Source organism: Macrosteles quadrilineatus, unplaced genomic scaffold (genome assembly GCF_028750875.1).
Source record: "Macrosteles quadrilineatus isolate MER2022 unplaced genomic scaffold, UCM_ALF_1.0 Scaffold_1__1_contigs__length_201487025, whole genome shotgun sequence".
Classification (NCBI taxonomy): domain Eukaryota; kingdom Metazoa; phylum Arthropoda; class Insecta; order Hemiptera; family Cicadellidae; genus Macrosteles; species Macrosteles quadrilineatus.
In genome coordinates this window covers 166,624,036-166,856,104 of record NW_026542594.1, presented here as the reverse complement: position 1 = coordinate 166,856,104, position 232,069 = coordinate 166,624,036, and the positions used below count along the sequence as shown (strand labels likewise).

Below are 232,069 nucleotides of genomic sequence, written 5' to 3'. Positions count from 1 at the left end.
CTATTAACTGTATTTTGACCATCAATGTTTCTAAATGCAATGGAAAAATATAACAAATAGATTATTCACTAAATGCCAAATCCGCTAAAAATGGTGTTTTCACTGAATACAAAGGAAGGGTGGGGTCTATTTGTTTAGTTTAGGGTTATCAAACAAATTTGGATAAATTTGGAATAACAATGATTTGTATTTATATTAATTGTAAGAAGTTAGCCTAATTTATGTCAAACTAAAGTCAATAAATCATTTGTTCAACCAGTTTCCCATAGAGGGAACACTTTAAGCTATACCCTAAGCGAGAAATATGCAGTCACATATACATATATGCAGTCACATGTACATACAGTAGACTCCCTCTTATCCGGACTCCTTGGGACCGAGGCCAGTCTGGATAACAGTTTTTCTGGTTAAACCGACGTCCCCAAAATCTCGTTAAAACGGACCGTTTAAATGCATACTCTATTTCTATACAGTATTTGACTTAAAATTAGGAGAGCATTGTATTTAGAAATGTAATCACTGGTCTCAAATCTTTCCCATAAGAACAACCGTTTCAGTACCGCCCACTTCCTGCTGATGTAGTCCGGTTAAACTGATGTGCTGATAAAAATTATCCTTATAAAGAGATGTCATTTCCGCCAAGTGTAGTCCTGTTAAACCGATGTCCGGTTAAAAGGTGCCCGGATAAGAGGGAGTCTACTGTATAGGGTGCCAAAGGAAAAGGGGGCCTGAGGGCTCTCCATCTTTCAGTATTAAGGATGGAGACTAGAGACACTCCCACTACTTGATTTTTATTGTTTCCAAAATAACCACAATAATAATAACAAATGGACTGTATCCAGCAGAAGTTTGAACGTTTCGGACGTTCTTAAGCATTTTTATTCATCCTAATTATTTCTAGTCCTTACTAATATCAGTTTCTTATTTAGGGTAGGGCCTACTTGCAGCTCTAGACCAAATTAACCTGAGTAGCCCCGCGATCACAGCGAAATTGTGAACAACTCTCGAAGTCAAGTGGACATCATCATCACCACCCATGAAATCATGAAAATCTCTCTTAAACATGGGGACATCATCATCATCACTATCCGCGATCAACATGAAATCATGAACATGATCATCGTGACTATGATCAAGAAACATAATCATTGACACATGTGATTGCTGTGAAATCGCAAAAGTCTCCTGCAATCACAGGGACATCATCATCATCATCATTCCTACCTATCTGCAATTGCTGCAAACTTGTGAATGTCTCCCACAATCGCAGAGCATCTAGATCGTTGCCCGAAATCTTAGTAAATTATATAATTCTATAAAATTAAAGTACCCATTTGTTGTAAAAAATTTTCTTTGTACAAAAGCTACGGCATCAGCTGTTTTTACTAAAAACTGGTACCCTTCATTAAAACGTATAGTTGTTTTTAGGGGGGGGGGGGGTTGGGGCAGAGTGTTGTTTGTATACAATAAAAGAAATGGCTAACACCAGCCTTGTCCCCATAAATAATCACGGTAATACATCAAATGAATTCAATGAATTTGGTGGCAGCAAATATCAGGACTGGACTAGCGTTACGTTGCAGCATCACCCGTTCACTACTTTCCGACACTAATTAAAATATACTAAGCAAAATATTTTCAAATCAGCTGGTGTTATTATAGATTTGGCTTCTACGAAGTCATGCGGTAATAGGCTCCACTTTCAACTGCAGACTCTCGTGGATTTACTGTAGGACTTCATTCCTTTAAAAATGCCCTCATTATGCCCATTACTACCCGTCAGCAATAGACTCTGACATGGTGATGGCATTTAGATATAATCTATGGCGGTTTATTTGTAAAAAATAACCGGTTTTGACTTAATTTTTAGATAAAAGCATTGAAGAGCATAATGTTATTATAAAAATTTATAGAAGAATTTATGTTATTGTGGTTGAATGCTTAGGTATCTATAGAGATTGGGACTGTTTTGGAATGTATATATTATATAGGCCTATGTATATTAGTGTATTTCTTTTTAACTCTTTGCATGTATTTGTATCTATATAACTGTACAACTAGGCTATTTATTTAATTCTAACGTCTGTGATTATAGCCTATCTTTTTTATATGCAAAGACAAATGTGACTGTGATTATGTATCGCTATTGAGTAGCCTATATAAGTAATGTGTCTCAGATGAGGTTTATTTAGTGGCGTAACTAGTCAGACTGCGCTCCAATGCAAATTATTCCCCGTGCGCCCCTATTTGTACTCATTCTCCCCCGCTAAAACACCTCCAACAAAACTAACAACGCCATTTCGGATACTATTTCACTATACACGACATTGTACAATGTAGGGCCTATAAGCTCTATCCAATTAGAGAAGGATATTATTCAAAGAAATATAATTTATCATGTAGGCCTACGGTTGTTTTTTAACAGTTGGTATTTACCAACTATCAGAGCTTTGTGCTTATCAGAAGTTATGTGGTAAAAAGGCCATGAGTGAAAGAACTTTAGTTAAAACAGTTAGGCTAGGAGTAAGTAAAATAGTAAGTTAGGCCTAAATAAGGCCCTAACATTTTCAAAATTTGATTTTTGAAACCATTAAGTAAAGAAATTCCGGTAGCCTAACAAAAAAGAAAACTTAGGCTACTGTAAAAAAGTTATAAACAATAAAAATTAGGCATTTAAAGCTACTTACAATATGGCTCCACTTCCACATTATGGCATAACTTACAGGGTGAGGCAGTCAAACGGCACGATTCTGACAGTTTATGGGAGATGGGGGGTTAGACGAACACGGGGGGATGACAATAAGTTAAGCGTCTAGACAATAAGTGGAAAATTTAGTAGTCTTGTAAGTTACCATTGGACGAGTGCACATCCGTTTGCTGTAAAGGCATATAAAACAAAATGTGTAAAGTTTGATTACTGTTCAGCATACTTTCCGTTGTGAGTTAAGTCTATCGTCAAGGCCTCCATGCCATCAAGGGAAGTTATCCTCCTTTGATTGAATCACTTTGAGGTCACAAATAAATTACCAGGACTTAGCGCTACAAAACGATTGCAGAATTTTTGCAAATGCTTCAAAACAATAGGTAGATTTCATCTCAGATACCAAACAATATAAGTTATCGAATAATCGATATATCGATCGATATTACTCAAATTCAGTTGTTTGTGCCGACAGATATGGAAGTGTACCCGGTAGGCCTAGGGGGTACACTTCCATATCTGTTGGCAAAAACAACCGAATGAAAATATCGATCTATATAAGTTATCGATTATTCTATATAACATATCGTTTGGTTAGTTAGGTAAGGTTAACCTAACCTAACTAATCAAACGATATATCAAATTAAACAATTGAATAATCATTAATCAATATTACTTAGGCCTATTCGGTTGTTTGTGCCAACAGATATGGAAGTGTACCTGGCCTAGGCCTATTCAAACAAATTAGGCTATTAATATTATAAGGTAAAAAATTAATTGCCAGTGATGATGTAGGCCTACTTTAAGAGTTGCTTGTGTTAAAACCAACATCCCTTGTTTCTAGATAGCCTAAATTGGTGATTTTAAAAAAATCGTGCCATTTCACTGCCTCACCAGGTATTACAATTTTAAAATATGCACAAGCCTATTAATAAGTTATGCTTAGGCCTCTTTCAATTGAATTGGATCTTAGGTATTTAAGTTATCTTTAACTTAGGCCTACTTACTTCTTTCTGGCAGGTTTTTACTTTTTGTGTATTTTTCCAAAGTAACTTACTGTAACTTTTATATTTTCTACAGTAACCTGTATTGTTCTGGTAACTATATTAAATATTATTTGGCTTCTTAATTGGGCTAAAACATATAACGATATAACTTCTCGATAATAATTTACCAAGATAACTTGTTACACCGTGTTCGTAACTAGAAAAGTATTGTTGAGCAAAGTAGGCCTATCAGAGGAGAAACTCAGATTCCGATTGGTTACTGCTGTAATTTTTAAACCTGTTATCTCATTGGTTGAATAGCTTCAATTTACAGTACAGTGATACAAACATTAAAAAACTATTATTGTGTTGGTTACAATTTGTGATATAATAAAATAGCATAGCATAATATTATAGCATAGATAAAACATACTAGTATTGTAATTGAAAAAACTTAAACTTTTTTTTTAAACTAGCTGTGTTACCATTGACTATTAATGCTGTTACCCACGACTTTTTTACCCCGTTTAAGTTCATGGGTACTTTGGGCTTTATGGATTAGAAGCTAATAGAATGTGTTTTGACTGACTTAAAATTAATAAGTATCAATTAACTATATTAACTACATCCAGTTAACTACAGTCCAAGATAAATATCGCTAAGATCATATAATATGCAAAAATTGTTTACTCGAATAACTTAGATTTCATTGGTCACGAAAACTTGTTCTCATATAAAATGTCTGAAAAATTAAATTATAAAATAAATTAAACATACCGATCATATTTACTTAGGTTTAATTTGTTTTATTTTGAAACTTTTTGTATTCGCTTGACATTTTGTTATTTTAGTTCAGTTCAGAGAAGAGTTTTATTTTAGTTGTGAGCATACAGTACAGTAGCACGGCCGCCTTTAAATTATAAAATAAATTAAACCATTAAACATACCAATCATATTTACTTAGGTTTAATTTTTTTTTTGAAACTTTTTGTATTCCCTTGACATTTTGTTATTTTGGTTCAGTTCAGAGAAGAGTTTTATTTTAGTTTTGAGCATACAGTACAGTAGCACGGCCGCCCCGGCCGTGACAGTAGCATAGACTAACCAGGGGGAGTATGTTTTATCATAGACTAACCAACACAAGTAGACTTCTCATCCCATTGTAAATTTTGAAGCACGTTTTTCGTGTCTAGTTCATGTACGTGACACATGGGCGTTAGTGTCGACGAAACTTTGTTTATATTATGTTAGGGTTAATTTCTTGATTTGTGCTTTACTGTTTGGTTATATAACTAGGGGACAAGTTATTGTTTATGATTATATCGTATTATTTGGTTAAACGAGGTTTTAAATGGCTGTAATAACGGGAAACAAATTGTAAACAAAACACGACCTCTTACATAAACCGTACAGAACTAACAATAAAATTGTCTTCAGCTGTTCCATAAGGATGAGAAATCTACTAAGGGAGTATGTTTTGTTTTATCTATGGTTTTATCTATGACAGTAGTATGTGGTAGTATACAGTATTCATGCTTTAATTTCACTAAATTGATGTATAGCAAAATATAAACTTTTCTTTTAGCCTTTTGACGTCGTTTTTAGCTTTTAGTCTGTCTGTAAGATCTCACGAGTCGCGAAAAATGCTTGTGTGTTGTGTTTTGTGCCGACTGTTGTAAACTTAAACCTCTTGACTTCTGTCAAATTCTGTCAAATCAAATGTCAAATGTTATTAAAATTACTTGTGTTGACTGTTTACTTCTGAGAATGAGAAACGATGTTAACTTTGACTCTTGTGAAGTTTTTAGGACCAGAGTTGTAAGTGTCAACTTTCAAGTGTTAGTGCATAATGTTTTAGGCATATTTACGTTTCATTTGAAGTTTTAAATTAAATCTTAAAATATCTATCTATTATTGAATGGACTATCGTTAATAAAAAATTCAAGGTAATGTACACACTGTGTCAACCCAAAGCAAAAATCTAGGCTTAAACCTCAGAAGACCTATTATTTACCAAAGTCAAAGAATTCTTCAAGCTACAAGATGCTTAATGGATCTTAATTGCCACAGGTAACTTAGTTTGAGGACAAAGGTAGGCCTATAGTATGAATATCAGAGATGTGAAATAAATAATATGCATAATCAACATTGAACTGTTTGGTTGCCCTTTACTTTAGGTCCTACACTCATTCGAATGAAAATATCGATTATTCGATTGTTTCATCCGATATATCGTTTGGTTAGTTAGGTTAGGTTAACCTTATACCTAACTAACCAAACGATATATTGAATGAAACAATCGATTTATCGATCGATATTTTCATTCGAATGAGTGTAGGACCTAAAGTAAAGTGCAGCCGACCTTTTTCACTGTCATAGGCTTGACTCTCCAAAAAGTATAGAGACTGTTAGAATTATAGAACCAAATCCTTCCAAGTACCGGTACCTATTGTAATTGTCTACATGATGCATCCTTCAAAAACACAGCTTTTGGAGCTGTTAATGAAAATTATGGCAGTCCAGACATTAATGCAGTTTTTGAAAGGCCTGGCATAGCCCTGATAATTACAATTTTACGTCACTGGAATGGGTTTAGGTCACATGACAGGCACAGTTATGCAGAGATTCTGCGATATATTATCAGCTTAAATATCAATTACTTAGTTAACTTATATTGGTTTTAATCCATTGTTTCTACAATACAATTTTACTGTAAACATCGAGTTGAGTTGATGATCTGTTTCAGGGTTTAAGCCTATACTTAGGTGTTATAGGCCTATCAATGTTCAACCAAAAACAAAATTTTTATTATACAAGTTAAGGTTAAGCACTTAAGTTTACGCCCTAGGCCTACATTTACGGAATGGGCATACAGGAGGGACGATGGCTAAAGGTGTGGTGACGTCATATCTATAGTGGCTAATGTCTTCTCTTGAGGCAACACAATTACCGTAACGAGACGATGTGATTCCAGCACATTTTTATCTTATATCTTTTTTATTATCAGCAAGTTTGGTTGGTTAGGTTAGGTTATGACAGTTTAATTTTATAATTAAAAAGATAATTTTATAACTAAGTTAAAAGTTATAAAATTAACTTAATTTAAATTTTTCAACTTAGCGGTTCTAGCGGCAAACGCTGACAGTATGTTAGCCATCGTCCTTCCCGTGTGTCCCACCGCTACATTTACTATTATACATTAACTACCAGCTGATTATACATAAAATGAATCTGTTCCAAACTAAGCCTTAAAATTCGGCGGGTTCGATCCCCGCCAAGTCACCAATGGATTTTATCTAAGTGATAATGCCGCAACCCATAGGTCTAGCCTGAAGTAATGTGAAAAACAATCCCAGGCTCGTGCCTAGCGTCCTAGGAAAAAAGAAATATGTAAACAAAATAAATTTATCGAATACTAAACTTTGATATCGATTGTAACAAAATTAATAAATATTATGATGGAGTCGGATATCAAAGTTTTGCCAAAATATCTTGGAAAGGGGAACTTCAAAGGTTTCCAGTATGTTATAGAAAGTAGGTCTTATGCTTATAATGTATAAATTTCCAAACTTGATTAAGTTATATTCAGATGCAACTTAGGACTAGCCTACATTGTCTTACAAACTTAATTTAAAACTGTAAAACTTAATGCTTAAAACCATCAATTTAATTACAGATAATTAGTTCAAAGAGTTTCAAGAATAGAACTAAAGAATCCCCATGGGCATAAGAAAGAGTCTATCAGAAAAGGCCATAAGCTATAGTAGAGTGAGAAAGAAGATCATTCCCATTCTTCGCTGGAGCATTTAAAAAATAAAGTTTTTCGACATTGGTGTCTCTTTCTATTTTTATGCAACTTATTTAAAGGCCTATTGTTTTAAAACAGGGGCACTTTTTCTCAACCACTTAAAGTTTATAAGGATGAAAATGTCAATGCTTCCAAAACAACTACAATAGACATAGTTTTATCATTGACTATTGGATAATGAAGTAGACTTTCCCATCTATATCGACCAGCTGTAGCCAATTTTTTATTAAAAAATTATGTAGTTGTGTGAGCCAGTCACAGAATGCTCTAGTGTCTAAAATTCTATTTTATACCTTGTTTTTTGTTGCTGAGCAGGTTGATGGGTCATAACAGTTGCCATAACTAATCATAAGTCATTCTCCAAGTTTGACTTAAAAAGAGATAGTTTATTTAGCAGAATTTAGTAAATTAGATCAGCACATCTGTAGGAGCCTCACTTCAACTACGACGATTTTGATTAAAAAGCTGGCTACAAATTTAACATGGGGACGGAATGTCTAAAAGGTTTTATGCTCAATATAACCATAGACAAATATAATAAATATAGACCGTCAGCTGTGCTGCGGTTAGCATAAGTTCTGGCGTCCACCGCTAGGTTCGCCGTGTAGTTACGGAACACAATGATGCAGCGTCTGCTGGTCGCATACGGCTCCTGCGCTCCTCGCCTGCAGCTGGTTGCGCCATAACTACATGGCAGTCCTAGCAGTGGGCACCGGAACCTTCCTTTGACAGTCTATATTTATTTTATTTGTTTATCATATAACCAATCTTGGGCCTAACGAAAATATTGGAAGCCTTAACAAATTGTAGACTGGTAGGCTTATTTTTTTTTTTATTGGACCTTAATTATTTTAGGTAAATTTCTCATAAGGTACATTTTATCTATAATCAATCATTCAAGATGGGGATGCCACTATGTGTGTATTTTAACTCAAATATAAGTGAAGGATGAGTGGTGCGATCTTGTAGTCTTTTTAGTGACTAAGGCCAACATATTCCTTAGACACAGCTGTTAATTAATAGCCCATACAGCTAATGGAAACTAAGGGACCTACAGTTTATATGGAATCTAGTATTATGTAAGGATTATGTGTTCATGTGCCAAAAAGGAAGTGTAGTCTATGTTACTGTAGGCTACCTGTACCTCAAGTATGGTGTTTTCTATATAAATAACACTGTAATAGCAAAGCTTAACTTTCCTTGAGCACAGTAAGTTTAGGCCTAAAAATTAAATTAAATTAATTTTGTCATGCTCTTTAAACAATGTTAGACTATCCAATGCAAAAAAACAAAGAACATGATATTAATTATTACACAATGTTGTAGGTTAAAATAAAAAGCTGCTATGCTTTGGGGTCGACCTATATACACACAGGTGCCTGTGCTAGGCCTAGGTACTAGCTTTTATCAGTTTTAATTTATACAACACAACCTGAACAAGATGATAATTGTTTGAACCTCTTTATTATTTTAGAAACCAAATTTTTCACTGCGGTTGAGAGTACATCGGTGAGGAAAGCCATAGTCAATGCAATCATAGACAGAAGATGGTTTAAGGTGGTCAAAGGGTCAAGGTTTGCGGTAAATGAGCGCAGTAAGTCAGGCATCTGAATTTTGGACTTCTTAATCTGACGGTAAACTCAAAAACTGTTGAATATTATATTTTCAAATTCAATTTCTATAGAGAATCTAAACAACATAAAAACAGTTTGAGGCCAAAACTCGTCTGTGTAGCTGAGAGACAGATATTCCGCCATCGTATGAGTATCTCTTGTTTTGCTGATGATATGTCATTACAAATTTTTGTTAGATGTTATTGCCCTATGAATTATGTGGATTTTTTAATATGTATGGACAAAAAGAATGAAATATATACCGTCAGCCATGTTGCAGTCAGCAATGGTTCTGGCGTCCACCACGGGGAGCGCCATGTATTTAAGTAGCGCGTACTCCATAAATAACAATTCAGAAATTAACTTATCCAAATCTCCGAAAGGTGACGCCAGAACCTATGCTCTTCGCAGAACGGCTGACGGTCTATATTCAATTCCTTTTATCTATGATTTTACATACTGTTTGTAGTGAATCAGCTGATTATTCAAACATGAGTTCACCATTACAAATGTTATTGACTTCATGCTAAGCAGTGCATGTATTTATTTTGCTTTGGAAAAGGTATTAAAAAATTAAGAATTCATTATGCAACTTGATTTTTTCTTTATTGTTGAAATTGCTGGTAGGTACTGGGGACTATGAAGCATGTTTCAAATTATTTCTTTTACATCCATAAAACAACTTTCTCCATATTTGTAGAAAAAAAGTAAGTACCCTTAAACTGGGTCATTTAACTTCCTTATTCTGTATAAAAATAACACATAGGGATTTCAATTTTTTTTTTTTTTTTTTTGCTCTAACCGTTAATCACACAACATGCTTCAAAATAAGTTTTTTTAAGTTTTACAAAATGGCACAGAAATTATTACAAAACTATGTTTAGATGGTTAAAAATATAAAAACGTTTTCAACAAAAAAGAAATACCATATAACCTCGATCCCATAGGCCGATGGTTTGCAAACTTGTTCAAATGAATGCTTGAACCAAATTTCATCATAAACAGATCATTTTCACTACCTACGGAATCATCATTTATTCTGCATTTAAATAACACATTAAGTTTATCAAGTAGGTACCGTACTTAGGTTTGCTGCTACAGGAAGGGTATTGAAGTGTGATTTTTGGTCAAATTATAATAGTTTACTATAAAATTAATAAATTTGTCAAGTTTGATCAAAATTTAACCATAAACAAGCAAACTAAAACAATTTACTGATTCTCCATATAAATAACATGGGAATATAAAAATTAAAATTTTTCAAAATATCTCCGTAATTGAAAATCGCAGAAAAATACTACTACATACTAAATTATTTGTTTTTTTATGCTCTTCAAATTGGTTTGAAGAGAAGTTGAGAAATGTTATGTTTTGAGAGTCAAAAATGAGAAAAACCTATTTTTAACCCATAAAACCCCCCGTAAACCCCCGTTCCCATAGTCCGATCATGCTGGTTCGCGAACTCGTTCGAATAAACGAAGGTTTACACGTTTGTACCAAATTTCATCAAAATCGGATCATTTTTGCTCGAGTTATCGCGCTAACGGACACATATATAAATATATATATATATATATAAATATATATATATATATATATATATGAATTTGAACGATTAGTGTTTTTGGCCTCTGGGGACATCAAAATGAAAAAGTAAATCGGTCCCGCGTCCAGGTCTTACCATGAGACCTACGGTAATAGCTACTTCCCTATAGGGAAATTCGCTAACATGTTATAGGCTAGCCACTTTGTATAAACACGTTTAAATACAAAACAAACCATTAGAGTAATACATTTATCCACTATTGTTAATGAACAAAGTTTCTTTGTTAATAACATTGCTTAGCATTTATTCATGTTTAATGCTTATTATAACTTTTTTTCTTTTATGGTTTCATCATTGTAGATTTTTTAACTTATTGTAAGGTAATTCATAACCTAAACAATGCCTGGACCAATCAAGTTTTCCACTTATGAACGCTCCACTGCTTTAATCAAAGCAAGGTTTGAGAAAATTCTCACTGCAGTAGAAGCTGTATCTAATCTACCCCCTCCTCTCAGCCAGGTCAACTTAAGAACCTTAAGCAGTTATGCAAAAGAAATAACTAAAAAACGTGCTGACTTTGAAGGTAACCTTCAAAGAGTTCTTGAAGGTTTGGCCCCTGAAGAAGCTCCAACCTCACGACTGTCTACTGATCAAGATGATATCAACGATGTTTATATCAAAATTCAAAGCATTATTGAATCCTTGAATCCAATTGACGAACCACGCACCCCTTCTGCACATAGCGAGCCAGGTTCAATTTTTACTCATGCGTCAGTAAATATTAGACTCCCGAAGCTGGAACTAAAACACTTTGATGGCAATCCATTACAATGGGTTAGTTTTATTAACCTCTTTGACTCTAGTGTACACAAAAATGTAGCCAAATTTCAGTACCTTTTAAGCGTTGTGTCGGGTGAACCCCTCAGCTTAATTAAATCCCTTAACATCACCACTGCGAACTACTTAGTTGCATATCAACTACTTCGTGATCGCTATCACAACACAAGGCGGCTCACCACACTGCATTTAAACCAGATAATGGACCTGCCTAACATTACCTCTGGTTCTCTCCCTCAACTTAGGGGATTCATCAACTTGTTCTATGAACATAGTGAGGCCCTTAAAGCCCTCGATTGTGATGTCTCATCTAACTCTAACCCTTTACTGTCAGCATTGATATTGCGTAAAATAGACTCGGACCTTCGCAAAAAACTTGAAGCTTATAGGTCTACTCAAGACCATGAAGCACACACTCTGCCGGAAGTGACGGAAATTATAAAATTCCTCAATATCGAATGTGATCAAGTGGAAGACGCTGGTTTGCACCTAACTCACTCTTCTCCAAAGACTAATTGTGGTCAACCCTCTAAATTCAAAGGCACAAAGTCGGGCAAATTCTCCTCTGACCGTCCCAGCAAGACTGTGGCTATGCTTACCACTCACAAGACGCAATCGTCTACCTCTTGTTTTGACTGTGGTAAACCAGACCACAAAATTTATGTTTGCCCTTCCTTTAAGGGTAAAACCCCTCAACTACGATATCAAATCGTAAAAAAAGAGAACAGATGCATCTCTTGTCTCGGCTACCATGATAGCAAGTTATGCAAATCTCAGGCTACTTGCTACATTTGTCATAAGAGACACCATAGCCTGTTGCACTCACACTTTCAACAACCCTCAGCTGACGTTAAACCTCATAAGGTACCTAAAGACAATCTCTCTCCCGCTAAAGTAGCTACAGCAATGACTTCTCAATCTCAGTACAGTTGCGAATCCACTGTGCTCCTAGGTACTTTGTTAGTACAATTGATCTCTCCTCAAGGTACTACTCACGTCTTCCGGGCTCTCTTAGACTCCGGAAGTATGTGTAATTTTATTTCTGAGCGTGCTGCTCAATTGCTGGGTGCCAAGCGCACACATTCCTCTGTTCAAATAACAGGTATTGCTCAAACGGCTACCTCTACCCGAGGACTGACACACTTGACTCTAACCACTCTCTCAGGCCTCACCATGGTAACACAGCACCCCTTTCTCGTTTTAGATAGGATTTCTATGGATTTACCCAGAGCAAAACTGACCCCAGAAGTGTTCCACAAAGCCAAAGCCTACACACTAGCTGACCCTACGTTCCACTTACCTAGTAGTGTAGATGTCTTGTTAGGTGGAAGTTTATTCCCACAGTTACTCACTAACGAAAATCACTCGCTTGGTCCCAACCTCCCCCATGCTGTAGGCAGCCATTTTGGATTCATCATAATGGGACAAGCACCATGTACATCAATCACTCCTCTTTCAGCACATTATTCTGTATACATGCTCTCTGTCAATGACACAGAGTTACACAACTCGTTGCAAAGGTTCTGGTTGCAGGAAGAACTACCTCCATGCAATAAACGGACAGCGGAAGAGAACTTTGCGACAAACATTTTGACGCCACTCACGCTAGAGATTCAGACGGACGTTACATTGTTAGTCTTCCATTCAAACAGGCTCACCCCCCTCTCGGAGCTTCTAAGCTTGCTGCGGAGCGTAGATTTCGCGCACTGGAACACAAATTCCGATCTCAGCCTAATTTCTCGGAACTTTATCATGAGTTTATGAATGATTACCTCTTAGCAGGTCACATGGAAAAGGTTTCCACCATTGACTTATCTCAACCTCATTATTTCCTCCCTCACCATGGGGTACTAAAGGAAACTAGCAGTACCACAAAGCTACGCACAGTTTTTGATGCTAGTGCGCAGACTAGCACAGGTATCTCTTTAAATGACGTCCTTCTCACTGGACGAAAACTCCAAACAGACATTTGTGACATTTTACTTAATTTTAGAGTCCATAATGTTGTTTTTACCTGTGACATACGGCAAATGTACTGACAAATTCGAGTCCGCCCAGAAGACCAGAATTTTCAGCTGATCCTATGGCGTCAAGACCCCTCTCACGAGCTTGACATCTACAAGTTGACAACAGTGACCTACAGCTTAAATAGTTCCCCCTATCTGGCCATAAAGACCTTGGGACAGCTGGTGAAGGATGAAGGTGAAGCTTTCCCTGACGCAGCCAGAATCATCATCTCTCATTCCTATGTTGATGACATCATCACAGGCTCCGTTGACGAAGAATCAGCCCTCCAACTCCAAGGTCAACTCATCGCCCTCCTGAAGAAAGGTGGATTCGAACTCCGGAAGTGGTCGTCAAATTCCCCTCGCCTACTGGAAGCAGTTCCAGAAGATCATCGTGAGACACCTGTCTTTCTGCAAGATCCAGAGCAACCTCATTACTCCATCTTAGGACTACACTGGTCACCTACTACGGATTCCTTCTCCTATCACTTGGACCTACCCTCCGGCGCTTGTACTAAGCGTCAACTACTCAGCAACATCGCAAGGATTTACGACCCTTGTGGTTTTCTAGCACCCATAACAATGTGGTGCAAATGTTTAATGCAACTCCTGTGGACCCAACAACTGGGATGGGATGAACCCATATCCAGTGACCTCGCCGACAAGTGGCATTCTTTTGTATCAGAATTATCAGAAATTTCTCAGATTAATATACCTCGTGCATTCCATTTTTCTGAATCTCGCAGCATGGAGTTGCATGGGTTCTCAGACGCCTCAGAGCGAGGCTAAGCAGCCGTGGTATATACTCGCTGTTTGACCTCTAACAACACAGTCATAGTCAGACAAGTTATTGCTAAAACCCGTGTTGCCCCACTCAAAAAGGTCACTCTCCCCAGACTCAAGCTATGTGCCGCTCATTTATTGGCACAATTAATATCACATTGTTTGTCAATTTTTTCCAAACACTATACATTCTCATCACATCACTTGTGGTGCGATTCAACTGTGACCTTGACATGGCTGCAAACTCCCCCCTATCAATTGAAAACTTACGTTGCCAACCGTGTTGCGCAAACTCAGGAATTGGTTCCGGCAAATTGGTGGCGACATATTAGCAGCGCAGATAACCCCGCAGATTGCGCTTCCCGTGGAATACTTCCATCACAACTCTCCAAACACACTGTGTGGTTCAACGGTCCATCATGGCTTCAGCTGCCACATGATGATTGGCCGAAACCTAAATTCAGTCCTATTGACCTTGACGAATTAACGGATCTCAAAGCACAACCTCTCAAAGTATTGACTGTCGTACATCAACCCGAATGGGACCTTCTTAGCAAATTTTCCTCCTGGGACAAACTTGTTCGCGTAATGGCTTACGTCATCCGCTTTGTAAATAATTGCAGACATGTTGATAGATCAAAAGATAGTTTATCCTCCAGTGAACTAAAAGATGCAACTAACTTCATTGTGAAAAATATCCAGCAAACCCACTTCAGTGACGATATTAGTGCCATTAAACAAGGACTATTGTGTTCCCCCAGACTCCGGCGATTGTCTCCTTTTATCGACCAATCTGGTCTACTCCGTGTCGGAGGTCGACTCAATCGTGCTCCTATCGACTATGATGCCAAGCACCCCCTCCTGTTACCCAAAAATCACCATGTAGTAAATCTCATAATCAACTATTACCATAAGAAACATCTCCATTCCGGTCCTCAGTTGACACAAGCTTTACTTAACCAACACTTTTGGATCCTCTCTGCCCGAAGTGTGATACGCTCCAATATACTCCGGTGTGTTACATGTTTCAAACACCGCCCAACAAATAAAACTCCTCTCATGGGTGATCTCCCTACTTCTCGTGTCAATCCCTCTCGACCATTTCTTCATACTGGAGTGGATTATGGTGGCCCGTTTAGTGTCAAGATTCATAATCTGCGAGGCAACAAGACCATTAAGACATATTTATGTCTCTTTGTATGTATGGCGACTAAAGCTGTGCATCTCGAGGTCGTCACAGATTTAACCACTGATGCATTTATCGCATCCCTCACCAGATTTGTGTCTCGCCGTGGACTCTGTACAGACATCTACAGTGATTGCGGGACTAACTTTGTTGGCGCTAATCACGTACTAACTCGCATTGTGCAGGATGCAATAAAATCCTCTCAAGCTTGCAACGACATTTGTGCATTTGCTCTACAAAATTCTATCAACTTTCACTTCAATCCTCCAGCTAGTCCCAATTTTGGTGGACTCTGGGAAGGGGCTATTAAAAGCGCCAAATACCACCTAAACCGTGTAATTGGTGAACATTGCACTCACATTGCCAGAACTCATGACCTTGATCACTCAGGTGGAAGCCATGCTTAACTCACGCCCCCTAACACCTCTCTCTGCGGATCCTTCCGATCTCACCGCCTTGACCCCTGGACACTTCCTCATTGGTGCCCCCCTTGTAGCTGTCCCTGAAGTGGATCTCCAGGATCGTCCAGACAACCGCCTACGCCATTGGCAATTAGTCCAAGCTCTCCATCAACGTATTTGGAAAAGATGGCATGCCGAATATTTGCATACGCTGCAACAACGGGGAAAATGGACTACTCCTTCACCAGAGCTTCATGTTGGAGACCTCATCCTACTTCAGGAGTCATCACCCCCCCTTCAGTGGCCCCTGGGACGCATCACCGCAACGCATCCCGGAGACGATGGTATAGTGCGTGTGGTGGACGTGCGCACCAACCAAGGTACATATCAAAGGCCTGTTTCAAAGGTCTTCCCTCTTCCCATAGACTAAATGTCTTAGACATGCCGGCTTGTAGATAATCATTTGTTGAAGCCTACAATGCTTCAAGGCGGCCGGTATGTTCAGTACAGTTTTGTAAATAGGGTAATTAGTAGTTTAATCATTAATCATTAATTTTATTAACATTTAATTAACAGTGTGCATAGGTTTTTAACATTCATTTGTATATTAGTTACTTATTTTAAGTCTGTAAAATGTACTCTACTCTACTCACACACACACCACGGCAATTCCCCTCCCCCACATTCTCCTTAAAATCATACGATGCCTACGTCATATGGCGTGATCTATCTCTGTCTCTTTCCCTCTCATGGAAAATTCAAATTTCCCCACCATGATTTTATTCAGTTAGCGTCTAAAACCTTCCTTGATCGGACGTATGTGCCGCGCCGCGCCGTTTTTCTGGCAATCTCTCGGTCTTTTGACCACCTCGTGGTGGAAGTGTCCCCACTTTAAAACCTATCTCTTAATCAGTGAATAATAGTACTAAATTCCCCATTTCGAAGTGTGTAGTGCATCTGAACTTCCAGATCTTCTTGTGTGTCCCTCAGCGTGGTGAGCTCACCCAATCCCCATTCCCCCTGCTACTTTCCAATGTTGGATTTTCTTATTGAAAGGTATGTGACACTGTTTTTTATAATCTCTACTAGCTGTAACCCGCGGGCTTTGCCCCGTTTAACTTCTTAATTTTCAAGATTATCTCGTTCGCATGGCTCAATCACGTCCTGGTTGAAGTTTGTTCGCTACGCTCACTCACCTTTAGGTTGGAGCTCGTTCGCTACGCTCACTCACCTTTAGGTTGGAGCTCGTTCGCTACGCTCACTCACCTTTAGGTTGGAGCTCGTTCGCTGCGCTCACTTGCCTTCAGGTTAGCTCGTTCGCTACGCTAACTCGCCTCCAGGTTGAAGTTCGTTCGCTACGCTCACTCACCTTTTGGTTGCAAATTAGCTGTTGTCATAAATGTAAAAGAAATAATAGTGCTGCACCCTGTTGGTAATCCTTGTAACTTTAATGCTATTGAACATCATAGAACAGAACCAACTTGTTTAATTGAACCAGCTGTTAAGATTCAATAATTCCATTTCTCATAAGGTTAACATGGGAAACTCCAGAGCCACTGGGGCGGAGCCCGAAAGGATTTTTGAAATAAGAATATGCCTATATGTTAATCGGGAATGTGAGCTATCATCATGCCAAATTTCAGCCCAATCCGACCAGTATTTTTCGAGTTTACTTTTCCCATACACACATACACACATACAGCAACCACCTCTTTTTTATAATAGTATAGATAGAAGATTAACTCTCATATCGAACAGATGTGTTTGTATGTAAAAATTATTCTTACTGCTACCACCGGTTCTAAGGAAAAGTAGCAGTACCGGTACCAAAAACCAACGTTTACATTTGAGAAAAGAACTGTAGTACTTACGACTAATTCAAACTGTCCTTCTAATCAAACTGTATTATAGGTGTTAAATCAAACTGTATTATAGGTGTTAATCAGTTGGCAAATATATAAATAAATAAATACACCGGCCACAAAACATGTAACATGTAACGTAAACAACGTAAAGCTTTGAAAACTCACTATGGTTTGCTAAAAAAAAACTTTCACTTGATGTGGTGCAGTACCGGTACCGAAGTTATTAACGATTGATGATGTTATTAACGATAAAATCTCCTTTGGTTTTAATTTTTTTTAGTTTTCGAAAATCAAAGTTATTTCCTATTAATGGCATTATTTGTAAGCAGCTTTTAATGTTAGGTAACATATTAATGACAGTTTGAAGAAACCACCTTTATCCAAACAAAGGCTTCTTATTTAAAAGATTACGTAATCTCTAAACGATAATCGGTACATATATCTAGCAATCATTCGGAGGAAATGTGACAAAAAACGCACAAATCTGGGGTTTTGTACGTTTGTAGTTTTATTTCCTAAGTAGGAAAAGTACCGATATCGTTGTCGAAATGCAAGTAAGTAGAAACCAAAAGTGATTCATTGGAACTACGAGTTTAGTTCTCTGTTACGGTACGATCACAGCGAAATCAGAAAGATCTTCCAAGATCGCAGCAACATCCACGATCACCCACTGCAGTTGTGATTTTTTACTTTGCACTTTACACAACTGTCCTTGAAGCACCGTCAATGAGTGGAAACCTTTGTAAGCTACAGTATTGGTGACGATGATTAAAAAAATGTAAGTTTCCTTGCACTAATACAACACTGAATCACGGTATTTTCCCCGGTTATCAAAAAATTCGAGAACAATCGTTGCACTTGCGATTAATTAAACCGGTTAAGTAAGGCACAACGTTTTTAATCTCACTTGGTTTGGATGTGCTGACAAAACTTGATCGGAAATGGTTGCGGTATTATTTGTAAACAACTTTTAATGTAAACATATCGGTGACAGCTAGAAGTGAAAACCATTCCAAACAGCTGATCGTTATTTCATAAAATGTAATGTAATAGTAAACATTGGGAGAAAATTTGACAAAAATCTAACAAAATTGGGTTTTTGGTGGTTCGTTATTTTGTTTTCGAAGAAGCGAGGCCACGTTTTTATAGCCAAAGACACTCTCACCAATCCAGTTAATACAGAAAAATGATTAAAACCTTGATCGGTACTCTAGTTTTCTAGGAGTAGGCCGCGTAAAATGACATTTTGGTGTTACAGACGGAGTCACAGAATGGACAGACAGACATACAAACAGTAATTGAGATAAGACTCGTTTCGGCTTTCTTAGGCTATGAAACGTAAAAATAACCAAAAACCGCTTGATTCTAAGCAATGTACAGACAAAACTATTTTTATTTATATAGATGTGTTCAATCCGAGCAAAGCTTAGTCTCTGAATACTTGTGATTAAGTGGCTGGAGCAAAAGTCTACGTCTTTATTGCAAGTAAGAGTAGGGTCCCAGTTTGAATTAGTCAGGAGATGTGTAAGTACTATACACTTCTCCTCACACTCCACACACTTCCCCACACTCCATTGTATAACTTATGTTGTCATAGACCTATTTTATAAATATGTGATCCAGAGGCAGCTCACTGAAACATCTTTTACTCATCGGCTTGTCAATGCATTGTGTAAAGCCACTTTCCAACTCATTCTTTTTAATGGACAACAGCCATTGTTGTTTGGTGTAAACGTGCACTAATATTTTTCAATTTTCTTTGTAACAATCACAGGACGATAGCATAGACAAAAATAAATATATAGACCATCAGCCGTACTGCGGTTACCATAGGTTCTGGCGCACACCGCTGGGAGCGCTGTGTAGTTAGTAGCGTGTTCGCCATAGCTACATAGCGCTCCCAGCGGTGTGCGCCAGAACGCTCAGAACCAATGGTAACTGCAGTAAGGCTGACGGTCTATGTTCAATTTTTTTTGTCTACGACAATAACAACTCAATAAAGTGAAGTTCATAAAATTATTAATAAATATTATTCTAGAGGTTAAATACCTTATTGTTGCCACTGTAATCCCCTGTCGTCTGGATGGCGACCGGTTTCGACACTCATGGTGTCATTGTCAAGCCGTTAAAACGTGTGTCACTCCTAGGAGGTCGTCATAAAGTCTTGAAAATATATACACGAGGCACGCACAAACATATTTACAAATAAATAATATAGTATGGCCATACAAAAACACTAATTCTCACGGCGCGGCTGCGGGTTCAGGGTGTAGGTCTAGACTGACCGTCGCCGTGTCCTTGCCCTCTCCCCCTACCCCTCACATTGTTATCAGCGTCTTTGTCTTCTGATAATCCTTCTATCATTGCGGCTGCTTCATAAATTATGTCAGATTCAAACGACGTTTTTTCGTTAAGAATGTGTTGGGGGGATTTTTTGCCGGCTTTGAAGATCTCATATTCTTCTATAGTATCGAGAAAGCGGCCTCTTTTTTTGTGAAAATGAAGCACATCGATTGTTTTGTCAATATTTGAGACATCGTGGTTATAATTAATCAAATGATCGGCAAATGCAGAATTGGGTTTGTGGATGGATGGTTTCGGCAAGTGTTCCTTATATCTCGTTTTAAATGAGCGGGCGGTTTGTCCAATATAAAAACTAGGGCAGCTGTCACAATTTAGTTTATAAACACCAGATCCTTCTGTTTTTTCGGTAATAGGTTTTTTCCCTTTATTTCTCAAAACACCTGAAAGTTTATTGTTAGTACTGAAAGATAGTATAACATTGTTATTTGACATTTCTTTCTTCAATGTGCTATTTAAGTAAGTGCCGAACTCGGTGGAAATATATATTGGGTTGTTGGATCTTTTGACAGTGTGGACATTTTTATCTTTGTGTTTCTTAATCAGTTTGTCAATAATATTACTATTGTACCCATTGGACACTGCGATGTATTTTAGTGTGTTGACCTCCTCCTTGTAATCTTCTTTAGACAATGGAATTGACAATAATCTATTAACGAAACTATGATAAGCGGCTAATTTCTGATTTTGAGGATGGTGTGAGGAATTGTGTATCGTTTGGTTTGTGGTCGTAGGTTTTCGGTAAATTTTGAATTTCAGTTTGTTTTCATCAGAGCATTTTGAGATGTTTAAGTCGAGAAAATTTAATGACTTGTTGTTTTCAACCTCAAGTGTAAACTTGATGTTCCTGTGTAGACTGTTTAAGTACGTGCATAACATTCCCAGCTGTCTTTTGGTGCCATTAAAAAGGATAATGGTGTCGTCCACGTAGCGATTATAAAAAACTATCTTGTCTTTTAGGCGGTTTTTGTCAGACCACAGATGTTTGTTTTCCAAGTTATTCAAATATATTTCTGCCAAAATACAAGATAAGGGCGATCCCATAGCCAGTCCTTCTTTTTGTAAAAATATTTCGTTTTCAAATTGAAAGTAATTTTGTCTTAGAACTATTTCAGTGAGTTTTATCAGCTCGTCAACAGCTATCTTATTTAATGTAGAATTTTTTAATAAGTTATCCTTCAGTATGGCAAGTGTTTCATTTCGCAAAAATTAATTAAAACTTAATTAAATGAAACACTTGCCATACTGAAGGATAACTTATTAAAAAAAAATTCTACATTAAATAAGATAGCTGTTGACGAGCTGATAAAACTCACTGAAATAGTTCTAAGACAAAATTACTTTCAATTTGAAAACGAAATATTTTTACAAAAAGAAGGACTGGCTATGGGATCGCCCTTATCTTGTATTTTGGCAGAAATATATTTGAATAACTTGGAAAACAAACATCTGTGGTCTGACAAAAACCGCCTAAAAGACAAGATAGTTTTTTATAATCGCTACGTGGACGACACCATTATCCTTTTTAATGGCACCAAAAGACAGCTGGGAATGTTATGCACGTACTTAAACAGTCTACACAGGAACATCAAGTTTACACTTGAGGTTGAAAACAACAAGTCATTAAATTTTCTCGACTTAAACATCTCAAAATGCTCTGATGAAAACAAACTGAAATTCAAAATTTACCGAAAACCTACGACCACAAACCAAACGATACACAATTCCTCACACCATCCTCAAAATCAGAAATTAGCCGCTTATCATAGTTTCGTTAATAGATTATTGTCAATTCCATTGTCTAAAGAAGATTACAAGGAGGAGGTCAACACACTAAAATACATCGCAGTGTCCAATGGGTACAATAGTAATATTATTGACAAACTGATTAAGAAACACAAAGATAAAAATGTCCACACTGTCAAAAGATCCAACAACCCAATATATATTTCCACCGAGTTCGGCACTTACTTAAATAGCACATTGAAGAAAGAAATGTCAAATAACAATGTTATACTATCTTTCAGTACTAACAATAAACTTTCAGGTGTTTTGAGAAATAAAGGGAAAAAACCTATTACCGAAAAAACAGAAGGATCTGGTGTTTATAAACTAAATTGTGACAGCTGCCCTAGTTTTTATATTGGACAAACCGCCCGCTCATTTAAAACGAGATATAAGGAACACTTGCCGAAACCATCCATCCACAAACCCAATTCTGCATTTGCCGATCATTTGATTAATTATAACCACGATGTCTCAAATATTGACAAAACAATCGATGTGCTTCATTTTCACAAAAAAAGAGGCCGCTTTCTCGATACTATAGAAGAATATGAGATCTTCAAAGCCGGCAAAAAATCCCCCCAACACATTCTTAACGAAAAAACGTCGTTTGAATCTGACATAATTTATGAAGCAGCCGCAATGATAGAAGGATTATCAGAAGACAAAGACGCTGATAACAATGTGAGGGGTAGGGGGAGAGGGCAAGGACACGGCGACGGTCAGTCTAGACCTACACCCTGAACCCGCAGCCGCGCCGTGAGAATTAGTGTTTTTGTATGGCCATACTATATTATTTATTTGTAAATATGTTTGTGCGTGCCTCGTGTATATATTTTCAAGACTTTATGACGACCTCCTAGGAGTGACACACGTTTTAACGGCTTGACAATGACACCATGAGTGTCGAAACCGGTCGCCATCCAGACGACAGGGGATTACAGTGGCAACAATAAGGTATTTAACCTCTAGAATAATATTGTTAAGTAATCCGGAAGGCAACACCTCAAAAAATGAAGTAATAAATATTGCTGAACACCAATGAATGGATTGAACATATCAGAAATAAACTCACCAACTCTGCCATTATTTTGTTGTATTTCTGTCACTAAGCTGGGTTGTGTCTCATTTTCTTTACAAAGAAAACCTGAAAGCAGAAGATTGTTTGATAGCGGAGATCAGGTCAGTTTGTAGTGACTAAACAACTAAACGACACCAGTTTTAAGAGAATTTCAGAATGAGCCAAAAATCTATGCTTAGCTAACCACTCAAAACATTCTTAGTGGACCTCTGTTAACTTCATTGCTCGAGGGGGGGGGGGGGGCAGTGATATGCATATGCACCACGCCTGTTGTCAGGCAAAGTGTCTCATTATAAATCAAATCAACCTTGTTCTGGCAAGTATAAAAGAGGATTTTGGTTTGTTTGTACAGGGTGCGGCAAAAAAACCAATCTATTTTCTGCAGAGCACTGTTCAGCGACAGGTCGTCCGAGAATGGTGGGAGTAGGATTTTTGGAAAGCCTACACAAAGCCATTTCTTGTAGTCATAGAGCAGTGGTCGGCTGAGCTAGTGTGGTTGTTATGGAGTTGTTTTTATAAAATAGTGAATTCATTCATTGCTACTCAGCGGCAGTTTCATGCACTATTTCAATTAAGGCGACATGGAGAAGTTCCGTTGCGTAGCATAATAATGCGGTGGGTTACTTACTTTAGGACAACGGCTTCTACGTTGAAAAGGAAGCTTACAGGCTGTCCAAAGTCAGATCGGACGCCAGAAAACTAACATTCGATAGAGTTTGTGTTGCTGTGGAAAACAGTCCTCGTAGGCCAGCCCGAAAACAAGCGGCTGCCTTGAACATGTCTGACCACTCAGTTATACGAATTTTGAGAATTTTCATCCCTATGGATTAGAATAATAATCTGTATAATTTGGTAATCATCCATACAGATAATCACGACGGAACCTCTCTATGTCGACCTAATTGAATAAAAGCACGGAACTGCCGCTGAGTTATGACTAAATCATTAATTTTTTTAAACGACTGGATAACAACTGTACATAGCTCACACAAACACTGCTCTATGACTAAAAAAATGGCATTGTCCTAGGCTTTCCAACGAGCCTACTCCCACCACCCTCAGACAACCTGTCGCTGAACAGTGTGCTGCAGAAAATGGATCCGTTTTTTGCCACACCCTGTATATTTGTTTGGCAGTGATAAATCCAGACACCGCTGGAGAATTTCATGGAGTAGGTTTATACACCATCAATGTCCTGATAACATTCAAGGTTCATTTAGTCCTGGGACTGTCTTAAATCCCATGACAGGGATTTTGAATCAGGATGTCCACAGAAATTTTGTCATTGATTTCCATGACTCACAAACTTTACACTAAAATTATTGTACACACACAAGTTTTGGTCGAACTGTATCACTATGTAACCACTAATCCTCATTGTGTTGATTAAAAAGTGTTTAGATATTTTAGGTGTAACACTTCGGTAAAAATATTTCATACTCAACAAAGTCAAGTTTATTTCAATTTTTTTGATTACATAAAGTTATCAAAATACTTAAAACATAACTAGCACAAGATCTTAACAAAACACTTTCATATTAAGTTAATAAAAACGTATCCACAAATAATAATAAAAAAGTTAATAAAAAAGTGCCTGCCACAAACCGCCGTAGAAAAAACTTTGTTCAAAAAAAGAAAAAAAAAATGTAAACTATTTGTTTGTTAGCCTTATATTGTATCAATTGGACCTCACCGACAAGTTTTTTGAACTTGGTGAGGCCAAGCTGTTGTAATTTTCATAATAAATATATTTGTATTTGTAATTGTAACCAGAAAGGCTAATTAACATGTAATTCGTCATTACATCATTACATAGAAAAATACAAAATCACGTAATTAGGACCATGTGTAAAACTATATTCTCATATTTCTCACTTTCAAAATGATAACATCATTTATTATTTAGCTCATCTCTCATTTCATTTATCTCTACACATTACAGATTTTCAATAATCATAGTATCAAGAGTTCTAGAAATTTGACATTTTAAATCACACACTTGAAATAAATCTCTTAAAAAATTGTCCAATTTCCTCCATCATATAACACCATCATGTGACTCTTCACAACTACAAAATCATTTAGTTAAGGCACTGTAAGGACACTTCTTCCATTTTATATTTTTCTCAGTAAGGTCATAGTACCCATTTGTACTATTTTACTAAGAATTAAGTGAATGGACTGTTTTATGTCATAACTCAAACTCAACTGACTTTATTTACCTTTTTACAAACATAGAATAACAAATAAACATATGATAATAATTAATAGAAATTAACAGGTGTTATGAAATAAACTGTTCTCACAACATCCTCCCTTTTAAGTTTGAAAGTTCTTCAACCAGCTTGGTTCGTGTATAATTCTCTTTGGACGGTTGTATGGTTCTGTTTGATGTGTATTCGCTGACAAACTTTGTTCACTGTTTTCCTCTCTTAAATAAGGGGCAAGTTTGAGGTGGAATCGATTTCTTCTCACATTCCTCTTATCAGTTTCAACAATATATGAACGAGGGCTGTCCAGGATTTTCACAATTTTGCCATGTCTTCTAAGGTCCACAATCCAAACTGGGTCTCCTATATGAAAAGGATTGAGAGTTTGCACTTTGTGCCTTCTATCATAGTTGTGTTTGTACTTCTCACGATATGTTTCTTCTCTCCCTTTAAGATCCTTTAGATCTGGTTTTCCACTAAGCAAATGTCCTGTCTGAGGCAATGTGCTCCGTAATCGCCTGTTCATAAGAAGCTGAGAGGGACTGAACCCATTCCAGAGGGGTGTCGTTCGATAGGCTAGAAGCGCCAAATAAGGGTCTTCCACATTTTTCTTTAGAATCATTTTGGCAATTTTCACTGCCGCTTCAGCCTCTCCATTGCTTTGGGAAAATTTTGGGCTACTTGTTATATGCTTGAAGCCATAAACTTTGGAAAATGTCTTGAAATCTGAATGTTCAAGGACTTGAAATTGAGACCCACAGTCAGACCTAATTTCTTCTGGAATGCCGTGTCGACAGAAAAAGGCTTTGCATCTCATTATTACTTCTCGTGATGTTAATGACTCTAATTCAGCTATCTCAAAATATCTGGAGTAATAATCTGTCACAGTCAAAAACCAAACGCCTTCAAGTTTGAACAAATCCATCGCAAGTGTTTTCCATGGCCTGTCAGGGAATTGTGTGGGAAGCAATGGTTCATGACTGTTCCTTGAATGTTTAATACAAGTAGGGCATGATTTCACCATACTTTCAATGGCTGAAGAAATTCCTGGCCACCAGACTGACTCTTTTGCACGTAAACGACACTTGGTGATTCCAAAATGACCTTCATGTACTCTTTGAAGTGCCCAAGACTGCAGAGCTGGTGGAATTACAAGTCTTGAACCTCGTAGTATCATCTCATTATCAACACTTAGCTCATCCTTAACTGAATTATACGGTTTTAGGTCATCTCGTAATGATGTCTTAGAAGGCCAACCTTGGATAATTATTTTTTTCAGTTCACGTAAAGTCGGATCTTTATTTTGTTCCTCCAATACTTTAGCAACTATGCAGTCGTTTATATCGATGGATGACAAAACCATTTGAACAAACGCTTGAGTTTCTTCTTCTAACTCACGGTCATCAGTACCTGAAAATGGGAGAGGTGCTCTTGAAAGAGCATCAGGAACTAGAAGCTGCTTTCCAGGAATATAAGTAATTGAAAAATCATATCTCATGAGACGCAATCGAATTCTTTGAATTCTTGGAGACAATTCATCAAGATGTTTGGATTTCAAAATTTGAAGTAGTGGTTTGTGATCTGTTTGTATTGTTATTCTCTTGCCAATAATAAATTCTTGAAACTTTTCACATGCCCAAGCAACAGCTGTAGCCTCCCTCTCGATGTTTGCATAGTTTTTTTCAGAAGGAAGAAGGCTTCGGGATGCAAATGATACTGGTCGTATAGAACCATCATCTTGAACTTGAGAAAGAGTTGATCCTAGTCCTTGAAGCGAGGCATCACAGGAGATAATTGTTTCCCGATTTACATCGTAAATGGCTAGGCAAGGAGAGTTAGTCAAAATGAGTTTTATTTCATCAAATGCCTTCGCCTGCTCTGGACCCCATATCCATGGAACGTTAGCTTGAAGTAGTGAATTCATTGGGGCCAAAATCTTAGCTTTGTCAGGAATAAACTTACCAAGAAAGTTTACCATCCCATTGAACCTTTGAAGTTCTTTTACGTTTTTTGGGCAGTCCATTTTGAGAATAGCGGAAACCTTTTCCTTATCAACAGAAATTCCATCGGATGAGAGGAAATGCCCGAGGAATTTAATACTTGACTTACCAAACTCAGTTTTGTCTTTGTTAAGTGTCATTCCTACATTTCTAAGCTTTTCAAGTACTTGCCGAACAACTGTATCATGTTCTTCTTTCGTTTTGCCCCAAATCAGAATATCGTCCATATGGACTGCGACATTTGACTGGTTGTCTAAGATTTTGTTCATGCATTTCTGAAAATGTTCAGGTGCTGATGTGATTCCAAATGGAAGTTTGAGAAATTTAAAACGTCCAAAAGGGGTAAGGAAAGTAGTTAGATCCTGGGAATTTACATTTAAGGGGACTTGCCAAAAACCACTGTTTGCATCAAGTTTTGAAAACCATTTTGCTCCTGAGATTGAGCTGAGAGACGTTTCAATTTTTGGAATCGGATGATAAGACCGCTGGATGGATTCATTCAACTTTGTTAAGTCAACACATATGCGGACATCTCCATTAGATTTAGGCACTACTACCATTGCTGAGCACCATTCAGTAGCATGCTCAACTGGTGTGATTACATTATTTTGTACCATACTTTCTAGTTCTTTTTTCACTTGACACATTAGGGGTAAAGGTACTGTCCTAGGAGTGGTTATTGCGTATGGCTTTGCACCATCCTTAAGTGCTATTGTGTAGGGATCAGGAATGACGCCCAGACCACTAAACATTTCATGGTATTCGGTAAAAAAGTCACTGTCTACCTCTGCAACTGAATTAACAAAAGTTAAAATTTTTAAGTCCTGTATTGCTGGACGACCAAGCAAGGGTGTTATGAGTCCCTTCACTACGTATACCATGTGATTTATTTTAACATCTCTGTATTGGATATTAGCACTAACACAACCTACAGTTTCTAATTTTGTTCTACCAGCCCCAAACAACTCAACTAGAGTCGGCTGGATCCTACTTGGATCAACTATGCCAGGGGGAATTACTGTTACATCTGCCCCTGAATCAATTTTAAATGTTTGTGGTTTTCCCTCAAATACTAAATCTAGTTTCCAGGGCTTACATTTTGACCCATCCCCAAGTGTACCTATGAATACTTTATTATTTGAAGGTCCAAGTTCACTTACTTCATTTTTGTCAGTTACTACCTGTGCTTCTTTAGATCTGCAGATCTTCGAAAAGTGACCAATCTTTTTGCATAGGTTACATGTTGCGCTTTTTGCTGGACACGTGCTTCTTGGATGGGACGGTTTATAACCACACCAGATGCATTGCACTGGGTATTCTTGTTTCTTTTGACGAAACCTATATCCTTGATTTTGGTTTGTACTCGGTGACGTAGTTGCTTCAATTTGAACTCTTTTTTCATCACATAAATCTGCCTTCTCTTTCTTTACGTTATCTGCATGTCTTATTACTGTAATGGCCTTGTCTAAATTCATCTCGGGATCTAGCAACAAGCGATCACTAAGTTTCTCATCATTTAAACCCAGTATTAGTACCATCAACACCATTTCATCATTAAGTGAACCCCAGTCACAGGTTCTAGCCAAGGAATGGAGACTAACTATAAACTCTTCAACTGTTTCATTAATTTTTTGTTGTCTCTTCAAAAACTTTGCTCTTTCAAAAATTAAGTTCCTCCGTGGAATAAAATGTTTGTCAAATAAATCTAAGACTTCTTCAAATGTTAGTTTTGATTCGGTTGCTAAATTAAAAGATGCAAAAATCTCATCAGCTTTCTCACCTAATGTGTATATAAGAGTGTTGATTTGTTTGTTCTCAGACTCTTCAGATAGCCCAGATGCTGACCGATATCTTTGAAATCGTGTTTTCCATCTTGGCCAATCTGCTGGTACAAAGGAGAAACTAGCTGGAGGTTGAATAACTGAATGAGTGTTTGATACAATGATTGACTTCTTAGTTGAATTGTTGTATTCATTTTCTCTGCTTCTTTCATTTTCATTATCTTCATAGTCAGATTGTTTCCTTCTTGGATTTCTCTTCTGAGGCATAGCTCTAAACCGCTGCCACCATGTACTATTTTACTAAGAATTAAGTGAATGGACTGTTTTATGTCATAACTCAAACTCAACTGACTTTATTTACCTTTTTACAAACATAGAATAACAAATAAACATATGATAATAATTAATAGAAATTAACAGGTGTTATGAAATAAACTGTTCTCACAACACATTTGCTTTAGCCTTGATATTATACAGTTCACAAAATTAAGGCAGTTTGAGGAGAGGCAATCCAATCCCCTCCACATACCATAACTTTGAAACAACAACTGATATACATTAAGCTTAAAGGGGGGACCCAGTAAACCTTCCCCTTAGTCCACCTAAATTTTGTGAACGCGACTATAGTACAGCCCAGTTAAACCTAAACCTCAAAATCTAAAGTGAAACCTAACTTTTGACTCCAAACTTTTCAATATAGTCCCCGCATTGTATGGTAAAAAAGATACATAATTTTTGAGCGTCGGGTTTTAAGGGGGGGACGTTAAAGTTAAAAAAGTCAGTAGTTTTTTTCGGTTTCTATGAAATGTTTTGATCTAATTCTTATCGATAACAAAAATTAATTTAAAGTAGATTACACTTTTAATTACATGTATTGATCGCTAAACCAAATAGTTATCGAGGTAAATCATTAAAAAAAAGGTACTTTCCTGTTAAAGGGAACATTCATTATTATCGATGATTTTTTCGATATATCGATATTAACAAACTGAAACATATCAGCTGACGACTACGATAAATATTGTTCAGTATATGAAACTGTTCTAAAAAAATAACCTAACATAACTAACCAAACTTGCTGTAACATTTAAAAATTCCGTGTTTAACTTGCCTTTTCTATTATCAAACCCAAACGGAAGTTTTAAATGGTACAGCAAGTTTGGTTGGTTATGTTAGGTTAGCTTAGAACAATTTCATTTCTTAATCTATATAGACTATTTTAGCCTAAACAAGATCAGTTAGTTGTTGTTGTCAATTTGTAATAGATCTGATCGGAAAACAAAAATATCGATATATCGAAAAAAATCATCGATAATAATGAATGTTCCCTTTAACAGGAAAGTACCAAAAAAAAACTATTGCATATTTAACTTTAACCCCCCCCCCCCCAAACCTACACTCAAGATGGTGTAACTTTTCACTATACAATACAGGGACTACATTGAACAGTTTTGTGTCATAAGTTACCTTTCAATTTAGTATTTGAGTTTAAGCAGATTTTTTGCTAATTCCACTACTATACGCCTGGCATATGACAAGTTCACAGAGTTAACATTTCAACAACACCCTTAAAATCTTATAAAATACATAACATAATAGATTGGTCAGGTTTTATCATGATTGAACTGGCTTGCAATCTACTCAGTTGAAGAAGGAAAACCTTACAAGTCAAATCTTCATACAAAAAACTTAGACATTGCAACACAATTTGAAGTTTTATGTAGGCCCAAGTTTAATGCACCTAAGAAAGTTTTACTTTTGGAATTAAAAAAACCTCAACTCACATCTGAGTTTTCCTTCTTGTATCTTATATTTTAAGGCGCTACAAGGAATCCTCATGCAATTAAATTCATCATCTGAGTTACTTTCCTCCCCTTTATCACAACAGTTCACAGAAGCCTTTAGTGTAGATACTTATGAAAACTTATCTTTTTCTGTCATTAGTCCCTCCCGATGACATGTGAGAGATAGAGTGCATATTTTTGCTCGTGCCTGCGTATGTCTGCCCAACGAAACCCGTTGGCAACTTCCAGCTGCACTTGAGCCGGGAAGGGGAGAGGGAAGGAGAGCCTCCCCTGGTGTCAATTTCATTTTGACTGTTGCTCCCGCCTGCGTACGCCTGCCTGACATAACCTGTTAGCCGCTACCAGCTGCGCTTGAACTGCAGAGGGGGGTGAAGCGAAGAGCCTCCCTGGTCATGGCCATGACGTGTGTATTTGTGATGAAATGTATAAAGGACGTCCTTGAGAAGTAGCCAAAACAAGTACCCGCTTGGCACTTGAAGTTTAATACTTACGGTCCAACTGGTAGGCCTAATGTAAAGAGTAGTGCCATTGTTATGTTGCTAATGATTGTCTCTCTTGTGTAAGGTTGGAAGCTGCCGGTATCCAGAGTTGGAGGGGGATCACCTGTCATGGACTTGGCATCTGCGGTGATGCCAACACCGTGTGAGGAGCTCAGCTTCAGCCAACTTTGTGCAATACGACTGAGACTGGCAACAAGTGGCAACTGGTCTCAAATATATGAGTGAAGGAGGGGACTGCAGCCCCAGAGACATCAGCCGGTATAGCCGGTAATATAATGAAGAGTTGGAGGTAGGCTAGCCTATATATTTCTTGGACTCACAAGTGTGAGAGGGGTTTTTTTGGAGGCAGTGAATTGGACGCCTTGTAACTCTAACTTGAGTTGACTAGTGCAGTGCGCGCAGTGAGCAAGTGGTAGGACACTTTTAAAATGGAGCTCCAGACACTGGCAGGCGTTTTTTCGATATAATTAATGTTCTTTGGTATATCTTGTAGGTATTTTATTAATGTACTGTTAAAAAGGAATATCGGTTTACTATTATGTAGGCGCCATAGGACAATGCACACTCGTACATGATGTTTGGTAGTAGCCGATGCCTATAGTGCTACTATAAATTAATTGATTTTCTATTTTTTATTCACACCGTTAGGCACTGGTGTGTCGTGTCTCCTTTATTGGTTAGTGGATTGGGTTGGCTGTGCTTGTTAAAGTTTGATCCAATTTTGCTTTACAGCTATTTATAGAAGAAATTTAAAATCTAATTGAAGAAAATGTACTCCTCAGTGAGTGTGTATGGCCCAAGTCAAGGTAACACGGAAAAGTAAGCAGCTGCAATCCCACTAACTTCCTAATTACCCCTATCCTTCCCTACCATCTAATACTGCTGGACCGTACCCTTGGCCTTGGACTATGATATTTTCTTATCTGATAAAAATTATAATCAAATTTTATTCCAATTCAAATGACGAGTAACTCTATTTTGGACATTGTCAAGCCAATGTACCTTGTTTGGAGGTAGGCTGGCACCTTCAACCTCGGTAGCCAGACCCATGACACGTCATTTAACGGATTTTGCTGTTTATCTATTATCGTTATTTATTTATTAGATTTATTTATTTCATTATTTGTTTAGGTAAGTGTTATTTATTTAGATAGGTATCTTTGGTTGGCTTCTTGTTTTAACCATGGAAAGGTTAAGTTGAAGTAAAAGTAAAAGTTAAAAAGTTGAGTTTTAGGAGTTATCAGTTTCCATGTTTAATTAGGAGTTCATGATTGCTATTGAATTTATTTGCATAAACTTATAAGTATTTTTCGTTTTTTATCTTATATGTTCATTAGATTCCAACATGCTGGGAATCCTTGAAAGTTAGCAGAGGGATTATGTTATAGTAGCCTAGTTTTTTTTCATTATTGTTGAAACTTAGTGCCATGTTCTGCTCTACAGTGCTTTCTTCGTTTCGGCATTTGGTACATTATATTCAGTATCAATGAAACTAAATTAAGTTGAAAATTGTAAACGCCCCTTATATTCGGCTGAGAAATATTTGCTGCAAACCGTATTCACTTTACATTCAAATTTATTAACCAACTTGTAATAAATCCCATGATATTACCTGGGGGGAATGTATAGATTAGGCTGTGACTGCCTAAATTCACTGTTACCTTTATATTTCTAAGGACTACTAACCAGAATGGCAGGAGCGCTTGCTCTGAATCATTACCGAAGATAAGTGGGTCTGTGTATTCTCTCATCCGAGGGAAGCAAGCATTATCCGAGCTGAACATAATTATCATTGTTTGCTTTGCTTAAGCTATTGATTTATTACTGTATTGATGCAGTAGCAATAATCGTTTAAATTTTTCTTGATGAAGATAGCTTTCAATCTGTTTTGTTTGGTTTTTATTCTTGAAATTTAAAATTAATGTATCGTTACTAAAATGTTTTATTACTGTTAGTGTTAGGTCCAGTTATGAAGGATTTTATTTATTGTAGTTTGTTGTGGTTTATTGTTTTTTTTTTTGTTCTTTTGCTTTGACTTGCTGTTTAAATTGAATAACTTTATATATAGTGTAAGGATTGTAGGTTGAATGTTAGTGTTTTTGGAATCCAGAGTTATGGATGTAATTAGTTAAATTTATGGCATTAACAGGGAAAGGCGATGACACTAAAGAGTTCAATTATATGATTTCCTTTTTATGGGTCTTTCGTTTGGAAAATTTCAATTCATTAAATTACATTTTACGAGGCGTTTAAATTGGCCTCGGTGTGGCGTTGGGCTTGGCTGGCCGGATTTCTGTGGCTGAGAACCATAGTATGGATATTTGAAATCCTCAGGTGCAAGGTTCGCTCACTGCTTCCTGCTGTACCTGGGGTCAGCAAGGTCTGAGGAGGAGGGGGATGTGACGGCCCCAAAAATTCCCAGACCCATTACATATCAGTTGGGGAGGTTTTTGTTACACCCTGAGGAAACCCTGTCAGTACTGTCACAAAAGCTTTGCTTTATTTCAAATATAAAAAGAGGGTCTGTAATATTGGACTGTTAACCTCCCTTTTTGTGTCAGCCAGTTGCGTCACCATGTAATATTCCGTCAGCGTGGCTCGGCGCTGGGCCAGGCCAATGTTCTCGGAAAGTGTAACGCGCATGGCTGGAATTTGCTGATACAGCTCAGCAAGTCGCTCGATGATGAAGTCAGTTAATGCGCAGCTTCAGTTTGTCTAATGCCCTGATGAATCGTTAGGCCGCAGCACTGTTCAGTGTTAGCACTGATGTCACGCGGCGTAGCCGCAACATGATTGGCTGGTTCCCCTCCACGTCTAACTCTGGGTGATAGACAGGGAGCACTCGATCTAGTTAGTCTAAATTCTAAATTCGGCTCGGTCGGTCATTAAAAATTGTCGACTTTCCCCACTCTTCTAAAATGTATTTTAACATGAAAATCTGTAACTTAACTTATATCTGAGTAGATCTAAGCGACTGATATCCAAATTGTATTCTCTCTCGTCAGCTAGTATTTGCGACCATAAGTATCGTGTTTGTAAACTAAACGTAGACTAATTACTCTTTCATACATCAAGTCGAAAGCTAAATACCTACTGTAATATTGTTTTTTCCATAAGTTTAATAAATTATCTATCCGTAGCGCATTTTCGTTGTTTCATTCGGCCACCTACCACATAAATTAGGAAAATGAATATTAGGCCAGCCTTTCTGAGGAGTGATTATTAACAAAAGTGTATGAACAAAAGTTAAGATTTTAAGAAACTTAATACTAAATAATGAATGAAATTACATGAAATATTACAAGTGCATATACAACGGTCATAGGACCGTCAGCTGGGTTGGCATAATGTCCACTCAATATTAATAAAATTGTCCCACATAATTAACAAACAAAGCACTAAAACAAAATAAAAATACAAAATAAATTTGGCGTGTTATTAGGCAACTGAAACAGCTTCCTAATAAATCAATTTTGTACGGATTCCATCTTTTTGCTCTCTAAATATCCCCATACCTGGCCTCCATTACATAATATTGATCTTACAACAGCGTTAAAACATTAGGCCTATACAATAAAGTAATTGTGGCTTTAACATGGGAATCAGACAAGCCTTAGCCACCGGTAGGCCTACTTTATTCCTTTACAGTTGGTGACTCTTCTGTTAACTATTATCGTTATCTCCTTGGCGCGACGATGCACGTCTACGCTTATCGCGTTCTTATAAAAAAATAGACTTCTTTTGTATTTATCGTTATTAGCTACAAAGATAGAGAGATAAAATCTTTCCATATTATTTTAGTAACCACGACCACGTTTCTCTGTCAGTCTTGTGCATTGCTTTAAAGTTAAGGTATTAATTTTTAAAGCTGTTGACATTTTTATTTTACAGTTAAATGAAAGGTTTAATTCTATGCTATGTATAAACTGACAGGTTCAATTTTATAAACCCAGTTAATCCCAGAATTATAGACCCAGAATCTGATGTGACTCATGCTTTGAAGAATTTGCTTTAGAAATGTAGTCAAAGATGATATCAAAAGTAAATAAAATAAGCAAAAATAAGCAGTTGGCTGATTATCTATTGATTAGGAGTAAGTTTATTGTGTCAAACTAAATTCAAGTGTGCCAAACGTATTTACAACATTCATTTTGTTTCTTACATTACCCGTATCTGTTGCAGGTAGTGAAAGGTCTTTTTCTAAACTAAAAATAATAAAGAACTACTTAAGGCTTAAGGAATCCTATGTCCAATACTAGACTGTATGATCTTAGTTTAATTATAGTATTGAACATGAAAGAGCTCGGTCTTTAATCCAAAGAAGGTTCCTAGAAACAAAGAGCCGTAGGGGCGTTCTGGGAATAGGAATTAACAGTGTTGTCACTATGAGCTGTAAGCAGCTCTTAATAACCGGATAACCTATTAATAAACGCTTTAATAAACGGAGTGCACAGTTTGTCGTTTTAAGCCCTTTTAGTAAGACCCTCCTGTGTTCCTGGTATATGACCATGATACTGACGTGTGCGTTAAGGTATCCTCTTATTTGTGACCATATTGGTATTACTGAGTACGGCCTTATTTTTTCGCAAAACTAACTTATTGTTGAGTTTTTGGCAGGTTCACACAAGTTACTTAACTTACTAGGCCTAGGCAAAAGGCTGCACTTTAGTTTACATTAATTCGCTTAAAACTATTAAGCTATATACTAGCTTATATACGATATCGATAATTTCATTTGATTGCAGGCCTAAATATTCAAGCCAAATTCCTTCTGGTTTAATATCTTCAAACGTGTTTAACACTAATACCGACACCCTACCCAGGCTGACGCTAAATGAAACCCGCAGTCTGTGAGACTCCATTTGAAAATAGGAACCCGCTTAGAAACACACAAACCGAAACCCTGGGCCTGTGAGACCCCACTTTAAAATACTGTACACTAACGCTGGGCTTCTGAGACGCAAGGCCGTATTTCCCTAACGGCGGACACGGTGGTTGCCAGGGGCCTCGGTCTGGAAGGGAGCTTCAAATATTTTTTCTTGATAAATTTATTTCACCAATAATCTTTTTTGCCGCTATAGCAGGAGCTGTTGATAAAATCTGAGTGACCGCAAAAGATCTTCACTATTTCACCGTTAGCGTTACAAGATTTGTCACTATTCGCCTGTCATCGCGGAAGAAGTCCAAGATAGTAGGGCCTATTACAACCACGGGAGACAATGATGATGTCCACACGGCCACAGGAAATGTACTTGATTTTGGCCGCGATAGCAAAAGACGACGATCTTGTTTTCGAGACCACGGGGGACGATGATGACGTTTACACGGCCGCAGGAGATGATTTTGCCGCTATCATGCAAGATAACGATCAAGTTTTCGTGACCGCGGGAGACGATGATTTAACGTTTACAAGGCCACAGGAGATGTTAATGATTTTGCCGCTATCGCAAAAGACGATGATCTTGTTTTTGTGACAACGGGGAGGATGGTAATGACTACACGGCCGCGCAAGATGTTCACCAATTCTCTGTGGACACATGAGTCGTTCATGATACCGTTGCGATCAGAGGAGACAGAGATTACGTCTCAGTGCTCACGCAAGAAAACAATACACCCTTTTATTAGTCTCATGTCTTTATTCGATCAGATTGTTGGAAACAAAAGGTCAATTCATCGACTTGAAGCAATACCACGTGTATTTCTAAACCCTTAAGTTCCTACCTTTGAAGAATCAGAATATATAGAGGGGCCTCTCTGGTGAGAGCCACCGGGGGCCTCATAGATTCTCAATACGGTCCTGCTGAGACGGGTATGTTATGAATATACAACCGGTCAAGCAGTGGCGGCTAGCCCATAAGGACTCTTGGACGCCACCCTCCCAACAATACATAAATAAATTACATTTTTATATTAATATAATTCAGTTAAATGTAATTAAATTTACTTTAACGAGTATTTCAAACTATATACAACATAAATATATCAAATAATTGGATAATTTACTTCAGTTAAGACTAAATTTTGATCATCGCTTGCTTAGTAAGGACGGCGCGGACGGCGGCCAGACCGTCCCAATCCCAATACATGTAGTCTTATGGCAGAACAACCAAACCGCTCTGAGGGTGCCATGACGTCATGCCATTGCTTTAGTATAGGCGCTTTGGGGCAGAGTCCAAAGTTGCGTGCGCACTCTTAAATCAGGGCAGCCACCACAATCTGGATATTCTGTATGGTAAGCTATATAATTATAATAAGGTATATAATTGATAAAATAATGGATTGAACAATCAAATTAAATAGGTAATCGATAAGTTATAGAGCCTATCGATAGTTTTATCATATAAATGTGGGGCGTAAACCAAAGTGCAGCCAAGCAAAATAATATTAACTTATCTTAGGCTAACCAAAAAGGTTGAAAATCCTAGATAGTCAGATTGAAGTGGCCTACCTTGTTGATTTGGCATGAAATGACCCAGGAGTTAAACATAATCCCAATAAGTTATGCCCCCCCACCCCCCGCCCGCATGCTAATCAGGCATATGCTGATAAAACCCATGAGCTCAACTGATAAGATAGAATCAGAATCCTCATTTAACTTATTGTCCTTCAAAATTACCTACATACATGCAATATACAGTGTCATTTTTAACCCTCCCAGTGTTAAGTACTTGACAAAAATTCGACAAGCAGCACACTTTGTGTAGTGTTACTTGTCGATTTTTCGACAAGCAGACATCGTTTACGGCGAAGGCTCTATAACTGACTGAATCGGATTGAACTGGATCGAGTTAGGTATCGTTCTTTCCGTTTCATTCTAAGCTTTCTCCAGAGGTCTACGTTTTCAGATGTACGTTATCTGAGCCGATCGTAATATGTAGCAGACAGCTGACGTGCGTGTATTTGTAAACAGCTAGGTTACCCTCCGACCGATGACTGATGTGTTTTATTACGTTTATCATTGTTTTAGTGTTAAAAATCAAAAGTAGTGATATACGTGTTGCATTATAAGAAGATTTAAGTGGTTTTGAAGTGCTGGTTGATGATCCTGGAAGAAGTAGGTAGTGATATTGATGTAAATTATCAGCCAGATTCCTAGCTATGGTTAGGCATTCTTAGCTAAACGCTATGTACTGAAATCTGTTTTTTGCCCATAACTTATTTATTTGCAAATCTACTTACACTACTACCTTATATTATTATATATTTGTAATCCTCATAAAATTTAGAACAAAGTGGCTATTTTCAAATATTTATAGGCCTATAATTTATACAATTTCATTGAGCGCAAACTTATTTTTTTTTTAAATTTTCGAAATTATATTTTTTTTTACCTAAAATTTTTTTTTTTTTTATGTTCCTTATGTTTTATATATAATATTGAAGCCCATGATTTTCCAAACAAAATGGTATATAGAACATTAGAATTAACATTGTTTTAAGCTTCTCAGATCCGTTTTAATAAAACCTTGCAATTGCGCCAAAAATAGGTGGACATTAAGGCCTAAACTATGGACACTTGGAGGGTTAACATGCCTAATAAATATATAATAAACATACAATTTGTAATAGATATTGGGTAGAGTTTCTTAGGTAAATGGGCTACTATATCGATTGGAACTATCAAATTGAAAATATTTATTAATAATCAATATTTTAAAATATAAGTAACTTATCTATTATAAAATTAAAATACCAACCTAACCTAACCAACCAAACTTGCTGATGGTGGAAAAATCGCATGAAAGTTTACTAATCGAATCCGATAGTTTCAATCGATAGCATAGCCCAGTTAAGAAACTGTACCCGGCTTAATTAACATGATAGATTACTACTAAGACCTAATGTAACTAAAAAGTACTGGGGACTGGCAAGCATATTTTAAGAATTCTCATCAAGAATGAACTAACTTACTATTATTTACTGTCTTTGTCTTCAGTAACTATGATGAGACCAGACATGAGATCTGTCCAAAGTAATCAGTTATGAGAGTAATATAACTAATCTAACACTATTGATAAGACAACAAAACGAAGGGAAGAGCACGTTTTACAAGGGGCCAGGCATCTTCTGTTCTAATTTCTAAAAGTTATCTGCTGGATTCTGCTGATTCTGGATCTGCTCTCTGCTCTGCTGGTGGTGCTGGAGGACTGGAGTGGAGACAGTGGAGACTGGACTGGACTGGACACTGGACAGGAGGAGTGAGGTCACTGAATGTCAAAGATGCGTGTCGCCAGCCGCCATGTTTGCGTGAGGTGTGAGTTATAAGAAGCCATGTTATTGGATAAGAAAACTCACTGCTACACCAACCTAGTTATTATAGATGCCATGTTATTGCTATGATAAGAAAACTCGCTGCTATACCAACCTAACAAAATCAACGACACGCTTTTGACAGACTTCTGCCATGGCAGTGCTACCTCCTGTTATAATTTTAGCTCAGTGTTTAATACATATCTATGGTTGTTGAATGAATATGACAGTTTGTTATAATCATGCATTTGGCAAGCAGTATATGCAAGCATAGATAAAACATACTCCTCGAGGAGTATGTTTTATCTATGATGCATCCATGATAACCGCGGCCGCCTTTAACTCCAGGCCGCGGCCTTCGAAGTGGCAACGTGGTGTTGTAACAGCTGTTTGTGTTATTTACGAAAGATTGGTTACTGGACTATGACAATATTGACTCCGCTAAAAAAAATGCACAGATATAGATTTTTAATTCGTATTGTTTCGGTTTTCAATTCTGTAGTGAATAGAAACAACAGGGTGAATAGAAACAAAACTTCAATGAATGATTCACATTTTTATAACTTTGTTATACATTGACTTTATATAAGGGAATTATTTTCCCCCATTATAACCATATCCTATCTACCTGGGAAAAATTAGTTTAGCATATTGGTATCACTGCTTCGGGGGTTGGATGATGCGAAACATCATTTGAAAATTTTGGCAAAAAACATTCTTTTCAAAACTTTCTATCTAAGTATGAACCTATTACATATATTTATGTTAATAACCATTTTTTATATTGTCTTAGGTATCTTAAAACCAAGTGTGTTAATAGATTAGCCTTAGAATAAACTATATTTTTTTACTTTATTTTTAATTTAGGTTATGTCATGATTTTGCAAAACCAGGGTGAATAGAAACACTTTTTTTAACCAGTGGAGCCCAGAAAACCCCCCAAAAAAGAAAAAAAAAATACCAGAGATGAAGATGATTCTACATCAGTCACACTGGAAGAAATTGACAAAGACGAACAATTTGATGAAGAAGAACCAGCATACCTAGCTCAAGACATCAGTGAGTCTTCAAAGTTGTCCCTTCATGATCATGTAATTGTCAAAGTAATGGGGAAAAACAAAACTTGCTATCGTTTATATGTTGCAAAAGTTATTGAATTTGACGAGGAAGGATAAATAGGAAGATTCATCAAGAAAATTGCGCAAACCAACAAGTTCTGAGAGACAGATTAAGAGGCCCTCTTCAAAGTCGATGACGTAGTACGACCGGCTTCCAACTCCCAAGCCGTTTACAACTTGTAGATTTAAGGGAGTGTTGTATTTTGAGGAAGATTTGTCTGATTTTACTCTTCATTTAGTTGGTTTCTATGTAAGATTTTGTTACTCTGATTTCACCCATTGTCATTTATGTTCTCCGATTTGTTTGGATAAGGGTTTATGAAAACGACGTTTTTATACTTCGTACTTATAAATAAATGTGTTAATTAACTTTAAATATTTTTATTTACAACAACCTAAGCTAACAAGCATACATTTCATGTTTCTATTGCCCCTGGTAAGTGATGAAAAGCAACAATCATCAATTTAACACAGTGTTTCTATTCACCCCAAAGTGTGGGGTGAATAGAAACAGCCATATTTTATTTTTTTTCTGCTTAATGATTAAAAAGAAAAAAAATTTGATAACTGGTTTGAGTAGAGGAGTTCAAGACCGAAAATATGAGCTAGTGTTGAAAATTTAAAAATTAAAAATATCGGTTTTACAGAAGCTTAAAAGTCAAAAAGTGTTTCTATTCACCCCATTCTACGGTATGTTTTATTTAAAAAAATGTATGTTCATAAATTTAAATTTAAATCAATAAAGTGCGAATAAAGGAGCTGATGTAACCTGTCTGCAATGTTATCTTAGGGACGTCTGTCACTAAACAACACCACTTGTGACGTTGCCGCGGCCTGGTGATAACACTACAGACATTGACTATACAGGGTGTATTTTTAAAAACTTGCATCATTATTTATGTAAAAACCGCAATATATAGAAACATGCAGTTTGCGGGAATCATATATTGACGTAGGAGGCCCAATATTTTTGAACTCAACGTTACATTCACATTCCCCCCCCCCATTCACCCCTGCCCCCAACTTAATTTTTTTAAATAGCAAGGTACCCCTTGTGACATATCAAATGAAAGGGCATGAAAAAAGAAAATGTTTGGTGAAATTTATATTTAATTTGATATGTCACAAGGGTTACCTTGCTATTAAAAAAAGTTATGGGTAGAGGAAAAGGGGGGGGTCATCTCACAAATTCATGAGCCGTTTTTCATTTTTTCACGAAACATTTTCTTTTTTTACGCTCTTTCATTTGATATGTCAAAAGGGGTACCTTGCTATTCAAAAAAAAGTTTGGGGCAGGGTGGAAAGGGGGGGATGTGAATGTAACGTTGAATAAAAAAAAAATTGGGCCCCCTACGTCAATAGATGATTCCCGCAAACTGCATATTTCTATGTATTGCGGTTTTTACATAAATAATGATGCAAGTAAAAAAAAAAAAACACCCTATATAGTCAATGCTACAGAGAAAAAAGTGCGTTGCAAAGATCCCTTATAGTTTCTGGCCATAAAACTGCACAAACTTATATTTTACCATTTAAAAGTATAAAATATTGTATATACTATTTACAAGTGTGAAATGATATTTCTGGTTATCATACATATAACCATTTATTGAATTCACCAAGATTATACTCTAAGCTTATCAAAAGTTGATTGCATTTTTCATTTTAATTTCTGATCAGCTGTTGAGCTGTATAATTCACTGTATAACAGCTGCTATTTTTTTCTATTTAAAGAATAACAAAAGATAAGTATGATAACCTAAACCTTAAAATCCAAATCCAACAATGGATTTGTCAAAATTGCCAGTAAATAAACAATTTCACTACAGTTTTCAAGCTGGTCTGTTATCGTGTGGTGGTAGTGTTTTTGGAAAACTTTCTAATGTAAAATTTGGTTTAATTGATAACGAAGTAAGTTATTTTTTCCTTGTGGTGTTAAATTTAAAATTACCGTACATATCTTCAAGAGCCATAGGAATTAGGATTTTAGGACTTTATTTGTAGGCCTACATGTTGTGCTATGCACTTAATGTAAATGATAACATAAGTTAAATCACAGGTGGCCTAAAGAATGTTCATTTAAATCGTCAGGCTGAAATAATTTTTTAAATAAATTTTTAAGAGCTTAAATCTTACTTCCCCTAGGTAGACATATGTATTGATAAGTTAGTCAAGCAAAACTTTCTAGGCCATGGTTAAGTTTAATCATTGACTGGCTGCACTTTACTTTAGGTCCTACACAAACAACCAAATGAAAATATCGACTATTCGAATGTTTCATTCAATATATTGTTTGGTTAGTTAGGTTAGGTTAATCTTACCTAAGTAACAAAACGATATATTGAATAATGGATATATCAATCTATATTTTCGTTCGAATGAGTGTAGGACCTAAAGTAAAGTGCAGCCCATTGACCTTTTATCTACACATGTACATTTAAATATAAGTAAATGGTATAATCTATACCTGTGTAATTAGTAACCTAATCAAAATTCTCAATCACAAATTTTGTGTAAAAAACAAATTTGAAGTGGATAATCGAATTGTGGTGTAACTTAGCCTCTGGATCACTAACTTTAGGCCTTTAAAAATCAAATCAATTTATTTCAGAAATACCCTACAATATTACCTGTTATATTACCAAGTGATCCTGTTCTTGTCGTTAGACTACCATGGTTTCAAAGACTTTAATGCACGTCTTTGAAACCACACTTCCATATCTGCTGGCACAAACAACAAAATGAAAATATCGATCGATATATCGATTATTCAATATATCGTTTGGTTAGTTAGGTTAACAAGTAACAAGTAAGGTTAACCTAACCTAACTAACCAAACGATATATCGAATTAAAAAATTGAATAATCAATATTACTCATTTGGTTGTTTGTGCTAACAGAAATGGAAGTGTACCCTTTAATGCCTTCATTGTCAGGTCCACAAGGACATTAAGTGTCAGAACTCCTCTTCAACCTGAGTGTGAACATTCGTCATACGAAACGCTTAACACAAAAACATTTAGAAGTTAGCGTGGTCACAATTAAAGAACAAGCCGTACTTAATGCTTGTGTGCCGGTAAAAGTAAGATATGGTCAAGTGGTGTGTGGGTACTGGGTACTGGGTCATGTGTCCTGTGTTGTGACGTAGTTGCCTTCTTTTTAGCAAATTTCCCTATAGGGAAGAAGGCCTACGGTTTTACGGGTGGTTTTATGGGGTAAAAATTGGTTTTTCTAATTTTTTACCCATAAAACAGAAAATTTATCAATTTCCTCCAGACCTTTTTAAAGAGCTTAAAATAACAAATAATTTAGTATATGAAAGTGTTTTTGTACGGTGATTGGTTACGGAGAAAATTCAAAAAATTGTTAATTTAAAATTCCCATGTTATTCTTATGGAGAATATTATAATATGTTGTAGTTTTCTTGTTTCTGGATATATTTTGATCAAACTTGGCAGATTTATTTATTTCATACTAAAGCTATTGATATTTTAATAAAAAACACACTTTATTAGTTTCCCTGTAGTAGCAAACCTAGGTACTCGTTAAACCTAATGTGTTTTAAATAGATCAATTGAAAATCAATTCAGCCAAATGGAAATTCGCTTAGTCGGCAGGTTTGCTGCAGCCGGGGTATTAACGGTTTTACCCAGAAATTTCGGTACTTCGGTATTATCCGGAGGCCACCCTTATACAGCGCGCTGCGGTGTTTATGTTAGGTTGGGTTATCATAAATATGTTTGTAGGACTTTTCTCGTTTCATTATGAAACAATACCAGATGAGTCATACTTTCACTCGCCAAACCCTCTCCAAGTAGGCCAAGGTGAGGTCGTTGACCAGAGCGCGCGCAACACCTGTCATCGCCTGTGGCAGCCGGAGGCGGTGACGCATACAGCTCAATCCTCGCCGACATCGCTGCCTTCTGGGAGACAGAACTCAAAGGCCGTTAATTGTAATCATGTCAAATTTGGACAGTACCGGTAAGTCAATTAACGTATGTTCTTTCCGTTTTTGATAACCCAACCCAACATAACCGCCGCAGCACGCTCTATAAGGGTGGCCTCCGGATAATACCAAAGTACCGAAATTTCATTCAGCATTATTTTTGTATGCCCCAAAACATTTTGGTATTGTTACCAGTAAAACTAGGTTTGTTTAGGCCTATTTAAAATAATTTATTTTTGTGAGCTTCAAGGAAATATTTAAGACAGCCTATTTTTGATTTCTCGATATCAAATAATAAGTTTGTTATTATTTGGTTACTTTTTGACTTGTTTACTTAAATCTCTTAGGTACGGCGTCAGTCTTATTTGCTGTACTGTATTAGGTGTGACACTATCCACAGTTCAAACTTTTGAAATGAGAATTCTTATAAAAAGCCAATTTACTAGCCGCAGCAACGGAATTAGAGATGATTCTGGTCAAATGTTCAGAACAGATTCAACAGCTGATCAACATTGTCGAGTCTGTTCCGAACACTTTACCAGGTTGTTATACAATAGAACCTCGCTAATTTGAACCTTGATAATTTGAAAACCTCTATAATTAGTAATGTTTGTCTGTTCCCCTCAGAAAATCTCTAATATTCAAAAAATAATATACCTACCGATAATTCAAAGTGATTTTTGACCAATATTACCTCATGAAAACTGAATTTAGTAATTGTTTTTTTCCAGATTGCACAGTACATTGTTTCTGCTCTGTGTTTAGTTTTAATGATCATCTGCAATGCTGCTGTCTGGACCTTTTTTGTAAAAGCACTTCAAGAATCCCCATCGACTTTCATTCCAACCATTAGTGTTGCTGCTGTCAACTACATTTCATCAGTAAGTTGATATTTTCTAATTAATTACAAAGACAAATTTTTTTCTGGGAACATGTGTTGGTGCAGTAAATGTGTCGTTCTGAGAGACAGGTGAGTTTACCTAGCAGACTTCCTTTGTTTTCCTCCACCGGTTCAAGATTCATGCACCGGAAAAATCATACGATGCATAATTCACCAGCAGCCTTTGATTACAACAATACGTTTAGATTACCTGTAACTGTCACGTGATCCTCAATTGTAGTTGTTTGACTACAGCTGTTTTGTGTTTATTAACACATCTTCAGGTCAATGTTGCATTGATTCATCCCATCCATGGAATGGTTGTCATGAGGTTGAAAGCTCACAAATAACACACCTACACGAAACATAGACATTAAATTGGCCAAAAACACAAATCCATAAAAAATGGTAACTACACGGTAAACCTAGCGGTGGACGCCAAAATTTTTGCTTACTGCAGCACAGCTGACGGTCTATATTTATTCTACTTTCTATGGCCTTACGCATCTTAGACCACAACAGATAATAGCAGATGATGGGTGGGGGGCCATCACTTCCAGCACACTGCAGTCATGACCTACCTTCTACCGGCGCCACACGTGTCCGATATAGTTTTTTATGTATTTGTGTTTTGGCCAATTTAATGTTTAATGTTTCGTGTACATGTGTTATTTGTGAACTTTCAACCTCACGATGACCAATCTATGGATGGGATCAATCAATGCAATCATTGACCTGAAGATGTGTTTATAAACACGAAACAGCTGTAGTCAAACGACTACAATCGAAGATCACTTGACGGATACAGGTAATCTAAACCTTTTGTTGTAAAAATCAGTGATCCAGAGGCTATACCATAAAAAAAGCTTTTGATTAGTTACTGTAGTTTCTTTTACATCAGTCTGTAACTACGGAAAGATGTTGGGCACTTCCTTCAAATAAAATGTCAACTAGGCCTACTTATAAATTTGATGGATTGTTCTACATAATAAATGAAACAACAAAATTTTAATTTACTTATTCTGTGAAGGTAAATAAGTTAGATTTTAACTGTATAAAATAAATACAGTAGTAGGGTGAATACTATATGACAGGATTTTAGGATTTAGTAGCCTCATTTCTATTCAAGTTACTTTATGGGAAAGTAAAGGACATAACCTTATCAGCTCGTGTGCATCACAGGGAAAATCTTGGCATACTGTTAGATTGATATTTTCCTGTAGATGTGCAGAATCCCTTTAAATTAAAATAGGCTCAAGAATAAGAACAAAAAATGAATTTAAAATAAAAAAAATTAACATGGACCTTATGGGTTGCCATGCTTCTGACGAAATAACAACAAAATTTAAACAGAAAATCAAAACAAATGGAAGAAATTCCAATCACATGTTTTATTTACAGCGTGGGGTGAAAATAGAGAAGTTTGCACAATACATGTTTATGAGTTGAGGTTTTAACCACGGGGCGACCTCTAGGTGTGTGGATTATTTAAAAAATCTTAAACTTCTTTCAGAGAATATAGAACACATCTTCATGTAGGCTAATATGTCTTTATAGTAGTTATTTTGGTACTATTTATTAAAGTAGGCTTAATCTAAGCTATCATAACTTAGAGATTCTTACTCCTATGAGCCCAAGATTTTTGCCCCTGGGCGGTACCGGTGAGTAAGTCACCGGTACGTGCTCACTGGCCAGCAATATAGTGGGTAGCTGAGTGGTTTAAGAGATGTGTTCGCCTGGTCTGCAACTCATGAGGAGTTTACCTATCTGTCGGTAAAACTGGTCAGCTCTAAACTTGGAGATGAACTCAAATCAGACATTTCCTTTTTTATGTGTACAGTATGCAGTGTTTCCATTCGCGGGATTATTATCCCGAAAACGGGATTTTTAGACCTTGAGCGGGATTAAAACGGGATGCGGGATAAAACGGGATTTTCGGCTGTGACGACTATTTTTATTTTTTTCTACTTAATTTTAGAGAAAAACTAACTCAAATTGATTAAATACTGTAGCAAAATATAATAGTGATGTTTAAACAACTTTTTAAACATGATACGTAAAGTATAATACTAGGTATTGTACAAAAATATCATGCGGGATAAAACGGGATTTTTCCACAATTTGAAAGCGGGATAAAATGGGATTTCTCGACCCAGTAAGCGGGATTATTTTTTTGGTCGTGTGGAAACACTGACAGTATGTCCACTAAAACTTTTTATATTAGGTAGAACAAATTGAATTTTGCATTCCCAATCGAACCAGATCACTTGAAGTATTCTACAAGAGATCTTATCCCTACAACTATCTACAACACTCTCCTCTTCCCAGATTGATGCGTCTTGGCAACATGGTATAAACAATTTTCATAAGAGAGGTGGTAGGGGAGGGTGATAAAAAAAGGCATGAATAAATAAATCACAAAAGTGGACTCACAACTTTACAACTTGTGGTTTTGGAGAAGATAAAAATAAACTTTGGTGGTTATTGAATCTAGTTGGTGTACACTGTACATACTGTATGTACATACACAGTATATTTTTTATATTTTACAAATTTCTACTTTTTTATGTTTTGGGGTAGGTACGTTTAATGCATGAATCTGAATGGGGTTAGACCTTTATAATATGAAGCACATAATTCTTAAAGAACGTTGGCACAAAAATTGTCTCTGAATAACAGTCGGGATATGTCACACAATTTTAAATAGCGCCTCTGCACCATAAAGCTACGCGCGCACTACGGCGGCACGGCACGGACGGGCGGCCGGCACAGCAATTTTTAAAAGTTAATAACATTGAATGTAACATGAGTGCGCCTGTACGGCGGGACGGCCAGCAACGGACGTTCAGCAGCTTCCGCCGTTTGTTAAAAAGTCCGGGAGACAGAACTCTAGGACATTTCCGAGCTGCTGTACCGCCCGTGCCGCCCGCACCGACCGGGAGCACTGCACACCGACCGGGCGGGCGGCACGGGACTTCCGCCATTCTCAACTGGTCTCCGTCAAAGTCGCAATGTTTTAGTGTGTTGTATACTATGTTTACTACATAGATGTTAGTAAGGTGATTGTTCTCGTTGAGAAATATCCGAAACTGTAGAACATGCGACTTCAGGAATATTTTAATAACATCCGGTGTGAACATATATAGGCAGAAATATGATCTATTATAAAAAAATCAGGTAGGTTTTACACATCATCCTCTACAATATCAGGAAACAAGGTGTGGAACTCTCAAAAACTTAGTCCTTTTCTGTTTATGTGGTGCATCCAAAATCTTTGCTTCTGCCTTCTTGTCTCCTCTTCTTCCTCAGCTAAAATTAAACCTACTATCACCACTTTATCTCCATCCATCTTTACTAACAAGTTTTAGCTCGCTGACTATCGACTGTCCTAATTTGCGGATGTCCCGTCCCGTCCGTCCGTGCCGTGCCGCCCTAGTGCGCGCACCCCCTCTTAAAAATGCCGCCCGTGCCGTGCCGCCGTAGTGCGCGCGTACCTTAAGTTATCACTAGCTGTATACTGGTTTAAAATAATTCATTCATTAATCTTAATTGTTTACAAGGCTCTGATCGGATGGTTGCTGTTTGGTGAGTCAGTCTCAACAATGTGGTTTGTTGGAACTTCCCTAATCATTGGAGGATTAGCATTACTGGCTTCTGATTCTGCCAAGGAGAAAGTCACATGATTAAGTTCAGGTGTGTAAAAATGTTGTAAATTGTCTTTACAATGAGGCTTCTGATGTTTAAGTATAGCATTTCTTTGTATTGAAGGTTTAATGACCCCCAAACACGGCAAACATGTGACGGTGTTGGCGGCGAACATGCTCACCCGTCTAGTGTGGGGTCTGCAAGCCTTCGTACCGACGAGCATGTTGGGCTCAGCGCTTGGCTCGTCGGACGTCACAGCCATACATCGATGGTCACAGCCAGTGGCGGCGGAACCAGGGGGTCAGGGGGGTCAGTTGACCCCCCTGAAATTTTAGGAAGGGTCAGGGGGGTCAAGGGTCAGGGGTTCATATAAAAAATTTAAAGATATAAAGCATTCCGTACTGTATACGTTTATTTTTTCGGCCCAAGAAGAAAAGTATAAGTAGGCCTAATAACAGTTACTGAAGATAAGTACAAAGATAAACAATTTAGTTATTAATAATAATCTATTACATTTATTATGAAGGGGCTTAATACTCACAAAACCTTATAAACGTAATAATTAATTTAATTGATGTTCATGATCGTATTGGAATTTTGGAGAGTTAACTAACAGGTAACACTTGAATTTCGCACTGAGTATTCGTCATAGTCAAAGTCGGAACTTAAGTATGTACCGTACGGTATTTTCGCCTAAAATATGATAATTATGGAGTAGTACGATATTTTACTCCTGGAGAGTTGGCAACTCTTCATGCCGTATGCGCAGGGAGGTTGCGCAACACACCTAACCTAAAACGGGACCTTGTCGCTGTCAGTTCTATCGGTGTAAGTGATGTTTTTATGATGTCATGAGTGGTTTGTTCTTCAATTTTACAATTTATCTGCAGCAATGAAGAGACAGAAAATCACGAACTATTTTAATAAGAAAACTAAGGTTGACACATCGTTAAGTGAAAATGGCTGTGGTGAAAAACAGTGTGACACTGTGGTGCAAAGTAGCCCGAGTGTTAGTGTTAGTCCTAGAGCCAGTGACTCTGCTCCAGCTTCAACTTCAACACAATCTACGTTTGAAAGAGATGAAGGTAATGAACCATTTCAACCCTTGACTATTAAATACCCAACGAAAGTTATAAGTGGAGTAAATCGATCGTTTAAACCAGAGTGGTATAAAAAATGGTCGTGGTTACACTGGAATTCTGAATCTGAATCAGTAAAATGCTTTGTTTGTATGAAAGCAAAGAAGCTTAACCTAAAGGTTATATCCAAAACGAAAGTAGACGAAACATTCATTATCAGTGGATTTTCAAATTGGAAAAAAGCTTCTGAGAAGTTTTCTTCTCATGAAAGCAGTGAATGCCATAAAGCGTCAGTTGCATCCATAATGTCCTTCAACCAAACTCCCATTACGGCACAGTTGTCTAATCAAATAAATAATCAGATGATAGCTGCACAAAAAGCCCTTATTAGCATTGTATCTTCAATTAAGTATTTAGCCAGCCGTACCATGGCACTAAGAGGTCACGGAGACAATGAAGGAAACTTCTATGAACTTTTGCAGTTGAGAGCAAATGACATTCCCGAACTGAAAGAATGGCTTCAACGAAAAAGAGCGTGGCTTACTCATGACAACCAGAATGAAATCCTGGAGCTCTTGGCCTTAGAGGTGATGCGGAGACTCAATAATAGCATAAAAGAAGATGAATATTTTTCCTTAATAGTAGATGGGACAACAGATGTGTCGACAAAAGAACAAGTTTCCTTATGTATAAGACATGTCAATGGTGACTTTGAGGTTTCTGAAGACTTTATTGGTTTATATGAGACATCTTCGACAACTGGGGAAACTCTGACCAAAATAATACAAGATGTACTGTTGAGGTTAGACCTGAACATAGACAACTGTCGTGGACAGTGTTATGATGGGGCTGGAAATATGAAGGGCCACATGAAAGGTACTCAGGTTCGAATAAGTAAAATAGAACCCCGTGCAACATACATACACTGCTTCAATCATGCGTTGAATTTAGCTGTTATCGATGCTACTGGGGCTGTACCCGAATTCGGAAATGTTCTACAAAATGTACATGAACTTGGCAAGTATTTCAATAAATCTGCTAAAAGGACAGATATCATGCTTCACCATAAATCAGATGACAATCTTGCCTTGACTAAAAATACTAAGCTAAAACCTCTATGTCCTACAAGATGGACAGTGAGACTGAAGTCTCTACAAGCTGTTAACTCACAATATGAGACTGTTCTAAGTGCTTTGGAAAGCATCAAAACTGAAGATCCTGATCCTACTGCCAATGGTTTACATTCATTTTTTGAGAAAACTCTCACACTGTTTCATTTAGAACTCGGTGTTTTGATTTTTGAAATAACAGACGAGCTTGCTAAGAAACTGCAAATAAGTGACATTAGTATAACCTATGCCTTAGCCCAAGTTGACAGAGTTAAACAACGTTTAACAAAGTTGAGAACCGATGAGAAGTTTAACGAACTATGGGAGAAAGTGAAGAAACGAGGGGCAGATATGGATTTACTCCCGGTCACTCTTCCACGTGTTCGAGCGCCTCCAAAACGACTAGAACAGAAAAGTGATGCTTCTCCACCAGTGACGTTCTCCGGTCCAGAGACTTATTTGAGGAAACAGTACTTCGACGTTTTGGACAACTTAAAGTCAGACATTGATTATAGATTTCAACATCCCGGAGTCAAAATATACAGAGACATTGAAACTGTTTTAATGAAAGCAGTAAACGGGAAGACAGAAGAAGTAAAAATTGAAGTGGACAATATATGTGACCATTTTAAAACTGACTTGGACAAGAAAAAGCTTACAAGCCAATTAAACAGTCTACAAGATTTACCAAAAAAGAAGGAAGTTAAAAGTGTACGTGATTTTGTTGTGACTTTAAATAGTGAGCCTCAAGAAAACAAACAATTTTTGTCTGAAGTAGTAAAGGTTGTCAAGTTACTGCTTGTCTTACCAGCGTCTGCAGCAACTGCAGAAAGAACCTTTTCTTGTCTTCGTCGCTTGAAAACGTGGCTGCGTTCCACGATGATGCAGAAGAGATTGAACCATCTTGCCATCTTATCCGTCCATAGGGACATTGCTAAATCTATTGATGATAAGCACATTGCAAGAATGTTTGTCAATAGAGTTGAAAGTCGCTGTGCAGTTTTCGGGAATTTCAAAGACTGAAGTTCAAGTTAGGGCCTACTGAAGTTCCATCAGCAGAAGTTTAAAAATCTAGTAAACTTGTAGTAGGCTAATATCTTGAGATTCTCGTGTGGGATTTTACTTATTTTAGCAATAATTCATCAAAAAGGTTTTGTATTTCTTAGTAATTTTATGTTGTGCCAATACAATGTTTGTAATGTTTTTTGTGTAAACCATTATTTATCCCCAGTGGACACACTTACTTGGTTATACCCTACCGTCTTACTTTTGTGATTAACTATAATCAAGCAGCCAATTTTAATTCAACTTATTATTAATTCAGTTTTGAGGGGGAGGGGAAGAGCCTGCTGAAATTACGCGAACACATAAATCCCTAGGGCCTAGAGCTTGTAAACATGGATTGAAACATTAGATGTCTTTGGAATACTCTGAGAGTGAGAAGCAAAACATAACTTTCAGTAATGTTGCATCGAAATTTACCGTTACTGAGTGATTCATAAATGTAATTGTAAAATTTACTCTTCTCTGTCGTCTGCAGCAACTCATTGCTGGCAGCTTTAGTAAAGTCTGGGCACCAGTACTTCATTTTATGTTTGTTTGAGATGTATGTGTATTATTTATTATAATGTTTTTACAATGAACAGAGTAGCGTCTTTGTTAAATTGTAAATTTTCTTTGTTACTGCTTGAAGAAAAATGTTCTTCAGGTAGCCTAAAAACACGTTTTAAGGCTTCTATTTTTCAAAATTTTCCCCCCCGGACCCCCCTTCCCCCTGGGGGGTATTCCATACCCCCCAGACCCCCCGGATGTCGACCTCCACCATAGGTTTCTGACCCCCTAACAAAAATTTGCTTCCGCCGCCCCTGGTCACAGCACGAGAGAAGCAAGACTACTGTGCGGTGGCGGGAAGCAAGTTCGCGAGCATGCTCGACCGTCTGTTGGACACGCTCGCGAACATGCTCGCCCGTGTATGGGGGCTTAATATTATACAACAGGTGCTTTGTGTTAAAGGATCGTTTGTTGGTAGCTGGCTGACCTCATTGATAGAGAGTTCATTCTGTCAAAAGAAACACAGAACCCACACAAAATATTTACTGGCACTCTCTCACCTCTCAGCATTTTAACAAGGGAAGGCTTAAGTTACCGTATCATAAAAGACGCCTCCGGTAACAATTTCACTATTCTTGCACCAAGATTAATTTTATCCAGCTATGACTGCTTTTGCAAAAACAACCTACCATTTTGAAGGGTGCTGATTTGATTCCTAGTCAGATCAATTCTGTACCCAGAGGTGCCATTTGTCAATCAATTGATGTTTTCTTACAAAAGGTTAAAGTTAAATAGTAGACCAGTGTTTGGACCATCAACTATAAAAAAGTTTTGTACAAAAGTTTTAAATTTTGCTTAAACCTAAGCCTGAGTAGCCCACGTAACTTCCTTTAAACAAATGTAGAATGACTGCCTCAAGTTATTATATTTGTAGGATCTTTGCTATTTCATATTTTACTGAGTACCTGTTATAACTTTGTTGTCTTCTGTTATTATTTATTTCCAACCAATTTCGGTCCTAAATGAATAATTTATCTCATTTATGTACTTGATAATGGACCTTAAAACAGATTAAAATCTAAGTTTGTTTGATTGTGTATCTCTGTTTCAGATAGTGCAAAAAGTGATGACTCATCCATCAGGAAACGAAATCGGAGAAACTACAAGCATTGTTCACAACAGCAGTTTCGTATCTTTCATAAACTCAAAATTCTCCTCAGTTAAGAATTTTTTTAATGTTGTTTACAATTATTTAAAGACTTCATTTACCATATCCAACGTGAATATTTATCCAACATTACGAGCCATAGCAACTCAGTTTGGACTCTACCTGACGGCTTATTTGGTTTTTTGTTACATTCTGTATTTGATTCGTGTGTCGTTTCGTAACCGTTTGATGGAGTCAAAATATTTTGTTTCTTCGGCAAAAAGAATATTGTTGATCATAGCCCACCCTGATGAAGAATGTAGGTTTTTTGGACCTTTCATTTTGAGGATGGTAGAGAAGAACAAGTGTCCTTATTTGTTGTGTCTAAGCAATAGTGGTGTAGACGGAAAGAGACAGGTGCGCAAACGAGAACTTTGGATGAGTTGTGAAGTGCTGGGAATAAAACCGGAGAATGTTTTCTTGTGCTGCAGCTCTCTAAGAGAGGAAAGAGGAAAGTGGAGAACTGAGAGTGTTGCCTCGTTGATACGGGATTACGTCGAAGCTCTCGGAATCGATACAGTGGTCACATTTGGCAAATTTGGTATCGATAGACATGAGAACCATATCACTGTATTAAGAGCTATCAGTTCTCTCAATATCAGAAAGCTATTGCCTATGAAGTGTAGTATATTTTTGTTAGACAGCTTGGGGATTATGAGAAAATACTCAAGTATGATTGATGTAATTTGGAGCCTGTACTTATCTAAAGATGAGAATATCTTCATTTTGTCATCTTATGAACACGAACAGGTGCAAGATGCTATGAGGATGCATAAAACCCAGCTACATTGGCATAGGAGGTTATACATGAAGTTTTCTCGTTACACTTATGTCAATACATTTCATGAACTACATCGTTATACATTACCCTTTTAGCAATATAAAGTGCTTTATTTTTGGATTAAAATACTGTATACACTTATTTTTTTCAAGTCTTTGTGAGTTTCCTCCCCATTTCTTTGGGATACTGATCCTTTAAAATAAAAGAAAGAGAACATAATACTGGGTGACAATTAAGTCTGGAGCCTTTTGTTTAATTTTTATACCACAATAGAAAAAAAATACCAAAATTCACACGATCTCACAAATCTCAAATATTTATTATAGTCTCCAAATTATAATTTCCCCTTAAAATTAATTGTAGTATCTTAATTTTTATTTCAAGAAATTCCACAATCACCCCAGTTATAAGTTTTAATCAAGTGGGCTATCAAATCCCCTTGTAGTCCCCTGCAATTTCTGATTTGAATTTGATAACTTTTTAACTGAGCCAAACCTAAAGTCAATCTGTTGTTTGACTATGGCATAGTCTCACTAAATATCTTAGCACGAACAATTAAAAAAGAATAGTAAAACACATCTTCAATTAAATTCTCTTCAAATAAAAAAAAAAGGATACAGCTGGTTCATGCAGTTCTGTCTTCTTCAGTACCTATCTCATGGGCAATGGCCATTGGCCATAGAATATTTCACTTAAAAGAAAAGGAAATAAAAATAAACAAGTAACAGTTTTAATATTTTTATTTGGTAAAATGTGGAATAAGTAACAAAACCAAACTCGTGATGTAAAGGTAACAAAAGTCTCATAAACATAGTCTTTTAGGCATTAGATCAATTTATTATAAAAACTAGAATTTATATCACAAATGCAGTCACCCTATGTTACTTGTGTGTACAATGTTAAGCTTACGTTAGATTTGAGTTTCAGTGTCGAGGTTGGATTATCCACAGCCCCCGCCAGGACACCCCCTACGAGGGGGACGGTAGCCGCCACTGCCCCCACTTCCCATCAGGGGGTTGTATTCTGCGGACATAATGTTAAAAGTTAGGCTCACACATCTCAAGCAGCTGAAATTATTGTTATAGCATACGAAAGTGGAAATAATGTGCTGTGGTGAAGTTGTGTTTAATCCCTTTGGTTCCAGGGATTATTAAATTAATTTAACCATGCATATTTTTTCATGGTTTCCCCTCATCTTATGAACCCAAAATTGATAACGGAACATGTCAGGTATTCAACCATTTTTGTCGAGCTATACCTTTGACTATTGAAACATCTAGACATTCCATCACCATGTTAATGTTGTCGCCAGTTTATAAATAAAAATTGCCGTGGTTGATGTGAGCCACTGACAGATTGTGCTGATGTAAATTACTAATTTTTGTTGAATTCACAAACATTTTTAAGAAGTCAAAATAATGGAACGACTTATTGTGAGCTTTGGTAATTGATATGACCCATTAACAGACATGCTGAATTTTAGACACTAGCCCATTCTGTGACAGGCTCACTTAAATAGGCTCTTTTATAAAGAAAAATTGGCGACAGCAAAACAGGATGTTTACTTTAGTATGCAATAGCCAATGGTTATACTCATACTGACCAGTGGCGGCGATTGGGATTGAGAGGTGGGGGGACGAAATCTAGATCAGGGTGGCCACTCAAAACAGATTTTTTTATTCCCGGTTTTTTCCCGGTTTTCCCGGGTATTTTTCAAGGAATTCCAGGGCGTATTGAAGTCCTATTTTCATACCAACAGATGAAAATATACTGCTAAATTTACTAATTTCGTAAAGACGCATTTTAATAAGAGCTGAAATAAAAAAAAACTACCAACTCATTCGCACAATTCAGCACGGAACTGACGCGGACATAGTGGTTATGTTGTACATTGTACAGTTTCTGATCGTATTGCCCGACGCCCGCCCGCCCGGATACTGCCGGCTGTCAAGGTCAATTACCCTCCCTCCTCGCACCCTCCTCCCGCCACATCGAGCACCGACCCCAATTATCTGAGTAATACGTAGTAAGAATGTTGCGTCTGTCAAATAGCTCCCACCCCGTAACAATTCATGCAAATAAATATTGAAATGAATACTGATGTGCAAATATACATACGATAGTAAATTAATAACGTGTGTATAGTATGATAGTTAATAATTCAAGACATTTATTACTTAACATGAACAAAAAATAAAAAAATACTAAAATATAAAATAATAACTGTTAATTAGTGAGTTATTAAAAGTTCTAAAAAAACAATTATATGTACCAGTAGAAAAAGAACATGCAAAATAAACATACAAATTATACTTACAAGTATGATGTAGTTGATTCCACGTTTGTGGCAGAGGAAAAGATGTTTAAGACTTTTAAATAGTTTATATAAAACACTTAAATCACACTTAATTGAAAAATAAACGCAACTTATAAAAAAATGTAAGCTGTCAATGGTTTACTCATTTGTCCTAGAGTAACGTTATTAGAACACGATTTTAAAAAACTTAATATGTACACAATATAGAATCCACAAAATATACAATCCTAAACTTATTTATTCAAATTGGCAATTTTTTCGTCTAGTAGAGCTGCCTGTTTTCTTGCATCTTCTATGATTCTTGCTTTCTTCTCTTCCAGTTCTTTTTTTTCCAGTTCAGCTTTCCTTTTAAGTTTTTATGCTTTTTCCTCTTCACCGACTTCTTCTTCCTTTTTTCTTAAATGTTCTGTATAAAGTGAGTGAGCGTTTCTTGCACAATGCACGAGCTCCTTAGTAATTTCAAATTGCTCTACCGGGACACCAGCTGTGTTTATCCCATCATAAACTTGGCGCAAAGCGACCAGACTCTCCTCTTTCAGGTTTTCTACAATGCATTCGGAGTTGATAGAAAAACCTCGCTCCACGGTGGAGTTTCCGTGAGACAGTGTCAAAATAATTGAACAAAATTCAGTCAGATGTTTGTACTGTTCTGTCCCTCCGTTATTGGAAATAATCTCAAACAAAAACTTGTCCAGTCGGACCTGGTTTCTTTTGTACTTCTTGCACAGTTGCATAGTTTCTTCAGAGAGGAATATTTCTCTATATTGCTTCTTAATACAGTCGGCTTTTATTCCAGAAATTAGATTTTTTGAAACAAAAGACTCCAAGCAGTTTGTCAATCTAACCTCAGCAAGTGCTCTATCGAAACCAATTGTTCCTGGGTCCAAACAAGAAATGTATTTTGTCAAACTATAATGCAGTGGAGATTTTTCCATGAGTTTCTTCGTCATGGCTACAATAGCCGTTCTACATTCATTTCGGAAGGTTAATACATCCAATTGTGTTTTTTCGCCTGAGTTTCTGAGGGCATCACGTGTAGCAAAGCCTATATCTATAGTTTTGGCAGGTTTCAGATTGTCATTAGTAAGCTGGATTTTTTCTGCTCTGTTTTTAGCACTTTTCAAAACATCTTCCTTTACAATTCTTTCCATAAACGATAACACTAGTGAATTTAATTCTTGGTACAAAAAAGGTGCCATCGGCTGGTCTCCTTGGAATTCACGAAGAAACGGCTCTATCATTGAGGCCATAGATGAAAAGAATGCGAGTTTAGGCATCAACATTTTATCTTTAATCTTTTCCTTCACAACCTTGAAGCTGTAGGAATTGGGTTCTTTAGTCGTTTCTGTTACGTACTTAATTACGTTGGGCAAGATTTTCAATGCCCTTTTTGCTACAGGTCCACTTTCAACCCATCTTACTGCACAAAATTGAAGAGGAAACAATTTAGATCCTGATAGCCGTACATATTCAGACCTTCTGGCAGGTGAGTTTTTAAATAGATTATACAAAGCACGTAAAAAAGTGATTATTTCCCATCCTGTGCTATTTATTCCAACTTTAAATGCATTGTGCAATGTGTGAAGGCCACAAGTTCCTATGTTTAGCAATAAGTGACTGTCCGGTATTTCTTTTAGATAGGTCTCTAATTCTGTTAGCATTTTCAAATTCACGTTAGGACCATCCATTGATACTTGAATGACTTTTTTTTAGATAATCTTTCGGTAATATGCCAGTCAAGGCATCCAACAAGTCAGAGGCTTTCGAATTTCCTAAGAAAACAGAGGAAAAGTAGTGCGTTTCAATCTGGGATTTTTTGGAAAATCTAAGGTGTATGTCCATTTGTTGTTTTTGGGACACTTTATTCAGCGCTTCATCAAAACAAACAACAATGTATGACGCATCTTTCAATGACGACTCCAGCTGCCGCCGGAAGTACGGTGCAAGTCCAAACACAATGGTGTACCCTATTTTAGTTCTCTGTAGCTTGATTTTCCCAGCTATTTCGCTATCTGGAAATTGCTTACTAAACCCAGCGGCTAGTTTGGCTGCAGTTCTGAAAGATATATGATTGAGAACTATCTGCATAGACCAAAATATCTCGGATTTTGTAACGGATTCTGAGAACAAGAAATGTTTTAGGGCAGGAGTATTTCTTCGAGCTAGCTGATCTTCTGGTGTACTGTGGGGCGAGGTCTGTGGCAAGGCAGTGGATTGTGTAGAAGGGCCAGGATCAGTAACTTGGTCACTAACAGTGGCTGTATCCGTATGGAGAGAAGAGGTGCTGGCTTCATTACGTTTATCATCAGAATTTCGAAAAAACATCCTAATTTTCAAACATTTTTCCCGGTTTTTCTCGTTCAAACAATGTTTTGCTGACTTAGAATGGCTTTTCAGGGCGGTTTTTCCCATGCTAGCAATGTTAATGGTAGTTTTGCACCAAGTACATAATGCGGAAGTATTTGAACGTGGATCTTCCTTTACCCAGGGAAAGTCCAAAATATATGAGGATCGAAAAGTTGTTGTACTCGGCTTTGATAGAGACATGGTTATCTGAAATAAAAAGAAAATCGCGTCAAATACGTATCTAAAATTATTTAGCCACTTGGTATTAAAAACTTGTATTCCCCTAAAGCTCGCGATAAGCAGTTCATTACGTAACGAGATACCATATTGCGTTCCATGCATCTCCAATAATTGAAGTTGGTTACAAAAATGAATACAAATTTATATGTAGTATGATTGTTCAGGGAACGCGGCTGGCTGAAGGGTCGTCGACCCTACTCACACACACGCAGGCCTCTCTCTCACACACACACACGCAAGGGATTAGGACGGAACAGACACCTGTCGTGTGACTCATCACTGGCTAAAAGAAATTATCTATCATTTTTCTTTAATTTTACTATCGTTGATAGAATCGGTTAATGCTTTTGGCTTCAGCTCAAAATGTTAAGTAAAATGATACCAAACAATATATTTTTTGCTTGCAAAATGTAGAAGTTACGAATATTTTTCTACTATTTCATTTTGTGATAATTTCTTATTTGGACTCATTTTACATGGAATTAAACATCAAATTTACTAACACTAAGCATTTTACAGTATATCTAACTTAAAATGATTTGCTACTTTGAGGTATCATACAACATATGTTATATTTCTAGGTAGTGGAGGGGATCGGGGCTTTTAGGCGATTTGGGTGATGGTGTGTGTGTGTGTGCGTGGGTCGGCTCACTCGCAGGTAGGGCCGAGCTCCAGCGGCTTTCAGTTAAAAATCGACTATATATTGAGGCCACCATTCTACATCAGAGTATAATATTTTTAATGAAAATAAAATTTTACATCTTCTACTACAGTGACATATCTTTCTCAAATAACAAAACCGCGAATAAATACTGTAATCAGAAAGAATTCAAACAGCATTTAAAGAGCACGATTATTTCGTGGCGTAATGAACAAGAACGGTTCCCTGCTTCTATTTAGTTATAGAGGCGCGGGTACAATAAAATCCGGGAGGGTACGATATTTTCGTGTCGGCAAGAACTGGAGCGGTTCCCTGCTTTTACTCTTTACGTCTATGTTAACATGTGTCGAGTAGACTTCAAACAGTGAAACCATTGACTATCCTTATCAACAGATTGCACCACATAATTTTGCTTCAAATTTGAACATTACATGGGAAGTCTTATTTTGTGTATAGGCAATAGTGGTTCACGGATTCGATTTCATAAACAATAGTAAAAAACTAATTTGTTTAGGTATTACAATTAATTTATTACTCTTGTATCTAAAGGCTAATAAAAATAAAAAATGTGTGCATTGAAGAATTTTTAATTCGTTATCTAAAATAAGTAAGACAGCGAGAAAACAAGTTTTTAAAACCAACACCAGCATTGAAATACCTAACGCTAAAAAAATAATAACAGCATGCAACTTAAATGCAATCTAATGTTGAGTTGTTGAATGAGACTCCAATAAGCACTTCTTTATTTTAAATATAGAGTTAAGACTTGAGACTTCTAAACTCAGTAAATAATAATAGGATAATAGGATGGACAATAATTTGTAGTTCTCTTAGCATTTTATTTTTGCTTCACAACACAACAGTGTCTTAGCATTATTTTGCTTCACAACACAACAGTGTCTAAATCTAAAGTAATGTATAGGCCTACTAATAAAAATACATCAATGAGTACCACTTACCTTTGGTAGCTAAACACGGCAAAAACGAAACTTGAAACTATGTAAGAACTAGCACTACAGACACGCATGTCGTAAATCACAGAATCAGGAAGTCGATGACCGACCGCCCGGCGCCCGCACTCGCACTGGCACTGCACGTTGTTACTTGTGAGGTTTAGGTTAGGGGGTGAAGGTCAAGACTCCAGCATAATAACAAATGTCTCTGTCTCACTCACACAGACTGTCGCTCACGCTCACTACACTATGAGGCGGGGGAGGGGACAGGGCAGGCGGGAACAACCGACCGCACGTCACACGCCAAAATATAGGCGATCAGTACTCAGTAGTTGGTAACTGGAGGCAGATGTACATGTTGAATAGGGATGAGCATCGATAGGTCAACCATCGATGTTTACCATCGAATATCGATAACACCATCGGTAACATCGTTGCAAAAACATCGATGTTTTTCCAGTTTTTCATCTGCTGTTTATGAGTACAAACACCAGATAAAAACCGGAAAAACATCGATAACCATGTTTTTGCAACGATGTTAAAGATGGTGTTATCGATATTCGATGGTAAACCTATCGATGCTTATCCCATGTACACTGGAGAGTTCCAGTGTACATCGATATCTCAATACTTGGACAAAACATCGATGTCTCGAAAACATCGACTATCGATGATCATTCCTAATATTGAAGAGTGAAGAGTAAATCAAGGTCGCAAATCTTGCATAGCAACCGTGTCAGACACGTCGCTAATGTGTTATTGTGCTGCAACTGCGTGTTTGCTTGTTCATCGTAGCATTTGGGGTACATTTCTTGTTTAATTGTCGAAGAAAAATACTGATCCACAATAAATTAAATATTTCCAGGTTTTTACTCTGGATTCCCGGCTAATTCCCGGTTTTTTCCCGATCACTAAAATTCCCGGCTAAATCCCGGTTTTCCCGATTTCCCGGTTGAGTGGTCACCTTGTAGATTTATTGTTGATAGAATTCTATTTTATAATTTTGATAAATATTCCTTATAAATGTGGGGGGGCGACTGCCCCCCCTGGCCCCCCCCCCTAAACGCCGCCTCTGATACTGACTGTTGGTAAATAGAAATTTGGTGATGTCACTCGACTGCTGTTTGATATTTTAGACTTGGGAGCTCAAAGGGTTTGTGTAACATATGATAGAACTAAATAATTGAGTCTTGAAAATTGAAATACACGTCATAATAATCCTACTCCATTTTCTTACTCATAGTTTTATACTTCCAGGATTTTATCAATCAGTGTCAATAGAAACAGAAAATTAAAATCTTTAATTATAGTTGTGCAACCGGCTTAATTTACGGCTTAATTATCCTAAACGTTTGTGTAATCGAGTGGAGATTTTATAGTTGGGATTGGAGAAAGTATCTGTAAAGATTGTTTTCTTGAAAAATCAAAATATCGTTTCAATCTCATAGGATGATCAAGATGTCACCACTCATAAATAATTGAAATAAAGTAGCCAATAGAACATTTTTGGAAAAAGGGGTGTATGTGGACTAGTACACATAGGTGGACAACAAGAAAACGCCTGGAAAAAGCTTTTAGAACTAAATTCACACACCTTTTGAACTGGATTTTTTCTGCTTACCCTTCTTAACTGTTTTATACTATCTACTTATCTTACCCGGACGGTAAGGCTTCGTTGTAGAGCTCTTTGTTTGCGATGCATTCACTGCCGTGGTTGCTTCTCCATAGCCTAGCCTCTGCCCACCTTCTCTACTCGACTCTAGTAATGCTGCTCTCTTTTGTTCCTCCTTCTAAAACAAACAAGCTTAAATGTAAACCCTTGATAGCTAATGGAAAACTATCTCGATACAATCAAGACCTTACTCATCGGTACTATGAGACGAAAACCACACAACATTTCTCTAACTTTTCCATATCAACTTACATGCAACATTAGGTTCTGCATGGTAGGTGTTTTGGTTTCGATTTTGTTGTGTTTTTAACTCTAAGATTCCAAATGAAACAGAAACTGATATGAATTTTAATGTCTGTGTGTGAACCAAGTTCCATTCCTAAATCGACTGATACAAAAAATAGCCAATACTTAACTATATAGTGGTTTAAATTACCTTGTTACTGTCAAAACGATCCTTTGTAGTTAGTAGACTACAGCTGTTTCATGCTACGAATGGAGCACATCATCAGGTCAGAAGAATGTCAAGTAGTCTTCATATTCCTCGCAGTGGAGTTCGTCAAAAGTTTAATAATAAATAGAGAACAAAACACATAACACACGGAAACACGAAACATTTATATTGGTCGACCAGACGACGGTAACAACACACGTGGTACGGCGCCGTGTGTTATGTGTTTTGTTCTCTATTTATTATTAAACTTTTGACGAACTCCACTGCGAGGAATATGAAGACTACTTGACATTCTTCTGACCTGATGATGTGCTCCATTCGTAGCATGAAACAGCTGTAGTCTACTAACTACAAAGGATCGTTTTGACAGTAACAAGGTAATTTAAACCACTATATAGTTAATTCAGACGATCCAGAGGCCATTCCACCATGACCAATACTTAAGCCAAGGATTGCTAATTTTAGGTACTAGCCTATGTGACAGAGTGATTAATTTGTTCTAAAATATGTTCATTGGAAAATTAACTTACTTCTTTCATCTTAGCAGCATGTTCAGCAGCTTTTCTATCCAATTCTTCCTGCATTCTTTTCCTGGCTACTTCCATTTCCCTTTGTCTTTGCTGCAACCAGTCTGGATCTAAAACATACATATTAAAACTACTTATACTCCTTTCACAAAATTTTGGCGGTTTGAGGGAAAGCAATTCCATACCTTACCCTGCCCCTACATTTAAAACAAATTACAATACCTAGAATTCTTTAGCTGGGTGCATCTCATTGCCTCTCATTTTCTCTAAAGAAACCCAACTTTCATAAATATATTCAAAGACAAATTTATTAATTCATCAGCATTTTCAGAAAATGTGAAAATATTTGGTTTCATTGTTACACTAACAGCACTATTAGGCCTTATTATTCATGGGAAATCGAAGCATGATAGGGGGGAAATTTAGGATTTTTAGGAGGAGTAATAGTTCTTGGTAAGGTAACTAAGATGTAGTTCTGGTAGGAACCTAAAACGGGAAATCAAGCACTATCCGACAAAGAGAGAAGGAATAAGTTAAAAGTTATTTTTTTTTGTTATTTTTATAAAACAAAATTACTGTTTTTCATATTGTATTTATGTGGCAAAGTGATAATGCACAAAAGAAACCCTATTGCTATGAATGTGGATTTAAATCTGAAAGAAATTAACTTACCCTTTTTACATTTAGCTTCATATTCTTTTTCAGACTGTTCTCTATATCTCTCATCCAAGTAATTACGAATTCGATCCCAGTAGAATATAATAACCAGCCCGATGATGAGGAAATACCAGCCGTAGGTGACAATGAACTCAGTGACTGAAATAAAAAACAAATTACATAAAATAATCAAATGTAGTTAAGTTACACATAATAATTTTTAAGTTATCATATTTTCAATAGACCTAAGCTATACCTATACAGCATTTTATCTTTGTCTTAGCCTAAGGAACAAGTTCACAAAATATGTCCGGACAATTTGGAAACACCATGTATAATCATCGAATACTGTTCCAACAATTTCCAAATCAAAATCAACACAAAAATCATTCAAATCAAGATTAGGCTATGACATGTGAGTTTTTCATGTGCGTAAATAGCTACGCCACCGTGTATGTTATTTTTCCAGGAATGGATGTTGGCAAGTTTACAGTCACCTATTTTTGAGTAAAAACTCGATTCTTCTTGAAAAAGCCAGTGCTCATTTATGGCAAAGATATCAGGTTGAATAAAATCCATAAAACTCTCCACTAGATTAAACTTAGTTCGCAGACATTGAACGTTGAGGAAAACACAAGGTCTTATAAACCTATACGCCTACAATTTAACTTACAGTAGGCCTAGGGCTATACAAATTTTAATGAATAGGCCTAGTGTTATTTTCATTTTTATTTTCCACGGCAATGCCATTTACATAAAAATCAGTTAAGATTATAATAAGATTTGGGGGCATCAAAATGAAAAAGCAAATCGGTCCCTGGCCTAATTGGCTAAAAAGACAAGTAATTAGGATAGTCTACTTATTCCCGTCCTCGGTACCTAATCGCCAAAGAAGTAGTAAATTATGTATAAAGTTAGGCTGGTAAGGTAATGAAAGTCAGAAATGGTTTGTGTTCACACTAACCTTGATCGCATATATTAACCAAAAACGAAGGCGGACTTGGTTGAAATGATTCCGAGAATTCTTGCTGTTCACTAAGATCATCCATGCTGCACTAAGTTATATTCAAATTAAATGGCGAGTTTCAAAGTTGCAAACAGTACTTTTCACTTTTCACCTAATATCCGGCCTTGGGTCCTGGTCCTGACTTCTGAGTTGGAAGGTATAAAAATTAGTGTATTTCTTTTCCTATCTACCTTTTGTTTTCCTCCAGCAGACGGGTTTTCTTCTAGAATGCAAACTGCTGATGTCATTATTACGTCAACACCACTCCACTGACAGTTGGTTATTTCTTGATCCAAGATTTACAGCTGTTTCTTTTGGTTACTTCGCAGTACCTTGAGTTTTGTAAAGGTAAGTGATGTGTGCATGACAATATGACGTCATAAGAAAGTATGGTCTTAGATTAAATATCCTCATTGACAGTGTAAAACAGTGTTGTCACAGACTAGGGGAACTTTTGTTTCCCTTTTAAGGAAATTATTGTTTCCCTAGTCTGTAGTGCTATGCAGCCAATTGAAAGCAGCCGTTTTTTCATCATGACGCTTTTAAGGATTGTGAATCATTTTGAGTAGCACGTTAAAAGTTGAGTCTAGATTACACTACTGCATACACTGGAACTCTGTGTGGCCGCACTGTGGTTCTAGCTGGGTAGCTCAGTGGTTATAGTGCTCGCCTAGTGATCATAAGGTTGCCGGTTCGATCCTGAAAAACTGTGTAGCTTTTTGATGGTTCGAAACTGGACATGGACATAAAGTTGCTGCCCTTGAGCATTGGGCTATTGGGCATTCAATAAATGGCCCTGACTTATAAAACAGCTGGTGTTAATATTGTTTTCCTACAGTCACCCGACAAAGTTGGCTTCCTTGTACTGTTTATAGTACAGAAAGCTGCTAGTTGCTGCATATTTATACTTTGTCGTACGGTTTCTGATATTTGGGTTAAAATACACACATGGATAGTTTCCCTATTTCAAATGAATACGAACACACCGAACACCACTTTGTAGTCCCGTCTGTGCTCTTGCACTCGGTAAAATGTTGTGGATCTGCAAGGTGAGGGAGCTCGCTCCGAGGAACTTATGCTGCAGCACAGGAAGCCACCAGGATGTGTACTTCACCTACTATTCTTCTTCAACCTTGCTTACTATATATAGATCATGGAGATTATTACTTCTTCATGTGCTTTACACTTACATACTTGAATACTGCGTCATCGGTGACCGACAAAGTCGGAAAAGATTGCCTTCAAATTTAAAACCAAAAAATAATAACTAATTATAATGGCGGCGCGTTGCCAAAGAGTGGTGTGTCCCATTCAACGAATACAGATGAAAGGAGCATGTTTTATCTATGGTCATAGAAACATACTCCTCAAGAGGTCTGCGCACCAAATAGTCCCTCAGTTTTGTCTTTAAAAGCCTTCACGTCCAGCTCGCGCACTTTAGATGGAAGTGTTTTATAGATCATTCTGGTATAGTAAGGGTTTGGGTCCAGGCAAGACGGCATCTAGGCAGGTCAAGGAGATGGGCATTTCGTGTCTGGTATGAGTGTTGGCCCTCACGTCCACTGTCGAGTAAAGTTTCGCTGAGTTTTCCTTGAGTATAATACCATACTATTGAGGATGTATGACTGTAGACAGTCAGAATCTTTAGATCCCTAAAGAGAGGCCTACAGTAGTCATGGTACCCGGTGGACGTAATCACCCTCAGAACCATCTCCTGAAGGAGCAAGAATTGTCATATGCTGCAGCTGTATGACCCCAGAGTGGGATGCCATAGCTTACGTGGCTTTGAAAAAGAGCATGGTATATACAGTCATCAAGGTTTAGATATTCAGTTTCCTCAGATCCCTGCCTCTGCTGGTGTCGTCTGCAAACAGCAATGTTTTATTGTTTAAGACCAGATCATTTATAACGATAGTGAAGAGGAGGGGGCCAAGAACCGATCCTTGGGGAACTCCATGTCTCAAAAGCTTCACCCCAGAATTAAGTCGCACCGCCGAGAGACACAACTTGCTTTCTACCTTCTAGATAGGAGATGATAGTTTGCAGAATTGCAGGACCACGCCAGGAGAAAAGTTTAATTCAATAATAAATTTAAAAATGTATATTGTAAATTATTTTCAATCAATCAAACAATTGTAGAAGTATCAGTTACAGCAGTTGGTTGTGTACAGTAGATTGCTGAGTGTAAACAGTTTTGTGCTGCTTCTTGCATTCAGTAAGTTCAATCCCATGTAGCACAGATGGTTGGGCCAACGTTGGCCAACTGTGGGACAGTTGGTCGATGGTTGGTTGGAGCTTCCACAACCAACCAACCGTTGTCCAACTGTATATCTCGTAGTTGGGCCAACCAATATTTACAACTGTGGACCAACATTGGTTCATTGTTAATGAAATACATTAATATGCATTGCTGGGTATCATACATCAAGCCAACCGTTGTCCAACCGTTTTTCACTCCGTTGGACCAACAAAAGTATGGACCAACAATGGTCCATAGTTGAGTTTACACGACTTTCATTCTCTGGGTCTAGCTTTCACAACATAATTATAATAAAATATCTGGTTTTATAATACCTTTATCAGTTCCAAAAGTTTCCAAAAGTTTTTGGAACTGATAAAGGTATTGTAAAACCAGATATTTTATATATTACAGTTCCGGCGCTACAACAATAAATTTTAATAATTTTAATAATGCAAATATTTTTTAAATTAATATTCTTTAACTTATTTGCAACAATTTAAGGGGAAAGAGTAATTAATCATATAACAGGCAATTATAATAGCATTAACAATCTAACGGTAATTAATTAATCATTCAAATACCAGTATCCTCTCTAACTCCAAAAAAAAATTATGATGCTTTAACAGAATCATATTATACTGTGTAGTATCAAAAATGTTTGAAGTATTGCGACCATTGCAACTGTCGGCTACTCTTTCACCACTTGAAAACTCTCTATATCAGCAATCACAGATAGCTCAGTGGTAAAGTAAGAGGCTCATAAGTCGAAGGACCCGGGTTCGAGACCCGTCTGGGCCAAAAAAATTTTGTTCTAGTTTTTTTCAAAATTTGTTTTTATGAACTATTTAATCAATTTACTCAACTAATAATTATGATTTTCGTACTAAATCTTTATTATTTTGTGTGAAATAAAACGGTTGGACAATGGTTGGCTAGAAAACAGTTTAAAGAGGTGACATTTCTACCGTTGGCCAACTGTGTGGCTCCACAATTTACCAACGTTGGCCCAACCATCTGTGCTACATGGGATACCCAACAAATTGCTGATCATGGCCTTACCCTATCTCTTTGCAGCCAAATTGAAAAACACCTTCGGTGGTAGACCTTTACCAATCACTCACACTTCCCTAGGAACCAGCGCCGGATGGCCAAGGTAAGGCCGTTATCCCTCTTACTTTTAAACTTGATATTTTTGGACTTAGAGCACAGATAGTTTTGAAATACTAATAAAGACACTTAATACTTTTTCATATTATAAATTCATACATTTTGTTACATAGATTTATTTAGTGAAATGTATAATTAAACTTAAAAGTTCAACAAGGCCAATATATATAATACATTATTTTAATCCACAAGCGCTTTCAGAAACTAACTATGTTTCCATCGTCAGGCTGTGTTTAAAAACTACAGTAGTTTAACAAATTTAAATTAATTTACTCGATTAATTGTATCTTCACAGACTCTACTCTATGACTTTAGAGAGGGCAGGCAGTATGACAAAAATAGGCCTGTAGTTGGACAGCACTGCTGTCCAGATACAGCAGAGTTAACAGCAGATAAGCAGTCTGCTGTGACACAGCAGACTCATACTGCTCATACTATGAGCACTGCAGGCTGCAGTGGCGTAACTCATACTGCTAACACAGTACTCACAGTGACACAGTGTCACAGCAGTATGATGTGTCACTTTTCCTGAATACTGGGATGCCCCGAGCAGTCTTGAGCGCGTCAGAGAAGCATCCGTTTCTCTGACAGGTTTACGTTAGTCAGTCGTGAGTGGGTCCACGATGGTGTGGATGACAGCCTTCAAAACAGAGCAGAAGACACCAAAAACATACTGGCTATTTGAGCTATTTAACTATCTAGCTTAATAATAAAGCTAGGGCTCACCTTATATTCTAATGATTTAGGCTGCAGAATGATGAGACATCCAGGAAAGAGGCCGCCGGAACTAGTTTTTCTAGTGGGGCCTTGTATGCCACAACTTTGTCAGCTATTCCTGAGAAAAAGTTGTTAAAATCATCAGGGGAATCCTCTGTTACGGTATAAGGTCTAGGAGACCTGTGAGAATTAACATGCTGCTTTACAGGTGTTGGATGCCTCTTTTATCTTTAACTTTAACACATTGAAGCCTATTTTGCTTTGTTTACTTTACAACGATGGAGTCTTTTGGTTTGAAAATATAAAGCATGGAGTCTTTCTTTCCGTTCGGGGACAGTGCACGTCTTATAAAAATCAGATATAAAAATCGTGAAGAATGCATATGTAAGGGCGTAGTTTGCCAGTTCCTGGGCGTAGGTACCAGGATTTGTCAGTTTGTTACTAGAACGCGGGCTTTGGCCTACATGACTTTGAGATAATGATAATGCTCTACTACTTTCCTGTCGAAAGGTAGGGACTTGGAACAGCTCAAGGCGGTAACTGTCAGAATCTATGCTAGAATCTATATCTAAAGACTATAGTTTTCTCTTGCAAACAGGCTTTAATCGAATGAGAGTAAGATGGAAGGCCCATACAGCTTCATCTTCGGTTTTGAAAGTCCAGACTCACTGTGAAAGTGAAATTATGGAAATTATTGGATTTCTTGTAAGATCCGAAATTGACATGGGCCGAGCAAGTCCTTGACCAACCTTTATTGAGTTTGACTGTTGGGTTCGGTTTCCTACCAAGTAAACGCTACAGTACTGACTTTAATTAGGATCAAATCAATCTTCTTCTGATAACAAAAAGTAATTTGAGTACGTTCGCAGGAACACATGTAAAATAAATTATTATACATGAAAAATGGTCATATGAAATCACTTTGTCGTAGATATAACTTCCTCTTTGTTACTGTCAACTGTCGAACTGTCTCCCCAAAACTAGGCCTAGATAGTGATGGGAGAATCGAATACTTTAAAGAATCGAATACAGTGAATTCGTAGCCTCCCCTGTATTCGAATACTTTTACGAATACTTGTATTCGAACACCTTTGAGTATGCAAAGCATGGAAAATGAGTGTGTAATTCTTTTTTCATAATGCAACCGTTCTTTTGGCCACTGTTATTTCGTTTTACAGTAATTAATTCATTAATATAATTTATTCAATGTAATTTTAAATTATATGATTTTTAAAAGGTACATTTATTTTGACTTATACTTATTTCATGGTCAGTTACAGTCTTATTAATGTATTATTTTCTATTATATTAACTAATTAATATCTTTAATAATATGTCTCATTCATTTGTATGGATAATTTACATCAGATATGCATGTTATTTTGCCATGGAACTATATAAATCGGTTGTAGTTATAATAAATTCTATTCAAAAGCCCTCTACCAGTAGTAACCTAATATTTTAAATATTCTATATAATTTATTAATTAATTTTATTAATCCTTAACATTTAGAATATTATTCTAAATGTTAAGGATTAATAATAATCGTATGTAAATTATAGGGCTAATGGTAAAATTATAACGAATAGATGAAAACAAATGCTGCAGTCAAAAAAATTAAATATGTACTCTTGCGAATGCTACGGATTCGTAAGATATTCAAAAGGGAATTCAGTAGTTGAAAAAGTGTTGAATACATTTTTGAATCCCCCGAATTCGCTTTCTAGATTCAAGAAATCCTGCAAAATCTGAGGCCAAGAGTATTCACAAAAAAGTATTCGTACGAATCTGAAGTATTCGAATCTACGAATACTCGGGCTGTATTCGAATACTATTCGATTCTGTATTCGATTCTCCCATCACTAGGCCTAGATCAGTGATCCAGGTCCCAGGATCTGTCTCCCGTCTGTGTTCGGTCGTGCATATTTCGTGTGTTTTATTTAGTTTTGTTCTGTGTTTTGAGATTCTTAACATCAGAATTTCGGTAGTTTAATAGCTATGGTATCTACATTGAATGTGGAATATGTGAAATCGTGGCGTCAATAGAGAAATGTTAAGTGTTTTATGTGCAGTGACAGAATTCCCGGAACATGAAGTTTTCTGAGTGGTAGTGTTTGTGTGATTGGGCCATAGGCCTGATATTATTTTGAGTGAGTTCGTTAAAAGTCAGAGGATAAACATGGCAGATTTAGAAGCCGTATTAGCTGATGTCAGCTATTTAATGGCAATGGAAAAGTCGAAATGTACTCCAGCAGCAAGGGCCAGTAAGAAAATAGTCCTACCAGACCCTAGGTAGGCTTACCTCAAATTTGTACCTATTACTCATTTTAATGTGTGTCATAGTAGACCTAACTTATCCCATAGGCCTACATACCTTTTTAGTTAGGTACGGTATTGCCTTCAAATTTACATATGTCTACTGCCAAGGGTGGAAGTTTGAGGGATGGGCTATCAGATTTAGGCCGCCTACCTATTTACATTTAACTTAGGCCTATTAAGGATGCTGGAGACCAAAATATACTGCTGGGGGGTTTTAAGAATCAAGAAGGGTACAGTTTCTTAACTGGGCTGAGATGCTAATATTGATTGAAACTAAGTTATCGATTCGATTGGTAAACCTTCATGCGATTTTTTCACCATCAGCAAGTTTGGTTGATTAGGTTAGGTTATGCTAGTTTTATTTTATAATAGATATACCCATTTAAAAATATCGATTATTAATCAATATTTTCAATTCGATAGTTTCAATCAATATTTAGCATACATTAACTTAGCCCAGTTAAGAAACTGTAGGCCTACCCATTGAGAGTACGGTATGCTTAATTTTTTAATTTTGTATTAGGCCTAGATCCGTGACAAGGACTATTACTACTACATATTGTTTCTGCCTAGAATGGAAAACTCACTGGTTACTGTTTGCTTAGATCTTGTTAGTGTTTGTGATCGCATTGTAAATTAATTTATTGTTCTGTTTTTGTTCTTGTTTAAATGTTTAAATTCTTGAAATAAATAAATGAAATGAAATTAAAGGACTAAATGGTAAATAGGCCTAAGTTAAATATATCAGATCACAGCTCTGCCTTAATTTAGGCTTAATAAAACCATTCTTGATGTTGCATTTAATTTAAACAATGTAGGCCTATCACCTCAAGTACCGGTAACATAAAAAAATAGTCTAATGAAAAAATTGGGTATTTATTGCGAGGAATGTGACCATGGGAACCTATTATAGATTTATATATAGCCTATCACTAGAAACTAGATTTTTAGCTAAAAATAATGGTGCAAAAATTTTTCCGCGCTCTCAAATATTAACGGAGTTACGGCTAAGTTTTATTTACCGGTACTATGTTTTTTGACCTAACCTATTTATAAGCCTATGAAATGTTCTCTCCAGATACTTTATATATTACGTTAATTATTGTAATTAATTAAAGTAGAAGACTCCCTTTAAAAACCAGGAAATAACAGTGCAAAAATGTCTCAGAGGCCACAAATATTAACTAAGGTAATTTAAGATAATTTGTCGTTTTGATTTCTTTTATCTACCTTCTATTCTAGTCTGCTACTGCTTGCCGCATTACGGAATTACGGAACGGAATAACTGTTACTTGTAGAACTAGACTGAACCTGAAATGAAAATGAAAATACGAAATTGAAGAGAAGAGAATAAAAATAAGTCAATCAAGTCATTTAAAGTACATTTTTGTGCTACAAACATCTAAGAAACAACACGGCACTGAATAACTTATTTCAGAATGGTTTTATTTAGGCATGTGTGGAAGGCAAGTCGGCCTTATGCGGATTCGTTACTGTATCAAGTGTTTTAAAGTTAGGTTAAATTAGGAAGGTAAAGTGTAAATTAGGTTATAGTGAACTGAGTTGATAATTTATATTACGCACAGGCAGTTGTTGTGCAATTAAAATAGTGTGTTTAAACACAATGAAATCGTTATTTCATTTTCATTTGCACACTATTTTAATTACATTTCTTAAGTCATCCCTTCCATACAATAAGTTAATAGGCCTAATAAAAAAATTATATTGAAATGAAAGCGTTTTAAACTACCGATACCCTAACATTTAACTAACCAAACTTGCTGTAACATTTAAAAAAATCCCCACTTGCCTTTTCTGTTATGAAATGGAATTTTAAAATTCTACAGCAAGTTTTGTTAGTCCGTCCGTTTGTTTGGCTATGATACCCAGCAGATTAGGAACCTTCTCAGAACTGAATTCACCCTCTCGACCCGCTCGTCGGGCTGGCCGGAGACAAACAATGACTCACCCACTGGCACAGTCCCACAAATCTGTAACTTTTTTTCTTTTAGGCTAAGTTAAAATAAATTGTTCTTTATAAATTTGAATTCTACATGAAATTCCAAAAATAATGAGCCCAAACACTATGTGCATACTTACGATCTGAAAGTATTACAATTACTCTGTATCGTCACCAGCTTGTCAAACTTTCAGATCGTAGATATTAAGTAGGCCTATCCACATCGTGTTTGGACTCATTATTTTTGGAATTTAATGTAGAACTCAAAATATATACGAATAGGCCTACCTAATAATTTATTTTAACTTAAAATTAAATAGTTAGGTATCTGTGGGGCTGGGACAGAAGTAAGGTAGGTCTAGGCCTAAACTTTTTATCAATGGTCAGCCTGGCGAGCGGGTCTGAAGGGTGAACGTCGAGTTCCGAGAAGGTTCCTAATCCGCTGGGTCTCATAGCCAAACAAACGGACTATAGTATGTTAGCTTAGAACAGTTTCATTTCTTAATCCAGAAGTTACTGTAGGCCTATACAGGCCTATTTGAGCCTAAACAAGATCAGTTGTCAATTTGTAACCAGATATTATTTAGAAGGAATATGGATCGTAAAGGAAAACTAAAATATCGACAATAATGAATGTTCCCAGGACAGGAAAGTAGGCTACCACTTTGCTTTAGCCAAGACCATTTATTAAAAGCCCAATTATTAGAAAAGCTGCGTTAAGTTTTGATCCACCACAAACCTACAGAGTTTTCTGGGGATCAAGTTATTATCCGGTGAATGGTGAACGGTGACTGGTGACCTATTATCAATAGGCAAGCACTAAGAACCAACCAATCATTGAGTCAGCTTTATTAAATCGCATGTGATTGCTTTCAAACTTGTGTTGCTTTAAATCAATCATTGTCTCTTCTTGCTTACCTATTAAAGCAAAAGACCAAAGAAATAACAAAGGCTTTGTGATTCTTATTCTGTCTTATATTAAGTCAAGTTTTACTTTAGGCTATTCAAACGTTTAGCTCACTAAAAATTTATTGCCTATTCAGGCCTACTTATTTGTTTGGTTTAGAATTATTTGAGCATATACTCCTCTCCAGTTCCATATGGTTAAGATGGGGTTCCTACCCAATTGTGTTAGGCCTACCTAGATACGTCCAATGTATGCTGAAGTCTCCAAATGAACATGAGAGTGGTTTTTGTCTGATTAGTATGCTAATTGGACTAATATTGTTTCCAATTCTTTGTTTCAGTGTTCGGAGTGTGATGCACAAGTACCTTGAAAAGAAAAACGAAGTGAATTTTGATAAAATATTCAACCAAGTCTTAGGTGAGTTAAAATTATTCTGTTCATTTACAAATAGTTCATAGTAATGATAGGTCATAATACTTGTCATAATAATATAGTAAATATAGGCCTAGGTCATATATACTTCAACTTATTTTGGTAGACCTACTAGTTGACTACATAAGCTATATTTGCAATAAAAACTTGTAAATATTATGAAACCATTTTGATTAACCAATAGGCCTATAATATTAATTTAATATATATAATTAATATATTATATATTAATATTTAATATATTATTAATTTTGTACGGTATATTAATTTATCTGAAACAAGTCAAAACTTCAATCCAAACTATTTAAGAGAACAAATGGATAACCAACCCATATTTAATTAAATTTGTTTATGATCTGTGCTACTAACTCACAATAATAAATTAAATCTAGAGATAGAACACTACCTTTAGAGAACATCTGGATAGTGAAAGTGGAATATTAAAAGCATCTCCAAGTAAATAGAAACAGAAATAGTATTTCGGTTGTACATTATTAGCTCCCTAGATGCCAAAACTGGCATTAGGAGTAAATCCAGCAATATCTGCGTTATTGACAGGTCTGTTTATTAAGATCTAATTAAGACCAATAATAGGCTCGGACAGTACCTGTAAACTTATGGTTAAAATTATTTTTTTTATTATAAATCAAAAGTATCTCTAGATATTCCTAATAAGGTAATTCTGAATTGACTTATTAAGGTTGTTTGGTCGAAAATAAGATTTCAGATTTTTGTTATTGTTCAATTATACAAAAAATTAGAGACACAGATATATAATATATATTTATTTTTAGGTGTGTTGAATATTAAGGGAGATATAGAGCTTGAAAGTAGTAAATTTGTAATATTTATAATATTTTATAATATTTATAAGGGTTTTGTGATTCTCACCAAAATTGGCGTTCAGGCGTGAAAAAAATAAGATAATAATCACTAGCTATTTAAAATAAATTTTTTTTAACCTTTTAAAATTTATTTTTATTTTTATAACATTTAAAAAATATTTATCATTTTTTAATAGTTTAAAAAATAGCTGTTTGTCTTTGGGTTGAATTCATCTATATGTAGGATTTTTTTAGATGCAATATATTTACTCGTTTGGGCTGTGAATTCGTGACACCTTAGATGCCTTGCGCTGGCAGCGCATTACTCGTTGGGAGTGTGTACACTCTCGCCGCGGAGCTATAAAATACATTAACACTATATGTAATTATTAACATCATGTAACATTAAGAGAATAAATGTATAGTTGTATTCCCGGCGTGAGTATACACACTCCCAACGAGTAGTGCGCTGCCAGCGCAAGGCATCAGGTACGAATTCACAGCCCAAACGAGTAAACATATCGGATTTACAAAAATCCTACATATAGATGAATTTTACCCAAAGACAAACAGCTGTTTTTAAAATTAATAATTTTTTTATTTTATTTTATAAAAAAAACAAAACTTACAAAATTTTAATTTTAAATAGTAAGTGATTATTATCTTATTATTTCACACCTGAACGCCAATTTTGGTGAGAGTCGCATTACCCATACCACCCCCTGTGAATTGGTACTAAAATATGACAAATTTACTAGCCTACTTTCAAGCTCCATATCTCCCTTAATATTCAACATAAAAAAATGTTTCTTATATTTTGTGTCTCTAATTTTTTGTATAATTGAACATTTGAACAATAACAAAAAATCCGAGATATTAAGGTTACCAAACACCCTTAACCATTCTCATGTGTAAAAAGCTTTTTGTGAGTCATGTGAATATCAACACTGTGGAAGTATTGGAGGAATTGGCTTCCTTTACTTGTATTCCAAGTTTACCATTTAAACAACATAATGATGCCCTCGGAGGCTAATTGATGAAATTTGGGGTACATGTTTTAACGCTTCTAGCAATTTTGTGAACCAGCACGATCGGTCTATGGAAATGGGGAGTTTTATGTTAAAAATGGGGGTTTTCCATTTTTCATCCTCAGTAGGGCCTACATATATAAGAAAGTTAGCCTACTGTAAAGTATACCAGTGTAGTATTTTTAAACATGCATTAGTGCCATTTCAACACCATTTAAACTCCTTACCTAAATTTAAAACACCGCCGTTGCAGCAAACTTGCGGACTAAGCGAATTTCCATTACCTGGCTATATTTCCACTAAAATATTCCCTTAAAATTTTCAGATAAATTTCCTATTTAAATAACACTAGGTGAAACACGTCGAAATTGACGGTTTACTTTCAAGGCTTATGCTAATAATTCATCTAACTGCAATATATAGAATGAAATCATCAAGATTTTGAACGTTTTGCTCTGTTTAATGAGTAATAAATAAATGTAAAAACAATGATGACTATTATTAACGGACAGACACATACACACATAAAGGCCTTAGTAAATAAGGATTTGAAAGGATATTCCCTATGAAAAATTCACTAAAAATATCAAACTAAGCGGTAAGATTGTTTTATTCTAAAATAAATTAATGTAGCCTATGTGTAATTATTTCATGCAGTGGGTTTAAAGAACCACATTATTCTGTTCAGTGTCCTCTTCCTGTTGTGAAGCATGAGTAGCAGCTAGTAGGGATGGATCTGATAATTTTAGGAAATATCCATTAGGTGTATTGATGATTAAAGCTCTGCTAATAATTAGAACTAGTGGCCTGTAGGGGCCATAGCCCCTAATTTAGACTAAAATAAAAACCATATATAAAAAGACAATTATTCGAAATATGTTTTTAAAATTATCGATTTTATGTTACTTAATTAACAGTGTTTCTTGTTTTATATCTTGGGTTTCCTTCCGTTGGAGTCGTATATTAGTTGCTTCTGATGTGTCAATGAAATACAATTGTAAAATAATGATTAAATCAATAACACAACATATTAACAAAAGGAAACGTACACGGTTTGGCCTGAGCCCGGAGAACGACGAATCTGAGCTGAAATCATACAGCCAAACATTGCACATCTTTTCTAGTTTAAAACTGAAGATTTGTTTTGTAATCTTACGATTTCTGTTATATTTTCCATTTTGAGAACAAATGAACAGGTTAAAATTATTATTATTATGAAGGAAACTCTCCATATCGCGGTAGTTAACCAGAAGAAATATATCTATGAATTTGTCCCTGAATTCTAAGACATTAAGGCCCATTTTCCGGAATCTCTTTTTGTGTAGCGGAAAGCGATGCAAAAGCCATTGCACTGTTGTATAGCCTTATGTTTTTTTATGAAGTTCGAATCATGTAAAAACAGTTATTTTAGTTCGTCATTTACTTGTGGTTGTGGCATGTCCATTGTGGAAACATGCGTTGAAATGTCCATTTGTGGCCTCCTCTGCGAAGTGAACTGCGCCACAATGCATGCAAGTGCTTTAAGAGGACCTAGATTGTGAGAAACAACACTCAACTCATTTTCCAGCGTTCTTCTAACACAGGTTGTAAAACAGCTTCTGGATTTCTTTCACAGTTAGGCCCTGCATGACGTTCTCTTTTGCATTTCTTAAATCTGTTGAAATCCTGGACACTCTTCCACGTCTTGCAGGTCTTCCCCTACCCTGTCTAGTTACTTCACTCATTATAAAAACGGAAAACAAAAAAATAAACACAATTCATTTTAAAACATTATTTACCAACATTGACTTTCGGAATAAATGTAAACATTGCAAATAAATAAGTAACAGCTGATAGAATGCAGACGTTTTTCAGTCCCCATGAATTTCTTATGGTGGATATTTTACGTTATATCTCGTTTTCTGGTATGTTTATGGGAATTCTGCTATTTTTCCCGAGTCCCTGGGGTCAATACCTTTAATTTAAGACCCCTCCCAATTTTCTGCGACTTACCAGACGTCCACAATTTTCTGGTAAAAATTTGGTCTTACAGAATTATATATATAGATAGGGTTCATCAGTTTTTGCCTACAATTATTTAGATTTTCACAAGTTATAGTATTTTGAAATTTTACTGATACAAAAAATAATTGTCATTAGAGACAATTTTGGAAATCACCGTTAAAAGTACTGCTGCCAAACAAGCCCTACACATTAGGCTGGCTATTCCCAAAAGTCATGAATCTAATTGAATTTTTTCGGTTGAAATGAGACGATGACAAATGAGTGGCGCTGAAGGAAGGCAGTTTCTCAAGATAATAGCTCCGTCATCGCGCCAAACATGGAAACCTGCCCCAACAAACCAGACGGCAGTGACAGACGCGGGTCTGTGTGATAAAATGTATTTGAGAGTTTGATAAGCTGCTGAAAATTAGGTGATTTTAAGATCTTTTTTTGTTGGTGAAACAATTTAAATTTTTAAATCAGAGATATTTTTAATTTGGTATGAAAAAACAGTATCAGTAAACTAACACATACATTCTCCCCTTGGTTTGACATTAAATTTTGAAATCCTTTAATAAGAAAAAAGTTATAATGGGTAAATAAACGGATAGAGTAACTACCCTATGCATTTTTATGGAGAAAATCACAAGTAGTTGCAATCACTTTTGAACTGTAGGTAATCTTAGCCTTGAAGGTTATGTGATTTTTTAGAGTTGAAGACAAAAACATACCACTATATTTTAAACAAAATCGTTTTGTAGTTATGATTTTTCTGTTATTTCATAATAGGCCTAGTATAAAAACTATCCGTTTTTGAAAACTAGAATGATTGCCTTTCAATAATGTAATTAATGTCCAGCCGCAGCTAATTTTTATATGGTCTAATGCCTCTTATTGATCTTATTACTATCAAAGTTCTGTAGTTCATTTTGTTTAAGCTCATAGTACTGGGTGGTCCATAATAACAGCTAAAATTTAAAATAGGGTTTTATCTGTTGTTAATTCAGTTAGACAGCTGATTTTTGCAACAGTTAAAATCCCAGCAGATAGCATTTTGGTTTAAATGGAGCAGTGGACTGTTCAACGCCGGGCTTTCACTGTCGAAGCTTTTTTTTAAATACCGGTAACTGAGTCCATGATTACTACTACGCAATAGCTATTTAGCAATAACTCACACATTCATCTCAATGATGAGGTTCCTCATGCAATAACTATTAATGGTTTAGCTATGTAAATATTTCTTTGAGTTTTATTCAAAACTGTAATTGTTGTTTTACACAGCGTACTTTTTTTTATTAGCAAATTTCCCATATAGGGAATAAGCTATTACCGTAGTACTCGTGGTAAGACCTGGAACCAGGACCGATGTAATTTTTTGTTTTGAGGTCCCTAGAGGCCAAAAACACCATCCGTCAAATTCATATATATATATATGTGTGTGTCCGTTAGCGCGATAACTCAAACAAAAATGATCCGGTTTTGATGAAATTTGGTGCAAACGTGTAAACCTACGTTTATTTGAATGAGTTCGCGAACCACCATAATCGGACCATGGGAAGACCTGGGGTTTATGGGGGGTTTTATGGGGTACAAATGGGGTTTTCCCATTTTTGACCCTAAAAACAAAAAAATTTGCAATTTCTTTTTAAACCGTTTTGTAGAGCTTAAAAAAGAAATAATTTTGTAAATTGAAGCGCTGTTGTATGTCTAACGGTCACGGAGAAAAATCAAAAATAGTGTAATTTAAAATTCCCATGTTATTCTTATGGAGAAAATGAAAACTGTTGTAGTTTACTTGTTTATGGTTATATATTGATAAATTTGGAATTTTTTTTTCATCCTATAGCCTACTATTGATGTAGGGACAAAAAACACTTTTTACCTTCCCCGTAGCAGCAAACCTAAGCACTAGTTTAATCTAATCTTATTTAAATTAGAAATATAGGCCTATGTCTTATTTATGTAAATATTTTAAATAGGCTATGTAATCAGACAAGTTGAAATTTGCTTAGTCTGCAGGTTTGCTGCGGCGGGGGTACTATTACTTTACACCTACAAAACAAACATTGCATAGATGTCACACATTTTTTTTCTAAAAAAGTTGAATAGTTTGAACAATTGAATTAATAATTACAAAAAATGCTATTAATAATTAATAACATTTTATAGTTCCTTAATTATTAAGGAACCATTCAATGCAAAAATCATCTCTCTAACCAATGAATTAGCTGAGCTGTCACAAAACAAATTGTTAGCAGTTCTTTTGGACCACCCGGTATGCACATTTAATCAAAAATAAGAGCATTCACAACTATTCAAAGCCCAACATTCTAAGCTATTCTTTCAGTTTTATATGAAAAAAATTGGTGTATTAGAAGGAAAACATTTTATAATCATACATCCTGTTTCTGGTGCTTAGTCTAGTTTTTTTACAGAGGTTACATAGCCACTTGTGCTCATCATTCATCCAAGAGAGTAAGTAGCCATGCGTCAAGTCTTTCCAGATTCATCTTTTCTTATAAGTTTATTTTAATTTAAAAGCATTGAGTATATCGATAGGTACCTATACAATTTTTTTTATGCTTATACATGAAACCTATTGTTAGTTTAAAATTAAAATTTTTTAACCAATAAATAGAATTTAAATATAAATATAAACGAGGTGATAGCCCGTCCTACGTACGGGAGTAGTCAGTTAAAACTGTGTATAATTCAGAACAGCTAGCTTACACGTATACAGACAAATTTTATTGCAGCCTACAGTAGAAAGAGTATTTATCAATTGAGAAGTGTATAGGCCTAGTCAACGATATCACCTTCCAATTCCATCGCATACCTGCCTCTTCCATAATCAATATCACCACAATACAATTACTCATACTAGACACAATTTCCAGTAGGTAGGTCTGAATTGAAACTCCCTAAAATAAAACTAAAATATCAAATAAAATTCACATTACACATAATTATAACGTTGGTGTCCTGACATCATTAAACGAATCGTCCACACACATCCTTTATGTCGATTTCACTGCATCAATTAATTGCTAAATAAATCAGAAAAGTAAACACAACAACATATTAGTTTGTTTTGTAAACATCTGATTCAAAAATAAAATAATATTCATTTGAACAAAAGAACTGGTCACATTTTGAAGGAATCTAAAAAGGAAAAAAAGCTAGTTTTAAAGCTAATGACGTAATTAATTGCCTATTGATAATCAAACCACCCTCATTGAATCAATGTACATCGTAATTCCCCATATTCATTTATTTCAACTATACAATATTCAGCGCCTACAAACGTAACCACAACGGGTCTGTATTTTTATGAATAGGCTTATTTAAATTGTAATTCTAATTCTAATATTTGGTAATTCTAACATATTGGTAATTCTTGAAATCTTGAATCTTAAAAAAAAACTTGACGAATCTTGAATCTAATTACTTGGGCCTATAAATCCAAATATACTTTGTAAAAGGTTATACTATGATATAAGAAGTGCGTGGAACACATTTGATTATAGTATTCACTATTCATAAGTAGTTGATTTTAGACCTTCCCATGTACGTTTTATATCTGGATTGTAAACTGCAGAAAACAATATTTTAATCCAGAGATAGTAGTACAGTAGCTGGCAAGGACTGGACTTTGTTGATCTGTTTCATACTGGTCAACTTAGGTAGCTGAAACTGCCTAGTGAAAATTCAAGTGGGGACAGGTCCTGGATAAGTCATATGACTATTGTGCCTTGAAGTAGAAAATTGCCCTTCAGTGCATTAGGATTGCCAGATCTACAACACCAATGAAGCAGCTGGCAGCGCAAACTTGGGTGTAAAACCTTTTGGTTTATGACGACAGAACAAATGTGTTTAGTTTGTTCATCTGATCTAACTAGTTTGTGTAGACCTGTGTAGGAGGTTTAATACTGTAATTGTATACTGAAACAGACTAGTGATATCTTAAATTACATTGTTGGTAACTGGTAGGCATACCTTATGCTTAACGCTAATGAGTGCATAAAAAATTACCTAAAACTCTTTTAACCAACACGCATTTTAAAAGAGTGACTATACTAACGAACTTTTAATAGCTTTACAGCAATAAAGTTTAATAGAAGGTTCCATTCTATCATTTACAAGTACACTTGGTATATTGCTTGGATGAAAGTAAAGATTTTTTGTTTTTATTTCCCTACAGTACAAACAACCTTCTCACCATCCCCTATTTTTCTAAACACGTCCCAGAATCTTTCAATTCTTTTGTTGAAATTTGATAGAAATTAAGTATTGACGATTAGGTCAGCAGTGATGGTAGTGACTGTTACTTATGTCATACGATGATCAATCGACATTTAGACCATCATTCAACGTCGGTCAACTATTGAGGTCATAAGCAAACAAACCGATTGTCCCTGACAACGATTTGGCCCCACTTACACTTGCACTACATTCAGACAGCAAAGTACATCGTACACTTTGCAAATGTTTAGTGTGAGTCATAAATGCAGCTAAATGTAGTCAGTAACTTAGTTCATCGACACAAATACCCCTGCCGCAGCAATCCTAAAGACCAAGCGAATTTCCATTAGCATGATTGAATGTTAAATCTCTTTCTCTTTTCAAATCCAAAATTCATAGCTGGCTTGTAGCAAATCCTTTCTATTCAGTCAAAGACTTTTTGAAACATAAAATTACAATGGAATGATTCACACTGTAAGTTAGGAATATTCAATCTTTGTTAGCTATAGATATAACATACTTGTTGATGTTGATATTCTGTTTAATGTAATTTGACAATGCCTATTCCTGTTTACAACCTGGTCAATGGCAATAAACTTTCTTATTCTTATTCTTATTCTTAAACTAAGTATCTCCTGAAACATACTACAAACAAAAACAAACTACAACAGTTTAATTATTCTCCATAAAAATAACATTCGGATTTTAAATTGAAATTTTTTTTGAATTTTCTACAAAACCGTATATTTAAGTGTTCAGTGTTAGTGTTAGTGTTTAGTATACAAATTCTGATTTTTAAGACATAACATTTTATTGTAGGTCTAAATGCTATGTAAATGTGTTTAGATACTATAAAGTTTATTCTTAAAATGTTGGTTTTTATGAATAACATTACTTTAGATCCAGTTTTAACCATTATTTTGATTTCAGGAGAAAATTTTACCTAGATTTCATACTCCACAACCTTGTTTAAGAAATTTCTGACATTGTTACGTTACAGGCAGGAGGAGACTTGCGTTTTGTAGCATCACAGGAGGGAAGGGTTGGGTTAAAAAATTACAAAAATCCAATAAAATTATGTAACATATGAACGGCTTATTAACTTCTTGCACTGATTATGGTAACTGTTCTTTTGATACCTTGTTTTTTTTCAGGTTACCTCCTTTTTAAAGACTTCTGTGAAAACGTGTCAGAGGAGCCAGTACCTCAGCTTAGGTTCTACGAACAAGTAAGCAACTCAAACAGTCTTTTTGTTGTATAGTTTTATAGGCTAATCAAAACTTAGTTACGGTACTAAAAATATCTATGCTGTGCCAGATCTCATACAATTCCGACATCGTTCACCAGTGTAAAAATGATAATAAACAAAACTAAAAGAATTGTCGTCATAATTCAGCAAAAACGGCTGTTCTCATTACATGTGTTGTGAAAATAAAGTAGCCCTTGAATAAAAATCAGATGTATCGAAAGTTGGCATTGATTGTTTTTTAATTGGCTCTAGCTCATTCCTACATTCTTTTTGACTGGATTCTAATTCGTTCACTTTGAATCTTAAAAGATGGATGAGACGGGGAACAAGGTTATCTCACTTACAGCGTATCAAATCCTAGAAATTTTACAAGAAACTGTAAGAGAATAGCTTTCAGACAAAACTCCCACACAGCCATCTACTGGGACGGGTGGCGTCGTCCTGTAATCCAGCTACTTGGAGGTCACGAATTGTGGATATTTATAGGCATGCACTGTGGATGCGATACTCCCTGGTGTGGATTAACGTCCGCACGGGTGAGTACTACGACTATCCGCAGCATCCTGATAATTAGACCAATTCGTATATACCAAGGAAAAATGTGGTTCGGATTCCACTATAAACTGTAGGTCCCTTAGTTGCCATTAGCTGTATGGGCTAAAATTAACAGCTGTGTCTAAGGAATACGTCGGCCTTAGTCACTAACAAGACTACAAGATCGCGCCACTCATCATACACTCATCTCCATTCAAACTTGGCTTAAAATAAGTACCTACTTTGTATGGTCGCCATTTCAAAGAAAAGTATAAGTATAAGTACTGTATGAATAAATGTATTGTCAAAAAAAATAATTCCTTTTCTGTAACTAGCTTATTGGATTTTTATTAATCTATTAGCCTAACAGTGGTTGTTTTTATTATGATATTTTTAATTGTGTGTCAGCAACATTTTAAAATTTTCCACTACACGCTACGTCTGAAATATTTTATTCCAGCAAAAAGTATATGTAATATAGGCAAGGAAGTATATGTAAGATAACCGTCTTAATAGACATTTCTATCAAAATGAATTGCTTAGTCTTCTTCATAGTTTGGCGACAAACAATAAACATAAAACATTTTACAATGTAAAGTCAGAGTTACAAGCGATCACATGCAAACAAAAGTGAACATTGCGTTTAGAGATCAATATAGAATCCAGCCTCAAGAATGCTATGTGGTCTGCTATTCCCATCAGAATCAGACATTGTACAGAATAGCTTTCAGACAAAACTCCCACACAGCCATCTGGCTTTTGATTCACTTTTGTCTATTGAGTAAAAGCCATAGTGTTAACAAACAATCTGACCAAATACTTTTACAATAAAAAAATTAATACGGTATTGTAGACTTACAGATTGTAAATAAATCATCTAAGTTGATGATGATTTAAACTCTATATTACAGTATTGAAATTATAGAGTAATAAATCGTTAAAATTTGATTTGGTTTACCTTTGTGGCAACTTGCACATAAATATCTTCGCATCTTGTTGCCAGCTTAGGTGTTTACTAAGGGCCAATATAAGGAGTTTTTTTTTGTTTTCTTCATATTGATGTGATGGTGTCTGTATGGGTTCAATGTTAAATGTTACTTATTACAAATCAGATATAAGACAATATTTTCCTGAAGAATAGACAGCTGCCATCAAAATCATGTAGTAATTTAATGACAACTCTATGGGATGTTTTTGGAACGAAATTAATCTTTTATACTTACACAAACCAATATTTTACAAGAAAAATAATTGTTCTTTTAGTTGTCAGGTTTTTTTGAGTTTTATGTTTAAGAAATTAACTTTTTATGTGACAAAAATCATACATCCATCAAAGTTTGTTAGACTATATTTTTTAATTTTTTGAAATTTCTGTGAACTTGTTCAACTAAAGATTTTTAAGTTCTCATTTATATGAAAATTAGGTAGCTAGTTATACTGCTTGATGAGCTAGAAGGAATAAAAGAGCGACTTTACTGTTTACTTAAAAGGTTATGAAAATTTAATAAGTTTTAAATGAGTTGGAAGAGTGAAAGCAGGGAAGTATGCACAAGTGAGTTCTTTTAACCTGTATTTCATTCATGAGTATCGTAAAAATACTGATTCCCTGTAACATAATTATTTAACCTCAAACTGTTTTGTTAGTTTAAAATAACGCCAAGTTATTGATATTTAGAATACATTTTTCTAGCAGCTTATAAAAATTAAGGCTTACACTACACTACAGACCAGTTTTTTTTTATTTTGTGTGTTTCTATTCCCTAACTCGTATTTTTATGTTTTATACAGTTTTCACTTTTTGTAAGGGAATGGACCCAACCCAGTCTTGTTCTATTGTCCAATTTTTACAAAGCACGAATTATTAATAAGCCTTTGAATAATTCTACCCTTCCAAGGATCAAATCAGTAACCTTAAGATAATTACAGTATAATCCCACCTAAAAATAGTTTTTTCGCTTCTCTACTTTTAAATGTTAGCCTACATACAAACGACCGGTATATTAATTACAATTCTAAAAAAACTTAACAGTAATTCCGTTACTAAACATCAGCAACTTAACGATAAATCTCTTTCCTTTTGACATTTGCAGCAAATTAGCGATTGCCGTCAGAAATTGGCTAAAAGCAGAAACATTGCGAGGGTAGGCTAAGTCAATTATACAGATGTCAATAAGGCGCCGATATTGTAATTTGAATACCACTGAGCGACTGACTGCCTCCGCTCTGATCCACCAATCCTGTGATAGAGCCTACTCCGTGTTATTACATCATTCCTACCGCTTAATTCTATCTTTAAATTATCTCAGCAGATTTAAGCTCTTCACTTTGATTTTATATATGGAATTATTTTCCTTCGATGTGCTTTGAGGATACACTATACACATTTACCTTCAAGAATAAGATTAAAGAAACTCAATAAATCAATATAGGTTATCTGATTTTGTACTTATGATCTAAAATTTATTATATGATAGGATGTCTTTTACATTGCAATATTGCCTATGTAAGTAAGTCTATGAAGTACCACTACCACAGTACCACAGGCATTGCTGTCGTAAACAGTAAAATTTTTTTAATAATTTATTTTATCTATCGAAATTGCAGAATTCATTTTTGTGCTATTGCTATTATATATCCTATCCTATAGGCCTACTCTTATATGAGCAATGTATGCTTGCCCAAAGATCTTGAAAACGGCTTTGACGATTTCCTTCAAATTTTGTTCATAATTTATATCTGGCCTAAAAACGTGTTTACTGCAGTTGAAATTGCCAACAAAATTCTAATTACAATACGTAAAAAATGAAATTGAAAGTCAAAATTTTTAACATTGGCCTTATGGGTTGCTAAGTAACCATGTTGGTTGAGCAAAATAACAAGGAAAAAGTAAACAAATGACTTGTAATATGTGTTTATAACAAGCCATTCACAGTATACTAGCAAATTACAAAATACAGTACAAAGGAGGTAAAACATCAGTTGTTACTATTGAGCAAAGATTATTTTATTTTAAACTTTGATTGAAGTAAAAACTTAAATAAACACTATAATTAATTGATGTGTATACAGTTTGTAGGTCATTGAATCAAAACTACTTAAATCAACAATTTAGTCGATTAATTAAAGATTTCTTTGTCTCGAGAGACAAATCATTAAAATAGTTTTTAATTAGTTCCTGGTGATTTACTTTGACATTTAGTGAGGCTTAAGACTAACATTGAGCCACATGGATTTTCATATCCTATTTTCTTCTGTAAATATGAAGTCTTTCCCAAGCCATAAAACATGTAAGGGCTGTTGAAGTGAAAGGAGCGTTATCTTTGTAGCGCTTCAGTGACTGCAATATTAAAACTGGAGGGCCGTGAATACCTTTACCCGGCAGAAAGATGTGTTGGAAATGATGAAATGAGTTCTCGGTTTACGCCTTTGGATGTAACAGATTAAAATTTGAATGAATGTTTTGTTTTGTTAGACATGTTTTATTATGATGTATTTTACAGACAAGACAGTATTTAACCATAACACATCAAATCTTCTTCATTATAAGGTCACTAAATAAAAATCATTGACCAAGTAATTGTTGGTCAAATTAAATGATGTATAGCCACAAAAATAAAAAGTATTTTTATGACGACTAAACAAAGCGAGCGAGATATTTTAATAGATAAGTGGTTAAAATTATAATATTTTTACCATGGACAATCAGTATTACCAAACAAATTTTTCCTCACGAGTATGTTATCGGCTATTTTTGGAACGTCATTGGATGAGAAAAAATTGTATTTCACATTCTGAAAATCAGGAAGTTTTGGTCCAGTGGATCATATACATATTTTATAAAATCATGTTAGCTGTTTTAAAACTTAACATTATTATGTAGGTGCAAAAAGGTACCTAACTAAATTTAGGTTGGTAACTAAATTTCTCACTTTAAATTTCTCATATATAAGTGTCTAACTCGTCTAAACTTTATGTGCTTCCTGTAAAACAACACTAAATCGAGCTCTGTAAGTTTTTGGAATAATTTTATATGAATAATCAAATTCGTAAAGCCTTTTTTGAAACACCCCGCATATTTGGACGTTCATAAAAAAGTAGATATTTTTAACATCATGCAGGAAGTCTAAGCTATAATATCACATCAGAAACTTGAGTAACACATCAACACATGTGATAGACAAGAAGTCTGAGATATTAAGCAGTGAACAATATTACACGTTTCAGCAGTAGCCTATGTAAAATAAACTGTTTTGATGCACATAAACATTTTAATTCTGTTTATTTTTATTAAATATGTGTTTATTTTTTTGTTGCTTATTTATGGTTGTCTATGTCAAATTATTATTCAAGCTGACTTAATTGGCTTCAGTTGTATGTATTTGGTCATAAATCTACCATTGTGTTGTCATCATTGTAATGCATCTGAAATATGCTAGGCTAACTAAAAAAAAATTAAATATGCTAGGCTAACTAAAAAAAAATTACAGACCCTTCAGCATTATAAATTGATACTACTAACTGTACTCGGGTTTCCCAATGGGATAGGAACACAGAATATAAGTACCGGTATGTGTTTTCTAAAGCTACTGTAGAAATCATTTACTATAACCCACCATTAAATATTTAGATTTTTAGATGTACCAACCAGTCTTATTAAATTCTCTATGAATTCAATACACTGTTTTGCAAAATAATAATTTAAATAACCTTATATTTATAAAATTATGAGTGTAAACATCGTTAAGTTTTTGTTGCCATGGAAACCATTGTAAACTTACTTCCAACATCTTTTAAAAATGTAGAAAGCCTTCTTTTAAGATTCAAGTCCAAATTGTCAAAAGAACATTCAAGAATATCAAGACTTCAAATGCCTGTGATAATGACTTTATATTCTATTAAAACCTTAAATTTATAATCACTTTACTTTTATAATAGTACTAGTAGCTGTGTGTGATGAAATAGGATATGTTATGTCCTTATGTAGACACAATTGGTAATTTTAAGCTACCTCAGAAAAACAATCAAAGTATCATTACCGATTAAGAAAGAACATGGTTCGTAACATAACAGGTTTCTAGGAACCTAAAAGAAACAAACATACTACTGTTGAAAAATTCAAATTAATCGTTGCAAATCAGTTGTTAAAATTGACAATCTTTGAGAAATACAAACAAAGCATTTTTGGTTTAGTTTTTTGTTGCTATGGAGACTTATCAATATTTACTCGCAAAACTTTCAAATCTTTTAGAACAGAGTCCTAGGTCTTTATAGAAATGGGAATATTACTGTAATAGTTATTCTGGGTATGTTGATTACCTTTTTGAAAAATATGAGCTAATATAGACGGACATCTCATTTTTGTATGAAATACAACATATTACACGTGATAAGGATCAAATGTTTATGACTTAACTAAAATCTCCTAATTTTAGTCTCCAAGATTATGATCCTATCGCTTTGTAAAACAATCTTATTGTAAGTATCATCAAACCAATGTCTCTTGTGGACAAAGTGGAAGCCTCAGTTTTTGTCTGCTCCAGCTTCAACCTGAGGAAAGTTTATGTTTAATTTATCAACCAAGTTCCCAACTCCTTTGTGTCAAGTCTGGTGAAGAATCAATAAGCACTTTGGTTCAGTCAATTATTCAGAGGGAAGGATTGTATAATTTATTCAGCTCAGGATTTATCTTACTTAACAAGCTATAAAAATAATTATTGTGACGAGATTATGAAGAAAATTCTAAAATGTTTGTGTTATTATGAATCCTAAAATATTGACGGTGTAAAGAATTACTGTATACACCATTAATAGTAATAATAACTTTCAGCATAATGCTTGATGGTTAGGATGTATAACATTGTCTACAAATCCTTCTAGAGATTTTTCCAAAAATTGCACCTCTTATCAGTAACAGATTTTTTCCGAGGATATCTCCAACAATCCCCCAACCACCCTAGGGGGCCAACCCCAGCAAGCCAAAGGCGATTTTACATTTATACTGTTTCAACAAGGCGGTAAATAATATAAAATTAAATATGGTACCCTACTGTAAAGTTGGTTGATTTTGATTGGACACTCCAATCATGATCAGACCCAATAGACGAATCTGGAAATTGTGCTCTGTACTTGTCCTATCCAAATCTTTATAAGGTATTTTTTTGCCGGAAAGCTTATCTAGTTTGTTGTTTATTCTAAAGTAATTTTGATCCATGGCACAATCGGTGTAGGTGGGTGTGTCGTAGGCGATCAGATTAATTTCATCCATTTAACAGTTAAGTTGTTTGATCTGGTTCTTGATTAATAATACCTATTCTTCCTTGGTTCTTTTTACGGCACTACTACAATTATTTTTTATGAGCAGTAAATATTTGATTGGTTTGGATATCTGTTAATCAAAATCATAGTAATTTGAATGAAATTATTTTCATCATTTTTTAAAATTTGGTTATGGTAATATGGTATTTATTATACAGACAAAATCGTTCTTCTCATCAAATTTTGTATACATATTTTTAGTCTTCTCATAAATACTAGTTGAGCTCCATTAAGTATGATGAAATCAGTGCATCATCTTGTGAAGTATCTTTTTTATTTGATATAAAATGAAATTACAGTAGACTCCCTCTTATCTGGACACCTTTTAACCGGACATCGGTTTAACCAGACTAAACTCGGCGAAAATGACATCTCTTTAACCGGACAATTTTTATCAGCACATTGGTTTAACCGGACTAGATCGGCAGGAAGTGGGCAGTACTGAAACGTCTGTTCTCGTGGGAAAGATTTGAGACCAGTGATCACGTGTCTTAATACAACACTCTCCTAAATTTAAGTTGAATATCAGTTTTTGGGGACGTTGGTTTAACCGGAAAACCCGATATCCGGACTGGCCTCGGTCCCGAGGAGTCCGGATAAGAGGGAGTCTACTGTATACCAAAGTTTCTGAGTCTTTTAACCAAATTTATTTTTCTTATTGCTGAATTATTAAGTTCAAGAAGTTCCTGTTATATAAAAAGGGAACTGTATGCCAAAACAAAAGCTAGCCTCATGGATAACCAACACAAGATGTAATCTCCAAAGTCACTTTTGCACACAAGACAACAGTCTTATACTCCATTGCACTTTATTGCTTGGACAACTTAAATCTTTAGCTGTCGAAATCCTTTGCTTTATCTTTAGCAATGGACTTTCTTTAGTCATTAGTCCTTTACCTTGTGTGAAACAGGTGGCACCGATCAAATTGATTAATAGTCATTTAACACAATTCAATCGGAGACAATATTTACTGTTGCCCTGTGTAAGAAGTTCAATACTGTAGACCCAAGTTGCACCTGGTATTACTGACTTGTACTGAGCCTGTATGAATATTCATCATCTCAGGTGTAGTTGATTTACCTGTCATACTATGTTCAAAGGCACTTCAGACTCAATCACCATGATTAGGTTCAATATACAGACTGTCCCAAAAGTCCCGGACCGGTTTCATATTTTCTAAACGACACCAGATAAATCAATAAGATTTGGTACATTAACACCACACCTAAAAATCTACTTTATAAAGGAAATATCAATTTTATGTCATATCATGGGGACGTCCCGCAAGGAGTCAGAAGGAAATCTTAAATAGAGCTAACATAAGTTGACATGTACATCAAATTAAAGGTCTTTATTAGCAGAATATAATGCCGCAAATTTGAACTCAAACGGACAACCGAGCCAAGAATGACAGTGGTTCAATGATTCATTTAATTTGCATTGCTATTATACGCTTACTCCTCAGGGGACACAGCCCTAAATATCGGAAGAAAATTTTTTACGTAAGCATAGGTCGATATGCACATCAAATTAAAGGTCTTCACTAGTAGATTACAATGCCGTAAATTCAAGCTCAAAAGAACGCCTGAGTAAAAAATGGCAGTCGTTCAAAGATTCAAAATGGCTGATTTAAGAAATTTTGAACGGCTGCCATTTTTTACTCAGTTATCCGTTTGAGTTCAAATTTGCGGCATTATATTTTGCTAGTAAAGGTCTTTAATTTGATGTGCATGTCAACCTATGCTTCTATTTAAGATTTCCTTCTGACTCCTTGCGGGACGTCCCCATGATATGACAGAAAATTGATATTTCCTTAAAAAAGTAGATTTTCAGGTGTGGTGTTGGCGTACCAAATCTTATTGATTTATCTGTTGTCGTTTAGAAAATATTAAACCGGTCCGGGACTTTTGGGACAGTCTGTATATTTTCTTTGAAGAATTGTTACGTAAAAAATGTACAGTAGTTTTAGTATTATAAGTGCACAACATGATAGAAGGTTAATTAAGATTTTAATTTTGGGTCAGAAAATTATTTTGTCTTCACTTTTTGGTTAACTTATAAAAAATCATTCATGTCTCACAATTTTTTATACTTATATTTTCATACTGATTTAACAAATAATAGTCATAAACTAAATCGGTCATATGAAATCTCTTTCTTTTTTTAGAACTCCTATTACTCATAGGAAGGAAAAAGATAATACTGTATCAATTAATCTAATTTGATTATAAAAATGTATTCTATATTTGTCTAAAATTTGACATTTTTTAACAATCTAGCCTAATCAATAATTTCTAAAAATGTTAGCATGTATTTCAACCATACAAAATTATTCATCACTTAGTTTTTTTTACAAGTGTCACAATATTAAATTAACTTGTTCTACAAACATTTAGCGATAAACCTTTATTCTAGAAATATATCCAAGTGAGTCTAATCCTGAAAGGATCAACAAGCGTTTCCGACACTAAACTAAAGTGGGTCTGAGCTCCAGCTGAAGACATTGACCCTGTAATCCCCCTTCACAAGTAACTGCTAGTAGCAAATCAGTAAATTAATCAAATGGTGCCTTTATAGCATGAATAATTCAAATAATGAACAAAGCTATCTGCTCACAAGTATGCACAGGATCTTATTAAACTAAGATGAATTAATTACTAAGTGTTAAATTTAACCCAAAAACTAATTAAATTGTAAAAACCGTTTTGACTTATTTTAAAGGATAAAAAAATCATGTCATGAGGAATAATTTAGTAAGTGAATTTTGAAAAAACTTTTTGATAACTATGTGTTTTTGTTTGGAACCATAAAGAACGTTTTGATTGCTATATTCTGTTACATTTTGACTTTTGGATATTGAAGTATAAATCTCATATAGGCTAAAGGGTGAATCCAACCACCTCTTCACCTATACACACACTTTAACGGGATATACAGCCCTCTTGTGTAACTCACTGATTCACTGATCAGGTATACAAACAAATGTTTACCCACTTCTAAAATAGCTAGGGATCTGAAATTTGTTGTGGAGGTCCGTCTCGGTCCCAAACCATCCAGAAAATCCAAAAAAGTTACATTTTAAAATTACAACCCCCAACAAATTTTCTTAAACCCCTCTTTTTTAGAAAAAACAGGTTTTTTAAAACGGCTATAACTCGTTAGCGGTAAGAGCTAGCAAAGATTTGAAAGAATTTTAATGGTCAGAAATTGCATTTTAAACAAGACACTCTTAGGGTTATTTTTAAATTGCACTCCTTCACCTCAAAAAAAAAAACACCCTACTTCTACATTTGTAAAATGTTTTGGATTTTTGACATGTTTTTAATTTTTGACATTACTTTTCGGACATATATTGGTACTTTTAATGATCCCAACATTGAAAGAATAGTGCCTTAAGTCACATTTTAAAACTGTAACCCAGTAAATAAATTTTAAATGGCGGATTTTTACTACAATAGGTTGATTATGTTACTAAACAACGTTGATTATGTTACCAGCTTATTCCAAGGTCAGCACATTACTCAAACAGTCCTCTACCTTTCATTTATAAGCATACAAAATTAATTAAAAAAAAATAGAACTGTTATGTAATACCAAAAATTATGTATCCAAAGAAGATCCCTGCACTCTAATTGGATATATTTTTCTACACATACTGTTTTACTTTATACAAAATATTAAGCTATTTAACTAAAATGCTTTGTCACAATGGGGATTACTAATCCCACATTCAATTTTAAGAATTGTTCCTTTTTTATTTCTCTCAGCTGACTACTTTTTGTGGAATCGGTCAATGAATACAATAATGTGATTCAGCCTAGACGTTGACCTGGTAATATCTCTTGGCAAATGCTTGTACTAAATCTGTCAATGAATGGAACTACAAGTGTTTGACCTTCTGTTGCAGACATTCACAATTAGTGGTGGATAGCAATTCCATTGTTTGTCATTGCACAATTTTTACTCGGCTACAACAATAGGAGACACTTGTACATGGTTCACACAGAATATAACAATTATAAAATTCTAAATTTTAACTAGGAACTCTTTTGTAATATGTTACAATTTAACCATATATACTTCATTAAATTGTCTATCCATCAAAATAGTTTGTTTAAATTTGTTTTAATGTAGGTAACAATTATTGAATTTGACGTCCAATGTGTAGGGCTTTTTGAACAACATTTAATAGAGATCCGATTGACGTTTTTTTATTTACTGTTTGTTAAATGGTCATAAAAGAGGTCAATAAAACCTTTAATTTGCAAAATAACAATGTACAGTAAACTGCTATGTAAAATAACAAGAAACAAATAATTATTAACATACTTTGTTCATACAAAAAATATTATACATTGTTGTTTTATACTACATTAAACCTTGTAATTAAAGAAAATAAAAAATCACCCTTTTGTTTACGCCAAAAGTAGTTAAGCCTTTTGATAAATTATTTTACATTATTAAAAAAATATTATACCTCTTTCTATTCATCACATCTCAAATCACAAAAAATAAGCTGTCTCTAAACAATGTATTCAAATTGATATAGGACCTTATTCAACATTCGAAAATGCACTGGTGTATATTTGATATTTTATATATTGGCAGGAAATAAAATCATGCTTACGGTAGTGGAAGGAGCTAATCAGTTTCTCTGTGGACTCTTGCCAACATTCTGTGATGGAAAGTAGATGAGAATTCCTCCTCTGACGGTTTAAATCTTCTAAAACAATATATTTTTGGAAAAAGTACAAATTTTAAAACTCTTAGCGAGTTTTACGAGTGTATACTAGGTGTAGCCTAAATGTCTTAAAATGTAGAAATCAGTTACAGTGTAAACAATTTAACAGAAAAAAGTAGGGTATGAACTCTTATGTTGTAGCCTACTGATTTTATTGTTGGCCATAGCTTTCAAATCAAATCAAAATGCCTTCAATTTTTAATTTGGTAATTTGTTGGACAGTTATCTTTTCGACAGAGCTGGCAGGACTGAAATTGGCCTAAGTTAATTTAAATTAGAAGGATTCTCCTTCTTAGGCAATGGATGGACTTGTTGATGTGTGACGTATGGACCTGTTAATTAAGTGTTGTTTAGTATACCGTTCTTGCACCGTATTTGGCACAAGTTGTGAATGAAAGAGATAAGAAAGATGGTAAAGAGTACATTGTACAAAACCTCATAAGGACCCCTCCTTGTAACAAAGGTTTAAATAAATTTCAATGTTTTACAATTACATATAAGTTTATTTTTATCTATACAGTAACATAATTTACTACTGGTAGTAAAATCAATAAAACTGTTTAAAAGCTTATGCTTGTTAAACGTGATAAAATCTTTAATACACAAATGAAGTTTAAATGTGGGATTTTCATTAAAAACTTAAGTCAAAGTTACATTGTTAAGTACAATGAGATGAAAGGGCTTGCCTTGTTTGCAAAAGTGATTTCGGAGCTCAGCTTCTGTTGGTTATCCGCTGGGCTAACTCTCACTCCATAACACCCTCTCCTACCTACCCTTGCTGCACACAATGTAATAGCGTACAATCCGAAAAGTGTTTGCCAACATTTGTTGAAACAAATTTCTGTCACTGATGTGAAAGGTTTTTTTGCCATCCCAGTTTCAAGATCTTGAATTATATTAGAGTCGTAATTATTTTTATGATAATCATAATTATATGAATTTCATCTTACCTACAATAACCCAGGCAACAACAACAAAGGTAAATATACTTTTTTTTTCTTGTTAAAGGTAGGCTTACTGGAAATATTCCTCCAGTTTTCAGTTATAAAAGCGTCGGTTTCAGTTCAATTATAAGATTTTCTAAAGGATTTTCTAGCTAAGTCACTGCCACTAATAATTGGCTACTTGAAATTTTGAAATTTCTGGTCATAGAAAACAAAGTACAATAATGCCCAAGTTAATATTTATTTTAAAATTGTGAATGGTTGCTATACAGACATTGGTTTTACACTGATTACACTCTTGTCTGAGCAATAAACTTTGTAGTTTACCATTAAACAGATGAGTAAAAGGAATATTTATGAGAAAAATTTGACTTAAAATAGCAAGTTTTAGTGTGTAATTTATAATTCACATTACGGTACTATTTATATGGATGTACTGTACTATCCGCGTTTTGCAATTTAAAACAAAATTAAATTTTTTTAAATGCAAGCATGAATATAGATTTGGCAACCAAATGTTGTTTTCGGGCATTCTTCAAAATCAACACTTAAAATGGATGTTACAATTAATTGTTACACTTAAAATTTATAATATAGACCAATTTAAGTGTCAACAAACATTAAAAACCAAGAAAATCAACCAATTAGGTATTTGATATGAAATCTCATTACTGTATATAGATACTGACAAAGAGGTTAGGTCCAAGTAGATTAGATTTGATGTTGAGTGTTCCAATAAAAACTATTCATAATATAATCTAATCAATAAAATACATTTAGTTTCCTTGCAGAGAAACATTTGAGCATTTCACTGAGATCGTAATCACATTGCTCAAGTTGTGTTGTTACTGTAACTGGATGACAGGGGATGGATGAGGAAGACGTTGACACAACTTGGTAACAATATAGTAGTCAGTGTCACGACTCAAAGTTAGGTAATACACAAAGTGACGTACAGTTCATTCCAGTCAGTTTCTATCCAATTGTGTGTTTTGAATGCGAATGAATTTAAAGTTTGGATCTTTGCTATAAATCATTAGGTGTTAATTTTTGGTGAAGCTAAAGTTATAATGAGACAAATTTTTAATAAATGTTAACATATTAATACTTTTATATTATTCATTCACATTTGTTACACAAATTACTGGTTTTTGTGTTTGGAAATTTGAAAAAAATTAAATTTAAAGTTGTTGATACTTTTTCTTAAGTCTTTCAACATTTTCCATATGCATTTCCCTTGGAAAAATATCAACACCTTTTTACCTTTGATAGTGATCAAGTTTGATTAAAATCATAATGTATGAAATTCAAACTCAATTCTGTGAGCAAATTTGAGCTTAAAATGGACTATTTAAAGTTAAGATTGGGGCACAATAAAATTCTAATGTGTTAGCATTGAAACACTTATTGTGTTATGTGTTCAATGGTACGTTCTAATAAGTGCTAAATTGTAATTTAACAGAATTTTAAGAAATAATTTAATATACACCGGTATATATAAGCACAGACAAAAAGAATTAAATTTAGACCGACAGCAGTGCAGCGGTTAGCATTTGTTCTGGCGTCCACCGCTAGGAATGCTAGTTAAGGCGCACACGCTCCCAGCGGCTAACCATGCACTGCTGTTGATCTATAATTAATTCTTTTTGTCTGTGATACCAAGGTTCCATTTAAATTTATTTTTGAAATTAATGTATATTAATGGTGGGATACAATATTTATTCTAAATTTTAGGAGTTTTAAATAGATTATTACTTTGAGTTGCATGTTGACCATTTTATATTTGAAAATGTGCAGAAAAAGAATTCTTGAATCTAAACAATATGACTTGTGGTTTGTGCTAGTATTTAGTTTAAACTTTATGAAAAGATTTACCATTGTATAATATCAATTCATTTTCTACAGTGTTATTATTATGTACGGTATCAATAATTATTTTTATAGCTTGTTAAGTAAGATAAATCCTGAGCTGAATAAATTATACAATCCTTCCCTCTGAATAATTGACTGAACCAAAGTGCTTATTGATTCTTCACCAGACTTGACACAAAGGAGTTGGGAACTTGGTTGATAAATTAAACATAAACTTTCCTCAGGTTGAAGCTGGAGCAGACCAAAAAACGGAGATTTAGGTTAATAAAAGGTTCAGTACTTATGAGATTGCTCATTAAATGAAACATAATTCATTTTTGATCTTCTTATACATAATGAACGTTTTTCATTAGAGAAGATTGGTAGAATTATTTTATGGGCCTTTAATTTAAATGTCTAGGTCCATTCAATCTTTTAATCTGGATTATGCCTCATTTTGCTTGATGTTTCACATCGGCAGGATTTGTTGAAGACACTATTTTTGTCACATGAATCTATTCAACTTAAAAACATACAAGTATAGCAAACTAAGTTTATATAAATTCAAATTTATTTTAAAAATTGAAATCTTACTACACATTGTAGTCTGCTGTAGAACAAAGAATAATATTACATTAAATTTTGCAAGTTTGTTTAAACCTAATTATGATAATTGTTATATAGGTGGTTTCTTATAATATTAATAGAAAATTTTATGGCTGTTAAAGATATTAAATATAGCACTTGATTTTCCAAATTGAATTTCTTCCAAAATTTCTCAACTTGTTGAGGAATTGTTCCTCTTGATCCAATGAGTAGTCCATATACTTCAAATTTTGATATTTTGTATTTCTCCGAATAATAGGGGATAGTTTTCTTATAAATATTTACTTTTTCTTCATGGACTTCCTGTGGCTGATATTGATTTGTCTCAAGACGAACTGTTGGGTCTATAATGAGACCGAAATCTTTCTCCTTGTCTATAACAATGATGTCACTCCGCCTCACAGAGCCCTCTTCTTCTATAGCTGTGACCTCTTCATAGACTTCATAACTTTTCTTTCTGAATTGATCAGCTATGATTTTTCTGATGGTATGGTGGCGGGTATTTCGTAGAAGACTACTAAATGGGCACTTTCCATGGACGTGGGCAAGAGTTTCAAGAATAAATTTCTCAGATACAGGACAATGCCTGCACTGGTTCCCGTCCCTGGATCTCCCATGAAGACTTCTAAGAGGAATAACGTCTCCGACCATTTTTAGGTATTGTTTGAACTCAGCTTCTGTGAGGCCACAACCTCTAGCCAAATTTTTATTGATCTTGTTACATTCTTTGAAAAGAACCACCCCATTCCCTTTGTATGGAAGTTTACACCAATTTTGATACTCTAAGTCTCGTAAGGTTTCTCGCAGTATCTTGGGTTTTGATTCGATAAATTCAATACTTAAATTCAATTTTTCCAGACAAAACCTAATTTCTTCATCAAATTGACGAATATTAAGTAAGTAGGGGTTTCCCGTTTGTTTTAATACGCGGCATATGTTTATATGTTGGATTGAAGATTCCCACATTGATTTACATAACCCAATCCCTTTGTTTTTAGTACTTGTATAAAACATAGAATTTGGCATATCATTTGGAAGATCTAAGATTTCCTTTGTTGTTGATCTTATCACTTTATCAACATCGTCAAAGAATTTCATTGTAATTTTCTTAATTGGTGCGGTTTGAAAAGGATATATTAAAGATGGCCAAATATTATGATTCAATACATACATTTTTTGTTCAGACCTTAAAAAAGGAGAACATGTCAATTTTTCAATTTTGTTTATCAATGAACTAATTGTTTTTTCAGAGTCAAATACTATGCTTTCAGAAAAATTTACTCCTAAGTATTTAATTTTTTCATTAAATGTTATAGATTTTATTTCTTTTGAACATATTTGGAAGTTTTCCTCTTGTAATCTACCTTTTTCAATGTTAATAATTTTAGTTTTTGATATATTTATAGTTAATCCAATTTCTCTGAAGAAGTCACAAATCGAATCGAATAATACAAGAGCACTTTCTCTATTCTTACCAATTAAAATGGTATCGTCAGCGAATCCTAAAATACTTAGAGAAGGCATGTCCATGCATAGCTTATACCCTAGCTCCTCACTTACGGCATGTTGTGATATTTCAGAGAGGATATGGTCAATACATAGGTTATACAAAGTGGGTGACAATGGAGATCCCTGCATTACACCCCTTTGTATTTTGATGTCCTTTGTTTTCCCTCTATGAGTTTCAACTTTTGTAACATTGCCTATTTGGAGTTTAATTATTATTTCAATCAGTTTTCTAGGAATAGGTAGCTCCTGCAAGACTGAGGATAAGTGGTTATGGCCGATATTGTCGTACGCTTTCTCAATATCCAGAAACATAATACAGCAGTCGGTTTTCTTTGATTTTGCTGATCTCAATACCTCATTTAGAATACTTGTATTAAGATGGGAACCAGGGGTATTGGAAAAACCTCCTTGAAACTGGTTAAATTGTATATATTCTTTTAGTCTTTTGTCCAATATTTTTTCTAATATCCTCCTTAAAACAGAACATATTGTGATTGGTCTCCAGTTATTAACCTCTTTTTTGTCTCCACCTTTATCAATTAAAATAGTTCGTGCTCTTTCAAATGATGAAGGTATCTGGTTTGTAAGGTGTATTGTGTTATAAATTGAACAGAGGATCTTTGCTACTTTCTTAAGTTTTACAATTCTCATTAATATATTGTCAGGTCCCGGAGAAGTGTCAATTTTTATTGCATTTATTGCTCTCACGACTTCTTCTACAGTAATTTTTTGATTATAATGCGAATCTAAGTCTTTCACTATTGTGTCTTCCACATTGTTATATGACATTTTCATATTTTCATTTGGATTAGAGAAACGTGTGGTAAAACCTTCGTGTAATGTTTTTAGATCAATTTCACATCCTTTATTACCGTCTCCGATTATCCTTCTCACAGCTTTCCTACGCCTATTATAGTATTCAAATTGGATCAGATCATATTCATACTTTTCTTTTCTCTTTTTCCTTTCGTTTTTAGTTTTCCTTTCTGGGTTGGATGATTTCTTATAATTACTATTTTGAGGATAGTCTTGTTTCTTTTTCCTTAATTTATAAAACCTGTAAGAAGGATGTTTAGGCCCAGGAAGATTGTGTAAAGCATGAGATAAAAACTTGGAAAACTTATCAAAATTTTCAGAGAATAACTCAAAGTGTGTTTGTTCTTCATTGAAGACTGTTAACCAAGAATCGAGATCCTTGTTTATGCGATCACTTTCGCTATTTACTTTGCTTGACATATTGTTTGTTTTATCGTCCAATTTGTCTGGAGACTGTGTTTTTGAGCTTTCTGGACAATACTTGTTTAGAATGATATCACGATGTTTATTGTGGTGACTCTTTGAAATATGGAGAGATAATCCTTTTTTGCTTTTAAAGAGTTTTCCGCATTCGCCACAAGTTTGATCATTTGATTGATGGAGTTTACTGTTACATTCCTCACTTTTTTGAAACTTATGATCTTCGGCTGAGGTTTGCTTTATGCCTTCCAACGATTTATTTCTAATCTTAGTTGCTTGACATTTATTATTAGGGACATTTAAACTCTGTTTTTTTAGACATTCAATTTCATTATAGATATTACCTACAAGAAAATCCTGTTTATACATCTTGTCCGATATGGTTAAGTTATTGTTTATTATTCTGTTACAAACAATTTTTGCAAAATGTAGGCAGTACACACCACACTCAACCCTTCCACGTTGTTGAAGACAATCTACTTCTAACATATTAATCTCATCAGTTCCCAAGCTGCATTTACTCAGTCTTTCGGTCATTTTCTTGGCAATCTGACTGTTGGATGGAGATTTTGAGTCAAAATGATATGTTGTGTTTTTATATACGTCACAGATCAACAGAGACCAATGACAAGCATTCTCCTTTTCTTCATTAGTTTTATTATTTATTATTAAGAAAATAAATTCACTTTTTGACAATTTCATTTCATCTTTGATTGTTTTAAGGACAAAACTTTCGCTTCCCACACGCAGCAAATGTACTACAGCTGGAGGAATAAATACACAATTTAAGGGAAGCTGCAAACAATTTGATGCCCAAAGGTCTATCTCGAAGTCTCTAAGTTCATACCACAATTTTGTGGAACTATAACTACAGGTTCTGGTTCTACTTTTTCTTAAATTATCTGATTCTGTTATATAATAATTGTCGTGAGTTGCCTTGATATGAGACTTAAGTCTATAAAAATGTTTTTTACAAAATGGACACTCTTCTTTTGATACATCATTGCTATTTTCAGGCCCAGGGTTTTCTTCTATGTCTCCACATAAAAGAATCAAATTAATCAAAAAGAAGTAAGATACATAAAGCTTTAGGTTAAGTGATCGCCGAATAACTTTCCATTTAGATTTATTTTTTCTGTTCTTTGTTCTGTCTAACATTTTGTTTTTTAATGAAAAATCATTTGAAATTTGGAAGTATATACATCTCATGTTAATTTCAGGATGAATATTTTTATGAGAAATATGTATGGTTTCTTGTCTAAAGACTGAAACCAATATTTTTACTAGCACTATAATCAGTATTGTTCTTATGAGAGAACCAAAAGAAATTTTTGAATGCATTATTTTCATGTTGCCTAGTAACCAAAAGATTTCAGATATTTTAATTTTGATTTCCTAACCCCAAATTAAACACAAACTTCAACTTAAAACTATGAACTTGGTTTGAATTCACTTAAAAAGATTTATACATCCGGACATCACAAACTCACTAATTTAACTGAAATTACATTCAAAATCACTAAAACACTCTGAAAATATCTCAAATTCATTAAAAACGTAGGAACAAAATCTCAAAACAACTTTTAAGTTAGCCACATCAGCTGTTTAATTGTATTGACGTGTAAAATTTAATATTCATTGTAAATTTGTGCTTCTATTTAGGTGTTTTTTTTATAAAAATGAGTAGTGTTGGCCCTCTTATGAATATCAACAGTTTTATTTACTACAGTAGAACCTCGGTAAGACTTTAATTACTGTTGAAATAGTTACATCAATGTTTTTAATTTTCAATCCTAAACAATTTAGGGATCAAATTTTATTTAAAAAGAATGGGTTTTGAATATTTTAAATTAGTACCTGCAAGTCAAAGAACAAAATAGGACAACTTATGGAGCTATTATAATAAATCTGAACACAACAAACGTGTTATTTAAAAGCAACAATTTAAGGAAATATCAAGGAAAATACCTCAACCAAAAACTAAAATTTAAAGATAGACTATGTTAGATTAGTTTAACCTGTATGGATTTTAAAAAGAGGTCTCTATATCACTAGTACCGAAAATAGTACAGACCCGGAGGTGAATTAAACGGTTTGGAAGAGATCTGTTTCCCGCCACCAGGCCTTTTAGCGTAATGAGAAACAATGGTTGGGATCTTGGTAAGGGTCTTTAACAGTGAATTAAACAAGAAAGTTTACATTACCTTTATTCTAACTGTCCAAATTTTACTCTGTATTAGGTTTTTTAAAGTTTTCCTCCTTACATAATTTGGTAATTTTGTGCTTAACCTGATTTAATTGATCAAAACGTAGTCTGTAGATCAATTTTTTTTATATTACCGATGTATGAAATGGTATGCATCATAGGATACCATGGAAAAAACGTCTTGAGTTAAACAATCTAAATAGAATAAGACTCACTAAATAACCGTTAGTATCTCTTGCTGATCAAAAATTTTTGTAGAGCCTAAAAAATGTTCACTAAAAACGATTATTTACGTGGAAATATTAAGTGTGTAAAATCATACAGATTGTAGTGTCTCACCAAATAAACAATCTGTAGATTTGAAATTATTAGTCGCGGTTTATCGGGATAAAGTAAACGTACCTAACACAAAATTTAAATGATTATTGCAAAACAAACATTACCAAAAGCCATTCAAGTTTTCTATGCAAATGTTTATTTTATTGATGTGGTAATATAATATCTATGCTCATGTAACCGATAGCATTCAATGACTCTTGTACTTTCTATGTTACACTGACTTTTTCACAGTCAAAAATTTAAATCTTGAATCAGGTTTTCAATACCAATAAGTGCTTGCGCTTTTATGTGTGCTTTTTGAGTTTGAATCTTTGAGAAGCACATTTTAATTGGAGGATAAGTTACCAATTCCGTGAACAGTGAATAAATATGATTGTATACGCAGATTTATCATCAGCTGATATTATTTGGAGGTAACTGGTGTTGGGAGAAGATATCGGTGACGGAGGGTGGAATATGGTAATGGCATGTTCCACTGGAAATATGAGAAAGCTCTGTTACCATAATTATATCCTTATCACGCCTTCGCAATGTCTTATGAATTTTTCTTAAGTTTCTCTCGTTGCAAATGCTTTTAAGTAATATATCAACATTGCTTATTTTAAAGTTTCTAACATAGGTATCAATCTAAGCAAAAATACAGTTTTAATCTAAGAAAAACATTTGATTTATGTTTTTTGTAGTAATTTATAGCCTACTTAATGACAAAATTAAGTAAGGGACAATCATTTACAAACACTATTACATGTAGCCTAACTTTTTTTAATTGTTAGTCTTAAAGTAATGGTTTAAATTGGTTCATTTAAGAAATTAATTATTTCTTTACAAATATTCATCTATTGATAGGAGTGCACAAGGGTTGGAAATACTCTAAGCAAGGTCTACTACCTCAAGCTTTACAAACATGCACTCCCATTTTACTAGATTCAATAGAACTTTGAAAAATATGATTTAACTGGCACATCCAGTGTAGTTTTTTCACTAAATATGAAAGTTTGATTATTTTGTAAAGCAAGATTTGACGATTTCATACCAGACCCAATTGTCATTTGGTTGTACTGTATACAGGGTGATTGATATAAGTGTGCCAGCCGTTTTATTCGAAAACTATAAGAGATATCAAACAAAGTTAAATGGTAAGTGCCGCGGATTTTCTATTTAAAAAATTGTAGTCAAGTCAAAAAAAATATTTTAGCCGCCATTTTTCCAATATGGCCACCAACGTTGATTTTTCTTATGGAACACCCTGTATTTTATGATGTATTCTGGTAGAAAATGTAATTTTAAGACGATTTTATTCTTGTAATTTTTTTCATAAACCTAACCGTTTCAAAGATAATAATGGTTAAAGTTTTGAAATTTCTGCATGAGAAAGAGTTTCGATAAAGGCCTAAGCAAGCATGCCAGCTGTTTTGTTCGAAAACCATTCAAAATTTCACAACTTAAACCATTATTATCTTTGAAACGGTTAGGTTTATGAAAAAAATCACAAGAATAAAATCGTCTTAAAATTACATTTTCTACCAGAATACATCATAAAATACAGGGTGTTCTATAAGAAAAATCAAAGTTGGCGGCCATATTGGAAAAATGGCGGCCAAAATAATTTTTTCGACTTGACTAAATTTTTTTAAATAAAAAATCCAAGGCACTTACCATTTAAATTTTTTTTATATCACTTATGGTTTTCGAATAAAACGGCTGGCACACTTATATCAATCACCCTGTATTAATACTTTTTTAAACTAGAAAAAATTATTATATGACAGGCTTTTGATACTGTCACTGTTCATTCCTTACATAGCACATAGCAACAGTTGTAGGGTTTATTAACTAGGCTACTTGATCAACAGAACTACAGTATGCAAATAAACTTATCTTATACAAATGTATATTTAACACCAAACGAATGCCTACTCTTATTCACTGATGGATTTTATATATTGTAATGATTTCTTCAATTCAGATCAACCACTCCCCAAAATGTTGATTTTTAATAATTTTGATCAATATAGAGCAAAAAATATACAACAATTGATGAAATCCAACATTATTAGATTCTAAAATACATGGCTTACATGTGCAACTACTATAAAAATTAAAACACCAAAAAGTTAAAGAGTAACATGAATAAACCTTTGTCTGATAACTCAAATAATGGGTGTTGAAATGAGTACTGTATTGAAATATCATCACCAAAAAAAAAAAGGTATTTTAGGTAGACTAATTCTTATTTGGCTTCTGTAGCCTACACCTAAATGCTTATTAGTCTAAGTGTAATACATTATGAATATAGTAATCTGCTTGTGTTCCTCAACCAAAGGAGTATTAAAGCGTCGGGAAAATTCATACATTCTGATGTGATGGCGAAGGTGTCATCAGTTTGGCATTTCGAGACTTTTCCTTAAGGAATGTTTTGGAAAATACTTTTAGGTTTTCTCTAGACTGTGCCTTTCAACAACATAATTCAGTATTCTTTGTGTTCATTGGTGTGTGTTTAAAATACTTCAGTACCGTAATTAAAACGCTTAAATCAAAATATTTTGTTAAACATTTATTATTTTTTAGTGAATATTATTGGTAGTAGTAAGAATTGGTTGTATACAAGAATTAGAGCGACTTGTAAAATTTGAATCTCAAATTAAAATTCTTTTTTTCGCAGCCATTGTTGTATCTGCATAATCTAGTAAATACACTTTTTTATTTTTTGCTGGTCTGATTTTGATTTTAAACCCGCCAAAACAAAAATGCTGTCACCTCGCATAATGAAAGTCTATTGTTTAGTAGCTTTGGGTAAATTATATATAAAAAAAGAAAAACTAAGCTAAAATAATGTTTTTAACAAATATTTTTACTCTGATGTTTGCAACATTAAACCTATTCCCAACTGTTTTTCATTAATTTTTCTCTGAATTTGAATACCTATTTAATTAGTTATATTCCCCAGCACTCATGATGAGGCTTGTTCAGTGCTCGGAAAGTTGAATTTGAGATGTAACATGTTGCATCAAATATCATGATATTCCTCCGTGTACAGTGGGATGAGAGGAAATGGAAAGTGGTTCTTCTCTTTGCTAATCAACTCATGTGACATCCTTGGTGAGGACGAATGGTGAATATTGATGCAGGTTCAGCACAATTTGTCATACATGTTGATCGGTCATGTAATTCATTTCAAACAACTTCCTCACATTTAATGACCAATCGATTTAAATTTGTTATTTTGACTTTGTTGGTTGAAATTGTCGACCTGAAAAGAATTAGGTAACTGACCAAATCATTAACTAAATATTCCACACCAGTAAGAGATGTGCAGTAAATTTTTTAATCTTAATCTACAAAACTTAGGTAGGCTAATTAAAAACTCTTCGTTTCACCGAATCATAATACAACTATTACACAAATCAAAGAATCGTTTGCATTGAATACTGAAAAGATAGGATATAGAATAATCAACTATTCTGTAAGATTTTCTTAATTCTACTCTAATGAATATTTTTAAATTTTTTTAAATTTTTTAAATTTTTAAAAAGAGTTTTTAAATTTTTTTTATTGATGGGTGTACAAATTTAGTTAGGCCCACACTTGGATTGGAACCAAATCAGAATTTGGTTGCCTCGTAAATATGTTTAACAAAAGAGAATATAATTTTGTATGTATTTTATTTCTATAAATTTCTATAAAACCTGAACCATAAAGTAGTTTTGCTTTTGCATCAAGTGTAGTGTTATTTTTTGATGTTGTATTGTAGTTTATGTTCAAAACAAAACCAGCATATCAATTCCATGTTATACAAATTTACACTTTTTTACACATTTTAATACATTATCAAAACATCTTTTTTAAACATAAATTTTAAATTGACCTGACTAATAATATTTTTTGATTAATTTTTTTACATTTTGGGACCATTTACATTTTAATTTCATAGTAAAAACTATTTAGCTAATTTCAACATAGCCTAATAGTTGTTATTAGCAAAAATTTATGTTTTACTTGCTACAATTAATGTTTTACTTGCTACAGCATGAATGTACATTTTTTGAAAGAACCAACAAACAGAACAAGAATTTATTCGAGGTGGAGTTTGTCTTTGAACTTGGTTGGAACTCTGCAAAACAAATACAGTGGGGAAACAGTGAAGGCATCTTAAACGTGAGAACAATTTCATTCACAGCGCCACGCTAAGCTGTGTTCTTGGTGTGGGATCGTAAATGCAAATGCTTCTTGTAAAAAGGTCAACGGCACAGTACGTGAAATTTGTATCAAAATGCTTACCATGAGATTTCATATGTATAATCTTACGCTTGATATTTAAATTTTAAATAAACACCAATGTAAAAAAATAATTACAATTGTGAATTGTTTGAAACTTAACACATTGCTGTGATAAAAAATGTAACCTTTTTTGTTTCAGGATTTGTTTTCAATACGTGCAAAAAAGTTTATCCCAAGTTGTTTTTATCATTCGATTGTGTGTAATTAATTTGCAAAGTATTTATAAGGCCATAACATACTAAATTTTTTAGAAATTCATTTGGGCCATTTTCGAGAAATTACCAGTTTTGGGTAGAGAATTTACCAGAACAAAATTAAGCACAAAACTGGTAAAAATCTCTTTTCAGCAACATCAAAGCTAGTAAAATCAAATCATGTTTATTAGCACATAAACGTACAGAGGTTTTAGATAAATGCACAGGTGCTTCGTCATTCTCTTATAGTTTAATATTATATAATGTCCTTTTTTACAATGTTTAATAATAAATAAAATAGTTGTTTAACATTTGAGGAACTCTTTAAAAATAGACTAGTCAAAAGGTTTAATAAAAAAGATTAATAGTAAGAAATTGTGCTGTAGCCATTAGTAACTGATGAGTCAACTGTCATAACTAACTATACCTAAGCATTTGAAGCAGTTCAGGCCTCGCTTGTAGATGTCAAAACGTACTCAAGATAAGTACATGAAATGTTACTTCATGTGTATAAGATAAGTTTATCTATGAAAACTCTTAACAAAGTAAACAATAACAATTCAAAGATATTAACTGCCATTCATTCTCAAAAATTATATATGTTTTTATTTGAAATAGGCTTTTTCTTTTGAGTGTTAACTAGTATTATTTTACAGTATTTGTTTTTAAAAATCCAGTATAGTTCTAAGGTGTAACCTAATCACTGTAATCTATTTCATATCTACAAATAAAGATAAGGTTCTTATTTGTAAAACCTTATCTGATAAACTGTATTTAGAGAAAGTGAAATAATTTACATCCCACTAATAGTTTTTTAAGGTCAACCTTCTAACCGAAACCACTTCATAACTTTCGAACAACACAATAATTATTACAACTTGGAACAGAATTAATTGGGGAAGTAAGATAGTCTAGTGGTAGAGCGCGGGACTTTGGTTGCTGAGGTCCCAGGTTCAAATCCGACCAAATCTCCAATGGATTTTATCTAAGTTATAATACCGCAACCCCTAGGACTAGCCTGAAGTAATGTAAAAACAATCCCAGGCTCGTGTATAGCGTCCTAGGAAAAAAAAAACAGAATTATTCAGTAGTTATAAACAATAGCTTGCTCTGTGGTTAAAAATTCAACCAAAAGTATGTATTGTGCAAACCTATCTATTTTCACCCCACGCTGTAAATAAAACATGTGATTGAAATTTCTTCCATTTGTTTAAATTTTCTGTTTATATTTTGTTGTTATTTTGTCACCAGCATGGCAACCCATAAGACCCATGTTAATTTTTTTAAATTTCAAATTCAATTTTTGTGTTTATTTTTAGCTTATTTTAAATTATAAAGGGATTCTACACATCTACTGGAAAATATCTTTCATTTGATAGCAACCGCGTGTAATTAGGTCCAATAGTATGGTCAGGCTAGCTGTATTAAGTTTTGCAAAAGTTTTTTTAGTATATAAGATAATTAATTATATATAAAATAATTCCTACCCTAACTAAATACATCAAAAGTAGTAAATAATAATAATAATGTGCCTCGTAATAATATTTATAGTAATTTGATCTACAATTAAATGACTATAAATATTTTAGAAGCACATTAGGAAATACTTAAAAACTTAAGAAATAATTTAACAACCACAGTAGTAAAAGAAAATGTTATCAATAGTGTATTGAGATCACCATTCCAACATTTCATGATTGTAAGATTGCATACAAACCTCACTCGGCAGAACATTGCAGTTGGTTTAAGAAGTAAGACGGTACAGTGTAGGGTCAGCGAAGTCGACTAAGGTAGTTTATTGATCTGGATGTGTAATCGTGGCTCTAGGAGGAAGCATTCTTGGGGAAGGAGAGTAAACTTAAGTTACCAAGCTCCTCAACATGCAACTCTTCTTCTTGTATCCCAACAGTTATTTCAATGTCTGTGTGGTATAAACTTCATTAGCAGGGGACCGAGCCATGGCTCGGTATAGTTTATTTCGACTGTAAAAGCAATATAAAGAAAACTCAGTTATATTTACAACTTATTTTGGCTTTTATTATTTATGTTTCAGTAGAATTTCAATTTATTATGAGGGAAATTTTAACCTGGCAATCCACAACGCATTAATTTATTTTACAGTCGATGGCAAAAATGACTCTTATAGCCTGTACTTGCATAAACATTTTGTCTGTTTGGTTAAATTAAAACAGCTGATTGAATTTTGTTGTTTCAATTCTAATGCACGTACATAAAATAAATATAACTAGTATACATGTTGCTCGAAATCGAGCAATTGCAAAGAAGTACAGGAGTTATTTATAAACGTTTAAAAACTAATAACAGTCATAATTTTCGATGATTTTAAAAGAGTCGACTAAAAGATTATTAACTAATGGAAATACTTACAATTTACATAACAGTCCTATTCCAGTTTAAAGGGTTAATTTTTTACTATCAAACTGCCCATGGACGGGGAAAGGTAAGCTTACAATTTAAGTCAACAGCTTTTATAATGAACTGTACCTAAGTTATTTAGCCAATTTGTAGACAATAAGGTGTAGGCTACTTTAAACTCTACAGAACAGAGTTAGTCAAAAACTGGCAGAACTCTGAAATGGTGTTATTTATCATAGGCATACTCATATGCCAAATCCTTATAATAAAAATTTTATAATTAATAACTTACGGCATATCATTAAACACAAACCAACATCCAAAACTATACACATTTTTAATACAACACAGATAATTATTTACACATTGACTGTTTACAATTAACATATGTTCTTCTTCTCACTTTTAATTTTTGATTCACAGTGGGAAAAATCTGTTTCATAATCATTGAAATAGATTTAGGATAATAAATAATCTATCATAAAGTTTAAGATTAAATAAACCTACCACATAGTTGTTTTATTTTTTTGGATCAGCTGTCTGAAATTGTGAAATAGGCATTTGACAGTTCTGGTTGTTTACTTTTAACCTTTTAAATGTCAAAGCAAATGTAAACATTGTGAATTTTCTCATGCTTCCATGGAGACCAATTATTAATATCTATTGTCTATGTTAATATTTAATTTCTGACAACAGCTGGAGTTTCAAAACAATGTTTGTTTCCCATGTTAATCTTATAGAGAAATACGAAAGTTTAAAGGTCCCCAGGGCCTCACTCCCTAATTATTTACCTAAAAAGAAAGTTTCCTGCACAACTTCACCTTACGCTCTTTCCAATGACACCAAAAACATGTCAATCGGTTTAGTAGTTTCGGAGGAGTAATTGTCACAAAAATCCTGCTTGCGTATTAAATAAGTAATTGATATTTTTAAATACTTATTTCACTGTTAAAACAAAGTTTGCTAACAATTGCCTCAGTACTTCGGGGATTAAGTTTAGGTAGGAGATAGCCAATTAAATAATCAGTATTTGATCGGAACTATTTTCCCCTACAGTATATTGAGTAATCTATGCTCAATAGTAACAACTGATGTTTTTCCCCTTGTACTGTATATTGTAATTTGCTAGTATACTGTGGATGGTTTATTATGAACACATGTTATATTGTGTTTACTTTTTCCTTGTTATTATGTTAAACAAACATAGTTACTTGCCAACCCATAAGTCCCATGTTAAATTTTTTTATTTTAAAATAAGTTGTGGAGTGAAATACAGATTTTCCTGAGGTAGTGGCTGTCGCCAATTACGTTTATAGGGCTATAAATCACTATTTCCAAAATTTTGTCAAAATCCTCGTTTCCGAGACAAAATATAAAATTCAACACAGTTTTATTTTTTAAAGAGTATGTCTGTTTGAGACAGTTATAAAGCAAATTAAACTTCTGATTTGCAATAAATGAAATATGTGTCTTTTATATCTACAGCATAAAGAGTGATTTTTCCAACTGACCTTAGGTAGTTGAATTATCTTGGTATACATTTCAGATTACAATCGTCAAAAAAGAAGCCTATTTAAAATTCATTTTTATAAAGTGGTTCTGTCTTTTGTTTAATATCTGACTAAACATTCAAATGAAGGATCAGAGGTTTACATTTAAATTCATATCTAAAACATTTAAAGAAAGCTGGTCAGCATCACTGAATCATTATAAACAGACTACAAAAATAAATAAAGCATTAGGGGTGAAGCCCTTTAGAAAATCATCTGTTTAGCTGCCATTCATCTCTCTGTTAGGTTATAATCTTTAAAAAATTGTTTAAGTAGGATGGCTGAAAAAGGGATGCAACGGAGAACCCCTTAATGCATTAAGTAAGAAGATTCAATTGCAAGGATTAATATTTTGTTTCCTAATTTTGAACATTTCAGTGATAGTTTGCATCATGAATCTTTCTTTAAACAGCTGATCCAACAAAACAATGGAGAAAAGAGATTTCAACATTAGTGCACTCTATGAGTGTATTAGCTCATTCAACTGTAATCTAAAAAAAAACAAAAAAAAAAACTGCTGTTAAGACCAAATTATATTTCACTGAAACAGCTCAATAAGTTCAGCGTCGACTGCTAGACATTTAAAAAATAAAAATTGTATCTCTACAAAACTGAAACCCAAAATTGATATTATGGCTTTGATATTCCCTTTCCTTTCAAACTATCTTTTATTCAACAGGAGAGTCATGGAAATCTGTTAAGTGGTTTATTTAGAATCCTTGGAAGGGGGGCCCTTCATGTTTTATATGATTACAATAAATGAACATTTAACAATTTGTCAAATAAGTACAATGAAAAATTTTAATGTTTTTAGTAGGGTTTGGATCTAGGATAACACAGAAATGTACCTAATGTCCGTAAATTTTCAGAAATGTGTAGAGTTCGTGTTCATTGTTCTTTATGTAGTAGTTATTTTATTATATTTCACCACTAAACAAATCTTTTGCGACTAAATTAAAACTTAAATATTTGCACCAAATTTTACAATGTATGTACAAAGTACGTTCATACGTTCACCACATTTTCATGAATGATGGCTAAAGTGTAATTTTCATTTGGCTAAAATGTATTTTTTTATGAAAAACACATGGTTTCTGGAGCTATAATAAAGCTCTCAGGGTTGGCTCAGCTTTTATAGTGTATAGGACTTTACTAATTCCAAAGCTATTTTGTATTTGCACTCTAAACATTGCTAACATTATGGATTACAAACCCTGCTTGGAAGAAAACGAAGATTTTTATTCAACCAAAACACATCTTTTGAATAGATATTTATTATTTTAGTAGAGAAGACACTTTCATTGTCACAGCACTGGTAGTTTAGTGTTATCAAGTGAGAGGAGGCTGAGGATAGACCCACTCAAAGTATCTCTCTACCCCCCCCCCTCTTCTTCAATCTTTTAGATATTTTAATTCTCCACCATTCTTAGCTCAGTTACAGCCTTTATACTGGTTCTTTTGATCATGAAGCTGAGCGTTTATTATTTATTGTTCAGTTTACCAAACAAATGACAACCCAAGACTTTCTTGCATATTGTAGGCCTAGAGTTTCAAAGTTTTTCAATTTAGTATTAGGGTACTACTTAACTATATTTATCTAAGAATAATATAAATGTATTACTATAGATTTCTTTGGAGTAAAATGGACATTCAATTGAAAAAATATACTTCACCTTAATTATTTCACCTGAATTCTTTGCCTCTTGGTTAGTTCTTTGCCTCTTGGTTGAAATTCTTGCTCTGTTGGTTGATTGGAGTGTCCAATTGAAATCCATCACCCTTTACGATATTTTGGTTTTTCCGTCTAGTGTGTCTTGTAAGTGTAAATATACATTTCAAGTGGTTTTAGACGTATTTTTACTTACCTTGTATAAATTCAACAATACCTACAATGCTAATCAAGAAGTTGTAAAATTTTGTGCTTAAAAAAGGTTAAAAAATTCCTTGGAGAATATTAAAGATCTTAACCCATGCGACACTAAAATCATAAGACTAATAGTGTAAGAGAATTCCAGGAGCGAAAGCTCTTTGTGTATTTAACATGCAGAGATTCTAGAAGATCATTTAGCCAGTGTTGTTTACATCGTTGTTGTAAAGACATTTTCAGCGTTGACTCCTGACTTGTAAATTATTCTTCTCCCCTCTGGCTGATTTTTATTCCGCATATTTGAAGTCAGCACATGATTTATGTATGGCACTGTCGGGAGTTGTGTTCACCTCCCTGTGTATCCTCTGGGAAATTTACAAATTTTGTAAGTAAATGTTTAAGGTTAGAAATCAAAATAGCCTGGCCATTGATCACGATTCAAATTAAGATATAAACGTTGTGATAATAGTATTAAAATTTCTTGACTGCTTTTACCTCCTAAAATTTAATCTTTTTAGGACGTAAATTTATGATTGTATAAAGCATAAATCTCACATTTTTCCAAATTGTACTGCTATTTTTTTAATGAACAATACATTTATTATTTACATAAATAAATTAAATACAACATGCTACTGATGAATCCTATAACAACACAATTAACATAATAAAATCTCTTTTATATAAGAAGTATTTTTAAGATGTAAACATTAAATAATTTTAAAAAATAATCCCAAAGTTACTGAATCCAACCCTTAACTAAACAACATTAGGAATAGAACATAAAATACAGTACATTCATGCATACATAATGAAATTTGAGTAAATAAACCTCTGAATTATTTAAATAATGATTTAACTATCTCCTATTGGTCTCATTGTCAGGTTATATTTATGTGTTACTTTAATTTAAGAAGTTTACAAACGTAATGACTTAAGTAACGAAGTAACATATATAAATAGCTCAATTCATTTTACATTAAACAAATTTTAGAATAAAAATTATCTATTTTTTTATCTTAAAGATAACATTAAAATTATAAATAGAACTCCAGTTAAAATATATTCAATGGATTATTTTATTTTGCACAAATTGCAATCTAAAAATGTTTAAGAGTTAAGGAAAAGTTTTGGTCGACGATATTTTATGATTTGATTCACTGACGCTGAAGCCAACAATAAAATTGAACTAGGATTGATTTTGTCCATTCAACTTTAGTATCGGTTTATGAGTAGAAAAGAGATAAAGATATCTCTCCATATACTTTACTTAAAATCTTTGTCTCATAAAATTATGAAAAATAACAATCAGCATAATTTACTAGCAAAACATTATTTGCAAAGGATACTTTAAATAAAATGAAGACTGATTAAAGAGTATTAAGTAAATGAAACAATTATTACTATATTAAAAAGATTTGATGAATTACAATCTTTTTTCTTCAGTATTTAATTTTATAGTCACTTAATCTATGATAAAATTGTGTGAAAGTAATTAATTGAAATAGTACTAAACCGTTACTGGATTCTCAACAGTGTGTTTTGTTTTTAATATTCTAATCATATTGCATAATACCTGTCAAAAGTAGAGGATTGATCAAATTATTGCCGGAGTTAGATTTTATTGCTATGCTTGCTACTTATTCCAAACAATTATCGTTATTGCTGCTAGGAGAATTCAAAGAAACCTTACTTACCTTGTAAAAAAGATGTAATAACAAATAGTCCTTCTGAGATTGAACAAGAGAATTGCCATGATGACCAAGCGATAGGTCGCTAGGCTATCTAGTCTATAAGTGAGCTATCAACACAATGGTAGTCTGGAGGGATAAGGACCTCTCATCAACCCTCCAGTAGAGGTTGGGGTCAAAACTTGCTTATTATTGAATACCTTGTAAGTTGTCCGGGCTGTTTGAGACATGTGCCTTACAATAGGACATATTAAATCATTTGAGGTAACCGATAGTTGGTGTTTGAAAAAAATTGGAGTGAACTAAAGATCTAGTTTTTTAATTTCTGGCTTTTGAATCATTTTGATCTTCTTTTGCTTTGCTGACGACAACACCGATGAGAGAGTAATACACATTCCCCAAGGGAGATGTGTTTTACTGCAAAAATTACTGGCTCAACCCAACAAGTGTAGGCAAAAGATGGTGTGATGAACATCCACAACCCAACAAAGACAAGAGTAGTAATTACTGCTGCAGAGCCTTCTAGTGTTACACTTAAACAGCCCATTATCATATTTTGCCCGACATTTTGTCTTTCCTTCAACCTTGAATAGTTCGCAATATACCTTTCAATAATAACAAAATGGGAGGAAAAAATAAAAGTTTTATCAAAGTTTTACAAAAGTTTGTAAAAAGTGCTTGGAGTTAAGTTTTAAATATAAAATGAAAATCACCAAATTCAAAGTATGTTCACAAATAACAAGTTTTGTTTATGTATTGTATAAGCTCATGCTCCAGGGAAGAATTTTGGAAATGCAAATTTTTTGTAATATCTATGCTTAAATAGAAATTAAATTTAAGTGAGTTTTATTTTTTTAATACCGACTGTTGGATTTAATTTTTTTTTTTTATTGTAAACTAAATTTTCCTATGATCCTTTTTGAGTCCGAAATGGAGGTTTGGTTTAATGTTACACAAACCCATCCCACCTAATTATTAATATATATTTTTAGGACGTGTATATAATTGAACATTGGAAAAAAATATAAATAAGCCAAATTGTTAAATGCAAATTCTAATATGTAATACAATCTTGCTATATAAGCTATTAATGCTTCATAGTATAGGGACGGTAATGTAAATAATCATATTAAATAGTTAAATTTTATAGTCTTTTAGACCAACTGTAAATACCTATAAAATACATATTCATTTTTAGTTGCGTTGTAAAAAAAAACTCATGGTACAGTTTTAGTAAAAGATTTAATTTAAATAATGTTTTCTTTGCAAAAAGTAATTTAGTTAACCATTAACAAATCATGATCTTTAATAAAATAGTTTCATGGACGATGGGCAATTTCTGTTAATGGTAGTAGTGAAGGTTACTCCATGCACAAAGGTTAACAGTCTGACAATATCGGGATTTCGGTGTAATCTCCTACATAGTTTGATAACATGTTGTAAAACACTGATGGCATATTAGATTTCTATGTAACATCGTGCACCTTTGAGATTACGAATCGTTAACAAACTCAACAATTACAGTAAACATGTAGTCTTAGTTTCATGAAATTGTGGTAATTGTATCCTTAGCTCCTTGTATCCTTCCTAGCCCTGAATGAAGTGGACTGTTTCTTAGTAGGCTACTAATTTTTATCAACATTTTTAGAAAAAGCATGTGTTATGAAAATTTTGATTTACTGTGTAGGTGAGTAAATTAGCACCAAATTGAGATGTAGTAGTAATAGAAATATTTATAGGTTGGTTCATTAAACAGAAATTAAAATAAACAATTCAAGCTTTATTTTGTAAAAGAAATGTAAGATAACCAAAAAACTTTTAATATAGGCCTAAGTTTAACCATTTCTGATAATAATAAAAAGTTGAAGAATTCTAATGGGATTTGCTATTACACATTTTAAATTTAGTTTAGAGTTATTATTTATTATAATTTTCATAGTTGTACTTGTTACCTAACTTGGCTGGTTCTTTGTTAAGTTGTTGAAAAAATATGTTGAACAACTTCAAAATATAGTTGACATTTTTGGAAGAAATTTACTGCTACAAGCAAAATAGCCTCTTAACATGTATAAGCAATATATCTTCTCACAACACTCCAACACTAGGGAATATCTTGATAATTTAAATAATGAGACTGCCGGTTAAAAGGGCCAATCCCCCAGCTCCTAAGCTGAAACTTGGCATCAGGCCATGTAACGGGCTAAGTTGTGTATCACATATTTCAAAATGTAATCGTATTGAAAGCTTTGGAATAATATTTTGTGAAAATATTGTATTTGTTGTCATTGGGTAATTTTCAAGCGTTTTTTATCCAAGGAAAAAGACTACTCTAACTTAACTATAAAAATAAAATGTATAAACATATTTGTATTTAATAATGAATTTATAATTCATTGTTTATCTTTCCTCCCTTAAAGTTGACAACTTTGTAGGGCTTATTATCCAATATAATATCTGCCTCTACACACTTTTTGTCCAAAGATGCTGTAAAATTGTAGCATACATCTTTTGTTGACTTGTTCAGTTGTTCTGCTCTTTGTATTTCAAAAAGTTAATGTAAAGACAATTTTCAGCAGAAATGTGTTATTTTTAGTCTATTCTTTATTAAAAGTAAAACCATTTATGGTTGTTCAATCAAACGCTAAGACCTATTATTTAGTGGGGTTTACCAATTATATTATAGTGAACAAACTTATAAAAAATTGACTAATAAAAATTGAATTTACTGCCAAATCAATATTCAGTAGTGTATTTCAGTAGCATCATATTAAACTGTTTTCCTAATAAACGGTTTGACCTATACAGGGAGATCAACATAAGAGGCTTAATCTGTTCTGATTGTGGTAAACTATGTAGAGATGTATAAACAAACACCTACATTGGACGCTGCTTGCGGCTGACGCCTGATCGAGAACCTATTTCTAGCACCCACTATACAAATCTTTGAACCTTCATCGCACAAAATATTGTAGGAGAATGTATAATTCTTATTATGATTTACATAAATATATTTTGCATGTATCTATACTTATTTAATAAGCAGGTTTTTTGTGACAATTACTCCTCCGAAACTACTGAACCGATTGACATGTTTTTGGTGTCATTGGAAAGAGCGTAACGTGAAGTTGTGCAGGACACTTTCTTTTTAGGGAAATAATTAGAGAGTGAGGCCCTGGGGCCCTTTAAAGTTTCGTATTTCTCCATAAGATTAACATGGTAAACAAATATTGTTATGAAACTTCAGCTGTTGTTAAAAATTAAAAGTGAGAAGAAGAACACATGTTAATTGTAATCAGTCAATAAGTTTGCTAATTTAACAGTTTGCTACAAACATTTGCTAACTTGGTTGATATGAAATATTTACTTGTATAAATGCATTATTAAAAACTAAGTACCCTTTTTTTAATTCATTTTATTTAACAACTAAGTTGTTAAATAATTTAAATAATTTAATTTAACAACTAAGTTGTTAAATAAAATGAATTAAAAAAAAGGGTACTTAGTTTTTAATAATGCATTTATACATCAAAATAGTAGGCCTAATCACTACAGTTTTCTTAAGAAATATTTACTATTTGAATTTGGATTGGAGTAAATATTACAATGTAAAATACCCCCGCCGCAGCAAACCTGCCGACTAAGCGAATTTCCATTTGTCTGAATTGATTTTCAGTTAAATATATTTTGATAACATTATGTTTAACGAGTACCTAGGTTTGCTGCTACAAGGGAACTAATAAAGTGTGTTTTTGAGTAAAATATTGATAGCTTAGTAGAAAATAAATAAATTTGCCAAGTTTGATCAAAATATATCCATAAACAAGCAAACTACAACATTTGACAATATTCTCCATAAGAATAACATGGGAATTTTAAATTAACAATTTTTTTAATTTTCTCCGTTACTAATAATCGAACAAAAATACTTTTATATACTAAATTATTTGTTTTTTTAAGCTCTTTAAAAAGGTCTAAAGATAAATCGGGAAATTTTGTGTTCTGAGGGTCAAAAGTGAGAAAAACCAATTTTTACCCCATAAAACCCCCCGTAAAGCCCCGTTCCCATGATCCGATCGTGCTGGTTCGCGAACTCATTCAAGTTTATCCCGCTTTACACCTTTAAACCAAATTTCATCAAAATCGGACAAAAATTACTCAAGTTATCGCGTTCACGGACGTATATATATATATATATATATATATATATATATATATATATATATAAGTCTATATATATATATATATATACATATATAAAAATTTGAACGAATGGTGTTTTTGGCCTCTGGGGACATCAAAATGAAAAAGTAAATCGGTCCCGGGTCTAGGTCTTGCCGTGCCACCTACGGTAATAGCTACTTCCCTATAGGGAAATTCGCTAAAAGCGAGAGAGCCTGGATAGTTTGATATACTAAATAGAAAACTGAATTAACATTGTGCTGTATTTCTTAGTAATCATTGATAGAGCCGATTTGCAAACTATGGAAACATAGGCAAGTCATAGAACACCACCAATAAAAAGGAGGGGAAATAGAAATAATGTTTTTTTATATTTACTGTATAATCGTTATTATGGACAACCTAATGCGGCTATGAGTAAGGCTATTTGTAGAAAACACTAAAAAATAAGACCAGCTTTAAAAAATGGTAATATATTTACAAGGAATGTTGATTGTATCGATCTGTTATGTACATCTTGAGTCTTTCCATAATCTTTGAATCCATTCTTTCAGTCATCAGAAAATTATGACTTATTCGTTTTAAAGTAACGCCTGCAATTGCTCGAATTCAAGCAACAGGTACACTAGTTTGATTTAATACCAGGAAACATACTTTCTATCCGATAAACTCATACTGAATATGTTTACTGTTGGGTTTATTGTATTGTTTCAATTACCCTGAGTAAAATATAATATTACTAAGGGCCTAAATTATCTACTTTAATAGAGTACAAAATTTATTCATTTATCATGTTCCAATAATTTTATGTTAGACGACAAGGCTTGTAAATGAAACGTCAGTTTCGAAACTAGTTGCTTGTAAGACTATTCAAGGATTGATGACGTAAGGTACGTAAACCTATTTTATACTGGCCCAGAGTACAAAACGTCTCCGAGGTATTACAAAATATGTGATCCTTTTTCAAACCTTTTAAGGATTACTTTGCAGTCGATGAAATTAACTTTAAAGGTGAAATATCACATAAAAATAATACAAATTTAATGTTTGTTATTGTTATTAGATTAATAACGCTTCTAATTTATAATATTTAAAATTTGTCATATATTTGCCCATATAAGATACATATACCATAAAGAGTAATTTGCCTACCTCAATCTGGCTACAATTAAAAATTAAAGTCACCTTTTTAAAACACAGCTTCATAGATGATATCGTCTTTAGTTTGCAATCTGACTGTGGTTAAAAATTCAACTAAAGGTAATCCGCTGTTAAATTACAATTCACACTTAATACTGCAATAAAACAAGCTTGTCAGCAACACTTGGGCCTTAAAAATTTCCTTCTAGAAATAATTAAAAAAAATAAAGGGGCAAAGCCCTTTAATTGCCATTCTATAGCACACTAGATCATACGTTATGAAATAACACCTCAATCGTAAAAATCGGTTTAGTAAAACAAATAAAAATGGGACGTTACAGAGGAAACCATTTTCTCATGAAGTATATAGATTGTTCTTATAAGGGTAAAAAAAAAAAATAGAACCAATATTTGAACCATTATCATTGGTTTTCTAGAACAATATAGTAATTTATTTAAGTTTCTAAGAGAACATAATCTACTTAAACAAAAAATGTTTAATTACAGGATCACAGAATCAACAGCTGCAGCTGTTTTGAAAGTTCAACATGACTGTGCACATTGTCATACCTAGGTTTCTTAGGTCTAATTCATTGATTGACAGCACTATCGGATCAACAGTGTATTACAATACAAGACTCAACTGCTATTGTTGTTTAGAGAGCCAATAAGAATGTGTTTATCAAGAGCTCCTGTGACCAGTAGATTTGTCACCTGTTTTTTTATCTTTGTTAATGCATATATGTTTACTTTGCTAACATTAAAATGGATTAAATAGCATTTTCCACGTGAACTGTTTGATTTTCACTGAATTATTCATCGATAGCTAGTTGAATTTTTAAAACTTTTATGAGCTATGCTATCATGCTAACTTAACAATGACTGATTACTGTATTTAGAATTTGTCTTTTGGATTCTTCATCTTCACTGAATTACTTATTCCATTTACTATTGAATACTGAAGTAGACATCCCATCTATATGGACCAGCTGTTGGTATTTTTTTATTAAAAAAAGAATATAGATGTGTGAGCTTGTCACAGAATCCGCTAACATTACTAAAATTATATTTTCTACCTTATTTTTGTTCTTCTCATAGTTGATGGGTCATAACAGTTGCTATAGCTGACGATTAGTGTATTTGGCAGAAATTAGTCATTTAGATCAGCACAATCTGTCGGTGACTCACATCAATTACCACGATTTTGATAAAAAAGCTAGCCACAACTCTAACATGGGGATGGAATGTCTAGTTGTATCAATAGTCAAAGCTTACACTTACTATTTTGAACTTTACCAACTTGATTAATAAATTATTTTTCACTAGATCATTCCTAATGATTTTTTTTCCAATCCAGTTTTAAAAGATATATTTTTTAATTTCAGTATTTTATTATAATCCTAAATTGAAAATCTTGTACCAAGCAACTCGTAGCCTACCTTTGACAATTAATACAACAACCCAATAGTCAATGCTTGTACATAATTAAAAAAGTACAAAATGAAAAACATTAACACTAAACCTTTGTTGTATGCTACAATAAAAAATCTAGATAATTATGTCTATTAAATTTAGTTTTCTACAGAAATACTTGTTCCAGTAATATTTACATCCACCATTTCCCAAGTCCATGTTTCTGGTTCATAAACATCAATTTCAAAACAAACACTGTCATGGCAACCCATTGTGTAATGAATGATAAGTGTTATTGAGCCGACTCAGCTTTTTGGAGGTTTATGTTTCAAAGTTTTTCACAATATAGTTATCAGATAGGAAAGTAAGTCAGCTTTGTTTGTTCACCTTGGCAAAAATAAAATAAATTCTTGATCAGAGATATATTTGGAGACCATCAAACAAGGAGAGATATAAGGCTACTTTTACCTTCAGTTGGCAAAAATATATATCTGATCAAATACTTTTTCAGGATTTGAGTAAAAAAACAAATATGGATTATTTTTTTCCATTAATATTAAAATACTATTATTGTGACAATTTAAATAAATATGTATTACATCTAAAAATCGTGTTAAAAATTAAATAATGTTAAGTATTTGTAATTTAATGTAAACGATTATGTTATAAAAAATGGATAAAAATATTGCATAAACTTTGTAAGGATATATGACATGTATAAGTTTTTTTTTTTTTTACTGTAACTCAAAATCATTAGCTCAATAATGGTAATAGAGATGAAAAATTTATTTGTAAATTTGAAACTTTAAAAAAGAATTTTTACTTTTAATCAGCAAAAAAAGAGGTTCAAAAGTGTTTTTACTAAAAATTGTTAGTAAACCTATCTATAGTTTTAGTTGTTACTTGTAATTGTTAATAATTTGTAAAACTTTGATTAGTCATCATGAATATGTCAAGTTTATTTATTTCTTTAATTGTCTTTTGATTATAACTATTTTGAGATTGAATAATTATTTAATTAAACAACCAAACAATCGCCTAATCTGCGATCATTTGATTATATAACTTTGTTTTAATAATAATTTAATCATGTTAAAAAATCCTAATTTGCAATTTCCAGGACTAGGTTATGTACCCAATATGGCTTGTTTGTTAATTTGTTGATTCTTTTGCAGGTAAGTTTCCATGGTCTAGTCACCGGTTGAGTTGTAAGTTTTCATCAAAACTATTTAGTATTTATAGCTATAGCATCTTAAATCTTAGCTCCTAACCTAGGGCAGTGGTCATATCACTATTGTCATTGTAGTACTAGTAGGAGTAGACCATTTGGTATTGTCTCTTCCTTCATAGATTGGAAATTTATAGATTTAGGGTTAGATTGGCTCGGCGCAACTCATGGGGAATATTCCACCTAAAGGAAAATTATGGTTGAGGTGGAATGGGTTGATTCCTTATGAGATGTGCCCCTGATGAGAAATGTTTTTCAAATTTGATTCATCCTGATTGGGGGGTGTGTCCTTCAAAAAACTTGTATTTTGATCATTTTAATGTTGTGTGTTTAACATTAGAGAGAGACGCGTGATAAAAGAAGGCAAAACCCAAGCAACGAATAATCCCTGGGGGTAAAGGTTAAACGAGTTTCTACATTTTAGATGTGTCTCAGTCGGAAAGTATTTGTGGACCAGACAATAGTTTTAGGTAATGGGTCCTAGGAAAAACACTGTGACTGTAGATAAGTAAGGCAGTGGAAAGTATCATAATGGCTAGTAGAGCTAGAGGTGATCAAACAAAACACTAATCTGTTGGTCAGAGTAGAAAGATACATTCATTTTTTATTTTTTACATTAATTTTGTTTTCCTTGATTTCATTTAATCAATTCCTATATTACTTTGATATTATACAAGGGGGAGGTAGATAGTGTATAATTTGACTAAATTACAGTAGTTATTTTTTGAATAGAATTAGGATTGTAATTACTTTTCTAAAATTTGGTATTTTATCATTTGAAACCAACAAATAAAAATAAATTAAATTAGCCTGTATTAATAAATTATGTATGGCAATATTTATTTTGCAAGTAACTTCCATAGGTATTTTCCTATTCTCCTATTTGAAATCTATTTACAAAGTAGACTTTATCAGACGCCTTGGTAGAAATGCACCTGATAAAATTTTTATTGATAGAGGACAAAACCGTACCACACATTTTAACTCCACAAAACCCTCTAAACCTTACGAACAAAACTACTGTACCTTACAGTCTTGAATCATCCATTTGAGTTGAAAATACATGAGATTTATACAGTGTATGTTTATTTACTATGGCTTTAATAAAATATACAAACTAAATGTTTATTGTAGAGATTTAGTATTAACAGCCGCAAAACCGGCGTTGCCCTAGTCAAAATAAAATTCACAATAATGGTAATATAATATGTTTTTTTATTGAGTAATACAATATCTTGATTTTAACTTATTCAAACAATCAATACTTGAATGAAAGCCTTTACTTCTACGAGTTATTTTAAGACCAAGACATATTAAATAACTAAAATAATAATGGAGTTACGTATCATTGATTGCAAATAAGTCTTTAAATAATTCTAATTATTGTTTGCTATTCAGCAGCCTGCTTCAGGTACCGGTCCAGAAAATTTCACCATTTGTGCAATTTAAAGAAAACAGTACAACCCGTAGACCTAATCTATAAAGCTAGGATGGATTTGAACTTTTGAGAAAACCGTAAGCCGCACGCCTATCAACCCCATACTTGAATGAAAGGCCTTGATGTGAAACGTATCTGAAAAATATAAGTTTTTCTGTAAACACTCTCTTAATGGCACGAGCCTAAATTAAAGGGTTGTATTTATTCACATTTAAATATTAAAGAAGAGGATTAGCTGTAAGATTTGTTTATATTTATAGTTTGTTTACTTTTTTCTTTTGATTCTACCACACAGTTAGTGCAAATATACAAGTGAGTTTAATTTAAATAAGCAATAAGTATGATTCAGATATATCTGCCGAATTTGCTTGGTATGTGGATGTAACATATTTTTACAGTAGATTTAGAGACCCACATTATTCTCTTAGGTATTCTTGCCCGTGGCGAAGCACAGGCACAACAACTCGTTACTTAGTCTGATAAGTTAGCTCTAAACACATGAGATTGGAGCTCAAGTTGTTATGTCCATAGGTGTAACTGTTACAAAACCTTTACAATAATCATATGTTTCAAAACCTAAAAATATGAAGCAAGCTGTATGTATTGTTTACAACTCTTTGCCTTATATGTGGACAACCGTGTTGTGAAGGGTTGTAATGTTGGCTCTTCTGATGAGCCTCATGCCTCGAGGAAGGTTTCCTGTGTTCACATTTCCGCCAACATTTTCCTCCTAGCTCTCTCTGAAAAGATAAGACTCACACTTTAGTTTCAATCCCACCCTTTCACCTAATGTGTTGTGTGTTTATTGTAATTTCCCCCTTGCTTTTTCGATCCTGTAGTGTAATCTCCATTTTGATTAGTTTTATTCTGACTTATTGTCAATTATAACTTTGTTGGCACTGATTGGTTTTGCTCAGTAACTCGATCTTTAGTTTGTGCTACAGAAAAACGTTACTTAAATTTTTGTTGTGGCGTTTGACAAGTAGAAGGGTTCAATTACCTGTTATCGCTATTAATTACCTGTTATGGTTCAAGTTTCATCCTGACTGGACATATCAGCTCTCTTCCGCCATCATCAGATCCTCATATAAGCACTTATCTTACCTGAAGTGGTGTATAAAAAGTTCGAAATAAAGCATATTTATACACGGTTCGTCTCATAAAACTGTGCAACATAACTTTGTTCTACCTGTCCAACTGTAGGGTGTAAAATGTGTCGTAATATTTTAAAATATTTAGTAATTTGAGGGTTGTTGAAATTGAATATTTTATTGTTGAATACATAAAACAGTTGTAAAGGTGACCAATTTGAATTAGAAACTCCAATCATCATCAGCCCCAAGAGCAAATGATTATCATCCACCCATAGAATGATGATTGGAGAGTCCAATCAAAGTGTATCATCATTTATCATATTTGTGTGTTACCATTTTGCGCGTGATTACTTCATAGCTGTAAACAATAGTTATAAACAATTGTTTAGCGATTTTAAACATTATTACAATAAGCCATGTGCATTACTAAAACAAACAAAACTGTAATTTTTACAGAAAATAAAACATACATTCTAAGTTTCTGATACTACAATTTATGAAATTTTTAACTAGCATGTTAACCAAATAATGTATATGACGATAATACCAAATACTGTTATGGTTGTTAAATACTACCAGTTTTCAGTTAATATACACAGGTAATTGTACAGTATTTGTTTACTCTATTAGGTTATGATAAAATTAACTGAGCATATTCTTTCCAAGTTTATGATTTTCTTCTTACCACTAACATTTTGGAGAAGTAATAACATTTTCTCATAGTTAAATAATTTACCGTGTAAAAGATATAGCTAAAAATATAATAAGGCAATATTGATATTCATGAACAACATTTTCATTTACCGCCGGAACACAAACTTCTATTTCCACCTCGATGGGATTTCTGCAACAATCATTTTCAGGAAATGACAACAAACTGAGATCTTTTTGTTAGCCATTCTCTCGCTGTTAATGGTTGCTTACAGTTTTAATTTATATTTTTGGGAAAGATTTCATTTTGTTTAAGATTTAAAAAAATCTAAGTAAAATACGTAGTCACACTTATGAATTGGCTTGTTTGGTCTAAAATTCATAATTTAAAAGGTAATAAATGAATTAAGAGTTTCTGAGTAGGTTTAGAATAAGTTATCCAATCCATTAATAATCTCATAGGGGAGTTTTTACTTGTAACTTTAAATTTTTAGAGCCAAATACTATACTATTCAATATTTACTTTTAAACATTACATAACGGTCTCAAAGATTTCTCGGTATAGTTTGTCACGTTCATTGTCTGTATTTGCTTTTACAGATTCCCTAACTAAATATTTGGTCTGAAACGTCAAATCTCACACATTTATATTATAACTGTAATACCACATTATGCTATACATCTATTATTCAGATACAACCTATTACATCATTATTTCCGTTCAGAATTTTAAATTATGATAAAGATCATTTAGGAATAATTCCAGATATTAATAAATACTGATAAACATTGTAAGTTACAAACATTTTGAAACAATTAATCCTACTTTTTAATAATACAAAAATGGTTATAGCCTAAAAACCTTATTACAATTATGATGCGTTTATGCTTGTACACACATCACTTATCAACTTCATCATAGCTTGAATAGGTCACTCACTGCACAGCTATGTTAACGTTACTAGTAAAATATGGGACATATTTTCAAATAAGTTAGAATTACGTTTCGCTTACTGGATAAAGTTTCAAACCAATCTATTATTCGTTGAATGTGAGGAAAATCTAGGACAAAGTGAACCCGTCCAATAAAATCTGGATTGAAACAAACAGAATTTATTGGCCAGCAAGTTTTATGCTGGAAGTTTTAAGTTGTTTAGGATTAAGGCCAGCGTATGAAAGGAACAAGTTTAAATATCATTGGGACATCGGACTGGATAAAGCGGAATAGTTTACTTGTATTGTACGATGCATTGCATCTGTATTCACCACTCAGACGACTTGTTTGTGTTTTACCATTTTATGTTGTATTTAGTGTATCTTTACCAACAACTGTAATTGTGATTTAACAAAAATAGTTTTGGCTTAAACTAAGTTATTTGATGAGGAATTAGCCTACATGTTTGCAAGCTAAAATTTATCCTTAAACATTTCCTAAAGGTTTTTACAATCTATCTGTCTATATCTATCTATCTTATATATACTGTATAAAATAGGCTAAGCCGTTTTTTGTTAATTAAACTCCTCTGTTATTATTCGCCCGATTTTAATGTTTGAGGTCTCAAAATAAAGGGTTAAACGTGTAGTTGTGCCCTAGAGTCAATATATGACAAAATTAATTTTTTTCTAAATTTGATATCTTGTATTCTATTTTAATATGAGTTGAGCATACTGAAGATTTGCATATATGTTTTTCTATTCCAAATTTACTATTCCTTGTTTTATTAAGTTGAAATTGCACTTACCTTAAGGTACAACTCCATAATTTTTTTTGTTCTTAAAATTTAATGATCAGTGAGTTTAAGCTTGGGCTATTGATATAGCAATAGTCTACAACTTAGTATAAAAAGTCAATAGTTCAAGTGAGTGGTTTTGGCCTATGATCTTTCTAGGCTTACATCGATATATATTTTCTTCTTTTGCATCCTGTGAAGCATGGTCTTAGTTTTGTCATGTTATATTTAAATAATTTAGAACTATTTTTTAAGATGTTCAAGGTACCATTCTACCCATTCTAGTATTTGAATGAAACATAGAATAAAACTGGATAAAACAGTATTTTATGTCACAAAATCTCCACATTCTAAAACCTCTTTTTTGCTTAATCTGGACGCATGCATCGTCAGCTATGGCGATGTTAGTAGAATGTAACTCTAAGGGGATGTTTGATTAATGTAGTTGAGTGTGTCGCCACTAGGAGTGCTGCTCGTCCTTAACCACCCCCATCCCCAAGACACCACCCGCACCTCCGCCTTATCTATCCGTCTGTCACTGCCACTGCCTTAGCCTCGGGGGTAGGGGGATGTTTTGGCGAAAATATGGCAAATTTATTACACTCACAGTTGAATTAAATTGCAGTTCCTTGTGAGCTTGGCTGCTTTATGTGTTATTTATAAAGATAATATGAATATTTTAAACAATCGTGAAATATCTGTTCCACATTTTTACATATACATATTTATTTTCTGTTAGCTATTATCTTCCGGAATGGATGACATGGAATCCTTGAACTCCAATGAAGTGGAGATGAAAAAGTTATTATTATTATCATTATTACCAATTGAGATGGGACGCCACCTAGGAGCGTATTTAACTCCGAATATGAGTAAAGGATGAGTGTAGAATGTTGCAAGATGCTGTTACTGACAAAGATCAGCTGTTTCATCATCCAGGATCATTTATTAAAAGCCCAATGATCAGTAACAGCTGGGTACAGTTGTGAACCATCATCTTCTGAACTTTATTGGGATCGAACCGGTAACCTTTTGATTGTCAGGCAAACACTATAAATACTTAGCTACCCAACCATAAATATGGGTAAAGGAACTTAATAATTAAATGAATGTCTGGAACTATTTTGCCAACGTGACCTTGTAAAATGGGAAAACCAGACGAGATGTAAAGAATATAACATTTATCAAAATTAAATTACTATTAAATTTATAGTGCTCACCTGTGACGCATAGCGACACGCTATATTTTACATAGTGTGTGCCGTTCGCGAAGTCGGGCTGCATGACTATCTCGTTGCCTGCCGCGACTGCATAAACGCGCTACCCCCACCCTCCTAGACCTCTCCTCCTTCTTGCTCAACCAACCGTCAGACGAAAAGGAAGCCAAAAATTCGCCGAACCGGACTCTCATGTTACGGATAAGTTTTTTACCTTAGCTTAGGACTAAAATTAATAGCAATAATGTCTGGCTAGTTCAGGAAACAAGCGGGGAGCCCTTCTGGCTCACCCGACTATTGAAATGAGGTCAATTAACTCTTAGCTGAGATGGCTGCCTTCAGCACCCATCCTTATCGAACATGAAATATTAAACCACATGTTCCCAGAATGTAACTTAGCAATTATTTCCAGTTATCCAAGTTCAGTTCTTAGTGGGAAGGATAGATTAATATGTAAATAGTTAGTTCCATAGTTCAAATCAAAGCTGGCTAGGCGGGTGTTCTGATCTGGGTAAAAGGTCTCCGTCCCTCTGGTCCCCAGCAATCTTCCTAATTTTATTGGTAGCAGATTCAGCAGGCTTAAATTAAGTTTGGTCCAGACACACCTATTCCTAACCTATTAGCCTTACCCTGTTTATTCCCTCCTGATTACCCGAATTCCCTCCTCCATACCATTAACCACCCATTACCCCATCATCTAACCCTCACCGAACGGCCCCCCAGCTACACACCTAGTAATCAGGACTTGGTCAATCATGAAAACCTGAAAAGTCAGTAGCTGTTTAAAGGCTTAAAACCTAACCCAACTACTAGTTTCCATGGGTTTTTATACATTTTTCGGTTAAGGAAAAAAACTACTTTAATCAATAACAAAGCTGTAAAACTCATTTCATTCCATTTTACCCTGATCCTTAAAAAATATTGGGGTTTAAAATGCTCAGTTGTGTTCAAATCTTAATTTGTACAGTACAACAATAATGTTACTACACATTTTCGTACTACCTCCCCAAATTAAGGCTGTGGACTATGTTACCGGAAAAGCTCTGTAAAGACAGTCCTAACCTAACCTAATATACTAATTAGTGGTAGTGGTAGTGAAGTAATGGAAAAGGTCCAAGGGTGCAAATTATTAACCTCAAAGGTCTTAGGTCACATGAAACCAATCTTTAGTTCATCAAATGTGTTGGTTAGTTAGTAAAAAGTTAAAATACCTCAGTCATAATATTCATACAATCACATTAGTCTTTTTATCATTATTGCAGTAAGCACAACAATGTGTTTTATTCAACTGTTACATATACATGTTGTGAAATGTCAACCCACGTGTGCAGATTCCATTTGCTAAAGTAGTTGTAGCTGTCAGCAAGTCTACTGCTACAGCATACGAGAGATAAGCTAGCATTGTCCTCTAAATCCTTACAGTCAGACTAAGCACTTACATTGTCAATAAGAATGGACCATTAGCTCTGCTAAAGGTCCTTACGGGGATTGTCAATAAAGTAAGTGATTATGCTTTCAATTGGGGTTGTGGAAAATGTATGGTTTATTGTTAATGTTATCTTGGGAGTTTGGGAAATACACCGTGCATTATACTTTATGAAATACATTTATATAGTTTTGGTCATTTGTGGTAGTAACAGACATTTTACACGCACAAATCTTAGGTTTGATAGTAGGTGGAATTGGAATGAGCAAGTAAATTAAGATGTAAGCAAAATTGATAATGATTATCAAGATTTATCACACTAGCCCCCTTAAAGTGTACAATTTAGCTTGATACCTATTCATTTTGATTAAATTAAATGTGTATGTAGAAATAGACAAATATTCCTATAGGCCTATATATTTCTTTCAAATCGTACCACTATTTCAATAGACATGATTTAGCCCCTGAGCTGAATTGATGACTATAATATAAATAAGCTCAGAGCTGTGACGAGGTAATTATATTATAGCCACTATTTCATTCATAGAAATATTAGGCTACTCAGGATAGGATTCACAGCTAAAATCCCGAATTCAAACAGTTTTTGTACGGACGGTAAAATATTAAAAATAAAATATTGATAAGTCTTATGTAAAAAAACTAAGTTCTTTAATTGCTGGAAAGTTTCAGAAGGCCAGATGTTTACTCAGTAAAACATCATGGTTTTCTCGTTATTTGCAGCTAAACTAACCACAAATGCTTATTCACAGTTTAGCTACTACTTGTTTATAGTTTTATCCACATGAAAGAACAAACTTTATTGCCGAGTGATGTTTGATAGACTGCATGTTGCTCCAACTGTGGCGTTGTCTTCTCTTTATTTATTCATGTTGTCATCAACTCAACCACGCAATGTTCGTTCATTTCGCCTCAATTTTGTGACAACATTTATGTCCGAAATAGTCGTTATTGGTTGAATATGTTGTATTTGTGTACAGTTACATGTATAACTTAATACAATTTGTTTATAGATTTCTTGGATTTTGATTACCTAAATGCATTGTTTTAAATTATTTTTTCATACACATTTAGTTTCTGGATTTCACAGTTTTAAGAGACAAAGAAGTTATGAAAAATCTTTAAAATAGTTCTATGTTCAAAGTAAATTGATGTAAAATCCATCGCTGACCACAGGAAATCATTGTTGCATTTGAATATAAAGCCGTTGTTTCCGATCAGTGATGAAAAAATGGACAAAAATGGTTTTGAATAGATTATAAATTACATAGAGACACACTAGGATACATAATATAAGGTGAAAATAAGTAATTTGTTGAAAGAAGACTATAGCTTTGTTACTAAGATCTGTCTTTTAGTCAACAAAAGTTACTAAAAGTTCAGTCAATAATTAAAGGGCAGCTGGTTTCAAGGTTGTTCCATCAAAACTTTATTTTACTCTCTTCATATAACCAGCAACTCACTGATTCCTACTTTATCATTGTGTCCACTCAGCAAGGTAACTAAGCCTGCTGTAGGCCTAGATAATTCTAAAAAAATATTACATTGGTGGTGGGTTTTTTGTAAAAAATTCTATTTGTTGTAAATACAAGTTAGAAAGAGAAATACTGAAAAAATAGAGGGGACAGTGGAAATAAGATACTTGTACTAGGTTACGAGGTAGGAGATCATGAATCCCTAGCAGACTGTGACAGTTATGAGGGGTTACGTCTGGTATACAACCAGGTGAACTGTAATGTGGTTGTGTGTTCTACCTTTCCTTGTGACAAACTGTGTGTGTACACATTACGAAATAGAGGGGACAGTAGAAATAAGATACGTTTATTAGGTTACGAGGTAGGAGATCATGAATCCCTAGCAGACCGTGACAGTTATAAGGGGGTTACGTCTGGTATACGGCCAGGTGAACTGTAATGGGATTGTGTGTTTTACCTTTCCTTGTGACAAATTGTGGGTGTACACATCACAAAATAGAGGGGACAGTTGAAGTGGAAATAAGATACGTTTATTAGGTTACGAGGTAGGAGATCGTGAATCCCTAGCAGACTGTGACAGTTATGAGGGGGTTACGTCTGGTATACGGCCAGGTGAACTGTAATGTGGTTGTGTGTTCTACCTTTCCTTGTGACAAACTGTGTGTGTACACATCACAAAATAGAGGGGACAGTGGAAATAAGATACGTTTATTAGGTTACGAGGTAGGAGATCATGAATCCCTAGCAGACTGTGACAGTTATGAGGGGTTACGTCTGGTATACGGCCAGGTGAACTGTAATGTGGTTGTGTGTTCTACCTTTCCTTGTGACAAACTGTGTGTGTACACATTACAAAATAGAGGGGACAGTAGAAATAAGATACGTTTATTAGGTTACGAGGTAGGAGATCATGAATCCCTAGCAGACTGTGACAGTTATGAGGGGTTACGTCTGGTATACGGCCAGGTCAACTGTAATGTGGTTGTGTGTTCTACCTTTCCTTGTGACAAACTGTGTGTGTACACATCACAAAATCATCTAACAACTAAATTTTTTTAATATAACTGGAATTTGATGTGAATTGGTTATGTGGTAAAAATGTAAAAAGAATACCTATCAATATTATTTTTGTTTAGACAAATAAATAAGTAAAAACTTGTTTTATAGTCCTAATTAAATATTTACTGTAGTTTATAAATATGTACCGGTAATCAATAGTCACATTGAGGGTTTAAAATAATAGTAATTTGAGCTTTTAACCAGAAGCTAAATATTTAAAACCTTTTTGAATGTGTAATGAATTGGGCATCAAATTAACACTAAACAAAACTTATTGATTTTTTTTATGTTACTTTTCAGTATAGATTGTTTCATATGTAAAAAAAACTGTTTTAACTTTATAAAAAAAATACCACCAAAGCAGCAAGTCTTAGTAATGTAAGCAAATTTCCTGCAGATTCATTGACTTTTTTATTCAAAAAGGTTACGTGTATAAAATTAGACTACATAACATAAAAAAGGACGTAGATAATGGTCCTTCAGTTGTAGACCCAGTCCCTACCCCTCAATAGTTGCCATTTGATTCGGAGAAAACTTATTACTTTTATGCAGGATAGCCTACTTACCAGCAGTTCATTTTAATTTTTTAGGTAATCAGCTACTGTAGTTATATTAAGCAACGTGTATGTAGCCTAAATACAAGACAAATAATTTTTAGATTCATAAATTACTATTATAAATTTCATCCATTTTTAACTACTGTACTTTAATTGGTATTTCTCTACATATGTTGTGCCAATATGTAAAAGTAAGTACAGTATTTTTAGTTACAATAACTGCATTTTCCTCACTCCTTTGAACGCTTTAAAAAAGTAGCTGGAAAAATGTTAATGTATTTACATTGGTGTTATATCAAAGAACATGAGTGACATTATAACCCACATCTCAGCACACAAGTCATTGAAGCTCTGTGCTGCAGGTTATGTAACATCGTAAACTTTCCTCTAGCTCGGCTCAGACGAGGATTGTAACATACGAGATTGTAAACTCATCTGGTAATGTTATTTCTATCTCATACATTTATTAAATTAAACTGTATTAAATTAAACCCACATATGTCGTTGTCTTAAAAGATACATATAAAAACCCTAATAATTTAGTATATTGAGGCGTTGCTGTACGCAAGTAGTTTCAAAGAAAATATAAAAAAAAACTTTAAACTATTAATTATAATCAATGTTTAATTGGAAATAAGTCAACCGATGTATTGTGCTTGTTTGTAGATAAATTTTGATCAAATTTGTCTGATTTATTTATTTAATACCAAGCGATTATTATTTCACTGAAATACACATATTATTACATTCCCTGTAGCAGCTAACCTAAGTAGGTATTCATTGAATTTAATGTTATTATTTAATAGGGAATAAATCTAGTAATAAATCCTGTCAGGAACATTTGTCTTGTCTGCAGGTTTGCTGTGCCATGCTGTGTGTTTTTTTTTACTTTTGTATAGTTTTATAAAGTTTTTTTGCATTGTAAGCAAAACTACTAAGTTGCTTATTGTCTCAATTCTAGCAGTTTGTCCTAAGGGAATAAAAAAGTTTTATGTTGGTTTGAAAATGTCTTAAAATCCATACTTTGAACAAATTTGACAATTCATACTTGTCTGAAATGTATTCCAAAACAAGCAAACACAATCAGCAAATAAAAAAAAAACAATAAAAAAACTCAAAAAAAAAATACAAGGACAAAATTTTTTACTGACAATCTACTTTTTCAAGAAGCCAAATAGATGGAAATGTGTTCAATTGGAATGGTTTGTGAACTTGTTTGAATAAACATATTTATACAGGTAATTCTTATACTAAATTTCAACAAACTATGATAATTTTTTGTTTACAATACCCATGAGGCTTTGAAGGTTGTATTTCAATACATAAATTTTAAGCTGGGCTTTTTTTAAATTTAAGGGACCACAAAAAGTTATAATTGGTGCTAGATAGGTCTCACCATGATGATAATGACGTTACTGTCATTTCAATAGGAAACTACGAGTTCAGTAGCTCTACATGGATTTACTCTGAAAAAAAACAAACAGTTTTTTTGTCGTTGAAAAAAGATTATAGTTATCAAACATTTGAACGTCAAACTCGGAAAGTGTCTTTAGCAATCTACAAACTAAGTGCACCAAAACTGGAGTTAGTTTACGGAGTTGAAACATATAAGTGTAACATTTAGTGTCAAAAGGCTCCACATTATTTGCTTGATAACACTCCATTGTAGGGGAGGGGGTAGTTATCTCACCAAAGGAGGGGTGGAACTCCCCTAACTGCACATCTCATGTGATTTGTGCGCCACAAAAAATGAGATATCGGGTGTTTTCAAATGGAATGGTTACACTGAGCGTTCTAGCTCACTGAAATGTTTTCCAGCCAGTTGACGGGTAAATGCTCTTATAGTAAAATGTAGGTCATATAACAATGACACTTGTGATTGAATATGTTTGGTAATTTTGTCATAAAGAGAGTGGTCAGGAAATAAAAATAAAATTCCAAGAAAAAGTTTTTTGCCACTGTGCTATAATTATTTTAGTAAATATTGAGCAACATTATCACTTTTAATTTTAAGCTACAATTTTTCTGACCAAATGCTCAAATTGGCATGAACCGGTGAGTATGTACCATGAATGTATATTTGTTAAAAAAAAACTTGACCTCATTCTCATCTAAAAATCATCAACATCCATATAATACTCAACATAGAAACACTCTTCAGTCCTCTATCCATAAAACTGTTATTTGAGAAAGCTCATTTGTATATGGGTAGTAAACTATTCACCTAACCAAATCAAATCGACCGAAAAGATTGATTTAGGGAACATTTGGACCTATTTTGTCCTTATCCAGTTGAAGAATTTTTTTGTAACTAATGTAACTTTTTTGTTATATTTTTAAACTTCTGATCTAATTTTTAATAAATTACTTATAACAATAAAATAAAATTTATTATATAATGTATTTTGTTGTAAAAAACTGATGTGTCATACGTTAATTGGTGATTATGTAAATTCTATGTGACAAATAAATATTTCATTTAGTAATTTAATTTCAGTAAATGTCAATAGCTCTTAGTACCATTAATCTTTTACCGGTACCAGGAGTCACTGATTGATTTGATTATGTACAGTTTGTTAAATTTTTACACATTGAATATAACAGTTCATATTTGTATAAAACAAGTTTTCAGTTAAAAACACACAGTAAGTTCAATTGGCACAGTTTCAGCTCACAAAATTTTTGAGTTGAATCTATGGTTCGGCTTTTCACCACTTATTCTTATTGTCCGATCATGCTGATTTGTGAACTCCGTTTGAATTAACGTTGATTTAAACATTTGTACTAAATTTAATTAAAATCTTATCATTTTTTATCAAGTTATCGCGCTAACGGGAACATGATATTAACATGATATCAATACACAAATATGTACTTATGAATTTGTGTTTTTGGGGTGTTTTTGGAAGGGTAGGTAAGGAGTGAATTCCTTGAAACAAAAGTTGTTTAGGGATGATGTATTTTAATATTGTAAATTTTTTGTAGTATTAATGACATTGAAGAGGACACCCGACGTTTGAAAAATACACAATGTTTCGGATTCCTTTCATACCAGAATAGAAGATACTTAATCCTTATAAGATAAACCCTCATAGAGTTAAATCTCATATACGCTACGGGACACATGTTGTAATATTTTGACACTTATTTTTTTGTTAAAAATATTTGTATTTTAACTGCACATTTTCCACATTTAACATTTGCCAGTCCAAAACTTGATGATATAGATATGAAAAACTAGCAGTAAGTGGGTGTGTGAGCGAGCGACTTGTCACCTTGTGTGGCCGGTGCCTAACAGTTCTGGTAAACCCAATATTGTTAAATAGTACTTCTAAGCTGGTCCACCAGGTTGTATCGTGTAAGTACAGTTATTAGCAGATTTTCTTTAAATACGCCGGTACTTATAGGTGAGTGGAGATTTTTATTTTTTACTCTGAGTCCAATGAGCTTTGGGGTGTGAAGTGTCAAGTTATCAAAATATTAACCTTACAACAAATACCATAGTAACTTAAAATTATCTCTATTGTCAATTTTTAATAAAATATTCCAAATTACAATGTTTACTCGAAGTGCTAGCAGAGTGTTGTCGTTGATAGAGGAGTTGGACGGTGGTTTTGGTGTGACTGTCGCACACTTAAGTGCCAGTTGGCGAGCTAGGTACGGGCGCAGCATTGACATAGGTGCAGTTGGTTTATTGCAAAGATCTGTTGACCGAGGATATTTGCGATATAACGTGAGAAATGGAAGGTACTACTTCAGACGAAGGCCTGTAAATACTCATCTTGTTTATTCAGCAGAAGAGAACGAAACTGCAGAATCGGCACCAGCCGAGGAGGCGAGTCCAGCTGCGATTGAACCGTTGCAACCAGTTGTTGTTGTAGAACCATTGCCGAACAATGGAACAGTTACCATGCCATGTTACGGTAGCGTTGGAGACATGAAAAGATCTAGTATCAGAAGGTCCATCAGAGTCAATGCGTCTCTAGCCAACACCAACAGTGGAACTCTCAAGAGGCATAGGTTTGATCAACTGATGCTTATGCAAGATCCTACCGTGTTGAAGAAAATGCGACTTTTGGGTGATGAAAGTGATACGTCTAACTGTTGATGGAGGTAACTGTAACCAACCAGAATAAATTATTGTGTGCAGGTTTATTAGCATTTTTCTGGGTGTAATCTGTTAGTAATGGTGAAATATTCTAAGAATTGTAAATTTATGTGAAGTTTTATAGTCAAAGATTAAACTGCATTGGGACCTTTTCCGTTAATTCACTACCACTACTTTTAGAGCAATATATTACTAGTAGTTATAGTGGTAGTGAAATAAACTTTGGTTAGGTTAGTATAGAGTTATAAAAACCTAACCTAACCTAACCACAGTCCACTAATGTTAGTGAATTAACGGAAAAGGCCCCTGCATTGTGTTTAGGTTAAATTAAAAACTTACAGATTCAAGAATGCATTTTAAAATAAATTGAAATCATTTTCTAACCCCGGTTTAGTATTGATAAGAATCGCAGTTAACTTAGATTTTAAATTATTTTACTCCGAATAACTAAAAAACCTTCCCGTAGTAGTATATCTGTGTGAGCTTTGTCATGGCTCATTATGTAGGTCGCTGGCAAGTATAAACTAATGAGAGACAGTGAGGGAAGGTTGTTACACTGTGTATGTTTGTGTGTGTGAGAGAGAGAAGTTGTTACTCGGTGTTGGAGTGGTCACATTGTAGCTGCTATTTATTCTCTCACGGGACTCACTTGTTGTTTTTCTACACCAATATTGAGCGCAATGTAAAATAACTCTCTCTGTCTTTTATGAGCTGCCCCACGTGCATTTACACTTGTTCTTTACTATAGGTACAAGTATTCCTAATTTGAACTATACATGTTACAAAAAGATGGTTGGCCCTTTCTTTTTTAATCAGTAACAGAGTGTTTTAATCAGGCCCAAAGTTACTTTTAAAACCGTTTGTGATGGATTAGGTAAGCCTGATATGGTACTTAAACGGAACAGTCAATCATTGGTTCACTTTTAGTGAATTTCCCATATAGGGAATAAGCTATTACCGTTAAGTAGGTCTCATGGTAAGACCTAGACCCGGGACCGAGTTACTTTTTCGTTTTGAGGTCCCTAGAGTCCAAAAACACAATCGGTTTAAATTCATATATATATATTTATATATGTGTCCGTTAGCACGATAACTCGAGCAAAAATGATCCGATTTTGATGAAATTTGGTATAAACAGGTAAACCTACATTTATTCGAACGAGTTCGCGAACCGGCATGATTGGACTTTGGGAACAGGGGTTTATGTTTGTGGGTTAAAAATTGGGTTTTCCCATTTTTCACCCTGAAAACATAAAATTTTGCAATTTCTTTCCAAACCATTTTGTAGAGCTAAAAAAACAAATAATTTTGAAGCATGTTTGTATGCCTAACGGTTACAGAAAAAATCCCAAAAAAGTGTAAATTTAAAATTACTGTGTTATTTTTATGGAGAATAAATAAACTTTTGTAGCTTGCTTGTCTATGTAGACATTTTAATTAAATTTTTAAATTTTGTTTGCTTCATACTAGGCTATTAATATTTCAAACCGCAATTTTCTTCCCTGTAGCAGAAACCTAAGTACTCATTAAAATTAATGATATTTAAATAGGAAATAAATCGGACAATTTTAAGGGAATAATTTAGTGGAATTCCAACCAGGTAGATGGAAATTCACTTAGTCTGCAGGTTTGCTGCGACGAGGGTATTTTTTAATCAGTGACAGAATACACAGTCAATCATTGGTTCACTTTTTAAACTATACAAGGCCTATATTCTATAATTGAAATACTACATATTTAAAATTTTTTACCAACAAATTAAGTTGAACACACAAACTACCTAGGTTTACAAACAACTAAATAACTAGTTATATTATATATTTTTTTTAGTGATTTTTTCTACGCAATAAAAATTGCCAGTTGAATTTGACTGTTTAACTGGGCTTAATCTTCAAAACAAAGGTAGTTGGCAGAAGCCTAATGGAAGCCGAGAATCAATACAGGTTGTTGTGTGTCCGTGGCCAAAACAAATAAACTTCAGTGGCTTTCATTTGTACTTCTTGTGTTGGTCACCGGTCCACTTCTGGTCACTTCCTCGTGTTTAACTTTTTACACAAACATAAAAAAAAGATAAAGTTACCATTGTTATGTGAGACAGATTTAATTTTGGTGATAAAGGTCACTAAATATTTACTATAAACTATGATATGGTTAAACATTTTGTTTTATTGTTGGGACAGTTGAAAATCACACTCATTACCTAATTTAAATAATTAATTTCACTGAACTTGGTAGAAGGTGTTTATCATTTAATAATTTTAGGTTTGAATTTTGAATACAAATATGCAATAAGGAGATTGATTTGAAAAAATCATTTCCTTCAAACCCTATTTTCTATGGCAACGATAAATATAATAATTGTACTATTGTACGCTGTGGAAAGTTACTTGTTCATTGTAATAATAAACTGATATTGTTTTTCTTTTAATGTATTTTATAATATGTTTAAATACCTATATAAAAATTATATTTCAACAGATGCATTATTTTGGTAAGGTAAAATCAATGAGTCCAATAGTCGAGTTCCCACCTCAAGATGGTGAGGACAGTTTCACTATCAGTAGGGTGTTTTACAGGGGGGTGTTTTGCTTTCCATTCCCCTCCCCCATCTCCACTTCTAAAATTGCCAATCCCTTCTACTCTTTTATTTTTAATGACTTAACTTTCACCAACTCTCGCTAACTACTTAAAATGTAACCAACAGGTTTTTCCAAGAAGCTCAGTCTTGGTTTTTATAAGCTTTTGTCAGTGTACTGTTTTTTATCAAGTTTATACTAAACAATATTTTATTATGAAAGAGCAAAATGCACTTTGTTGTGCTAAATATACCTTTTTGACTATAACTTTTTTCCATACACTATGATTAATTTTGGTGGAAATTCAGTTTAAATAAATATTTTGATACAATTTTGCAATGTAAATAATAAAGTCTTTAAAATTCCTATAATAATTAAATTTTAATTTTTTAATTTGTTATATTCCCCCCCCCCCTGTAACAACAAACCTCCATACTTCCATGTGAAATTCCATTTGATTTGTTGAATTTTGGTTCATTCGGTGAACACAGTTTGCTGAGCTTTTTCTGGAATCCTAAAAATGAAAACTGTAGTGGTGCCGAACCTAGATCTTACCATGGCTACTGCCCTGCTAATAACAATAACAGTTTTTCTAAACCTAGTCAAATGTAAATCTAGCTGAATCAATACAAAATTCAGGGCATGTAACAAAAATATGGTAATGAAACAACTGATAAAAATACTGTATTTATTACGTTTTCAATACCTAAATCAACAAAGCCAACAGAGTATAGTAATTAAATTATAAGAGTTAAAAGAAAGTTTTAAGTTCACGGTTTTTGTGTCGATAGGGATTATAGCTATTATGTTTCCTAGAACTTTGACATTTCAACATACATTAAGCTTGTTTGAAGTCAGTATTGGCGTTTAAAAACATATATTGCATCTATTGCAGCGTTTCTGCATACTCTTGATTTCTAATAATTTGGTACCGGTATTTCGCATTTTCAAGCAAACCAGTTAGTCCCAAGTGTCCAAGAAAAATTTGAATCTTAAGGTGAAAAGCCATATGGAAGATCATGACCACCATTAGAGTAAAGAACTGGGAAATGGTTAGCCGAAAACTATTTGTATGAAATGCTACAACATTTATTCAGAATAGCATGTTCCAACTTTGCCATTTCGGTGTGATCTAGTTTAGTGTATTTTTTACTTGAAGGTTGAATAGCAATAACTCTCAAGTTTATCGGTCTAAATTTATGGACCATAAAATTAACATTTATTCCAGAGATCAGTAAATTCATACACATTGTAAAATATTAGCTCTTTGTGAAACTTCACATTCATTTGGTATTTACCTGGTTTTAAAAATGTCACCAAACTAGGAACTAGGTTGAAATGGATGGACAATGAGTTCCTTACTATTCTGTGAAGATTTGTGTGGCAAAGTTGTTGGAAATTTTCAACTTTTACTTTTCACCGCTGGATTTTATTGCCGTTACAAATCAGTTTTCCTTGGGGAGCCAAGTTGGAAACCAGAATTAAGTTGGCCAGATTGCGATTGTTTGTCCTCCCCTCATTTCGCCCTTAACTTAATTTGAAGTTCATTGCTTCTTTTTCATTATTAGTTGGAGTGCTTACTAATCTCATGGATGGAGATGGTCTGCATTTTATTTCAAAGCAGTGGGTTGAAATCTTGTAGGTCACAGTGTAGTAAACAACTCGGAACTAAGCAGAAAATAATTTTAAGGGTTTATTTGATTTGAAACCATTTTCAAATTACTAGAAATTTACTTTTACACAAAGTGATACATTATCTTGGTAACTGTCTAAATAAAAATGTTTGGATGAATGCACAGGAAAAAATAATGTGACCTTTTAAAATCTAGTGCAGAAAAAAGCTACACACACACCATAGGTTATAGAAACCAAACCCAACCGCAGGCCTACCACTCAATAAATTATATTACTCGTTAAAAAATTAGATCCACTATGAAATAGTTAAACATTTCACTCCTCCCGCAAGCCCATAGAGTAAAGCCATCTGAAAAGTCGTTACTGAGCCATCCAAGCCATTTAACTAGCTTGGGAAAAACTTCTTGTAACTTTTGCAAATATTAAAAACTTTACACTTACAGAAATCTTAAAGTGCTAATACACATTCAGGTTTGGAACACCAAACTCCATAACTCCATAAATATTATTTTGCCTACTAAGAAAGTACATTAAAAAATGTATATTTTTTTGTCACCTAAATTCTAACTACTATTAATAGTCGATTATTTTATCTTTTAGAAGTTTATTATTTAAATTTGACAATAACATTTCCTTAGCAATTTTCCTTAAATAAACCTTTGCTTGAAAATGTATGTAAAAATTGGTAATGTTGAAATGTCTAATGGAAATTATAAAAAATAACAATCCATACTGTAGGCCTTGGACGCTTTGTTTGACAACTTAGGCTATTCTTACCTCAGTCTGTAGTCCAAAAATTCCAAAGACATACCTAAGAATAGCCTAATTTGTCAATTAATAATAATCATATATTATAGTTTACTTGAGAAGATGTAGTACTCATAACATCATCAATTACATCACAAGCCCAAGTGCTTTAGGATAGAATCGTTTTACCTGTCGTGATATGATGATACAATATGGACATAACTTAAAAAAATTTGAATGCTAAATAAAAGTGTAATAGACACGTTTGCATAAAATTAGCCATGCATTTCATAAAATAGCAATATTAATTTAAAAAATTTAAATGTTGCCATTTTGAAATTTTTAATTGGATTAGATTTTTTTTTCTAACGTTGGTCTGTTTTACGTCATTATACACAAGTTGCCAAGTTTCATAATGATCGGTTGACAAATTTCAAAGATAAAAATGTTTATATGAAAAAAAAAAACAAAATGACGGATATCTGGTTAACGAAGGGAATTTGGAAAAAATGTTTTTCTAGATTTTTTTCTTTATTTTGACCCATAACCATTTCCCGGAGATTGGCTGTTTACTTACAGGACACCCTGTATATACGTTTGATTGTATTATTCCACATCCACACTATATTGTATTATTGAATTAAACTAGTTTACATACTATTCCTTTCAATTTAATTTCAAACCAAAGTATGTAACAACCGGCAATCTCAATTATCAGCAAACGTGATGTTAATGAACGGTATACAAACACAGGACCAGTGTGTAATTGGAGTGGGAAGTGTGCAGTATACAATCACCATTCCTGTGTAGGAGATAAAGGTTGAAGGTGGATGTGCTACTGTGTTTACCTCACGTAGGAGAAACTTTTGGCTGAGTAAATATTAGCAGAGTCATCTTTGTAGCTCGACGATGGTTAGTAGTCACCTTTCAAAGCAAATTCGTCTGTTGTCAATTATTTTGAATGAGGTAGCTATTTGGACTTTGGGTCTTTTATACAAAATTTATGTTACCTGTGCAAATTAATTTTTACTTTCTCCCCATATACATAGTCTATAGAGAAAGTATTGCTTTCGTCAAAATTTTAGAATTCAAATTTAATATCCGTTTAGGATTCCCCTGAATCCTCAAAAAGTGGTTTTCGGAGTTTGATTTTGATGAAATATGTGAGTACTATACTTTGTTCACAATATTTAGGCGGCTTAAGGGGAACTACTCCAACCACTTTTTTCATATTTATTGCATACTCAGCTGTTAAACTATTTTTTAAAAGGTGAGGGTCATGTGAAGGGGATAGATTTCTTCCTCTAAAACCGCCTAAAAATATGAACGAAGTATAATCCATGGTATCTTCAGGTGTTTTAATTTTTTTATGGTGATTTCTCATAAAAACCCATAAATTACAGGAAAAATTTTATTTTACAAAATACTCCTGAAATGGTCTTTATTAAAATTGATTATGTTGAGGTCCTTTGAATGCTAAACAAACAAACATTGTATAGCTCCCAATTCTTTTAAAATTATGTTTCAAAAGTTATTGCACCTGTTGTGATTTTCCCCATATATTATCATAGTTACTCCTCGCTTACCCATGATAAGGATTGTTGGCAAGTAATGGGAGAAAGTAGGCCTATGTTTGAAATTGCTGATACCGTTTATTGTTTTAATTATTTATATACATAGTGCAATATATCCGGTATTATTAAAAATTTTAGTGATTTTGGAGTTGTTCTGGTCAGAATTCCATCAAAATTTCAAAACTAGTCTGCTTGTAGTATCTCATATAAAGCTAGATACAGTTAGGTTGATTGTTTTTCAATCCCTAAAGAAATATAGAATTTTAGAGTCAAAGTGCCCATTTAGCTCCAAAGGATTCCTTTGTTTTTTCCCTTAGATTTGATTCCATTGTCTTTGACATCATTATCTTAACAAAAATCCTTCAATTCAGGCTAATTTTCTTCTCTCAAAATCATCATGCAGGAATATCAAAGGGTGCTTTTATTTGGACATTAATTTAACAAAATTCTTTTCTTTTTAAATTATTTTTATAACATAAACAAATGACATAAAAGGACTCGTAAGGACGTCTCTGAACTTTAAACATTGAAAATTGTCAGAATAAACAAATTTTATGTTAATACATTTAATTTTTTCTGTCAACTTAATGTTTCAATAGGCATTGTCAAATAAATATTTAAATATCCTAATAATTAGTCATTAAAACACCATAAATATATGTGTGGAATTTTTACATAACTTAATTCAATGATTAAATGTGTCCATTGTTACTGATAAACTCAAATACACATTGTGTTTGCAGTTAACTGTTAACTGTTAGTTCAGTGATTATATTGTTAGCTCGGACAGCTGATTTTGTAACACCATAAGTACAATGGTCTTGTTTTAAATTTTGTTTTATTGTCACAGAAATGTATTTCTGTAGTATAATTTGAGATTTTCGGCAACTTTGTAAAACTTATTTATTATAAAAAACCTTTACTCATAGGCTATCAAAAAATGATTTAGCACTAATAAAAAAAATCAAACAAACAAGAGTTTAAAACAATCTATTAAGCAAATGAGAATACCCTGTCCATCCATTATATAGAATTAACAACAATGTAATGTAAAATAGATTTTATTGTTTACCTACATTACGGATAGCTGTTAGTAAAATATTCATCAGGGAAAAACTATTTAGTAAATTATATAGAAATTCAACAATAAGCTTAATTCATTGGTGTTAAATTTACAAAAATAGCCTAATGAAGCCCATGTATTATGTAACTAAATCTGTTTGTATTGTATAAAAGAAACGTTATTTCCTGCAATTAAAATACAAAGTAATTCTACCCTTTTCAGATATCAACCTGTTTATGGTAATTTGATTTCAAATCTAAATGACTGTTTACTGATTTAATTTCAAAAAAACTAATTAAAGAATAAATAAATAAGGTGTCAAACTGTAACATTTGTATAAAAAGAAAACTATTACAGTCTGAAATTTTCCACAACATAGACATCAGCAGAAAACCAGCTCCCGGTTGGTGGTCAGAGTAGAAGTTGAAGTCGTTATAACAGTGGTTGGGTGTGGGTAGGGGTGGGGGAGGTGAAAAACACAGCCTAAGTGAAAACTGTTGGACGATATCATCAGCCGGAGACAGCATTACGTTTTGTGATCCGGGGAAATTAATTGTCTTCAACTTTCGTTTCTGAGCTCTGCTCCTCTAAATAAACATAATAAATGGTTGTGTTATCTTGGGCTAAGAGACCAGGCATAATGTCCAACAGGAAATAATGATCTAATTTTATTTGTAAATTTTTAGGCTTGCTGGCTAAGCTTGGTAGGGTTTTTATTAGGAAATATATTCGTTAGGAATTTAAGCATCAAAGAGAATGGGATGCTAAACACTCAAATTTTTGTTTGGGTGTATCTTTTTGCTAAACAACCATAGCTTTATTGATTCTTAAACACGTTGTTTTAATTTGGATTGCTTTTATCTTTTCAATTTTTATATAATAACCATACTGTCTTATACATTTTGGAAAATCAAAGTCAATTTCCCTAGTTTTTTCAAATAATAAATAGATAATTCCATTGTATATCAAAATTGGCAAGTCCATAGGGTTTTGGCTAAGTTTTTCTCTATTTCCTATTTTTTCATTAGGTGTGGTGTTCTTGGTCTGCTTACAATTGTGGAAGGCCCATGTTTATATTGAAATCTGTCAAAATACAATAGGACAATAATAGAAATAAATTGTAAAATGCACCTAAACCCTTAATTTATTAAATCCATAATACCACTAACCAATAAATTTACCATCAACTTAAAATCAAAAATTAAATTTTATACACATTTTTAAAAGGTTGTGTAGCCTATGTGCTATAAACTATTAAATAAATCATCGTGTTCATAAAAGCACTCTAAGAAACTTCCCTTAATTTGGTCTGCACTACACTCTACCCTAGGGGGATTCAAAGTCTACATGTTATCTTTATTGACATGAACTTGATATATAAAAAAAATATAATTAAGTTAATCCACATACTTCAAAGTCTTTTAATGATCATGTAATTACATTTTGTTGGATTTTATAAATTTTATGCTTATTAAATACAGTAGTTCGAATGACTGCAACAATTAAATTGTGGTTTAAGTGCTTCTGGTATGTTAGCTTATTAAATATGTCTATTTGGCTACCTGCATATCATATTTTTAAAGAAAAAAAGGTAGATTAATGTGTTCTGCACAAAATACAAATTGTATGTCATTTTTAAATTCCCAAAGATGTATGCTATTCCATACTTTTCTGTATACAATTTATATAACCTGCTATTAAAAGGCTGTCCAGATCAAAAATATTATGTATTATAGCTGTCTGAATGAACCAGTGTATTAGAAATCCTTTTGCTATAATTTTAACTTGCAAAATCAACATTATTTTAACATGCCCATAAACTCAGACTAAAATTGTAATTTGAAATCTACAAAATTCATGTTTTTCTTCATTAGAGTAAAAAGTTGGTAGTAAAACATACAATGCATCGCCCAGACAAGTTGTCTAGTCAGCAATGTTTGGAGTGCCACAGCCAGTACAAGCCACAAATGAAACCGGGGAAGTTTATTTGTTTTGCCCCCTACACAAACTCCTGTATTGATTTTACTTTAACTACCTAACGGATTTTGAGTCTCAAACGACTTTAGAGAGAGATAATTAGCGAGTTTTTGTGTGGTTATGTTCTTTAAAAAAGTTGATAGTTTGAAATAGGCATAAATATTGTTGATTAAATTATAAATGAATTGAATTAAAGTCTATCATACACTCATTGATTTTATAGTGGCTTAGTTATAAAATAAATCTAGTTTAAAAAATAGCCTTAAAGCTGTGTTTACATGAGGCGAGTAGGCAGGAAGGTTACGGGACAGATTGCCTGCTCTTTTGGACTCGTATTAAGACAGATTTTTAAAGGATAGTTAAAATAAGGATGGTAGCAGGAAGTATGTGACAGCACCTATACGATGTATTATTTAATAATGGTTTTGGGGAGAATTATTATAAAAGACACCCCTCTTTAAAAATTAATAGTACAGTAGAACCTTTTTAATCTGAACGTCCACTAATCCGAACGCCTCATTGCTGTACTCTATACACAGTATAATAGTTCTTTATTGTATACTGTATTTATAGATATATCCACAGTAATTGTTTCTATTGTAATGTGCAATACTGCTTATTCACTATGTTTACTACTGTATTAAATAAACACTGTATTTTACTTTATGAAACATTTTTTAACTTTTTCCACAACAGTTACGGTCTATATTTTACCCACGTTTTAGCTATTGTTATGTAAAACAACAATATGTTCTGTAATCCGAACTATTCAATAGTCCAAACTACCCTTTGTCCCAATTAGTTTGTATTTAAAAGGTCCTACTGTACCCCTATCCCTGCCGCACACCGCCTTTGGATTACTCTTATAATGCATACAAATACACAAAATTATTTAATAGGTGTGTCTTATTTAAGAACTATTACAGTTCTTTTGCATTCCCTACTTTTGGAAAAGCAGATTATCAAAATAATTACCTTGAAGGAGGTTTTAGATATTAAATTGCATTTTGAAACTTCTTTAATCTTAAAATTTGTATAGTTATTTCAGTTTAATATTCACTTTATGTCAAATTTCATAACAATTGAAAATATGTTTAACTTTAATGAAAGCTTATTTTGAAAAAATGCTACAGAGACAATTCTCTTTGAGAATTTTGTCAAAGACAAGCGAAATTACACCTAAAGGTGAGTTCTGGGCCACCCAAGTCACGACATTATCACATGACTAACTGCTGTTTATGATTGATGGGATACTAACATGGGCCAGCAGGACAAAAGTCTTTCACTTCTTCACTAGCCCTGACACTGTTGAGAGAATGTTTCAGAAGAAACAAATTCTTCAACACACTGCACTGTTTTAACGAACTTTTCACGTAAGAAGTTTGTCAGGAAATGGGGTTTCATTACCTACTACTGAACGGTAATAAGTTTTTACCCACACCAGCTGATAAGAATCAGAATCAGAATCAATAATCTTTATTCAATCTGTATGTACATACATGAATAGAGTCATTAACATATATAATGAACAATTAATATCAGTTTTATAAAAAAAATTGAAACCTTCATTCTCAATAGAAACAAATCTATACATTAAGAACAGTGTATATACAAAAATTCAAATATGAAAAGAGATATACATTACAAACTGATAGATTTAAAACTAAAATTATTGTCAGAATTAAAAGGTGAATAAAAAACTCTTCTATAGAGTAGCAATTTTTTGTTAAGAGATAAGCTTTTACTTTATCCCTAAAACATTTTTTATCCATATAAGTTTTTAAAATCAATGGCAATTTATTTAAAAATTTTGTCCCCATGTACGTCGCTTTTTTTTCAAAAAAGCTAAGTTTATGTTGAGGGATGTCAATTGTATTTCTATTTCATTCTATTACATTTGGCAGTTAGTGGTTATAAACAAAAACATAACCTCTCTTAGGGTTATGAGTAGTGATTGTTAGTCCTTTAGTCGGTGGAAATATATTACAGATTTGTATAGTTTTTTTTTTTTATTGTTTTGTAGAGTAGTATAGCAAAAAATATCATAGTCACTCATCCAAAACGACTACACTTGTCCAGTAAACACCTATTTTCCGGACTAGTAACATAATATAATATTACCACATTGAACTGTGTAAAAAACTAAGATTTAAAATATCTGTTGTTATTGGTTACGCAGTCACATAACCCTAAAACTGGATACTACACAGAGACAACAGGTATCCATTTGTATTGACAATCTTTCATTTGTATGCTCGTGATCCTGAGGCTAAAACTGTTTCCATTTAACCTTATTGAGGACATTCTTTCGAGTATCCAGTAAATGTAGTTATCAGATCTTAAGCAGCAGCAACTTACCTTTTGCCATTGTTTTTGTCGGAACCACAAATCAGCTGTGATGGGAGCCAAGTTAGAAACAAGAATTAAGTTTACCAGATTGTGATTGCTTGTTTAACCCTCTCCCCTATTTCACTCCCTTCCTCTCCTTTCCTATATTCCCTTGTTCTCTCTCCCCCCTTTCGCTAATATTCATTGGTTCCTTTTTATATTCTTTTTCTCCTATAAACTTTCTTAGCCATTTTCACAACAATTTTTCTTTTTCACATTTCCATTATATGGATCCTTTTCATCTATTATTTTTTCTATCTTCATCACTACATATATGTCTGCATTTAATGTCCTTAATTCTATTTTACTTTCTCCTCGTTCCCTCTTTTACAAATTTTTCTCTTGTTTAATCCCCCCTATCCTTTACAATTTTTTTTTTTATCTTACACTTCCTACACCTACTGACATTATATTTCATGTGGTACTTTATCTGTCTTTTATTTCCCAACAAATTGGGCCTGGTAAATAAAAATTACTATTATACTAAAACAAAACATGGACCAGTCAACGTCATCAACATAAGTTAAACTCACCAAAGTATTAAAGAAAAATATTATGTACAGCACATACCAAATTCTATTAAGAAATCATGCTTCTAAGTAGCCTCTTGTACATTCATTTTTACACAAGAACACTATATTAATAATTTCTTTGAAAACTATACCGCATTAATATTATGTATAGTGATAGCCTCTTGTACATTCATTTTTACCCAAGAAAACTATATTAGTTTTGAAATACTACATACCATAGTAATACTATTTATGGGATATATGGGATAAACATATTTTGTCTACCAAATATTCAGACTTAACTCTCCAAAGAAAGGGAAACAGGGTGAGATGATGCAGCTCTTTATTTACTGGGTCTTGTTTTAATTTTAAAACATAGGAATTAATATTTTGAAAAATTACAGATATTATCATCAGGTTTATAGTTTGAATTAGGAAAATGTTATTAAAAACTAGTAATATCCAAACAAGATGTGTAATTAATTCAATTTTGTTTTATACTAAGCTAGTCTCTTTGAATTTGTTTACTGTTATGTGTTAACAAAATCACAGTTTTTAGTATTTTTAGAATTAAGCAAACAAAAGACTTAATAAAATATTTTTTTATCAATAAATAATTTTAGTTTGGGCCCCACTTACTGTATCCTCTAATGGGTTGAGTTTGATTGCTTAGTACCCAATTAATCACTTTTAGTTGTTCACATCCACGTATTGTTTTCCCACAATGCCGTAAACCTGTGTTTGAAACTATGTTGTGTTTCGCTGTTTAACTCAACCAATAGAACAACTTCCAGGCCTGAACTGATTTCCCGCAATCCTGTTAACCTAACTTAAATATTCTGTCGAGTTTGACCAATAGAACTACTTAACCTAGTGTGTATAATTTGTTCCACACTACTATGAACCTGAGTTAAACATATGTTTGAGTATTTTTTTCTGTAAACCTAACTATTTTCAAAACCCAATTAAAATTATTTTTCTACAATCCCTAAAACCTGAGTTTAGGATTCTGTGAAAACATAACTAATAGAACCATTTCGATAATCAACAGTGCATTATTTTTCTACATCCTAAAGACTTAGATGAGAATTGTGTTGAAAACCTAACATTTTCCTAATAATAATATGTTATGAATACTACTATATAATAAATATATAATGAAAATGTGGATTATTTTTCCACAATCCTTTGAACCTGAGTTTTAAAATTCTGCATATCTATGAAGTTAGAGAGTGCAAGAACCCTTAAAAGGCTGAATGTTTTGCTAGTCCACCGCATCACAAGCACAGTTTTATCATATATGAATTATTCAGTTTCACTAACAGTTACCGTCAAAATCTGAGATGCTAAATTTATGTTTTACTTTAAAAGTATAAGCCATCAATGATTTTGCACCTGTGGAATTGATTTTACTTGAAGTTTCTGTAAAGCTAGTTTATAACAAAAAGTTATAAATAGGCTACTATTTTAAATGGAAACATAGCGAATGTTTTGTAATGGACAGTTTTGTTTATTTGTGACGAACCATAAGTAAATAAGAACCATTGTACATATTTGTGGGATAACATGAACCAAAAACAGATCTGGCCTTGGGTGGTGCCCTTACTACCAATAAAGTTGAATCTCTAACAATAATAACAAAAATCTCAATGTAAAATATTAGTATTTTTACTCCCCCTTTTGTAATTTTTTCATAACTGACGTAAAATCTACAATCTTTTTTCAATTTTTTGTTTTTTTCACCAAGAGCGGGTGAAAAAAACAAAAAGGATATTTTTTAAAATACACTTTTAAATATTTTTTTAAGTATATTTTTAAAATATACTCCCTGTGCGGCCACACCTTTTGTACACGCCTAACAGGTGGCTCTGACTAAAAATCAGATAGTAAATTAAATTTGGAAATGTAGCATAAGTGGGAAAAATTTTCTTTATTCTTATTATAAATAATATGTCTTAACAGTATTTGAATTTAGCATGGTAAACATTTTTCTAGTTACCTATTGAGCTAATGGAGCTACAAAAAATTGATTTCAATTTATAGCAAAACACAAAATGCATTTCAATATAGTGAAACTATGCAATGCAATGCAAGATAATTCAATTGATAAATTGCATGAATAAGAGCAATTGTCTGCTACCTTGCATACTTATTAGCTGTGTTTTAGATTTAGACTGGGAGGTAGTAACCTAATCAGCATAACATAATCAGCGGACAATTTTCTATAGTAAAACAAAACTAAATTAATTTATCTAACAAAGAGAGTTTGTGTTCAAGCTTTTATTTTGTATTTAAGTATTTTAACATATTTTAGTAAGAAATGTTTATTTTTAAGTCTGTCTTAGAAAATGGGCAAGTAACAATCGATACTTGCCCATACTTACTTGACTAGTATAGTCGATTCCTTCATTTTGTTCAACTTTAAAATACATATATACAGGGTTAGTAAAAAGTGTGGAGACCCCCTGTTATTTTTTTAACGGCCCATACTAGAAAAACTAAACTCGGCACACCTTTATGACATGTTATGAAGTACTTTTTGGGCATAACCGTCACTTGGTGTACATCCCCAAAATGGGGGATTTTGGGGGAAACTCAAAAATTTCAAATACAAAGACCCCTCATTTTGAATGTCCTGGTAAAAGAAAACCAACGACGCAAATTAGAGGTCTTTATCTCAATCCAGTAAAAAATGGCAGCCAATTGAAATTCTCAGAAGTTCAATTTAACTTAGCTTTCCAAGTCTGGAGACCTGCTGTAAATTTTGTAGCGGCTCACACTAGGAAAACTAAACTTTACACACCTTTTTGGCATGTTATGAAGTATTTTTTAAGCCTAATAGCCACTTGCTTACCAAACCCAAAATAGGGGATTTTGGGTGAAACTCAAAAGTTTTAAATGATAAGCCCCATCGAGTGACCCCTCATTTTGAAGGTCCTGGTAAACGAAAACTAACAACGCAAACTAGAGGTTTCTATCTCAATCCAGTAAAACATGGAAGCTGATTGAAATCTTTAGAAATTGGAAATAACTTGCAATTTTATATTCAATTAGCTGCCATATTTTACTGTGTTAAGATAGAGACCTATAGTTTGCGTTGTTACTTTTCTTTTATTATGACCTTCAAAATAAGGGGTCACTCGATGGGGCTTATAATTTAAAATTTCTGAGTTTTCCCCAAAATCCCCAATTTTGGGTTTGGGAACTTATGAGAATTTCAATTGGCTGGCATTTCTTACTGAACTGAGATAGAGACCTCTAGTTTGCGTTGTTGGTTTTCTTTTACCAGGACCTTCAAAATTAGGGGTCACTCAATGGGTCTTTGTATTTGAAATTTTTTAGTTTCCCCCAAAATCCCCCATTTTGGGGATGAACACCAAGTGGCGGTTATGCCCAAAAAGTACTTCATAACATGCCATAATGGTGTGCCGAGTTTAGTTTTTCTAGTATGGGCCGTTAAAAAAATAACAGGGGGTCTCCACACTGTTTACTAACCCTGTATATTGTAAATTGTAATGGACATAGTCAGATTAGTTGAAGTAAAAGCAATTGTCTTGCATAAGCTTACATGATTCATAACTACTACTGTACCTAAAATATAACTTCCATAAAGCCAATCTACAGGACAAAAATTATTGACATTCAAAATGTATATAAATTGTTTATAGGCTTAAATATTGTTTATTACTTTCTCCCCCTATACGGAGAAAGAATGTATTTGGAGAAAGTATTTTTTTGTCGAGTTTGAGTTTTGAGTGGATATATCCGTTTTGGGTCCCCCTGGACCTAAAAAAGAGGTTTTAGAAAATTCAAAGTGATGTCTGTGTGTGTGTTGTTCCTTTTGTGGGAAACTTTTGTGATGTTCCCTAGAAAATAGCATTGTTACTCCCGCTGCGCTTACCTATGATAAAGGTTGTTGACAAGCTAATGGGAAAAAGTATTTGTCAAATTGCTGATACCGTTTATTAACTTAGTGTATAAAGTATTTGCAAATATTTCAGTCAAATCAGCCAGGCTGTATTTAAGTTATTAAATTGTGTTAAAGCCTAACTAGCTAAAATAACTTTATGCTTGGATAAGTCAAGATGGGTTTTGTAAGTAAAGCAAGGTTTCGTCTCACAATAATGCATCATGGTTCTTTTTGAGAGTATTTTAAAATACAGAAGCAAACTGTTGAAGGGGATCACCTCAGGATGGGTTTGCTCTGTGAGGGTGACAAAGTGTTAACTGTACTTAACATTACGCACACAAATCTTAACTTTGCTCCCCCATTTCTCAAAATAAAATGTACTAGGTGGACCACTGGTTGTTGAACTTATCTTTATCCTACTACAACAGTTGCTCTGTTTTTTTCTGTGTCCATGTTTATCCCCACAGCGTAACTCAATAATCAGTAGTTCTTGAATTACTAAATCAATTTTCAATTGTTTCAGATCAAGCAATACGAAAAGCTCGAGTGTCCAGATGAAAGAAGGAAGCTAGCTCGGGAAATCTACGATAATTTTATAATGAAAGAACTTCTCGCACATGCACATGTAAGTGTTTCACTTTCAACTTTGGTCAGATAAATGTTCAACAAGATCTCATTGTTTTACATTCAATTTTCCGTACTAAAAGAAAACAGAGTGATGTACAGTAAGATGTACTCATCCCTAGCTCTCAGTGTGAAGTCAAATATCTTCTGAGATCTATGCCCTGAATATTATCAAGGGATAAAAGTGAAAACAGAATTCCTTAGTTTTATGAACAAAAACTATAGGTAACATGGTAGCTTACAGTTCCTCCGTAAGGAGAGTGTTTTGGTAAATAAGTTTTGCAATAAGTTAGGTGAAACTCCTTAAAATTTAAGATTTGATAGGTCTTGTATCAGTCATTAGCATATGATTCATATATAGGAATTGTCTCTTACCAGATATGTGAGATCAAGTCCATAACCTGTCTGAAGCAGCTCTAAGTTTAAAAGATCTGATGTGAATTGGAATTTGGACGATGTTCCTGCAAAATATTTCTTAATTTGAAGAGGTTAAACTATATCACTTGACCACAGATATTTTTCACTTTATTTAGGTAACAATGTTGCCCATTTGTTCAGTAACAAAATTTTTAATATTTGTTATTTTTCTTGTTTTAAATCCGATTAGTTTTAAGAGTCTTCATATATGAAAAAATCAGAAAGAAAAATTAAAATATTCTTGTAATAAATTTTAAAGTTTTCTAGTTCTTTATGAAATGCTGAAACATAAATATAGCTCTGTCAGAAATATCAATTAGCCTTAGTTATTTTCCAGGAAGAACTATGTGTATTAAATAAATATATATTTATATTTTCAATATTTAAATACACTGCACATAATTATGTTGTTTACAGGATTATCCTAAAGATGCGGTTGCACATGTTCAAAAGTATTTAATGAAAAATGAAGTTCCAGTTAATTTATTTGAGGTAAGAATTTTATTTTTACTGTATTACCTAGTTTAATTTGTTGTTTAATAGTTGGCACTGTCATAAATAAAAACAAAAATTTATTCTACAAAAACTATGTATATTGTACTAGCAGAGTACCCGTCCTTCGTACGGGATTGGCATATAAGTGTAAAATGCTTAGTAAAGTTATACTCAAGCTTTGTGTTTGCAATGGTGGAGGACACAGTATAATACAATTTGCTTCTTTAAATTTATGGTATACCATACCGTATTACACGTCTACCATAGCCATAATGTTCTACTAATTCACCCAAGCAATGGAAAAAAATAAATTATTAAAGATTCACAAATTATCTGTGAAATTAAAAACATAAATAATATAACTGTAAACAGACAGTTCTCATTGTGTACCATATCACAAATTTGTTGCTACTTAGTTCAAATTAGCTGTTTTTGTAAATGAAAAAAAATAATAGTGCTGCACCCTGTTGGTAAATCTTATAACTTTTAATGCTTTTGCATATCATAGAACCAACCTTTTTAGATGAAACAGCTGACTAAATTCTTTAATTCCATTTAAATATGAGTACTCATAAAGTTAACATGGGGAATTACAGAGCCACTGGGGCGGAGCCCGAAAGGATTTTTGAGATAAGAATATGCCTATGTTAATCCAGGATGTGAGCTATCATCATGCCAAATTTCAGCCTAATCCATCTAGTAATTAATGCGTGATTGAACTTCAAACAAACAAACAAACACACAAACTTTCACATTTATAATATTAGTAAAATTTGTAGATTTGACTTAGTTAAAAGATTATGACATTATAATATTTCTATTTTAAAATAACAGTTGGTGTCTACATTTTTACTCAATCGCTTTGATGAATCACTCCAAATGTAAAGCTAAAAGTTTTCTGGTCAATTTAAGGATCTCACAAAGAACGGAAGAGCTTATTTCCTCTTGAAAACCCCTCTTGGGTTCTATTACACTATAGTTGACTTTTTAGACTCCTATACACTTTTTTATACATTTATTCCCACCTAACAGTTAATGTTTATTTTTACTCTTAAATGGAAGTCTTTAACTGTTAAGCACATCTATGTTTTTGTTTGGACAATAAAATAGGATACTTTTCGTACATTTTATTTGAATCGGTCAAATAATGTCTGGAAATTGAACAAATAATAGACGTAATAAACCAAAGAAGTAGAACAAGAGAAGTTGGGAAAGAAGGGGCGATATGTCATCGGGATCAATAAAGTCATCAGTGATACATGAAGGGTGCCATCGTTGACGTCCTCACTCGAGATTCCCTTGTCAAACATTTGTTTTGTCATACAAAATTTGTCAAAAGTTCTATTATAATAATTCAACAATGAAAATAGAACAGGTTTATACTAATTGAATAAAATGAAATAGGTCTTCAACATACTCAATTTAATTACTTTTATATTGTTAAACATTACATGGTAAGTGTAAATACATTGATTGAGTAGTTTTGGATGACGTTTTATTCTATGTGTAGAACATTAGCAACATGTATAATGATAAAGTTGTTTAATACAATCTCCTAGTATTTCATACAGCTTTATTTTTATAATATATTTTAAATAATTTTATCATTAAAATTATCATTTTGATTATTGTTAATGGTTTCTTTACCCTCTTTACCATAACCATCCAAACACATTTTATATCAAAAGTAGAAATTTGCGGAACTCCATGAAAGTGTCTTATCCGGCTACTACGGAATCCACCCTTAAAGCATCGCCCTGCTGGTTTTAGTATTGATTTTTGTAGACCCTATTTTAACTTTTAAAACAATTACACATCCATTATTTTTTTTGCCACAGGTGTGACTTAAATTGTCTACGAAAATCCACACTCTCAGGTCAATTCCCTGTTGGCTTCCAAAGTACCCTTGTAACATATCAATAACCTTGGCTTGTATCAATTATTTTTGTATTTATCTACTAACTGCTTATTTTGATGATCTTCAAGATAAATTTTTGTATATACTATTATTTTTTTTTATATTGAAAATCCTTATTCCTATAATATTAAAACATATTCTATTAACAACCATAATCAAAGTTTGAATTTATACCACATCAACACAAAGGTGTTTATTTTAAGACAAATATGACGAAAGGAAGATTACTAAATAAATTAAATATACCAATAACAATAACTTGCTCGGGAATAAAGTATTCAAAATGTTCACCATTTAAAAGCCTTTGACGGACCATTTGTTCACACTGTCCGACTGTCATTACGATTAACCAAAAATGATTTTACGTTTGTTAAGTGATTTGTCAAACATACAGTGTCGTAGTACGATGAATCACTTGTAGCTGTGAGAAGGTAGACGTGACGTGACCCAACAAGATCAATAACCGTCAACCGTGGTTGTGATAAGTGATGTGCGTCTGTCATCGTATCGTGGTTGCCGCACAACCGAGACATGTGGTTGTCACTTACTCATTAGCATCGCTAGCTTCAACTGTGTTCATATTTCATGTTGCGTACCAACTGGTGATGGAGTGCTGATTTTCATATAAGGGAGAACTTCCGTGATGTTTTAATAAATTTATAATTAATTGTTTTGGAAAAGTAAATGTTGCAATGCTTAAAATATTAAGGAGACCATCCTAAATAGTTTAGAAGTGTGTTTTTTTTCGATAGTAATAGGCTAAAAAATTAATTAATTATATCAGCAATTTTATACAAAAATTAAAAGAAAGAAATTAAGCCAATATGTTCAATCTTCTGCTATTTGCATTGATTTTAAGACTTGATAGCTTGCAACACTTAATTAATGAACATGTTGGATGTGTTATAACTGTATTTAATCTTACATAGTCTTACAAACAAAATAATTTACATTAAGACAGGCTATTGCTATCTTGTGATATAAAACGTAATCCTTGAAATCAGATGTTATTCCCACATAATTTAGCTATGGAAAATTTAATAATTGCATTACTTTACTGTAACTATAAAATTTTAGTACAAGATTATTTTAGTAAAACACAATTTTAGTTAATAATAATACAAACAAGTACTTTTTACTGATACAGTAAGTGTCAGTGTTGTAGCAGGAAGTTTGTCAACGGCGATTGAACGCAAACCAGCGGCCTTTGACAGTGTAATACATGAGGCATAATCAAATAACACACTTCATTGACATTTGTCAAACCTCCGACTGCTTCTGTTGAAGACTTTATGAACATTTCCTCGATATTTTATGTGCACCATTAAAGTCAGCTGTCTTTACAGGGCTTAGAAATATATTTAGGCTGTACAATACTACTTTTTTTTAAATTTTTAAGTAGAAATCATATTAAAAAGTAACTCGATAAACTTTTTAGCAATACCATTTTTAAGTCTAAAATTTATTCTTAAGTAGCTGTAAGTACTATTTAAAATCTATCGATTTTTACTGTAGATAATTTTCTAGATTGCCAAGTGGTTATAGAAATAATAAAGCCATCAAATATGGTGGTTAGCGAAGTGGTTAGCGCTCTTGCAGGTTTGATTCCAAGCGAGATGGTTTCAGAACCTAGATGCCATTTCTCATTGGGCAATCTATTAATGATGCTATCTTACAAAAAGTCAATTTGGATAAACAAAACCAGGGTTTGTACCATTCCCTTACGAACAAGTTATAAATCTACCCCTATAAAAACATGAATGGAGTACTGTATTTAATTTTTCATTAAAAATAAATGTCTAACTAATTAAAAAAATTAGTAATTGCAGGTAACGTTCGTAAACAAAATAGATAAAGGCAGATGGTCCATGGTCAGATAGTCAATATAACGTCCCTCAGAGAAAGGAAGGCCTTATTAAATTAGATTAGTGCGACTCTAAACACTCAGGCAATTAACATTGTCGGTTGGCAGACCTGCAGACCAACAGACGAGAGCCACTGTTATCAACTTGTCTGCAAATCAGTTATCAGTGTTGAATCGTAAACTTTAAATAAAAAAAAATTTGTATTTACATTGATTTCAATGTGATGCGGATGTATTGGATTCAATTTGTCTTATTTTGTTAAATGACAATTTGAGCTTTTTTTATTACAATTTTCTCTCCATATTTTCAGCAAGAGGACTTTTATAAGCTAATAAAACGATCGGACGATATGCATATAATACAATATAATAAACACAATTAAACGTAATAAATAAAAAATGTGTTAAGTAATGTTTTGAATTTTATTTTGATATAATATGCATATTTTTAGGGCAGTAACAATTTATCAAAGTATATTTACATCCAAAATTAACCAAAAGCTTAAGTGTTGTAGAAATGATTTAAAAAAAAGTAAAACCACCAGAAGAAAATATATTATATAGTTTTCAATATAGCTATTTTATATAGCTCATAAATATAACACATTCAAATGTGTTCATATTCATATGACATTTAATAGTCAGTGTTTGATATAAGTTGATAAATTTGGTTTTCTTAATAAAGTAATTAATAAGAAAAATCATCTTCTGTCCTCAATTCCACGTTTGCATAACTCTGTTGGATAGGGAGTGTACTCTGTAAAATTGTTGTTGGTTATGTTATGATCTAGTTCCTTAACAAATTACCTGTGATGCTTAACTTGTTATGCAACTTTCAGCTATTTTTAAAAGTAGTCAGAAGCCCACCAAGCACTAACTTAATTTGTTTGCTGTACTTTACGACTACAGTGATTGCATAGTATTTTCTTAGAATTATGGAATGAGGAACTATTTCTCTTAGGTTGCATAACATAGACCTTGTACATTCATTTGTAAAAATTAATCTAGAATAATATTCGTAATGGATTTTTCAAATTAATTAATTTTAATTTTTACAGTAAAACAAGAACTGAGAAATAAACAAAATCTCATCATGTACCTAATATAATTCCTTATTATTAAAAAAAGTGAAAAGGGTTGTCTTTACCATCAATTTCTTTAGGAACTAATCTATATTCATGTGCCAGTACATCTTACTTTTCATTCCTTTTCTTAATAAACCTTTTGTATTTTTTAGAACTTAAATAAGTTTTTTATGGTAACATTTTACGTTGAATGTGTTTTTTACATTCCTATAATGCAAGAGAAAACATTTTTTTTTCTTTTTTTTAAGTTGTAGGCCTATTAATAATGATTATTATCAACTTTAACAATTTGTAAACCAAATTCAATTGACGATGCTCAGTCACCGGAAAATGCTTATGAGGGTAGTTGTGTGCTAACAAATTAAAATCTCCATTATAATTATTATCTATTAATATTTAAAATTCATAAAATTGCATTTTTAAATACTTTTGCTCTACATTTTGGATTTGAATATTTTTACCAAACAGACATTATAAATTCAATACACATAGGCTAGTACAATTACTGTAGTTTTTATAAATTTTACTATATGCTATACAAACTTTTGGTAAAAGTGTGTTTGATAACCAATGTTTTCATCATAATATTATAGCATAGAGTATGTGTGACCTTACCAATAAATAATTTATATATCTGGAATACATTTACTTTTGTAGCATTTACACTTTTTTATAGGTTAATATTGTAATTGTGTTTTAATCTCAAAGAATGATTTGTGAAAGGAAGAGTAACAATGTATTGTTTGCCAAGTCCACTGTGGAGGGTCAGTGTCTGTTTCAGTATCGTTCATTTGTTGGCAATTGTTTACGGGATGTCATTAATGGGAGGTTTAATTGTTGTTTTGTCATTTGTGTTTTGAACTCACCCAATGTCTGTTAAATTGCAATGGCGCTGCTAGCTTTTCATGGTGAATTTAATTAGTAAAGTATTGATGTCTCTATTGTATCTATTTATAATATTATGAGAAAATGGTTCAACTCATAATTTCAACGTAAAAGATTAAAATCACTTTTACTTTAGTATCAAGTGATAATTTTTGCAAAGATTCAGATGGCGCCTTTTGTAAAAAGTTTCAAATTATAATTGTGCTTATTGCGTCAAATAACAGTTTGTTTCATACTTAAGTAAGTGCAAATAATATTTTTATTGCAAGCATAGTAAAAGTAGTAATATTAGTCAAAATATGTTGTAGGTTTACAAATTTATAACTGGAAAGGTAGCCTAGAATGGTTTTAGCTTCACCAAAAAATTGCATTTAGTTTACACTTAAGTATTTTTTTTTCAAAACATGCCACTTTTCATTCTTAAAAAATATATTAATATTATCATTTAGCTTCACCAAAAAATTGCATTTAGTTTACACTTAAGTTTTTTTTTTCAAAACATGCCACTTTTCATTCTTAAAAAATATATTAATATTATCATACGCTGGGTTAGGGTAGCTGAGTGGTTATAGTGCTTGCCTTGTAATCAAAAGACCGCTGATTCGATCTTAAGAAAAGTTCAAAACTTTTAGATTGTTTGAATCTAGACCCAGCTGTCCTTGATCATTGGGCTTTTAAATCTTCTTGGCTAGTTAAACAGCTGATTGTAGGCCGTACCATAGCTACACAAGACATCTAATCTCATTCTACACTCATTCTTGCTTATATTTAAGTTGAAAGAGGCACCTAGGTCCTCATCTTAATTGGTTATACGATAATATATTTTAAAGAAATATTCATACTTTTTACCAACTTAAACCAATAAAAAAATCTTGTCCACTTCAAAAACATATTTTTTCTAATCTGACCATATCTTCCTGCTAGCATATATTCTTAAAACATTTTTTTAGATAAAAATCATCTATCTTTAAATATTTAAAATACAACCCATATCCAGTGCTCGATTTGTAAAAACGTTGTGAAGTGAGGAACTGTGACCTATTTAATGTGGTTTGTACCAATTTATGCCAATATTTTATCTTTTTGAAAGAGAAATAGAAACAGAAAATGAAGAAGATCTTTCCGCGTTCCCCCGCAAATCGAGCACTGCCCATAATGAGCAACAATCTATGTTCAGGTTCCCAAACTTTCTACCTCATTGTTCAAAAAACACCATTTCCACAATGAGTTCAAATTGCATAAAGTTCTGCTGGACTAGCTCAAAATTCTGTCTATACCCATCACTATTTAATGTTGAATCAGAAAATCACCACAAATATTATTACGACATTGCTGCCAACTGTAAATTTGGTTTATAAGTTGTGCAATTTATTAAATTGCACAATTGTAATTTATTAAATACAGAACAATTAACTTTTGTCTATCTGCAGCATATTTTATAAATTTTATAATTTACCTTATCAATGTATTTATTTAGAGTCCAAAAAATTACTTATTGAGTCATCATAGCCATAATAGCTTAAGATTATTATCCAGTATATTACTCTGAGCAGATCCTTAACATGTTTCTCTATTTATTAGTAGCGTACTATTTTAATACCATTTTGTTACAGCCTTATATCCAAGAAATATTTAACCATTTGCGAGGTACACCATTCAAAAAATTCTTAGAAAGGTGAGTAAAAGTTTGCATCCAGGAATAACTCTTTTTAATTCACTTACTTTATCTTATCTACATTTATATAGACATTCAAGGAGTTTTATTTTGGTTCAATTAATAAAGAGATTCCTGTTTTCATTAAAGTGTTAAGCCTTTGTGGACATTTGAAACATAAAATAATATGCTTCATGAAGACTATTATGTTAATACTACATCTCTTGTAGTAAAATTATTCGCTACATAAGAAGCTATTTTCCAAAAATAAAAATGTTTTTGTTGTTTCAGTGAAAAATACACGAGGTTTTGCCAATGGAAAAATCTAGAGTTAAACATTCAGGTATGTACAGTATTTATTTACGATGATTTAAAATATTTAGCAAAATTTGAATTAGCTATGTATCTTAAAAGTAATTCTATAAAAAAGTAAATAAAGTTTCACTGTTGGAGGATGAGTAGGAAAATCAGCGATTGTGTAAAACCGTTATATAAATGGTTTCTAATTACTTTTCAATTAAGTTTTTTCAAAAGCAACAAGTGCAAGTTACTGCTTTTTTTACCACGAAACTTCTAAGAAATGGGTTTTCTTTTGTTTCATATTTTTTTCTTTAACAATTTGGCTCAAGTAAGGACTTCCAAATGTACTTAAGTAATCATTGCTTTGATATTTTCAACTTGTGCAAAGTGTTTCTGCTAAGGGCACTGATTTCTAATCGTCATTCCTTGTTTTATAGTCAACAATTAACAACATCGTTCATAAAAATGTCTTTGCATACGCATTGTATTTTCACTGAAATACTCTGATTTATAATCATCTACGCCTATGTTACAGTTAACAATGAACGACTTCAGCGTACATAGAATCATTGGACGCGGTGGGTTTGGTGAGGTGTACGGCTGTCGTAAGGCGGACACGGGGAAAATGTACGCAATGAAGTGTCTAGACAAAAAGAGAATCAAGATGAAGCAAGGAGAAACACTTGCACTCAACGAGAGAATCATGCTGTCACTGGTCAGCACGGGGGTAAGTTTAGTCATTAGGCTGTAAATCCGCATAACAATTGACTCAGAACTACCAAATTTCAACTACTTTTGAAACAATTAGGGTTCATCAAACTTACCAGGTTTGGTGTTATATTGAGGGTAGGTTATCAAGTTAAGCGTTGCTTGTCTCATAAATAAATAAGTTTTTTAAAGTTGCTTTAAAAATAATTTAAAAAATTGTGATTTCTACAGCCATGTGCTAATACTGACCCACCCCCATGATAACTAGTTGTAATGGTAAATAACACAGTTTCATCATTCATCAATTATATTTTGAAGAAAAATAAACTTTTGTATTAGGCTACATCACATCTATGCACAAAAATGTTAATCAAATTCAAATTGGTTTCATGTAGTAGTTTTTTTTTATAAAATTAACCCCAAATGTTTTTTTTTTTACTTTTGAGTTACACTTAACCTGTAGAATAAGTTATTCCTTAAAACTAAAAAAAATAAAAAGATTTGAATTTTAAAAACCTTAGGTTACTATTAAGTAAAATTTATGAATAATTTTCTTTAAAAAAAATTTTTTTTTTATTTTTGTGAAATGCATGTTTGACTAAAAAGTGAATAATTGAGCTTGATAAACATTAGAACCGCAACAAATCATTAAAGTGCAGACTTGTGGGGAGAGAAGTCATATAATGGTGGCCCAGTAATGACCACCTCAAAGACAACAGATGTTGAAAAGCCGAGCTGCCATTGTCGAGTGAATGGCCGAGACAGATGTTTCTTTCAGTTATTGTTTTGCTGTAGCCACTCAACGAATGCAAGATTCCGGAAATAAACTGTATGTTTAGTTGCATCATTGTGCGCCTAGAATAGAACGGCGCCCGGTTATCAAGGTAAACACCGACTTAGCTGCGCACACACGTATGTCGTACATGAACCGACGTAATTGATCTGTCGTGTCTCGGAGTTTGAACAATGAATTAGGATTTAAATAACTCTGGACGTTTCTTTTTTTCACTCAGTTGCCTTTTTGTCAGCCTTTTTCAGCTCAAATGACAATGAAAAAACAAATAATGAACTAATGGAGATGTTTCAAAAACAGAAAAAATACTAAGGATTAAAAAAATAGTATTCTATCAGCTTGAGGTGTATCTATCAATATGTGACCCAAGTTGATGATCTCCGACTAATTTCATAGCAGTATACTGCATTTTAATAAAAATAAACCACAATGAATTTAATACAAAATTAAATATGTGTATGTTTTAATGTTATAGGAAATTTAAGGAAACAATTTTGTTGTGGACAGGCAAAATACCTACTTATCTTAAATATGATATTTATTTGTTCCGGTTTTGCCCATCTTGTTAGTGAAACTCTGCTGGACGGTTCACACGTATTATTCATATGCATTTGCTTTCAGTTGGTTTGAATGAGTTATGTTTGCTGATGGACCGTCTGTTCATCTTATTTATGGCCGATACTTTTGTTTCCAGGGGGATTGTTTGTAAAATGACAAATGGGTTTTTTTTTATCTGTTGGACTCAACGTTCATCTTATTTATCACTTGAGTGTTTGGTTGCCAGGGGAAAGTCTGTTTATTGTTTGTATGAATAAAGAAAACAGCTTACAAAGTTTAATTGTAAATGTGTAGACTTTATGATATTTTATCTAGCTTAAAGGACTATTCTTTACACAATGAAACTTAACAAATAAAAATGGTTTCAAGGGGAAAATATGAAAATTTATTTTTACTGTACTGTGAACTTAACGAAGAAATTGTGACTTTTGTTTCTATCTGCTGGTTTTTTAAATGTATGTATGACATGCAATTTTGTATTGCAGGTCATTTGATTTTGACATATGAATCTTTTCTAGGTGGATCGTTTTCTCTTCAATGTTTGTTTGTTTGCTAATAAATAGACTGCTAATGTTATTAATAACATGCATTTGTCTGCAGGTGGATTGTCCGTTCATTGTATGTATGACATATGCGTTCCACACACCAGACAAACTCTGTTTCATCCTTGATCTGATGAACGGAGGCGATTTACATTACCATCTCTCCCAACACGGGGTGTTCAACGAACATGAAATGAAGTTTTACGCAGCGGAAGTTATCTTGGGTAGGTGGTCATCATTAAACTAAGTATAAAGCTAGGGTATCTTGTAAAAAATATTTTTGAGACCACTTTAGTATGAAATATGAAAGTATATAAATGTTTGTTTTGCTGAAAACTTCATATTATAGTGTCTTAACTTCCAAATTGTAACAGTCCATTCAGGCTGAATTTAGTGTGCGTAAGCCATTCAGGCTGAATTTAGTGTGTGAAAACCAATTACTACGTTTCCATTGTTTGTATGTTGTGTTCTGGATGCCGAAGATCATAATGCTAAATAATAAATATGTGTTGCCTGTTTGGTGTACCCACTCTAATTTGCCCTTAAGATGCCCAGCTTCTTGGAATATCTAACCATCCGCTGCACTTTCACTCACTCAGAAGTATCAGAATGAGTAATAAGAGTTTTTGTTATTTCGTCAAAAATATCATTAATGAAATGGGTGGTTCTTTTTTTTTAGCAGTACATTCTTTCCTAAAATGTTAAATTCATTCAGTGCTAGTCTTTATAGTAAAAAAAAAAAAAATAGTAGCCCTCAATCATTTTGTCTAATCCCTAAGTATGTGGGGAGGGAGCTGGTCTAGTGGTTAGAGCGCGGGACTTCAGTCCCTGAGGTCCTGGGTTCAAATCCCGCCAAATCACTAATGGATTTTATCTAAGTGATAATGCCGCAAACCCCTAAGTCTATCCTGAAGTAATGTAAAAACAATCCCAGGCTCGTGCCTAGCGTCTCGACAAAAAAAAATCCCTCAGTATGATTCTTACTAAACTTATATCTATTCGTAATAAGTTTACCAACACAATATAAGTTACTTTCGTTTACAATTTTCTTGTTTTACCAGGGCTGGAGCATATGCACAGAAGGTATATTGTGTATCGGGACCTCAAGCCTGCCAATATCTTGCTAGATGAGCACGGACATGTTCGTATCTCAGATCTGGGACTTGCTTGTGACTTCTCCAAGAAGAAACCTCACGCCAGCGTGTAAGTCGACTGATCAATAGTAATAAGCTTATAATATGTAGTGAGGTTTCTCATTGGCTTGCTAGCATGTATTCGCTCAATGGTCTGTATTTAGACCATTACAAACAGATATACAGTATAGAACAATACTTACAGGTAATTGAGCACAAAAAAATAATACAGTAAGTTTGTTGGTAATATCATCTATGCAATTTCAAACTTTTAACCTAATCAAATATTGTTTGGTCCTATTTAAAACAAGATTAATTCCCCCCCCCCCCCTATTTCAAGCTCTCTAAAAGAATAATACTAGTTTTAGATTGGCCTATTGATTGTCATGTCTTGTTTATTGATGATGACTTTCAATTTTGTCTAGGTAACTCAAAAAGGGCTTTCAGAATGCTGAATAATCTTAGTTTCAACACTAAAGAATTAATCTCTAAAATATGGTACTGTAACTACTGACTTATAAATCTGCCTGATAAGAGAAATTCAACATCAAAGTTCTAGACATAATTATAACGCACCTAACCTTCCATCACCTTTTTTCCTCTAGTTTCCCTTTGGTCAGACTCCCTCTTTGTTGTGTACTGGTTTTATTCAGTAAAAATATGACACCATTAAACTCCTTGAGAATGGAAACGTTTCTCGGTATCTTATTTCTATGGTTGAGTGATAGAAAAGTTTGGTCTCCAATATCTGTTGTGACCTGTTACAGTGGCACACACGGCTACATGGCGCCGGAAGTGCTAAGTAAAGGCACGGCGTACGACTCCAGCGCTGACTGGTTCTCCCTTGGCTGCATGCTCTACAAGCTGCTCAAAGGTCACAGTCCGTTCCGACAACACAAGACCAAGGATAAGCACGAGATAGATCGCATGACACTTACCATGGTAGGAGTAGTTGTCCTCGTTTTAATAGTAATCTTTGTTGAAACAGTTCAAACTTATACATCCCATTGATGTTTTCATACGTAAGAACGTTCTCTCATGATATTTGGTTGGAAACGGTTTGTTCCGACTTTAGTATCATAGACCCGTAAAACAATTATTTAAGATTAGTTGACAATTTTTCTAACCTAAATCGTGCTTTCATTGCCATTTGATCATAAAGCTATTTTTAGATCTATGCACAAGTCAAAGAGAATAGTTAGAATACTTTTTTATAAAATAAGTGAAATTATGTTGGAAGTCAGATAAATACGTTCTGTTTGATGTTTAGAATGTGGAACTGCCAGACTCTTTCTCCAGGGAGCTGAGAGCGCTCTTGGAAGGTCTACTGCAGAGAGATATCGACAAACGGCTCGGCTGTCGTGGCAATGGGTAACATTTTATTGTACTTAACCCTAAACAGCCTGTCAATAGTAAATGTACTGCTTGGCCAAGAGGTTATTGTATTTGCTGGTTCCACCTCATTCTGAGCTGATTCTGGGCCCAAATGCCATTGGTCATTGGACTATCAATATGTATTACCATCCAAAATAAACTTGGTTCTTCATTTCTTGTTGTGGTGTTTCCGGACCAATTTATGTCACATAACAGGACGTTTGTATCGGTTTTGCTGACTATAAATTTGGATTGTTCCAATGCTGTCATTGTTTAGCCTTTTTCACAAATATGTAAGGGTTTTAATTTTTCTGTCACACCTGTATAGTGGTTATTAATTTAATTACTTAATGGTTGGCAAAATTTGATTTTTTATTATTAATTTACTACCTTTGGAACAAAAAATATGAATACTGAAATAGTTCTTCCATAGTGTGTAAAACAAAACCCTATCCACCACAGATGAATTATAGAACTTATCTCATGTATTCTATATACTTTTAAAGCTGAATTTTATCAAAATCTCCATCTGAGGTGATATTTTTGAGTAAATTGTTATTATTTTTGTAAAATATTATAACGTGAAATGATAAGTTATTGTCGAAAAGGGAATAAAAGCTTTGATGCAAATGGGGAAATCCAAAATTGCAATATTGTCATTTTGATTATTTTAGCAGACACTACTCTTGGCATTACCTGACAATTAATTGTATTTATTTTGTCTTTATCTTTAATAATTTATTGCTCCAGACTTTACAATTCGGATGATGTAGAGTTTTTGGGGTCAATATACATTGTGAGAATGATAGGCCAATAGGTTAAAGTTATCACTTCCATGTGTTCCAGAGCTGACGAGGTGAAGGACCATCCGTTCTTTGCAGGGCTGGATTGGCAACAAGTGTACATACAAAAGTACACACCACCCCTGATACCTCCCCGAGGTGAGGTCAACGCAGCCGACGCCTTCGACATTGGCTCCTTTGACGAGGAGGATACTAAAGGAATCAAGGTTTGTAACACTTATAAAAAACAAGGATTAGGCCACCACCATGATGCAACTTTGCTTCCAAATGTTACCGTGATTGAAAACTATGTGATGTTTAAATCACGCAAAATGGCAAAATGCGAGGCGTCAAAAGAGCACACTCTCAGTTTGTACTGTAAGCTGGAAGCTTGTGCACATTGATGTTTCAAAGATACTTCAAATTACTAGATTTTGTTCATAAATTCCAGGAAGATAAATTTCATATTACAGTAACATTTTCCGAAAGCAGCAAGAACAACCTAGTTCATTTAACTGTAGGCATAAGGTTTATGTACTAATGTAAACTGTACTTTCACCTCTAATTTCCAATGTGCAATCTACCTTTATGGATTTCTGCCTGTCAGAAAGGCTCCTCAAATATTTTTATAAAATTACTTGCTAATTATAATCACTGTCTTTTGATTAATCCTTTATGGTCTTTTTTTCCAAAAAATCAGAACCCAAAGAATCTGTAAATTTCATTTCTAAAGTTTAAAAACGACTAGTTCATTTTTCAATTTCTTGTTTTCTCACTGTACAGCTGACTGATGCAGATCAAGATTTGTACAAGAACTTCCCTCTGGTGATCTCTGAGAGATGGCAAAACGAGGTTGCGGAAACTGTTTTTGAGACAATCAATCAAGAAGCGGACAAAATGGAGCAAAAACGCAAGGCCAAGCAGAAGCAGCGATTCGACTGCGATGAGAAAGGTGATTGTTTTAGCTAGCTACTTTGTGGTTGATGGTTTTGTAGGGGTTTGCGGGCCAGACCTTTTTATTTTGGGTAAAAAATATTGACCTTCAAGTCAGACTAATAGTAGGCCTACATGTTTTTCAAACTACAAATTCATATGTGCAATTGGTTTATAAAATATTGTACATTATATCCTGTGAGCATAGTGAAACATGGACGTCTCTCATGGTCACAGCCAAATCGCGGAAGTCTCCTGAAGAGATCACAAACACCTCCTCTAGTCACAATCATATCATGAACAAATTATGGCCAAAACCTGAAATTCCAAATCTCAAATTTTGAAACCTAAATGGAAAATGTCTTTACTAGCCTGGTTAAGGATAAAAATTACAAGTTGGTCTAATAATAACATAATTATTAAAAGCATTCTAAGATAAATTTTACTTCTGACACTGACAGCAAAAATATTAATTAAATTTATACTTAGTTACTTTAAAAATGGGGAGACAAAGAATAGGATAAGCAGGCTTACCTTTAGAAATGTAGGCATCCTACTTCACTACAGTAACACAGAAGAAAACACACTGGATATTTTGAGGCCACTGGCCCCTTTCTCAACATTAAGAGTCACATTAGAAGTCTTTCACTGGTAAAGGAAGCTTCTGTGTTACTGTAGTGAAGTGGGATGCCTACATTTCTAAAGGTAAGCCTGCTTATCCTATCCTTTGTTTCCTTAATTGTCAGGCAATAAGCCCTTTCTATTCAAACCTTACATTAAACATATCTTCACATGGCTTTAAAAAACTAAAAACATTTAATTAGATAATACTGCTTTTTGAAGTTTTGAATCTTGATACTAGCCAATCAAATCTTGAAATAGAAATTGTCCTACTTTTTGTTGTTTTCTAATTTGAGATTGAGTTTTGACAAGTCACTATAGTGAACTGATGCTGCAATTGCGGTCAACTGTCTTTTATATTCTAAATTGTACAGTAAAGCACATTTCATTTCATAATAGTAATTATTAAATATTCAAAACAAGTAATCATCATAATTATATCTGCGGACTATAGATTCTAAATGTGATGTATGTTCTGCAGAATCAGACTGCATACTCCACGGGTACATCAAGAAGCTGGGTGGGCCGTTTGCATCAGCGTGGCAGACAAGATACGCCAAGCTATACCCGAACAGACTAGAGCTTCATCCCGAGTCGGGCAGCACCAAACCCGAGTTGGTGTTCATGGACCAGCTGGAGGAAGTGTCTCCCGACCTGGTGACAGTGAAGAACGAGCAGTGCATCGTGCTCAAGACAAGAGACGCCAAGATTGTGCTCACCAATCCAGTGAGTATGCATAGCTGGGATGGTAGTGGATGAAAAACGGAAATCTAGGGTTTCCTTTGGTGGAAGATTAGTTTTTTATATTGTAGGCCTATATAAGAACCTGTTGTTTTACTAGTTTTATGGAACAATTATGCAGTTTGTACAGTTTGTACTGCACCAGTTGCTGCAGGGCACAACTGCACAGTGGTGAAGAGAGCAGCAGTGACTCTTTCTACTGACGAGTTTCAGACATGTTCACTTTTCAATCTAATACCCTGATCAAAATAATTGTCTTTGACTTTAAACAGCATTATGTAGTATTTTTTTGCCGGAGGTTACACCATTTTCCTAAACTACATTGCAAAAAACTCTACTAGAAGAAAGTTAGAAGCGCCTTTTTTTTAGATGTTGGCTTCCTCTATTAACCTTGCATTTGCCCACCCACATAGACTGCAGATCTTTGCGTGGAACCTATCCAGCAAAGCAAGAGGTGAGCCGGTACAGTACAAAGGTGAACTGTACTAATAAAATGTTTGCAGCAGTGACCAAGATCCGAATCTAGGACATCACTGCCTCGTACCCGAAGTCTGTGACGCAACCAACTGAGCCACCGACTAACTTTTGATAAACTCGTAACTGCCGTCCCAAGAATTTCCAAAATTGACATTTGATTTTTGTCTTAAAATGTTCTCACTGATAACAATCTGCTGGACAATAAATGTTCTCAAAGGCTAACTTTTTTGGTATGGTTATTTCACAAAAAATTAGTTTTCTTGTGTTTTCATACTTTTTTATCTAGTAGTTAACAAATATTTGAACAATAATGTAATGCATACTGTCACTATGTAGACAAGCAAGTGCCAAAATTTCAGAATTTTATCTCAACTTTAAACACACTTTTTGTTGTATGTTTTAACTAGCTGTAACCCGCGGGCTTTGCCCCGTTTAACTTCTTAATTTTCAAGATTATCTCGTTCGCATGGCTTAATCACGTCCTGGTTGAAGTTTGTTCGCTGCGCTCACTCACCTTTATGTTGGAGCTCGTTCGCTGCGCTCACTTGCCTTCAGGTTAGCTCGTTCACTACGCTAACTCGCCTCCAGGTTGAAGTTCGTTCGCTACGCTCACTCACCTTTTGGTTGCAAATTAGCTGTTGTCATAAATGTAAAAGAAATAATAGTGCTGCACCCTGTTGGTAATCCTTGTAACTTTAATGCTATTGAACATCATAGTACAGAACCAACTTGTTTAATTGAAACAGCTGTTAAGATTCAATAATTCAATTTCTCATAAGGTTAACATGGGAAACCCCAGAGCCACTGGGGCGGAGCCCGAAAGGATTTTTGAAATAAGAATATGCCTATATGTTAATCGGGAATGTGAGCTATCATCATGCCAAATTTCAGCCCAATCCGACCAGTATTTTGCGCGTTCACTTGTCACAAACATACATCCATACATCCATACATCCAAACTTTCTCATTTATAATATTAGTAGGATAACATTTTAAGGTAGGAGCTGGCGGAGACTTGTATCCTGAAAGTTGGCTTCAGAACATATCCTGTGTGTGTGTAGTATAGGTATTGCCTGTCTGTGTTATTCCTCGGTCGATTTGTACAACTACCAGATACCAGAAAAGCGAATATAGGAATAGGAAAAGTAGGTTTAGAATTCGACTTTATCTTTGGGAAAAAGCAAACACCATGTATCCTGCTTGCTTCTGGCTGTTACTGAAGCTTTATCAGAATCAATCAGGATGTTACTGAAGCATTATCAGAATCAATCAGGAATAGGTACCCCTTTTCACAGTGCTTAGCACTACCTATTAGGTAAAAAAAGACAGTATTGTTGTCTTCTTCAGACTTAGTGATGTTCATAATGTCAGGTAATTAGCCCTTTTAGATAGTTGAAAATATAGTCATAGTGCCTTCTAAAAACCAGAAAATTTGTTCAATTTGAGTGGTATTAATCTGTACGCCATCTTTAACAGTATTGCATTATATCATCTTGTGTAGTATCAACAAGCCTGATGTGTTGTTTGTATTCAGGACGAGATCGGACTGAAGGAGTGGTCTCTGTCCCTCCGGTCTGCTCACAAGTGTTCGCTTGAGCTGCTCGGTAGCATGGCCAAGAAAGCGGGGAAGATATACGGCACAGAACGAGACAAAGTGGCCCCAGTGATCGCTCCCCGCACCACCAACGGCAACTAACCTCACAATGGACGTTACGTTACGTTAAGACCAATTTTGATTTTTTTATATAGCGTAATATTTATTTATTCGTAGCCTGTAAATTCCCACATCGTGTACTCAGTGTAGGCGTAAGTGAGTTTTATGGTTTTGTAATGTAAATTTCTACAATTTTAATATATAAGTTTTGTTGTGAATAAAGTTGTAAATGTAAAATAAACGCGGAACGTGGTTGTTTCAGCGTTCCCGCATCACTGTAAGTGTATAACTATCAATCGTAGCTTAAGGTGTATTTATGTTAGGTAGGACATCGCTATGTTATGGATCTGTAAAGGCTCTGTGATTCCGTTAGTAGACATTCGGCTTTACGTATTTCCCGGCTGCGGTCGGATCGTTCGGTTAGTAAGTTATATTTATTGTTGCCTGTATTATCTTGTTAAGCGTTGTAGGTTATTTATTATTTATCTCGTCTATTACAGTTGACTAGTTATTCCAACCGTGTTGCGTGATCGGACACCGTAGAATTGAAATTATAAGTTTTTAGTTGCGATTCGGTGAATTTCCTAAGTCCTCGATTTGTTCAGGTAGTGAATCAATGTGGATTTTAACTCAAAGTGACATGTATAAAGTAACTGGTATTCAAATTTTGTATCGACAATTAGTTTTTTTAAACAACTTGAGTTTGTTCCTAATGTTTTTTATCAGATGTTAACGCACATTTCAGTACAAAAGATCACTTTCATACTTTTTTATTGTTTCCACCTGTAGACAGTAGGCCTAACCACAATTGTTACTGTTGTCATGTTTTCAAACAGAGGACTAAAATTTGCAATTAGTACGGGTTGATGCTCTTTGTAGAAGAGACCTGATCAAATCAGTATCGTGATCCTCAGTATCAAGAAAAGAAACAAAACTTTAAATGTAATCAAGAGTAATTAATGAAATAATGTTAGTAAATATAAAATGTATTGTTATTAATCAAACACAAATTTTATCTATAATCATGTTAGTTTTTCATACCTGTGTTTTAAAATATGCTTATTTAAATGTTTATTTGGATTTATTGTTAGCATTTAAAGATAAAAATCATGTTGTCAGACGCATTTTCAATATGAGCACCAGTTGAAAATCATTTTTTTTCCTCTTTGGTATTCCTAGTCTTCAGTATCTACGTAGTAGTATTATTAAGGCAGGGTAAAAGTATAGGGTTTTGTGCCATTTTCTTTATATTTTATACAACTGTTTATGTTTTATTTACTTTAAAAAGTAATGGAAATCCGGATTTCATACATTTGTTGTGTTTTTTGTTCTTTAGTCTATTATTTATACTTTGTTATGCATACTCACTTACTCATTTAACTAAGTTTGTATTTTCATTATTTTATTTTTGTTGACAAATTGTTCGTTGTAACCTAGAAAATATAATTTTATTGTGTTCATAATTATTTTTTCAATATTTATGTGGCGTGTTTTTTTTTTTGTCTTTGCATAAACGTTTATGTTGTTCAAACATTTGATAGTTTCCATGTTTATTTCACAAATTTATATACAATAAACCAAACTAAAAAAATGACTTAAAGTGTCTTATTCTCGAGATTAATTTCAAATCATACTTTCCAGTATTACAACGAGTATTTAGATTCAACATGCCAAAGGGTAAAGAGTAAAAAACATTATGTTTGTTAAATTACATTTTCTTTGTTTATTTTCATAATATATTAATGTTTCCACCAACGAATCATTATTGTTTTTCCTTCTCCTGTCCAAATAGCCAAAAGCAAAGGAATGTATTTAGAAGACAAGATATATTTTAATTGTAAAATTCCTTTTGCTTATTCTTAGGATTTTTGAACATGTCTTTGTTTTGTTTGATTTACTGGGGAATCCTTAATTCCTTGACATAACACTATTCTGCTGACTAAGTTGTGTAAGATAAAATACTATTTCAAAAAACACATCAATGGGCAGAAAACATGATTATTTTTAGGCAACTATGTAGTAAAAGAGAATATCGCTCTCTAAAAGTATATTATGACAATAATCTTGTTGACTGGCAATAATGTACATTAATGAGTAGTTATTGGGAGACTATTGGGCACGATAGTGATTGCAAATGATTAATTGTTTCTCCTTGTCTCTATTTTGTTTGATTTGTAACCATTTGTACTGTAACAGCAAAAGTCAATGCACATACAGTAAAGCTAAAGCTTGATATGTCTTTCTTATAGCCTACAAGTTTTTTTTACAGTTTGAGATAGATACATTGATCAGTTAAACCAATCACGATTTCTTAGGTTTTTTTAGGAAGTCTTCCAATATGAAGTTATTGTCATTAGAGGGGCCTAAAACATAAGTTGCACTCCAACCTCTCACGTGGAATTTAGCTAAAAGTAATTGGTAATTGGCAAGACTTGAACCTAAGCCCCCAGTCTAGAATCCCCTTACTCTTGACAAGCTGCGCCCAACGATTACTCAATATTTTATGTTTGTTTTCTCTAGTTCAAATTGTTCAAAAGGTGTATTACTGACAATCTAAACATGCACAAAATGCATACAGCCGGTCTGTCTATATTCTCAGAAGTGTATCTTTAAACATTTAAACCCATGGTCCTTGAGCAAAGTATAGAGTGATTGTTAAACATTTAAAATGAAAACTAAATTGGTAAAAAAGATATGTTAAAAACTAAAAAGTAAAATTAGATTATTTGAATGTTTTTTTTATTTCAGAAAAGGTCTTATTAGTGGTCTGTATTCTGTTGTCAATAACAGAGTACAAATATTGGGCTTATCCAAACTCCGCACGGTGGTTAGAAATCTGTCAAAACCGACTTTCCAGTGTCCAACTCCCTGCAGTGGTCACTTCGGATCCCTCGCGGCACACGTCCAACTCCGCTCGGTGGTCAATTTTGGCTCTCACAGCCCTGACGGCTGAGAGGGTATTTGAAGTTTGAATTGGTTATAAATGTATATTATTTATAACTGTACGAAACCCCAGTAACTAACAAAATAAAGTTATTCAGTACAAAAGAGAATACTTATGTTTCATTTGAATTTACCTATCATTAACCTAACTAAACCTAACCTGTCACATGAATAAAGTAGCTATGAACAAATAAAAGCGTTAAATTACTTTTGGGGCACACAGTGTATATAGAATATTTTATATTAAACACTTCATATTAGTGATGGTCAAAACCAGAAATTTTGAATCGCAAAACCGAAACCGAAACTTTAAAAATTTGAATCCGAATCTCAAAACCTAAACGCAAAACTTTTTTACTCAGCTGGTTACAAAGGTCAAGGTTACATAAAATAGACATAATCATAAAATGTTAAGTATGCAATCAAAACTGAAAGAGATCGACTCCTCCTGACCGTGACATAACATAAATACAGTATGTGAATGTGACTGATCTTAAAAACCCAATACAACAATTTTTTATAATCAACCAACATAAAAAATTAATTAAACTTCTAACACCAACATAAACATGAATATTAGATTAATTACAACATTTAGTGGTCAATATTTCTTTGAGTTTAGTAAATATCATGTGAAACTGAATTATACCAGTTATAGTATTTAAGATACCTTTTTAAGTTCAGAATAAAATTTACCTGTTACATTACTGTTATTGGTGATGTTTGCTCTGTTGCTACCAGCTTGTTTGGAAACAGTGTTAAAAACAATAACAATGGCACAAAAAAATGTCAGCAGTTCCAAAATTAAACTGCCAAAATCTTCAAGTTCGAAACTTCTGAATCTCGAAACTTGGTGATCGAATCTCGAAACCGAAACTTTTCCTAAGTTTTGATGGTTTTGAGATTTGGTTTTGACACATCACTACTTCATATCTCATCCGAGAGCACAACAAGTACAAGTGAAAGATTGATGGGTAGCGTAGAGATTAGATGGGGCCAACGCCTGGAGTTGGACTAGACACTAAAATTGACCACCGCGCGGAGGTGGACTGGACCCTTCGAGGGCCATAAAACTTTTCCTGATCTTATATCTGACTACCGCACGGAGTTGGCCATCCCCCAAATATTATGTTAAATATGATTTGTCTTCAGGCCTGAAATTTCAAACAAAGCAAGGGGTGAGCTGGTCCTGATACTAGGACATAAACTTATGACATCGAGTAGTCTGTCCTGCTACAGACTCATGTGTTCTATACGTCAATCCCCAAGTGCTTTGCTTTAACTTAGGGGATCATGGGACATAGAGAATAATAAGAGTTCTAAAACTTGTGGTGAATCTCTTCTCTTGCCACAGAGAATTAATTTACAGAGGAAACATTCAATGGTTCACTTAAGTGGTGTCTAGTTAGTACTAGTGCTGGTGTCTAGGGCAAAGTTCAACATCGTACCTCGCCCTTGTGTACTACAAACGCTCAGGGCAGAAGAAAACCCTTTGATCTGTGCGATGGAAATTTCCACACATTGCTCGCCGCTAGGGCTCTTCATTGCTTGACACAATTAAGTATATTTCTGGCTCAACATACCTGAGCTGAAAGTGCACAGTCGTCCTAAAAGCTTTTTCCCTCTGTACTTCTCTGTGGCCACTCCCTTAAGTGTCAGATGTGGTAATTAAAAATCAACGCAAATCACTTTTCCTACAGTCACCCGACAAAGTTGGCTTCCTTGTACTGTTTATAGTACAGAAAGCTGCTAATTGCTGCATATTTATACTTTGCCGTACGGTTTATACTTTGTCGTACGGTTTATACTTTGTCGTACGGTTTATACTTTGTCGTACGGTTTATACTTTGTCGTACGGTTTATACTTTGCCGCACATCAGGATTCCAACGAAACAACACAAAACAGCGTGGTTCTATTATGCACGTAATCCGTGTACGCTTGGAAATAGGTTGGCAACACTAATACTATAAGCAGCTGATTGACTATTATAACTACGATTTAACCTGTCATTTCGTGTTTATAGTTTCGGTATTTCTGAACTTTCTGGACTTTTCTTTCAAACGTTTTTAAAACATTCCTTCGATCTTAATAAACAAGAAAATACCTTTAAAGCATTTTTTGTAGGTGCGGAAACCACTTCAAATTACAAAAACATACGGAACTATATTCTCAAAACGCGGAGCACATTTCTTGCCGAGGAAAAATAGTGGAGTGATACGGACCGCGGGTACCACTTTCTCTAGGGCACCATTTGTGTTGCCAGCTGAACCTAAAAACGTGTTGTATAGTGTTTGAAAGACTAACTATTTATATGCTTTATAGTGACTGTAGGAAAAATATAATGTGTAACACGAGTGAAAAAGGCCTTTGCTGCACTCGAGATCATTCCGCACGAGCCTCTTTGCTCTCGTGTGCAGCAAAGTGCCACTTTCACCACTAGTTACACAAATGCCATTGCCAAGGTAGGAAACCCTTATCAGTGATACAAAGTGTATGAGCATTTTTTTATCCCTCTATAGATAGTATGTGGAGAAAGTATTGTCTTCGTCAACATTTTTTAGGTCCCCCTTAACCCATAAAAAGGGTTTTGAAGTGATATCGGTGGGTGTGTTTGTCTGTATCTGTGGATGTGTACAGGACTATAAAATAAATTTTTGAATAAGGTTATCCTATCATCACAAAAATCCTAAAAACAGACCATTTTCTCCATGTCCTCACATGTTTGACTGATGTTCAAAAAATGTACCAAGATACATCACATGTGAGCTTGAAAAGTAACACTAAATATGTTCTTCAGAAAATGTAAATTATGTTACCAACACCGCCAAGTTACTTTCACATGACTCAAGGTACAGACGACATAATCATGGTATGAAAGGATCTTTTGAGTGGTTCCTATAATGAATTGTCTCCCAACAGTAACACATCAGCTCAATACCTCAATACCGTAACTAATATTGACCTTGGAAACACAATGTGAGAGCCTTCACTAGTAGCACCAGCTCAGTCATCCCAACTACTCATTTGACAGGTTTTTATTTTAATCATGCCGAGCCTAAACAGTTTTCTGTGGGCGCACAAATTTTTAGTGAGGACAGCTGAAAAATAGCAAATTACCCCCAGCTGTTTACCCCCGGATTTTTACCCCCCGGAATTTCACCTGGCCAGATATATAAATTATTGAAAGTGATTGATTTTCTTCTTTCAGTTTTAATTTGAATACTGTAGCAAACATATTTATTAAGTAGCCTATCTTAATTTATTTTTAATCTCAACGGAGTAAACAGGATTCACTGTTTAATTTTGATATACGGGAATTGGGTTTGAGGGCAACTGTTGGATAATATGTATGTATAATAAACTGAGTATCTTATTTAAATGATGATTGGGTGAACATTTCTTAAACGATTTATCATACCAACGAGGAAAAATAATGTATTTCGTTTCTGTTGTACAATAACACAATATGCCTTTTTGTTTCTTCAGACACAAACCATGAGCTATTTATGGTTTGTACTGAGAAAGGTCATCGAAATACCTGTTGTAAAATGTAGTTATAGGCATCCGGTAAAAAGTATTCGACTGTTGTGTTGGCTACTGCAAGGAAACCCAAATGTTTGTATGTACTGTACATATTGATATTAACCACCAGTTAGCCCAAAAATCGAATCCCGAAACTCGAAAATTAAAATTGATATTCAAAACGTGTTTCATCAGTTAAGGTTACAAATAAAGTAAGAAAAACTACTTAATATTAAAATGTTTACTATTAAATTAAAACTTAAAGAAGAAAATTAATCATCCTTTTAACTTATTTTTATATCTAGTTAGGGGGTAAAATTCCGGGGGTAAAAATCCGGGCCATACATTTTGAGCTGACCTCATAAAGGGGGTAAAATTCCGGCCCGTACACTCTAGGTTTTTATAATTTGATGTGTTCTGATTAAATTCACAACCGTGAAAATATACGTTTAATTCCACCATCCATCGAACTGATGTTGTGCAACTCAAAAGTTCGCGGCCGGAATTTCACCCCCTGGTTTGTGACGTCAGTTTTGCCTTGGGGTAAAATTCCAGGGGGATACAAATCCATCACCCTGCCCAAATGACAGCTAAGTCCAGCGATCGTCCCGACGAGCGGCGAACTCTCCAGCTACTCTCGGTGATTTAGCAGCAATAATATTGCTTTGATGAAACAAATTTGAAACTAAGATTTCAGCCTAGTTAAAAGATACAAACAAGCTCTCTATGAGTGGCGACTAACGAGCAATGCAGGTCTCCATGTAGTACCTCATCTTGAGTGTGTAAATATTTAGTTAAAGTTAAAATACAGTTTTATTACTTGACCAAGTTAGTGTGCGGCTATGTTTCAATAATCCACGTGGTTTTGTTCCAATGTTTCAGGCGTAAATTGCAATCCTAGAAAAGTGTCAACGTCATTCTTGCTTAACTTTAGCTACCATAGATTAAACACAGAATAAATGGTGATCCCTTTCTAATATTATAACCAATATTAAGGCTACTCTTTATTCTGTGATGAAACATAGGCTTACTCCTTTAGATTTATCACCTTACGAACCGCTGAAGATTAAAAGGTTAGTTTTTGTTAGGTTTGTGTAGATTATTTCAGGGTTGTTTGTTAATGTTAACATGTCTTGGTTTTAAACTTATCTAACTTTTAAACTTAAACTTGAAGTATCTTGCGTAAAATCTGTACCAAAAAATAAAAAAAAACCTTTTGTCTATGTTAGCGCACTGTAAATGATACCAACGTAACGTGAAACATGTAGAAAACCGGACCAAACGCTGACAACGGGATGAGAAGTCAACTTACCCTTTTTAAAGGCAAGGGTGCAATTTCGAACAAAACTGTCAATGTAAATTTGGTCAGGGAATGAATGTTCATGGTTGGAACAACAAATAGCCTTAAAATGTGTGGTTTTATTAGCAAATTTCCCATATAGGAGACCAGACTTAATAAGCTATTGCCTATGTCTCACGGTAAGACCTAGACCCTGACTGACTTTCTATGTGTGTTAGCGCGATAACTCGAGCAAAAATGACCGATTTTGATGTAATTTGGTAAAGACCTGTAAAAATATGTTTATTCGAACAAGTTCGCGAACTAGCATGATCGGACTATGGGAACGGAGTTTTATGGGGTAAAAATAGGGTCTTCCCATTTTGACCCACAAACACAAAATTTCACAATCTCTTTCCAAACCACTTTATAGAATTAAAAAAAGAAGTATTTTGTATATTGAAGCGTTGTTGTATGCTTAATGGTTACGGATATAATTCAAAAAGTTGCAAACTCAAAATTCCCCTGTTATTCTTACGGAGTATAAATAAACTGTTATAGTTTGCTTGTTTATGGATATATTTTTAATCAAATTTGGCAATTTTATTTATTTCATACTAAGCTATCAAAGTATTAATAAAAAACTCACCTTAATACCTTCTCTGTAGCAGCAAACCTAAGTACTCATTCAATTTAATTTAATAGAAAATAAAGTTGACAATTTTAAGGGAATATTTTAATAGAAATCCAGCCAGGTAAATGGAAATTCGCTTAGTCTGCAGGGTTGGTGCGGCGGGGGTATTTCATAATAATAATTAAGATATGAGTATTTTCAGTACTCACCAATTGTCTTAAAAATATTTCAATTTTATCTTTTAGCGTTAGTGAAATAATTTCTTCGTAATCTGACTGTTTCTGCTGTTTTTTTTCATCCAATAGAAAACCTTAAAAGGCAAGACTACCTAAATAAAAATAAAGAAAACACATGCGGGATTCTTAAGTAGTAGCAGCCCTCGTAAAATCAAACTACAAGGCTCTCGAACAGTAATGGGCTTCTGTACAAGATCAAGATATTTAACGAACGTTAGATCTAGTCATGTCTTTTTGAAAACATACGGATTCCTAAGATTTTAAAAGTCCTCCAGTCTGTTTTTTACCTTAAAATGTACGTTATAATAATTATATTCAAAAGTGCATGTTTTCTTTCGTTGCATTAGCATAGTTTGGGGTCAACCTATGTAGGCTACAATGATAATCATGCTGTGTAAAAACTTCTGTTGGTCGATAAATCGTTTGTTAAATTATTTAATAATTCACGTCTATATGGTTGGATATTGGGAGATGATGTTCAGGTATTCATCTACGATTAAAACAGTGAGTGATCAGACCAAAAGATTGTTAGAAATCTGCGCACTGTAAAAAAGCATATTACTTATCCTCATTTGAGAGGAGTCTTAAATGAATTACTCCATTCTCAAAAGTCTTTTGTGGAATTAAAATTCTTCGGAAGTAATCCACACATTGCTGTAAAAGAGTACGTAAGTGTAGAGTGCTGGAAATCAATTATTATAGGCCCAAATAAATGATTTCATTGACGTCCATTCTTTTTTCAGTGCTTAACTAATTTTTATAACAGTCTGTTTTTTTTTTGTTTTTTTTTTATTCCGCTAAACACACTTGAATGATTTTGGTGTCGGATAGAGCCTCGAGCCCATGTTATTAGGTACGGTAAAGTTCTTTCTTCTGAAAATTCAAAAGTGAGAATATTGCCTCCATGTTTCATGTTTCAAATTCGTGCTATAGGTAAGCATTGACATTTTTAGTTTTTTAAACTAAGTAAATCTGTTTATCACATTAAAATAGTTGTTATGCTACTATGGGACAATGACATACATCCCAAATGGTCATGTAGAACAGGATATAAAGGTATACAACTGGAATATATCGTTTTAATTAATTAAAAACTGTCGCATACATTTCCTACCAACAATCGTCTGGACCATGTGAAACTAAAATAGTTTTAATTTTGTTTTGTAGATTTCAATGTGCAAATCAGTATTCTCATTATCTATGCTTAAGCCCTGTACTATAAAAGATTATACCACCGTAGGCTTACGCTCAATTTCAAGAAACAAACTTGCCCTCGTAACTAATTCTCAAACCATTCTGTTTTAATCTGTACCATAACTCTGTGTTAAAAGTTCCACAATTGCGCGGCAAAGTACCACAATTCCGCCGCAGCCTGGTCGTACAGCGCAGACGCAGTGTTCACAATCAGTACGCAGGCGCGTAGTCTGCCGTGTCAGCTGACCTAACCTCAAACACGACATAACCTCACTTTCGTCTGTTATCGGTCGTTCTCGTTACTCTCGGCTGGATATTGTGCTGTGTCAGTCAGGTAGGTGTGTTTGTCTTAGTCTACCGAGCTTTTACCGGTTTCTTATTCTAATTTCCTAAACTGGATCGGCGTATGTAGAAAGTGGCCTCCGCCTGCCGCGCCGGCCGGTTTTCTGGCTATAAAGATTTTGTCTTGATTGTTAATCTTTTCCGGGCAGGTATTTCGGTTGCGCATGCGATTGTTTCTGCAGTCCTTTAATTTGCGTTTGAACTGGGCTTGTAATGTTGTTTTCGCCAAAAAATGGTTAAAAACATGCGATCAGGTTTATACTAAAATGTAAAGATTTAAAAGGAATGTAGTTATGTGTTTATAGACTTGTTCGATTTTATTCAATATCTTTTTATTACGGCTTGCGAAATAAACCTTTTCAGAGGAAACAAACTCTTCCATGACTCCCTGATGTAGTGACTGCACTGTTAACTGTATTACAATTTTTATTATACAACCTCAAATTTGTATTATACAATCCGAGCATGTTCGCAGCTCATGACCACATTATCAGCTAAAGAGATATACGTTGTATATTTTTAGTGATCGACAGTCAAGCTAGCATTTTGCCAAGAACTTTCAGTCAAAAAGTGATGGATAAAATAAGCCACCAACATGAGATTTAACCAATGTGTGGTAAATAATTCAACATTTACCATAGTGGTGGGTTGGACTATTAGGTCTATTATATCTACACGCCACCAACACACTTATGGTTAAATCAAGTGTTTTTTTGTTTATTTTGTGTTCTCGAAGTCCATAATTATTAAAAAATGCGCATTTCGCATTAGGTGTGGCATCTTAAGAGTGAACACTGTCATTGCCACCAGCACGACCAACTAAGATAATTATAACATGCTTTTGAAATAGGGTAACACTATACACATCGAATACACTTGTGTCCGATTACCTTAAGTTTGATTTATAATTCATATTCATGCCGTAGACTCTTTTCACGCAAGTGTTTCGGGGATAATGGGCTTTCCACAAGATTAGAATTATTCTCATTGAGGAGTAAAAATGCAAGTTTGATTGTATTAAGTGTAATCCATTAAAATTGCGATAAACAATCTTAAAATACCCCTGAGATTTTGGCCCGGAGGAAATAGTCCAATTGCCTAAAAAGCTTCAGATATAGAAAAAACTTCTCAAACACTGAATGTTCCAGCGACTTTTCATCCAACGAAAAACATGCAACGATAAACTCGTCTACGATTTTGACGCAGTGGCAAGCTGCAACCTTAATAGGTAAAATATGAAAAAACGTAACTTAATCAGAGTGAGAAACTAAAAACACTCTAGGAGGAAAAACTACTCGAGAAACGAGAAAATATAGGAGTCATGAGAGTGGACTTGGATAACGAAAACTCTCGTCTTGAGTTTTGCTATATTTGCTGTTAAAGGAGGAGTTCATTGATTGTCGTTAAGATACAGCAATGGTGAAGTATTAACGTACAAATGGCGGACCGTGATCATAAACAAATGTTCAGTAGCATCAGATAAAAGTATCACGACTGCTGCTAGACATAGAGTTTATTTTGTAGGTCAGAAAGATCTGTATTTGGAGTGAAGCTGATGGAAGCTTTCCTAACAAACTGAACGAACAAGTCTTGCCGATGAGCTGGAATCTTCGTTCTCTTCTGTGATACACCACCCCATATTTTGTATATACATACGTGTAGATATTGCAAAATAGACTTCTGATCACATTAAACATTTGAAATTTGTTTTGACGTGTGTCCGTTTGAAGTTTGACTGCGCTGATGTAGAAATTCCCGTTCTTTCTTTTAAGGTAAATTTTATAATGTACACTGTTCGCTTTGTTTGTAACACCAGTGGACTAGCAATATTTGTAATTTAATTGAAATAGTATTTAACAATTGTATTCAATAGTTGATAGTATTCAATAATTGAAATTCCTTCAGTAAACAAAATATTTTATCATCAGCGTTGAAACGCGTAATCCGAACTCTTGGATGTGTTATCATTCTACAGCAAATCGCCTTTCAAGTGAATTTTTATTTAGCTTATATACGGTCTTAACAGGTTGGTGATCATAAATGAATATATTTGAGCATAATCAATATCTGCGACACTTGAGAGTTTGTATCTTTAATTTATCAAGAAATTAAAATTTCTTGTGTTTCTGATTATTTTCAACCCTGATATTCAATCCAAAACTTTAAGTGTGTAGGTATATTTGTTATTTGAATATCAGCAGATTTGAAAACAAAATAGTAAACTAGCCAACATCAAGGCAAAAACACGTAGTTAAGTACCTTATCATTTACGCACAATCTCATAAGAAGTGAAGAAGTGATATTTTCAGACGACTTATACTCACTCACACTCACACTCGCGCACACACACTAAACACAGCCCGTGGCCAGGTGTGATCACATAATCACCACTATTACATCCAATCACTCATTTCAACACTTTTGTCTACATTACCCGGCACGCCGCGCTGGGGGCAAAGCTCCCTTGTTTGTCCCTCGTAAATCGCCGCCGCCGGTTTCAAATTACCCTCTGGCGGGAATTTATCGCTCTTGTTTTATCCCACGCATCAACGCACGGCTTCGGACTGATAGCGTGGATCGTTTTACTCGGCAAGATTGAGACATCTGTTATATGGTTGGTTTAACGTTTAGGTGGATACTCAATGAAGTTATGGCAGCTCTACAGACAAAATGAGTGATATTATAAATAAGTTAGAAACACAAATTGACAAACAGTGTGCTAAAAATTGAAGAAGGATGTTAGCAGACACAGTCAAACTTTGCTTTGTGACTTAAAACAATAATATTTGTAATGTTTCTCTGGTGGGTATCGACGAATTTTCCATAGAATAAAAATCCAAACATAATATTTCTGTATTTTAAATTAAAGGGTTACTTGGTTAAATTCCTGTTAGAAAAAATTATCATTGTACAAATAGTCAAGATATAAATAAGAACCGTAAATCCCATAATTGAAATCTGTACTATAACGATTAAATTAAACTACTAAAAGAAAATAGGCATACCGTGTTCAAATTTCATATAATCGTGATGAGGAAATGCACTAGTGTGTCTCCTTGCCTGCCAATAACCAACCAGAGAAGCTCGAAAAAAGTGTACCGCAATTATGAAAACGTACAAACCAGTCCTAAGATTATTTGTAATCTTTATGTTTCCGTCGATTAAAAATGCCCACTTCTTTGATTATAAGTGTTTCTACCAGTTCCGCTTTTCTCCGGATTAAACGTTGTTAATAAAAACTTAACAAAACCCCTGCGTCAGGATAGGCTTGGTTCGCACACAATACGTTTAGGACAACCGATAATCGATCAGCTGTTTTGCCGCAGAGAAAGTGTGAAAATTGGCGGGATATTAGCTGTCGGTAGGAGAAGTGGAGGGATTAAACCGTGTTAATATGCAAAGTTTAGGAGTTAAAAGTAATCCGCAGTCAATGTAGCTCAAAAGTAATAGCTCGTTTTTCTACAATTCCCTAATCTCTGATACGATAAATGCTTTGTTTTTCCTTGGTCTGCAGCCTTAACGGTTATAACTGGTACTAACAAGTTTCGTCTTACGCAACTGTATATATCAATCAATCAATTCATTGAGATGGGGACGCCACCTAGGTGAGTATTCCCAAGTACAAGTGAAGGATGAGTGTAGAATGTTGTGAGATGACCTGTAATGCTTTGTTACTGACAAGATCAACTGTTTTATAAGTCAGGATCATTTATTTAAAGCCCAATGATCAGGAACAGCTGGGTCCAGTTTTCAGTCATATTATACCCCATAGGATAACGGCTAAGCCCTACACGGTTTGTACAAAAAATATCAGAGTAATAACCTGTTTGGATAAAAGTTGATAAAAAAACTGCAGCATCACAAAGTATGCCGGTTTGTAGCTATAGGGGCAGTTTTATTACCACAAATAAATACATGTATCTGACATATTAAACTCAAAACATACCTAATTGTCACCTTAATATATAGTTCATACAGTATAATGAATTTCTTTACTGTTAAATTACAGTACTTACAAGCTATTATGTATTCATTGAACTTGAATACCTATTATGGTTAATGGTTATAGACTGGCGACGTCCTGTAATCCAGCTACTAGGAGCTCACGAATTGTCATGCACTATGGATGCGATACTCCCTGGTGTGGATTAACGTCCGCAGGAGTGAGTACTACAACTATCCGCAGTACTATCCTGATAATTAGACCAATTCGTATATACCGAGGCAAAATGTGTTTCGGATTCCACTATAAAATGTAGGTCCCTTAGTTGCCATTAGCTGTATGGGCTATTAATTAACATCTGTGTCTAAGGGACATGTCGTCCTTAGTCACTAAAAAGACTACAAGATCGTGCCACTCATCCTACACTCATCTCCATTCATACTTGGCTTAAAATACCTACCTTTGTATGGTCGCCATTGTAAAGAAAAAATATTAAAAATTATTAAACAAGTATTCAAAAGTGCTCAAATAGTAAGATTTGTCCTTTTGTTTTTGTTTTTATGGTTTTACATTATAACTGTTAACGTCTTCAAAATAAATTATACACTTTCTAACAGTGTACTCGCTATCAATTAAAACTCCCAAAGGAACAAATACAACTGAGGTAAAATTATATGGTACTAGCTGTAACCCGCGGGCTTTGCCCCGTTTAACTTCTTAATTTTCAAGATTATCTCGTTCGCATGGCTCAATCACGTCCTGGTTGAAGTTTGTTCGCTACGCTCACTCACCTTTAGGTTGGAGCTCGTTCGCTACGCTCACTCACCTTTAGGTTGGAGCTCGTTCGCTGCGCTCACTTGATTACAGGTTAGCTCGTTCGCTACGCTAACTCGCCTCCAGGTTGAAGTTCGTTCGCTACGCTCACTCACCTTTTGGTTGCAAATTAGCTGTTGTCATAAATGTAAAAGAAATAATAGTGCTGCACCCTGTTGGTAATCCTTGTAACTTTAATGCTATTGAACATCATAGAACAGAACCAACTTGTTTAATTGAAACAGCTGTTAAGATTCAATAATTCCATTTCTCATAAGGTTAACATGGGAAACTCCAGAGCCACTGGGGCGGAGCCCGAAAGGATTTTTGAAATAAGAATATGCCTATATGTTAATCGGGAATGTGAGCTATCATCATGCCAAATTTCAGCCCAATCCGACCAGTATTTTTCGAGTTTACTTTCCCCATACACACATACAGCAACCACCTCTTTTTTATAATAGTACTAGCAGAGTACCCGTCCTTCGTACGGGGTTGGCATATAAGTATCAAATGCTTATAGCAGTTATGAGTGAGGACATGGTTTAAGAAATTTCGGTTCTTTTTGAAGTTCGTTCGCTACGCTCACTCACCTTTAGGTTGGAGCTCGTTCGCTGCGCTCACTTTCCTTCAGGTTAGCTCGTTCGCTACGCTCACTTGCCTTCAGGTTAGCTCGTTCGCTACGCTCACTCGCCTCCAGGTTGAAGTTCGTTCGCTACGCTCACTCACCTTTTGGTTGCAAATTAGCTGTTGTCATAAATGTAAAAGAAATAATGCTAGTGCTGCACCCTGTTGGTAATCCTTGTAACTTTAATGCTATTGAAAGTCATAGAACAGAACCAACTTGTTTAATTGAAACAGCTGTTAAGATTCATTAATTCCATTTCTCATAAGGTTAACATGGGAACCTTTGCTCCAGAGCCACTGGGGCGGAGCCCGGAAGGATTTTTGGGATAAAAATATGCCTATATGTTAATCGGGAATATGAGCTATCATCATGCCGAATTTCAGCCCGATCCGACCAGTAGTTTTCGCGTTTACTTTTCCCATACACACAGACACCACCTCTTTTTTATAATAGTATAGATAGATAGATAGATATGTACTAACTATAAAAGTGTGTTTTTGTGGGGTACTTGACCACGATTAAAAATGCAAAATTTCATATTAGTTTGCAGCAAGCTTTCATTCAATATATTTTAAGGGTTTCGTATACAACCACTAATTTAGAATCCATAGTTGAAAGTCAATTGTGTAAGGTAAAGTATGGACCATTTATAAGGCACTACGTATTGTAAACGCTCAAGGTTTAATATTAGTTAGTGTGTTGCAAACAATGTTTAAACTCGACTCCACGAGTGTTAAATAATTACCTCATTAATTTACAGTCACAGACATCGTACACTCGGTGATAGCTTGTACCTACAATGCGAGATTTAGCTATTCTAACAGCAGATATATTAAGATACGACGCCACGATGCTAGGTTCACGCAGCCTATAGCCTATCCTTGACCTAGCCTAACCTAACCGCGCGGCAATAGCCTACGATAAATCTTGATGCTACTCAGAACTGCAGCCATAAACCATCCTCAACAATCGGCTTGATACTCTCTAATGAGTGAAGATTACCATCCCCGTCGTACTGTGAGTTACGACCCGATATTCACCGTAAATCTGCATACATTCCAGTTAGGTTAAGTCTGGTAAAGTTGTTACTGCAGATACACAGGCGATGCGGAAATCAGAACGTTTGAGCAAAGCATCCTTTCCCACCCAAGGCAGATGATCTTGATTAGAGCTTGGATTTATCATCATATCACTCCTTTGTTAACCAGGTTGAAATTGAAAATCTGGGTAGCTCGATTCAGGAAGCTCGATCCTGAGAAAACTCGGAAGCTTTTGATAATTCTAAACTAGACTATTAATGATTATTGAGCTATGTATTGATTCCTTGCTTTGACTAAAAATCTAACTGATTGTACTCCTTTAATTGTACTCCTTTAAGAGTTTTTATTGTAGTCAATAACAACTCTTTCATTTGTTCCTAATCCAAGAATATTAAGTAAAATATCCAGTTTGTTGGTGTTACATTTTAATATTTAGCGTTTTACTCATCCGGTTGCCATGAATTTGACAAACTGTGCGTACAATTTCAAATTCTGGAGCACAAACTGGTGAAACTGGACAGCACGGACGACGCAAGTCAAGAAGAAGTTAAGAAAATGTTCATCCCCAAGTCCTCAGTAAATACTTTAGAGCCAGGCTAGATTAAAAGGCTTGATCATCTAGGCTGTAATTCTTTCTGCAATCCACCCTCTCTCAACCAGATAAGTGATAAGGATGTGATAAGGAAATAGTAGCCGTTTTGACCCTTGCTTCAAATGATGAATGTTTTCTAGTTCTAGTTCATGCCATGTCAGCTGACACTTACTTTTAGTTTCTTAACTCCATTTCTTCTCATATATACACCGATACTAACGGCAAAATTTCTTGTGCAGCATAATATTTTACAAGTATTGCAAGTCGTACTCGCCAGCGTGATCAGCATGTCGAACTCGTTTTTCGCCAATCAGTTGGTGTTTCCGGCGATTTCACGCAGGTCTGTACAATATCTGACAAGAAGTACATGCGTTGCCCGTCGCACTCCTTGCAGTCACTTTCCCTATATTATACATGCATGCCTGCCCCCGCCTAGGCTGTCTATATCCAATGCTAGGCGTGTAACTGAGCGAACTTCACGCACTATATATCTAACAAGTGCGAAACTTTTCTAATAATTTGTGTTCAGTTGTGTCTCTCAAACTGAGTGGATCGTCAAGAAACGTTCTTGGTATGAATGTGGTTTAAAGTTTAAATTGTTAAAGATCGAAATGCAATTTTGTGGTTTTTACAATTGTAGCCTACTTTAAACTCGGAATAAGACCTTTGATTTGTTTTCCACTAAGGTAAGTGTTTACTTTGACCATTATAGTTATAGACATTCCACAACCATATTCATGTTTAGAAAATGTTGGAATAAATAAATAACCAAAATGAAATCAAAACACCAACAAAATGTTACTTTTGTCTCCGAGAGCGCAATTACGGTGAGTTTTCTTCAGCACATTCTAAGCTTGCCAAACTCTGAAAAGGCAGCTTTTTCCAAACTGTAGTAATCGGATTGATACTGTTGAGCATTATTTGCTACAAAATGAATAACCAAGTAGGATTATGAACCACTGACTTTGATACTACAAGTAGACATTCCATTTACGTGAACCAGACTTTAGTAAGATACAGTATCATTGACTTTAGATACTGCAAGTAGACATCCCATTATTCATGTGAACCAGTATACTAGAGACGGCTATAACCATGAGCACCATTGACTTCTCAGACATTTCATTTACGTGAACTTGATTTAGCATTGAATTTGGATACTGTAAGTAGACATCCCATTCACGTAGACGTAGCATTGGTAAAAAAAAAAGTATTTCATTAATATGCTTGCTCCGGAAGCAGACATCTGCATTGTAAACCTAGTACAGTATTACCTAACAAAATATTTCCATTGACAAATTTCCCAAAAACCGATTTTCCAACTATGGTTGTTAGTGAATGCTAAACATTATTGAAATCATCTAGGTATTTCAGAAGATAACTGCTCGAATAATATATACGGACTGAAACTTAAACGAAAATGGGATAGAGACATATTCAACTTAATTAAAAGTGTGTGATGTTAAGTACTTCGCAAGTGTCCGTGCATTTAACATGTATTTTGTACATCCTTTACAACAAAGTTACAACAGCTACACAGCCGCAGCATTCAGCGCTGGACCAACTAGCCATTTTGCCTGTTTACAGACTCATTAAGTTATCTCAGGACAATTAATTTTTACGCTCAACTCACGCGCCGCGGTCAGAGACCTTGTAACCTTACAAACGGTACAAACTCGGACCTTACAACCACAGCCTAACGGTTCAAACACTGATTATGGATTGTGCTCTTAACTTTTTGCAATGTCGTTTAACAAGCGTATGAACTTTACACGCAATTCCACTCTGAGGTAAATAGGTACGTTGGGATTTGTATAGATAAATGCTTGTATGCGATTATGATTGATTTGGTTGATTTTCAAAAGTTTTCAAGTTTTCATCTCGAAATGCTACTCACTCCACCATGGCTCCTATGTTGCCTCATAGCGCCCGGAACTGTCAGTTCTGGATGATTATCGTTTCCCTGCCAAGTCCTTGAAATATGTTAACGTTCTTATCACTTGTGATGGCATGTTTCGATCTTTAATGTTTAAAAAAGAGGAAGCACACGTGTACATTGTTATTAGGCGAAACTGGGACGAGTGGCGTCGTCCTGTAATTCAGCTACTAGGAGGTTACGAATTGTGGATATTTATAGGCATGCACTGTGGATGCGATACTCCCTGGTGTGGATTAGTGAGTACTACGACTATACACAATACCATCCTGAAAATTAGACCAATTCGTATATACCAAGGCCATAATGTGGTTCGGATTCCACTATAAACTGTAGGTCCCTTAGTTGCCATTAGCTGTAAGGGCCATATAACTACGGCGTTGGGTTTGTTATATATTTGTAGGCTTCCGGATTAACAGCAGTGTCTAAGGAATAAGTCGGCCTTAGTCACTAACAAGAACAAGACTACAAGATCGCGCCACTCATCCTACACTCATCTACATTTATACTTGGCTTAAAATACCTACTTTGTATGGTCGCCATTTCATTGAAAAGGCAAAAAAGTACAAGAAAGATATTCTGACACGTTTAAAGTTTTGAAATTTGAAGTTAATGAACCTAGACACAATAAGCTGCCCGCAGAGGTGCACAATAAGCTGAAAATAAAACGGAAACATTAACAAGTCGTTCTCCCATATACTCTTGCTTGAAAGCATTGACTGAATTTAAACAAAATTCAAGCCAAATGCAAGCCAACTGCAAGACGACTACTCATCCTATAGAGACATCTGCATTCGGCTTTGATGTACCGTACAGTATTTCACAGCTGTTGCTGGTAAATTCAGGTGAGTGCTGCATCGATGTAAACTGAATATTTTTTCTCCTATTATTGGGTGAATGTTACAATGTTTGCTCCTTCTTTATTAGAGGAAAATCGAGAGTTTGTAAATAGGTTGTTTTATTTGGTTAGGTAGTTTTTAAAATTGATGAAACAATTTAAAAGTAAACGCATACTAAATACATCGAACATAAACAAATCTTAAAGTTATCACCTGGTATCATAGGTTCGCAGATGACAGAAGCATCGCTAATTCACCAAACATGAATTGTATAACGTTACATCTCAATTCACAAACCCGTCAATATGAAGTCAAGCAAGTCATGTCTTTGGACTTCTCTTCTTTTAATCGTCCACAACCACGATTCACAATATTTGCGCTTAGCCTCTCCCTTGTGCGTTTGCCCTCGTCATGATCCCTACTGGGGTCAAGTGCATTGCCCTAGCGGCTGAAGATGGTCATATATCATGCACAAGCCGCAGACTAGGCACTGGCCACCGGGTCAGAGGTGCCTTCAGTTTACTGGAGGTATTTTATAACCGATAAGCTAGCCTACCGCCTGCACAGTGCACAGTACACAGTGCGGTGCAATATTTTGCAGTAGAATAAAATATGTTTCTAGTGTACAGATGTGCAATTCTTAAATTTTCACTTTTTTATTTACTATTATCCTTTTGTGATTGGCTTTTAAAATAGGTATTTACTGAAAAAATTTTAACATGCAAAATTTTCCATTTATATGTGGACCTAAAAATTATCCACACAATTGCCAATCCATGATTGACATGTATAAAATTAGATGCCTGTTAATATTAATACTAGAAAAAAGTTAATTGGAGCAGATTTAATTGGAAAGCAAGTTTTGTTGCAAAGAAATCACATGCTCTTACCGAACACTAATATGAAATTTAACCTTGATATGTTTGGGAAAATTTATGCCGCTTGGTTGGTGTTGAATTCGATCTTTGGAAATACAAGGACATAAAACTTTTAAGCATTGATTGGTGAGACGAAAGAAAATAATTCAAATCACTTGGAGGCTGAGTGAGTACAGCGCTCGCATACAGAACTTACTATCAGAAGGTTTCCGGTTCAAATCTCAGTAACTTTTCCATGGATCGAAACTGGTCTTCACTTAAATATTTTTGATCATTAAGTTTTTGGTAAATAGCCCTAGGTCTACCACCAGCTGATTTTATTCATCAACAAAGCTATAATCGTATCCAATCAACAGACATATTTATCCTTCTGTCGTCCTCATTACAAAATACGCACCTAGCTAAGATCTGGCCTCGCGTCGAACAAATCTAGTATTTGGAATTCAACAAAAGTGTTTTTTACACAATTTCTCTTCAATGTTGATATTTTAACCTTGTTTATACATCAAAGCACAACGTCATCCCCAACGTTGTCGTATAGTAAACACGTTTCCACACTTGTTTTGACCACTTCAACCATCACGTTTGTGTTACTTCAACGCCCCACGTACAACACGTGTTACACAAGTGTCACCAGTTAGCGGACACCAACACGTGACCATGTAGCGGACACTGTGGACAATAGAGTGACGTAACTCCGTAGTACCGCTACCGAGCGGTGAGAAGGCGTCGAATAATGAAATTTCTTTTAAATAGTTATGTTAATTAGCGTCGGTGGCGAAGGCGAGTATGAAGACGCCGGCCCCGAGGGCGCATTCTTGCTGGAACATTAATCAACAGAACAATAGACGTCTGTCTGTCCGTCTGTCGGACCACCTCACCCCCACAACCCTGTCTGGAGTCATCTGTGCAACACGGAGACATCACACGACGCAGGGTGTTGTATAATATAATATCTTGACGTGAGGAAAATGTGTCACAACGTGGCTGTCTTTAGGTTTAGGAAGAATAATTCTATGTCTTGCATGAATTGCACCAGAGTTCATTAACTGCGCATTTGTACCACAAAGGGTCCCAAAAATGTTCCAACGCTAAGCCCAAGCCAGAGGTAGGGGTGTTGCCGGCAGAAGGAATATCCTTGTTTACGTGTCATCCTAACCTTACCTAACCTTACCTAACCTAACCTAACCTAATCTAACCTAGTTTAACCTATCCTAAACTAACCTACTTAATTATATTGTCAAAGAAGGCCGCTACTTGGCGTAGTTACGGAACGTATCGGGTGGCTCCCACAGAGCACTAAATAAGAAGTGCTCTGAGGTGGCTCCTTGGAGTAGTTGGTGCAATTCAGGAATACCCGACTAGCTGACTAAAGTCAGATGGCGCAATTAATGCCCGCCTTACTTCTACTTCCTATCGGGGAACGAGCTGATCTAGTGGTAAAGCGGAGGACTTCGGTCCTAGAAGCCCCAGGTTCAATTCCCGCCAAATCACCAATAGAGTAATCTAAGTGATAATGCCGCAACCCCTATGTCTATCCTGAAGCAATGTGAAAAACTATCCCGTGCTAGAACTTAGCGTAAAAAAAACTTCCTAAAGCTACCAGAGATACCATTCGATTTTTGAAAACCCTCAGCATAATTTAGTTCTGGCATGTATGTGTCTTTGAAAAATGTTTAAAAATAAACTCCACCCACTACTAATAAATAGACTTAGGGATCGATATAAGGCCATATTGAGATATCGAAGATTGGAAATGTGTTAAATCTCTATACAACCAAATACGACATTAGGTTTGATATTGGCCAGTCTGCTGTAGTGTGTAGTGTGTACCTGGATTACTGCCCAACATTCACATTTACTTCAGATCACTATCACGATAGCTCAGGAGTATTCCAACATACCCACTAAAGTTGTATTTATTGATTGATGTGGAAAAGTAAACCAATCACCATATCAGGTTTTGTTGGTATTGTTGTGTTGGGGAATTGACTAACAGATGTTTTCACTGTATCAATATTTTGAACTAAAAATGTTGAAGAATAAGTTAACAAATGTCTACACAAATATATTTATGAAGTAGTGCATACTGTAGACGACATGGAAAAGTTATGTAAGGTGGCGCATGAGACACATGGTCGTTGACGTGTCAATTTTCTTCCTTAGTTTGTCTCTTTGTATTCTTATCAGTTGTGGTGATGTGTAATTACCCCAGACTATGAGTAAGCGAAGACAGACATTACCCCAGGTAATGATCCCTAATGCTGTAAAAACCACCGTTACCTCAACAATAAACAGGTACTCCTGATGGGAACAAATTGGAGGAGATATAAATTTAAAAAGTAGTCAAACAGTAAACTAATATAATTTTGTAAATACAAATAATCAAATCATTATTGATTTGGTTTAATAAAAAGGAATATTTTTTTCTGAAGATAGAAGAATGAATACTTAAAAACATCCATCGAAGAATATTTTTGCACCAGATTTAAAAGAGTAGTTTCAAAAATATCAAATTAAAATCCACCCTCACATAATTTAAACCAAATGTTGCTAATATTTTCTCACATTTTGTGTACCGTAGTTTCTTTGCAGTTTTGTGAGGGAGATTTCAATATATAACTAAAATATTACAGAATAAAAATCAAGATGTATTTTTGTTCTGCAGTATTTAGAGACAAATTTAGACAGGGACTTTAACGCATGGTTTTAATGATCCCTATTTATAGTTAGGTATCATTAAAACCGTGCGTTAAAGTTACTGTCTAAATTTGTCGCTAAATACTGCGCTGACAAAAGTGTCAGCGTATTTACCTACTTTTCTTTCTTTTATAGACAAATATTTGTAAAGCGGCCTTTGAGGTTCATGACGTTACATAGATAAATAAAAGGACATGTAAATACATAATCTGTAATGGTAAAAATCATTTAGATATTTTAATAATGTCAAAGTCGTTGTAAGCAATTACGGACGGTACTACTGCAATTATTTTTTCGTTCAAATTTTGCTTTCATAAAAGAAGAAACAGTTTGAATTCTTTTTAAGTTGTTAGAATTGAATTTCAATAACATACAGTATTATGTTCCTAGGCATTTTGTAAACATCTTCAATTAATTGTTTGTCATTAAAGTTATAGGTTTCTCAATTTATTTCTCTCCTATATCTCTTCACATAAGTACATCACAGACAACTATCAACGCTAAATATACTGTTGTATTTTCGGACACAAATTCTAGTTTTATTCTCGCACAGGCACATTGCAGCAATTCATTTCTCGTATCCGTTACGATTGCAAGGACAATGGTCCACTACACAGATATCCACTGCAAGAACAGAGTGTAAAGCCATGTTTATGACAAGATTCTGTCCGGTTTGTCACTCGGTCTGACAAATTACCTCAGTCCGACAAGTCGCTCCAGTCTACTGCGCTCCAGATGGTCAGGTTCATAGGCAAGAGGGAATTAGCATAGATTAAACAAACTACCAAGGTGTTCTGAAGGTGAAACGGCAAGGTAAATTCAGGGGTCGTAAAAAAATATGTGCAATATCTTTAAATATCAAAACTTTCTTTTGTTCAAATATTTGTTAAGTGTGAAGCATCCGTAAAATATCCCTTAAATTAGTTGTGCAAAAGATGTTACAAAATTTGCTCAAACATTTAGACGTAAAAAAATAATAAAGCAAAAGTTCACAACATTTAGGGGAAGAAATCTATCCCCTCCACTTCACTCTACTTCTAAAACAATAGCTCAACAGCTGAGGCAACGAGTAAATATAAACAAATATTAATCCATAAATCAGCTGCAACATACATTAAGCACAATAAGTGCCCCCACTCCCCCCCCCCAACTTCGGTAATCATAAAATCTGGCAGCATCATCTCGTACTCCTCCTCTATGTTCCGTTTTCGGTTAATGGGATGCACCCAATGCTCATTTCCATTGTTTCGTTCTACAAGTTGTATTGACTTCCACTCAAATCACTAAATATAATATCAGGATGATAACCCTTTAAGAAACTAGCTAGATTTAGCGAGTACCTAGTTATAGTATCTGTGTACTGTAGTTTACATAAACCATGTTACCCATCAAACACGGATTGTTATTCATATGAGGTTAAATAACGCCTCCATCTCACGTGGCGATTTAGTGTGGATTGGAAGGGAATTCCATGACAAAATTGTATTATAATAAAATACACACAAACTTTAGTTATTATTATGCAAGTAAACCTTGTAGCTTTAGGAATAAAAGTCTAGAATCAGCGTAGATTGTACGTTTTACGGGTTTGTAGCAATCTCCGTAAATATTCACGAATCACTTTACACTATATCTTTCAACGGGTTTACACCAATACACCATAAAGATTACGGTTTATTGATAAATGTTTGCATGAAAACTATATAGAATATTCCCCATGATATTGAACTGTAAAATCATGGACCTCGTAATATTGAAATTAACGATTCAAGAACCTCAGTCAACGCCTACTAATTAACACAAAAATAAAACAGTGCCCAAACTCCCTGAAGCAATGCTTGTATTTATTTTGTCTATGGTGAAGAGGAGTCACATCATTATAACACACAACAAAACGTAAATCTGTTCTTAAGAGTCATCAACACCCCTCTTACAAAAATGTTAAACAAGTCTTTGTAGAAAGCTGTTTCTGGCACTAATCGTAGGGACTGGATTACAAAAAGGTGTATAGGCTAATTGTAAAGTGTAAAGTGTGGACTTGTAGTCAAAGCATGATTTAAAGCATGATTTAGTGAGTCGGTGGCTCAGTCGGTAGCGTCACGGACTTCGGGCCCAAGGCAGCGATGTCGTGGGTTCGGATCCTGGTCACTGCCGATAACATTTTATCAGTACAGTTCACCTTTGTACTGTACTGGCTCACTCCTTGCTTTGCTGTTAACGATCCACGCACGGGCGCTTAGTCTATGTGGACGGGCAAATGCAAGGTTAAAAGAGGCCGCCAACCTCTTTTTTTAAAAAAAAAAAAAAAAAAAAAAGTCCCTTATCCAAGAAGATTATTGTGGGCTTCACTCACCTTTATTTTTGTCAGTGATGTCCAGGAGTCGTCAAAACACATATAAGCACACACATACACACAACACGAAATCGTCCATGGCACCAAAAGTCCGACGTTTCGCGGAACTCAAAAAAACGTTCCGCTTCCTCAGGGTTGACAAATACTATTTTTTATCCCACACGCGGTTGAACGCCTAACCATGGACATCAAAGTCCCTTTAACCTCAAATATATTATTTGTTAAATTCTACTTATGTTTTAAATGTTAAAAATATACAACATTTTACATTTTTCTGTACTTAAAAATATTAAAAAAATGTTTAGTCATTTTAAGGTCCCAGTGACTTTTAGTACAGTAACTCTTTCTATAAATGATAAACATATAATTTTAAAAAAATCTGCCAATAACTTCTGCAGAAACAGCTAAATTCTAAACCATGTTTTGGCAAAAATGTACATTTCTGGCCACAATTTCAAACAGCTTTCGAAAGTAATCCGATAAGATATTTAACTCCTACTGAGATCAACCTCTTATTCTCCATATGACTTAAATATTTTATGCTTGCATTGTGTACGATTTTGCACACAAATACGAGTTTTAAATACTTTATTACGGCCACCCCGTACTATTGTTTAGTTCTACCCCTCGCCTCGTAGCTTCACCGAGCCACCAGATAGCGACAACGCACGTAAACGTCTCGTAGATGCGGTTACGAGAGCGTAAATCATAACACGAGCGACGAGTCGACGAGCGCGAGCAACTCGTAAACCCAGCGTTGTACTTGCGCTAGGTCCGCAGATGAGGCGGAGGAAATGCAATGGTGGCGCGGTTGTAACATAATTAGTATACGGCTGTGTATAGCATACATGTTTTATAGTACTTTATACAAACCATACGCAGAAAATTGTCCGAAATTCGGACACTTGTGTAATACGCGTTTCTTACCCAACCTCTATAACCTTGTGACATGCATTCTACAACATGATCGAAACAGACCAAAATGGACAAGCAGAGGATTTGTCTAATGGTTTCGTTTCTGTTCAAAACGGCCTAAAATCACTCATAATTTGCCCTGTGTAGTTTTATTAAGGACTTGTCCATATGAAAAATCGAAAAGGCAGTCTCCACTATTGCAAGACCAGTGTATACAAGACAACGAGTGGGCTTCGATAGTATATTAAACTCTATACTGTATATCATGTCAAGTTTGATAGCCAAAAAAATACGCTTTGAGGAAACAATTGTGTGGCAAATTTGAAGCGTTTAATCATAGATAAAACATACTCCCTTAGTAGATTTAATGTATTCATTTGTAGATTTCTCATCCTTATACAGCTGAAGCCAATTTTATGGTGAATTCTGTCATTCTGTCCAGTGCACTGTAGAGGTCGTGTTTTGTTTACAATTAGTTTCTTGTAATTTCAGTAATTTAAAACTTCGTTTAACCGAAGAAAACTATCTAATCATAAACAATTACTTGTCCCCTAGTGGTATAAACAAACAGTAAAGCACAAATATATTGTGTATACATTTTGTGAATATTTTTGTTTTAATTACATTTAATAGGTACCCAACAGTATTTGATTAGAACCCTGTCTTCATTAAAGCTGTACAAATCCAATAGTGTTGAATTGACCGCGTGAAAGAAACAAGTTGAAGAATGTCTCAGGTGTAAAAGTGGCACATCAGAAGTGTAAACCACTTGACATTCTTGAAGAAGAAATCCCAAATCCCAGTTACAAAGTAGTTGTTTCCACGGACTCCGCTTTCCAGTCTTTCCACCCAGATTCCAGATTCCAGATTTCAGTTCCAGGTTACCGGTCGAGCTCCAGTATCCGATTTTCACGCTCGTGCCAAAATGAAGAGTGACTTTCCCTCGACGCGTGTCCACCTGTTATACCACAGGCATTGTCCTGATGGATCAGGTTTTTGGCGAAAAATAAGGGAAATTGCTTATTTTGTAATGGAATTGGATATTGAAATTGTTCCATTGTTGAGTCCTAATTTAAAATGTATTCTCTAAAGCGTATGAGTAAGATTGTTTTTCTTTTAGACTGTTTCCCCTTTACTATATTATTTATATTTATGCTGGTAGGGAATTTTTTGCAACAATCTTCCAAAAGGGGATTACATTAAACTGGTTTTAACAGTAATAAAAAATAGGATCCTAAAATAGAGAGTTTGTTGTGGACGACTTACTGCATATCGTGTACACAGTTTGGTTTATCCAAATGAAATCTTCTAACGTCATTTTTTAAATGACGTTAGAGATGAAATCACTATTGCAAATCTGCTAACTAAAATAAGAACAAGAATCACCAATTTTCATTTCCAAAAAAATTAACATGATTGTATTATTGTATGAAAGACATGAAAAACCTCACACAAAACCTGTGTGTGGCCATTCCCTTTAGCTTTGAAGAGGTTTTTAAGGAGGGAAATTGATTATAACATACTTATAGATATGTTATTGATTCAAATGTCAAATTACTGGGTTATCCATCGAGAAAAGACTTCAAATGGTAATAAAAGACTAATACCAAAATATCCAGGTCCTTACACTGAACAGTAAGCACCCTGTGTGGCACATCCTCTATCATAATATTGAAAATCCAAAGAAACTACAGCATTTTCACATCATCAATCTGTGCTCAATCAACGAATTACTCTATGTATTACTCTATGTGTAATTTCTCTATGTATAATTCGCCTCCAGCTGGTCCACATATGGGTGGAGGAACTTCTACTTCTTCCAAAGTAAGACAGAAGTGAGAATCTCCCACGTGGTCTGACGGACAACAATCAATTAGGTTAAGCTTTAAACGTTTCTGGGTGTCCATGAATAAAATAATGACCTGTTGTGCAACGCATTCCACTACTTCTCAAAACTGACAGCAGGCCAGATAGTAAGCCTCCTCCATTGTCAAAACCGTGTTGTAATGGAAAAGTTCCCTGGTGGTCGATTTGCTTTTTATTCCCAAGGTCGAACGTCAAGATGGTTCTATAGATGTTGACTATAGATGCACTACAGTAGAGTAGACTATTCGTTGTAAAAGTTTAAGCAATTTTAGATTCAAAACAGCCCAATTGGGACAGCGATATAGATTAGTGATGTTAATCACCAATTTTCCTATGCATGCACTATTAAAAACATTTAAAACAGAAACGGTAACTCATTTAAAAGTATATCATCTATTAACTTTTTACCCTATCAACTAGCCTACCATATGGTTAAAAAAACTTGAAACAGAAAATAAAACTGCAATATGATTACACTCCATAAAGAGGCTTATATATGATATTCAGTCAAAACATGTCCTCTGTGTTTTGTTCAAGTACCAGCAATAGTATATAAATGTATCTTTCTATTTAGCCATGATCGTTAGTCTAGGAACAAGCCCAGAATCAAAGCACCAAAGCGTTACCTGGGGAAAATTTCCTGAATTTGTATTTAGCTGATCCAAATATTAGATAGAGTAAAAATAGATCCATATGTAAGTAATTAGAATATTTTATCATCCATTAATTTTCTTTCCTCAAGGAGATTAAGGAGGTATAATTTAAATCAAAATAAGAAGGTTACAATACCTGCAGACTGCCTTTAGTGGTCCTTAAATATCCAACAGGATTACGCGTTTCGGTATTTGTTATACCATCATCAGATCCATATACAAACTTGAAGTTTTTTGACTCATGATGTCACGTCACAGTTTTAAAACACAGTTACAAAACATTTAAACACGAAAAACTATTTACAGTAGGCCTACTAATTAAAAACGAGAGACAAAAAGGTATAATTTACTTCAAATGGCATATTAAAGTTCATACAACAATTTAAAATCCCTTTTGAATGTTAGCCACTAACCAGAATTTTCAAGAAAGTACGTTGTTTTCTTCAACAAAAACCCTGGATTAGTTACCAAAGATTTCAAAACTATGGTAATGTTTGACGTTATACGGCTAGCGTCCCCAGAGTTTTGTAACAATGGAGTCATTGGGTGGACAGAGAGACAAACAGACGGATGAGTAGGTCTAACAGTTAATTGTGGGGACAACTACAATACTCGTAACAGTGGGTTTGTCAATGGTCTGGAACGAACAATGCCTTTTGTGTTAGATTTATTATTGATGGAAGCCGAATTTCGGAATACGTCTGAATAGACTTACCATGACATTGATTATGTATATTATATGTTGATTGATATTGTAACCTACACGTGTAGAAATCTCGTGAAACGCGTTAATCTAAAAGAAAGGTCAATCAAGCCGAATACGTGCTCATATACTAGTATTTACCCTCCCTCGTGGCCAAAAAGTGTTACTAGTAAAAATTACAGTATACGCTTTCCTTAATTTTAAAATACATTTCCAAAATGTAACAATAACAGAGGCAAAAACCATACAAATGCTCTATTCTGGTAATTTATTCACCAGTACACCTTGAATATAGTATAAATATGTTAACCAGAATATTGAAAATGAATTTATGATCAACCGGCAAGATTTAAGATAAACGTAAAAATTGTCTGCGGTAAAAATTATACACTCTCCTTTATTTAAAATACATTTCCAAAATGTAATAATAACATAGGGTATAAGAGACCATGTGTTTCTCTATTCTGGTAACGTATTCGATGGTATCACCCTGAAAAAATGAAAATGCTAACAAGAGTAGTGAAAACGAATTTAGGATCAAATGGCACAATTTGAGATAAACGCAGGAACTGATACAGACATTAAGTCTTTTACAGTTGAATGAAGAAAATTGACTGGTCTATTAATTGGACTTCGGGATTCAAATAAAATTAAATCTTCTTCATTTGGTACAGAGTAATCTACATAACAGCGTCACAAAGTTTGCATAGAATGGAAATCTAACTAAACTCTAAATAGGATAACTACTAAAATTCGATAGAACAGCATGTCTGAATTGACTTGGTAAATCTTTTCACTCCTGTCCAGAAGATCCAGGTTTACCCATCGCCGATTTCCAATAAATTTTAGCAGAGATAATGCTGTGAATTGGTGTTTGGATGCCATCTTTAGCTCTACACCATTCAGATCCACCTATTTAGACGAGTTTAGGAAAGATGGGGACAAGGAAAGTTAGGGACACGGAAAGTTAGGGCCAAATAGGGGTTCGACCGGGGGGGGGAGGGAGAGATTAGCTGAACTTGACTCTGAAACTACTCTTTTAGAACGAATCGTTCTCCTGTTTCAGTTCACAGAGAGCTACAGTAAAGGGGGTTGACTTCAAAATCATAATTTGAATATTTCCAAACAGTAAACCAGCCATTTTTAACAGTTAATGTTAAAAGTCAGTCAAGTACTGATTGATCCAGGCCTAATCACCTAGGTTTGCTAGATTCTTTTTTACGCATTTTGGGTAAGTTAAATATATATTACAGAAAATATAAACGCATTCTATGCAACAATATTACTGAATATAATGTAATGACACATTTTTAAGATATGCTGACGTAATTAGTTTAAAATTCAAATATTTTTGTTTGCACATTGCGTCGGATCATGGTGTGTTACTTTCATGTCTGATGGACATTTTATCTCTGAATTTCTGATCCGCTGTCATTTTGTCGGAAACGCTTAAGAAGACAATATTTTATGCGGCCTACTCTGAGATAATTACAGGACTGGTCACGATCGAATATTTTGACATATATTTTAATTTTAAAGGAAAATTTAGTGATTATTTTTAAGTTGTTCAAATCGGTTTACAAGGCTTTGTAAAAATAAAGCGAAATATGTTACATTATATTACCCGATAGTTAAAGATTTTCTGGCCAAGGGATCCTTGGCTGGATGGCTGGATCCGCCACGCGATTACTCTTTTTTCTTATATTCACTAAATTGGTGAAAATGGCCCAATGTATTTTTTGAAATATAATTACGTACGTTCGTTACAATTGCTTACAAGGCATTTTATATTTTGTTTTTTTTTATAAAAGGCTTGCTGCTACGGGGAAGATATTGAGGGGTGTTTTTTTTTTCAAAATGTTAATAGCTTAGTATGAAATAAACTAAATTGCCAAATTTGATTAAAATATATCCATAAACAAGCAAACTACAACAGTTTATTTGTTCTCCATAAGAATAACACATGAATTTAAATTTACAATTTTTTAAATTATCTCCGTAACCGTTAGACATACAACAACGCTTCAATATAAAAAATTATTTCTTTAGCGAAATCCTTCCGCTGCATATTGAGATATATATTTATTCTATTTATTTGTCTATAATATTACAGACACACAGACAAACAGACATAGCTCGTATTAGAGTATAGGATTGAAGATGCATCAGCTGTTAGAGTTGTTGTTATTTACTCGTATATTTTGTTTGTTTACTTTTTTCCAGAGTTAATATTTTATTCTCATAATAGGCTAGGTGTTTACAATTACAATAAAGTTTTACTAGTTTTGATTCTGCTACACAGTTTTATTTTTATACAATATATTTTCATTTAAAATAAGCAATAAGTACGATTGAGAGTTGCAAGTATAATTTTAATGGTTAACGTGTGTAAGTGTTTTTTACTAAATTATTAGAATAATAAAACTAAATCTACAACTTTATAACAAATAATATCTACTTCAAAATCAGGTAACCCCAAAAGCTCTCACTTTTATGTATATGCTCGTCGCCGTATGGCTTATAACAACACCACCAACGTTATAATCTTCTTTGGCATAGTTATATTTATTTTACAATAAAATAACTTATAACTTAAAGATACAGGTGTAAGTTTGTAGGAAGAACACATTTCTAAACAGATCGGCATTTGTTTTCAGACGAAATATTATATCGTCACATTGTAGGTAAGTGACGTTTGCAGTAAAGAATTGAAGAAAACGTGTCCAATATCATACAAATCAGTGTTTTGGATAATTTTGTATATAAATATTTCAATCAGTATACACTGACGACGAAGGAATAAATTAGGCCTAAATTACCGCCACTTTTAAGAATTCAGAAAAAAATAGTTTTATCATAGAGTTCCTCTTTTGCGATTGCCACGTAAAACCAAAACAATATTTAGGTTGGAAATTGGAGGTCAATCACACTTTCGCAACTACACAAAAGTTAACTGACCCGAGTGACCTGATACCCCATCAACTGGCCTGTTTGAAAGGAAAATCTAAGAAATTGCAAATGAAGTCGATTCGGAGAAACGTGCGAGGGGATTAACGGGACATCGCTGAATTCTGTTCACTCATATTTCCTTTACCTTTCCAAGTACTGAATGTTTATGGGTTGGCTTAGATTAAACAATAGGTGGAATACATTGTACCAGATGCCTACGACCACATTTTACAACAGGTATTTCTTTAATCTTTCTCCATAATAGCTAGTCACGGGTTGTTCCTGAATTATATTGTATTATTGTTCTAATACAAACGAGAGAAATTCGCCCTTGTTCACGGTCGTATAACATAAATTGGAGGCTATAACATCATCACGAAGTTGAAGCTATTGTTTTGGAAATATTCAAGTGTATTTTTTATTTAAAAAATGTATGCTTGAATAATCATTTACAATTCGAGTTTACTCCGTGATTAGTAAAATAACCCTACAAAAACACTTCAATGTACTAAATCTGTTGTCCCTAAGCTCTACAAAAGTAACCATTTAAACGAGGTGAAAATTTTAAGGGGAGATACAACTAGATATAAATACAACAAGTCGTAGTTACAACTAGACCTAGGTACAATAACAATAGAGAACGAGTCGATTTAAAGAGTCGTTCTCAGAGCTTAGTCAGCCTCCGTTTGCCTCGCCCTCGGCTCAAAACCCGATTTGTCCCTAAGTTTCCGTGTCCCTAAGTTTCCTCGTCCCCATCTTTCCGGACACCATTTAGACGTTGTGAGCTTGCCTTGTATAGCATATGGAACTATGCTGAAAAAGAAATTCTGAGGTAACTTGTTTAAGAAAATAAACTAAACCAAACTCGCATACTGTAATTTATTAGTTGGACTGTATTTATCATGTAGAAACCTCGGCTGCATCATAGCGTTTCTGACGTTATATTTTCTACCAGCGTTTTTCATTTTTCTAATAACTTCAAAGCCAAAACTCATCTTCCCAAGAAATCGTTATAACTGCAACGTTTCGTAGATTTCTAATGAATTCACTTATACATTCACCTATAAGGGATCATCCAAATATATTAGAATGTTACGACCAATCTTTGCCTCTTTGATTGAGTCAAGCGATGAGAGTCTTCATCAGCCTAAGTAGCAATTCAGATTTCGGCTGTTCAGTTACCCAGCTCGCTGCTAACCACAGAGCAGTCAAGCGACCATAATCAATAATCAATCTGTAATTCTCAGCACGAACGCAGAAAGTGGTCATTTATTGATCGTAAATTGAAATAATTACCATGCTATTCTAGTAATGAGAACTCACAAGAGCATGTTTGTTTGATGCAATAATGGTTTGGATTATTTGTTTCAACATTGTTAGTTGAGTACATAGTTGTAAGTTTTTGTACGAGTAGGTCTATCAAAGTATATAAAAATGCCTCTTTCTTTCATGAGATAAAAGTTAAAAAAGTGCGAGTATGTTGGCCGCTCTTTTCCTCTTCTTCTTCTAACCAATTGTGAAGATGTTTTACTTCGATTTCCTACACTGCATGAATAACTTGTCATCCTATTTATTATCTAAAAGCTTATTATTGCTATGTTTATCATCAAACTACCTTCAGCATAACTTAAATTATGTTTTGTAATTTGTTTTATATCCAGATATTCTGGGGTTCGTACGTGTAAACTAAACGTGTCAATCACTGTAGTTGCACATATATTAAATGGATTTTGGTCGTAAAAGGCCTAGCCCTTTTTATTTTATCTAAAGATATATAAGAAAGTAAACCTATTTATCGTAATGAATGTCATCATATCTTATCGTGTTATACTCCCTAACCCTTGGCATAAATCAAACGGTAAATGAGAAATTCGTAGGTACAACATAGCTATTTCATCAAAAAATTGAGGTCTGAAATCCCACTTAACTTAAAAAATCTTAGTTATCCATGATCAAATGGTTCTGAACGGAACCTAGGTGGAACGGAAAAATAAACTCTGATTGAAGAAAAGTTATTCTTGCAAAAAGTGTTTTCCTGTGCCACAGCCATTCCGTTGTGCTGACGAGAGGGAGTTTTTGTGGTGGTAACTCGCATGGCAGTTGGCTATACTGATGCTACAAACCATGTTTTACAACCAATTACCTTAACCATTATAGGATAATAGTACCTTGGGAACCTACTTGAATGACCGGCGCCTTTCTGCTCAGAACTGAAATTGCCATTTGTGTGAGAGACTTCAAACTCTCTTTATAACTAAACTGTTATGATTTAATACCCGACTTGGACTGTGTACCTACTGCTGTGACTCGAGTCAATGATATTTGAATTGTAATGGTAAATTAATAATGATCATAAATATAACCCATTCTATTAAATGGGTTTCAACATAAGGGCCTTTTACCATCACAAATGAAGTCAAAAACAAATTTAAATTTGCAATTGAAGTAGTTTTATTCCTCGAGAAGGGAGTTTTTAGTCCTTCGAGAACTATTACCAAGCTCTCTCGCTTGCAGGCGTAAACTTAGGTTACGTGAACTGTAATTCTGCAATACATTTTATCGGGTTATGACAAAAAATAATTGTTCAGAATAGTAGGTGCGGTGTAGAAAATGTTTATATGACAGTTGGTAATGTGTTGCAATTATTGACATGATCAATACTTTTTTGCTGTTAACAGAAGAAATAAAGCTATTCTGATACTGTTTGTTACTTTATAAAATGAAGTAATATAGATTATTCGGATCATATAAATGTTAGGAGGCTACTGGTAAATGTAGTATGCTTTACTAAGCTTTTTAATTATCCAACTTAAACACAAAAAATATTATAATGTATATTTTTTGGGATTCCTGGTTGGTTAAGTTTATATTACAAAAATATCCTGGTATTTTAGACAGTCTTTTGTGAATTTTCTTCTAACCATATATTGCATGGCCATGTTTCGTCTAATGTTCTTTTCCGATTCTGGAAGAACACCCATTCCTCATTTCGTCGTACCTTAAGTCAAATCGTTACATAACTCGTTGGTAACATATTTTATTCTGTTGGCCAGTAGACTTGTTTAAAGTGGAATTCGTTGTTCGAGTGGCCTAGATGGTAAGTCTGGAGTCTAGCTGGACCGCCTACACTGCTCTAGTCTAAACTGTCATTATATAGGAGGAGCAGCCTTCCATCATCCTGGCTTTCTCGTCCCACAAGAATCTCATCCTTGGTCGAAATTTCCTCTGCGTACTTTTTATTTCAATGTTCATTTCAGATTGTACCACGCTAGTTCTATCTAAACGTACTATTTCTAACGTTTAAGTCTTAACTCATCGAATCGTAATACTGTAGCTGGAGTAGTTGAAGCATGATACTTCTGGTCTGAAAGGTTCGGGAAGAAATCCAGCTAATTGCCAGTAAATTTAGCTATGCGATAGTGGCATGATTCTCTTAACTTAGCGAAAAATCCTCCAAGAAAATAAAAAATCGGTCTCTCAGGTAGATGCTGAACAGATTTTGGAGACTTTGAGAAATACATACGTGGTTACCATAGGTTCTGGTGCACACCGCTGGAAGCGCCATGTAGTTATGGCGTACGTGCTACGTGACTACATGGCGCTCCCAGTGGTGTGCGCCAGAACCTATGGTAAACATGGTAATGACTAAAACTTTTCAATACTTCAAATGCACGAGAAAACTCAGACACGTCCGAACACATTTCAGATACCTGACATTTGTACAATTTCGTGTCTCGCATTTACTATGTCACACACTGTTGGCTGCCAAAGACCCTGAAATTTGCGGTGGACGTTTTATGATTTTCCCGCCATCTCCGGTCGTTTGTGGCGGCAAATGTGGGCGGCCGACGGACAAAACTTAACGATTTTCAATAAAAACCGTCGTAAAATAGCCCATTCTAAAGTGAACGGTCAATTTAACAATTTTTTACTTTTTGTCATTTTTTTTGTTTCTACCAATTCATTATCGTGTTTTTTTACAATATAGACAACGACTCTTTTTGTGGTTAGTTCAAGGCAAACAATTATGTACATGATACATTTAGTTCCTATTGAACAAGTACCACAGGTAATTAAATATTAAAAAGGGTTGAGTCTATTTCATAATAAGGTAAATCTTGATCTCCTAATGATAATTTTGCCAGTTTTCCCCTAATGGCACCGATTGAATTTTTATCAACGAATGTCTAGACAAAGTTTAAACATTTAAATAAGTCATTAGCACTTTTCTTATGTTTCTTTTTAATAAAAAGGGATTCATGTTGTATTGGTAAGTATTGATGATCACGTTAAAGAACCCATTATATAAACATTAAATTATATATTGTACTTAGCCTACTTGTTTGGACATTTTGGCGTTAGTTAATTAAAACTGACATTCGAAGAAACAATATAAACCAGAAGCTCTTATATATTATTAACCAAAGTATTTCTAAAATACCCCCACTACAGCAAACCTGCAGACTAAGCGAATTTCCATTAGCTTGATTGGATTTACACAAAAATGTCTCCTTAAAAATATCACATTTATTCCCTATTTAATTAACATTAATTAAACAAGTAGCCTACTTAGGTTTGCTACAACAGGGAGGGTAAAAATGTGTGTGTGTTTTTTTTTGTAAAATGTTAATAGTTTAGAATGAAATTAATGCATTTTCTAAATTTGATCAAAATATGTTCATATAAAAGCAAACTACAACAGTTTATTTATTCTCCATAAGAATAACATGGGAATTTTAAATTTACAGTTTTTTTTTTAATTTTCTCCGTAACCATTAGGCGCATAATAACGCATCAATATACTAAATTATTTGTTTTTTAAGCTCTACAAAATGGTTTGGAAAGAAAATGTGAAATTTTAAGTTTTTAGGGTTAAAAATGGGAAAAACCAATTTTTACCCCATAAAACCCCCCATAAACACATGTTCCCATAGTTCGATCATGCTGGTTCGCGAACTCGTTCGAATAAACGTAGGTTTACACGTTTGTACCCAGGGGCGGACTGGGTACTCTATTAGGGCGTAATCCTTGACCAGCCCGAAGGCGCCAACCGGGGGGTCTGGGGGGTATGGAATACCCCCCTGTACAGAGGGGGGTCCGGGGGTCCTCCCCCGGGACATTTTTTTTAAATTATACCTGTAATCTCGCATTTTTAGGCAATCTAGAGGCATTAACAGTGGAAAATCAGAAATCTGATAACTGACACTATTGGTTAATGTTTGGTTTACAAAATTTAGACTATTTACCCACACGACTTGGTGCTATTCTGACAGTAAATATCCTAACAAAAATAAAAATACAAATGATTTTCTTAGGTTCTTTCGTATTATATTTGTGTATTTTCTTTGTTTTCCCTTGCATGGCTTGGCTGCATGCATACAATATAAATCATTTGCTTCCTGTTTACAGCATGAACTTGCAACTGTTGCATTTTTTGGCACTGTAAATAACAGAAGTTATATATTTTAGATTTCTATGAAATTATTTTAACACAAACAATATGCTTTCACTGTGAACAAAACCAATTTATTGACTTAAACTTTTTAGCATTACATTAAGTCAAAACTGTAACCCTAAAGTAGGCCTACCTAACCTATTTCTACAAACGAAATAGCCTAGAGAAAACTAAGAAGGTATTTTAGGCTGGCTATTTGTAAGTAAAATAGGAAAGTTGACAGAATTAGTGCCATAGTGCATATTGAAATAGTTAATTAATAGGCTGTAGCCACATATTAAAATACTGTTTACTGTTTAACCTTTACTGTGTAATGGTTAAGTTAACAAATAAATACACTGTCACTAAATCTATTTAAATTTTGTAAAAGTAGTGATTCTACAATACTGCTTTCGTTCATGTTTCCTGTGTAGGTAAAGAATATAAAAATAAATTGAAGCTTTCGACACAGAGACACAAATCAAACACTCACTAAAGAGAGTCACATTTTAATTGGCACTGGCAACTCACACTCTTTATTTATTTATTATATGCACGGCAAACGCCATTTTACAAGAGAGTTGAGTTGATATTGATAAAATTAAATGTGACTTAAAGTGAAATAGTTATAGTGTGAGCAATAATTAAATATTATAGCAAATATGAATAATATTAAATTATCTTCACTAGTTGTTTACTACAGACGACATCGTGACACCGACCGATGTCGGATGTAGTCGCAGTCACGAATACTAGAAAAATACCGGTATGGATCACAAACATAAACAAATGACGTTGTTGGCCCGAATCCTATACTGAGCATTGAACATATCATTTGGCAGTTCCATTTAAGCGATGTTAAATAATGTTTATTTTCGGGCCAAAAACGTAATTTGTTTATGTTTATGATCCATACCGGCATTTTTCTAGTACTCGTGGTCGCAGTGCAGTTTTTTTCGGGATCGGCGTAAAATGACGCGGGAAGAGGACAGCTGTTTTTAAGTAGCTCAGACCACAGAGTAAAGTAAGTGCCTTCCACTCGGAGTAGGCCTACACGTACGAGAGAGAAGAGCTGCTTTGCTCTCGCTTGTCAACAGTGTCTATTCAGGTCTCACACTCACACCCGACTTTATGTTTTGCTATTCACTGCTGAAACTTTTACTCTAAGTTTTTCCTCTTGCTTTCTAAAAAATACATCTCGTCTCATTTTTAAAAAATTTTTATGAATTTTTCCTTTAACGAGGGCGCAAATATTGGAATGTTGAGAAGGCGCATCGGCCCTCCGGCCGGTGGGCCGGCGGGCCAGTCTGCCCCTGTTGTACCAAATTTCATCAAAATTGGATGAGTTTGCTCGAGTTATCACGCTAACGGACACATATATTATAAATAAATAAATATATATATATATATATACATGAATTTGAACAGATGGTGTTTTTGGCCTCTAGGGACCTCAAAACGAAAAAGTAAATCGGTCCCGGGTCTTACCATGAGTACTACGGTAATAGCTTATTCCCTATATGGGAAATTCGCTAAAAATACATTTTAACAATAGACTGTAGCAATTGTAAAGCAAACAATGATAATTGTCAGATCAAATTTTACATTAAAAAGAATTTGAGATTTTATCATGATTCAACAGAAGATTTCAACGATAGGATGGAATAATTTAAAAAGACAAATAAATGATGGAACTGATTGTATTACAAATATATATATAAATAACGTTCATATAAATAAACGTTGTTAAAATGCAAAATATACATACATAAACGGGTATTGTAGTTCAAATCGTATACACAATTAACATAACACAACAACAATTAACAATCAACACACGTGAAAGACAATCTACAAGAAAGGGGTTCTATCACCTAAACCTTTCGCGTCTTCTTAAATTAGTGGACATCACACATGCACATAAGTGAGTGTGAGTGCGTATGTGTGTTCTGTGTGTGCGTGTAGATTGTTGACCGCGTGAGAAGACTGGCCCAGATCCAATTACACCTAATTACACTTCCTCCTCCTGTTTAACTCGCGGAGATCGGTTGAGATCTTGCGAACATATTTGGCCCCAAGGTACTACCTTGTAGCACTCCGCAAACAGCACGAGGCCTCGCAACGAAGTGGTTCAAGACCAGGTTTATAACACTATGTACTCTATTTGAGAGGTAAATTTTACAAAAATTTTAAATTAACCGTTTAAATGCAACGAAACAATCAAATCAATAAAAATACTGCATATTGTGTATCAATGACAATTTTTTAAAGTTCATTGTTGCTGACCTTTGGGTGTTTAGGGAAAGTGACCTAAAGCACCTGACCAGATTTGTACAACAATCTGACAACATAAGGGGGATAATAGCTGAAAACAACAAATGTTAAGAGCAGTCAAAAAATAAAAGAATAGTTCAAAGAGTTGATAGAACTTAAGGAGATCATTTAACACAGTATATTGATTCCACTATCACAGGCCAAGAACTAAAGTAGAGCAAAATACCCCCGCCGCAGCAAACCTGCAGACTAAGCGAATTTCCATTTGCCTGATTGGATTTACACTGAAATGTCTACTTAAAAATATAACATTTATTCCCTATTCAAATAGAATTAGTTTAACAAGTACTTAGGTTTGCTGCATCAGGGAGGGTAAAACTGTTTTTTTTGTAAAATGTTAATAGTTAGTAAGAAATAAAATCATTTTCCAATTTTGATCAAAATATGTTCATAAACAAGCAAACTACAACAGTTTACTTATTCTCCATAAGAATAACATGGGAATTTTAAATTTACAATTTTTTGGAATTTTCCCCGTAACCATTAGGCGCATAATAACGCTTCAATATACTAAATTATTTGTTTTTTTTAAGCTCTACAAAATGGTTTGGAAAGAAATTGCTAAATTTTATGTTTTTTGGGTCAAAAATGGGAAAAACCTATTTTTACCCCATAAAACCCCCCGTAACCCCCCGTTCCCATGGTCCGATCATGCTGGATCGCGAACTCGTTCAAATAAACGTAGGTTTACACGTTTGTACCAAATTTCATCAAAATCGGATCATTTTTGCTCGAGTTATCGTGCTAACGGACACACACACACACATATATATATATATATATATATATATATATGAATTTGAACGGATGGCGTTTTTGGCCTCTAGGGACCTCAAAGCGAAAAAAAATCGGTCCTGCGTCCAGGTCTTACCATGAGTACTACGGTAATAGCTTATTCCCTATATGGGAAATTCGCTAAAAGCATAGGCCTGATTACCTTTTACATTATAGAACACCAATCTTTTAAGAACAAATCTAATCGTCAATATTTTAAATTTATAAAGAGCTAAAATCAAGAAGTTTCTTTTTATCCAGTTCTATATTAACCAAAATTGGACAACCAAATACCGTTGTCTCTCATAAAACAATCCTACACTAAGAACAAATGCAAAAACGTGTCCAAGGACTCATTTACACAACTGGCTAAAAGTATTTTTATTGAACGAAATAAAAATAATATAGCCAGATCTTGAAAAATCGCAGTAACCTATTCATTTTACACATTGGACACAGCTATTTTAAGAAGCACCTTTTACATTTGAAGAGAAAGTGGGATGTTTTTCGTCAACAGTGATGAAGTGGAGCTATTTATGATAACTAATAGAATGCACGCATCATATTCCCTTTTGAGTGGTCGGATAAAGATACATTACACATTTTATCTCCTCCTACAAATGTTGTTCTTTGCTTAGCCAAAGGTAATTGAACGCGGTGGTAGGTAATAGATAGTCCACAAGAGATTGAATTGCTATCCACCATTTCAAATTGAGCTATTACTTCTGAACATCAATGGTAGCTTTACAATCAGGTGTTAATCAATCAAAGCGATCTTTTGAGGCAATGCGACCCTTTAAATACATAACGTCTTGGGCACTCAAACTAAAAGGAACTAAAGCAATGTCTTCCAGCTCAGGTAAACAGATCGTATATCTTCAACAACCAATACACTGCAATTAGCAGTTGTCATCTACTGTATGCAGATGACACGGAGGCTGTTAGTAATACTAATTAGCACTCCTAACAGCGGAGACACGCGACGAGTGGGTGTGGACTACCGTTAGTCACCCAACACATCGTGGAGACAATTGACCTTTGAACTTGAGTGGGTGACTGCTGGCTTCTTTAGGAAGCAAGCTTCAGGAGCAATGAGATCTTCAAAGGCTCAGTGAACTTTATTAACCGTTTACCCGAGTGAATTCCCGAATGAACCCTTTTGAATACCCCGCAAGGCCGGACACACGTTTGGGTTCATCATAAAATCTCCCAAAGATGAAATTCTTCTCATAGCAACTGCGAAAAATCCAGTTTGCTGGTGGGTTTCAATTCAGCACTTTGTTAAAAGATGATTTTGTAGATTCAGATTCTGACTATGAATTACAGTATGGATTCCATTGCATGTCAAAGCCACTGCAAGTTTTGGAATATAAATATTTATATTGAGCCGTTGGTACTGCTGTCAATTACTGGTCTCTGTCGTACGCGCTAAACATTTTATCAAGCCAAACTAAAAGTGTAAACAGGTTGCCGGGTAATCAGGCGGAGGATGGAATGTAACCTAACCTAATCCGATAATGAAGGGATAAACTTAAGTTGAACCTGTTGAACTTGAAGTATTTTCTGAACTTCAAGAGGTTATGCCGCATTGGCGCTCTGACGGTGCGTTTTTTGGGGAAGGGATCGATTTGGCAGTGGCACTTTTCCGGTGTCTACCTGGTCCTAGTGGCGCATTCCCGATGGACCGGCTGGTACACACTGGTGGGATATCTTCTTCGGTACCTTAAGTGTATGATACAGCCATCATAATTTTGTGTTGTATCTCAAATTAAAAAATTGTAATGGTTGGAATTGTAAACTCATATGGATAAAACAATAATCTTTGACATGAACCAAGAAGTATAATAGCGTTGTCTAAAACACAAAGGAAGAGACAATTCTTTCACAACCACTCCCTCAACATATTCGAATCGCTCTAAAAGGACAATTGCTTTAGATGGACAAGTTCTTTCAGCAAGTTTCACATGGCGCCACAATTTCCTCTGCAGAACCGCGGTAGCAGCAAATGACTGAGTCTGTCAAAAGGTTTTACAGCCCTTTTAAGAGCGTTCAAAGGAACATCTGCGCCAATGGCCGCTTGTCTGTGACCGCCGCCAGCAAGTCTCGGACAAAGCCTTCTTTTTGCTCCGGTCATAAAATCCATTCAAAGAGTACCTATACGACCGTGGCAGCAGGCGTTAAAACAAAATAAGTTTCAAGAACCTTCATACTCTTGGTGCGGTCCGTGGGCTTGTGTTGTGACGATGTGTCAAGCATTGGCCATGGCGACTTTTACGACTTGGAACCATTGGACACGTGCGCTTGAAGCATGCCTATATATTATATGTTTGATGACATCCATGTATGTGCTTGGGGTCAACGTTCAAGCCAGTATCTGTAGATTCATAAATGTCGGGTTATGTCTTCATTTCAATTAGTTTATGTGAATCAGTTGTTAAACTGTAAAATTTTTAATTCTTGTATGTTTATTAGTGTTTCCAGAGGCCTCCATGTAACTGTTGTATCCGTAGAAATAATGCACGCGAAGAGTTGAAAAGATAAGTTGTCTCATACTATAAACAGACGTAGTAAATAAAATCGATAAATCATTCAAATTACTAATCAGGTCCGAGATCGGACACAAAATTAGGCTATTGTTGTTGATTTTAACATCCTTCAAAGCAAGATTCAAACAAGTAGATTCCTGTATAAACTTTTGAAATTTTTGAATGGACAAGAACTCTTTTTCCGAACAATCAGATGACAAAAGGTGTCAAAATTCATGTTTTCGGCCCCTGGACTATATTGTTACAAAAGGTGGTTCTGCAATCCCTTTATCATGTATTTCGGCTTGAACCAACAATATATATCAAGTTTACAAAAGGATCAGAGTGCAGAGTTCACAAAAGCTATGACCCAAGCTGGAAAAGAATGTTTGACGTATCAAAATATCGACATCATTAATTCCAAAATATTTATTAATGAGATTTAAATGAGCAGTTTATGTTGATATGTTGGATTGCCTCGTAAGGATTTGCAGTAACATGCGCAATTACTGTTTTATAATGTTGTAAATTAGTAATACCACGGCATAGTGTTTTTTTTTCTGTTTAAGTCACAGGTGACTGTTAGCCGTTTGCTAAATTTTACTGCTAAGATTAAGTTTGAAATAAATACAATTCAAATCGTTCTCAGACATGTTTTCTCCACCAAAAAATTAATTGTATTAAGATAAATTCATACTAATATTAAATCTACAGCAATGAATAAATCCTCAATTAGGTGAAAACCTTCTGCGTTTAGCACTTACCATCCGTTGGCAACCTATCAATACAGTAGAGCTTATACAATAATACAAATGCAATACACTAAATTAATTTGTTAAACTATTAGAAAGAGTAAACAATAAAACAAGTAAAAAAATGCGTAGTCAAAATCTATCTAGATTTTTAGGGCACAAAAATTATTTCCAATCGATCCAAATTCCACCAAAATCGTAGAACCCTATGATTGTTGACGTGTCAATGAACTTTTCGACCTCTTGAACCTTAAACCGAAAAAAATTAGTTTTTCCAGACCTTAGATAAACCCAACCCACGGAAATAGCAAATTCTAGAGGGAAAAGGCAAATCCTTCCTTGTCAAACTCTTCAAAACGAAGAAGGCTTATAGCTCCTCATTTGTTTGTACTGTAGATTAAATTTAATGATTTGTACAGCGTTTTGATAGGTATTGGTAATACTGTATGAAACTTGGGAGTAGTAACGTGTGTGTACCCACTATAAGTGGGTTGTATTGGTTCTACAACCGCGGTTCTATGCCTGTATGCGACGTAGTCTGCGAGGCGGTCCCAACCCACAACTATTGTCGGGCCTACGTCTGTCTGTCTGTCTGTTGATGACAATCCCGCTGTCGTCCGTCGTCGCCCCTGCGTTGTCAGAGTCAGTCAGAGTTGTCGCCGGAAGTGACGTCATTGCTTCACGTCGCCACGTTTGGCGTATCTACATGCTAATTCAAACTGGTTTCATGTTATGTTTACATTTTCTTTGACTAGCCAACAACTTTTTCATATTAATTCCTTGTTTAAGAAATTTGAATCTCACAGATATGTACAATTTAGTATTGAAAGGTATTGTTGAATGGGCTGGAATCACACGAGTTGAGTATGTTCAGACCCTCGATTCTCCTTCCATGTCCAGGCCAGTAATACACAGAACCTTTGATTCCCCAGGGTTTTGATACCCATGCATGCAATTCTATACCCCAGGACAGTAATACCCAGAACCTTTGATTCCCCAGGGTTGTGATACCCATGACCTTCGATACTCCAGGCCAGTAATACCCAGAACCTTTGATTCTCCAGGTTTTGATACCAATGACCTTTGATATCCCAGGCCAGTAATACCCAGACCTTTGATTATCCAGGGGTTTGATACCCATGACCATGACCTTTGATATCCCAGGCCAGCAATACCCAGATCTTTGATTCTCCTGGGGTTTGATACCCATGACCATGACCTTTTATATCCCAAGCCAGTAATACCCAGAACCTTTGATTCTCCAGGTTTTGATACCAATGACCTTTGATATCCCAGGCCAGTAATACCCAGAACCTTTGATTCTCCAGGGTTTTGATACCCATGACCATGACCTTCGATACCCCAGGCCAGTAATACCCAGAACCTTTGATTCCCCAGGGGTTTGGTACCCCATGACCTTGGAAACCCCAGTCCTTCGATACGCCAGTACAATGTATTTATAACATAACCTTCGAAACCAAGACCTTTTATACTTTAGATACACCTGGTCTTCAAATATACTGTATAGCTTTGATATCAAAAACTCCTTTGAACAAAAATTAACTTCCCTCCAAAATCAACTTAGCCATTAAAATCTTCAATTTTATGATCAGAAAAAAGTCTTCATAGAAACATATTTAAATCTGCCAAAACGACTCTTATCATTTATGATTTACCTATACCAGCAATATCAAGAGGAAAGTTAGCAAGATGTCGCAAAATTCGATTTATTACCATCCAAAAGTCTTTAAATGTTTGTATGGATTCGAATCACAACAAGTTATATTCGCCACATAAGAAGTTCACTGATACAAGCTAGTTAGACAAAACTCCAGTTACAACAAGCGATTGCAATCAGTTGTAAGTCTGGATCTGCAACAAGGAAGCAAAATATAGGCAATGAATTATTATAATGCCTGCTTTCCAACGGCGGAGTAATTAATGCAGCAAATCAGGCATGGAACCAGTTCTGTGTATGGAGACCGGGTGATCAGCTGGTCTGACAATAAATCAGCTGACTCAGAACAATCAACAATACAGCGCATTGCTGCCAACTTTATTGTGATGAAAATTGTAACGTTGCTTACTAATTATATAGCTCAGTGAATAATAAGGGCGTATGATGTCGTCAACTAGTAGCTCTATTTCTATATTTCATTCAGGCTATATTCAAGATACGATATTTTTGACGGAGGTTAATACACAGCCCTAAGAAGACACTTTACAGATTGGGTGAAAACGAAAACACTATGTTATTCTCCAAACTAAATATATTCGTTGTAATTCCTTGCCTCACCCACTCAACTGACACTATCCTACGTTTCGGAGGCTATTTTAATGTTTTTGAAATGGGGTTCTTTTCCAATTAAACTCCTCTTGCCGAGGACTAAGTGCCTAAAACGCGTGACTATTATTTTGTACATATTTTATAGTCACAATCCTTTGTAGATCATATGGATTCAGCAAATAAGGCACGGACTGATTTATTTGAACAGTTCTATACCACTTTAAAAAAATCTCAACGTTGTCTTTGAGTAATTTAAATTTTATTTTACACTTAATCAATGCTTGCTAAAGTGTAAAATAAAATGTAAATTATTGTCAACTACCTACATTAGTTTAGAACTTTAAAATACGCAAAGAATACAAATTTCACTTTCATATTTTTACTATTTCAAATGTGAAGCAGTTAACGCCGAGAACCGTTCATAATACAGCAACTTAAAATTTTAATATTTCAGTCCAAGAAATGCTATAAATACACATAGATTCTAGTTTATGACTGCGGTAGTTTTCAAGGGAGTAATAACAAAATCAAAATTCCATGGGACAAACATAAATGCCACATTTGTAATCGCTAGTTTGAAAAAAATGCCAAAAAAGTTATTTTCTTCACCATAATTGAAAGAATCATTGTACGATTTTTGTAATAAATACAGTTTTTAAATCTTGGCTTAAAAGGATAAACAGATTTGATCAAAAATTTCTTCGTTAGAACGATTTAGATACACTAAGTGTACATGTTGCTCGAAATCGAGCAATTTCAAATAAGTACATGAGTTGAGGGGTTAAAAATAAACAAATGACTTGTTTAAAAACTAATAACAGTCATAATTTCCGATGATTTTTCAACTAAAAGATTATTCACTGATAAAAATACTCACAATTTACATAACAGTCCTATTTCAGTTTAAAGGGTTAATGTTTAACTATCAAACTGTCCATGGACGGGAAAAGGTAAGCTTACAATTTAAGTCAAAGTAAAAAGGCTGTCAGCTTTAATAATGTACCGTACCTAATTTAGCCAATTCAATATTTAACCAAAAGGCAAAAACTGGCAGAACTCTGAAATGGAGTTATTTATCATAGGCATACTCAAATGCCAAATCCTTAAAATAAAAGTTCAATAATTAATAACTTATATCATTAAACACAAACCAACATCCAAAACTATACACATTTTTAATACAACATGGATAATTTACACATTGACTGTTTACAATTAACAACATGTGTTCTTCTTCAGGCATTTGACAGTTCTGATTGTTTACATTTAAATGTCAAAGCAAATGTAATATTTAATTTCTGACAACAGCTGGAGTTTCAAAACAATGTTTGTTTCCCATGTTAATCTTATGGAGAAATACGAAACTTTAAAGGGCCCCAGAGCCTCACTCTCTAATTATTTACCTAAAAAGAAAGTTTCCTGCACAACTTCACGTTACGCTCTTTCCAATGACACCAAAAACATGTCAATCGGTTTAGTAGTTTCGGAGGAGTAATTGTCACAAAAATCCTGCTTGCGTATTAAATAAGTAAAATAGATAGATTTAGAAGAGTCTAAACACAAAGTTACAACGACTAATTTTCATTTTAACTTAAAACTCACTGCAAATAAATATTAAATGTCAATAAAACTATTTACTTAGTCAGTTACGTTTATGGCAAGATTATTAAGGTTCTACCCATTATCAATTTAATCCCCCTTCCTAAACCAAAACCGCCAACTGGCCAGATATTTTCAAGAACTTCGCGATCAAGATCATCGACCTTGGCTACAGAACATCATCTGGTCTCCTAGGAATCTGACTTATACATTCCATATATTAAGTTTATGATCGATTGTTAGCGCTTGTTCCCGCGGTGGCGCGCTCTCGCTCTCGTTCACTTTATGGTCCTTCGAACCGGATTTTAAACTTGTTTGTATGCATTATTTGTTAAGCTTGTGCTCTTACAAGAAACTATATTTATTAACGTTCCTATGTTTTTATGATCTTGAAAATGTCAAAGTGTTATGTTTCATTAATTACTTTCGTTAGTCTTATTGTATCCAGGTATTTTTTTTTATATTACCTTTGTAAGATTTTTTAAACTTTCAATAAACAAAATATATTTAAAGCAATAGAGATTCACTTTCAACTAAAAACATATATGTTGCATACCAAAATAGTTCGTTTCATGTCCAAAATTTCCCACCCGATAATGAACACTTTCTCCGAACAAAACCAAACCGTGTAGTTGACTCCCATAAGTTCCCATTTCCGGTTCTAAACCCACGCGCTTTCCCGTTGTATTTATGGGGTTGTTCCAACATCTTGCCACGCACTGTTCCAATAACTTGACTCTTACAACTTCTCCCATCCAACGATGTTTATTGAAAGTGAAAAGACAGGTTTACATAGGTTCTAGTCGTGGTTCATAAGGAAAAGAACATTAGTGTATGAGTTAAAAAATAACACCCCTATTACGACAAATTGATTATATCTACAATTTTTTTCGCTGCAGGAAACTAACACGAAACATAAATTATACTAAAAATTGTGTTAATTAATAATCTGAGAATCGGATATAAATTTTGGTATGACATTACCATGGATTTTTACATTTAATATTGAATACATAATAATTAGATTTATAAAATATTCGTTAGGTTTATCATACGTATATTATGCTATATATAATATTGAACTGTTCGTGTGAACTACATACATTTTGGTCTATTTTTAACACATCAGGGTTCTATTGATGTAAAATCTGATACAGAAATCACCAAGCAATTTTAATTATGCTATTTCTCAGATAAATTTAGAATAAATGCTTATCTAAAATATATTTTTTTTACCCAAAATATTTCCCTCTAAAACAGGAGAAACGTTGGAATTATGAAGGATATTTGTAAAATCAGCATATAAATTTATTTACTTTCAAAAGTTCCAACGTCAACAGTAGTTTTCAAATAAGTTTCTATTTCAGTGTACTATTTTACTGAGAATAACGTAGCAGTATACAGGTCCTCTTTCATTTCAGTTGTTGAATACAAAAGTCAAAGTTACAAGTGTACGGAGTATAAAACAATTTGGTTTTCATTTAAACAATATAGCAGTTGAACTATAAAACGTCAGAAATCCTAGAATCACACTGACATACATGTCATACTCTAAACATACCTGACAAACAACGCTTGAAGCTATGTAAAGTTTTTGCACACTTCGCTTTGCCGCATCCTCGCCCTTTTAGGTTAATGTGGCGAGAGCGACAGTTATGGTGGGAAATTATGGCGGGAAACTTACAATCACACATGACCTCTCTGCCCTCGGTTTTCTACATGTATACTAGCCGTGTGAAAATTATTATTTTAGCCTTGTCAAGAACCTAGTGATAACATATAGGAAAGCTAAGTGTTTGATTGTGTACCACACATGATTCTTAACCACGGGAAGGGTTAGAAGTGCATATGATCCACAGGGTAGAACGCCGGAATTATATCCTGAAAACACAAGTTCAAATCCCACCTATCCCCTTCAAATGCCCTGACCTTGTAATTCAGAGCCTATTAAAAATGTAGTAGCTATAAAATTAATGGTAGAATTAGCCTTAGGTACCCCTATCCTCACACAAAAAGGTCAGATCTCTAAGTCGAAATAATTTCTGACATATTGGAGAAATCCCTCCATGTGAAGCTGTACTATAATATAAAATAATTAACGCATATGTGTACTAAACACCACTAGCAATATGATGTTTAGGATCACTACCATCCTTAAGATGACTTTTAAGACTCTCAAAGAACAACTTATAGAACAATAATAACTATAAGCTAAGACTGTTAAGTCTACACAAAATATCTCTCAGTATTGCATTTCCCTTATTTGGACTTACGATAGTAATTTTAAAGCTGAATTGGGAGGATGTTAAATTCCAGCTTGGACCAGCTTCAGTAATACAACGCGTTAAAGTCTCTTCTCTCTTTAAAGTTCCTCCTTCTATACAGTATACTGTATACAAGCGTAAAGAATGGAAGGACAAAAAAATGTCCCAGTCACGGGTAAACAGAGCTTTACTTTCCCAGATCGATAACATCATGTGTGTAAGTAATCCTTCATTACCTTCATGATAATCATACTTAGATTCTTCAGTAAAAATATGGCTTATTACACATCCCTGATTATATTGAACGCTTGTATGTGAAAGGTCCACTGTCAAATGCTCCTCAAACAAGATTTACATTAGTTCTGTCTTTCAGATACTCCTCCTGATCTCTTCATAATTAAATAGTAAGGAATGCCTGAAAGCAGACATTAAGATCACCCTAATACACCTTTAGTGTAGATGCTGAAGAGGTTTACCACCACAGATACTCCTCACTAATGTGTGAGTTCTCGCCCCAGATACTCCTCTGTATTCAGTTGCTATGGTAATAACTAGAAGCCCAGCTATTACCGTTGCCTTAACCCATTATCACCCTGGTCAATTTACACGCCTGTCACGTATTGGGTGAGGTTCAACACCACAGACTCTTCACATCTGTATCCTCACAGGTTCAACCTCCCGGATACTCCTCAGTCACGTGACGATCTTTTGGAATCCCCTCTGGTCGTTTTGGCTACTGAACCCTCACGATCACGACTGAGGTATTCGACACCGTGGGATCTGCCTCAGGGTTAGGAGTCAATACGTTTTTACCGTTAGGTTAGGAAACATTGCGAATCGATCATTTAATAAGACTTTTCATTACATGGGTTTTCAACTGTTACCTGGTGACCTTCCTTACATGCTTTAAATTCCAATGTTTCCATGGATACTAATTTTCAAAATCGTATATTGTTTACGACATCAGTATTATCAGTGTAACAGCTTTGCAAGTTGTTTACTGTTACTGTACGACATTTAATAATACGAAACATAAGTAACAAAAATGTACGAAACAAACTATGTTTAATAAAAAAAAGTATTTACAAATCCAAGACTTAATCCATACATTAAAGATGGTCGTTATTCGAAATTAATTTCAGTTAGTTTCAAACCTACATAAGGCTGGGTAAAAAATCCAAATACACTGAAAAGCAAAGGTGCAACTAAAAGTGTTAATTATAACCTATGACTATGGATACAGTAATGTCAATGTTAAAAATCAAATTTACATTCAAGCACGGTTGTTGACGAATAGGATAAAAGAATATTTCTTGTAATGTATGGTTGCATATGATAGTTTAACTAAGACATATTTTATCCTAAATATGGGAGAACACTAAGCTCTTCTTTGATCATTAAATAAAAAGAGTATAATCAATATCCCCAAACCCATTTTTAAACCAAAAAGTGAACGGACAGAGAACAGATATTTCACGTTCGGCAGCCTTAAATTTAGTTAGCAATCACTGTAACAACTCCGATCCAATCATAATGTGTAATGACTGTACTAATAAAACCATATTAAATCGTTCTAAAATACCCCATCACGATACACAAGCTAAAGAAGAGCCAAAGTCAAAAGGATAATCTTCAATTAGTGTTCAATGTTTTGTGGAAAGAAAATTGTTTAGTCTGTTCTTCAGCTGGACTAGGATAGTAACCAATGTCAGTACTACAAATGGGCATAAAATTCAAGTCTGTACTTGTTAATATCATAGAAAAGAGGTAGAAAGATAGAGAGATAAATAGATACTAACGACTCAATCTCGTTTCTTGCAGATCCCTTCCTTGATGCGTGCGTCTATGGTGCGTCACATCGGGATGTCAAACCAATCAGCTGATCATTTATAAAAATCGATTGTTGAGCTATCATATACAACTTTCGAACACTTTCCATTCGAAAGTTATGCCGTGCTGATAACGATAGTTTCAACGTCTGTTTACAATTATGTAAAGGTTACACATTTTATCAATTAATTTACTACAGTTCACATAATATATTATTATAACCAATATTGCAATAGACTAATAGCGTAATGCTTTAAAAAATCAAGAAGTTCAATGTTCATATAAAGATAATTTGGTCGATTAGAGCAATGTTGAACACTTTTAACATTTTAGTTTTCAAATGGATCATGATGAGCAAGCATACGACCATAGACTAAGGAAATTAAAAGTCTTTTAATTTCCTTAGTCTATGATACGACCTATTGCAACACTGGACAATATTCATGTCACTAATTTTGTTCAAAATTTACAGGATGTTATAATAATACATTTTTCAAAAAGAACAACAAATCTTTACCTGAAATTTCCAAATACCATACAAACCCACCTAGTATTGATCCGTTTCGTCATATATTGCATGCAGACAAATCCACACAATATAATTAGCTCAGAATTTAATATATATGTTTTCAATTAACATCAAATTTTAAGTATGATTCACAACACTATTTTACGTTTCAAATAATTAATTTCTGTCACAACTCGTGAAGAATACATCTTTCTAATACAACAGCGTGAATAATTTTAACGTAGGGTCCGAGAACTCTGACAATAGGCAGTCGTAGTTTTGTTGTGTCTAGAGGTCGTCGCTCTAAGGGGAGGGGAAGGGAGGGGTGAAATACATATATTTCCATATGACCGACAGACAAGCACGGCCTCAGACGTGTTAACAGCGCACATGAAACCTCTACTAGGAAAGGTAGTAAAACTTGCTGAACAAACTACAGGCCAATCGCCATTCTGCATAGTTTTTCAAAAGTTTCCAATATGAAACTAATGGTTGACTTTTTTTTAATATTTTGAGTAGTTTTACAAAATTATACCCAGGACTATTAAAGACAGTTAAACTTGCTAAACAAACAAAAAGCCAATCGCCATTCTGCTTGGGTTTTCAAAAAAACTTTCTAAAATTAAAAGAAGGGTTATCTTTGTTAATCTTTTGATTATATTTATTATATTGTATTTGATTATATTTGATTATAAATCATAAACATGAACATTATATCTGATGGATCAATTGAAGATTACAAGAAGACATTGGTCTGCTTGCTTTAATGAAGCAAAAGGTAAGAAATTACGGGATTCTTTGAAAATTTAAAAGTGTACTGATTATAGGAAATGAACTAGACTTTGAAATCAAGAGAATCTTGATTTTGGGTTATTTTACATAGCATAAGCTCTCCATAAAACAATAGACTGGAATGTGAAAAAATGCATGCTAATGATGAATCAGTCGACTTCCACTATAGGATGTTATGTTATATGATCATATATAACGACTACCTTATTTATTTCTTCGGGCTGAACTTAAAATAAGTCAGACGGAAACTAGGTTTTGATATGCGAACCTGCTACTTAACACATGTCGTATATTGAGCCTCATATAAATATTGATTCACTAGCAGAGTCAACCATAACCTAAGGTGTTGGCCGATTCTGCTTTTTGGTTCTCGCGGACAATAGTCGTCAACAATGGGAGCGAATTCTAAAGGACTCCAGATTAATTAAATAGGGTCATTGATCCCGAGATTGCTCTCCGATCGTGGGAGGAGATCATCTTCTGATTATCGAATTCCAATGTAGATTACCTGAATATTTAAAATGCCAAAACAGAAAACAACATTTGAATAAGTCGAGTTTTAGGATTGTAGTGTGTTTAACATACTTAAGTAATTATAGTACTTATAAGTAATTGATAGTGGAGTTTACAGAAGGTGCCTTAATTGCAGAGTTTTATGGATTGTTAAGTGTGCGGCTCATCTAGTGATCAGAGCGTGGGAATTCTGTACTAAAGCTCCGGGTTCAAATCCCGCAATCATTTATGTGATAGCAGCATGGACAGATGTTTAGGAGTTGTTGGACAATTCGTCTTGAAAACGAAAAAGCTTATGTATCTCAGCAAAGGAGAGCAGGCATGCAATAAATAGTAAATCAGTCGGATCAATTAAGTGGATTCATCAAATGATAAATTTATTACAATTATTTAATTATTTTCAGTACAAGGTGAAAATCATTGGTCATAACAAGAGAAATTTAGTATAATCTTCCCTACTTTACTTCACGCCGATTTCCTATTTTTATATAACACCGTTAAAATGAATCAATAAATTAGTGCATACATTCTCTGATATACGATAGTGTTTACACGTAACCCAACATTATTTACATTTTTGTTACCACGGTTTATACGGTTTGCACCATAATTCTGTCGGTCTTCCCTGCGGTCACACGCTTCAGTGGCCGATTTCTTCTTCAACTCCCGTAAAACGCATCCACTTGAGGCGTAGAACTATTCCCATTGTACAAGATGACTGTGTTTTCACTCTACTTCATTTGACCGAGTCATCCAAACAAAGGGGTGTCAATGACAAACATGTTACGTTTTATCCATGTTGTAAAATAGAGTTGGTTTTTGTCTGTTTCTGTTTCTTTAGGGTAATCGCAATAACGGAACAAACGTTAAAGTTTTACTATACGTTAAATTAGGCTGAAGCTCTACATAAAGGTATAATCCTGTAAATCATGTACCAGTATTTTACGTAGATATATTCATGCCCAGTTCCCTATGTCTGTGGACGTCCTAAGTTTCGAGGTATACATTTTGTAAGTGTTTAAAAAACGTATGATATGCTCTAGTGACAGTCTAAATATCTAGAGTCAGTCGTAAAACTCGCGATGGTTCAAATTTCCCCATTGATTTAAACTTATTGCAACTTTCATTTACAGTTTCCAACTACTGTATTGAAAATATAGCAACACCAAACAACCCTCTTTACTTAAATCTGTGTATAGAAGTGTGTAAACTATTAAATAAAGTATTTTAAAATAACTATTTTCAATACATTTAAATAGGAAGCCGAGGATTAACATATGCCCTAAAGAGACAAACTTTAAAAAAATTTACAATCGTATTGAAATATTATAGAATAATTTGTGCTGATTTTTTTCAATTTGGTAGTTTATATATGATCAAAAATTTCCGTAAATAATTGTCAATACTTATCGTCAAAGAATGACTACTTAAATAATTAAATAATTATTTAAAGTTAATTATTTTTTTAGTTAATTAAATAAGTTAATTGTGTGTATAATTGTGGGTATTGCCTTTAGGTTTACTTGATTTATTATTTTTTTTAACTGACACCTCAAAATTCCTTAGACACCCTAAATAGTTTTGACATTTCTTTGCAAACCTTGAGCTAAAACTAGAAAGGTTGTATATCTATCAGACATCTAAGGAAGGGAACCCCCAAGTTGAGACCCTCCCTAATGGATTTGGAGCCATCCCAGACCAGACAGTTCTATTGTGTAAAATTTTAATTGGTTTCGTTTTCGCAGTTTAAAATTAGTACATTTTCTAAACTCGAAGTCAACTTCAACACTCACTCAGCCTTGTGGGTAATAATATCCAAACTATTATTATTATTAGTATCACTTGTGATGGATACATTTCGGA

General features: G+C 34.3%; 5 protein-coding genes across 6 annotated transcripts in view; 4 read left to right on the top strand and 1 right to left on the bottom strand.

Moving 5' to 3' along the window:
• The window catches only part of LOC129002437 (G protein-coupled receptor kinase 1-like), a 29,877-nt gene extending 27,098 nt beyond the window's left edge, over positions 1-2,779 (top strand). Inside the window, exon 4 of the mRNA XM_054430238.1 lies at positions 2,726-2,779. Coding sequence (XP_054286213.1) covers positions 2,726-2,779 — 54 coding nt within the window. The remainder of the gene's footprint in view (positions 1-2,725) is intronic.
• A 45,475-nt stretch (positions 2,780-48,254) lies between these two features.
• LOC129002405 (zinc finger MYM-type protein 1-like) lies at positions 48,255-52,305 on the top strand. The gene is made up of 4 exons (XM_054430187.1): positions 48,255-48,468; positions 49,218-49,403; positions 49,985-50,179; positions 50,333-52,305. Exons 1-4 carry the CDS (start codon positions 48,255-48,257, stop codon positions 52,303-52,305), a joined length of 2,568 nt encoding a protein of 855 aa, XP_054286162.1.
• Positions 52,306-53,945: 1,640 nt separating this feature from the next.
• Positions 53,946-54,962, top strand: LOC128983132 (N-acetylglucosaminyl-phosphatidylinositol de-N-acetylase-like). The gene has a single exon (XM_054402304.1). It carries the CDS (start codon positions 53,960-53,962, stop codon positions 54,914-54,916), a length of 957 nt encoding a protein of 318 aa, XP_054258279.1. The 5' UTR covers positions 53,946-53,959; the 3' UTR covers positions 54,917-54,962.
• A 675-nt stretch (positions 54,963-55,637) lies between these two features.
• On the bottom strand, positions 55,638-65,868 carry LOC128983131 (selenoprotein S-like). The gene is made up of 5 exons (XM_054402303.1): positions 65,613-65,868; positions 64,664-64,807; positions 63,995-64,101; positions 62,996-63,128; positions 55,638-55,844 (listed from the first exon to the last, which is right to left on the bottom strand). The coding sequence occupies exons 1-5, from the start codon at positions 65,695-65,697 to the stop codon at positions 55,762-55,764; spliced, it is 552 nt and encodes a 183-aa protein (XP_054258278.1). The 5' UTR covers positions 65,698-65,868; the 3' UTR covers positions 55,638-55,761.
• A 5,790-nt stretch (positions 65,869-71,658) lies between these two features.
• Positions 71,659-177,394, top strand: LOC128989212 (G protein-coupled receptor kinase 1). Of its 2 annotated transcripts, none has more exons than XM_054411095.1 (16): positions 71,659-72,073; positions 75,308-75,384; positions 84,631-84,704; positions 156,601-156,702; positions 157,536-157,610; positions 164,979-165,040; positions 165,311-165,362; positions 165,855-166,046; positions 167,979-168,144; positions 168,982-169,123; positions 169,821-169,995; positions 170,324-170,424; positions 171,274-171,436; positions 171,993-172,161; positions 173,245-173,489; positions 175,516-177,394. In XM_054411095.1, exons 1-16 carry the CDS (start codon positions 71,961-71,963, stop codon positions 175,675-175,677), a joined length of 2,070 nt encoding a protein of 689 aa, XP_054267070.1. In that variant the 5' UTR covers positions 71,659-71,960; the 3' UTR covers positions 175,678-177,394. The 2 variants fall into 2 exon arrangements, with proteins under 2 accessions (XP_054267070.1, XP_054267062.1); XM_054411087.1 differs by having other exon boundaries at positions 169,821-169,998.
• The last annotated feature ends 54,675 nt before the right edge of the window (positions 177,395-232,069 follow it).

Coding starts and splice junctions, on each gene's coding strand:
- LOC128983131 (XM_054402303.1), bottom strand. CDS start 65,697: ATGGATGATCTTAGTGAACAGCAAGAATTCTCGGAATCATTTCAACCA. Junction 64,808..65,612: donor GGTTAATATATGCGATCAAG/GTTAGTGTGAAC, acceptor TTTTTATTTCAG/TCACTGAGTTCATTGTCACC. Junction 63,129..63,994: donor ATGCTGCTAAGATGAAAGAA/GTAAGTTAATTT, acceptor TGTTTGTTTTAG/AAGGAGGAACAAAAGAGAGC.
- LOC128983132 (XM_054402304.1), top strand. CDS start 53,960: ATGACTCATCCATCAGGAAACGAAATCGGAGAAACTACAAGCATTGTT.
- LOC129002405 (XM_054430187.1), top strand. CDS start 48,255: ATGAGTGCGCCTGTACGGCGGGACGGCCAGCAACGGACGTTCAGCAGC. Junction 49,404..49,984: donor GGAACCAGGGGGTCAGGGGG/GTCAGTTGACCC, acceptor ATTTATCTGCAG/CAATGAAGAGACAGAAAATC. Junction 50,180..50,332: donor TACGTTTGAAAGAGATGAAG/GTAATGAACCAT, acceptor TTTGTATGAAAG/CAAAGAAGCTTAACCTAAAG.
- LOC128989212 (XM_054411087.1), top strand. CDS start 71,961: ATGGCAGATTTAGAAGCCGTATTAGCTGATGTCAGCTATTTAATGGCA. Junction 168,145..168,981: donor CGCAGCGGAAGTTATCTTGG/GTAGGTGGTCAT, acceptor TTGTTTTACCAG/GGCTGGAGCATATGCACAGA. Junction 170,425..171,273: donor CTCGGCTGTCGTGGCAATGG/GTAACATTTTAT, acceptor CATGTGTTCCAG/AGCTGACGAGGTGAAGGACC.